Below are 288,358 nucleotides of genomic sequence, written 5' to 3'. Positions count from 1 at the left end.
GAGGAAAGTTATAAATCTTAATGATTTCTATTAAAAAGAAGAAAAGTTTAAAATCAAGAATTCAAACTTTCATGGGCTGTGGTTGTGGCTCGGAGGCAGGGGGCGGGGGGTGGGGGGCGTGGGGGCTCGCCTAGCATGAGTGAGGCCCTGGGTTCAATCCTCAGAAACACGTATAAATAAATAAAATAAAGGTATTGTGTCCACCTACAACATATATATATATATATATATATATATATATATATATATATATATATATATAATTTTTTTTTTAACTCAAACTTTCACTTGTACAGAATAGAGGACATAGAACCAAACCCATGTAAATATGGTTATCTCATACTAGGCAAGGAGGCCAAAAACATTCACTGGAGAAAAGATAGCCTTATTCAACAAATGGTGCTGGCAAAACTGGAAATCCATATGCACCAAAATGAAATTAAACCTCTATCTCTCACCCTGAACAAAAATCAATTCAAAGTGGATCAAAAATTTAGGCACTAGAACAGAGACCCTGCACCTAATAGAAAAGAAAAAAATAGGCCCAAATCTTCACCATGTCGGCCTAGGATCTGACTTCCTTAAAAAGACTCCTAAAGTGCAAGAAGTAAAATCAAGAATCAATAAATTGGATGGATTCAAGTTTAAAAGCTTCTTATCAGCATAGGAAACAATTAATAACATGAGGAGAGAGTCTACAGATTGGGAGAAAATCTTTACCACATGCACCTCCAATAAAGCATTAATCTCTAGGATATATAAAGAGCTAAAAAAACCTTAACACCAAAAAACAAAAAAACAAATAAACCAATAAGTGGTCTAAGGAACTGAATAGATGCTTCACAGAAGAAGAAATATAATCAATCAACAAATATATGAAAAAGTGTTCAACATCTCTAGCAATTAGAGAAATGCAAAATCAATACTACACTAAGATTTAATCTGAATCCTGTCAGAATGGCAATCATCAAGAATACAGGCAAAAATAAATGTTAACAAGGATGTGGTGGAAAAGGTACACTCATGTATTGCTGGTGGGACTGCAAATTGGTGCAACCTCTATGGAAAGCAGTATGGAGATTCCTCAGAAAACTGGGAATGGAACAACCATTTGACCCAGCTATCCTGTTCCTTGGTTTATATCCAAAGGACTTAAAATCAGCATACTATAGTTTCACAGTCACATTAATATTTATAGCAGCTCAATTCATAATAGCTAGACTATGGAACCAACCTAGGTGTTCCTCAATAGGTGAATGGATAAAGAGAATGTGGTATATATCCTCAATGGAATATCACTTAGCTTTAAAGAATAGTGAAATTATGGCATTTGCCAGTAAATGGTTGGAGTTGGAGAACATCATGCTAAGCAAAATAAGCCAATCCTGCAAAACCAAAGGCCAAATGTTTTCTCTAATATGCAGATGCTAATTCACAGTAAGGTGGGGGGCACTAGGGAAGAATAATGTTACTTTAGATTAGGTAGAGTGAAGTGATGGGAGGGGAAGTGAGGGGATGTGGGGATAGGAAAGATAGTAGAATGAAACAGACATTATTACTGAATGTATATATGTGACTACATGACCAATATGATTCTGCAACTTGTACACTCAGAAAAATGAGAAATTATACCCTATCTATGTATGATATATCAAAGTGCATAAGTGCATTCTACTGTCATGTGTAACTAATTAAAACAAATAAAAAATAATAAAAGGAAGTTAGGAGAAAAAAACTGAGCAAATTAAACTCAAGTAGAAGGAAGAAAAAATAAAGACCAGAAATCAACAAATCAAAACTCAGATAATAGAAAAAATAAATTAAGATAAAAGTCTGTTTTTTGTAAAGATTAATTAAATAGCTATACCCTACCTACAATCATAAATAAATAAAGAAATATAACTATGGTGCCTACAAACATTAAAAGATTAGTAAAGAAATGTTTTCAATAATTTTATATCATGAAATTTGAATATCTAGATGAAATGGGCCAATTATTTAAAAAACACTACTAAAGAAATTGAATTTGTAATTTAAAATATTTCCATTAAAAAAACTACAGACGTGGGGCTTGGGCTGTAGCTCAGCAGTAGAGCACTTGCCTTGCATGTGTGAGGTACTGGGTTCTATCCTCAGCACCACATAGAAATAAATAAAGATATTGTACCAACTACAACCAAAAAAATATTTTAAAAAACCCTACAGACTTAAATGAATTTACTATTGAATTCTATAATATATATAGGGAAGAAATAATACCAATTTTATATGAACTTTTTCAGAAAATAGAGAAGGGAACACTTCTGGTATTATTTATTTATTTATTTGGTACTAGGGATTGAACCCAAAGGCACTCAACCACTGGGCCACATCCCCAGCCCTAAGAAAATTCTTCAACATCATAAAGGGTACTCATGAAAACCTACTGCTAACATCATATTTAAAAGTGAAAAACTGAATGCTTTTCCTCTAATATGGAGATCAAGGCAAGGCCTTCCACTTACTGTTTCTATATTTAACACTTGACTGAAGGTTCTAATCCATGTATGAGAAAAAGAGAAAGAAAAGCATACATATTAGAAAGAGGCAAAAATCTCACTCACAGATTACCTTATTATAATAATAGAAAATTTTAATGAACCTACAAAGAAAAACTATGAGATTTAATAAGTGAATTTAACAAGTTCAAGAAAATAAGATCGATATATGAAAATAATTGCATTTTTATATAGTAGCAATGAATAATTGGAAAATGATATTTTAGAAATACTCATTTACAACAGCATCCAAACCGGAAAAAAATATACAGGAATAAGTCTAACTAAATTTGCCAAGACCTTTACATTGACATCTACAAAACAATTCTGAGAGAATTCAAAGAGGACCTAAATAAACTCAAGGTATATGATGTTATGGATTGGAAGAGTTAAGATTGGTAAGCACAGGTTTTTTGTTTGCTTGTTTTTGTTGAAATTGAAAACTTGATCCTGAAATGTATATTTTTAAATATAAACGACCTAGAATAGAAAATAGCCAATATAATTTTGATAAAGAGGAACAAAGGTAGATTTATACTCCTGATTTCATGATATACTACAAAGCTGCAATAGTTATTGACGATGTGTACTGATATTTTAAAAAAAGTCCATGGGGGGGACATATTTCAGAAATAAATCACTCTTATATGATTGACTTTATTTTTATCAAGCTATCAAAGAAGTTTAATGAGGAGATTAAGTCTTTACAACAAATGGTATTGGGACAATTGGCTACCTATATATGAAAAACAAATCTTGAGATTTACCTAATACAAAAAAAAAACTTATTCAAAAGGGATAATATATTTAAATGTAAAAGATAAAATTAAAGAGCTTCTGGAAGAAACCACAAAATTTGGGATTCTGGTTAAGTGGGGTAAGTCTACTCCCTCAGCTCTTCCCTGATTGCAACTAAGAATCCTAGAGGGGATTAATGAAGTAACTCTTTGAGGACTCTAAAATGCAAATGATAACACGAAAATTGGAAAAGAAACCATAACTCGATGTACAACTAATTCAGCAATAAATATTCTGATTTTTCTACTCTTGTACCTTCCAGCCTGAATTGAAAGGCAGTCCAAATACCAGATGTATACCAGGTGTGGACAGAAGAAGTTGCAAGAGAATAGTTCTCTAGTTCCTCAAGAAATTTTAAATGTTCATACCCCTCCATGTGGTCATTTCAGCCTTAGGAATCAATCCCAAAGATAAATAGATTTGCCTTTACCAAATCAGAGATTTTCCTTACTGAGTTATTTATAATTGCAAAAATACTTGGAACAATAGAAATATCCAATAATAGAAGAATGTTAAAATAAATTCTATCATTGAAATGCATTCAATCATGATGGATGATTATGCAGTCATTTTTTGAAGAATGTTAAAAATGTTTGCAACATTCCGTAAAGTGGAAAATGCAATATACACTCTGTGCAGGGTGGCATGTACCTGAAAGTCCCAGCTACCCAGGAGGCTGAGGCAGGAGGATTGCTTGAATTCCAGAAATTCAAGACCAGGCTGAGCAACATAGTAAGACTCTGATTTGGAAAAAGAAAATTCAGTTTAATTCAATGTACAAGTCCATAAAGAGTATGCCCAATGTTCTTATGACTGACTGTGGTTTTACTAACATTTTACTAACCTGGCCACTTATAACTGACTTTTCTTCAGGGGAAGAAACACATTTATCTAACATTAGTCTTAGTATTTTAGAAATCAAAACAAACAACAAATCAATTTACTTCCTCCTGGATCTTTGTTCAACCTAAGCCTAATAAGCCTCCCTGAGGGTAAATGATGCTATTAATACTGAAGGTTAACCTGCAGGAAAGGATCCCACTCTGGGCACCTTACTCCTGTGCTTCTTTTCAGGTTTAGTTGAAGTCACTTGCCCCAGGAAGAAACAGTATTTGCTGATTATCAAGCTGCCTCCCAGGTGTAGAAGATACCTAGGAGCCCAGCGCTGTGCCTGGGCTGGATATTGCTCCCTGGAACAGAGGGAACACACTTAGAGGTCTTAACAGCCCGTGTAGGCCTTTTCTTTGACAAGGTTGCTTCTACATCCTTCATATATCAGGCAGCAAATACCCTCAGTGCTGCCATCCTTTGAGACTATGTTAGAATGTTGGACAGCAAAGAAGACCTAGCTCAAGTATCCTATTGCACAGGGATTTTGCAGCCATCTTCCTTCAGCTGTATCTTTCTAGAACAGTCTAGAAAGTGCAACCTTTAGACATCTAGATGGAGGTGCATCTGCTAAGGTCCAGAGCTACCCGGAGCCTGCTCCTAAAGGTACCAAGGTCTGGAGTATCCTGTTCCCCACCAGTTTTGACTTTGACCACTGCGTTACTCAAGTAAATGCTTCAGACCATCCAAACCCTGATTGTGGGGATGTGGGGATAGCCACTGGACACACACTCAACATAATAACCTCTGAACTACAATAATGGTGGCATTTGCTAGCGTTTGAAAGTTCTCTTGCTCTGTGTGCTACTACCCTACATACCATCCTAATACAAAACCGTAATGGTTTTCCTCCTATGGCCACAATGCAACTTAGGCTGGGATGACAGTTCCAACTGTATTTTCTGCCTAGAATGTTCTACTGATAAATAGTCCTTGTTTTATTTCTAATTGGAGTATAAAATACATATAGTAGAGTATATAAAGTGCATTTACCTTAAGTGCATATACTTCAATGAATGTGTGCATGTGTACAGACCCATGTGACTATTGCCCAGATCAGTGTAGAGAATTTCCACATTACAGAAGATTCCCCAGTTCTCTCTAGTCAATATGAGGGACCACCTCTATTATAATGTTTTTTTTGGTGTGTGTGTGGGGGGAGGGGTACTGTGGATTGAATTCACTTTACCATTTGGCTACATCCCCTGCTCTTTTTATTTATTTTTGAGACTAGGACTTGCTAAGTTGCTCAGGCTGGCTTCAAACTTGTGATTCTCCTGCCTCAGCCTCCTGTCACCAGGATTACAGGCATGTGCCACTGCACCAGCCTGACTTATCACGACAGATTAGTTTACTTATTTTTATTCTCCATATCTGGCTCTTTTTTTTTTTGTTGTTGTTGTTGTTTCTGCTTGGTTTATCTGTGAGATTCTGCTGTTTTCTGTACTTGACTGTTTTTCATTACTATATAGCCGTCCATTTTATGTGTACACCACAACATGTTTGTCCTGCTTTTGATGAATATGTGGGCTGTTACCAATTTGAAGCTATTGTGAATGAGATTGCTATAAACTTTTTAAAAAATATTTTTAAATATTTTTTTATGGACACATGCACTTTTCTTCACCTAGGAATGGAATCACTGGGTTATAAGATCTCTATATATTTAGCCTTAGTAAACCTTTCAAGACCATTTTCCAAGGCATTGAACTCCCATCAGCAATTGTAAGAGTTCTAGCTGCTCCCAGTTTTCACCAACATTTGGTATTATGGTGAATGTGTAGCGGTTACCATTGTTGCTTTAATTTGTGCCACAGTCTTTTGCGATGCCGCAGTCTTTCGGCTGGGCACAAATCACGAGTCTCCACACAGCTTGTAGATTCAAATAGCAATTCTTTATTCCCGAACTCACACCGGCCGTCTACAAACACGTTCTGGGGGAATCCACGTTCTCTGCCCAAATCCACACTCTGCCCTGATCTCTCCAAAATCCACTCCGCATGGGCTTCTGTCTCCCAAAATATACTGTCTGACCCTAAGCACTCAAGAGGAACTCAGCAGCAGGATACGCCCTATTCCAAAAGAGGAACACCCTAATCTCCTATTACTAAACCGCCCTATTCTAAAGGGGAAACACCCTACTCTCCTATTATGCTAAACTGCCCTATTCTAAAGGGGGAACACCCTAAACACGGATCCTGCCCTGGTCCTTGAGCAAGGTCACCTTTCAGAAGTCCTTCCACTAGACAGCATGGGAGTAAGCTGGCAAGGAATTTGTCATACCTACTTGGCTGATGGCTCCCAGCAAATTTGCATTTCCCTGACACTTATTGGTCATTTAGTTTGCATTTCCCTGGTACTTCTTGGCCATTTGGATATCTTCTTTTGAGAGGAACCTATTTTGTTGTTTCACACATTTTTCAAACAGCATGTGTTGTGTTCTTATTAATTAATAGGAGTTCTTAAACATTTAGACAAAAAAAATTATGTTAAATACGCTACTGTCAAGGTAGTGGAGGTAAATTAGCAGCCATTTATTGCTGATGAGACACAGAGGTTAGAGAGAGTGAAGAACACATGCAGAAGTGCCTGCTTGTCCTTACTCCTCTCCCCTCCATGTCCTGCTCATTTTTCAAAAGCTCCCTTGCTGACCAACAATAGGCTAGGCCTGTCATTAGATGCATACCGCAGGCACACAGATGCAGTGTAAACTTCTCCCTTCCAGACTTCTCCCTTCCTGGTCCCACTTCAGTAGCTGGTTGTGCTTGGTTTCTTGGATTCCCTGACAACCTCCAATTGTCTACTTCAGGGTAGTGTTTCAGGAAGACCCGTCAGTGTTTCTCTTATCTGTCAACAGAATAAGACCTCTCTGTTCAAAGGATTTCTTGTTTCACCTGCAAAGAGGATATATGTATCTCCTTAGCATTGTATTTCCCCAAAAATTGTCTGTATGCATGTTTATATGTGAGACCGATTCTCTTTCTTATACACACACACTTTTTCTTGTTTTTGTTTTGTGATACTGGAGGTGAAACCCAGGGTGCTCTACCACTGGAATACATCCCACCTCTTTTTATTTTTTATTTTATTTTATTTTTAAATATTTTTTATCCACTTTGAGTTGATTTTCGTGCAACGTGAGAGATAGAGGTTTAATTTTGCTACATATGGATTTCCAGTTTTGCCAGCACCATTTGTTGAATAGGCTACCTTTTCTCCAGTGAAAGTTTTTGGCACCTTTGTCTAGTATGACATAACCGTATTTATGTGGGTTTGTCTCTGTGTCCTCTATTCCGTACCATTGATCTACAAGTCTGTGTTGATGCCAATACCATGCCATTTTTATTATTATAGCTCTGTAGTATAGATTAAGGTCTGGTATTGTGATGCCTCCTGCTTCACTTTTCTTGCTAAGGATTGCTTTAGCTATTTGAGTCTCTTATTTTTTCAGGGAAATTAATGATTGCTTTTTCTATTTCTATGAAGAATGTCATTGGGATTTTAATAGGAATTACATTAAATCTGTATAACACTTTTGGTAATATGGCCATTTTGACAATATTAATTCTGCCTATTTAGGAGCATGGGAGATCTGTCTCCTGAGGTTTTCTTCAATTTCTTTCTTTAGTGTTCTGTAGTTTTCATTGTAGAGATCTTTCACCTCTTTTCTTAGATTCCCAGGTACTTTATTTTATTTTTTGAGGCTATTGTGAATGGGGTAGTTTTTCTAATTTCTCTTTCAGTGGATTCATTGTTGATGTATAGGAATGTGTTTTGATTTATGGGTGTTGATTTTATATCCTGCTACTTTGCTGAATTCATTTATTAGTTCTAGAAGTTTTCTGGTGGAATTTTTTGGATCTAGATATAGAATCATGTCATCAGCAAATAGTGATAGTTTGAGGTTTTTACCTGTTTGTATCCCTTTAATTTCTTCTTTTGTCTAACTGCGGTAGCTAGACTTTCAAGGATGATATTGAATAGAAGTGGTGGAAGAGGACATTCTTGTTTTGTTCCAGTTTTTAGAGGGAATGCTTTTAATTTTTCTCAGTTTAGAATGATGCTGGCCTTGGGCTTAGCATATGTTGAGGTATGTTCCTACTATCTCCAGTTTTTCTAGTGTTTTGAACATGAAGTTGTGGTATATTTTGTCAAATGCTTTTTCTGCATCTATTGAGATGATCTTATGATTCTTGTTTTTAGGTCTATTAATATGATGAATTACATTTGATTTCCGTATGTTGAACCAACCCAGCATCTCTGAGATAAACCCCACTTGATTGTGGTGCACTATCTTTTTAATATGTTTTTGTATGTGATTTGCCAGAATTTTACTGAGAATTTTTGCATCTATGTTCATCAGGGATATTGGTCTGAAGTTTTCTTTCCTTGATGTGTCTTTGTCTGGTTTTGGTATCAGGGTGATATTAGCCTCATAGAATGAGTTTGTAAGGGTTCCCTCCTTTTCTATTTCATGTAATACATTGAGGAATATTGGTATTAATTCTTCTTTGAAAGTCTTGTGGAACTCAGCTGAGAATCCATCTGGTCCTGGGCTTTTCTTGGTTGGTAGGCTTTTTTTTTTTTTTTTTTTTTAATTTTTTTTTTAGTTTTCAGCGGACACAACATCTTTGTTTGTATGTGGTGCTGAGGATCGAACCCGGGTCGCAAGCATGGCAGGCGAGCGCGCTACCACTTGAGCCACATCCCCAGCCCCGGTTGGTAGGCTTTTGATGTCACTTTCTATTTCATTACTTGAAATTTATCTGTTTAAATCATGTATGACCTCCTCATTCAGTTTGGGTAGATCATATGCCTCTAGAAATTTGTCAATGTCTTCAATCTTTTCTATTTTTTTAAATTATAAATTTTCAAAATAGTTCTAATTATCTTTTGTATTTCAGATGTGTCTTGCACAAAAATCAACTCAAAGTGGATCGAAGACCTAGGCAGTAAAACAGAGACCCTGTGCCTAATAGAAGAAAAAAATAGATCCAAATCTTCAGCATGTTGGCGTAGGATCTGACTTCCTTAACAAGACTCTTAAAGCGCAAGAAGTAAAATCAAGAATCAATAAATAGGATAGGGCTGGGGATATAGCTCAGTTGGTATAATGCTTGCCTTGCATGTACAAGGCCCTGGGTTTTGATCCCCAACACTACTAAATAAATAAATAAATGGGATGGATTCAAATTAAAAGGCTTCTTCTCAGAAAACAATAACATGAGGAGAGAGCCTACAGACTGGGAGAAAATCTTTATCACATGCACCTCTGATAAAACATTAAACTCTAGGATATATAAAGAACTCAAAAATATTAACACCAAAAAAACAAATAACCCAATCAATAAATGGGCTAAGGAACAGAACAGACACTTCACTGAAGAAGAAATACAATCGATCAACAAATATGTGAAAAAGTGTTCAACATCTCTAGCAATTAGAGAAATGCAAATAAAAACTACTCTAAGATCTCATCTCACTCCTGTCAGAATGGCAGTCATCAAGAATATAGGAAACAATGTTGGCGAGGATGTCGGGGAAAAGGTACACTCACACATTTGCTGGTGGAACTGCAAATTGGTGCAACCTCTATGGAAAGCAGTATGGAGATTTCTCAGAAAACTGGGAAATGGAACTGAATATGAAACTGGGAAATGAAAACTGGAATGGAACCACCACTTGACCCAGCTATCCCACTCCTTGGTTTATACCCAAAGAACTTAAAAGTCAGCATATGGCTTCAATAGCAGGGTGTAATGGAGGAAAGCACTCGGGACATGACTGACAGGAAGAAGAGAACCCAAATTGTGTTTGAATTATAAATTTTAACTTAGAGAAGCAAAAGGAAACAAATAATGCAGCTACCTAAGAGCTGCCCATTGTTAATTTTTGGGGGGTATATTTTCTTCTAGAGGTTTTACTGTGTATTTTTGTGTGTATTTAATTATATTGTTTTAATTTAAAAAAAATACCAACATGCTATCTATACATTTTTGGACACTTAAAGGTATACTATTGGGCTGGGTTGGGGCTCAGTGGTAGAGCTGCTTGCCTAGCACATGTGGGTTCTATTCTCAGCACCACATAAAAAAAGTAAATAAGGGGCTGGGGATGTGGCTCAAGCGATAATGCGCTTGCCTGGCATGCGCGGGGCATTGGGTTTGATCCTCAGCACCACATAAAATAAAGATGTTGTGTCCACCAAAAACTGAAAAATAAATATTAAAAAACTCTCTCTTTCTCCTCTCTCTCTCTTAAAAAAATAAATAAAAAAAAGATATTGTGTCCATCTACATCTCAAAAATATTTAAACAAAAAAGATACATTACTAGTTCTTTGTCCACATACATTTCTTTGTAATATAAATTTTGATGTGGAATTTAAGAACTAAAAAATAGATTATTTATAAAAAAGAACCTTAATGATATATTTTAAATGTTTATTTTTTAGTTGTAGTTGGATATAATACCTTTATTTTATTTATTTATTTTCATGTGGTACTGAGGATTGAACCCAGTGCCTCAAACAAGTGAAGCAAGCACTCTACAACTGAGCTACAGCCCCAACCCCTCATTAAGGTTCTTAAAACGCATCATTCGACTGACCTCCAAAAAGGCTATCAAAATGCATGTCCACCAGTCTGGCTTCCTTTCATTCTCACCAAAGATTCTTTGAAGTCTTTAGCAGTTCCTTACAGAGCAAATGCTATCTCCTTTGTATTTAAATTTGCATTTTTATTACTGGTGTTGTTGAATGTTTCTCATTTATATTTGTTGGTCATAGGAATAGCAAGTTTTTTTTTTTTTTTTTGACAGAACACTATTTCTGTAGAACTATGAGGTAGAGCCATAATAGTACAAGCTTGATTATTCCTAGACATTACATTTTCAACTAAGAAATTAAAAATTTTTTTAAAAATTCAATGGAACTTCCACACATCTATAGCCAAGTGATTTGACAAAGGTGCTAAGAACACTCCCTGGAGAAGGGAGGTCTCTCTGAAAAATGATGCTGAAAAATTAGACATCCACACACAGGAGAATAAAACCAGAGCCTTCTCTTATGAGATGTATTAAAGACTTAAATATAAGGCATGAGACTCTGAAATGATCCAATGAAATAAGGGAAACACTTCTGGACACTGGAGTGGACAAAGATTCTTTGGACAAAACCAAAAGTCACAGGAAATAAAAGCAAAAATAGACAAATAAAATTGCATCACACTAAAAAAAAGTTCTGCTCAGTGAAGGAAACAATCAACAGAGTGAAGAAATAACCTATACACCCAGAAAAAAATATTTACAAATTATACATCTTATAAGATGTTGATATTCAGAATATATAAAGAAATCCAAAAACTAAACAACAAAACCAAATCGCCTGATTTTTAAAAAATGGGAAAAACATCTAAATATTTATCAAAGGAAGATATACAAATGGCCAACCAGAACATTTAAGAAAAAAATTCTCAACATCATTAATCATCAGGAAAATACAAGTCAAAACCACGATGAGATATCACCTCACCCCAGGGAGAATGGCTGTAATTGAAAAGAGTAAAGATAATAAGGGCTGGTAAGGATGTAGAGAAAAGGGAACTTTCACGCTATTGCTAGGAATGTCATTTTTCAGACATTATGGACAACAGTAGAGAGGTTCCTCGAAAAACTGAAGACAGAACTACTGTTACTGAACCCAAGTTCAGTAGCTCACTGACAGGTCAGTTAAATTGAGAGACAAGGTGTTGAGACAAGGAAGGTGACTTTATTTGAAAAGCTGGCTCAAGGAGAAGATGGAAGAGTCTTGTCCAAAGTCCACTTTGCCTAGAAGCTGATGGAAGAATGGTTTACATAGGGCAGTTCATGGCAGGAGCAGCAAGTTTTGATGGCAACCAAATGAGGCAGTATCCCAACTCTGTAAAGGTCAAGCTCAAATGGAGGCTATGGCTGCTTGATCTTAGGCATGTTACTCAAACTCTTTGAGTTTCAGTTTACTTATCCAAAAAACAGGCATAATGATAACAGCCAGAACACCTGCGTGTGGGATTAAGTGAGATCATCTGTGTAAAGCACCTGGCTTAGAGCCTAGCAGATGTTAAGTCCCTGAGGAACGGCAGGACTAAATCAGGTGGTGCTCACCTGTAATCCCAGCTACTTGGGAGGATGAGGTAGAAAGATGGCGAGTTTGAGGTCAGCCTGGGCAACAGAGCAAGACCCTGTCTTAAAATGAAAAAGAGTAAAAAGGACTGGGGATGATGATCAGTGGTAGATAGAGGGTCCCTGGATTCAAACAAAACAAAACACCAGAAATGACAGGAATACCACACAGCTGTTGGTGATGGAGTCAGTACTCAAACTGAGGAGTGTGCTATTCCAAAGCCCATGCTGTCACTACAATAGTCAGCCTACAGACAGCCCTCTGAGGTGTGGCTGGGGCTGGGCAGGGGCTGGGCAGGGACAGAGCCGGGGCCAGGGCAGGACTGCACATTTGGGTAGTCAGGAGCCCAGCTGTGGAGGAGGTAACTCAGGGATAGGAACTAGAGCAACTGAGAAATTCTGTGTCTTTTGCAGGAAAAGGGAAACTTTAGGAGACTACAGGCTATGGGTCAAGGTCAAAATTCAGGCATGACCTCTATTACCAAAGCTAGGGGTATGGAGTAAGAGCAGAGGCAAGAGGTCTAGAAGGCAAGAATAATTTGATAGCCAGCCATTCCACTCTTGGGTTTATAGAAGTGAGAATTTAAAACATCCTCCTATATAAAAACTTGCATACAAAATTTCATGGCACCATTATTTATAGTAACCCCTGAGTCAAAACAACCCAAATATTCCCCAACTAATCAATAGATTATATGTATATCCATATAATGGAATAGTATTCATCAAGAAAAAGGACTGAAGTACTAAAACATGCTACAACATGGACGAACCTTGAAAACAGTTTTACGTGAAAGAAGTTAGACAAAAAAGACCCCATGTTGTCTGATTTCAAATGTCCGGAAGACACAAATCTATAGTGACAGAAAGTAGATGAGTGGTTGCCTAAGGACAGGAGAGCTGACAGAATTGATGGTGATTGTAAATAGAGGGTATGAGGTTTCTCTCTAGGGTGATGAAAAAAGTCTAAAATTGATTGTGGTGATGGTGGCACAATTTTGTGAATATATTAAAAGCCACTATCAAAAAAATGAACCGTGTGGTATGTGAATTATGTCTCAATAAAGCTATTATTTTACAGTAATTCTAGCAGCTTGGGAGGCTGAGACAGGAGGATCGTGAGTTCAAAGCCAGCCTCAGCAACTATGGGAGGCCCTAAGCAACTCAGTGAGACCCTGTCTTTAAATAAAATACAAAATAGGGCTGGGGATGTGGCTCATTGGTTGAGTGCCCCTGAGTTCAATTCCCAGTATCAAACAAAACAAACAAACAAACAACATACAACAACCAAAAAAAAAAAATCTATTATTTTAAAAGAGAAAAAAATCTGAAAAGTCAACACAGAGAAATAGCCACAGTCAAGCTATTCTAAATATTTACATGGGGTCATAGGTGTGCTGAGACTTACCATGGTCAAGACTAGGTCTCAGCAAGTTCAACAATTGTCCATTGGTTAACACTCTTGTTTCTACTAATCAAAACCATATCCAGCTAGCTTAAACAAGTTTAAGCTTATTATAAAGCTACAAGGCGCTGGGGATATAGCTCAATGGTGGAGCACATGGCTAGCACACATGAGACCCTGGGTTGTATGCCCAGCGCTGAAAAAACCTTAAACAGCAATACCTCAGTTACTTAGGGACATTTAGACATAAGCCACAGTTCTGATAATTTCTGGAAAGCTTATTCTGAATTTTGTCTAAAAGATTTCTTAATAGGGAATTTTTCATATTTTGAAGTTAGATTTGAATTTTACAAATGATCTAAGCACCTCAGTGTCCAGGAGGATAACGGACATAGGAGTTAACTTTTTGTTAAAAATGAGCTGAAGGAAGGAAACTAGAGTTGATTTCTGGAGAGGAGCAAGGAGGAAATTTTTCTCAGTATAATGTCCTGGGACCATGGCATTGTCCTAGTGGGGTCTTGGCCCATTCGCAATGGAACAGGAAAGACTGAGAAGAGCAGGGCACACTTAATTCACCAGAAGGCATTTTTTTCTTTTCTGGTTTATATATTCAACGTGGTACATCATGTCTTCCATATCATCTACTTCAAAAGTCAAAACTAATCTTAATACACTGGAAAATATGGACACTTAAATATTCCTCTGAGTTAAACAAGAAAAAAATACCTGTGGTTTGGGGTCTTCTCTCTTCCTGTTCCTCTGCCCCATATTGTCTTCCTGGCCACTTATTTTTAGACACTGGCCTTCTTTCTCTTTTCTACTTCCACTCTCTACATCAACAAGATCTAGTAGTACTTTCCCCTGGATCATCCAAATTTGTTGCTCTCTGGACACCAGACTTGATTTTCTGTTGCCTGTTCTATAGCTTTTCCTGAACATTTCCATTCTTCTCCTACTCACATTCATTGGTCCTTTCTGAGATATTAATTCATATATGAACATAGGGAAGTTATGTCCAATTCATTCTCCTGTCTTTCCTATTCCTATCCCCCTCCCTTCCCTTCATTCCCCTTTGTCTAATCTAATGAATTTCTACCCTCCCCCCCACACACTTATTGCGTGTTAGTATCTGCCTATCAGAGAGAATATTTAGCCTTTGTTTTTTGGGGATTGATTTATTTCACTTAGCATGAAATTCTCCAGTTCCATCCATTTACTGGCAAAGACCCAAATTTCATTCTTCTTTCTGACTGAGTAATATTTCATTGTATATTACATTTTCTTAATCCATTCATCTGTTGAAGGGCATCTAGGATGGTTCCATAGCTTAGCTATTGTGAATTGATCTGCTATAAACATTGATGTGGCCACCTCCTCAGCATAGTATGCTGATTCCAATTCCCTTGGGTATAAACATAAGAGTGGGATAGCTGGTCAAATGGTAGTTCCATTCCAGGTTTTCTGAGGAATCTCCATACTGCTCTCCAGAATGGTTGCACCAACCAAGTTGCATATTCTTAAGCAAAATAAATTATTGTTATTCTATACTACAAAGTTTTGGGGTGATATGCTTTATACTAATAAATAACCAGAATAGAATGAATAAGTAAGATTCACTTGGGTTTTTTACATTATATTATGTAAGACAGGCATCTAAGCTAATTCTTTTCTACACAGTGATTCTGGTATATCCATATATGTAAATTCCTTAAGACAGAATACTATGTCTAGGGGCTGGAGGTTCAGCTCAGGGGCAGAGCATGTGTCCAGCATGTATGAGGCTTGGGGTCAATTTCTAATACCACAAATCAAAACACCATTGAATGGAAAACAAATGATTGACTTCCAAAAAAAAAATTGCAAATCATATATCTGATAAAGGATTTCTATCTAGAATATCTAAAGTGTTTACACTTTGATAAGAAGAAAACACTCAATTTGAAAAACAGCAAGAGACTCAAATAGACGTTTCACCAAAAACCTATGAAAATATGCTCAGCATCATTAGTCATTATAGAAATACAAATTAAAATTATGATATCGCTTCAAACCAACTAGAATGTCTATAAAGACAGAAAATAACAAGTGTTGATGAGAAAGTGGAACCTGATAGTGTTTCTAGCAGGAATGTAACATGGTCCAGCAACTCAAAAGCAACCTAGCCATTCACTCCTAGGAACCTAGACAAGGGAAACAAAAACAGATGTCAAAAAAGACATGTAATCCGGTGTTCATAGCCACATTCTTCACAATAGCCCCAAACTAGAAACAACCGAAAGGTCCATAATGTGAGGAGTGGATAAATAAAATACAATATATTCATGTAATCAACTTAGTGAGGCCCTAAGCAACTTAAAGAGATCCTGTCTCAAAAATAAAAACTAGATAGGGGCTGGGGTTGTGGCTCAGCGGTAGAGTGCTTGCCTAGCACATGTAGGGACCTGGGTTGGATCCTCAGCACCACATATAAATAAATAAGTAAAATAATGGTATTGTGTCCAACTACAATTTAAAAATATTTTTTTAAAAATTAGATAAATAAAAAAGGTCTGGGGATGTGGCTCAGTAGTTCAGTTCCTGGTTCCAAACAAACAAACAAAAACACCCCCCTACCAACCAAACAAACAAAAACATTCTGCTAAGTGAAAGAACCCTGGCATAAGCACATTTTATAGGATTCCTTTTATATGAAGAATCCAGAAAAGGCAATTTTTAGAAACAGATAGCAAATAAGTGGTTGGGTGTTAGCCAGGGGTTGGGATGCTGAGAAGGACTATCTGCAAATAGGTGTGAGGTTACTTTCTGAAGTGATGTGAAGGTTCTAAACTGGACCATGAAGATAGTCATAACAATATTATGCATATATTGAAAACCATTGAATGTAAGATGTAAAACTATGAAAATACTAGAAGAAAACACAGGGGAAATGATACAGGGCATTAGAATGGACAAAGAGATTTTTGGACAAGATCCCAAAGTATAAGAAACAAAAGCAAAAGCAGACAAGTGGGATTACATCAAACTAAAATCTTCCACACAGCAACAGAAACAATCAACTAATAGACAGCCCACAGGATGGGAGGAAATTTGCAAACTGTACAACTGACAAGGTGTTAGTAACCAAAATATACAACAAACTAAAGAAACTCAATAGCAAAACAAACAAAAAAACCAAACAACCCCATTTAAAAGTGGGCAAGTGATCTAAAAAGACATTTTTTTCAGAGGAATACATACAAATGGACATCGGGTATATGAAAAAATGTTCAGCATCACTAATCATCAGGGAAGTGCAAATCAGAACCACCATGAGATGTCAACTTACTTCAGTTAGAATAGTTAATACGAAAAAGATGAAAGAGAAGAAATGCTGTAGAGGGTGGGAACAACAGAGAACACTTGTACCGTTGGTAGGAATGTAAATTAGGAGAGTCGCTGTGGAAAACAGTGTGAAGTTCCTCAAAAAATTAAAATGAAATTATGTGACCCAGCAATCCCACTACCTGGGAGATTTTCAAAGGAGATGAAATTCCTCTATCAAAGAGTCTTCTGCCCTCCCACATTCACTCCAGCTCTATTCACAATAGGCAAGAAGTAGAAACGACCTGGGTGACCGTCAGTTGATAAAGAAAATATGGTACATACACAAAATAGAATACTGTTCAGCTATAAAAAGATTGAAATTCTGTCATTTGGGATGACATGGATGGAACTGGAAGTCATTATGTCAATGGAAACAAACCAGGCAGAGGAAGGCAAGTACTGTATGATCTCACTAATATGCAGAATATAAAAGAGTTGACCTTATCAAAACTGAGGGTGGAATGGTGGTTACCAAAAGCTGGGGAGAGTGGTGGGGAGGAAGAGATAGGGAACTAAGTTAAATAAAAACAAAAGTTTTGTTGTGCTATTACACAGCAGGGCAACTATACAGTATAACAATAGTATACCGTATGTGTCTATATACACACACACACACACACACACACACACACACACTCACACACACACACACACACATATACATATTTTAAAGCTAGAAGAAAGGATTTTGAATGCTCCCACCTTACAGATATCATGTTTTTCTTTATTTGAACATTATACAATATATATTACTGAAACATAGTACCCCATAAATATGTATAATCTTATGTATCAGTTAAAGTTACAAAATAATTCAAATTATTGAATCAGTTACTTATAATGGTTAGATTTTATTGTATGCAGATTACTTTTTAAATAGATACCTAATCAGAGTTGTAATAAAAAAGGATGCTGATTTATAATCAGAGATAGCAAGCCTGGCACAAATCTCCATTTAAGCAGAGGATATGGCTTTTTTTTTTTTTTTTAAGAGAGGAAAGGAATTGTCTCCAAGGAATCTATTCAGGAAATTCTGAGCAACTTTGTTAAAAAGGAATGTTCAACTATATGTCTTATTGATGCCAACTGTTTCTGTGGAAGCAATTCTGGCTATTAATTCCATTCATCCATTCAACAAAACTCACAGAGTGCTTCCTTATTTGCCAAGCATTATTTGTCACACTGGAGAGGGATAATGAGAGTGAAAAGGCATGGTGTGACCTTTGACCCGTCAGCATTTCAAAAATGTGGTTCTATTTAGGAGTCTTGGACCTTCTTCCTTTTCTAGCTACCTTCCTCTTTCTTGGACTTCAGAGCCAAGAGCTTTGCCTACCTCCTCACCTCCCTATTCACACTTTTTCTTATTTTAGCAATAGTTCAAGCATATAAAGGGGAGTAGTAAAAATACATAATGAATATCCATGTGCTAGTTAGTTCTTAATCTTTAGATTTTTAAAAATTTTATTTATGTATGTATTTATTTATTTTTGGTGCTGGGGACTGAAGGGTGCTTTACCACTTATATTTTGATGGAAATTAAAAAAAAAATCAGCTAAATTGCTGAAGACCTTGCGAAATTGCCTCAAACTTGCAATTCTCCTGCTTCAGCCTCAAGAGTCACTGGGATTACAGGTATGTGTCACCACCCCAAGATATTTTCTAAATCTTAATCTCAAGTCTTGAAAAACAAAAACAGATATAGTTGAAACCCCTGTGTTTTCATCTTTTTTCAAAGAGATAACTGGTGTTTGATATCTATCATCTCCTCTTCACATGTGTGTATCTATTCATAAATAACATATACCATAATTTTACATTTTATATAAATAATGTGATACTTGACATTTTCCCTATATCTTGCATTCTTTACCCAATGTTTTTTTACTTTGATCCAAATTTTAACTTCTAGTTACTATTAATACCATTAGATGAATAAAGCATAATTTATTTATTTATCTTTCTATTGCTGGACATTTAGATTGTTCCCATTGTTCCCATTTTTTTCTATTGTAAACAGTGCTGAAGTAAACATCCTTGTTTCATTATACAAAAGTGCAAGATTTTTATGGGCTCTATACCTAAGAGGGGAATTTCTGGGTACATACACTTTTTCAATTTCTTTTTTTTATTGGTACATTAGAATTACAAGTAATAGTGTGATTCATTTTACTCTTTTTTGATTTCTAAATTTCTTTCCAATTTACACTCATATACTCATATTACCAGGACCTGAGAATTCCTATTTACCCATACATTTTGTTAAGGTATGGTTTTTTAAATTATTTTTTTAGATGTTGATTTACCTTTATTTTATTCATTTATTTATATGTGATGCTGAGAATCGAACCCAGTGCCTCACACATGCTAGGCAAGTGCTCTACCACTAAGCCACAACCCCAGCCCCTTAAGGTATAGTTTTAGATTAAGTAATGGTAGGTACCTCACTGTGATTTCATTTTGTCTTTTCTGATTACCAGGGAGGTTGAGCACCTTTTAATTCGGTCGGCACTTTAGATAGCCTGCTCGGGGAGTTTTTTATTATGCTTTGATCATTCTTCTATTTTCAATAAGAAAAACGAAAATAGTCTATCAGTCTTCAATCTTTGTTATATGACTTTATCTTTTTTCAGTCTACCTTTTCCCCTTTTTGTGATGATCTTAGTTAAATAGAATTTTAAAATATTGAATGCTAAAAAACATATAAGCTTTCCTTTGTGCTTTTAAAAAATTTTGTTTGTAATTTTTACATCTTGTTAAGAAATCCTTAGATTTGTTAAAAAATATTTTTTAGTTGTAGATGGACACAATATATTTATTTTATGGACACAATATATTTATTTTATTTATCTATCTGTGTATTTATTTTATGTGGTGCTGAGAATCAAACCCAGTGCCTCACACATGCAAAGCAAGTACTCTACCACTGAGCTACAACCCCAGCCCAGAAATCCTTTGATTTTTATTTTATCTTATTTTGGTAACAGGATTTGTTTGCCAGGGGCACTTGACCATTAAGCCACATTTCCAGCCATTTTTATTTTTTATTTTGACTTCTCTGCTAAGTTGCTGAGGCTGTCTTTGAACTTGCAATCCTCCTGCCTCAGCCTCCCAAGGCCCTGGGATTACACCATGCCTTAGATATTTTTTGCAACTATATTGCACCAATAAAAAAAATTTGTTAGCTGTGCTCCCGATGTTATGTTAATTAGAAAAAGTTTCTTATCAATTACAAAAGAAAACTGATTTATATACACGTGAAATTAAATGATATTTGGGATTTACTTTAAATTAATTCATCAAAAACTTGACAGGAGGGCTGGGGTTGTAGCTCAGGGGTAGAGCGTTTGCCTAGCACACTTGAGGCACTGGGTTCAATCCTCAGTGCATATAAAATAAATAAATAACTATCTACAACTAAAAAAAAAAAATGGACAGGAAATGTGCAGGTAGAGCAATAATAGCTGTGTGTCACAGAGATAGGAGCTAGATGATACACCAACTTTCTATGGCAGTTTCTTATACTGTCTTCACTTCATATTATTCTTGCCTTAGAATGTTTTATAACAAACAAACAAAAAAAAAATTGAAAAGAGAGATGAAAGGAAAACTTCTCTGCTAACCACAGGCACCAAGGTATTCGAAGTCCCTAACTTGTAACCTGCTTCAGGCTGTCTTCTGTCCTCACTGCTCAGTTGAAACTACTGAAAATGGCCCAATGATGTCTTACTGCCCAAATCAAGAGAGTCTTCTTCGTTGACATCCAACTTTTCTGTGGAATTTGGCAACTTTATAATTCTCTATTGTTTTAACTTTTTTTTTTTTTTTTTTAGTTGTCAATGGATCTTTATTTTTTTTATGTGGTGCTGAGAATCTAACCCAGTGCCTCACACACGCTAGGCATGAGCTCTACCACTGAGCCACCACCCCAGCCCCTGCTTTTACTTTTTGAGAATTTTTTTATTATGAGATTTTTTTTCTTTTTCTTAGATGGGGTCTAGCTGAGTTGCCCAGGTTGGTATTGAACTCCTGAGCTCACGTGATCCTCCTGCCTCAGCTTCCCAAGTAGCTAGGATTACAGGTATGTATCACTACATCTGACTATTGTGGGAAATTTTAAAGTCATTTAAATGTAGACATGACAGTGGTGAACTCTCCAGTGTTCATCAGCATTTTAAAAAAATGTTTATTTTTTTAGCTGGGCCCAATATCTTTATTTTATTTTTATGTGGTGCTGAGGATCGAACCTAGCATGTGCTAGGCAAGCGCTCTACCACTGAGCCACAACCCCAGCCTTTCATTAGCATTTTTTTTTTTGAGAGAGAGAGAGAGAGAATTTTTTAATATTTATTTTTTAGTTTTCGGCGGACACAACATCTTTGTTTGTATGTGGTGCTGAGGATCGAACCCGGGCCGCACGCATGCCAGGCGAGCGCGCTACCCCTTGAGCCACATTCCCAGCCCCTCATCAGCATTTTTTAAAAATATTTTTTAGTTGTTGATATTTATTTTTATGTGGTTCTGAAAATTGAACCCAGTGCCTCATACATGCCAGGCAAGTAAGCTACTGCTGAGCCCCAGCCCCAGCCCTTCATCATCATTTTTAACAATAATAACTCAAAAATCAAGCTATGTCATATATTCTTCCAGTGATTTGTCCCTTCCCATATTATTATTTGAAAAAATTCCAAATATTTTATTCATAAATATTTTGTATGCATTACTAAATTATAAGGTCTTTATTTAGAAAGGAAAAAAAAAAAAAAAAGGTATGGCTCAGTGATAGAGTGCAGGATTAGCATGTGCAAGGGCTCTCTCTTCAGTCCCCAGCATCACAAAGTAAAACCAAAGGCCACAGCGATTTTTTGTTTGATTGTTTGTTTTGCAGTATTGGGGAATAAGCCCAGGACACTCTACCACTGAGATACGCCCCCAGCCCTTTTTCTTTTTTATTTTGAGACAAGGTCTCACTGAGTTGCCGTGGTTGGCCTCATGCTTGGAATCCTCTTGTCCCAGTCTCCAGAGGAGCTGCGGTTATAGGTGTGTACCAGGGCACCCAGATAGTGCCAAGTTTTTAAAATAAAAATCACCGTACCTAGAAAAACAATTTCTTAATATCATAAAATATTCCATCAGTATTCAGTTTGCAATTGTCTCAAATGTCATAAATATTTGTGTATATGTATCTACACAATTGGCTTAAATCATGATTGGAAAAGTTGTCTACATTGTGAATGATTGATATATTCTTCTCTTTCATTTTTAGATTTGACCATTTTCTTTTTGCCTTGAAATTTATTTATTGATAAAAGTTGTTCATTAGTCCTAAAGGGATTCCCACAGTCTGGAGTTTGCTAACCACATTTGCTAATCACATTTGGTATCCATCCCCCCAGATCCTCACTCTGCTAAGCATGCAGTATGCACTCTACCCACTGAGCTACACACCCAGATCCTTGGGTGCTATTTAACAGGTTTCTCTACTCTGACATTTTTTTTTTCTTCTTCTACAAATTGATGATTTGATATGGAGGTTTGGTCATGTTCAAGTTCAACCTCATGATATTGTGTTCTATCAAGAGGCACGTGGTGTCTCGTTCAAATTCTATTATGCCTTCTTCATTTATATAATACTTTTATAAAGAACTTTCTTTCACCTACTATTTGGTTACCAAATGGCATAGATCATCAAAAGAAAACATAAATGCTTAATTCTGCCCATTTATTTATTTAAGTACTGGGGATTGAACCCAGGGGGTACTTAATCACTGAGCTACATCCTCAGCCCTTTGTTTTGAGACAGAGTCTCAATAAGTTGCTTAGGGCCTCACCAAGTTACTCAGGCTGTCTCTCAATCCTCCTGCTTTAGCCTCCTGAGCTGCTGGGATGACAGGCATGCACCACCATGCCTGGCTTTAACTGTGTTCTTTAATTTAGCAGTTCTCAAAATGATGAATTGCTTACTAGCTTCTTACAGTGACTAATTTTTTAGCATTATTATCAACTGATGTTCATTTGAACATTTTCATGTGATGCACAAATTGTCCCATCTTTAGCCAGTGCAAGACTCTTAAAGTTGGCTTCTAAGCCCTTTTGACAAGATTTCAGTGGTTTTTCTTTTTTGCAAGAGAAGAAAATATATATTTATATTCAAAATATATATTTATATTCACATATATAAATAAAAATATAAATATGTTTATATTCACATATAAATATATATTTATTGAATTAAGCCACACACATATATGTCACAGAGTATTCAGCTCAATATAATATTTTATTACAAAGATGGTAGGATAAACAATAAAAACATGCATCAAATAATGGTTTGATGTGAAAATATGGTAATGTGATTTTTGTAAAGTGAAATTAGTATACTAGATGATAAGAAGCTCAGAACAGTAGGGAAAAACAAAAACAACTGAACCAGGGATAGAAAACTATGAGTAATGTTCTCTTTGATCAATTGCTTTCCCCCTCTTGCACTAAACAGAGTTCTAACAGCACTAGTGTGAAGGAAAAGCCTGAGGATATTCATTGATGAAATATCTAAAATAAAGAATAAACAACTTGTTGCAATCAAATAATTGAAGATACCCTGATCTGAATAAAACACATTGGTTTTTTTTAACTATCAGAAGCTTCTTACCAATGGTTCCTTTGACTTCCGTGGTTTTTGATAACTGTCTTGCTGTTTGGTGTTTCAGGCTGCCCTAGTCATGGGGTGAGCCATTTCTTCAAGGAGTTATAATTTCTTATAGTGGAAAGTGATATTTTAAGATCACAAGCAGGTGTCAGATTGTGCTCATTTTTTAAAATTTGGTCATTGTTTTCAGGATTTTGAAATGAACAAACTAAAAAATACTTATTTTTTCCTGAGATGATTTCTTCATAAATTTCTTCAGGGTTTCCACTTAAGTTCTTCTGTCTTACATCTGCATCTTTATTTTCCTATGCTGAGAATCCTGGTTTCTCAGTGACCCTGGGAATGACATTCGAATATCACGTAATGGCTCACTTTCTTCACCACATAATACACATTCAACAGTCTCAGAATAATAGTACTAGCACTGCCATCAACAACATGATTTTCATAAACAGATTTAAATTCTTTAGTAGTTCTTTTTGCCCTTAGGATGTATCCCACCGGTAAAAGCAATCAAATTACTATGTTTTAAACTCACTGAAGCAGGCCCCCTATGTGTGTCTATGCCACTAATTTGATTTACACTTAGGTTCATTTGTTTTATTTTGTTTTCAATTTTTAAGAGATTGTTTCTAAAACTTAATTTTGCTTTATAATTATGTAAAGTACTTACATTGTTGCTAAGACAAATCTGCAAACAAACAAAAATCAATCTAAAATTTCACTTCTGGCTGTGGATATAGCTCATTTGATCAATTGCTTGCCTCACATGCACAGGGCTCTGGGTTCAATCCCCAGCACCACAATAAATAAATAAATAAATAAATAAATAAATAAATAAAGGTTCACTTCTATTCCTTTCTTCTATCAAAAAATGTTATGGCTTACCTTTCTGTCTATTTATTTATTGGTACTGGGAATTAAATCTGGGGCACTACATCACTGAGCCTCACTCTCAGATCTTTTTATTTTTTATTTTGAGATAGGGTCTCACTAAGTTACTGAGGCTGGCCTTGAACTTGTGATCCTCCTGCCTCAGCCTCCCAAGTCACTGGGATTACAGGTGTGCACCACTACTCTTCTGTACCTCTCTAACACAAGCAGTTCTATTATATAAATACTCTTTTCATCATCAGATCCAATTTTAATTTGCTCTCTCTCTCTTTATTTCTTTCTTAGTATACTTTTTGGTATTTAAGAATAACACCCTTTATGACCTATCTTGAAACCTCTCACACAGAAGGAGGGCACACAAAAGAATCAGGTACAATTCTTGGGACCAATCAGGACTTCCTGTCTGGAAGTGGGGGTGGGGGTCAAAGAGAAAGTGATTCACTTTCCCAGCTCCCAGCAGCTTGTGTGGCTGGTGGATGTGGAAGGGGAGCCAGAGATATTCTTCACAAAGGTCCTGTCTCCCCCTGCCAAACAATTAAGTGGAAACGAGTTTCCTCTAGATTGTATTTTTTCCTCTGAAGATTTGATTATGTGTAGAAACAGAAGGTCAGGTATGCGAAGAAGACTGAGAAATCACATTTTTTATTTTGGATGGTGGGCTGAGGAACACTAGGTTCTTCTCCCAAGCCCAGCCCACTACTGCATAGGAAGTACTCTGTCCCCTTAGTGACTCTACCTACCTAGTGACACCTTGAGGGACCTCCACAGGCTCCATGTGTGAATGCATGATGCCTGCATTTCACTAGAAGCTAGAATGGAGGGAAAAGTAACCCGTGGTCTCAGATCTGAGAGGACCCCAGGGACTATGACTGCACTACAAATAGTAGTCTAGGCTCCCTGAGGGAACACGACCTGGACTCCATCCTTACCACCCCGAAATGTAATCACATCAGCCTTCAGTTCCTCCCAGCCCCTCTCATCTGTGCTGACTCGGGCACCTGTTCCCCAAGGCAGATGGTGGGCTGACAAATGAATGGGTGTGAAGAGGTCGAGACTGTGGATAAGGCTGTGAAGAGCAAGAGACAGACATGGTGGTAGTTTAGGAGAGCATGGTTTTGGCGGAGAATATGTTTAAGGCTTGAAGAGGTGAATGGTTCAATAAACAGAGTTCTAACAGCATGCTAAAAGAAACAGGGAGATGAGACTGGAATCTGACTGCCACTTTAAAAGAGAGAGGCTTCCTCCACTCATCAGCCACAAGAATGACAAGACAATATGGGTGACAAGAGTGATGTCAAGAGGCGGCAACAGTCAGGCTATCGGTGCACAGTGTAGAGAAAAGTGCAGATGGCTAAGTGGATGGCTGGGCAGGCGGGCAGGGCTGACATTGGACATCAAGCCTGGAGTGAGAGCAGAGAACTGACCTCTGGAGTGGGAGGGTTGGCACCTCTAGCTTTAGGAGAGCTGGGGTTAAGGAATTGAAAAACAAAACGTAACCCTCAGTTATGAGTGCTCCCGGCTATTTTTATCCCCTTCTGACTGAGTGCCTTTTGACTGTAACTCACAATAAGAAATACATTTTCACCCCGTGACCAAATACAAAACTATATAGGAAATAAAATTTTCAGAAGATTATATTCTTGCAATGAATAATGAAGGATAAGAAAAGTTTGTATTAAATATTATTAATATTTAAATATAATATAGAGAAATTCCAAATAATATAATGTCAAAAATTGGGAAACACTGATACTAGAAGAATATGAATCTGGTTTACAGGTTCATGCAACCTGCTTAGTACTTTCTCTGAAAGAAAACCAGCAGACTTGGAGATGGGTGGCTTCAACATCTGAACAAAGTATTCTAAAAGGTTAATTATTCAATTATGTATAATAACAAAAGAAATAACACAAATATCCTTTAAGAAGGAACTGGTGGGATTAACTATGTATATGTATTTTCATATGATGGAATATCATGCAGATGTAAGTAGAGAGGAGACCTTTATATACTGGTACAGAGTGACACCTCAGACATATTAGTAAATGAAAAGGGAACCCAAAAGTGGGTATGGTATGCTGGAGGAAAGGAGAGCAGAAACAGGAATATGTTGATTTTTTTTGTTATGAGAAAAAAAAGAGTGAAAGAGATTAAAATGGTGAGATTAATAAACTATTGAGATGTGAAGTTGGTTATTATTGACCTGACCTATGTTATATGGTAGGGAACTGGCAGGGGACATGGAGGAAAGATAATCCTCACACACTATTGGTGGGAATATAAATAATTACAGTCGTTATGGAAAACATCATGTGATCCAGCAATCCCACTCCTTGGGATATTTTCAAAGGAAATGAAAGTAGTCAGTTGAAGGGACATTTATACTTCCACATTTATTGCAGCACTATTCACAATAGCTAAGAATTGGAAACAACCCAAGTGACCATCAAGTTGATTAATGGAAAAATTTAATGCAATCCCTATCAAAACCCTTTTGAATATATTTTGTTTGATACGTTTAACTATGGAGGTGTATAAACATTTTACATAATTATAGAGTATGTAATTTAAAAAATCAATCCCTGGATATCAAAAGCAAAATAAGATAAGTAAATCTAACTATGCATTGAGTTGGGGGCATAACCACACAAATCCAAATTCTTTCAAATTATTTTAAAATATTTGAAATTTTAAATGAGTTTAAATTCTATAATTTGACTGTATACTTTTCTGCAGTTCTGGATATTTTGTGCAAGTGCTCTTTCACTGAGCTACACCCCCAGGCCTTGTATATTCTTAGTGGGATATACCCAAAGGAAAAATAAATCTTAAACTGTTTTCAGTAATCATAATGTTTGTATTAGTGTCAGTATTATTAGTCAGACTGTTGTATATGCATTATAGGATAAAGCAAAAGAATGATTATGTTGGTTTTAGAGTGAAAGAGATTAAAATGGTGAGGTTAATAAAAAATCCTGTATTTCTGTGTTTGATTTCATGATGTACTTAATCATTAAAAAAAAGAGCTTTTGAATGGGGTGCGGTGGTATACATCTATAATCCCAGAGACATGGGAGCTAATGCAGGAGGATAACAAATTTGAGGCCAGTCTCAGCAATTTAGTAAGACCCCATATCAAAAAAAGAAAAAAAAAAGAAAAAAAAAAGAACTTTTCAATGGGGTACAATGACATATGCCTATAATTCCAGCTATTCAGGAGGCTGAGGCAGGAGGATTACTTGAGCCCAAGAGCTTGAGACCAGGCTGAGCAACACAGTGAGACTACATTTCAATACATACATACATAATAGATAAAAATTTAAAAGGAGCTTTTCAACAACTATATACCAACAGATTTAATAACCCATAAGTAAGAAAATTCCTGTACATATACATTTTGCCAAGATTTGAATGATAAAGGCATGGAACCCCTGAAAAGACCTGATAACAAGTAATGAGATTGACTCGGTAACAAAAATTCTCCCATCATGGAAAAGCCCAGGACCAGATGGCTTTACTCATGAGGTCCACCAAATATTCAAAAAATAATATTACTTTTCCTAAGTTATTCAATTATTCAATTTCTTAAATTGTATAGGATGGAATTCTTGCAAACACATTCTCTGATGCATTATATTGATACCTGAGGCAAGGATATTACGAAGAAAGAAAACTACAAACCAATATTCTTGATGAACATGTGTGTAAAAATTGTCAATAAAATAGTAGCAAATTGAATTTATAAATATACTAAAAAGATTATTTACCATGATCAAGTGTGATTTTTCTTAGGGATGCAAAGATGGTTTGATATATGCAGATCAATAAACCTGATACACCACACTAACAGAGTAATGGAAAAACCCATATGATCAGGGCTGGATATGTAGCTCAGTAAAAGAGGGCTTGTCTAATTATATATAAGGCCCTGAGTTCAATCACCAGCACTGCAAACAAACAAACAAACAAAAAACAACAGCAACAATGAAAACATATGGTCATTTCAACATTCCTTTAGGATAAAATGCTGAGCAAATTAGACACAAAAGGAATGTACCTCAACATAATAAAGGCCACATATAATAAGCCAATAGCTAACATGACACTGAGTGAGGAAAATCTGGAAACTTTCTAAGACCTGAATCAAGATAAGAATGCCCACTTTTACTCAACATAGTACTGAATCTCTAACCAGAGCAATAGGGCAAGAAAAAGAAATAAAGGGCACTTAAATTGGAAAAGAGGAAGTCAAAAGTGTCACTGTTTGCAGATAACATGGCCTTATATGTAGAAACCCCAAAGACTTGATCCAAACCTATTAGAACTAATAAATGAATTTAGCAAAGTTGCAAAATACAAAATCAATACACAAAATTAGATCTGGGGGTAAAGCTCAGTTGGTAGAGTGCTTGCCTTGCATGCACAAGGCCCTGGGTTTAATCCTCAGCACCACAAAAAAAAAAAAAAAAAATTAGCAGCATTGCTATATACAAATAAGTATTATCTTAAATAGAAATCAAGAAAGCAATCTCATTTATAACAGTTATTTAAAAAATAAAATACCTAAGAATAAATTTAACAGAAGAAAGATCTCTACAACTAAAACCTCAAAATATTAATGAAAGAACTTGAAGTGCACACACACACACACACACACACACAATAAATAAATAAATAAACAAGTAAATGGAAAGACATTCTGTGTTTATGCATTGGAAGAACTGATTTTGTTAAAATGCCCATACTACCAAAGGTATCTTGTTAGGGTCCGTAAACAAGTAAGATGGCACCTGGCATTTTGCCAGAGGGAGTGGTTTGAGAACGCCAGTGAGCCATTAAGATGATAGAGATTCCTTAATGACTGACTGCTGTGTCTAGATTATGTCGCTGTGTGTAATAATTAAGATGATGATTCCTTATTGGTTGACTGCTGTATCTAGTTTATGTTAACTGAATACACAGCTTGTTCTTAATTATGTATATATACCCCTGCAGTCCTACAATAAAAGACTCCCGCTCCTGCTGTATCAACCTTCACAAGTTGCCCGTCACCTCCGCCCCCCCCTAGTTTGCCCAGCCAGCTGGGCTGCGGCAGTATCTATAGATTTAATGCAATCCCTATCAAACTGGAATGGCAGGGAGGGAGGGGGAAGATGCTGGGGAGTGGTATTGGCCAAATTATATTGTTATATCATGTGTATGCACAGATATGTAACAACAAATCCCATCAATATGTACGACTATAATACGCTAATAAAAAAATAAGGAGGGGCTGGGGACATGGCTCAGTTGGTAGAGTGTTTGCCTTGCATGCATAAGGCCCTGGGTTCAATCTCCAGCACCAAAAAATAAAAAATAAATAAATAAATAAATGACATTCTTCATAGAACTAGGGGAAAAAATTTCTAAAATTTACATGGAACCCCATATAGCCAAAGCCATTGTGAGAACAAAGCTGGAGGTGTTATAGTACATGACTTCAAAATATATTACAAAGTTGTAGTAATCAAAACAGCATGAGGATGGTATAAAGTCAGACACACAAACCAATGAAACAGAATAGAGAACCTAGAAGTAATGATTTTCTACAAAGGTGCTGAGTACATGGGAGAAAGGAGTCTTTTCAAGAAATGATGACGGGATGCAGTATAATGAAACCTGGATTCTATGTCTTACTAGTTGAAAAAATGAACTCAAGGGACAAGATTGTACAGGTTTCTCTGCTCATCGAGTTCGGACACTATCCCATGACACTATTCCACTATTCGGAGTGACCTACAGAGCCATTCGCTGGTCATCTAAAACCCCAGGCAGAGGGGGCTGAGGTTGTAGCTCAGTGGTAGAGTGCTTGCCTAGCATGTGTGAGGCACTGGGTTTGATCCTCAGCAAACAAACAAAATAAAGGTGTTGTGTGTCCATCTACAACTTAAAAAAAAAAAAAAAAAAAAAAGTTGGTGGGGTGAGGCCTTCTAAAACAAAACCCAGCAGAGGAGAGGCTGGAGCTCAGTGGTAGCGCACTTGCCTGTCATGTGTGAAGCACTGGGTTCAATTCTCAGTACCGCAAATAAATAAATAAATAAACTGTTGATGGAAGACGTTGGGTTTGAAATAAACTTAAGGAAAAAAAAAAAAAAAACCACCAGCAAAGCGGGGAGGAGGTAGCCACACAGGAGAAGAGGCAGGCTGAGCTGAAGTGGATGGACAGCTGGCAGAAGCCCCAAACGACAGATATGAGACACCCAAGCCTGCATTTCCTTAGCCCTAGCAGAAGAATAAAGCTTCCTTCATGTGTGGAAAAATAAAGAAAGAAACTCAAGGGCTGAGGATGTGGCTCAAGCTGTAGCGCACTTGCCTGGCATGCGCGGGGCACTGGGTTCGATCCTCAGCACCACATAAAAATAAAATAAAGATGTTGTGTTCACCAAAAACTAAAAAATGAATATTAAAAGAATTCTCCCTCTCTCTCTCTCTCTCTCTCTCTCTCTCTCTAAAAGGAAAAAAAGAAAGAAACTCAAGGGGCTGAGATTGTGGCTCAGTGGTAGAGCACTTGCCTAGCATGCCTGAGGCACAGGATTTCATCCTCAGCATCACATAAAAATAAATTAAAAATAAAATAAAGGTATTGAGCTCATCTACAACTAAAAAATTTTTAAAAACCCTCAAAATGTATTAAAGGCTTAAATTTAAGAGTTGAATTAGAAAACCACTAGAAGAAAAGATAGGGAAGACACTTTTAGAACAATGGCATGGGTGAGGGTGCTTTGGGTAGGACTCCACAAGCACCAGAGACATGAGCAAAAATAGACAAACGGGATTACATCAACTACAAGGCTTCTGCACAGCAAACGATCAACAGGGTGCAGAGACAACCTACAGAATGAGAGACGCTAACTGAAAATCGTACACCTGACAAAGGGTTACCATCTGAAAGGTAAAAGGATTTTTTAAAAAAGTAATTCCTTACATTTGAGACATATGAGTTTTCAAAAACCTCAATAGTTAAAAACCAAATGGAGATGAGTTCAATGCCAGAGTGCTTGTGTAGCCTGTGCAAGGCCTAGATTCAATCCCCAGCATTGCAAAAACTAAAGCTAACTATCAAATAACCTGATTTTAAAATGGTCAATAAACCTAGTTAGACATCTTTTAAAGGTAAACATACAAATGGACAACAGGATGTGAAAAAAATGTTCAATGTTGCTCATCATGGGGAAATGCAAACCAAAGTCACAGTGGGGTAACACCATGCTCCAGTAAGAATGGCTGTTATCAAAGGAGAAGAGATAATAAGTGCTGTCAAGGATATGGAGGAAAGATAATCCCTCACACACTATTGATGGGAATGTAAATAAGTACAGTCATTATGGAAAACTATATTCCTCAAGAAATTAAAAATGGAATTATCATGTGATCCAGCAATCCCACTCTTTGGGATATTTTCAAAGGAAATGAAAGTAGTCAGTTGAAGGGACATTTATACTTCCACATTTATTGCAACATTATTCACAATAGCCAAGAATTGGAAACAACCCAAGTGACCATCAAGTTGATGAATGGAAAGAGAAAATGTATACATATACATAATGAAACATATTCATATACATAATGAAACACTATTCATCCATAAAGAAGGATGACTTCCTGTCATTTGGGATGACATGGATGGAACTGGAGATCATTATGTTAAGCAAAATAAACCAGGCAGAGAAAGGAAAGTACTGTATGATCTTACTAATATGCAAAATTTTAAAAAGGTGAACTCATAGAAGTTGAGCTCTAGACATTGGTTACCAGAAACTGGAGAGAAGAGACGGGTAGATAGAAATAAGAAGTTCTGATGTGCTATCACACTGTAGGGTGACTATAAATAACAATTACATGCTGTATATTTCAACAAACTATAAGAAAAGAATTCTGAATGTTTTCAACATAAATGATAAATGTTTGAGGAGATATATATGTTTTGCCTGATTTAAACATTATACAGTGTATACCTATATCAAAACATCACACAGTAGCCCATCAATAGGTACAATTTTATGTGTTAAAAGTTTTTAAAATTTAACTAAGAATTAAAAGTTGCTTTTTCTAGCTCTTTCCAAAACTTATTTCACACTTAAACTAGTGTTCTCTGGAGAAACAGTTGATTCCATGTCTCGAGTTGAGTCTGAAACACTCAGAAAATAAGAAAACCTTTAAAGGCTACCACAGGTGTGTTAAAGTGATGCAGAACTCATATGAAGAGTCATTTATTGCCCCAAAATAGCATAACTGCCCAAATACCTCCAAAATGCCCATAAGATTAATAACTGCAATTATTTTAGATTCCTCAATTATGCTCATAAGTTCATAATGTACTAAAGGAAAATTTTGTTGGTCATCTTTGGAAGATGCTTGGGAACCAGATCATTATTTTGGAATCCATACAAGGTGGGAAAAGGTATTTATCCTGCCTTTCCTATATAAATTGCACTCAAAATAAAACAGCTGCTTTATTCCTCTTTACAGAAGTATAGCTAATAAAAGAAAAAGAATTGTGTTGTCATTTTTCAAACAATAATGAAATAATGATCTTGGTATTGATTATCAGTAACTATTATATTATCACATACAGAGACAACTAGACATTTCCTGATGGAAGTGTACAACTGCAGCCTGACACTGTGGCACGCTTATAGTCCCAGCTACTTGAGAAGCTGAGGCAGGAGGCACACTTGTGCCCTAGGAGAGAGGGATATCAGTTAGGATTCTGTCAGGGAAGCAGAGCCATTTTGGGAGATCTAAGGGGTTTGACCTGACATAATTGGTGGTGGGGGGGTGAGTTAGTCAATCTATATAAGTCAGTGGTCCTGCATCTAATGCTGGGCTTGTAGTCAGGGCAACCTGCAGTCAAGAAGAGGTGGTGGATGTGAAGCCCATGAACTAGAATAAGCTGGAGTATTGTTTCCCTTGAACCCATGTCGATCTCTCACCAACTTCATTTATGTGGGTGACCTTCAGAAAAGTGAGTGCAATTAAAAAAAATTTATCCATTTATTATAATTATACATAGTCGTGGGATTTATTATGCCATATTTGTACATGCACATACTTTCATAAATCTCATTCCCTTTTTCTTTCCCTCCTTCTGATATGCTTGCTCTCCTCTACTGATCTCTCTTCCATTATTATTAGTACTATTTTAATTAGTACATTATAATTATATACATATATATATGTGTGTGTGTGTGTATATATATATGATTCGTTGTGGTATATTTGTACATGGATATAGCATAATGTGGTAGATTTGGTTCCCCAGCACTTCCCCATGCCCTACCCTCTCCCCTCCCTCTTGATCCCTTTCTTTTATTAGTTTCCCTTCTATTTCAATGAGATTCCCACCCCTTTTTTAAACTGTTCTCTCTCCCTCCCTTGCTCTCTCTCTAGCTCTGACCCAGGATTTGGTGAAGCTGAAAGAGAGACCCCCAAGTATCTGGAGGAGCTGTGACCCGGCTGCTGCCCACATCAGCACAGCTGCCTGCCGAGAACACAGGTGGAATGCAGCAGTGCCTCCCAAGATCCCAAATGTCAGACCTCCTTCATAAAAGTGGGTGGCTGCTGCTTCACTTGTGCCTTTCAAATCCCTCATGTTAGAAATATGCAGGGGAAGGGGTTCTGCGATATATATAGCTAAATAAAAGAGAGTTTAGCCAAGTCGATATAAGGCATAGTCACCAGAGTCATCCTTGTTGACTTGACCCCTGTATATACCTTTTATAATCATACTTAACTCCCAGGAAAATATAACACAACCGTGGTTCTGCCTAATATAAGTTTCCATCATTTAAACAAAAGCATGCCAGCCCTTTCCCAAAAAGAGTAGACAAAGCCCCTTTATTAATCACTGGGTGAGTTCATTCTTTAGTTGAGTTACAAATCCCTTGATGTCCTATAATTTAAATATTGAGATGTGAAGTTGGTTACTATTAACCTGTCCTATGTTATATGGTAGGGCACTGGCAGGGGGAAGGAAAAGTTGGTTAGTATACACGGAAATTAGGAAGAAATGTTCTTAAGTATTACAGTACTCAGTTTTGTGACTGGTCAGAGAGTCATTGCCAGTATTTATAACTTCTTTAATCCAATAACAATTGCGTGTCCCATCTACCTTCATCTTATCTGGTTACGATTCCTTGACTGGTGAGGTGACTCAGATCTTTAGTCTGGTGCATTACAGTTGTGACTGGACTGAGTTTGTCATTTTGGTTTTTTGTTGTTGTTGTTGTTTTGTTTTAACCAACATTAATCACAGACAGGGGAGCACACACAATATGCAACTAAAATATGCTGGCAACGGTGCTTTCTATGACTAACAGTCATAGGATGACTATGGAACTGTTCAAGGAACTTTAGATCATTTTCTTCTTAAATATTCAAGGGTTTATCACAGCTAAGCATCTTTCTTATTTTGAAGGTCTTAAGCTTTTCATTTGTGAGAACACTAGTAAGAAGAGTACATGATGATCATGTTCAGTGGTTTTCAAATATTTGCCATTACCATATTTGAAATGGTCTTGCATTTACTCATTTCCAGAATAAGCATTTTTTCTGGATCTTGTCATTATTTACACTCCCCATGTTCAGCCATTAAACTTGAGCCTGCCTTTGTATTTTTCACTTGATCATTTTTTCTATGAAATAATTAATTTTAAAACATTTTGTACACATTCAGTTAAAATGTTATACATTTGTATACATTTGTCACAAACTTAAAGTAGACTGCAATATAATAATGCCTTTTCTGAAAAACCCTGAAAATTCTTATCTAAAATTCATTAGGAATGAACAATTTTTCCAACAACAGATAAAATTGTACTAAGCTTTGCTCTGATGTTAGCTGCAACTGTTCAACATTAACCCTCCCGTGGTGATGAAAGTCAAATTGATCATCACATTCCAGGAAAACAAAGACAAATCCTAACCAGTTCCTGAATTCATCACATCCCTTTCTCCATCGCCATTCATTGAACTTGTGCAGAATACTTAGCACAATTTTTGCTAAGCATCCTTAGGATGAACTCTAGTGTTTTCTACTCTGTTATTTTCTAGTATATTTTATTGCTTTTTTTTTCCCCAAGTGGGCTGAGAGCCAGTATTTGATTTTATGACCCACTAATTAATGGTGACCTACAATTAGAAAAATACTTCCCCAGGCTGAGTTATATTTACAACCTTAAAATCCCTCCTTTGCTAATGTTTAAATTTGCTTACCTCTTTTGACTATCTGTATATTTTCATTCTCAGTGTGTTCATTGCTTTCCCCTGATCCTTATGGTGGTCTATGCAGTTCAGGGATAGTATAGGAATTCTGAGTGTGTGTGATTTTGTAGGTCATAATTGATTTTCTTTCTTTTTATTTAATTGATTTTATTTTTTTAATTACATGACAGTGGAATGCATTACAATTCTTATTACACATGTAGAGCACAATTTTTCATATCTTTGTATATAAAGTATGTTCACACCAATTCATGTCTTTATACATGTATTTTGGGGTTTTTTTTGCATTACAATTCTTGTAACTTACAAATACTTGATATACATACAGAGATATGAATAATTGTGGTATGTTGACACCCAATTTGGATAATGATGTCCATCACATTCCAGCATCCTTGCTAATCCCCTGCCCCTTTCCTTCCCCTCCTACCCCTCTGTCCTATCTAGAGTTCATCTATTCCTCCTATGCTCCCCACTCCCTACCCCACTATGAGTCAGTATTTGTTTTTTGGGATTGGCTAACTTCACTTAGCATTATCTTCTCCATCGCCATCCATTTACCTGCAAATGCCATGATTTTATTCTCTTTTATTGCTGAGTAAAATTCCATTGTGTATATATGCCACATTTGTTTTATCCATTAAGCCACAGAAGGGCATGACTGGTTTTCTTCTGTCTTTAAAGAGGAGAAGGCAACCTAAATAATAGGCAATAGCTCAGTCCTCTCCTGTTTCCTCTTAGGACTTCCTCTTATCCAGCATCTCAGGGTTAGTCTTCACTATTAGCCTTCATATCTAAAAGTTATTTTTCCTTTTTTACTTATAATTCATAAAATCCTGGCTTTATAAAATGGCAAACATCTGACACAGAGTATCTTTAAAAGGGGTAGATAGATATTGTCCTGATTTTTCTATTACTACATGTCAAGCTATGCCAAACCTGACAGCATGATACAGCCACCGTTTCATTATGCTTATGGATTCTGTGGGCCATTGATTCAGAGAGTGTCCAGGAGGGCTGGCCTGTCTCTGCGTCACAATGTCCAGATCTCCATGAAAGGAGACTCTGGTGGCAGGAAGATGGATCACCTGGGGTTCTCATCACTCAGGAGCCTGTTGCCTGGCTGGGATAACATGACGCTGGGCTGGGCAGTGTCTGTCAGCTGGGTGCTTATATGGGGTCTCTTCACTTGGCCCAGGATTCTTACAGGATGACTGGGCTCTTGGAGGAAAGACTTGGAGAGTGAGCAGTACAGGAAAACCAGACGGGAAGCTTGGTTGACTTTCTGATCTAACCTGAGTTATCACATAGCACCACCTGTGTCAGATTCTGTGACTGAAGCACTCACAAGCCTTCTCCAGATTCAAGGGCATAGATTCCACCTCTTGGAACCGTGCTTCAAAACTACCAGTGGGGTCTGTTTTTGGTGCCATTTGAATGGGATTTTACATGTCTTCTCATTATCTGTGCTCAGCTTTCTTTGATTCATCCAGCACAATGTTGATTGAGTCCTGCCTTAGGTGACACACTGTGTTAAGCACTGAAGATACGATGGCAAGAGAGATATGACTCCTATCTTTGTGAAGCTGATTGTCTTCAAAGTGAGATTTAAAAGAACACAAATGATCACACAAAGAATGCCCTATTTTTTTTGCTGAGAGTCATAGTCTGAATGACGCATGGCATTTTTGCCAGAATGGAGTGGTTGAGAGGTGGCCAGCAAGCCATTGAGATGATAATGGTTATGTTAAGCTGTGTATATTAGACCTTTACTGTCTGACTCGGCCTGCTACTTTGGAGTTCTCATGGGGATTCCGGGAGAGTTCCCATTGGTTGGGGAAGTGCGGGAGGAGGGATTTCCAGAAGAGGAATTTCCGGTTCTTGGTTCCTGGAGGAGCCCTGTGGTGTTCGGGAGAGTTCTCGGGGAGCGTGTGTGGAGTGTGCTGGTGGAGTTCAGAAATAAAGTTTGTTCCTGCTTCAGTGGCTCGTGATTTGTGCCCAGCTAGACTGCGGCATTTTTTTTCCATTCATCTTATTCTTTAGACTCTTGCATTGCTGGGATGACAAGCATGTGCCACTGCCCCCAGCTTTGGCTGTAGTTTCTTTACTTACTTCTCTGATGATTATTTCCAAGTCGTCAGCCTTTTCTATTTCCTATAACCCCCTCCTCCCATTCCACCCAATTGTTTTCACCTGAACCTTTCTAATCTATGTTCTAAGTCTTTTAGTTTTCCTTGCATTGTTTTGTGGCTTATTTGTTTCGAATCTTTCTGTGCAAATACCCTGAGATTTAGATTTCTGGCTTGGTGGTTCTTAATTGTTAATTTGTTCAGTGACATCCATTCATATTTTTATCACTTCTCTTATTCCTTTGACTCATTTGTTCACTTCCAAAAATGTTGTAGGTCTTTTATGTTTCAGCTACTGTGCTGAGTGTGTGGATACAGAGCTTAGACACAACCTTTGCCTCAGGCAGGAAATACAGTTTATAGGAGGAGCAAATTCTCCTGTCAAGCAGATGGGGCCTGGTATTATGGCTCATTACTTACTAGTTCAAAAGTTACTTGGTAAATTGTCCTTGTTTTCCTCCTGGGGATGGTAAAGTTACCTCACACAATTTGTACTGTGCCTGGAACACAGTGGAGCCTACTACATGTTAGTTCCCTTTAAATAGAGGAAGCTACTTAACATCTCATTTAAATTAACAATTAAATCAGTGTTCCCAAAACAGTGTAAAAGAGTTATGTAAAGGTGTGTATATAAGATGTTTTGTGGACATAGAGATGGCACCTAGCCTGGTGTCTTAAAAAGCTCCCTAGGGAATGAATACTGGTTCTCATCTTGGGTGTGGAGAGGAAGTGATTTGGAAGCTGCCATGAATAATCTTTAAATTAAAGGGAAGAAGCTAAAACATATATTCAATGAGACCATTTTATATTTAAAGAAGTAAAAAACTGTTATGTTTTACATAACTCAGAAAAAATAATTTACAAAAAAATATATATACAAAATCATCCCAGTGATGGAGAGTTAGATTATTCTGTTCATCAACAATTCTCAAAGTAAAATAATTAGAGTCTCAGGGGAAGGTTAGTAAGAGATACTTGTATGTATCACTTAGGTTTGTTTTTATTTTTTTAAAGATTGAAAGCTGAGTGAGGTAGTGCACACCTGTCATCTTGGGAGGTTGGGGCAGGAGGGATTGCAAGTTCGAGCCCAACCTCAGCAACTTAGTGAGTCCCTAACTAAATTAGAGAGGCCCTGTCTTATGCCAGGGTAACCAGCACCCCAGTAGAGCAGATTCCTGCTTAGAGGTATGAACTGCCTGGAAAAATAAAAAGCCTGAAATACTCAGTAAGGGATAAAAGACAAAACCAGAAATTAGATTTAAAAGGGGGGCACCTGATAGGTCTTCCAGCCCTGATAGGAACTGGAACTGAATAACTGAAAAAGGCTCTAATCCTTTATTTAAGGACAAGTACATCAAAGGTTTCAGTGTGGCAGGGGTCTTTTGTTGTTGTTATTTTCTAAAAATTTTAATTTGTTATGTATGACAGCAGAATGCATTACAATTCATATTATACATATGGAACACAATTTTTCATATCCCTGGTTGTACACAAAGAAGAGTCACATCCTTCATGTCTTCTTACATGTACTTACTGTAATGATGACCATCGCATTCCACCATCTTTCTTACCCTTATGCTCCCTCCCTTCATCTCTCTCTCCTTTTCCCTTTTGCCCTATCTAGAGTTCATTTAATCCTCCCCTCCCCACCCGGCAGCATATTATGAATCAGCATCCTTAAATCAGATAAATCATTTGGCATTTGGTTTTCTGAGATTGCCTAATTTAACTTATCATTATATTCTCCAACTCCATCCATTTACCTGCAAATGCCATGGTTTTATTCTCTTTTAATGCTGAGTAATGTTCCATTGTGTATATATACCAAAGTTTCCCTATCCATTCATCTACTGAAGGGCATCTAGGTTGGTTCCACAGTTTAGCTATTGTGAATTGAGCTGCTATAAACATTGATGTGGCTGTGTCCCTGCAGTATGCTGTTTTTAAGTCCTCTGGGTATAGACAGAGGAGAGAAACAGCTGGGTCAAATGGTGGTTCCATTCCCAGTTTTCCAAGGATTCTCCATACTGCTTTCCATATTGGCTGTACCAATTTTCAGTCCCACCAGCAGTGTATGAGTGTGCCTTTTCCCCCATATCCTCGTAGCAGGGGTCTTGAAGTAAACAGGTTGTTTGGTCTTGGCAGGTTACACCCATCTCCTGGCGGCTGTGTTTGTTCCTAAGGCTGTAAGCTAAGGCAGGGCGCCAGCATGATCTGAACTTTGTCCAACCAGGGAATTTCACCCTGGAGTTCCCAGAAAAGCGGCTTCCCTGCCTTAATGGCACAAACTAACCCATAATTTATACATGGCTCTCAACACTGCCTCAAAAAACTAAAAGGGCTGGGGGTGTGGCTCAGTGGTTAAGTGTCCCTGGGTTCAATTACCAGTAGTACAAAGAAAGAAAGAGGGAAAGAAAGAAAGGAGGAAGAGAGAGAGAGAGAGAGACAGAGAGACAGAGAGACAGAGAGACAGAGAGAGAGATTTATAAACTGGAGCCCTTCTAATTTGAATTGGAAAATTTTCCTGAGATGGGTTATTGTAATCCAGTGTTTGGCTTTTCTTTCATTTGTCAGATGATAATGGCACAGGTACGGTATAGGCTTAGCTTTTACTTTTTTCTTTTTTTCTTTTTAACCTTCATACCAGGGATTAAACTCAGGGGCACTCAATCACTGAGCTACCTCTCCAGATCTTTTTATTTTATTTTGAGACAGGTTCTCACGAAGTTGCTTAGGGTCTTGCTAAATTTCTGAGGCTGGCTTTGAATTTGCAATCCTCCTGCCTCAGCCCTCCAAGCCACTGGGATTATCGGCAAGCACTTCTGCACCCAGCACTTAGATTTTTTAAATAACTGTTTAACTTCTCAGAGATACGTTGACATGTATTGTGCAAATTTTGTTTTAAAGGTGTAAAATATGCTAAAATAGACAAAGGATAAACATAAACTGGGAAAAAAAAAAAAGGTAGAGGGGCTGGGATGGGAAGTATGTACCCCAGTGGTAGAGCACTTGCCTAGCATGTAGGAGGCATACAAAAATCAAGTGAAGGCTATTTACTGGGGAGGCGATGTCTGGTAGGAAAGTGGGGGAGTGAGACTGGGTGGCCAGAAGGTAATGCAGGGTGCTTTAGTGAGAAGGTTACCACTAGAAGCAACTGAGTCATAGTCCAGTTAAATTCCCAGTGCAGAGAGAGAGGGAGAGAGAGACAGAGACAGAGAGATTGAGACACTTTGCTATAATAAGTAACAACTAAGGCAAGCCTTGAATAATAAGTAGGAATTAGTCAGAGTAGAGATGCAAAAGGAATTCTAGGTAGTAAAAACAACCCTTAAAGGGCTCAGAGGTATGACTGAGATGGGCTACTTGGGGACTGCAGGTAGTTTCATATGGGCTAAGAGTGGTGGAAGATGGGCTGGAGAAGTTGGCAGAAGCTGAATCTTAAAGCCCTTGTATGTTCTACTAAGGGAATTACAACGGAGGCAACTGGGAGCCATTGACAGATTCTGAGAGACAGAGTGACAAATTCGGTTTGCTTTTCTAATAGTGCCTACAAATTTCCTTCCATAGTGATAATTTTCTTCTTTAACCTTTTGGAAAATGCGAAGTGTGGTTTTCCTCTGATCAGAGTCTTAGCGGGTCTCGGTGTTTCTGTCATGGTAGATGTCCTCTTCCCCTTGCTGACTTTCTCTTACAGATTTTAATATTTATTGGTTGCATGACTTGACCTTGATGTGGTGGTTTTTTGACTTTTGGGGTGGGTCCAACTAGGAAATTTGCAATGCTGAGTTTACTTAGGGAAGCAGCAAAAGAAAGGAAAAAATATCTTGGGCTTATGGTTCAAGTCACTAACTTGATTCTATACCTTGCCCTGATTGACTGAGCACCTCACAGGCTCTCTGAGCTTCACTGTGTAAAACTCTTGTGGGGATCAGAGCCAATGTTCTCTAAGTGTGTGGATTACACAGGTGTTCAGGAATGGTAAGCCCTGCAGGTGCTGTCAGTGACTCACCCCGCCTCCTCAGTACTCCCTGTTCCCTTACATGCCACAGTCTCTCACAGCAAGCCCCCGTGACTCTGCCTCAGGGCTCTCTCTAGCCACAAAGGTACTATGCACCCCTATTTGGGGCAGGCTGGAGGTGCCATGGAGGTAATGAAAGAATGATCAAGGCTTGCCGTCGGAGAAAATGCCCGTTTATTGAGGAACAGCTCTGCATATTTATAGAGCCGGGGGTGGTTTGACAGTTATGACAGTTTAATGGTTGAAGGGTTTGACAGTTAGCATGGGGTGCTTTTTGACTGGTGGTTAAGGATCATGTGAGCCAGCAGGGCTCTGATTGGTGGGTAAGGATCATGTGAGCCAGCAGGGCTCATCATTAGACAGCTCTTCTTGGGGGATGGGGAAGTTAGTCTTTGGAGCCGGGGCGACTCCCAACAGGTAATGCCACAGGAGCAGCCCTTTTGACCAATAGTAAGTGGGAGCTGGTAGATTAAACCGCCTTGTTGAATCTCCAAATGACATAAACCTGAGGCCTATTCCACACTTTCTCCCAGAGGTCCCCTGTGGACTATGACTCAGTTGCTTCTAGTGGTAACCTTCTCATTAAAGCACCCTACATTAGCTTCTGACCACCCAGACTCACTCCCCCACTTTCCTACCAGCCATCACCTCCCCAGTAAATAGCCTTCACTTGAATGTTGTATCACTCGCTGCTTCTGGGGGAACCCAAGGGAAGACAGGATCAGTTACTCAGTTATTTAATGGCTATCTGCTACAACATGTCAGCACAGCTTATTATTGCTTCATCCTCATTTCACCCCTACACCTATGATTTCTGGGTTTTTTTTAATTTGAAAAATTATAGTATTAAGAAATTAAAGGAAAAATGTAAGGAAAACTCTTTCCCATAATCTCAAATTTAGCACAGATACTGTTTTGGTTTTACTTCTTCCTGTCCTTCCAATCTACTTGTGAGTATGCACATTTCATGGTGCGATTTCAGGTACAACCTAGTGTTCTGTGATTTAGTTTTCCATTTACCTCCCTACCACGCTTACTTTCCCTGGACTTCCAAGTTAACACTTGAATGACTGTGTTATTGCCCTATTGTAGGGTACTGCAATGATTAATATCATGTGTGAATTTAAAAAATATTTTGGACACAATATCTTTATTTTTATGTGGTGCCGAGGATGGAACCCAGTGCCTCACACATGCTAGGCAAGCACTCTACCACTGAGCCACAACCCCAGCCCCTAATGTGTGAATTTGAGTAGGTCACAGGATGACCATATATTTGGTTGAACATTATTTTTGATGTTTTTGGAGGAGATTAAACTTTTAAATCAGTAGACCCAGCAGATCAGATTGCCCTCCCTATTGCGGATGGACCTCTCCCCAATCAGGTGAAGGCTTGATTTGCCCGAGTAAGGCAAAATATCTCTTGCCCGTTTCCTTCCAATAGGTGTATGGCATTTTCCTACCCTTGGACTTGAGCTGGAGCTCCAGCTCTTCTGGGATCTTAAGTGTCTAGCTTTCAGGTTGGAGCTGTGCCGACCTCTCCTGAGCTTGCTGATCACTCTGTAGATTTTGGGACTGGTCAGCCTCCACAATCATGTGACCACATCCCTTTTAATAAATCTTTACACATATACATACACACACATTCTGGAGAATGCTTTTACAGACATGTAAATTTTTTTCCAGTTATGGCCAGCAATGCACATGAAATGCCTGTCTATATTCTTTTTTGTGTGATTTTTAAAAAATATTTAACTTTATTTATTTATTTATTTTTAATGTGGTGCTGAGGATTGAACCCAGGCCCTCACATGTGCTAGGTAAGCACCCTACCCCGAAGCCACAACTCTAGCCCATGTGATTTCTTTTTATTGGTTCTTTTTTGTTATATATGAAAGTAGAGTTCATTTTGATATACAAGCATGGAATATATCTTATTCTAATTTACTTTTTGATTTTAACTTTATTTATTTTAAATGAACAATACTTGAGCATTGTACAAATTGAAAAGATTTCCCTCCCTACACAATGAAACCCACAGTTACGGCCTTCTTGTGTGACCTTCAGTGGGTGGACCAGTCTGTCTCACAATGGCAGCACACTACCCATATTGCTTTGTGCTCTTTACTGTTTAGTGATACATTGGAATTCTTCCCACCCACCCACTCCCTTTTTTAAGGTTATTGTTTCCCCAAATTTTGTTGAGTTATATTGAAAAATAAAAATTGAATTCAGGCACTTGAGGTACACAGAACGATATTTTGATATGTACTTACACTGTAAAATAATTACCACAATTAAGCTAATCAACATGTCCATCACCCTACATAGTTACCTTTTCTGTGCCTGTGTGGTGAGAGTACTTCCTGTCTAGTCTCTACGCAGATTTTGAGTATATAATATATTATTATTAATGATAGTCACCATGCTGTACATTAGGTCCCAGAACCTAGTCATCTTAAAAACTGAAGGTTTTTACCCTTTGACTGATGCCTCCCCATTTCCTCCACCCCAGAACCCTGATAACCATCCTTTAGAGCGAACTCTGTATGAATTCAACTCTTTAATGTTATACATATAAATGAGATCATGCAGTATGTATCTTTCTGCTTCCCCCCCACACTTAGCATAATAATACCAAAAGCACAAGCAACAAAAATTAAAAATAAGTGAGACTGCATCAAACGAAAACTTTTCTCCCAACTATGATGTCTATTAAAAAGAAATAAACAACTATAAAGCTCTAATAGAAAAAAATTAAAAAATTAAAAAAAAATTCTGCACAGCAAAACAGTCAGCAAAATGAAAAGGCAAACTACAGAACAGGAGAAAATAATTGCAAGCCATACATCCAGTAAGGGGTTCATATCCAAAATATATAAGGAACTCATTCAATTCAATAGCAAAATACAAACTAAGAAACAAGTAACCTGATTTAAAAATGGGCAAAAGACCTGAACAGGCATTTTCCCCCAAAAAATATTCAAATGGCCAACAGGGATTTGAAGGAAATGCAAATTAAAACTATGAGGGGTTGTCACCTCACACCCAGTGGGATGGCTATGATCAAAAAGCCAAAAGACAAGTGTTGCAAGGGTGTGGAGAAAAGGGAACCTGTGCGCACTGTTGGAGAAAATGATAGCGCTGCTATGGAAGAGCGTATGGAAGTTCTTCTGCAAATTAGAAATAGAAGTACCATAGGATCCAGCAGTCCCACCTCTGGATACGGACACACAGGAAATGAAGTCAGACAGGAAATGAAGAGACACCTAGGCCACGTTTATTGCCACACTATTCACAATAGCTAAGAAATGGGAAAAATCCTTAAGTTTCCCTCCACGGATAAATGGATAAAATGCACCACACACACACACACACACACACACACACACACAATTAGCCTTTAATAGAAGGAAATCCTGCCATTTATGACAACATGGTTGAACCTGGAGGACATGACCCCTTGGCCTTCTTTCCTGCCAGCACAGCTTCTCCTACTTTCAGTTTCTCTCCGTGTTCTTTTTTTGTGGTAGCATCCCCTCCCCATCCCCCAGCACAGGAACTCTGCTCCAACAAACTAACCAGTCGGCCTTCTCTACTCATTCACTCACTCTTTTAGTCACTTGACAAATGCTCACTAAGCACTTGGTAGCTACCGAGCACCGAGCAAGTCCAGGGCATGGAATGCTGAGCAAAACAGGCCATATCCCTGCCCTCCTGAGTCTTACTCAGGGAAATAGAGGCAGTAAAGAAGAGATTTCAGAGACCAGGTGACTGGAGTGAGGGAGGATATCTGGGACACAATGGACCACACAAGAGGGCATCCTGGCCCCAAAAGCCTTCCTGAAGTCACCTGAGCTGAGACCTGAAGAATGTTCAGGAGTTAGCCTGGTAGAAGGATGGTGGGGAGAGTGACCCTGGAAGAGCTGACAGAAAAGGGTGAGTGGAGAGAAGTTTGAATGTGGAGAAAAAGCTTAGTGGATGGGAGAGGTGAGGCTGGAGAGGTTGGCAAGACCAGGCCAAGGAGGCTTTCTGGATTTTTGTTCTGGGAGCAAAGGGAAACTACAGAAGGCTTTGCTTTTTGATGTTTCTATATTCCTCTTCTATCTTTTGGAGAACGGTGACGATTTTGTATGTGGGAATCAAACCCAGGGTCTTACAATAGACGAGCACTCTATGCTGAGCTACACCCCTGGCCCTGAACTCTGTTACATCAATTGTCCTCTTCATTATTCTTCCTGAATTACTGATGGGTGTTCTAGGGATGACAGTATGCATCTATCACTTTTCACAGTCTAATTTGGAGTTTATTTTGTATCATCGCTTTATGTGAAAGGTAGGACCTTGAAGACACACGGGCTTCCCCAGCCTCTCCAGTCTTTGTGCAGCACCTATCATATGTATTACTTATATATATGTATTAAAAATTCCACAATAAATTATAATTTTCACTTTAAACAGACAATTTTAAAGAAATTTATGGTAAAAGTATTTTATATTATTCAGATATTTGCCATCTCTGATAATCTTCATGCCTTCCTGAAGGTGAATTTCCATCTTCCTATTCATACCCTTCATCCCCACCAACACTTATTGTTGTTTGTATTCTTGATAATTGCCATTCTGACTAGAGTGAGATGGAGTCTAAGTGTAGTTTTGATTTGCATATCTCTAATTGTTACAAATGTTGAACATTTTTTCATCTATTTGTCCATATTTCTTCTTCTGTGAAATGTCTGTTCAGTTCCTTAGCCCATTTATTGATTGTGTTATCATATTATTTTTAAAAATTTTTTTATATATCCTGGAGATTAATGCTCTCTCTGAGGTGCATGTGGTAAAGATCTTCTCCCATTTTGTAGGCTGTCTTTTTATGTTATTGATTAATTTCCTTTGCTGTGAAGAAGCTTTTCTGTATGATTCCATCCCTTTTATTCTTTTTTCCTCCCATTTATTGATGCTTGATTTTACTTCTTGTTCTTTAGGAGTCTTTTTAAGGAAGTTAGTTCCTAAGATGACATGGTAGATATTTGGGCCCAGTTTTTCTTCTATTAGGCACAGGGTCTCTGATCTGGTGCCTAGATCCTTGATCCACTTTGAGTTGAATTTTGTGGAAGGGTGAGAGATAAGAATCTAATTTCATTTTGCTACATATGGATTTTCAGTTCTCCCAGTACCATTTGTTGAAGAGGTACCATTTTTTTTTCTCCGATGTATGTTTTTGGCACCTTTGTCAAGTACAAAAGTAACTGTATTTATGTGGGTTTGTGTCTGTGTCTTCTATTCTGTACCATTTGTTTATGTGTCTGTTTTGGTGCCAATACCATGCCGTTTTTATTACTACAGCACTGTAGTGTAATTTGAGGTCTGGTATTGTGATGTCTCTTGCTTCACTTTTCTCACTAAGGATTGCGTTGGCAATTCTGGGCCTCTTATTTTTCCAAATGAATTTCATGACTGCTCTTTCTATTTCTATGAAGAATATCATTGGGATTTTAATAGGAATTGCATTAAAACTGTACAACACTTTTGGTAGTGTGGCCATTTTGACAATGTTAATTCTGCATATTCAAGAACATGGGAGATCTTTCCATCTTCTAGGTCTTCTTCAATCTCTTTCTTCAATGTTCTGTAGTTTTCATTGTAGAGATCTTTTACCTCTTTTGTTAGATTGATTCCCAAATATTTTATTTTATTTTTGAGGCTGTTGTGAATGGGGCAGTTTTCCTAATTTTTCTTTTGGTGGAGTCATCACTGATGTATAGGAACACATTTGATTTATGGGTGTTAATTTTTCTTTTCTGGGAGGGTGGTACCAGAGATTGAACTCAGAGGCACTCAACCACTGAGCCACACCCTCAGCCCTATTTTGTATTTTATTTAGAGACAGGGTCTCACTGAGTTGCTTAGATCCTCGCTATTGCTGAGGCTGGCTTTGAACTTGCAATCCTCCTGCCTCAGCGCCACTGCATCCAGCAGGTATTAATTGTATATCCTACTACTTTGCTGAATTTATTTATTAGTTCTAGAAGTTTTCTGGTGGAATTTTTTGGATCTTCTAAATGTAGGATCATGTCGTAGGCAAATAGGGATAGTTTGAGCCCTTCTTTTCCTATTTTTATCCCTTTCTTTCATCTACCTGATTGCTCTAGCTAGAGTTTCAAGGACAATGCTGAATAAAAGTAGTGAAAGAGGGAATCCTTGTCTTGTTCCAGTTCTTAGAGGGAATGCTTTCAATTTTTCTTCATTTATAATGATGCTGGCCTTGGGTTTAATATATGGAGCTTTTACAATGTTGAGGTATGTTCCTACTATCCCTAGTTTTTCTGGTGTTTTGAATATGAAGGGGTGCTATATTTTGTCAAATGCTTTCTGTACATCTATTGAGATGATCATGTGATTTTTGTCTTTAAGTCACTGATGTAATGAATTACATTTATTGATTTCTGTATATGAACCAACCTTGCATCCCTGGGATGAACCCCACTTGATCGTGGTGCACTATCTTTGTAATATGGTTTTATATGCGATTTGCCAATTTCATTGAGAATTTTTGCATCTATGTTCATCAGGGATATTGGTCTGAAGTTTTTTTTCCTTGATGTGTCTTTGTCTAGTTTTGGTATTAAAGTGATATTAGCTTCATAGAATGAATTTGGAAGGGTTTCCTCCTTTTCCATTTCATGGAATAATTTGAGGAGGATTGGTATTAATTTTTCTTTGAAGATCTTGTAGAACTCAGCTGAGGATTGTCTGGTCCTGGACTTTTTTGGTTGGTAGGCTTTTGAGGGTATCTTCTATTTCATTGCTTGAAATTGGTCTGTTTAAATTGTGTAGTTCCTCCTGATTCAGTGCGGGTAGGTCATAATTTGTTGTCTTCAAGATTTTTGTATTTTATTAGAATATAAATTTTCAGAATAGTTTCTGATTATCTTCTATTTTTCAGTAGTGTCGTCATGATAGTCCCTTTTTCATCATGAATTTTCATGGTTTGAGTTTTCTCTCTCTCTTCATTAGCATGGCTAAAGGTTTATTAATCAATTTATTTTTTAAGAACCGTCTTACTGTTTTGTCAATTTTTTGTTTCAATTTTATTGATTTCAGTTCTGATTTTAATTATTTTCTGTCTTCCGCTTTTTTGTTTTTCTTTTTCTAGGGACTTATAATGTAATGTTAGGTCATCTATTCACTTACTTTTTACTCTTTTAATGAAGGCAGCCCAATGTAATGGTCTTTTCTCTTAGCACTGCCTTCATAGTGTCCCAGAGACTTTGATATGTTGTATCACTATTCTCATTTACCTCTAAGTATTTTTTAAATTTCATCCCTGATTTATTCTGCTGTATGTTCATCATTCAATAGCATATTATTTAGTCTCCAGGTGTTAGAGTAGCTTCTATTTTTTATTTTATCATTGATTTCTAATTTCAGTCCACTATGGCCTGATAGAATGCAGGGTATTATCTCTATTTTCTTTGTATTTGCTAAGAGTTGCTTTGTGGCATAAGATATGATCTATTTGAGAGAAGGATCCATGCTGAGAAGAAAGTGTATTTTCTCATTGATAGATGAAATATTCTATATATCTGTTTAGTCTAAATTATTGATTATATTATTTAGTTCAATAGTTTCTTTTTTATAAGTTGCTATTTTATTGCAGAGAAAATATATCCTGAAATATTTATTAAAAAACACAATTCCAGACAAAATCATTCTTCAGGGTTTATGAGTCTCACTATCTGTTCAGATGTAGTGAGATGTCCCTCACCCTTGTAATAAGCTCCATTAATAATCCCATAAACCAAAGGAAAACCCAAAGGTTTTTATATGGCTTCCAAATTTATGCATAGATTCCCTCAAAGGTAGATTATAAATAAGTTGGCAGATAAATTATAATATAGCTTAGAGGAAAAAAAGGTTAACACTTGGTGAATCCAGAAAGAAGGACATATGGGTGCTCCTCATACCATTCTTTTGACTTAATTTTTGAGTTAGTTGCTTTACTGACATTATGCCCCTTTCCCGATTGGCCTAAAAAATATGATCAATCATTTCTTTTTAAACCAGAAATAAAAAAATCAGTTCTTCCCCAGGTGTTGCTACCTTCGTATTCTGTCTTAAAAATCTTCCAAAGCTTTCTAGGAAGCTTAAATTAAGGGGCTACAGTACATTGATATGGTTTTAGAGTGTTCAGAAGGTGTGTGAGCCAAATTCTCATAGAAGGTCTGTGACAGTCACTGCTCTGTCCACAACAGTCACGTGGGTACAGCTACAAAACAGAGGTGGATCCTTGCTGTGGGGATGAAATCCTTTCTGGTGACATGAAGAAATCTCTTCTAGTCCATGATCAGTTAGTTGAAAGAATCCAGTTTCCTGAAACTTGGGGGGAGCAGACAATAGCTATTGACTCTGGCAGCATCATCTGGTAGGAACAGTGAGTGTGTAGGTGGACACTGGAGAGAAAGGTGGTCTGTGTGGGATGGGTATGAATCCAGCCCAGTGTGATGAGACCCTGCTGATCCTGTATGAGGAAAAGTTCTTCTTCATTCTCTGTGTTGCAGTAATCAGACCCAGCAGTTTGCTTGGGGATGAGAACAGGGGTAATGGTAAATTCATTCCTCCTCAGTTTTCCAAGAGAATTCCACGTTTGTACTCTCGGAGCCGTGTTGGCACTGGCTAACTGGAGAAACTGCAGACACAGCCTCCCGGGCACCACCACATGGCGCAATCCATCGATTGTAGGAATACTCTCAGTGTTGCTCAGAGCTCCAGGTTCCAAGGATCTGTCCACCACTGGTGGCTTAGCTGGCCTTTCAGTTGTGTTACAGTCTGAAGGCTGTGTGGATGACACAGGCGAGGTGGGGAACCCATCTAAGGAGGGCTTTTCCAAGTCCGGCATCAGTGGACCACCTAGGCCAGGATCCACCTCACCAAATTCCTGAACAATTTTCAGTTGCTCTTTTTCTAGATCCTGGTTCTGGATCATTTTTTCAAAGCATGGAACTCTTCCTGTTCCATCTGTTGCTGCTTCTGCTGTGCTATCCTCTGTCTTTCCTTTTCCAATTCTTACTGGATAGCCATATTCTAGGCAAATCCCCCCGCTTTTTTCTTCTTTTATTCATTATAGAGTGTATATTCTTTGGTATATGGTTTTAACAGCTCTGCCTTCAGCTGTTCTGCTTTGGGAAATGCAATCTACTTTAATTTCTTCACTGTATCTTTCTTTTCAGGAATAACAGCTGATTTATAATCTCGATGCTTTGGTAGTTTCTCAATAAAAAGCATGATTTACTTATAGAGGATGTTAGAGAGAATGAAGGCATGTTCAATGTTGCCTTGCTCAGAGTAAATGGATGCCATTGGGATCATCTCAATTCCAGAGCAAAGTATGGAGGGGGTGGAATGTCTTCCTTCACTTCCACGGTACTTCCCAACTGGGACAGAGCCCTCTCCTCAGACATCAGGACCAAGATGTTCTTTCCTCCAGGATGACATCTGGCGTCGCATTCACTTGGGGCCAATCTGTCAACTATTTCTATAGTTTCTTTTTTTAGTTTTTCTTTGGAGGCTCTATGCAGTAGTTTGAGAGGTGTGTTAAGGCCACCCAGTATTATTGTGTCGTGGTTTATTAGACTCTTGAAGTTGAGGCGGGTTTGTTACTTGTATTCTTGATAATTGCCATTCTGACTGGAGTGAGATGGAATCTCAGTGTAGCTTTAATTTGCATTTCTCTAATTGCTAGAAATGTAAACACTTTTTACATATTTTTGAACATTTATATTTCTTCTTCTGTAAAGTGCTTGTTCAGTTCTTTTCCCCTTTGTTGATTGGTTTGTTTGATTTTTTTGGTGTTAAGTTTTTTTGAGTTCTCTGTATTCCTGGAGATGAATGCTCTATCTGAGGTGTGATGGTAAAGATTTCCTCCTATTCTGTAGGCTCTCTCTTCATATTCTTGATTGCTTCCTTTGCTGTGAAGAAGCTTCTTAGTTTGATACTATCCCGTTTGTGATTCTTGATTTTATGTCTTACACTTTAAGAGTCTCATTGAAAACGTCAGTTCCAAAGCCAACATGATAGAGAGTTAGTTGACTGTTGCTTGAGAGTATTATGTAGAGCATATCCCTAGCCCAGGAGTAGATGAAAATAAAGATTTGGTTTCTATTAAAGGATTATCACCTTTTCACCATCACAAAATTGAAAAAAAATTAAATCAAACTATCATAAATTGGGGCCTTTTGTATAGGAAAGTTTTTATTAGTGTTTCCTAAATTATTCAGGGAATGAGGAAAGAACATCCTCATTCTCTTTACTTTGACAACACATATATTGGACTTTTAATATTGCTTCACAAGTCCCTGGAGCTATTTATTTTTTCATGATTTTTCCTCTTTTTCTTCAGATTAAATAATTTTCAAACTTCCTGGGTTGTTTCTCTTTCATCTATATTCTGCTGTTAATACTATCCTGTGAAATTTTCATTTCAGATGTTGTTTCAGTTCTAGATTTTTTAAAAAGTTTCCATGTCTCCTAGGATTCTCTATCTTTTCATTCATTGTGATCTCATTTTCCTTTATGTCTTTGACCATGGATATAGTAGCTTTTAAATCCTTATCTTCTAATTTCAGGTGTGTGGTGTGCTCATTGTTGGTCTCTGTTGATTGTCTTTTCTCAGGAAAATGCATCAGGTTTTCATGGATCATTTGACTGTATTCTGGGCCTTATAAATTGTAGAGATTCTGGATTCTGCTATATTCTCAGAAGAATACGCATCATTTTTAAAACAGGCAATTAATTTGATTGAACTTGAACTGGAAAAAAAACCTGCCTATCCCTTTGATGGTAGCTCAAATGTCAATTCTTTTGTTCTTAGCTCAAATTTTTCTCAAACCTGGGTGGTTCAGGGGTCAACTAGTGTTTTGAAAAGAGTTTAGATACAGAATTGATAGCCTTTCCTCTATGCCTCTTTCTAGAATTCTACTTTCCCTTCTCTAGTATCGGGGATTCCCTGAATCTTGTCCTGGGATGCTTTTGACCAGAAAGATGGCAAGTGTTTTCTCTGCTTTAACTACCACATGCAGTGCTGATCATGGCCTGTCTTCAGGGAAGAGGCTCCATCAATGGATAACTTACCTTTTGAAGTTTCTTTTTCTCCTGACTGTTGACTCCTCTCTAGGATATACCTGCTTTTGTTTAATCTCTTTAGGCTTTGGGGTTATTTCATTCAAAGTTTAGTGATCTGTGTGAGGATTGTGTTTTCTAGGAACTATTCAGTCATGCAGCCAAACATCTTTTCTAGTTTTGAAATATGCTTAGAATAAATTTTCAGAGTTTAGATTTATAAAAGAAGATGTAAAATTTTGTCTCATGGTATGCTTGTTCATAGATATTTCATATTAAACATTAATGAATTTTAGAGAACCAATCTTCTGCAAGTCTATTTGCTTATATCTCATTTAATGGTTTTGATTGAAATGTTTCTTTTATCTTTTGTATTCTCTTTGATTTTTCTCTTCACCCTTTAATTCACTTTCTGGTAGTTTCAATTAGTATGTTTGCTTTGGGTATGGTTTCCTTTTTTTTTTTTTTTTAGAAAATTTAAAGGTAAAGATAGGACATGAGAGAAAATGTTTCCAAGTTCCTGTCCTAAATAAATAGATACCTAGGATGCTGGACTATAGGATAATATGTTGCAGAAATTAAAAATTAAAGTGCAAAGGAATATTTGGTGGTTTAAAAAATAGTTCATGGTACACAAGAAAATATAGTTAAGGCACTGAGTGTATAGCTTAGTGGTAGAGTGCCTTATCTACCATGTTTGGTCCCCAACACTGCAAAAATAAAATAAACCAAAAATTTAAAAAAGTCCTAACAAGACAAACACAGTGATAATAACATTCTTGACTAGGGGTAATGGTTGAGAGTGAACCAACTAAGAATTTATACTATCAGCAGTAAGAGCACAGAGAGAAAAAAAGAAAATGTAATTAATTAAAAGAAACAGGATCTCATTCTTGAGAAGCAGAAAAATGGCAGGGGACTATGAACGTGGGATGGACTCCAAGGGTACAGTCCACAGACTTGCCAATTCACAGCTCCCCAAAGCTCACAGAGGGATGCTCACAGTGGCTGGATCTCAGGGCCTGTCAGCTCCAATCATAAAGGTTTTTGAGTTTGGAATCTTCTATTCTTTACATTTATGCCCTTGTTGTGGTCTCATGATGGGCAGAAAGTGTTTCCATGCCCCAAAATAGAAAAATGCTATTTTCTGAGTTCTGGAGATCAGGGTATATTGTCCCTGTTCTTCATTGTTCAACCCCTACCCTTGGCCTGGTTAATATCCACTGTCTTTCCCAAACCTAGACTTTAGAGATTTGGGGTTTGTGTTCCTTTTTTATTTTATTTTCTCTTAGAATGTCATGTACTCCTTAAGTAAATATTTCTCTCCTCACTGGAGACTAGATCTCATACCATGGACCAAGGAAGGTTACATAAAATAAAAGGCTTTGTTATATCCTTTCCCCAGATGTTGACTACCTATAGCTACTAGAACATTGCATAACAAATCTGAACCTGTATTAATATACCGAGATTCTCTTTGTGTTTTATATCAATCTACCATAATAATTCTACATAAAAATAAAACAACCCACAACACATTGATATAAAATCATAGTCATTTATTTTTCACCAAGTGTCTTCAAGTTGGCAGATGTTTTAAGCTGCAGTTAGATAAGATTTTACTTTAAACTATAGGATGGGCCCATGTTTGCTCCACATATTTCTCATTGCCCTTGGATCAGAGATTACCGAAACATATTACTCTCATGGAAAAGTTCAAGCAAAATTTTGCTAATCCAGTTAGAGCCTTTCCTTTCTTTATATTCACCCTCAATCCATTGATGAAAGCAAACCACATGGCAAAGCCAAAATCAAACTGCATGGAATACATTCTGTTCATCAGGAAGACGTGGCATGGGGATCAATAATTCAATTTACCATACTTAGAATGTCATATTTATAGTCCTTCTGTAATTATTTTTTATGTAAATACTATTTCAGAAGCTGTTAGAGAGCAGGCTTTATACTCCAGTCAGAATGGCAGCCATCAAGAATATAAATAAAAAATGTGGAGACGATGTGGGGAAAAAAGAACAATTTTACACTGTTGGTGGGACTGTTAATTAGTATAACCGCTATGGAAATCCGCATGTAGGTTCCTCAAAGGACTAGGAATGAACCACTCTCAGACTCAGCTATACCACTCCCAGGTATTTATCCTAAAGAATTAAAGTCATCATACTATAACACTACATGCAGACCCACATTTATATCTGCACACTTCACAATAGTCAAACCATGGAACTAGCCTAGGTATCCATCAATGGATGAATAAAGAACATGTGGTATATATACACCATGGAGTTTCATTGAGCCATAAAGAAAAATGAAATTATGTCATTTGCAGGAAAATGTTTGGAACTTGAGAACATTATGATAAGTGAAATAAGCCAAACTTAGAAGGTCAAGGGTTATACATTTTCTTTCCATATTCAGGAACTAGAGAGGAAAAAAGAAAAGAAAGGAGGAGGATGGCAATCTTATGAAAATTGAAGGAAGGTCTGGAGAGTAGAGGAAAGGGACAGGGGGTGGTAGGAGGAGGGGAGATAAAAGGGAAATGCTGGGGAATGATATTGGCCAAATTATGTTGTTAAATTGTGTGCCTGTAGCTGGGTGCAGTGGCACAGGCCTGTAATCCCAGGGGCTTGGGAGGCTGAAGCAGGAGGATGGCACGTTCAAAGCCAGCCTCAGCAAAAGTGAGGCGCTAAGCAACTCAGTGAGACCCTGACTCTAAATAAAAAAGTATAAAATAGGGCTGGGGCTGGGCTCAGTGTCGTGTGCTCTTAAATTCAATCCCCAGTACCACCCCCACAAATTGTGTGCATATATCAATATATAACAAACTATAATGCACCAATTAAAAATATGGGAAAAAAGGAGAACAGGCTTTATAATCAAGTTCGTTTGAATTTCTATGTTTCCTCCAGCATTCTGCTGGTTATGAGAACTTGGGAAAATTATGTCACCTAGGTCACTGTTATGGTTAGGATGTGAGGTGTCCCCCAAAAGCTCATGTGTGAGACAATGCAAGAAGGTTTAGAGAAATGATGGGGTCATGAGAGCCTTAATCATTGAATTAATCCTCTCATGAGGATTAACTGAATGGTAAATGAAGGCAGATAGGGTGTGGCTGGAGGAGGTGAGCACTGGGAGCTGTGCCTTTGGGGTATATATCTTGTTACCTGTTGAGTGAAGTCTCTCTCTGCTTCCTGATCATCATGTGAGCTGCTTCCCTCCACCACGCTCTGCCGCCATGATATTCTGTCTTACCTTGAGCCCTGGGGAATGAAGCCAGCTATCCACAAACTGAGACCTCTGAAACCATGAGTCCCCAAATAAACTTTTCCTCCTCTAAAATTGTTCTTGTCGGGTCTTTTAGCCACAGCAGCAAAAAAGCTGAATAACACAGTCATGATTCCCCATAAGTCATCTATAATTCCATCACTCAGATATAAACCCTATAAATATTTTGATGTGTTTATTTTTTTCTAAGTTTCTATTAATTTTCCCCACAAATTTGGAATAATACAATATATTTTAAAAACTCCAACTTCAAAATAGCATTTCCCCAGAGAGTAAACATTTCTTGAAAAAGCAGTTTTTTTTCCTGCTCGCTTTCCCAGTTCTTGCCAGAGCGAAGGCCTCGGTGTTTGAGGATAGGGTAGAGGGATGGTCGCCGGTCACTCTCCTGTCAGAATCACAAGGAAACTGAAGTAAAAATACAGATTTTGAAGATCTCTAGACTGACAAAAACAGAATCCCTGAAGCCAATCCTCTGAAATGAGACCCTCCACCTTCAGGATGGGTTGATTTTCATAGTCAATTGTCAGCCCTATAGCAAACAGAACTACTCCTACTTTCCATTCTTGAAGTCTAGACATTCAGAGAGGTTATCCAAGTTATTTTCAACTGTTACCAGTTTCAGGGAAAATTATAGTTTTTTTCTTAACATATCGATGGAAACAATATCTTTATTTTGTTTACTTATTTTTATGTGGTGCTGAGGATTGAACCCAATGTCTCACATGTGTGAAGCAAGTACTCTGCCACTGAGCCACAACCCCAGCCCCAAATTTACAGTTTTTAACTGCTGCCTAATTTTTATCCTATGGATACAACAATCTACTTTCCTTTTGCTGGGTATTCAGGTTGCTTCCAAATAATGTTTCAGTAAACATTGTCGTACATCTTTGACCACACTTTGGACTACAGTCACATTACTTCATAATGAGGATATATCCTGAGAAATTTGTTGTTAGGTAATTTTGTCATTGTGGGAACATTGTAGAGTATACTTGCACAAACTCAGATGGATATAATGTCACTAGGCAATAGAATCTTATGGGACCACTGTCATATATATGGTCCATTACTGACTGAAATGCCATTATGTAGTATATGACTATGTTTCTAATAGAAAGATTCCTAGAAGTGTGATCACTGTGCAGAAGGGCATAAACATCTTTAAGGATCTTGATGAGTATTATACTGCCAAATTGCGTACCAGAAAGATCATACCAATCTACTTTCCCACTAATATAATCTTTAAGGTTATTGTTAATAGCAACTCCAAAATGATCATTTGAGAGTAATGATGTAGGGGCTGGAGAGTAGCTCAGAAGTAGAGCACTTGCTTAGCATGCATGAGTTCCTGGGTTCAATCCCCAGTGCTGGGGGAAGGGTGAAAGAGGGTGAAAATGTGAAACTTCTCTAAAATAAAATTGAATACAATTTAATACAATTTTCTTTTAAAATTTAAGTTGAAAGTGCAGTCACACTTTGGATATGCAAAATGATCTAATTTTATTAAATATGCTAAAAGTTGATGTCCTATAGCAGAGTGTTTATAGAAATCAAACTACAAATGGTCGCTGTGGGAGCCTTGCAAATAATCTCCCATGTAAACAAAAATATGAATGATAAATTAAAAAAGAGAGAGAGAGAGAGAGAGTAGAAAATAAACCAGAATCTGTCACTACAATTGTTAGGAGAAAAAAAAAAAACCCACAAAAAAATGACAAAACTAACCAAAGCTGGATATGATATATAAACAATACAGAGGGACTTGAGAAATAATTTGAAGGGGCAATGCCTAATGTCCTAATTAAAATGTAAATGGAGGTGACTCTGAAACCAACCTTTAAATTGTCTCCTAAGTGAACAGCATGCAGACACTTGAGAAGGAAGCTCACAGAGGTGTTCAGAGTACAACCTGCAGCACCCTTCTCACAGCTACTCTGGGCAGTGGGCTCTGCTGGCCTCTTCACCTGGTCTGAGGCCCTACCAGACTCACAAGAGTGAATTTCTGGGGCCTCTGTGCCTTGGAGTCCAGCCTTTCAGAGGCTCCTTTCCTCCGCTTGTCCATATGACTCCTTCTCCTCTTTCAAGGAACCCCCAACTCATACTGAACATTACTGTGTAGAAGGTTGCTAAGATGGAGGGGTCATGAGGAAGGGTCACACTGCCCATTATGCCACAAACCACTTAAAATCACCTTTTAGGCTTTCTTGTCCTTTTGATCACTCCCTGCTGGCAGTTTCTGACTAGCCTTTACTTCAACAATGTCCCAGCCTCCCCCACTCCTCTCCTTACTCCTCCACCCTACAGGGAGCACCTTCCTACATCCCAACCCCCAAGAAAAATTAATTTCCTGCTTCTGCAAGTGCAGCCATTGACTCTTTTTGGTTGCCTGAGCCCTAGCCAGGCCTCATGCCCTAGGGGTTTATCATGGTATTTCCTGAAACAAAGACAGTTACTTTTCCCAGGGAAAATTCTGCTAATAGATCTTACCACTGAGTGACACTCCTCAAAGGTGATCTGATTCCACATCTGCCTGCCTTTGACCAGTGACTGAGACTCAGAGGTGAAAGAAACTGCCCCAAGTTCAAGTTCATAGGGTAAAAAAGTAATAAGGACCAGAATCCAGGCTTTCTATTTCTAAAGTGGTACTGTTCTTTCTTAATTGGAGTGCTCAACCACTGAGCAACACATCCAGCCTTTTTTAGTTTAGGTTTTATTGTGAATTGCCCTGGCTGGCCTCAGGTTTTCAGACTCCTTCAGCCTCCTGAGTCGATGGGATTACAGGCGTGAGCCTCTACTCCCAGAGCCGATCTTTGTTTCTGATACAAGTTAATAACTCACCTCAGAGAGCCGACTTGATCTGTTATCAAAAGCAGCATCTTTGTCACCATTCTTTGTCCTTTTATTTTTATTGGTAATAATTTCTATGAGTAACTGAGTTGGGCAATTCAAAGTTCCTTTTTGCTGGATTAAACAGTTAGAGAACTGTGAACATGAATGCTATCAGACTTTGTAGATACAGAAATCACCTACCTCTATCTCCTATCACTTCCCTTCTCTCAGAAAAGTCAGACCAGATAAAGAGTTTAAACAGAGTTGGAAATAACACTAATTTTGCAACTAAATCATATTTCCCACTGGCTTCCAAATTTAATGATGTTTTATCACAGGAGAAAAAAACGTTTGCCTGTAAGACAAATAACATTTAAGAAAGCAAAAAAGGGCCGGGGTTGTGGCTCAGTGGTAGAGTGTTTGCCTAGCATGCATGAGGCATGGGGTTCTATCCCAGCACCACATAAAATAAAAACTAAATAAACAAAATTAAGGTAGTGTGTCCATCTACAACTAAAATATTAAAAAAAAAAAAAAAAAAAGAAAGTGAAAAGGTCTTATAAACTAGTCTTCAAAAAAAAAAAAAAAAATCAAAGTAAGCTGTAAACCAGGCAAGGTTGTGTATGGCTATAATCCCAGTGACTCTGGACACAGGTAGGAGGATCACAAGTTCAAGGTCAGCTGGGACAACTTGATAAGACCCTCTTTTAAATTAAAAAGTAAAAAGGGCTGGGGGTATAGCTGTGTAGAGGACCTCTGGGTTCCATCCCTCTTATTACAAAAAATAAAGCAAAAACAAAACAACAACAACAACAACAAAAAAAAAAAACAAACAAACAAGAGCAACAACGACAACAACAACAACAACAAAAAAAAAAAAAAAACAAAGGAAGCCATATGTAGTTACTCTACTGAATTAAAACCAAATCAACATATTATACCAAGTTGCAGAAATACTATCTGCTCAGACTGGAACATGACTTAAAAATCGCTTGCTGGTACCTTTTTACAGCTAGTCTTTGAGTCTAACCGAAGACCAGGACAAGATTTCCCTTAGAATGTGTGGCAGGAATAAGGAGCTGAAGGCTTACTTCCTTGACCTGGCAAGGGCTGCTTTTAATATCTATTTTTAAAATAGCAAAAACTATACACTTGTACACATACACATATGCTTATAACCACTGCACGTGTGCTATTTAAAAATGGCCTATTTGAATAATGGCAAAATTCTGACAAAACAATCTTAAATTTCACATGGTACTTATTTGTTGTTTTTTGACAATAATTAGCTAATCAAATCAGCTTTTTTGGGGGGCTGGGGATGTGGCTCAAGGGGTAGCACGCTCGCCTAGCATGTTTGAGGCACTGGTTCGATTCTCAGCACCACAAAAATCAAAATAAAGATATTGTGTCCACCTAAAACTAAAAAATAAATATTAAAAAAAATCAGCTATTTCTGAGACCGCCTCTGAGACCACCTCTGGTGTGATTGCTAAAAATGTCTTTCATATAAAGAAGGTGATTTTAAAGGCTGTTTTCCAGGAGGAGATATATTCAGTTAGTCTATCATGGGGGGGTGGGGGTGGAGAACAAATAACCTACCAGAGGTACCTGGGATATAAACACGGATAAACTCCTATTACAAGTGGAATTTAGCTAGCCATGGTGGCACATGCCTGTAATCCCACAGACTTGGGATTACATGCCTGTAATCCCACAGGCTGAGGGAGCAAAATAGAAAATTCACTTTCAACAACTTAGGAAGACTCTGGTTTGAAAAATAAAAATTAAAAAGGAATGGAGCTCAGTAGTACAGAACCTCTGGGTTCAATCCCCAGTACAAAAAAAAAAAGACAAAACCCAGATCTATAGAAAGAAACATCACATTGGTGAAATAATAATAATAATAATAGAAGTAGAATTTAGTTTATCGAACCTAACAATGTCAATTCAGAAAAGAAAACTTCAAAAACCAGATGTGGTATTAATTTTAAAACAAATTACTAGCTGGGTATGATGGCAGATGCCTGTAATTCCAGGAGCTTGGAAAGCTCAGGCAGGAGGATCAAAATTTGAGGCCAGCGCAACTTAGTGAGGCCCTAAGCAACTTAGCAAGAGAGCCTGTCTCAAAATAAAAAATAAAAAGAGCTGGAGATGTGGCTCAGTGGTTAAGTGCCCCTGGGTTCAATCTCTAGGACCACCCCCCCCCCCCCCGCCAAAAAAAAGAAAAATTACTGAGGCACTATCACAGTGTTAAATATTTGATAACCACAGCAATTTTATAAAACCATGTAACTTCTCTGAGGATTGTAAGATTGAATAATATAGTAACCTTTTCAGCTACATCTCCTTGTTTCTTCTCTCAAAAATGCTGTGAGAGCCACTGATATAATTTTTCTGAATAACTCTGAACAGGGCTTTTTCTATCGTATCTTGTACCAGGCAATTGTTTATTGTGTAAAATGCCAATAATGCTACACTTCTAGAAGTATTTCTTAGGTTTAAATTCATATGATAAAAACAAACTTTTTCCCCCTTTGAGAACTGGGGATTGAATCCAGGGGTGTTTACCACTGATCTAAATGCCCAATCATGTTTTTTTTTTTTTGTTTTGTTTTGTTTTAAATTTTGCTTAATTTTTTAAATTTTGCTTTGTTTTGTTGTGTTGCTAAGGATTGAACCCAGGGCCCTGTATATGGGAGGCAAGCACTCTACCACATGCCCAGCGCCCCAGCATCCCCCACCCACCCTGCCTTTTTTTTTTAAATTTTAAGACAGGGTTTTACTAAATTGCCCATGGTGACTTTGAACTTCAGATCCTCCTGCCTCAATCTTCTGAGTTTCTGGAATTACAGAAATTCTTTGAGCAAAATTACTGACAACTCTAGTTTTGAGACAATAGACTAATTTCCTTTTTTGACATTTTCCACTCTTTTTTTGTACTGGTGATTGAATCCATGGGTTCTTTACCACTGAGCTACATCCCCAGTCCTTTTTATTTTCTGAGACAGGGCCTTGCTAAGTCGCTGAGGCTAGCCTCAAACTTTTGATTCTCAGCTTCCTGAGTCACTGGGGTTACTAGTGTGTGCCAACGTGCCTGGCTCCATTTCTCTTCTTTTATGTTAGAAAAAAAAAAAAAAGAAGAAAGAAAGAAAGAAAGAAAAAAAAAAAAGCTAAAATCCTAGAGTAATTTAGCAAATATTACTGCGCACCTTCTTTGGTGCATATGCATACGCACAAATGTTTCAAAAGTATCTAAGTGTCCAATGAAGAGAAACTGAATAAAACTAGATAACCAGGATCACCAGCATTTCTATAAATGACCTGCTGGTTTTGTGTAGATCAACTTCTTGGCCTTCCCAAGCCTAGTGACCATGCTCTTGCTCTGGATCTGACTCACTGTCTTAGTTCTCCTTGCTAGAGCTAGATCCCAGTAAGAAGCATGTTTAGTGCTGGGCATCATGATCTGCATATGCAAAGGCAGGTCATCAAAGGGGTGAAGAATGGAGCCCAGTTAATGGGGGTGGAAGTTCAGGATATGGGGACACTGTAAGAATTCAGAGGCCAGGCTGACTGGTAATGTTGAAGGGAGGGAGGAGACGGCTTAGCCTGGTTCTATGGGAATAGCACCTAACCTAGCTGAGCCTAGATTCTTCATTTGTAAAATCTGCAGGTAGGCTTGAAGATCTTAAAGATCTAAATGGTTGTGAATTTTGTGGGGAAATTAATTTCAGCTCAATTCAAGGAAAAGCTTTCTCTGAATCAACCAGTTTTTCCATAATAGGCAGCTTCAGGAGGTGGTGACCTCTATTGGTAGGAACAGAGATGGGGTGAACATCTGTCAGGAATCTGTGCTAGGATCTCCTGCGTCCACTGGATCAGTTGGACTAGGTAACTGCTAAAGTCTTCCAAAGTTTTCTAGAAACTTTTCATCTTTTAAGTAGAGGCCATATTAGCTTTCACTGTAGCAGCGCTGAAGTGCTCTAACTTCCAGCAAGAAGAGGGAAAGGGCAAAAGTCCGTAGGACTTAACATCCTCCATTGCTCTCTATTGAGTGAGAAGCCTGGTACCAGTACCTGACTATAGCATCTCTAACTCTACTTGCAATTCCACAAGGTAGTTATTATTTTCTTTTTATAAAAGGCAAGTGAGGCTCAGAGAGGTTAAGTAACTTATCAAGGTCATACAGCTAGTGAGTGAGTTAGGGAATTTGACTCTAGGTCTGCTGACTTTAACACAACACCTTGCATGATGCTTTTCCATCTCAGAGGAGCAGCAGAATGGGAGGATGCAAGGAATACAGAGAAGGGGCAGAATGTAAGGAAAGCCACATGCACTATAAATTAGAAATGATGAACTAAAGACTACATTTGCATGGTCTGGGGACAGAGAGGGGGTATTTGCTTACATGCTGAGTATGAGAGGCCACTGTACTAAGAGCAGACATTTAATTGCTAAACAAGATTTTATTTTTTTCCCTACACCAAGACCTTAGAACACATTAGCATTTTCTAAGATCTGCTACAATGAAGTCTTCTATAAGATAACCCAAAATCCCTGACAACTAAGTCTACAATATCCATGAATGAAAGTACAACCCACACCCAAATTCCCTCTCTGTCCCCACTCACTTAAGGTATGTGATGTTTAGCAAGTGTTGGGTATATTTGCTCCTATGACTTCACAAACATGGTCTGTGAATCACCCAACAGTATCACTTGGGATACAGGTTTCTGGATTTCCCCCATTCAAACCACAGAACTGATCTCCAGTTCTGAAATATGGACTTTGAACAAGTGTTGAGGTTATTCATGTGTACGCTGGAGTTTTTGAACTACTGACTCTGCTATCTGAAGGTCAGAGATCTCAGATAAGGCACAACCAAGCTATTTATGTGTTTAAAAAGTCATTCTCTGGGAGAAAACAGAATTAAATAAATTGAATCTTTTTTTTTTTTTTTTTTTTTTACTTTCTATAAAGCAATCTGGGAACTGTATCCAAAATCCTATATTGAGAGGTAACATAGAGTTGTGAGTAAAAGGTGAGCTTTGGAGTAAAACCTAGGTTGTGGTTTTAACCTAGTTATTTGTCTTGGGTAAGTTAACTCTAAACCTCAGTTTTCTCATCTGTAATATGGGAATGATAAAACCAACCTCATTGGCTAGTGAAGAATAGATGAGTCTGTTTTTCTAAAGCCCTATGTGCTATGCCAGGTCAGAATACAGATGTGGTCAATTTATCTTAAGGATTTCAATATAACTAGAAAAATTCTCACAATGAAAAAAAACTAAAAAATATGAAAAGGCAAATATCCACAGGAAGCAGAAGAGTAGAAACTATGAGGATTGAGCAACCTTATAAACTCTCCTGGGAAGGTTTTATTATGGAAGATTAAACCAGAATCCTTTGCCCAGCCACTTACAATGACAAGTTAGATGCCCAGCTCAGAGGCCACCACTTTTGGAGTATCCCATGGGATTCCCTTACTGGAGATATCCCCAATTTTAGGCAATTACCAGTGTTCGATCTTTATTATTTGACTTGTGTTCCCTTCGACAACAGGTTTATTAATGAAAGTTACTTTTTACTCTTTTATTGCTAGGTTACACATTTATGTACTTAAATGTATTGCAGTACAGCTTAGATATTGTCCACTTGCACCTCCAGAGCCACTCTAACACCCTGCCCTATTGTGGCTGCAGGGAGCTCTGTTGCTCCCCGGCTTCTGATGCAGGTGGCCATTAGGGCAGGAGCAGGAGCAGGAGGAGGAGGAGAGGCAGATGATGTTTATTCCTGTGGTTCCCAGCATGTCATGCTACAGTGAGCAGTGACTACATTCCACTCAAGTCTAATTCTTTTTTTTTTTTTAAATATTTATTTATTTATTTATTTATAGTTTTCGGCGGACACAACATCTTTGTTTGTATGTGGTGCTGAGGATCGAACCCGGGCCGCACTCATGCCAGGCAAGCGCACTACCGCTTGAGCCACATCCACAGCCCTCAAGTCTAATTCTATTAAGCAGTTCTCTCTTGGTTCCATTAAGTAGTCCTTCCTGTCACCCTCAGAACGAGGGGTTGTAATGGCTCCTGTTGCTGCTAGTGGCAGGGGTCTTCCCTAGCCCTTGTTATCTGTTAACTCCACTTACCACTCTAAAGGGTACTTAGATTTTTAATCACCCTAAGTGTGCCATCTGTTTCCCACTGGGACCCTGACTAATACATATACTAAAAGCCTTACTAAAAAGAAAGTCTCCTCACTCTTATTGTCCTTTCCTTTATTGATTATCTCTATATTTCTAATTTGATCATACTTTTTTTATTTATCAATCTTAACCATTATCTAGTTATTTTCCATTGAGTTAATGCCACTTAGCTTTCCCATCCCTCTTTTCCCAGCATCATTAGAACCCAGTATTTTTTCTTTAAATTAGATGGATGAATGTAAAGACAGCCTTTATTCTTAGATAGGATGACTCAATATCCTAAGGATACCTGTTATGCCTAAATTGACTTATAATGTAATGTGATCCCAAAGAAATACCAACGACTCTTTTGGAGCTTGACAAGCTCGTACTTCATATGAAGAAATAAATTGTCAAGAATAGGCAGGAAAACACCAAAGAAAAAATTTACAAGGGGGATCAGGCCTATCAGACATCAAAACACACTAGAAAAAAGGGAGAGAATTGAACAACAGCAGAGGAGGTAGAGAGGGAAGATGGGAGGGGAGGGGAGGGGGGATAGTAGGGGATAGGAATGGTAGCAGAATACAACAGTCACTAATATGCCATTATGTAAAAATGTGAGTGTGTAACCGATGTGATTCTGCAATTTGTATTTGGGGTAAAAATGGGAGTTCAAAACCCAATTGAGTCAAATGTATGAAAGATGATATATTATGAGCTCTGTAATGTTTTGAACAATCAATAAAAAAAATAAAAAACACACTAGAAAGTCTTAATAAGTAAACAGTGGGGTATACCCATTTTTTAAAAAGTACAGCAGTAGAAAAGAAAGTACAGAAGTAGACCCAAATACACATGAAACACTTATACATGGTAAAAGTGGCACCTCAAAATGCATGGTCTAAAAAGATATTTAAATAAATGGTCCTGGAAAAACTAGTTATATGCTTAGAAAAAAAATGGTACAATTAGATTCATACCTCATACTAGTATAAGAACCAATTTCAACTGGATCAGGGATCTAATATTAATAAGAAGTCATACACATCTTATTAGAAAATGAGTGAATTCCTTTCTAACCTGGAAAGGCTATGGGATAAGCTTCCTATTAATAATTTGGAATTAAGTGGAATTAAAGAAAAGATTGATAAACTTCACTACATAAAAGCAAAGATTTTTTTTTTGTGTGTGTGTGTGTGTGAAAAACACCATAAATAAAATGAAAATATATTTAAAACTTGGGAGAAAATATCAATAATATCTATCACGGATAAAGGATTTATATACGTAATCATATATAAGTCACACAAATTGAGGAGAAAAATAGAAAATTCAGAAGAATAGGCAAGAAACATGAATAGAAAATATAAAATAGATGATCCTAAATACATGAATATATATTTCTTCTTATTCATAATAAAAGAATTACAAATTGAAACTATACTGAAATACGATTTCTTTCCTATAAGATGGACAAAAATTTAAAAAATCATAATTACACTGTTGGTAGGTTGTAGGGAAATAGGCACTATTACACAGTGTTGGTAGACAGCAAATTGGTATAATCTCTTCTTTTTGGGGGATGGGGTGGCACCAGGGATTGAACTCAGAGGCACTTGGCCACTGAGCCACATCCCCAGCCCCATTTTGTATTTTATTTAGAGACAGGGTCTCACTAAGTTGCTTAGGACCTTGCTAAATTGCTGAGGCTGGCTTTGAACTCAAGATCCTCCTGTCTCAGCCTCTCGAATGGCTGGGATTACAGGTGTGTGCCACTGCACCTGGATTGGTATAATCTTTATGGAGAAAAGTGTCACAATATATATTTAAAATGTACACACAGGCACACATACTATTTTTTGATCTAGGAATCTCACTCCCAAAAATTTACCCCAAAGATAAACCAACAATGCAACACATATATTCATAGCATCTTTGTTTATAAGTTACATGTACTGGAAACTACTGACATGCCCATATATATAAAACATGAATACCATGAAGCTGTTGAAAAAAGAAGAGGAAGATCTCTATGAACTAATATGGAGCAATTGCCAGGATCTATTGTCAAATGAAGAAAGCAAAGTGCAAAACAGTTTCAGTAATATGCTACTTCTTTTTTTGTAAAAGATAATAGGAATAAGAAAATATGCCTGTATATATTCATTTATGCAAAAAAATAGGAGAAATACACCAAAGATGAGCAAGACTTGTTACCCTCAGGGATTGGGTGGAATTGGGTTGCAAAGAAAAGAAAAAAAAAATCATCAAAGATAGTGGTGAGGGGAACTAAAGTGGGAAAAGCAGAAACAAATAAACCAGCCAAATTTCAAATGAATAAGATAACCAGCACCTCAGGAGGAAAATAAAACTCCAGTAATTTTAAGCCCTGTGTTCAGACATTACATCCTTAGTCTAAAGACAAAAGAACTCTCAACAAATATTAGATAGAAGACTAGATAATAGGCTTCTTTTTCAAAGAAGCATGAGTAGTCTGTGTATTCTAGGGTTGAGCAAATAAGTAAATATATTGCAGATAATGAGAGCCAGGTTTTTGTTGGAAAAGAGTTACAAATATAAAAAGTAGGAAGGAGAATGACTCCTGTTTCAGTGTAACCTTGGATTTTTCAATATAGTGGTACTAGATAAATATGATATCTAGTGGTACTAGATAAATATGATAGGTACAGATTCGCATGCATATGTATTTACAGATAATCCACTTCTTAAAATCCTCCAACTAAGAGGGTCTAGAATCAATGATAGTCCAATAGCAATAAGCATATCCATCATGCAGATCTTGGTTCCTATATATTGTTCTTGGCTAAATAGTAGTAGGGCCTCTTAAATAAATGTTATTATTATTATTATTACCAGTAGTAGTAGTAGTAGTAGCAGCAGCAGCAGCCCTGGAGACTTAACCCTGGGGTGCTTTACCCCTGAGCTATATCCCTAGCCCCCCTTTTTAAAAATATAATATATAAAGCACAATATCTTTATTTTTTAATGTGGTGCTGAGGATCGAACCCAGTGCCTCATGTATGTGAGGCAAGTGTTCTACCACTGAGACACAACCCCAGCCCCATCCCTAGCCCTTTACAAAATTTATATTGAAACAGGGTCTTGCTAAATTGCTTGGACTGACCTCCAATTTGCAATCACTGCACCAGGCAAGTGGTTGATTTTTGGACCGAGGCAGAGAAAGTACAAGCTGCCAGCTTGGCCAAATCTGGGACAATCTGAACGTCAAAATACTTAATGATAGTAAACATTTCTAGCACTTTGAATAAAATCAGAATCCATTAGTTCGCACTAATGAATAATAAATGGGCGAACCCTTCCTTACTATAGGAAGCCAACTAATATAAAAGGAATGACAAAATTAAAATCACCACTTGGCAACCAAAATAATCCATGCAACATAGGAACATTCTATCAAATAAATACTGTACTAATCAAGCCTGGCATGAAGGAGCACACCTGCAATCCCAACAACTCAGGATTGCAAGTTTGAGGCCAGCCTGGGCAATTTAACAAGATCCTGTCTCAAAATAAAAAAACAAAAAGGCCTGGGGATGTAGTTCAGTGGTACAAAGTCCTGGGTTCAATCCTCAGTAGTGGGGGGGGGGGGCAGAGGGGGAGGAAGAGGAAAAAAGATCCACCTAAGAATCAACAATAGATGTTAAAACTGGTGAATGAAAATTTGTGGGGTAACAAAGTATCAACATGGTTTCAAAGAATCTCACTAAGACACACTTAGTAACTTTACAATAAGAGAGTGGATATAAACCAAAATACCACCAGGTAGGCAAAGCCAGTATCCTCAGTATGGGAGAATCAATACCTCCTGACACACAGCACCATAACACCTAAACACAATATCACCTCTGTGGCATTCTTGCAAGAAAAGATATAAACTAAATTTAATCATGAGGAAACATCAGACAAACCCATACTGAGGAGCATTCTATCAAATAAATAGTCTGTACTAATCAAGAATGTCAATGTTATGGAAAACAAAACATCTGAAGAACTGTGCAAACTAAAGGAAAATAAACAGACAATTTTCTTCTGTGATAACAAATATTATTGCTACAACTGGTGAAATCTGAATAGGTCTACAGATTATAGTATCAATATTTATTTCCTGGGTTTGATCATTGCATCAGAGATTTTTTTTTCTTTTTTTGGAGGTCTTTTTGCAGTAGATACAAATTGAAATATTTTGATAGAAAGGAGCATTCTGCCTGCAGTTTATCCAAACAGTTAAGAAACAGAAAAGGATAAAACAAATATGGTAAAAATGTAAACATTTGGGGAATTTGAATTGACAATATATGTCACTTCCTTGTACTGTTATTGCAAAACTTCCTGTTGGTCTGACATTTTACATATTTGTAGTATATATATATACATGTACATACTATGTATACCATGTATATGCATATGTGATCTCTTTTTAGCTTTTTTTTAAAAATTTTATTTTTTTAATTTTTGATAGAACTTTTATTTATTTATAAATGGTGCTGAGAATCAAACCCAGTGCCTCACACTTCTAGGCAAGAGCTCTACCACGGAGCCACCACCCCAACCCCCAGCTTTTTCTTTTTTAAATAAGCTTTTGATTTAGGAGTTTCAATGGTAGGTCTTGGGAGTATGTATTTTTTTCTAATATTTATTTTTAAATTGTAGTTGGCTACAATATATTTATTTATTTATTTTCATGTGGAGCTGAGGATCAAACCCAGGACCTTGCATGTTCTAAGTGAGTACTCTACTGCTAGCCACAACCCCAGCTCTGGGAAGTATGTATTTTTTAAGATCTTTCATTGTATGATTCATAATGTGGTATAAGAATCATCCTCTGCCTCAGTGTAATAAGTTATTGAAAAGATAAAAAAGATAAGTACCCATGTACCTACAATCTAACTTTAAAAACTAACAAAAACCCATACATACCCAAATAAAAATTAAAGTTCTTGGGCTGGGGGTTGTGGCTCAGTGATACAGTACTTGCTTTACATGCATGGGGCACTGGGTTCAATCCTCAGCATGACATAAATAAAATAAATGATTTGTGTCCATGTACAACTAAAAATTTTAAAAAAGTTTTAAAAAATTAAAGTTCTGTACTTATAGTCTTCTATTCCCTTTTGTTCCTTCCTAGAGGTAATCATTATCCAAAATTTGGGTCTGTTGTTCTGATGCATGTTTTATATTTTCCAGATCATGCACAGTCACTGCAGTAATAGAAGAGGCAGAATCTAAGTAGGTGGGCAGATATGTTGAAGTGCTCTTCTGATTGCTTCTATTTTCTCAGTGAAATAAAAAGCAAAGTTTTCAGTAGAGACCTAAGGTGGAAGCACAATGGAAGGTGTAAAGAGAAATGAGATAATAAATAGACATCTAAGATAGTGATAGGCAGCACAGACCTGTATCTTCAGCCTTACTAGGTACTGACAAATTACTCTTCGGAGTAATTGTACCAGTGTATACTCCTACCAGCAGTGGATGACTATTTCTGATGTTCTACACCTTCACCAATACCCCATATCACCAGTTTTAAAAGTTTTGTTAACTTGATGGTTGTGAACAGTTTTTAATTTCTCAATTACCTGTGAATTATTTGCACCTTGTATTCTGTGAAGTCACCCATTCATATTCCTGGCCCATTTTTTTTATCCTTTGCTAATTTTTTTATTGACACATATTAATTACACAGAATTGTAGGATCATTGTGGCATATTCATACAAGCATATAACAATTTCATCAGTTTTACTTCCCAATGCTTCCCCTAATCCTCTCCTCCTCTCTCCTGTTATTCCCTTGCCCTACCGCAGTGTTCCCCCTTCTACTTTCATGGCACCACTTTTTGTTTCTAGATTCCACATGGGAGAGAAAACCTAACACTTGTTTTTCTGAGTTTGGCTTATTTTGCTTATCATGATGCTCTTCAGTTCCATCCATTTTCCTGAAAACATCATAATTTTGTTCTTCTTTATGGCTGAATAAAACTCCTGTGTGTTTGTGTGTGTGTGAGTGAACAGATGCCTAGGATGATTCCATAATTTGGTTATTGTCAATTGTTATATAATTAACTTGGGGATGCACGTATTTCTAAAGAATGCTATCTTTGCTCATTTTTCTAATAATAACCTTTTTCTGGTTGACTTGCAAGTTCTTTATGTAGTTTGGATAATACTGCAATATTTATATTATGACTGTACAAACATTTTCACTGTTTTGCCTGTGACCATTGCTCCTTTCTTGTATAACCATGTGTTTTTCCTAGAGTTAATGACTTCCTTGTTTCCATTTGCCTGGTTTTCCATTTACCTGTGATTTCCCCTAAATAGTCTATGCCTATCATCCTATCAGAAATTAATTATTATACATTCATATAAATGAGTTTGCTCTGTGTGTGTGTTGGGGGGGGGGGGGTAAGGGGATTGTACCCAGGGGCACTCTATCATTGAGCTACATCTCCATCCCTTTCTGAGACAGGGTCTTGCTAAGTTGCCCAGGCTGGCTTCAAACTTGCAATCTTTCTGCCTCTGCATCCCAAATCACTGGGATTATAGGCCTGGGTCACCAAGCCTGGCACTTCTTTTTTTTTTAAAATTATTTGTTCTAATCAGTTATACAAGACAGCAGAATGCCCTTTGACTCATTGTACACAAATGGAGCACAATTTTTCACTTCTGTGGTTTTGTCCCTTGAAGTTTTCACTGAGCCATCTATCCTCTTGTTCTAATCTGTGCTGGTTGCTTTCTGGGTGGCTACACTGCTGACATTCTGGATTTTCTATGTATAGTCTCCTGCATTAGATTCTTCATTTCCCAAATCCCATGTCTTCTTATTTAATGTTGTGTTTGGCACTTATATCCCAAAAGCTTCCCTCCAAAATTTGCAAGTTTGAGGAGTACCTGGGCAACTTACCAAGACCCTGTCTCAAAATAAAAAGAGCTGGGGATGTAGCTCAGTGGTAGAGTGCCCTTGGGATCAATACCCAGAAAAAAGGAAGAAAGAGAGACAGATAGAAAGAAAGAGGGAGGGAAGGAAGGAAGGGAAAGGAAAGAAATGTTCTTTTCTACCTACTTTACCTGCCTAAAACAATCTGAGAAACATGATGTTCTTTACTGCCTTTGAAACTTTTGAGCATAAGTTAATACATATTTTAAAAAGTAATGTTGATTACTATAAGAATTTCTCCAGGGATGGAAAGATAGCTCTGATATACAGTGCTTGCTTAGCATGCACAAGGCTCTGAGTTTGATCTCCAGTACCACAAAAACAAAACAAGTCTCCCCCACAAAAACAAAAACAAAACAACAACAAAAAAAACACTCTACCAAGAAATCAAAAACCAAGTAGCCTACCCCCCCCAAAAAAAAACCCACTACAATTCACAACTATAAAAGAATTTCTCCAAATCTTTTTGACCACAGTTAAGCATTCAAACTGGGCACAGTGGCACATGCCTGTAATCCCATGTACAAGGAAGGCTGAAGTGGATAATCCCTTGAATTCAGGAGTTTGAGATAAGCTTGAGCAACACAGCAAGACCTTGTCTCAAAAAAATCATAAAAATCTGATAAGATCATCCAAGAGTTTCAAGTGACCTCCATTTCAGCCCTCTGGGGGAGGGACAAGGTAGGAAATCATAAGAAAACTCAAAAGGAACTCATGAGGAAACAGAAAATAAGTTTGTCACACGGAAGCAATAACCTTTGGATTTCTGGTTCTGTGTTTGCAGGTTGTGTCTCCTATCTTCAAAGATTCCCCCCCCCACACAATTTCTTCTCTATCACATGAAAAAGCAATTTCACACCCCAAGATAAGAAACTATGGATGCTGCAAATCAGAGGTGTGGAGAAAAAAATGACCATCATAGTTACTGTTCAAGCTCTTTTTCTGTACCCCCACTGTTTACAAAATGCAAGCAGGACAGAAAACACCAAGTACAACAAAAAGCAGTCATTTCTCAGAAAAAAAAAATGTTTGATAGTTCTGGTGATAGGGTAAGAAGAGTCCACAGGAGCTCTCTCTGCTAAGAATCTTTAGATGATAACTGCTGCCCACGAGAGTACCTATATTAAAACATTCGTGGTTTTACAGTAGGACCAAATATTTGACGTGTCTGAAAATATCATACTACAGAAGTTTTACTAACCTTTCAGAAAGGAATGAGACCAACTAGCCCTGACACTCTGTTTCTCTTTTATAAAAATGTAGCTTTGAATTACTGTAAATAAAACAAACATGCTGTTCTGTCATGCAAAGGTGACCATACCAACTTGTGTAAATAATCTGAAGGTAGTTGACTCCCACTCTGCTGTGGTTTATGCACACACAAGTTGTTTTAATCTGTGACTCTCCTCCATATTTTAGTAAGGAAGCATCATACCTAGTTTATTAGTTTGAGGAATAATGGCAAAGGAGCAGTGAAATTCAGCTCCTTTTCTAGAGATGAGGAAATAAGTGAATATTTGAGACAAAGGTGGAATTTAAAACAACTGCAAATATCGAGGTGAGAATGGATTCATGATTTTCTCTAGACAATTATTTAAGATTTCTTTCCCCCAAAGAACGCATTTTAAAACTCATAAGTTCCTGGGGCAAAGAAAAGAAAAAGCATTTACTGTGGGTGCACTGTGTCTCATCACATTACTTAAGTTATCCTTCATTTAGCCCTTTTATAGATGAAACTTGGGCTCAGGGATGCTGGGACCTCCTAAGTTATGCAGCTGGGATGGGGGGAGGAGGAAGGTCTGAGTCTCCAGCAGACAGACCTTTCACCATAACAATGTTTGATTTCCCCAACAAGAATCACCTTTCTGAAGATATAAAATCCTGCAAACCACATTCTCTCCACCGGCCTCGTAAACAGGAAAACTAGGGAAAGAATACTTTAGGATCCAGCTAGGATACCCCAAACCTGTTCCATCCCTACATTTGTGGCTTCTACATCCAAAAACACCCCAAAGCCATTCCTGATCAAATCATCAACTCTCTTACGGTTCCCTGAAGTTCAGAGCTTGGAATCTTCTGCCACTTTGCCTCTGAATGCTGTCATTTTTCTCTTTCCTGTAGAATTTCTTGGCTGCGACCAGGCTCTAACCATCAGGCTTCCCGCCAGGCCCCTTAACTTGCTGCTCGACTTCAGTCAGTCTGGCTCCTTCTAGAGTCCCTCAGCTCGGACTGTTCTCATCTCAACCCTGCCTCTTCCGTCGGTCACGCTGTTTCCTCTGCTTGGAAGGACCTCTTTCTTTCCCGGCCCTCTCCAATGATCGGAGAACTCCTACACAGACTGCGCGCCTCGGCTTCCAGCCACCCTCGCCTCCCTCCACCCCGGCTCTGGGACTGAACGCGGCCACGCAGCCTGGAAGTGAGCATCCGTCACCCGCGGCTGCGGACCCAACCTCTCAGGATCCGCCGCAGGCTCTTCTCCCTCCCCGCTCGCTGCCCCACCCGCCACCTGGTTGTGTAGGGACTGCGGGGAAAGCCCTCAGTTCTTCCCAGAATTGAGAGCAGCTGCCAACTTCAGGCTGCCGTCCGCCGCGGGTTTCCGAGCGCGCAGAGTCCGGGCGGAGAGGACCAGACTCCGGTAACTTTGGCCTTCCGCCTCACTTCACGAGTCGGGAAACTGAGGCCCGGGGCCGGGAGCAACTTCCCCGGGTGCAGACCGTGAGGGCCCGCCGGGTCCCGGGCCCTAGGTGTCCTGACTCGCGTCCACGATCCTTTGACCACACGCGCCGCCTGGTTGCCTCCCAGAGCCGAACCGGAGTGCTGGTCCCCGAGCGAGCGCACCACCGAGAACGCGCAGGAAGCCAGTCTCGGCCAACTCGCTGCGAAAGTTGTCTTCCAGCCTGGCCTCGCCTCTCACCTCCGAGACACACCTTCCCGCTTGCCGTGGCAGCCGCGCACTAACATCCGGTCCACCTTGCGCACACCCCTCTCCATACTCACACGCAGCCCCTCTCCCTCCCACGCCAGCGGCTCCCAGCCGCTCTCCCGCGCCCCTCGCGCGCTCCCACCCGCGCTCGGGGCGCGCCAGCCCCGCTCCGTCGCTCGCCCGGCCTGTGCGCCGTGGCCGCCCGGGGTTCTGGCGCTCCAAGCCCTAGCCCGGGGCCGCGACCCGCTTCCGCCCGCCGGGCGCGGAGCTGGAGCCGGGGTAGCCCCGCCGAGCGCTCAGAGCGCTGGGGGCGTGAGGTGAGGGGCGCAGCGGCGCGGGGCTGGGAGGGGGCGCTCGCTCGCTCACTCTCGGCTGCGCACACGCCCGTACAAACTCTCACACAGACACACGCGGGGTGCGCTGCCGCCGCCCGCCGCTGCTCCTCCTCCCGCCACCGCCTTGAGAGGGAGAGAGAGGGAGGCAGAGAGAGCGCTTTGTCCGCGCGCCGCCGCCCGGCCCGGGACTCTGCCCCGAGGAGGCAGCCGCGCCGAGTCCCCGCCTCCGCCTCTGCCCCCGGGCGGGCCGGGCCGGCCGCGGTGGGGGGAGCCAGGCTGAGGGTGAGGGTGGGGGTGGGTGGCGGGCGGGCGGAGGGCGGGGAGGGGGGGCGGAGGAGGAGGAGGAGAGACGAGGGCAGCGGAGGAGGCGAGGAGCGCCGGGTACCGGGCCGGGGGAGCCGCGGGCTCTCGGGGAAGGGACGGATGATGAACAAGCTTTACATCGGGAACCTGAGCCCCGCCGTCACCGCCGACGACCTCCGGCAGCTCTTTGGGGACAGGAAGCTGCCCCTGGCGGGACAGGTCCTGCTCAAGTCAGGCTACGCCTTCGTGGACTACCCCGACCAGAACTGGGCCATCCGCGCCATCGAGACCCTCTCGGGTGAGCACTCAGCGCTGCCCCCTCCCCCCGCCTCGCCCCGCTCGGGTCGGGACGGCTCCCGCTGGGAGGCCGAGTCCGGCGGGCGGCGCCCGGCGGGGGCTCCCGCGCCCGCAAGCTCACTTCCACGCACCAGACCCTTAACTCTTGCCGCCCGCCAGCTCTCGGGACGGCCCGCTCCCCTCCCCCAACAGCCTCAGGCTCACCCCTAGCCCACCGGGCCGCAGCCCAGGGGCGCTCCCGGTGTCCCTCCAAGGGTCCCTGAGGCTCTCTGGGGGCATCCTATGTTCCTCTGGTGCTCCGAACTGCTCTCCAGAGCTCCCACCCCCACCCTTCCAGAGTCCTCTGTACCCTCTCTTCCCTGATCTTTCTGTTACCCCCTTTATCAGGGGACTCCCCCAAAATCCAGCATCTTTTCTCCTGGCCGGACCTTCCTCCTTCCCATGCCTCGTGCCCAGGACCTCTCGCCCTCTGGCGTTCCCCTGAGCCGCACTCTCTTTTCAACCCCCCTTCCCCACCTTGCCCCAAGGCCCCCCACTTTCTGCACCCCTCGGCTCCATCCTGCTGAACCCCTTCGATGCCCAGGGGCTCCCCAAACCTCAGCCCCTGGACGACGGCACATCTCCCTCAGTCCTTTGCCGAAGCTCAGTCCCCTCTTGCTGATCTCAAGCGCTCCTATTTTTCCCTGAATTTTTTGTCCGATTTTATTGAGAAGAACTCGGGGCTGGGGGCTTTCCGCCGTCCGTCCCCCTGCCTCCCGCTTGGCCAGAAGCACCTTTTTACGAGGTGCCCTGTCTCAACTCGGTGGGGGCCGGGGCTGAGAACCGGGAAAGAGGCGACCGGGGGGCCCGCGAGCGCGCTGGAGCCCAGACGGGAGTCGGAGAGCGACACACACACACACTCGCGCGCGCGCACTCCCCAACTCTCCCTCCCTCACTCGCACCACTCGGAGCCGCGCTCGCCCCCAGTCCCCCAGCCTGCGCCCCCAGACCCTGGGCCCGGCGGGAGCCCCTTCCCCAAGGGCGCGTGGGGTGGGGGCGGGGCGGCGGCGAGGCCAAGGTGACACCCAGAAGCTGGCTGGGACCGGGCTCTCGCAGTAGTCGACCCGGGGGGGTTCGGCGCGTCTTCTCGGGGCCACCAGGAGGGAAGAGAGACTGGGGGAGCGCAGTGGAGCCTTCGGGTTTGGGGTTAGCAGAATGGGGAGGTGGGGGCCTGGAGAGGAACGGGGCCGCGCCAGCCCTGCAGCTTGAGTTTCAAATGAGCTCATCCTTTCAAATTGGCGCCGCTCTTTATTAAATTTGTTTTTCCGGTAATGCCACCCACAGCTATACCTGGGGTCGGAACCGGGCTTGCGCCCTTCCCACCTCATTACGAGACCCCGAGCACCCACCTTTCTTCACACTGGGCACCAACTTAGCCCAGCTGGAGCCTCGTAGAGACCCCTGGTGGGCGCCTGAAGGCGGAGCCCTAGCGTGGAGTTGTGTGCGTGCCCCTCCTAGACCCCCGTGGGTTTGATCTCAGGAAGATTCTGAGTGCTTTAAATTTTTGTTTTAAAGGTAAAGTGGAGTTGCATGGGAAAATCATGGAAGTTGATTACTCAGTCTCTAAAAAGCTAAGGTAAATACATTTGCTTAGTTTTTCTTTCTTTGCGATTGGGCTTACATATAGGTAAAAACAACAGCAACAACATAAGCCTCGGCTTTTAAAAACGTGTTCTTATAGTTTTTTTTTTTTTTAAGGTTTTTGTTTGTTTGGATAGTGGAGATACATAATTTAGAAAGTTCCAATTTTTTACTTTCATTATATAAGGTGTTTCTGTACTTGAAAAATAACTGGTGCTCAATTGGGGGTCAGGATAGTTAGTTAGGTGGGTTCAGTTCGCTGCGACCATTTGTTTATCAAAAGTTGCCTCCCACCCCCCACTTCCCACTCCCACCCCTATCCCCAGCACAATGGCAACAAATACTTGTCAAGACTTCCTGTGAGATGTTAAGAGTAAATATTTACTGTGTCAGCTGAATTGCTTAACTAAACCACGGGATTAATTACTTTTCTTTTTTAGATAGTGTAATGTTGAATAATAAAATAGTAAGGGGTCAATATTTTGCATAGCATTCTACAGAAGTATGTTGTTTGTATTGCATGGTAGTGAAAAGCCAGACTTTAAAAGAAAAAAAAAACAAAAAGTCACTGAGAAAACTGAGTCTTGCTTTTGAGCATTTTGTTGTTATTGTTGTTTTAAGAAATTTTTGAGGCCAAACAAATATCTCAGTGAAATCGTTAGATTTAACTGCACTATTGTTAGTGAAGGAGTAGCAAATTTTGTGGGGTTTGGATTGCTCCACAGTGATTTGCTAATATGAAAAATATCTATGAGGGAAGAATGAGCGAGAACATCTTTGTTTAAAGTATATTGTGGACTTTAAATTCGGGCCCTTTATTACTCATTCTAATCTTGTGTATTGTCTAACTTAGCTTATAGCCCATTCACATACACTTCTTCACCATTAGTCATTAAGTAGCTGAAATGGAGAGACTAAGTGTTTTTGAATTACCACCTTTCCAATTTGTAATAATGTAGTAGCCCATTTTAAAATAATCTACCTTCATTTTATAAATGCTATAGATCTATTTTGTAGATGTATTTTGAAGGGATTTTTAAAAATTGTGTCTACTTTTCCAATTACATTTTAAATCGTAACAGAATATCTTTTGTTTGCAAGTGATTCTGTAATATATTAGAAATTAATTTTTTTTTTTAAAAGAGCTAAGAGTTATGACTTACAGTTTCATGTGTCATGCAAAGCTATTTCTGCTTTTGGGAAAAATGTAATGCATAGCTGATTGGTTTTCAATAAATATTCTTAATTTGTAAATTTTTCTTTAATATTACTTTTGCTGAAGAATTCCAGGTAGAAGCTGATTGGTATACTGAGTATTTATTGTAAATTTAAATAACTCATCCCACAGCACTTTAAAATTTGATGAATATATTGAACAGTGTTTGAAAGAATTCCCAAGATGTTAGCACTATGTTTCTATAAATGCCTGTTGGCCTCTTAGCTGTTGTGAATCCTTTTGGGGGTTATAATTAGTAAAAATCATTATAATTTTAACTTCAGTTAGTTGGTGTCTCATTTCATGTTGTAATATATGTCACTTAATTTAGAAATATAAGTGAAATACTAGTTAAAGTCATTAACATCATCTAAAACTTAACAAGCATACTACTTTATAGTTTTTTTTTGAAATTCATAGATTATTTACTGTTAGTTGGAATGTCATTTAAATAATTTTGTTCTGTTTGTATGAGTTAAAATTCAGAAGTATGTTCCAAGTTTTTTGCATAAATTAAAAAGAACACTCTAGAACTTATCCAGCCCTATTAGTCCATAATTTCTCTGAATATGCTAGTGATATGAAATATCCAGGAGGTAGATTAAAATGTGCTGTATATGATTCACTACACTTGAAGATGTTTAACATACCAAATGTATGCATAAGCTGCTGTTATACAGGAGTTTGCTTCATTTCTGATTGGATGTCTTTAATACATTTTCCTTTCCTTTATTGGCTTAAAATGTAGAAATTAGCTACATGGACTGTAGGCTAAGGGAGAGAGAGCTTTAACTGGTGGTATAAACTGAGTTCAGACTCCTGGGATGAGGCAGCTGTGTGTTATCGTGTAGTACTGGGCATTACCACGCTGGTGGCTTTCAAAAACCAGGGTACTGTGACATTTGAAACCAAAGCTTTCAAGTTATATGGTGACTATTTTGGTGTTCTTTTGTTGCATTTTTTATGAAAATTAACAAGTTAAAAGTAAATTTGTGAGCGCTAGTTCAGTTCTATATGTGGTTTTTGTGTTAGTTGAAGTGAAAATGTGAAGAAAACAATTCATCCTCACTGCTTGCTTACTTAAAAAATGATTCAACAATTGAGTGCTAATTTTCTGTATATTGTAGTTATTTCTTTGATTTCTCAAGAAGAAATTTTAATATCTGCATCCTAAATAGATATTTTTTATGACTAATGATGATTTGTTTTGTTTTTTAAATGGACAGAATGCCTTTTTTTTATTTGTTTATTTTTATGTGATGCTGAGGATTGAACCCAGTGCCCCATGCATGCTAGGCAAGCACTCTGCCACTGAGCTACAGCTCCAGCCAGACTAATGATAATTTGGAAGGAGATTTTTCTATCTTAATGTATGAAATTATTGGCATGTTATTTGTTTACCAGTTGGATCTTTTGTTAAATGTCTTTCCAACATCATTTTACATGTGCTGTTACACAGTAGACTAGATACTGTTATTTTCTCAGTTACTCAGAAATTGTTTTTTTGGCCATATGTGTTTCATTCTTCTTAAATGCAAATTATTGTAATGTAAACCACACACAGAGCATCTATTTCTCTTATTTCCTGAGTTGGTTTCAGTCTCTCTTGAATGCATCTTTTTTCCTCTATTCATATTTTGGTAGTATATTATGGCTTAAAGATTTATTAAAGAGGAAAAAACTGGTAACTATTAAAATACTATTTAAAGTTGTGGAAACTTCCTTGAGAGAAATTTCATTTTTGGCGTTGATGAAAGTTTACTTAAAAAAAAAAGTCATATACACACACAAACATATATTGCATAAATTGTTTTGAGCTAAGACATACGCTAACTTGAATGTGCTTTTGTATCTAAAGTTGAATGATTCTGTGAGAAACAAAACTTTGAAAAATGCTATTTCTGCCCACTTGTAGGAAGTTACTAAGTAATTCTAGACATGATTCCACTGAGATGGTGTGAATACTATGAGGTAGTGTAGGAAAAAGCTATGAATTTGTCTTTCATGAGTTAAAAATCAGTAATTGTGTTCTCTCCCATGCAAATGAATTTGGTCTCCTATAGGAATGTTAAAGAAAACAGTATCTCAATTGTATTTTGCTTGTATGTACTACATTGTGTATAGTTGAATTAAATACCAAAAAAAAAAAAAAAAAAAAAAAAACCTACCCAACCTCAAGTCTTCCTACAACAAAGGCTTTTGCTGCATCAATTTTTAATTTTCTAGAAACAGAAGAGACTTTATTAGGTTAAAATCATATGGTAGCTTATTTCAAGAATTTGTTGAATAAGAAATTAATACTGGGATTTAATTATATAGATTTCATGTGTGGATAGAATACATTAATACAAAATGCACAATATCAAACTTTAAGATTTTTTTTTTTTTTGGTTTTGGAGTTGGACATTTAGTTTCCCATTTAAAAAAGGTTGTTTTCATATAGTTCTAGAAAATACACATTTTTGTGATCTCTAAGAGATAAATATTAGAGTTCAAACAGAAGCAATGGAGAAAAAAATTAGTTGGTAATTTAATGATGTAGTTTTAAAATTTGAGTTTATCTTTTTAAAAGTCTGTTCATTAGATTTTTAACATTTTGTTAAATAATAAAACCAATGAAGTCTACATATCAAAATAAGTTTTATGTATTGCTTGATTTTTTTCAGTTCACCAAATACATATTGATTTAAATTGTAAGGTCTTAATTTATAGAAATACTAGCTGACCACCTAAACACTCATTCTAAAAGGTAATTGGTAATATGTAGTACATTTGACAAATTGTGATTTTTCAATAATAAAAATAATGTTTCCTTGTTGCCATAGCTGGTAAGATGGCCAGTAGAAATGGTGTTAAGTTTTGTGTTTTACTGTGTTGAAAAAATATTACTAATCTTTCCTCATCATTCAATAGACGAGGAAAGATTAGTAATATTTGTTCAAAATCTTCTATACATAATGATTCAAAGTACAATATATTTTCTTTAAGAAAGTTAAAATATTTTTAAAGGGATTAGAGGATTTTGAACTAATTACTTATCAAAACTATTATTTCACTACTATTTTGAGTAAACAATTTTTTTTAATGGAGTTTGCTCCAGATTTTTTTAGTAGGTTGGGGAAGAATGTAAATGATAGTGAATTGAGCATAAAAGGATAGCCTGGTACATTTATTAGAAGTCAGCAAATCTGTGGAAAACAGATTTTTATAGAAATCATTTGTACAATTTGATACTTTTAAACTTTCTAAATATTTGCAGTGTACAACTGAATCACTCTTCTAAGTCTACGAATGAAACCCTCAAAAGTAGATGAGCAATTAATTGGTCAGAGTAGTTAGAGGATATTACCAAGCTAAATGTGTCATCACTGTGATTCAGTGGGGTGTGTGCAAGAGTGTGTATATATGTGTGTGTGTGTTGTGGGGTCAGTGGTTTCAGACAGATGGTGTCAGGAGGGAAGAGGAGATCTTTAATTGAACAACAGTTGATCTGGATTTCAGTCCTAACCAGGCTAATGAAAATCATTAGGTGATTGAGACTTGTAAAGGGGCTCAGATGCAATGGTATTTGGCTTAAATGAGAGCACTTTAGGTGGTTAACCTTGTTGTGGAAGTGAAGTCATAGGCACCTGCGGTTGCTTTTTTAGTGAACATGCTACCAAGAGGACCATCTACTGCAAATTCTGCCTTCTTTCCTTTTGACTTGGATTTATCCTCTCATGAGTGTGATTCTGTGAAGGTTTCAGTGATCCAAAAGCTATTTTTAAGTATTAGAAAATTTCAGCTTTGAATGTACATTTTCATTTAGAAATTGTATAGTTTGGAAGGTAACCCATTATTTTGCATAGCATAAACTGAATCAGTCTCATTAGAAGCAGTGTAGCATTGAAATTTTTTTTTTTTTTTTGGAAGCTGTTAAGGTTGAATTATAGATTTCAAATTTTATTTTTTAAAATTAAACTTAAATACCACCAAAGTGTCTTCAGAGCTCTTTTCAGTGTTTGAGACTGGTGGGGCTTGGCTAAACCAATTTTTTAAAAATTTATGCTCTAAAACTTTTAATCAAAAGCATAATCTCTCAAAAGCTATGGCCACTTAATTTGAGGGATGGGAAAGTTCTGTTTAACAAAACGTGCCCAAATAATTTATTAGTGAAGTTTTATTCTTCCTACATTAAAGTTCAAGTTCAAATTAGTTTGGGTAGTCTAGTTTCTAAACAATGTCATCAAACAGAGAATAGCAAATAAACAAGCACCTACCAGTACAGATAACAGCTTTTCCTCCCATTTATTACCATTAAAACATTTAAAATCGTTTACTTCATAATTTGACTTCATGCTTACAAACTTATAATTTTCATTTGGTGGCATGGACTGTATGGCTTCTATTTTGGGTAGCAAAATTGCAGAGTGCTCAGAGCATCATTTTTAAGGTTTTACTTTTCCTGTTTTGATCATGGATTTAAGTCTGAAAAAGTGAAGAAAAATAATTTTCTTTTACAGAAAACTTTAAATTTAATTGCTTCAGCTGCCCAAAAGGAGGGAGAATACAGTGGCTGTTTCTTTAATTTGGTTCAGTTTGATGGCATATTGAGGTAGAATAAGTAGATTAGTGAAAATGGATGCTTTTTTATTATTGGTAGGCAATCAAGTCCAAAAATCATCTCTATTTCTATCATTTAATAATTATACATCTCTTCCCTAAGCTGATGGTTTTCACTCGCTAAGTTTGCATTCTTAGGATGTGTTTTGTTTATTCCTGGTATTTCTAATTATTTATGCTTGACACTTTATTTCTTAAAATATGAATGCTTCCATTAGGATTTTCTCATTCTGTTAAAGTAGGTCTTTTAATAAGTTCCTTAAATGAAAACTTTCAAACTTTCTAATATTTACCTTTAACATAAGAAGTGTTGCACTAAGTTACCAGGTAATTTTGTATGGGACTGTGGCAATGAGAATGTTATTTTCAGGTTTTCTTATTGTCACATAATACATCCCCAAATGTGAATTTGCCTTAGGGGGAAACTTGAATTTTTAAATTTTTGTTTTAAATGTATAAGAAAGATAGTTTCATGATTCCCTGTATTGCTATGTGAGCAATACTAGCAGCATTATTGTAGGGGAATGTATTTTTATGTTCCTGCATCTTATATTCATATAGTACTAAGGCTGTTCAAGGCTATTACACATATCATTTATTCCAAATAATAATTTTGTGAAAAAGAGAAGAAAATTGGTATCCCTTTTCTCAGATGAGGGAACTTAGTCTCAAAGAAACTAAGTTAATTAAATAGAAGAGCTAGAACCCAGGTCTTCTGATTCTCACTTCAGTGTGTTTTACTTACTTTTAACTTTTAAAGAAGCCAACTGAGAGAGTTCTAAGGCTCCAAGGCTGCTGTTCAATAGTGATGGAAATATGTGAAAATAGATTTGATCCTTTGCAACCATCTTAAGTCCCAAAAATGAAAACTTAGAGTTCTGATACATCTCTATACATCTGATTTGTATGTTTTTTTTGTAATGTGCAAAAAACATGCATATGTTCAAATAATCTGATCTTTGTTTGTTACAGTTTTATTTTTGTTTTTGGACAAAATAATTAGAAACAAAAATGAGGAATTTTAAAAGCAGCATTACCTCCTACCATCTCCTTGCTTGTCTATAGAGGGAAGTGGGGTGTACCCAGGAAAGTTGTGTTTTTATTGTTTTTACATTGCTTTTTTCAGTGGATGCATTATTTGTGTTATGAAATAGAACACCTGACAGGTGTTTCACTTAGCACCTGAAACATACAGATTAGGCAGTGAGTGTAGCCCTGATGAAGACTGTGTGCCATTTGGTGAGTAAAAGTCTAGTGTGAGGACTCACCTGGGTGGGTTTGTCACAGGTTGCAGCCAGTCCGTCCATTCTGAGAGGTCAGCACTGTGTTTTGGTTTGTGTTTCCTTGGTAGGAACTGCCAGATCTTTCCCCAGATTTGCCCCAGAGGTGATGTTTCTCTCTGTTTCACTTTCTGTATAAGAACAAGGCCTTTTACCTCTCCTGTGGGGATGGTTTGAGTATGAAAGGGAGGGCAACCTTAATATTGTAATCACTCTAAAACACTTATTAACTGAGCATGTGACATATAGTTCATTTCCCCATAATTGCATTTTTTTTCCCTGCATTCATACTTCTGTTTTCTTTAACTTTCATGGACTATCATATTGGTGGTAGTAGTGGGAGGGAGGGAAGAATTATTAAGGAAAAAAATAAGTGAAAGGGTTATTTCCAACTCCTCATGTATTTCTTCAAGTTAGTACAGTCTACAGCAGGTTTTGGTGATTTCCATGGAAATCTAACTTGGAAGATGGAGAAGAGAAAGAATAGTAACTAATACTGAGTATTTGCTATGTACTAGACCATGGAGTAGGCCTTGTAGGCCTTTTATTTTATCTCTTGAACAGCTTGGAGAGATCTGTATTTAATTCCTTTTACAGATAGGGCTGTGAAGCCTCAGATTCCTAAAACAACTCTGTCCATTGGACCAAAACTGCTTCAGAGAAGCAGTGGCCATATTATCTTTGCCATTCATCTAGTTGGAATAGAGTAATAGCACCTTAGCAATCAAGTAAGAAATTGTGATAGTTTGTACATAGGCTGTGGAGTAACTTTGTGTATTACTCCTAGCTCTGGGTAAAATTTACATGTACACAGCAGATATAGTAAGAAGGATAAGGGGCTGAAGTTTAGTATATTTTGAATTTAATATAATTGAAAAATAATTGAAAGTATTAGTCATAATTTGAAGCAATTTTCTTGAAGTAGATCTCTAGTAGAGGAATCTGTAAATTTTGTAAGGGGAAAAAATGTTGAAACAAACGTCATGGTTGTAATGTGCAAAAAACATGCATGCAGCTAACGCAGAAGGAGGGTCTGTATTCCATACCTTTGGGCATACATACACACATACATACATACACATCCTGAAACAAACCAACCCACAAAAAAATTGAGGGATTTATTAGCATCCAAATAACTTCATATCATATGTACTGTGAGACCTATGCCTTTTCAAGGTCATTTGCAAGTGATCTATGCAGGATATTAAATCCAATCCTACCAGGTTTTGTTTTGTTTGGGTTTGTTTTTTGTTTAGGATCTGGAATGTTACACAAAGTTTGGCATGTTTTTATTTTATTTATGTTTTTAAAAATGTCTATAGCTTGGAAAAGAGAAATGGGGACTCTTGAAATTATATTTTATAAAATGTTCATCTTATTAAAATTAGAAAATTTTAACTTTCTGAAATATGAAAAAGCTAGTGAAATAGGGAGCAGATTTGTATGTTCTTTGTAAGGCAGTCCTTAAATCTTGTGCATTTGTGATTTTAAATTTAGTAAAGTAGACCTTAAAATAGGGCTATATTCCAGTGAAATGAGATATAAGTGATTTGCTTCTATTAAGAAAGATGATCCTTTTTGATCAGAATATCATCTTATTAAATTTCTCATAAAATATTACTTAGTCAAGAACCTCTAATAGGGATTAAAATATTATCAGAAAATACATTCTTATTTCTATGTTATATCTTTTTCTTTACCCTTTCTTTTTGAAAAGTGAGACCCCCCCAAAAAAAAAAAAATTGAATGGTGGTTCCCTAGACAGGTTAACCTCCTACCAATTTATGAAGTAGAAGATCTTTTGAAATGTTCTTGTGAGTACAGGCCAGATAGTTCTTTTATATTACATAGAGAGACCTTTTACTTTAGTCCTTCCTGATCTTTGTGATTTTTAACAATGCATACTTTGAGAATTAGGTGTTTTTCTTCATAATTGAATGTATAATGTTTTGAAATAAAATGTTTTGTATCTGTTGAGTCACATGTAGATGGTGAAAACAGATTAATAGAAAACGTGCAGTTTTAGCCTCTTCAGTTATTAAGAAAGAACAGAGGGAGAGGGAGGGATGGGAGAGGATGGAAGAGAGGAGGGAAAGGCCACAGAAGCAGAGGTGACTGGGTGACTGAACCCTGGTGGTGCAGCTTATTCGTTCCCTATAATTCCAGAGCACGTGGGAAAGACTGGTCCTCCGTGATAGGGTGTAGATTCCATTATGACAGCAGGACTGAGAGTCTCCTGCAACTTGTTTTTTCCTTTGACATTTTAAAACTCTAAAGAGTATGTGGCTGGCCTGCCCCAAAAAAGGTTTTGCATTTCTTTCTCTAAGGGCCTGTGCTGGCCACTTCCTCCCACTTATTCTCCTTCCCCTTAGCATGACGGAGGTGATGGCTGGGAAGGGCTGGGGTGCGGAGCCTATTGTGTAGGCCTGCCTGCAGCCCCATTGCCCCCTCTTTGACTGAGGTTTGGGGCGGCTGGGGAGGCGTGTGTGTGCTTGCTCAATGTGTTGGAATGTATGGGTTCTGTGGCACATGCTTCCTTGGAATGTGCAGCAGACACACGAGCTTCAATGGGTGTGGGGGTCACACGGTGTAGACTTTTGTAAGTGGTTGAAAATTTGGGAAGGAATTTCCTGGTGTTGAAAGTTTAGATTATGTTTTCTCCCCCTGAACTGCAATTGTTTTTATCCTTTGTAAAGGGAAAACATCTTTTTTTTTTTTTTTCCCCCGATCCATTGAAGGATAGAAAAAAATTCTGTGGATGGGTAAATCATCTGACCTCTCTCCTGGATCCAGCTGGCCTCTTTTTCCCTTTCTCTTCAAACTGATAATGATGTCTTCAAGTCAGGGACACTGAATTTGTAAACCAAGCCTTCTAAAACTCTCTGCATTATGCCACCACTGAAGATGATGAAATCAAGGTTCTTTAGAAATCAAATTTTAGGCTCAGACATTTCAAAATGTAGAATCTGTTCTCCCCTTTTAAGGAATGAAGAACAAAATACTAGTTGCTTAATATTTAAAAATTTTAGCTGCTTATTCTTAAAATCATCACACATTTAATCACAAAATAGTTGAGATGACAAAGATTTTGTTTGCTCAATTATTTGAAGTGAGATAGATTTAGGTTTGTGAATTGGGGACATTTAAAGGACATTTTTTAAGAGTACAGAGAACTGGGAACAGGTGGCTGGTTTCTGAAATCAGTTTTTCTACATTGTGAGAGTTTTTCCAGGGAAAAGTTAGCCTTTTAGTTAATTGATTTTTGTATTAATGGTTTGATGTATATGTGTATTTCAATAATGGTTTCAAAATAATAATTTAGATATTAAAATTTATTTGTGGCTTCAGTTTATATGTAATGATTATGGTCAAGGTATTAATGCCTGCCTTAAAAATTTCTGGGCCAAAGTCATATCTTTTAATCCCATAGGATTGATTTTAACACTGTGTATCTCAGAGCCTTAGGATTCTGAAGAGAGATGCCAAATGTATGGGAAGAAGGAGTGGATGAATGTACATGAGGAATCTTGGCATCTTACCACCTTGCAATCTGAAGACAGCTATAGTCATTGCTCTTTTATGTATTGGAATTCAGTCTAGAATTTGGTTTAGAAAAGGGATTGCTACTTTAAAAACCAGTTTATGAGGTTCCATCCTATGGTGTGTTTTTCTGGGTCTTGATTAGGCCCTCTAGCAGATCCAAACTCTTTCCTGAGGGAAGCGTAGACCCTGCCTTTGTTACATCTGCATCTGCTTCCTGTGGAATGGCCTTCCATCTCATGTCACTTTCACTTTAGAAACAAATGTTTGCTCTGCCAACTGCAAGCCAGACTATTAAATCTATGGATGTTTCTATAACCAACAACAGAATGTGTGCCCTTCAAGAACTTTCCAGAGACCTCCTTGGCCAGCGACTGCACTCCAGCTCTTGGCAGAGCCATTGGAGTCAACTGACTTGAAGAGTGGTGGATATAGTGACATGGGACCTTGCTTATTCATGGGAAACAAGTTTTTTTTTTTTTTTTTTTTCTTTAGCAGAGCAGCTCTTGGCCTTCCTATCCCTTCTTCAGGCAAAGCAGCTCTCCTTTTATCTGTTTTGCTTGAGTTCTGTGAACACATGGGTGGTGCTCAAACATTTAAAACTGGTTAGAGGGGATGCTCAGCAAATCAGACCGCATGTGAACCATCTTACTCCAACATGCACTTCCTCAGTATCCGTCCTGCATAACTGAGTTTTGTTCAGAAAAAGGATATCACTTTAAAAAAACACTTTTCTCTTTGTGACTTCTTACCCTATGGCAAAGAACTCTTGGGGAGCCCTGAAAGTCCTTGGAATTTGGCTTCTTTGTTGGGTAAAGAGCCCCTGATGAAGCAGAGCCAGAGAGAGTCTGTATTCCATCTCTCTAGCTTCCTGCACACCAGTCTTCTAAGATCAGTGACTTCATTTCCTATATGCCAGCTATAGTAAGATTATTGTCAGAGATTGCCATATATTTATAAGGGACTGCACTCAGATGCTTGCAGGGCTAGTGCATGTAAATGATATGAGTAAGTGGTGGCAAGGAGGTATTTGGGGTGTGCAAGGAAAGCTGAGATTGGCGCTAGCCAGCTGTTGTTATTTGGAAATGTGGGGCTAACGTTCCCAAATCTAAATTTTCAAGAGAAGCCAGAAGGGCTGGTTATATAGCTCAGTGGTAAAGTGCTTGCTTACCATGCATGAAGCCTTGGGTTCAACCCCCAGCACTGGCGAGGAAAAAAATCTTATGTTATAAATCTCCAAATTTTAAAATTGGCAACAATTTAAAAAAAATTATAGACCGTGAGGATGTTAAAAAGACAGCTACAGATTAAATCTGGCCCGTGGGTTGCCAGTTTGCAGTCTCTGCCATATGAAAATCTATATTATCTCCAAAAACGTTGTTGAAGACACTGTCCAGTGTATTTACTATTTCTTGAACTTAGGTTTGTATATGGGTGTGAGGGAAAAGTCCTCTTGAAAAACTGGATAAACTAGTGTGTCTCCTAAACTAGTGTGTCTCCTATCTAACGATGATAGCTGTTGGAAAGCTCAAAATTAAGTTAGTTCTCAGTCACAGCAACCATCCTCCATTTGGTTTTGTAGAATATTTATTTTATTTTCTCTATTATAAAGTACCCTATATTTTTATCTTTATGTAATAATCTTATGATGTTTCTGTTATATGAAACCATCTAAAATTATTTTATAAATATAGCCTATACATACGCTGAATGTGTGACAGTAATATAAGTTTGTGTGTACAGAGTTTCATAATACATGTTCATGAGAAAAAAAGCCTATATTTTCATATAATTGGAGGAGTATTTCTGTATAGATCTAAATCACACTCTTTCCAATTAAGCACTAAGCCAACTATAGATGATGTTTTAAGCCATTTCCTAAGAAACTATGATTCTCATATGTTTGGCAAACACTTTAAAACAAGAACTTGAGTTATTCTGTCTCTAAAACATCTAATGTAAGGCAAGTAGTTTTAAAAGCAGAGTATACGGTAGGAAAATGCAGTGGTGAAAAATGGTGCTTTTGAATATATTTGAGAAGTATTTTGGTTACTGTTGAACTTTCTTATATTTAAGTCAAGGAAATTGAAGGCCATATGGATTCTGCTTCTGGGCTTTGGGTGCAGTAAATACTCATTAAGGCAAACTAAAGAAAACTGCCAGTCACCTAAGGGACTTTTTAAGAAACAAAATTAAAAACTGCTCTGACAGTTGAAATTAGCATTTTTAATGTATCTTTTTGCTCTGTAATTTATATGAATGATGAAATAGCTTCTTAGTATAGTGGTGAGATAGAGCACATGTCTTGGAGATCTTGAGTTGGTGAATCATCTATGGTAAGGCATGACAGAGTGGCAAACACCAATCTGGAAGTTCAGGATTACATTTGGCTCCCCTCATTTGTGATGGATCCCAGTAGTTCCATAAAAATAGCCAACTCCATTTTGGGGTCTGGTCTTTAAAACTAAAAATTGGAAGTTCTGTGAGAGTTAGGTCTTATTTGTAGTTCCAAAGCTACATTCTGAATGCTCTGAAATAGCTGTTCATTAAATAATTTTTTTGTAAAATTAAAACTGTAATAAGATACATTAATAATTTTTTTTCCTCTCTTCCTTCTTTATTTCAAACTGTAGGGGTAAAAAGCAGTTGAAAAATTTTTTTCTCTTGAAAATGACTTTTCAAATTTTTTACTCTATCTTTGACCTAAAATGGAATAAAAATATTAAATATGAAGGTTCTATTAAAATTTAAGGTGAGGGCTGGGGATGTAGTTCAGTGGTAGAGCACTTGCCTAGCATGTGTGAGGCTGTGGGTTCAATTCCTAGCACGGCAAAAACAGTAAAACGTTAAGATGAGCTGCATAGACCATCGCACAGGGCTGTGGAGTGAGCATTAGAAGGCAGAGTCTTAGATTTGTTGGAACCAGAATAGGTTTTGCAAATCAGTCTTTAAAAAAACAAAAAACAAGGATAGGTTAATTCTTAAATCATAAAACTCAGTAAGATTACATGAAAATATTTTTCCCTATGTCTCTCTCTCTCTCTCTTTTTTTCAAGTATTCAATTATTTATTAGAGCATAGTCTGCCTTGGGTGGAGACATGGGGCAATAAAGGAAAGAGAACTAAAAGCTGCTATTCATTGGAGGGTCACATCATTCAGAATGCCAAAAGAAAAATTCAGCTTGGGACTTGAAGCTTTCTCACCCCATATGACGTGCTAACTATGTTTAATTTAATTACAAATAAAATTTCATTTAAAAATTTGTTGTAAGTGACATAAAATGGTTATTTTTAAAATTCCATTACTGATCTATCGACATTAAAGATAAAAATAAAAGTCAAGTCACATCAAAGTTCATAAGCAACTTCAAACAAATATGTAACTAGTATTACAACCTAGATGGGAATGGATGGGGTCCGAACTAAATGACATAAATCTGTATGACAGTTTTTCAAAGCCCAAATTATTATCAGTAATGATAGGAGGTTTTAACCAAAAAGGATATTAGAATACATTTGGTGTTGAGGTCTATGTGTCTCTTAAACCCAATTTGCACTAAAAATCTGCTAATCACAGGAGAAAAACTGATTTAAAAGCAAAACAGCTATACTTTTTTTTAAAAAAAATATTTTTAGTTGTAGATAGACATGATACCTTTATTTAGTTTATTTAGTTTTATGTGGTGCTGGGGATCGAACCCAGGGCCTCACAAATGCCAGGCAAGCATTCTATCACTGAGCTATAACCCCAGCCCCAAAACAGCATAACTCTTATTCACAGCTTAACTCTTGTATTCACAGTAGGTGAATACAAGAATCAAATATAAGGTATGTTTGTTTAAACATGTTGAGTATACCTTATTTGAAATGTTTGGGACCAGAAGTGTTTTAGATTTTTTTCAGATTTTATCACACACACACACATATACATACATACACACATACATACATATATATAAATATATAATATTTGAAATATATATATATATGATGCTTACTTAAGTAATTTTATATGGTGCTTTGTATATAATTTTGTACATGAATAGTGATGTGAAATTTTCCATTTGTGGAATCATGTTAACACTCAAAAAGCTTCAAATTTTGGATCATTTCAGATTTCTGATTTTTGAATTAGGGATGCTTAATCGGTAGTAGATTAAGTGGACAGCATCTAAAGTTACTATTCAAGACAAACAAAACTCAGGTGCACAATGCCATTTACCACTGGATAAGGTAATTCAGAACCAAGGAATTAGCTGATCTTAAATGTTAATTGCAAGCAAGATGTTTTCAGATGCTTTGTATTTGTAATCTATTGCTGCATACAAATTACCTCCCAAATTAGCAATTTAAAACAACAAACATTTATTATCTCACATGTTTTTGAGGATGAAGAATATGGCAGTAGTTTAGCTGAGTGGTTCTGGCTCAGCATCTTTCAGAAAAGTGTAGTCAGGCTGCCAGCTGGGGCTGCAGTCAGCTGAAGGCTCAGCTGAGGCTGGGAGATCTTCCACCAGGCTTCCTTGTATGGGTTCAGCTCCTCACAACGTGAGCTGCTGCGTCAGTCTGCTCACAGCAGGCTTCCCCTAGAGTGAGTAATCCAAGAGAGCATAGCAGAGGAGAGTGACTCCACACTGCCTTTTCACTGAGCAGCACGTCATCCCTCAGCATCATTTTCTTTGTTAGACGTGAGACATTAAGTCCAGCTCACACTCTTTGGGAAGGGATTACTCAGGATGCTGAATTTCAGGAGGTTGGGGATCTTTTGGGAGTCATGTTGGTGTTTATGGCAATCAGGAAAGATCAGTAAATAACGAGATACTTGCTTTGTTTGGGGCTTATACTGACAAATAATAATCTCCTTACATTAATATTTATAGTAAGCCCTTTTTGAACTAAAACAACAGTAATAACAATTACTGATTAGTGAATCCTTTTATAACACTTACTGAATTTTCACAAGCCATGTAGGAAGACATCTGCCTACCTGTCCCCATTTCATGGATTAGAGAATTGAGGTCCAGATTGTTCAGATCAGAGTAATGTAGTCAGGGTTACATTTTTAGCTTTTAGTCTTTTTTTTTTTTTTTAAAGTTATAGATGGACGCAATACCCTTACCTTATTTATTTTATTTTATGTGATGCTGAGGATTGAACCCATTGCCCTACATGTGCTAGGTAAGCACTCTACCACTGAACCACAACCCCAGCCATCAGTCTGGTTTTTTAAAAAATGTTTTTTAAGTTATAGATGGACACACAATATTTTTATTTATTTTTATGTGGTGCTGAGGATCCAACCCAGTGCCTTATACATGCAAGGCAAACGCTTTGCCACTGAGCTTCAGCCTCAGCCCCTGTTTTTTAATTTTTTTTTCACCTCTTACTATTTTTTCTCCTGAAGGGTTATTTCAACTTTTATAAAAGTACAAATTATTTTGTCTTACATGAAAGAACTAGCTTTTTTAATGTCTAGAAAAATTTTAACGTATTACTTTTCTAGTATCAATAAAGATGTTTGTCACTTTTCTGCCAGCAGCAAGAATCCTTTTTGCTATTTTTGTAACTGGGTGAGGTCTGATTTCTCCAGAATTGTGCCATACTGTGGTTAGCCATGGTCTACAAGAGGAAAATATATTTACTCTTCTTTAAAATCATTGGTTTTCTAAGAAATATGCCATTTACTATACCAAATATGAGTAAGTCTTTCTCAAGCAAAATACAGTGGTCACTTTGATATGAGACCCAGCCAGTTCTCTTCCCTACTAAAAATCCAAAGCACAAAGCACTCAGATCTTTGGTATCTACCTCTATTATATATTGAGAAAATACTGCAAACATTTCTAATGGTTCAGGAAGTTCCTGAAGAAATTTGATAATGCTTTTGTATTATTTTTGATGTCTGTATGTCCATGGCAGTGTTGAATGATCATTCTGTATTAGCATTTTACCAAAGTCATGAAAAACTCTCAGCTTGGCTATAGAATGTTCTAAATGACTATGACTTTTGGTCAACAGCACTGTACTGGTAGTCATGTTTTAAAATTTTTAGTAAATTTCAGTGCTTACTTTATTTGCATTACATATTCCTGTTTTTTTTTAAAGACCCTGATAAATTGAGTTATGTGAAATTAAAAGTTATTTTTTTTCCTTTTGAGCATGTATAGACTGAGGCTTAAAGAATGTTAGAGACTCTAACGTAACCTAAATGCCTGCTCTTTAGGAAAGATAAATACTTTTTTATTGTTGGAAAAAAACACTAGGGATAAGTATAATATCAAATTTTCTGCACAATTGATATAGTCTGGTCAACCAGAGTCTATCCTGAATAATCCATCACCCTTTTTTCCCATTTTTGTATGCTCTAAGTGGCTTCTTGACCCCTCTGTAATTTAAAATATTGATGTGTTTTTTCATAATACAGTCCAGTGATTATATTTAATTATTTTCTGCTATAGAGTGTTAACCAAAAGCTCCCAAGTACCCTCAACAGAGAGACTGTATTTAAGATTTATTTTTATAATTTTCTCCAGTTACAAGATTAAAGGTAAGTAGGAACAAGAAATCTAGTGAGCTTCAAGGACTAAATGTGATATATATTTCTATACCTTTTTTTTAATTGTTGATTTTTAATAGTTTGACTGCCTGTGGATATACATCCAAACAAATGTATTTTTCCTCATTTTTTTCACTGACTTTTCCTCTTGGTATAATCCCAGCCTGGGGGGAATCAGAGAAGGGAAAATCAGAAGCCATCTAGAGGCCTAGCTGCCTCCAGTGACCTGCTAACCTCTCAGACAGTCTTGGTTTCTCCTCCTTAATTTGCCCCTCAGTTTGTTTTTCAAGTCAAGAAAAACAGCTTTGGGGGTAGAAGAGAATATTCCTATTTAAATATGCCTATATTACAGGCAGCCAGAAAGAGCCTGTTTCCCAGGCTTCCTGACAGAGCCACGTAGATGTCTCTACCTATAAAACCTTGCCACAGGGCTTTTCACAGAGCTCTTATCAGTACCCATCTTGTGAATATCCCATATATCCCATATTGGGTAGCTCTTGCATGTTTATCAGCCTTTGGGAACATCCATGTTTTCTGGACTTTTGGAAATGCTTCTGAGCTAGAGCAACTGATGTCTGAGCCTCTGACATTGTGTGTGTACAGGAGTTGAGCCACACAAAGAGTGCAAATGATTGGGCATCCTTTATCATCAAATTCATCAGCCCCCTCTCTGAAAACAAAAGCAATATCAATTTCTCTGAGTTTGCCATTCAATTCCTGACATGAGGTTATAGAGAGAAGTAAATACTTGGAGGCTTCACTGATTGAAACTGGTTGGGATAAGAGGAAATTGATGATAATTAGTAGGATGTTTGGGCATATTTAAAATTTTTATATTGCTTTCAATTCAATATTGTAACCTGAGTAAACTAGCAAAGTGTTGCTTGAAAGCAGATCTTCTACCAGACGTTTTCATTGAACACAGAAAATGATTTGAATTCTACATACAGGTTTTATATACATGCTTCTAAAAATGAGTTTAAATAACTCTTGAGTAGTTTAAATATCCCTCCTGTGCTCTTATTTATATTGACTCCTTTGTTGAATAAGTACTGTCCTTGTCTTTTTTTTTTCTTTTTTTTAATTGGTTATTCAAAACATTACAAAGATTGCAGAATCACATCGGTTACACATCCACTGTCCTTGTCTTTTGAAAGGAACAGCAGAGTAAATCCCAGTTCTGTCCTATTACAAGTAGAGTCGTCATGTTTTGCTATTCATTGAAGCACAGTCTGGATTCACTTTACATTTCTGATAGTTTTGAGTGGCAGTTAATACTTGGGTAGTGTCCTATCTTGGAAAAAGTTAGGATGATGCCTTTAATACTCAAAAGAGATATTCAAAATAAAAAGAGATAATACTCAAAAGAGTTCAATTTAAATCATGGCAATACAGTATTATTTAATTGACAGCTAGGGATCTCAACTTCATTGATGGTGTTCAGTCAGATTGGTGGGTGTAAGAGGGATTCCGTACCTAGTTGGTGATGTTGCATTTAGGTTTTGAAATTGACTGCCTGCCTGCTTTCAGTTCCCTCAGCTGAATTGATTGTTGCATGTCAAATGATGTCTAAATAATTTGAACAAATTCTTGAGACTCAGTAATGCATTGAACAAGTTATTTTAACCTGGAAGAGCATGAATTGAGGACCTACTACATATTTAGCCAGAGGGTAGGATACTCAGAGTAGGATACAGAATTCAGCCCTCTGTCCCTGCTAGGGAATGAGCCAGGCAATGAGGGGTCTTCTCTTAGTATTTGCAAATTTACCTAAACAAACAGTGAAAAAGCTGCAGCTTCCCACCCTTACCATTCCATCATAGCTTAATGTGATTGCCATAATTCGAGTTAGTCAAAAACATTTCTTAAGTGCCTTAATATGATAGATGTAGAATGAAGATGCTACTTACAGAGAAAAAGACTGGTGGTTAGAACCTGACCTCCCCTCTCTACCTGTTTGCACCCCTGGGATGCACTAGGTTTACCTTCCACATTACATTTTTTCTTTGTTGACTCTCAAGTATTCAGCTATAATGTAAAGCATTGGGCTAATTGTTATAAAAACACAAAGGGAGATAAACCATAGAGATTGCCTTCAACCTAGAAGTTAAATTAGCCTAGAGTCCTGATCACTCCTGTGATGGCTAGGGATAAGTTCCAGGCAGTAAGCTGCACTGGAATTGTAAAATTTGTTGTAGACAGTGGAAAACTGGCAACTGGCTAGACCCCTTGGAAACCCTGCTAAAAGATCTTGTCCTGAGTAAAGATCTTTTTGAATTGTTCCTCCTGCAGGTCTGTGTTACCTCCCTGGTCATCATCTGACTGCACAATTGTGTTTGTGTGCATGGAGTTGTGTCTGAGAGTCTGTTCACTTGTCTAGGAAGGAAAGAATGAATTGCTCATGGCACATTTCAGCTACTGCCTTGCACAAGCCATTGATGGGAGGTGTTTATAGGGTCGAATTGAATTGTGTTTGACCTTATACTGGTTTAACTTCAGTAATTAAAATTCTCAGGGAATGGGTGCCTTCTGATAAACAAAGTTACCTGTTTTAATTGATGGTTCAGCTTGGTTCCATGCTGTTGAAAACCTTCCTGAAATCTTAGCGCTCAGAGTGGTTTAATTATTTAAAAAATAAATTAATTTAGAATAACTGCTAATGTTGCTTAACTGGAGAAGATGTTAGAGCAGTGATTCTCCATGGGGTCTTTGGACCAGCAGCAGCAACATCCACCTGGGAACTTATTAGAAGTCTTACAACCCTTAGACCTACTGAATCAGAAATACCCAGATGGGGCTAGCAATCTATATTTTAGCAAGGCCTTTAGCTGATTCTGATGCACACTTGTTTCTGAAAACTGTCAGTATAGGACAATTGTTCTCAACCCTGTTTGCAAATCACAGTTACTTGGGGAGCTTTTTTAAAAAACGGAATGATGAGCCCTCTTCCACAAATTCTGATTCCATTGGTCTGAGGCAGGGCTTACCATAGCTAAGTGTCCCCATATGATGGTGATGTGTTGCCAGAGCTGAGAACCACTGATATAGGGGTAGAACAGAGAACTTTATCCTCTGTAACTTCTTCCTCTGAAAAATTGAATAAAGAAAAACTTACTTATATTTCACTTAATCAGGGCTTTAGTGAACAGGCAGTCTCTGCTTTCGTGATGCTGGATTAATTAAAACTTCCCCATTTGAAAGCAGGTGTTTTAAAGCCAGTGGTATTTTCCCACAGGAACAATGTCATATTCATGTGTTTACTTCCTGATCCAGGCATTGGCATCAAATAAATCATAGATGGGGCTGGGGGTGTGGCTCAGCAGTAGAGCGCTCGCCTAGCATGTGCGAGGCCCTGGGTTTGATCCTCAGCACCACATAAAAATAAATAAAATAAAGGTATTGTGTCCAACTACTACTAAAAAAATAAATATTAAAAAATAAATCATAGATGGGGTGAATAATGTCGAAGATTTGTGACACAATAATTATAAACTTCTGTGGTCATTTAAAATAAAAGTTATGCTTCAAGTCCAATAAAATTGCCATGAATGTGGCATACACCTTAGGATTACCCCCAAAGGTCTCACTGTTGGAAAATGCACATGGTCTTAGGGACACATTTTCCTCAATCTATTATGAAATAAATATCCATTAAAACTATTTGTTTGTACTCTGAGAATTTAGACAGGAAAGATTTGGAGAGCCCAATTCTATAAAAATGTCCCAGGAAATCTTGGGTGAATGCCTTTTCCCTCCGTAGACTTACCAGAGGTAAGGCTGGGAGCTGGTGAAATTACTGGTACTCAGCAGTATCTTATGTTGTTGGAGGTGGAGAGAACAAGGTTGTTTGAATTTCTGAATAAACCTTTTTAAATGAAGGAACTACTCCCCAATTTCTCTTCCTGGCTTTAGTCCTTCCAAAGGTCTGCTATCAGCTGAAATAAAAATGAGAGTTGAAAACATCAGCACTCTTGTTAAAATTTTAGGCTGCTTTTAAGAGAGAAACTTTAGATGTTCTCTTTGGGGTGGCAAGTTGGCACAGGCTTGTGAAAGTGCATGCAAGTATTGTGGCAAAAAGAGCACTGAACTTGGGCCAGAAGACCCAGTCCAGCCAACCTGGCTGTATTGAAATTCACACACAGGGAGGTCAAAAAGCATGTTCAGGGGTTGGGGTTGGGGTTGGGGTTGTGGTCCAGTGGTAGAGCGCTTGCCTAGCGCCGGTGAGGACATGGGTTCCATCTTCAGCTCCACATAAAAATAAGTTAATTAATTAAAGATATTGTGTCCAACTACAACTCATGTGACCCTGGACAGAACACTTCTCTGAGTTTCTACCTTCCATAAAATTACTGTTAGTGGGAATATTGATCCATGAGGCAAACATGGGGAATTCTATCTGCCCTTGTTCTGGGAATAGAAAGCAGATACCTAAACAGAAAGAGGGGAAGGGTAGAGGAATATGTTTCTAACTCTGCAAATCCTTTCTGGGAAGAGAGTAATATATGCAGTCTTGTTTGTTAGAAAAAGAAAGTAGATGGCATTTGCAGTGTATTGTTGGTGTCTTACTGGAACCCAATCAGGGTTCTTGATGGCAAGAGTATGTTGCTCAGTAACCAGAGTACTATTTGGACCGAACTACTGTAGCATACTATTCTTGGCAGGTATGCCCTGTTGATACAGAGCCTGGTATGCATTGATAGTTTTATACCAACTGCTACAAAGTAACCACAAGTTCACAGTGACTCAGATTAAGATGTGACTCAGATTATGCAGGTACTGTGCTTGGGAAATTCTAAGGCAATTATCAAATAAGTGTACTACTAAGAAAAATTATTGCTTGTTTTATTAAATAAGTCTCAATGGTGTTTTTCCAGCTCAGGAACTCTTCTCATTGTCTCTGGAATTCTTTTTCAAGAATTCGCTTAAATTCTTTTTTTTGTTTGTTTTCATCTTTTCTCCCATTTCTTTTGATTCTTTTTTTTCTTTCTTTTTTTATTTATTTCTTACATACATGACAATAGTGGAGTGCATTACATTCATAATTATCCATTCACAGCACAATTTTTTGTAACTCTGTATATAAAGTATGTTCACACCAAATTATGCCATTATGCATGAGCTCTCTCTTTTTTTTGCATACAATTCTTAATACACCTTTATACCACCATTTATCATATCTCTGTTCATATATAAGGTAGTTGACACTAAATTCATATCTTCATACATGTATTTTGTATGATGATGACCCTCTCCTTCTACCATCCTAGCTAATCCCCTTCTCTCTCCCTTTCCCTCCCGCTAAATTCTTTAACTAGAAACAGTTCTTTAAACTCTGGTAATTCAAACATAATTAAAGAGGGGAAAAGTGGTTAAAGAACATAGTAATCCTCTAAGTTATCTGTAGAACCACAGAATCCCAAGAGTCCATAGATCTTTGAAATGATCTAGACTACTCTCCCCTGCATTTTGAAATTCACACACAGGGAGGTCAAAAAGCATGTTCAGGGGTTGGGGTTGTGGTCCAGCAGTAGAGCGCTCACACAGGTGAGGCCCTGGGTTCCATCCTCAGCACCCCATAAAAATAAGTTAATTAATTAAAGATATTGTGTCCAACTACAACTAAAAAATAAATATTTTTTTCAAAAAAAGCATGTTCATTTTTGTTGCATTGGACATGGATACAAAGTCGTCTCTTTCATCAATATGCTTTTTCCTCTGCCTCATCCCAAACCTCTAAAAGATTTCTCGTATGATTTTTTTTTTTAAGTAAAGATAAATTAAAAAACAAAACAGTATTTTTCATTTTCCAAAAGATATCACCAACCAAGACAATTTAGTCCCTCTTTGTCTCTTTTGAGACACATTTCAAAATAGCACTGACACATCATCATTTGATCCAGCAACTCTACTTCTGGATATATAACCAAACAAATTGATGGCAAGAACTGGAACCAATACTTACACATCCATGTTCACAGCAACATTGTTTACAGTAGCCAACATGTGGAAGTAAATACAAGTGTCCATCAACAGATGAGATGAGTGGATAAACAAAGTGTCTCTCTCTCTCTTCTCTCTCTCTCTCTCTCTCTCTCTCTCTCTCTCTCTCTCTCTCTCTCACACACACACACACACACACACACACACATTCAGCATTAAGAAGATAGGAAATTCTGACACATGCTTTATCACAGATGAATCTTAAAGACATTATGCTAAGCGAAATAAAACAATCACAATAGGACAAGTATGATTCCACTTATACAAGGTGCCTGGAGTAGTCAAATGCATGGAGACAGTAAAATGGTGGCTCCTAGGAGCTGGAGGAGGGGGACAGTGGGGAGTACTCATTGCATAGAAACAGTTTCCATTTGGGATGATGAAAGAAGTTCTAGGTGGTGGCAATGGTTGTACAACAATGTGAATATACTTAACACCACTGAGTTGTGTAACTAAAAATGTTAAAAGGTTAAAATTTAATTATAATGAAAAATAAGTTGAACAACAACAAAAAAGGTGACCTCTGAATAAAGAAGGACTTTGAAAGCCATGCCAAAAAAAAGGTACTAGGAAGAGGACTCTGTTCACTGATACTTAAAAGAGACAGTAAATTCTTATGGAACGCATGCCATTCTGAACCCTATCTAATTCTGGTACAGTGATTAACCAGCTCTGTGATCCACCCATCTGACCATTAGTTTTTCTCTTCAATGAAGAATATATATAGACTGGTTGGTCTCCAGCCTTCCTGCCTGCTAGAATTCTGTCAGTCTGTAACAAGTTCATAGCAAAGAAATACTTGTTTAGAAACAACTGTCAGTGGGAGGATAAAAAGCTGGGTGTATCTGTGATATGAGGGCAGCCCAGCTCTCCAGAATTTGTGCCAACCATCCCTTGTTAGGGGCATGTTTGAAAACAGAGTAAGCATCTTTAATCTGGTGTCCATCCTGCCTCTCTAGGAAGGAACAGAACTCTGTGGGACTTTCAGAGGCCAGGACTTCTATGCCTGCTTTGGCACCAGGCCCAGAAATAGGACTGTTTCTGTCCATGTTTTTCATTGACCAGCTGTATCATGTAAAGAAATCCGTTTCTGTAGCACTACCTCAAGGATGGAGCTGTTCTCATTTTTAGTAACCCATGGAAAAGATTTCCTCTTACCTGGGCTGATGTGTCAATTATATAAAAGTTGTTTCTTTTTGGCTTTGGAACATATAATTTGGTACCAAGTTTATCCTTTTCCTTAGGTTTCATATAGGCTTGTGTTAGCAGAACTTTGCCATTATTGAGCACACACAGACTGATTGACAGCCTGGAGCTTACCTTGGAACACTTCTGAGTCCCATATGTAATCAGCAGGTGGATGTGTACATAGGAAGCCTGGCTTTTACTGTGCTAGTTGCTTTATGTGGTTCATTGCTGATCTCCTAATGGTCCTGTGGTGGCATCTGTATTTCTTAGAAGAGAAGACTGAAGTTCAGAGAGATTGCCAGCAAAAAAGGTGGAAAACCTTAGATCAGACCTTTATCAGATTATTTCTCCTGTACTGCACTTCTTAATATAGGAAAGCACATAATTGTACAGTTGAATAATTTAGAACAAAAAGTTTATCTCCAAAAAATCTGTAACAGAATTACTAGGAGGCTCTGCTTAGAGTCCCCCACCCCTCTGCATAATGCTGATATCTGAATAATTCTAAGACTGTTGAGCCATGTTTGATCACCATGACTAAAATGTTGAGTAACTCTTCTGTACCCCTTTTGTGCTAGGGCAGTAGAATCTTCTAGCTGAGATAGTAGCTATCACTGATTAATAGAAGGTTTTGTGGTTTGGGAACTATAGTGGAAGACTAGTGCTGCTAGTTCTTTGTAGGTCTATTTATGGTGTCTTAGGAATGCTGATGGTGTGACCAGATACTCCTCATTTTGTTTGCACCTGTGTATTTCTAAGTAATCATGGCTCTTAGCCTATTTTTAACTTCTACTCTAACTCTAATTTATTATGGGATAGATCTTAGAGTCTATCTTACTTTTTTACTCCAGTCATCAGTCATTCAGTAAAATTTTTAACAAGTCAAGAAGTAAAAAAAAAAAAAAAAAAACTATTTTAAATCGCTAATGGAGCATGTATCCCACTTTTGTCTCCTTAAGACTAATGGGATATCTGATACATACCTGGTGGCCCATCGATGGATGGATAGATGAAACAGCTAGCCAGTTTTAGAGAATCATTATCTTTGAATCATTGTCTGTATCCTTGATAATATCTGTGCTAAATACATCTATTTGCTATCACTTAAAAAAAAAAAAATTCTTAAGGGGCTGGGATTGTGGCTTAGTGGTAGAGTGCTTGCTTGGCATGTGTGAGGCCCTGGGTTTGATCCTCAGCACTGCATTAAAAAAAAAAAAAAAAAAAAAAAAGATCCAAAAAATAATAATAAAATAAATCAAGGTTGAAAAAAAAAATCTTAAGCCATTGGGGGAAAGGGCAAAAATTCCAAAATTATTTAGACTTTTTAAAAAAATATAGCTAGTGTGTTTGGAGGGTTCTTAATTTGATGGTGTCTGAACCCCATTAAGTAAATGTTCTGCTTTTAAACAGGATTTGCTGTAATTTGATGAGTGATTTGTCTATGATCATACGTTTAAGCAGATGGCAGTAATATCTTTAGTAAGACAGAATTCAGTATGAGAATGCATCTGGATTTAATGAGTTTCAGAAATAAAAGATGCAAACCCTTCTTTCTTCAAACACTCAAATGATCCATATCATATTTAGGAATATTACACTTTACATTTCTTCTTCCCGTATTTTCACATGCTAGGTAATTCTTTCTTTCCTCCTTCTCTCCATCCCTGACTGAGCAAAGCTCCCATAACAGAAGAAAAGAGAAATTAGGAATGTGGGACATGTCCCTGGAACTAAAGTATCTCTGTTACAATATATTTTTCTGTAGAAACAATGACATGGAAATAATAGGTTATATGACACTCTATGGCTAATTAGGATACTTAAGAGCATTTAAAATCATGATTTTCTGAAGTGTCACATGGTATTCCTCTGTTTTTCTTCCTTTTATAATCCTAGTGAACAGATAGGGCCTGGGAAAGATGACCCTCCAGGTGACATCAGCTCATTGAGATGCCTACCTCAGGGCAGGGTCTGTGTATCCTGTATCTGTGTGTTCACAGAGGCTGCCATTCCTAGTACACAGGACATGCCCAGAGATACTTGTTGATGGAAGAGAAACTTGCCTTCTCTGTTTTCATCCTTGGCAGCCTCATGAGGGACTTCCTTATGTCAAACATAAGGAAGTAGAACAAGTCATTGGATTTATTTCTTGATCCCTTTACTTATTTACCAGACATTTATTGATACCTACAATGTCCAGCACCAAAACCACATCAGTGGACTGATACACTTCTATTGCCTGCCCTTAGGAGCTCTAGCAGTGTGGTAAGATAATCACCTTTGGGAGGACATTAGCTGGGCCTGGGACGCACAGTTCTAGGAACTGCTGCTGTTTTAGAAATGCGTAGACCGGCCTTGAATTAGCTCATATTTCTAATGGCAGAATCTTTTTGTTTCCTTAAATGTCAGTGATAAAAAAGTGACTTTTTAAAAAAAATTATTCAGAAATTTCCTTAACAATAAATGGTGATGTCAGCAGTTTGTCTTTACATAGTCTTTGGTTAGAGAGTAATTCCTATTTTCCTTCTTTTCAAATACAGTTGTTACATAGTAACCCGAAAAATTTTTAGAAAGGTAACCTTTTTCAAGTATTGCTACTTATTAATGTTTTGAGTTTTCTATTAAGGCAAACAACAGGTTTCCTTGTGGCTAGTGACTAATTTAGTTGCCTTTCCCATTTCTATTCATAGCTTAGGTAGAATTGAACATGAATAGCTTTATCTGGTTTCACATGGAAGAAAACAATCATAAGGAGGAAAGGTTAGCAAATCAACAAGACAGAGTGATTGGCTAATGTCTGGATTAGAAGAAAGTGAAATTTTTTCTTAATATTCTTTTTGTGATGGAAAGTTTCTTTCCATAGATAAATATAATTTACATAGGCTGGTTGAAGAGATTATACTCTTAACAGGTGCCTCCAAGTTCTTGGTTATGCACAGCCTGAAGCCCAGACTGTTTCACACCGGTAGCTGGTCTATAAAATGTGCTTTCAAGATAAAAATTATTGGGGGACTTTGAGGTGATCACTTTTGTGATGAAATAATGTAATGTCAGCTCTGCCTGTTCAGTTGGAGTACACCTGGTAGCAGGGGTTTAACCTAGTTTCTCAAGAGAACTAGAGGAGAGGAAGGGCCAGGAATAAGCCCAAGGGTGAGCCAGGAGCCAGTTACCTTTGGCCTACTTTCTCTAGGATGACGCACTTTATCCTTCCAGGTCGGGCAACCTCCTGCCCATGCATTAAGATTCTTGGTTGCCAATAACAAAAACTCATAGTCTAGTTTAAGCAAAAGAGAATTTTTTTTTTCTTATTTGATCAAACTGCAGGATGAGCTAGAATGAAGTGAGTTTTAATGGTGTTTAGAACCAGGGACTTAAAACACAGCTGTATGTGGCCCACTCCTCTCCCTCTCCTCATTTTGTCTTAGTGTTGGCTTCATTTTTTTTTTTTTTTTTTTCGTGCAGATGGGTTTCCTCTATGTAGTATAGGGCACGGCCATGGTTAGTGCCAAAATACAGACATCATTGCTGCTATGATCTAAGGAAAAAAAACAGGTTTCACCATTTGACCCAGCTATCCCACTCCTCAGTCTATACCCAAAAGGTCTTAAAAACAGCCTACCACAGTGATGCAGCCACTTCAAGGTTTATAGTAGCACAATTCACAATAGCTAAACTTGGAAGCAACCTAGATGCCCTTCAATAGATGAATGGGTAAAGAAACTGTGGTATATATACACAATGGAATGTTACTCAGCATTAAAAGATAATAAAATTGTGGCATTTGCCAGTACATGGATGGAGTTGCAGAATATCATAAGTGAAATAAACCAACCCCAAAAAACCAGGGGCTGAATGTTTTAAGTGAATGCTAATCCATTATGGGGAGCAGGCACCAGATGAATGGAGAAATTTTGGATGGGGCAAAGGGGAGGGAGGGAGAAAGGGGGCAAGGAGGTAGGAAAGATGGTGGAATGAGATGGACATCATTACCCTAGGTACTTGTGCGATTGCATGAATGGTGTGACTTTCATGTACAACCAGAGAAGTGAAAAATTCTGCTCCATTTGTGTAACAATGAATCGAAGAGCTTTCTACTGTCATGTATAACTGATTAGAACTAATAGAAAGAAAGAGAGGAAGGAAGGAAGGAAGAGAGGAAGGAAGGAAGGAAGGAAGGAAAGAAGGAAAGGGAAAGGGGAAGGAAAGGAAAGAAAAGAAAAGAAAGAGATTTCTTTCCCTTAGCTTAAATTTGAAATAGGGAAGAATTCTGATTGGTCCAGCCTAGGTCATTTTCCTGGTGGCCACAGCCACAGGACTGAGATACGAGATACTTCATAGGCTCAGCTTTTGTCCCATGCCAGGGAGGTCATAATGACATTTCCTGGAGATTGTTATAAACAGGTAGATGTACCCCCCCTCCCGTTTCTGTAGTACAATATGGTAACTAGTTAAGATTCTTTTCATAATTAATTGAAAATCTTTTAAAGTCTTTTGTTGATGTTGTTGGTTTTGTCTGTTTATGAACCTAACCCAACTAAACTTTGTTTCCTTTTTATTTTTTGTACTGGGGATTGAATCCACTTGGGCACTTTACCACTGAACACCCCAGCTCTTATTTTTTTTAATTTTTATTTTATTTTTTTGTGGTGAGGGAGATTGAACCCAGGGCCTTGTGCATGTGAGGCAAGCACTGTACCAACTGAGCTACATCCCCTTCCCCCATTTTATTTTTAAATTGTAATTCAAGGTCTTTCTAAATTGCTGAGGACCTTGCTAAATTGTGAAAATTGACCTTGAACTTGTGATTCTCCTGCCTTAGCCTCCTGAGTAGCTGGTATTATAGGTGGGTGTTACTGTGTCTGGCTAAATATATTATAGGGGGTCTCTCAAACACTAAGGATTCAGCAGTATAAGAGGGTGAGCATTCCCCTCCTCCCCGTTTCTAAACCACGGGCTTGATACTGGGAACTGAAGATGTTGGAATGAGACAGATAATAAGGAAGGTAGGTCCTTGGCTTTATGGAGTTTACAGTTTCTTTTAGGAAATCTTGACAGGTTAACTAGAATGCTAAATTTCTTTCTTTAAAAAAAAAAAATCTGATCTGAAATTCTGATTGTCAATGTGTATCTTTGTTTAAGAAGCAAAATAGATTATTAGTAAATGAAGTTTGTTTAGCAGTAAAATATTTTTTAATATAGCATCTGTTGGAGAAAATAAAGGAGTTCCTAATGGTGAGAATGTTGGAAAGACAATATCTTCTCATGATTAAGAGCTTGATCTTTAAATTGCTCAGGGTTCCAATCTCCTTACTCCATTTGTTACTTTTATAATTTGGGTAAGTTTTCAGAGGTCTTTTACTTCACATTCTTCAGCTATGAAATGAAGACATCTACTTTGTAAGAGTTTTGTTGTTATTGTTGTGAAGTCTTAGTTACGTTTGCATAACATTGGTTAATTGTGGCAAAGTACACATAACATAAAATTTACCATCAAAACCAGTTTTAATGCACAGTTCAGTGGTTTAAGTATAGTCATATGGTTGTATAGCTATCACTACCATTCATCTCCAGAGCACCACTCTATGACTCACAAAATGGAAATGCTGTACCCATTACATGATAATTCCCCATTCCCCCCTCCCTAACGGCTGGCCACCACCATTCTACAGACAGTTACTTTAAAAAAAAAAAAAAAAAAAAAAAAATATATATATATATATATATAAAGATCTCCAAAAATGTTAGCTATTATCCCTCCAGATCAGGAGTCAGCAAACTCTAGCCCATAGGCCAAGTTTGGTCTGCAGCCTGTTTTGGTAGGGTCCTTGAACTAAGAAAGGTTTTTGCATTTCTAAAGGGTTGTAAAAACAAAACAAAAAAATAAGAATATGCCTCAGAGGCATATGTAACCCACAAAACCTAAAATATTTACTGTCTGGGCTTTTAACAGAACAAATTTTTTGACCCTTTTTCTAGATCTAATCTTGTTTTTTAAAAAATATATGTGTGTGTGTGTGTGTGCATGTGTGTATTTGTGTTGGAATCCTTTAAGAATTTGATTTAAAAAAAATACATATATGTGTATGTGCACATATGTCTTTCCTTTTCCATATATCTTTTTTTTGGTTTTGGTAGTACTGGGAATTGAACCAAGCCCTTGTGTATGCTAGGCAAGGCTCTACCAATTGAGCTACACCCCAGCCCTTTAAAAAAATTTTTTTTTAAGACAGGGTCTCACCCAGTTGTTCAAACTGACCTCAAAGTTGAGATCTGCTTCAGTCTCCCAAGTAGCTGGGATTATAGACAAATGTGTGCTAGCATGCTTAGGTTCTTCCATGAGTCACACTTGCATGTATGTGTTTATGTGTGTGAGAGGCAGACACACACACTTGGGACTGAATCCAGGGTTGTTTCATTCTACTGAGCTATATCCCCAGTCCTTTTATTTTTTATTTTGAGACAGGGTCTTGCTAAGTTGCTGAGGCTGGCCTTGAACTTGTGATTCTACCTCAGTCTCCTTAGTGGCTAGGATGACAGGTGTGTACATCTGTACCTGGCCTCCTGCATGTTGTAAGAGGATTATATAAACATCTTTCCTGGACCATGATTTCTCACCTGGGCCATGTTGCCTCAAAAGGAGTGAAAATTGGTTCTTAGGGGGAATGAGGTCTTAGTTATTACAAAGTTTATAACCTCCCAGTGGGCACCTAAACAGAGATCTCTCTCATATTAAAATTTCTTGGGGGAGGCAGTTGGGAGAAAAATGACTAATTAGGCTTATTATGGGAGTGACAATGAATAAACGTTTGAGAAACACTGCTCAAGTCTGAATTCCAGAAGGCAAACTTATTAACCTCTGAATATACTTGTGCCAAGCAGATATATTCATTTCTTCAGTTTATTATTTTTGCTACCTTCTAGTTAAATAAATGAAACCTCTGGTCTAGTTCACTGACTCATTCTATAAATTGCTTCCAGGCAAATAATATGGCACTGGAAATTAAAAAAGAATTTTTTATTTGTTTTAATTAGTTATATATGACAGTAGAATGCATTTATGCACTTTCATATATCATACATAGTTGGGATATAATTTCTCATTTTTCTGAGTGTGCATGTTTCAGAATCACATTGGTCATGCAGTCACATATATATATATATATAAAATAATAATGTGTTTTATTCTACTATCCTTCCTGTCCTCCCCACCCCATTCACTTCCCTCTACCTAATCTAAAGGAATGCTACTCTTCTCTAGTGTCCCCCACCTTATGGTGAATTAGCATCTGCAAATTAGAGAAAACATCAGCCTTTGGTTTTTTGGAATTGGCTTATTTTATGATATCCTCCAACTCCATCCATTTACTGGCAAATGCCATAATTTCACTCTTCTTTAAAGCTGAGTAGTATTCTATTGAAAAAAATATATATATAACATTTTTTTTATCCATTCATCTGTTGAGGGACACCTAGGTTGGTTCCATAGTTTAGCTGTTGTGATTTGAGCTGCTATAAACATTGATGTGGCTGCATCACTGTAGTATGCTGATTTTAAGTCCTTTGCATATAAACCAAGGAGTGGGATAGCTGGTCAAATGGTGGTTCCATTCCAAGTTTTCTGAGGAATCTCCATACTGCTTTCCATAGTGTTTGTACCAATTTACAGTCCCACCAGCAATGTACGAGTGTACCTTTTCTCCCACATTCTCACCAACATTTATTGTTGCCTGTATTCTTGGTATTGCCATTCTGACAGGAATGAGATGAAATTTTTTTAAAAAATCTTTTTATCCTTTTAGAAGTTGTCAAATGATTAGTCTCTCTAATATATCAGACAGATTCTTGCTTATTAGACTAAAAATTTTGTTATTTTCTTAACATTTGTAACTTTATTTATTTTTAAAATTTATTTTAGTTGTCAGTAGACTTTATTGATTTGCCTGCGGTGCTGAGAATCGAACCTAGTGCCTCACACATGCTAGGCCAGTGCTCTACCACGGAGCCCCAGCCCCTGCCCCCTGTAAATTTATTTTTTTAGTAATTTTTTATTTGTCCTTTTTAGTTGTACATGACAGTAGAATGTGTTTTGACATATCACACATACATGGAGTATAACTTCCCATTCTTGTGGTTGTATGTGAAGTGGAGTGACACTGGCCATGTATTCATATGTGAATATAAGAAAGTTATGTCCGATTCGTTCTACTCGGTCTTGCGTTTATTATTGAAACAATAAAATAAGTATTGGTGCTGGGGTGTAAAGACCTCTTAAGTCCCCTTACACTCATGTCAACACTCAAGTGAAAAGCAAACACAGGTATATCATTATTTTTTTTTGACAAAGTCTGATTTAGAATATAGAGTTCTGGTAGCAGGCCACTGAAATATCAGGTCATCCTGATCTTGCCTCCAAGACAAGGATTATGTCTTATGCATCTCTCTATCCCCAGTGCCTGGTGGAGTAGATGGCTAGTGAACGTGCTTCCAGGATCAGCTGTACTGATACTTCTGCATGTGCCTTGTTGTGCCCTGGAGTTCTTACTACTAGCAGTTTTTCTTTGCCCCAAATTGTTCTTAGTCACAGACCCATTCCTGTAGATACAGCTCCCCTCTGTACCAGTTGGTCCATCCCTATTATGCTGTTGGTGATGACAGATAACAGAGGATTGATCAAACAGCATTCATGGCCAAAGAAAGTCTTCACAGCATGACCATTGCTGATGCAGTAGTGCCTAGCCCTATGGTCCCTGAAGAGCAGGGCCAAGGATTCAATGCCTCCCACTGGACTAGAGCTGGAGATAATATTTGGGGAGAAATACTGTCCATTTTGATTTGTAGGTCTGAGGGAACCGCAGAGATCCAGCAGGTCAGTGTTCCTTAGGTATCTCTACCCAATTCTCTTTGGAGTAAGAATGCCTCCAGGGATTCAGGAGGTGTCCACCTAAGTGATCTTTGTGAAAACAAAACTTGTCTTGTGGCTGGGGGTGTAGCTCAGTGGTAGAGTATGTGCCTAGCATGGATAAGGTTGACCCTTAACGTGCACACACACACACACACACACACCAAATTATTATTTGATTGATGATTACAGTGCTGGGGATTGAGCCCAGGAGTGCTCGGACACTGAGCTACATTCCTAGCCCCCTTTCTTTTTTTTTTTTTCCTTTTGTGTTTTGCATTTTGAGACAGGGTCTTGCCTAAATCGAGACAGGGTCTTGCCTAAATCGGCCAGACTGGTTTCAGACTTGGAATCCTCCTGCCTTAGCCTCCCAAGTTGCTGGAATTATAGGTGTGGGCCACCACACCCAGCTAAGACTGTTTATTTTTAAACACTTACCTTTATGTGTTTTTAGCAATGCACTCTATCGTATGTGTGTTTGCTTTAATGTAAAAAATGTTTAAACTATTTTTAAATTGTACATGGAATTGATATTCCACAAAAATGAACTACATTCATGCTGTATTCTCAGCCCTCCACCCTGAATCCGTAAGAAGACTTACATCATCCCTGGAGAAGCATATTCAAGCTATTGATTGTGCACACACAGGTATTAGCCACTTTGGCCAATCAGCTCTTGAAAGTGGAGGTGTGTTTTCACATAAAGTGATAAAGACAAAAGAACTAGGTACAGAAGCAGTGGCCTGTAGCTAGAGTGATAGTGATAGCCTCTCCCTGCTTTAGTCTCTGAGTTTGTAACCACTTGTGAGTTGGAATCTCTGGGATCCCTTTGTCCTGCCCTCAAGGGTGAGAACTTTGCTGACCTTGGCAGTCACAATGGCCCTGGGCTTCCTACTCCTTAAGTCCTTCTCAACTTTTACATCACTCCCTACAGCCCTAGAGAGGCCCAACACATTCTCCTTGTTGAGGGCTGGGGAAGAATCAGGCTTTCCATGGCCTTCTCAGAGCAGAGGCACCAATCTGTTTTCAGTTAAGAGTCCAAATGTTCAGAAGACTGTGTAGGTAAGGGGTCCATTTACCTTCCTTGTGTTCATGGAATGGGAGAGACCACTCTTGGTGTGCATGTGTCTCACTTGTATCAAGTCTAAATCAGACATGTGAGACCTTTAATCTTATAATTTTTAATCCATAGCCTTCATAAATGACCTAGGTTCACAGTCTATGACAGTCTAGTGGAAATAAACTTGAACCAAGAGTTATGTCATTAGTTACAACTACTAACTGAGTCAAGCCTGTAACTTGATAACACAAGGAGCGACAGCTGACAGATAGTTAATCCCTACCACATAACCTCATCATGTGTTCCTTAAAATAGGGTTTAAAGCAACCACTATAAGACTTTTGGGGAAAAATCTCAAGTGGTTGTTATTTGGTGACAAGCTAGAAAACCAGTGACTTCCTCCTGCCATCTCCCAACTTTAGGGTCCTGGTCTACCTTTCCTCTAACCCCCAGTGGTGGGTATTGAATTCAGAGCCTCATGTGTGCTAGGCAAGAGCTCTCCTGCTGAGCTACACCCCAGCCCCTGGTCTGCCTTCATGAGGCTCTCCTCTGTGAAGGTCCCACACCCCTCAAGTCTTGTGTTTGACACGTTCTCTTCACTCTGTTAGTTATGCAGCTATTTCCAGACAAACCAGGGTAGGTGGGCACGTTAATTTACATTCTGAACTCCTGGTGTTGGAATGAAGTTACTAGGAATAACCGCTTTTTGATGGCCACCTTGTATGTGCCATGGTGTAGTAGAAATTCCTTTTCAAGGCTTCTCAAAATGAGCAGGTGGTAGTATAACTTTCTATATAAATGAGTGTGAGCTTCCCGAACATGGCACATGAGAGAAAACCATGATCAAAAGGTTATTGCATGCAAGCAGAGATGGTCATCAAGACTTACTTCAGGACCTTCTGAAGCAACCACACGGTGCCTTGGGCTTGATTGGGTTTCACTGTGACAAAGAGAAAAAGGACAGATTTTGGTCACATAGACCAATGCTGGGTTATCCTAAGTAGATTTTAAGTGTCTGCAACTGGTTGCTTTCTCATCCAAGGAAAGGAGGAGGGGACTGGTAATGATCTACATTATTAAGTAGTTCCTGGCACCTAGAGGTTGTTTTTAGCAGAACTCTCCAATAGGACAGTCTCTTCCACTCTTCCCTCCCCAAAAGTAGGAAGGGCTTGATTGAGTCAGGGTTTAAATTTAGCTAGGTCTCAGAGCCAGTATGTATGTTTTAAATGGTTATGGGAAATATGTCTCCAATTCCCATTTGAAATACACTATACTTGATTCATATTTTTTTTTAAAAAAAATACATATATATTCTGCCCAATTCTGCCAAAAAAATTAATTTATTTCTTGGTCATACTATGAACTCCCAGGACTTTTATCAAAGCTCCTCATAGAGCTTTGAATGTGTCAAACCCATTGACCTAATTTTGTACATTTCCCAAAAGCAAGTGTGCAAGAGCATGCACACACACACACACAAACACACACACACACACGTTATGACCCCACTTTTGGGAACAATGTGAAAACAAACAAACTTCTTAGAAAGTTGTGAGGTGCTTAAAATAGTTTGCTTTTTCAATAATCAAGAAGCTTTTCCCATAAGACTTCTTGTTTGCGGTTATAGAGGCGTGCCTATGTGTCCAGCATTGCTCTTCTGTAATCTGGGTGCTGAAGAGGATTCCTTCAAGAAGTCAGTTGTATTATCTTAATATCGAAGGTACAGCATGACCTTTTAATCTTGTTAACTCCAAACTTAAATTTCATTTCATAAAGCCTATGAGTATGAGACTATTTCACATGAAAAGTTTCCAGTTATATCACTTTCCTTTAGGGATGGAATTTTTCAGCCTATTAAAGACAAACAATTAGATTTCCCCTTTACTACCAACTCCCCAAACACTATTTACATTGCCACGAGTAAATTTTTTTAATGGACTATGAAAATTACTCCAGCTGGGAGATGGGTACATACAATCTGCCTACTTTTTTATTAATTTTTTTCATAATAAATGTTTAGAAACTGGAATTTATCTTTTTCTCTCTCTTATGAAAAATCTCTTAGGATTATGGGGGTTTGGCCTTTTTTTCTTTCAGTCTCAACTCTTGGGCTGTTCGTGGAAGGTATTGGAAAAATAACTGATTAAAACTGGTTAGATGGGGCTGGGGATGTGGCTCAAGCGGTCGCGCGCTCGCCTGGCATGCGTGCGGCCCGGGTTCGATCCTCAGCACCACGTACAAACAAAGATGTTGTGTCCACTGAGAACTAAAAAATAAATATTTAAAAAAAAAAAACTGGTTAGATTTGGGATCTTAAAAATGTACATATTATTTGAATTCTAATTTTATTTTTTTCTTGGTAGTGGAGATTGAACCCAGGGATGTTTTACAGCTGAGCTATATCTCCAGCACTCTTTTTGATTTTGAAACAGGCTCTCCTCACTAAATTGCTCCAGGGCCTCACTAAATTGCTGAGGCTGTTACTCCTCCTGCCTCAGCCTTCTGAGTTGCTGGGATTACAAGCCTGTGCCGCCAAACCCAGCATGAATTCTAACATTTCTCCTGAGAATTTCCAGTTTGAAGCTATCTAAAAATTGCCTTTGAATGTGAATTAATATATTTTTAAGTGTGGAAGTGTGACAAATATGGTACAGTTGAAAGGAAAGAGGATGTGAAATGACACTCTGTCATTTACTAACTAAATAGTCCTTGGGGGTACATCACCCATTTTTTTCTGAGCTGTTTTCTTCAGCTATAAAATGAGGACAGTTCATGCTCTGCCAATTACTTAGGAATCTTTTCAGCTATTGTTTTTATTCATTGTGTGGTGAGTTATTCATTTCACTAGTGCGCATCATTATCTGTTAAGCTAGGACTTGGGAATGTGCATCCATAGAAACAATCACACAGAGAGTATAGCTTGTTTTCAAGTAGCTCATTCACAATTGGAAGGAGTACAAATATTCACAAAAAAATGAACAGAGCACTTTTGAAGACATTTTTAATAGTGTAAAATATGCCTAGTACTAGCTAAATATGTGTGTTGAAGACAGCCATGAGAATAAAGTGGTTCATCAAGGAGATCCATGATAACATATCTAAATTCCAAAAACCTATAGGTCTTTAAACTTTCTATCTCTCTGCACCTCGTCTTGACCGTACTTTCATAAATATGTTGTGAATAAAAAACTATACAGCTACTTAAACATATTTGTCCCACAAGTGGTACATGATGGATTCTCCTTTCAATAAGTAAGCAAATAGAGCTTTATAACCCTTCTTTAACCTTTTACCCTTCATCCCGGTCCCCTTCATCTTTTCCCAAATGTAACCACCATTTCCTTTGGTAGCCACCTTTCCAGACCTTCCCTCTTCCTTTGCTTGTGCATGTAGGTATCCTGGGAGAATACATAATGAAGCAGCTGTTTTTATATCCTTTTTTTTAAAAAGAAGTATTGTCATCCTAAATGAAACATTCTGCCTCTTTTTTCACTTTACAAGTCTAGGAGAACTTTTGATGATCTGGTTCATCTGGTTTGTTTTACCGTTTACCTGTTGGTGGACATTTAGGTTGTTTCTAATTCTAAACAATGTTGCAATAGACATCTTTGTAATATCCTGTTGTTTAAGTAGACAAGAGTATTGTTCTAGGGTAGGTATTAAGAAGTGGAATTGCTGTGTCATAAATCATACTGGTTAATGGTAAGATATTTTCCCAAGTAAAATGGACAGTTTTTCTCTCTGCAATTTCTTGCCTGGCTTTTCTGAGCCACATAGGAAAAGCTTTGCAGGGGACAGAGTGAGCTAGAATAGACCCAAGATTCTGCATTTCTAGCAAGCTCCCAGGTGATGTAGATGCTGCTGATCAGGAACTACACTTTTTTTTTTTTTTTTTTTTTTTTTTGGATACCAGGGATTGAAATCAGGGGCACTTGATACTACATTCCCAGCCCTATTTTGAATTTTATTTAGAAACAGGGTCTTACTGAGTTGCTTGGTACTGAGGCTGGCTTTGAACTCATGGTTCTCCTGTCTCAGCTTCCTGAGCCACTGGGATTAGAGGCATGTGCCACCATGCCCAGCTAGGGACCACACTTTGAGTAGAAGAATCTAGAGAATAGATCTTGCTCCAGCATGCTTCTGGATATTGCCTGGAAGCTCCTATTTTATGGGTATATGTACACGTGTGTTAATTCATGGATATAAGCCTATTTCCTTAAAGAAGCTTTTTTTTTTTTTAAAAAAAAACAAAAAAACAAAAAAACAGTTTTTGAACTCTAGCCCCACCCAGAATGCTTGAACTTTTAGAGTTAGCTACTATGAACATATATGTCAAAATGTCGGTGGTTGTTAAACCAGGTAATGGGTACACGTAGGTCTGTTACATGTCCCTATTTATGTTTAGTTTTGTGGAAATGCTCTTGGTGTATATTTGAAAATAGAAGGCAGTTTGAAGTCAGTTGTTCCTGAAGATTTTCAGCTTGGTACATGCTGCTATGCCTTTTGTAGATTTCCTCTAGTATATAGTGTTAAAGTGTTTTATTTTAATCAGTTGTATATTTGACTCATGTGAATTTTAATTTTAACATATCGAAAGTATTTTTAGCAGTCTAAAAATAACTGCAAAAAAGAGCGTTGTTCCATATCTGCCTACCTTAGCAACTGCAGTCAAATCCCCCTCAGCCTTACTCATTCAAGAGAGGATGACATAAAGTATGACATATACCATGATCACAGCATGGTGGTCTGTTAACCCTGGAGACACTTTATAGAACCTTCAGGGCAAGAATGCCTGAGGTTGATTGGTTGGTGATTACCTGGAACACTCCTAAGCAGGATTTTGAGGAGTTTGCAGCAGGGGTTATCAGAAGAGAGTTCTTTGGTTAACCAACAATGTGTGTCAAGGTATGGTGAACTGGAGAATTATATCACATCTACAGTATGGGTTGACTCTGGTTCACTGTAAACTTATTTTCTATTTGAGCAAACAAGATACAAAGAATTTAAATGATCTGCCTACGTTAGGTTTGTGATTAGTGTAAATGCTAGTATTCGAACCAGATGTCCTAATTTCTAAACCAATTCCCTTTCTACCTTTCTATTCTGATGATGGGAATCTAACTAGGTCTTAAACATTTGCACATTGAAGCAACTTGGTAGAGTGAAAAGAACCATTCATCTTTTAACTGGGTGAGATTGGGCAAATCTGTTAATCCTGTGAAAGTATGCTTTCTTCTTATAGAGGCATCTGACTCTCTTTAACTTTGGCCATAGGAAGCTCAGAGCCAAGTTTGTACCTTTACTGCAGCAATTCTGTAGTCCTCTTTGATCTGCATAGTTGGATTCTAATCCTACTCTTTTACCCACTCTGCTTCTGTATTGACCTCCTAATCAAATGCCATATATTCTTGCTCGGATTTATTCATTTCACTTTTATTTTACTGTTTTATTGTATGTCTTTACCATAAGCTGCCTCAAATATTTGTGAAACAGATGGTATATAAATAAAGAACATTGGAATGTTCGAGAAAGTTGTTGACGAGACTGACAAGGATGAAAATAGTGTTGTAGTTCTGAGGAATACTGGTGGCTGTGACATCTGCTCTTTTTTCCTTCCTGGTCCTCCAGTCTCCCTGATCCATCCATCTTGGTCACCACTGGTACTCGGAACCCCAACCCTCCTATGGCTTGAGCAGTAATCTCTCTTTCTCCAGCCTCAGCCTGCATCACAGATGCAGATCCATATTTCTGACTTCCCTCTTACTGGATAGCTATATCTGAATGTCCCAAAGGTACCTCAATTGAAACTGTTCAAAACTAAGCTCAGCATCCCTACCCCCAAACCTCCTCTGCCTGGGTCTCAGTTGTATCACCATCAACCTCATTGTTCTAATTAGTAACTTGGTATCATTGTTTACTTTTTCCATTTTCCAATCTTTCATATTTAATTATCTAAGGTATGTCACTGTGGTTTATAAATATTTTTTGAGTCTATTCTCTGTACTCCATCCTTTCTGAAATGTTTTTTATTAGAAGTAGTTTTGTGAGGGGTAGTTTCTACTAAGTCTCCTTCCCTTTTCTTTTTCCATCACAACCCATCCTTTTTCCTAAAGCTGGGCATTCCCATTTAACTTTAAGTTAAAGTTCAAATTGCTTAGACCTTTCATTTATGTTTTGCCATTCCCCAGTCTTGCCCAGAACATCCTCCTTTCCCCTCTTCCTTTGGTGTACTCCAGTCTGCCTTTTAAGGCTTGGCTCATTCTCCTTCTTTGGACCACTCCAGGCTTCTTCTTGTTGCTTAAGATTCTATATACATCTCTATCACAGTTCTTACCACTATGATATACTGCTTAAGAGACAGCCTCCTCTACCTGATTGGATGATGTTTGGAGGGTCCAGAGTGTGATTTCTGGCTCTATCCATATTGCCAGTGTTGAGCTCCATACATGATACTGTAAGTGTTTGCTGAAAGAAGGTAAAATGTTTGCTGAAAGAAGGTATCAAAATCCTTGGAACTCATTTAGAAAACACAAGTGATCACATTAATAATTATTACTAAATAATTTGTTGTATACTGTTCTAAATGCTTTTCATGTTTATCTCCTGTAACTTCTGTGCAATCTTTCAAAGTCAGTCTTATTATTATCCTTTTCCTCAGTGTACAAATGAAAAAACTGAAGCACAAAGCTTAACTTGCCAGAGTTATCCAGACAGTAATAGAATAAGATTTGAATCCAGCCCTATGTATACCATAAGATTTGAATCCAGCCCTATGTATATGTACTATCTCTGAGACTGACTTATTTATATCTATGGGAAGGTAGGGCTTGGTCCTGTTGTTATTTCTTGAAGTCGCTTTTACTTTCTTAAACTGATATTTTACAATAATGGAGAAAAACAAGATGACATCTGAAACACAGTGAATGTCATCAAAATGATGTAAACACTGTTTTAGTCTCCTGATTCCCTGCCTTCTGCCCTGGACCCTCCACTCTCTCCTCAGTTGTATGGACTAGAGTGAGAATAATGTAACAATTCTTTACCCTCTTGGAAGGCACACATTTTGGAGCTCCTCCATAAAAATTTTGTTCAGCACTGCATTCAAGAACAGCAGGCAGCTCTCACTCCAGTGGATCGAGAGATTCAGTTCTCCCCTTAACCAGCAAAGTTGGGACTTCTGAAAGGGCAGTCCAAAAGTGAGAAGAATTCCTGGTGAATGGAGCTGAAAAAGTATTTGCTTTTGTCGGATCACTGGCATGAGTGTGCTCAACATGTTTAAAGTATGGCACAAGGGCTTTTAGAGCACTTGTTTTTAGAGCACTTAGCCTGCAAGAAAGTAAGATTGAGCTAATGAGTATCCATAACGTGTAAATAAAAAGGAAAAAAGAAGTGAAAGAATTAAGCCCAAGAAGTTGCATCAAGAAATTTCAGCAAGAAAAAGAAAGTGGCATAAAAATGACATGATAAAAAAAATTGTAAGAAACTGCAGAGATGAGGCCAGTTGCATGTTTATCTATTTGTGATGATGGTTCTTTTGCATTTATAAATCCCTTTGTGGGGATGGGATTGTGGCTCAGTGGTAGAGCACTTGCCTCATATGCGTGAGGCACTGGGTTTGCTTTTCAGCACCACATATAGATAAATGAATAAAATAAAGGTCCATCAACAACTAAAACTATATATAATGAATGAATGAATGAATGAATGAATGAATCCCTTTGTGGTCTTAGTTTTAATGTTGGGAATTTAAACATTTAAACTTCCCCAAAGTCTGTTTTGTTTTGAACTATGTGATTTTAAACACAATTTTAAAGCTATACATTTGAGATTTTCTATTTCTAAAAATTATCTATTTTTTTGTGTATTTCTCCATTTGAACATGTAATATGGGCTTGAATTTTGCACAGGAGCAATTTATATTTATTTAGTACTTCTGCCTGGTCAGTTAATCTGATAGATCACTTTAGCCAAAACCTCAGAATACTGTTGGTGTTATAATAGTGATTTTTCCTCTTAACAATAACCTATTTTACTCATCAGATAAATGAACTTATTAACAGGAATTAGGGCAGTGTTTAGGAGGTCTGCAGATGAGGACAGTATCTTTTGGCAGTTTGTATTCTTCTCTTGTATTTAGAGTGGGGTTCTGGAGGAGTATTGGTGATGCTTGGCCTCCTGGGTAACAGCGCATATTTTGCTGCTTTTGGAAATGTGATTGGTACCATAATAAAGTCTTCAGGCCTCCCTTACACCTCTTGGTGTCCTTGTGGGCATCATTCACATCCTGGAAACAGGAAGCTGGAAAGAATTTTTGTGCCCATTCAATAGATGACCCAGCCTCTGTTTTTTAATTTTTTAAAATTTTTTATTACGAGCAGACATTTAGAAGGATAAAAAGAGAAGGGGAGAAAGGGAAATGTAGAGATTGTCTCATTATAATGATAATAATGCAATGCATGAGGTGCTAATGAGGAAAAAGGGGAGATGAAAATCAGACACAGAGCATGAGAAGATAATTGAGAATAGATAACTTTGAAAATCTTTCCGGGACTGTGTGAAAGGATAGGAAGGATCAAACTGCCAGGCTGAGCCTTTTCTCTTCAGCAAATTGGATACATACACTGAATAAAACTTGACATGGGGAAAACTTTTTAAGAAAGATATATAATAACTATTATTCAGCAAACATCTTTGATTATTTGTTATTGTCCAGGCATTATTCTAGGTATTTGGGCTATAACAGGGAACAAAATAGGCCAAAAAAAAAAAAAGAAATCCTTGCCTTTATAAAACAAAACAATTTAGTGCAAAGAAACAGAAAATAAAAATAATAAAATATATTATTTAGAGACTTTAGGTTCTAAGTAATAAAAACATAATTAAGGAAAAGGAGGGGCTCTGATCCAATCAGAGATGGCCCCAGGGACAGAGTTGCAGGATATGAACAGGCCCCCCAGAGCCCACCCTTGGGGCTGCACTGGCAGTGTGAGCTGCATAGAATCACATACTGTGTCTACAATTAGCCCTGCACAGTTCCAGTTCCATTGTTTTCTTTTTCCTTTGGTACTTGGGTACTAAACTTAGGAGCTCTCTACCACTAAGCATTATCCCAGACTTCTTTAAATTTTTATTTTGAGACAGGATCTTGCTATGTTGCCCAGGCTGGCCTTGAACTTGTCTCCACCTCCTGGGTCTAGTTGCTGGGTTTACAGGTGTACTTCATGATGCTGTCTCCATTGTTTTCTTTCATTATAAAGAATAAATTTTGCATGACAAATAAGATAATCAGATTTGAAATGTACCATCTTAAAAACACAGTGTGATATTACTTATTCCAACAAAGTAAATAGAGGGGGCAAATGAGAGTATAGGAAGAAGAAAGATGAGCTAATTGATTGAAGTTGTTGAGAAGAGATGTTAGTGGGAAACCCTTGATTATCTAGAAGGTTTTTGGAAAGTGGAACATTTACCTCTAAAGCCAATGTTTCAGTCCTTCTAAAATGGAATCCTTGAATCCCTGCTTCTTAAACACAGACAAATGAACACATCTTAATTATAATATAATGGTTACCTTAGGTTTATTGTAAAGTTTTGAAGGCCTGTTTGTCCCTATTTTTATAGCTTTGGGCTTCTTTGCTTTTTAAGTTTGTCTTTTAAGTTACTATTTCTTAAAAATTTTTAAAGCCTTTCCAGTGTCATCTGTTAGTCTCTTTCTGCAGTGCCAACTGTCTGTAGAGTCTCCTCCTCTCACAATTTATGTTTGCTGATTATTAAGCCACCTCCCATGTGGGTGTCCCAGGTACTGTGGGAAACACAGAAGAGCAGAGGGTGAGCCTTGAGTCTGTAATTAGCATGCCAGGACACATGGACAAGCCATTTAACCTCACAGTCTTCTCCATCTGTTACCATGAAATAAAGGCCCACAGGGTCATAACTCAAAGAGGAAATGAGATGTTTTGAAAATATTTTGCAATGTATAAAATATTCCGCAAAAAAAAAAAAAAAAAAAAAAAAAAGAAAGAAAGAAAATCTGCAAATTTAACCCACTAATAGTTCCTTCCACACACTAGCCTTAGGGTTCTCTGCTCTTTGATTTTGCCGCTTTTACCACGTCCTGTTTCTCCCTGAGAGAATTAGAGTTCCTTGTAAATCACTAGATGTGCTCTATGGGGTGATTGATCCTATTTGACAATCCCAGACCCTTACTAGGTGGCATGCTGTGGAAGAACAACAGCATGCACTTCATTTTCTGACATGTATTATTGCCTACCACCACATCCCTCCTTATGAGATGTGAACTATTGATGAATGAGCACAAGAGGGAGAGTGTCAGGGATCATTTCCCTTCCAGAGGTACCTGTACCTCACACGGTGTGTATTGGCCTCTAGTCCACAGGAGCTGAGCTTTGGGAAGAAGAAAGTACTGTTGGTCACTGTAGACAGTTGGCACTTCATTAATGATAAATTATGAAAAGATAGTTCAGTCACTCTTAGTTTGTGCTAATAGGCAATAAGCATGATAAAGACACAGGCTTCTTGGCTCATGTGATTTTGTGACTAAAAGGACATTATTTCTAATCTTTTGAGACCATGGTTTGTCTATAAAATGGACTTGAGAGCAAATCAAGGAAACGCCTTTGAACTGAATGACCAACTCCTTTGGTCATTTGACCTTCACCACTTAAGAGCTACAGGGTCTTAGACATCTTTTGTGCCTCTTAATAACTTACTTTTTCTGAACTCAAGCTTTTAAAGGGGTTTATTGATCTATCCAAAGCCTCCAAGTAAAAGTGTGGTACTCCACCACTAGAGGGCATCGCTGCCTTGGTCACATGATCTGAACTTACAAGTTGCTTAATTTAAAGTTTCCTTCAATACTACACAGACTCATATTTAAAATTCATACTCTTCTTCTTTAAAAAAATAATTTATTTATTTACTGCCTGGGGATTGAACATATGGGTGCTGTACCAGAGCTGCATCTCTGGCCCTTTTAACTTTATTTTTTCATTTTAAGACGGGGTCTCACTAAATTGCCCAGGCTGTCCTGGAACTTGCAATCTTCCTGCCTCAGCCTCCCAAGTAGGTGGGATTACAGGCATGTGCCATCACACCTGGCTTCTCATTTACTTCATGTGTAAATATACACACACATATTCAAAATATAGATGTACGTAAATCATTAAATGACTTTTTAAAAACACTTAAATTAACTTTAAAAAACAATGGTTTAACATAATCTCTCCCCCCCCCCCGCCCCCACCATCATTATCTTATTTTCTACCAAGTTAGTCTGAGTCCTGGAGTAAAATTCTGGCCCAAAGCTTTGTGGTTTGTCATCAGCCTTCAGGTTAGCTCAGTGTCGTTAACAGGAGAGATACTTATGGGAAAGTATTCAACTTTCCTTCTTCCCTTTTCTGTAGAAGGTAAAGAGCTAAATAAATGTTTATAAACTGTCACAATGCCACTAAGAATACAAAGCCCTTTTGTCTCTTTGCATTCAATCCTAAAGAAGTTATTTTTCCATGGCCTGAGTAGAGAGATAAAGCAGCAGCTCTTTTGTATTTTTCTCAAGGGAGAAACTTTTTTTTTTTTTTTTTTTTTTTGCACCAAGGCACAAAGATGTATGTAAGGTATGGGAATTTGATATGTATTCATATTTCTTATCTTTTTTTTTTTTTTCTTTTTTTGGCAGTACAGTGATTGAACTGAGGGGTGCTCTACCACTGAGCTACATCCCCAGCTCTTTTGATTTTTTTTCCTGTATCGAGGCAGAGTCTTTTTTTTTTAAACATTTTTAGTTCTTGGTGGACCTTTATTTTATTTGTTTATATGTGGTGCTAAGAATCAAACCCAGTGATTCACACATAGTAGGCAAGCGCTCTACCACTGAGCCACAACCCCAGCCCCCAGACAGAGTCTTGATGAATTGTCTAGCCTTGCTTTAAACTTGTGATATTCTTGCCTCAGTCTCCAGAATTGCTGAAATTATAGTCATGCATCAGTGCACCCAGCTGTACATTTCTGATTTTTTAAAAGTATAGATTCCTAGAAGTGAAATTTACTGGGTCAATTTTAAAAATATTGTATGATTATAATTTTTTTGGTACTGTGGCTCAAACCTATAGTCTCATGTGTGCTAGGCATGCGCTCTACTACTGTGCTATATCCCAGCTCCAGCATTTTTAAAGTAGAGGATATATTGATCAATGTTTCCCCATACACATTGCCATCATAGTGAAGTATAATAAGAAATGGTTCACTGGGCTTGGTGGCACATGTCTGTAGTCCCAGATGCTTAGTACCAGCCTGAGAGACATAGTGAAACCCTGTCTCAAAAAAAAAAAAAAAAAAAAATTTAGTAGTCAGATAAAATTTTCTGTTGTTGCATACTTGTCCCATTTTTGGAAATCTATGAAGCATATATGCATTATAAGACTCAGAGAAGTTTAGAAGTAATTTGTTTAATTTGGTGTTTCAATTTTCTTTGCTTAATTAAATAATTCTTTTTAAAGAGTAACATTTAATAATATTTTACGAAAATGGGATTGTGTTTTGGAAGATGGTGGTGGTAACAGTGGGGTAGAGGTGGAGTTTTTAAGAAATGCTCTAAATGTAAGGATTTCTTCTGAAAATAAGTTGTATTTGTGTGTGATCTTAGATGTGGAGAACAGAATCATGGTAGCAAATTGGAAGTACATAGAAGTACATAGCAGAATAATTGGATAGGCTGAAAAAACAGACCCCAGGTGAAACTTCTAGGAATTCCACAAAACTGGTCTGCCAGGGGAGCTGCTACCTCTGCCACCATCTTGAAGCTTCCGCCAGAACTGCTCTGCCAAGATGGGAAACCACTGAGTTCACAATTGTGTGTCTCTACACTACAGGAAGTGGGGCTAGGAGTTTGTTTTCAATCCTATTTTAGGAAGGATGGATTTACACTATGGTGAACTATCAAATATGGAGAGAATGTTTAAAAGACTTTGGGCAGCCACACTTGGCAGACATCCAAGAAGACAGAATTGTGTAATGTGAATGCCTCAGGATGTAGGTCAGAAAACTGGGGTATAGCCCTGGCCTTGCCACTTAGCAGAAACATGACCTTGGGCAAATCTATTTTCAAAGTATTATGTCCCCACCTCTAAAGAGGACATAATACAGAATTCCTATTGATGTAATTCACTGATTTGGAGTAAAGGTAAGTCCAAGTAATAGGTGTAATATACCCGGAAAAACTATAAAGTATTGAATGGAATAAGTAAAAGATATTTTCCACATCTTAGGTTTGTGTCTAGACCAGTGGTTGGCAAACTTTTTCTGTAAAGGGCCAGATAGTAAATATTTTTTGGCTTTGTAGGCCACATGATCTGTTTCATACCTACTCAATTCTGCAAAAGCAGCCATAGAAAATATGTGAATGAATGAGCAGGACTGTGTTCCAATAAAACTTTATGGGCACTGAAATTTGAGTTTCATATAATTTTCACATCATGGAATATTATTTTTATGATTTTTCAAGCCATTTTTAAAAAGGGAAAAACATACTCAGATTGTGGACCATACAAAAAATAAATCCAGCTGGATGTCTGGATTCACCCTATCAGCTATAGTTTGTTGACCCATGTGCTGCATCATTAAACTTAAAATATTTTAAAATGTTGAGTTATTTTTGCTTTAATGTAGTATCACATAAATTTGGAGATTTATCTGATGACATTGTCTAAATGGAGAATGTACAGTCTTTATCACTGTTTGGATTGCCCTTCATTGTAGCTTCCTCTTTGATGGTAGAATTAAATTAGCTTAGTGGTCATGTGTGAAAACATGGTCTCCACTTTTGTGAGAGCACTCTGTGAAGGATAAGTTTACTACACAGCCCTTAGCTTCTTAGAACCTCCATGATGTCTCCCTGTCATCTTCCTTGTCTTTGGTTTTGGGAAAGGGATGGGGCAATCATGTACTTTTATGGGAAATACCATAGTCCCATTCCCATATCCATGCCCACAACGCCTGCTTCTTAAAACCACTCCATTTCCTCCTTTGGAATATTCTGTATTTAAGTGGGCACTTTAATTTTTTTTTTTTTTAATTTTGTGTGTTGCCGGAGATTGAACCCAGGGCCTTGTATATGTTAAGACAAATGCTTTACCGCTGAGCTATACCCCAACACTATTCTTTATTGAGGCTTATAATTTTGCTGCCTTATGGACAAATTTTTTTTTTTCCAAGAGAACTTTTGCTGTTGTAATCTCATTATCTCTATTAGAAAACCAGAGCCAGAGTATTTTCCTTGTTCCCAAGTCCCATAGAGTTTCCTTCAGTCAACAGAAACCTAAGATAAGGTTTAAAAATAAGTTGGTGAAAGAAATAGTGAGTGGTATGAAGCAGCTATGGTGATGTCGTGGTTTAGAATTCCATGGTTCTCCGGCACCCATGCTTCCTGTCTTTTAAATGTGTCCTCCTTTTTCCCTTCTAGGTGCCAATAGAATAGTATGTAATATATTTACCATTGACTTTGGGCACACTGGTAGAGAACAGAGAGGGTGGCAAATGAAATGGGGCAGCATGGGAGTGCAGGGGCAAGGAGTGGTCCCAGACAGAGGAGGGGAGGTGGAGAGTTTGCCTTCCCAGGTGCACCTGCCTCTTGCAGAAACAGGAGAAGCTGACAGGTCTCTGGGGGACAGGGCTTCTCATTAGTATATGTATGTTCACAGGAGCTTTACCTTCTGAGCTGCTGCCATATAGACCAACTCTGGGGCTTATTGATTCAAAGAAACTATATTTAATTTTGCTTTGCATGTATCCCTTTTATTTGGGCTTTACTAAATATAGCTGGGTGGGAGGGGAGGAAGGGGAAAATTGTGTAGAGCAGAAGTTAAAACTCGCCAGGGCTTTGGCAGCTTTGGGACAGAAAAATAAAACTTTAAACTTGCTTTCTATTTTGAGGCCATCACAAGATGTTTTGTGCTTACGTTCATTCTTAAGTCATAAACAGGGGGAGGAGGGGCTGGGAATTAAGCTATTTCTTGAAAAATATTAATTTGGAATTGAGTTAAAATTGGAAAGAAGGAGGAGGAAATGAAACACTGGACTCAGCCCATTTGTAAGTAGAGTAATACCTCATGGATGTAGAAGAGACATGTAAATGTCCTTCCAGTTTGGGGGCCTCTGCTCCTTGACAGGACACCATTGTCTCAGAGTAGAGAGCAAGGATGAGTGCTGAGAAGTTGGCAAGGAGAGCCTGTTGGTGAATTTTGACCCAGGTCAGTCTCTTGAGTCTGTGATCTGAGTCAACATGGCTTCTGACTAATAGACAGGAGCTGTCATACTATGAGCTGTTTTATCGTAACATAATTATCACATACAAGATGCAGTCATTATCTATTTTTAGGAATCTTCCTCTGAGAATTATGGTGAATATGGTCTCCAGAAAATTTTCCAATCCTATGAAGCAAGCTCCCTTTCCAAGATAGAATTCCTTCCTGACAACCTGCTAGTGCTTTGCAGGTTATTCCCTCCATCTCTCCCTCAAGATTCCCCCCCCCCCTTTGTTAAATAGCAAGAATGCTTTCCCCAGGCTACAGCCTTGAGCTTCCTCCTCAGGTCCCACTTGTCCCACAGTACCTATTTGTGGGTCTGCACAAAATAGTCAGGCTCTCTTTTGATTTATTCAGGGGCGGAAACAGTAGCCGAAGTTGTGAATGTGTGTAAGGAAACCTCACCTGGCCCCTTTCGTATCCAGAAAGTCCATATTTAGGACACTTTGTAACCCTGCCTTCCTAAGCATAGCCCTGATGATGTCACATTCCTGCTCTTTTAAGCCTTCCATTCCCCTGTACATAGATGAGAGACTGAAAGGAAATGTGCTGAAATAAGAGGAGCAGTTTCTTAAAAATAATGAGCTTCCTGGTGATACCTTATTTCTTTGTTTTTTTTTTGTTTGTTTTTTAGTCTTTTTCAGTTATACAGTGAACATACAATTTTTAAGAAATGTGTTAATTTATTATAAAAAGTCCTGTTAAAAAATCCTTCAGGGGCTCCCAGTTGCTGATTATAAATTCTCCCTCTAACATTCTATGTTATTTGTTGTTGTTGTTTGTTTGTTTGTTTTTTGACCATGCTGTTTTTATTTTTTGAGATGGGGTCTTGCTGTGCTGTCCAAGCTGGTTCTTAAACTGCTGGGCTCAAGGGATCCTCCTGCCTAAGCCTCCTGAGTAGCTGGGACTATCGACAAATACCACTGTGCCTGGCGTCCCTCTGACATCCAAGGTCTTTTCAGTATTGCTCCAGTCTCTCTGACATCACATTCTCTCCGTCCTAAGCTCCTGTTGTCAGCTACAGTTGCTGCTTTGCCTGCATGTGCCTCTTCTTCACCTGGCAGTTTTTTTTTTGTTTTTTTTCCCAAACTGACTTCGCCTTCTCTAGGGAGTATTTTTCATCACAAACTCCTTAAAAAAGACTTGGAAATACATGCCTGTGTGCGTATACACACATAAACAACCCAAAACTCAAATAAATAAATAGAAAACAAAATCCTCAGTCCTACTTCCGAGAGATAACTGCTGTTAAAATTCAGATTTACCTCCGTTCTGCAGCTGTGAGTGGTCTAGTTATCTTGGATGTCTCTTATAGACTATAGTCTGTATGATGTTGTCATTACTCATTCTTGCCTTATTTCCATTCTTGAATTTGAGTTCCTTTTCTGTAAGTACAGCCCTAAGAATGACTTTTCATCTTTGCAGCTGCCACAGGCTTTGAACATAGTAATGTTCACATAATAAGCAGTTCAGAGTCACCTGTTAAATCAAAGGAGGGAGGTAAGATAAGCATGTCACTTAGACACAAATCATAGATAGTAACAAACAAAAAAATGATGGTTGCATCATGAATGTAATACTGAGTATATCTGTGAACACTGAGTCATAGGAGAATACAAAACTTTTAATAATAGAGATGTGTCTGGAATGGTTAGATGATGAGGGACCTACCACGGTAAGGCAGTTTTGATACTTCAGATGAAAGAGATTCAGCCTTTGGAAGGAAGAAGGAAAGGAAGGAAAATGATGTGACTAGGTGTAAAATGGAGAGATATCTGTATAGGATCATTGATTCTCAACCCTAACTTATCTTTGAATCACTGGGGGATCTTAAAAAAAAAAAAAAAAAAAATACCAGTGCCTGGGCTCTATCCCAGACCAGTTCAACTAGAATCTCAGGAGGTAAGCTTAGCTATTTAAAAGGGGTGGGGGGATGTATTCAGGTGTTCCTAATGTGTATCCAGGCTTTAGAATCATAATGTATGCGGAGAAATTTTCTACAAACAAAACTTCTAAAAACAAATACTATAACAAAAGTAAATGTTTTGCTATAACATTGATGGAGAAACCAGGGGATTGGTTTCCCCTGAGGATGGGAGGCTTTTGGTAGGGGTAAGAATAGTTGGTGAAGATTGTTCTCTGTGTTATGTACTTTAAAGCACTGGATGAAATTCATTTGTTAGCTGTTGTTAAGAAAATAGCCCTTGTGTATCTTAAACTGCCCAGACATTCCACTATCTCAGACTGCTTTCTCCTGGGGCAGTAGCTGAAGTAGAAGCAGCCAGTAGGAGTTATCACTCACACTCTATTATATTTAACTTCTCTGGAGATTTGACCCATATTCAAATACTGTCAAAACATACTTTATCTCTGGTATGATACATCCCACATTTGTGTCTCAATCTAGTATACACGCATGCACGTCCAATGCCAACAAAACAAACACATATTTTTCTTCATGCAAACATTTGTAGTACCCCAAAGCAGAGTATCTATAGCAGTTTATCACATGGAGAAGAGAACCCTAGTGCCTTGCTCTAGCTGTCAAGTAGCCATGCACCCTAGAATAACACATTTTCCAATGTGTACTCTGTTGAATCGAATGCAAGAAATATTATTTTGCTAAATGATGATGAGGGACCTACCACGGTCCCTCATGTTCAGAAACCCACCTCACATGTTGTCATACAGTAGTTTTAAATCCAAACGTAAGTGGTTTTGTAGCAATGGAAATATGTCAATGAATGCCTAGGATTGGAACGTGTAAACAAAATATGGATCTAAATTAGTTGATTAATCATTCTTTTCCTGAGTGCAGGAAAAGTTTTATTGAACTCTTATCAAAGGAGGAATGAATGTCCTCTGCCTGTGAGGTCCTTCCTTGGGAAAGCCTGCATTTTAATGGTACTTGGTACAGAATATTTTTCTTTTGACAAGAGCAAAGCAACCAATACCACCAAATAAAATGTGCTCAATAACTAGCACTTTGGGAATAAATACTTCACACTTCTAACAGTAAAGTTGCAGTTCTTGTTTTCTGAAGTTGCCACACATACGCACCCTTCACGGTAAATGTGGCAATTTGTTATTGAAGCACCAGTCTAGGATCCCAGAGTGATACCTGCTATATGTCTCTCTCTCTCTTTTTTTTTCTCTTCATTTCTTGACTGTCAACTCTGCTAGGCTTAGTTCTCTAAACCATTGAATTGCGAATTTGTTCTTCACAGATCCTACCCAACTCATCTATCTCTCTTTTGTGTGTATAGGAAGGAATAAATTTCACACCTCCTCATTCAAGTCACCTTTAATGCATTTATACTGCTTCTTCACTCTTTAATAGGAGCCCAAGAACCACACTTTTGGGAATACTAGCCTAAGCATGTTATCAAAAAGAAAATAATTACACCCAGATGTGAGGTGTTCTCCTAGGCTTTCAGACAGGATAGGACAATAACAGAATGGAGAAAACTGTTGTGCTTTAAAATCTTTCCTGGTTCCAAAAGAAGTATTTGAGGTAAAGAGCAACAATACTTGAAGTACAGCTGGGCACCATGTCTCATACCTGTGATCTCTGTGACTCAGGAGACCCAGGCAGGAGAATTGTAAATTCAAGGCCAGCCTGGGCAACATAGGGAGACCTTGTCTCAAACTAAAAAGGGCTGGGGATGTAGCTCAGAGGCCAAGTGCCCCTGGTTTCAACAACCAGTACTGCCAAAAATACAAAAAACAAAACAACAACAAAACCTTTGAGATATAAGAAAAATGCAAATGAAGGTAGAATACTGAACTGAGGACAGAGGGATGTTTTGGTCAGGAAAAAACGTATGATAACAGGCTGCACTGTTGTACAGGGTTGGTTGCAAATTCAACTCTCAGATAATAGCTCAAGCAGAAAGAAAAAGCTGATTCTCTCCCACCTGCTGGGAAATGGTGTTTACCCTCCAGAGTATGCTCCTGCCTTGATGGAGCACAGGATAGCAGGGAGGATGCAGATCCCACCCCTCCCCAAGAAATTTAAATAGTATGAGTATGAATGTCCAGCAAAAGCAAAATCCACAGAAAGGGAAACCAACTACTAGCTTCCAGGGTAAGTAGAAGGTGGGTGACTGCTGGTGGGTACAGATTTCCTTATGGGGAGAATGTTCTGAAGTTAGTGATGGTAATTGCACAGCCTTTTGCAGTATACTAAAAACCATTGAATTGTACATTTTAAATGATGAATTTTATGGTGTATAAATTATATCCAGAGCTCTCATTTTAATTTTTTAAAAAAAGAATACAGTTGTAAAAGATAGTAAAATAACATTCTAGTGGGGAAAAAGAAACAGTTGAAGAGTATAAGATTTGGGTCTTCTAAAAGATGCCTCCATCTCAGGGGAAGTATCTCAGCTGAGGTACTGCTTCCAGGGGGTTTGGGTAGTATTGGATAGAAATTGAACTAGCAGTCTAAATTTTTTTTTTTTTTTTATTGTGAACATTCAGTTTTAGACCAACGGTAAAAAAAAGATGATAAAATTATAAGAAAACTGGGAATTTTGAACACTGAGGATATACTTGCTAATAAAAAGGCATTATTCTTCATGGTCAGTGTATGATAGTGGTTTGTTAAATTTTTTAAAAATCCTCATCTTTTAGTAATATATACCGACGAAGTATTTGTAAATAAAATGCTATGAGATCTGGGTTTTGCTTTAAAGTATGAAACAAGATTGGCTATATATTGAGAACTGTTAAAGCCGGAGTAATTACACCATCTCTTTACTTTTGTGTAAGTTAAAAAATTTTCGTGACAAAATGTTAAGACAGATTTTATCATTCTGTTTTCACTACCAAAAAAAAAAAAAAAAAATCCAGCAGCATAGCTGGGGTTTTTGCTCATGAGAAATTATGCTATTTGCAGCACTTGTCTCATTTGCTGATTTATGGACGGCTTCTGAGAGATTGGAAGCCTGGGTACGGGCTCCAAGTCACATGTATAAGTAAGCATGAAATTCTAGTAAGGTCATCCACAGCTTTTCAGCCTCCCCTCTGCCCTCAGATACTGCTGCATGAGGTTGTGGAAGGAATGGTTGCAGCTCTAAAGCAAGACAGAGGAAAATGCCTGACTCTTAGTCTCTCAAGGGGGTGGAGTGAGGTTTGTCCTTTACAGGTTTTGTCTCCTGATTTTCCCTGCTCTTCAGTGGGATTTTAGTGCTCAAGTTCTTAAATTTAATGTTTTCCTTGGGAATGGAACTAAATTTTTTTGCAAGATGCTGAAGAATGACACTTATCCTTGACTTCCTATAAACTTGAAACCCACTCAACTAAACTATGCACAGGTACTCCTGAGCCTGGAGGAGCAGGGGAGAAGTTGACAATGGTACGAGCCTGTGAGTGGATGCCAGCTTCAGTTTATTTATATATATATATATATATATATATATATATATATATATATATATTATATATATATTTTTTTTTTTTTTTTTTTTTACCAGTTATTCTTTGTTCTCAGGAGAGGCTGAAACTAGGCATTGATATTTGCCCCACTTCCTTCCCTGACTCTGAAAGCTGGAACTCTTAGTCATAGTAATATTTATTACATTAATATCCCAGGTGTAAAATTACACTGAATATGTAGCTCATTTACAACCCGAACATTCTTTTTGTGTGTCTACGAGTCAACTAGGTGTGGCCTCTTCACAATGGCCTGCTTGATGCTGATTTCTTACACTGTTGTTTTTTAAATTCCTGGCATTGCCTTCATTAAAGAACTAATGCTGGTTTTGGAAACAGTATTGGCCTTCTGGGTGTTTACAGGTGATTTATCCCAAGATAAAGCAGGTGAAAATATTTTGAAATGCAGTTAAATGTTCTGCCATTGATGTATATCCCCCAAAGCAGTGTTAATTTTTGAAAACATCAAGTGTCTATGAGGATGATTGGAAATAAGTATTTTACTTAATAAATGCTTTAGGATAATATTGCTTGTAATGTCAATGAAACATCTTAGTTTCCACATTACCTGGACTTTAATGATGGACACAGAGTTCCAAGGCATGAGGTGGTCTTATTTATAGTCACCTTACTTCTCTCACTGAGTCATGGTCTCCCTTGAAATTTTCTTGTTGGATATGCAGCAGTGCTAACAGTGTCCAGCCCTACAGATACCACCACTGCCTACTAATCCTCTCCTTTAGCCATAGCAATAGCTTAACCACTTCCTGAACATCTGTGCCAAACACTTTACATGTATTATCTCACTTAATCCTCAAAGCAAACCCTGTGAGGTAGGTGGCCCTGTCCTTGTTTTACAGAGAAGGAAAAAAAGCCCAGCAAGGGCAAATGTCTTTCCACACAACAGTTAGTAGTAAATTAGAAATCAGACACAGGTTTTCTTGGTTCCAAATTCCATGTTTTTCCTTGTGTGTTGTCTGGTAAATATTTGCAGAATTGATGTACACTTTGGATGCTTGAAAAATCTTTTGCATACCTTCTAAGTTTATGAGAGAAATAGTTATGAGTCTATGAATGTCAAAGGTAATTAATTGAGTGGAACTCTTGGCCAAACCCGTGTTTTACTGCCCACACATATAAAGGAAGACCCCGGTGTCCTCTCCTGTTGTCATTCAGAAGCATTCCTTTTGCTTTTATAGATCAAAGTTTCACAAAGTTCTCTCAGTGCCTAAGATATACTGCTCACAATTTCTGGGGAAAAACAATTATTGCCGCTGGTCAGGTGGTCAATGAGCCCACTTGGTTTTGGAACATATTGTTAATAATGGTTTGTCTCAGATATGAGCTAGTTAACGTGGACACACAGCTGCTGTACACCAGGTAGGTCCTGGTGTAGATGTTTAAATAAATTGGATCTGTAACCACCAACAAAAATCAGTGAGCAGCTAGGTACAGTGGACCATACCTGCGATCCCAGCAACTCAGGATGCTGAGGCAGGAGGATCATAAATTCAAGACCAGCCTGGGCAACTCAGTGAGACCCTGACTCAAAACAAAACTTACAAAAGGACTGGGGACATAGTTCAGTGGTAGAGTACCCCTGGGTTAAATCCCTAGTAATCCCCCCACCTCGCAAAAATCAGCAAACGTTTACCATTTGCCTGACACCATGCTAGTATCTGGGGGAAAAAAAAAGATACACTAGCTCCTCAAAGGTTAGAGCGAATTGATGCATAGTAAGACTCATGGAGAAAGGAAAATAAAACAGGAAACTTGACTGTGTTTTTAATTTTGTTTCCTCCTCCTCCCTCATTTTCTCATTTACAGTAACTAGGTTGGGTCCTGGCACATCAGAGGAACCCAATAAATATTTTCTGAATGAAAGAGAAATCAGAGATTAGAACTTAGTATCTTTTCTGATAGTTCATAGAAGAGGTTGGATTTGAGCTGGACCACTGAGTGTAAGTAGAATTGAAGGAAGAAAAGAAGTGTAGGAAGTGGGAAGGACCTTCTAAATACAGGGAAAAGGCATCAAGAGTTGTCTATAAGCGTAAGTGTACATGATGTGCCCCCCAAGAGTAAAGTAGATTGGTTTTGTTATACCAGAGATATAGCTGGAAATATGGAGTATTTTGAGTTCTGGACAAGAAATTCAGATTTTATTCTATGGCCTCCTGAGTTTCTGATCAGCAAAGAGATATTAAACAGGTAGTCACTGATAGGTGAGGGAGGCCAGGTAAGAGATTGGATATGGTTAGGTGTTGGGTAAAAAGGTCTAAACTAGGATTTTGATAGAGGAAGCTGAAAGAAAGAAGCAGGTGGGGTGCTGGGATTGTGGCTCAGCAGTAGAGTGCTCACCTAGCACTGGGGGGACCCATGTTCTATCCTCAGCACTATATAAAAATAAAGGCATTGTGCTGTGTCCATCTACACCAAAAAATAAATATTTACAAAGAAAGAAAGAAAGAAAGAAGCAGGTGGGAGAGGGAATAGTGAAAAGAAGAGAAACAGGACTTCTTAAGTTAGAAAGACATGCATATCTGGCAAAGGTAAGGAAGAGGAATGGTCAAAGATGGTCCAGTTGTCCTGAACTAGGGACTGTGGGACAAGAAAGCTGCTGTTGTTTTATTAAGCATAATATGGAAATCATGAGTAGGAGGTAGGTGTGAGGAAATAAGATTTTAGATTTCATGCACTGGGACATTAACAGAAATGTCTATTTAGTAGCAGAAGATGGCTCTGCTCTTTGGGTTGAACATTTGCCTTATCTTCATAGGGACACACTAGCAGACTGGGCCTCCCAGATGTGACTTGTTACAGGAGGTGATATTTTTCTTAAGGGATATATAATTTGATTTTTTCTAGATTTTATATATATATATATCCCTTTTTCTATATCTTTCCTAGTAATGTTGGTGCTTACAAACTTGAGAAAGTAGAGCACATGCTTTAGAGACAATTGGTAAGAAATGAGAAGCAGAGGATACACTTGGAGGGCTGAGTTGAGAAGGCAGAGAGCACCCGTGCAGGTACTCAGCAGTCCTCAAAAGTGCTGTTAGTCACCTCCATCACCAGAGAAAACTTGCTGGACATGAGGGCATGGCTGTATGTGTTCCTGGATGTGAAGGCTTGGTGTTGGGAAGGTAATTCCTACATTGACACTTGTCAGTTTTACGATTGTACTTTACCTTACACAAAGCCTTTGATTCTTTTTAATTTTTAATTTTTTTTTAGTTGCAGATGGGCACAATATGTTTGTTTGTTTGTTTATTTATTTTTAGTGTGGTGCTGAGGATTGAACCCAGTGCCCCACACATGCTAAGCAGGTGCTCTACCACTGAGCCACAACCCTAGCCTGACCTTTGACTCTTTAACAATGTTAACTAACTAAAGTGTGCATTGTAACATTTAGATTTGTCTCCCCCTCACTACTCTCAGCCCTTCTCATAGTGACTTAGAAATTAAAACCTAAATAGTTTACATGTCAATTCCCTCTTATTAAAAACAATTTTAAAAATATGCTCTTACTATCTTTAGGCCCTGCAGATGTATATATATATTCTGATTTCATTTAATTTCACTGACAGAATTAAATTTCTCATTTTAGAAAAGTGGGGGAAAATATTTTAGTCATTGGAATACAAAAGGGAAGGCCTTTGTGGACCACCTGCTCTCCAATATTAGAACGTGCAGAAGATGAATAGAAGTGTATTTTAATTAATGAAAATGTTGTTCTCTGATTAAGAAAGTCAGTCTGTAAATTTTAACAAATGGCAATAATTCCTCTATTACCCTAAAACTGGGTTCCTATATATGTTAGTGATAGAGAACAGAGACTGTAAATATATGTGCCCATTCTGTTATACCCTAAATATACATAATGTGTGAGAGAGGAGAAATTCCAAAGGACTAAGTGAATTGTTTCCCAACTATGCCACAAAACCCTTTATAGCCATTAAAGCTAGTTGTAGAATAGCATTTAAAGGTTTGTGCAGTATAGTAAGTGAAAAAGATTGTGGTACAATAACCAGTCATGTGGTCCCATTTTTGTAAAAATTGCACAGAACTGTAATAACTTTCATTAAATTATTACCAGCGGATAGTGGAATACCCAGTCATCTTAATTGTTTGTTTTGTTTTGGGCACCAGGGATTGAACCCAGAGGTGCTTAATCACTGAGCCATATCCCCAATCCATGATGATGATGAGGATGAGGAGGAGGAGGAGGAGGAGGAGGAGGAGGAGGAGGAAGAGGAAACAGGACATCACTAAGTTCTTAGGGCCTCACTAAGTTGCTCAGGCTGGCCTCGAACTTTCGATTCTCCTTCTTCAGCCTCTTGAGTTGCTGGGATGACAGGCATGTACCACCACATCTGGTTGTAATTTTTAGTTTCTGTGGGCATAATTTAATAATAAGTCATAAAAATGAAGCAGATTTACCAAAAGGAGAAAATGTGTATTGACTGACTTACATAAATTTCAGAGAAGATGGATGTCAGGAGATGTGACAGTTTGCTGATCTTTGATGGCTGGCTGGATTAATGATGGCAGGCATCTTTCTTCTCCATGTTTAGCAAGACTGTTTTTTTGTTTTTTGTTTTTTTTGAACAGAGATGAAAGTATTGAGGATGTCTGGGGGATTTTATGTGGAAGTACATCAGGTGGAAGGGATATGACAGCATATAAAGAGAGTCAACATTGGAGCACTGACTCAGGGATGGCAGGAGAAATCTAAGAGGACCATGAATGATCTTTCCCCTGAGATTGTTTTTGGTGGGTGGGGGGTGTGTCTGGATATTTTGAAAAATCTGAGTAGCTGAGAATTATCACTGATGGAAGATGTTCCTGGATTACAAATGATCTGAATAGAGAATTCTAGAACTCTTCAGCAAGGACATAATAGTGTTGGCAGTTTTCTGAGAGTTAGACTTAGGGCTAAGAGCTTTAGATATGTTGTCATTTCATTGGATTCTCATAATCATACTATGAGGTGTATGTATTATTACTATCCTCACTTTACAGATAGAGAAACTGGCTGAGGAATTCTGCTTTAGAAGAGCTTACAAGCTAGAGAGGTTTAATCCTAGTGACTCAAGCAAGTTCAAGGCCATCTTCAGCAACTGAGCAAGACCTTAAGTAACTTTAGTAAGACTCTGTTTCAAAATAAAAAAAAAATGATGGGGGATGTGGCTCAGTGGTAAAGTGTCTTTGGGTTCAGTCCCCAGTACGAAAGGGGGGAAGTCAACAGATGTTTCCCAACAGCAAAGACAAAGTGTGGGCATTTCCTGGAGCATGTCACTTTGCAGCCTTTCAATAGTGTTGTGGGGATGTTCCTCATAGAAAAGTAAGCATCCTCCCACCTGTGCATACCCCATGGGGTTGGAAAGCCAAGTCAGTGATTCTCAAAGTATGATTCCCTTACCACTAACTGGGAACTTGTTAGGAATCCAAAACATTGAACCTCACCCCAGGTCTACTCCAGAAACTCTTGGGGGTTGGGGGTCCTGCAAAGTGTGTGTTAAATCATTCTTCTAGGAGATTCTGATGCATGCTCAAGTGTGAAACAACTGAGCCAGGAAATAGTCCTTACCGCTGCAGTTTTTAGTCACATGTTAAATCAGCAAGGGGGATAAAAGCCAAGATGCTATTGTGTTTTTGGTGTACTTTTAATTTTTGTTAGCTGTGTGTGCTCGCCTGATTTATCTCAGGGACAGACTATTTTTCTCTCTGAACCAGGCTAATTCATGTTCTTGGCTTGATGTCAGAGACCTTTTTAATACACTGTAAGTTTGTTAATTGTAACAGTGCCTTTGCCTTTTAATGAGAGCGCATATCCTGGTTAATTTCAAGTCCTATTGTAGGTTCCATTTTACATTTCACACTGGGTAGGAAAACAACTTGAAGTTTTTCTTCTTCTTCTTCTTCTTCAGAATTACTTGGTGGAAGAAGTGATGTCTCTAACAGATAACCCACCTTAGTGCTCCTGCACCTGGGAAAAAGTGTTCCCCATAGAAACTTGAGGATTCAGTGTGAGGACTCAAGATGCAGTGAAGGGCCTGGGCCTAGTCACTAATTGTTTACTCTTCTTGTATCAATCCTAATTGCTTGTTTGAACTGTAGACGGTAGAATTCATTATCATCATTAGTGTCTAATCAGTAATTGACTGTGCATTTTAATTTCTCTAATGGAGTTGAATTTTCAAGTGATAACCTTAGCTTCTCAGTTTTTCCCCTTCCTGAGGAGTCTGATAAATAAACTCAGAGGTAATTACCCTTTACAACACAGCCTGGACATGTAAACATTTAGGTTAAATTATTGGTGCTCTTCTCAATAAAAAAATCAAGTTGGAAAAGGGAAGATGTTCTTACATTACTATACCTGTTTTTAAGTAGTTTTAATGTCTGGTGAGAGGACCTTGTGGAATTTCTGAGGCTGTCACCGACATTGGAGCTCCTCGTGTCAAGAACTTGGGGAACACGATTCACAAAATGGAACATAGGCTGATTTTGGACTTATGCAGGGATAGCCAGACTTTCTGGAACAAGGTTGCCACATAGGGCTGTATGGGGAGGGGAAGAGGCAGCCGCATATTCTAGATTAAGAGCTGAGGAATCCAATCTCTAATGATGGTTACTTGTTATGTCTATCTAGAGTTCTACCCACCTAGAACTTGTTGGCTGGAAGTTTTTAGAAATTAGCAAATTCTATAACTTGGAAGAGAGTTTTTATATAACCTATTATTGAGTGGAAAGAAAATTTGATGTTTGAGAGGTTGCTGTTGACTTCCCACAATAGTAACAACAGCAGGCTTTGTGGGTTATTTTCCTGTTTGCCAGTTGCTGCTTCTGGTGTTAAGGTGCAGTAATGCTTGTTTAGGAACACACTAAGCACAGGAAGGCAGTACATCATATACCTAATGGTGTGTCTCTGATGCCAATCTGTTACTCCTTCCTCTGCCTTTTTTGGTGCTTCTGAGGGCAGGGCAAATAGAAGATCTCTTTTTAAAAGAAAATGATAAAAAGGAAACTTTTATCATCACATTTGGGACACGCCCAAACTATTAAAAAACTAAACTTAGTCATCATTCATATATTTTTTTTAAAAAATCTGTATTAGTAGAGCATCTAAGACCCTAAATAACCAAAGTCTTCAAGCCCAGTACCCTAAGAATAGTGAGAAGTGAGAAATCAGAGTATTACCAGTTTTCAGTACTTTCAAATATGTGACATCATGGGCTGGGAGTGTAGCTCAGTGGTAGAGTGCTTGCCTAGCATTCTTGAGGCCCTGGGTTCCAGCCCCATTTCCCCTCCCCCCCCTTAAGTGACCTCCTAAAGAGCTAAATTTCTTAAAGCAGTAAAAGTGTACCTGTTTATAAATTATAAGTTAGAAACTATAATTGAATGGTTAATTTTGAAAGGATGAAGATCCTAGAAAGCTAACGTGTAATTCCACGGGTATCTAATTACCCTTAGCTTGTAGTGATTTAGAAATTTCATTTTGGAGTTGTCTAGGTCTCTGACTTATTTTTCCATTTTGCATGCCTTTTGCTTTTGTTTTGATTTTTGCTTAATCACACTTCTGAAAGAAGATGGGCCCAAAATGAAAAAGAGCCCACACTCAAATTTAGCTTGGCTGTATTTGCACATCTACATCTTTACAGACCTATGTTTACAACTGTACTTAAAGCAGCAAAGAGATCCTTTTCTGGTCCTACTTCTAAACATAAAAGCATTTTCTCTCCTGCTATTTAATAGTTTAGATAATTTCTACAGAAATACCTACCTCAGGAATCTTATCATTTAAGTGAAAGTTTAAATAAAATTTAAAAATAGGTCTCCTGATTGCATAATATATTTCCTGTTGTCTTTATCTCCACTGGTACTTCACCTCCATATATAATCTTCATTAAAAGCCTGCAGACTTTATAAATCAAATGATGTCGCATACCCAAGTTATGGTGAGGCCTGCCTCTTTTGACCCAGAAGGGAGAAACATTCAGTTTGAAGTAGTGTTCCAGTGCTAGAAAGGGGAGTCCTGAATGATGAGTCCCTGGCTGGCCTCCTGGGTGTAGCTGAGGAGAATAATTATCTTTAAGTCATGCGGTTTCCACTTTTACTGGGAGGACATGATGTTGCCCTTGTGAGTTGTGCTGCCATTGGGAGCACCTGCCCTTGAGAATGCTGATGTTTGGAACTAGATGGTTTTAAAATCCACAGTTGGGTGACTCACAGTCACGTGGCTCATCATCAGTTTGTCAGCAGTGCTGGAAGAGGCCTTCCTATCTCTTTGAATGCTGTCCACCCACTCAGGATGCCCCCGAATAAGATGTGTCGGACCTTGCCTGTGATATTTTCAGTTATATGGGCAAGGGTTCTTTTTTTTTTTTTTTTTTTTTTGAATCAGGAATTAGAATTGAATTTTCGTGTGTGTGAGGGTAGAGGGGTCCCCTTAAATGGTAGCTAAATGTTTTTGTGTTTTTCTGTAGGTTTTGGAATTACTGTTGTCTTTGGAGTCTTTACAATAGGCTAGATTCTCTTAGGTCCAGAGTGGTTCCATTGTGGTTCTACCTGAGGGAGAGTCGTCTTCCCAATCCTAGCTTCTTGGCTCTTCGAATTGGCGAGGAGTATTTAAAAAACAAAACAAAACAAAACAAAAGGATGTGGCCCTGCCTAGAAGAGAGCTTTCAGACCATCCATCAACCAGAGGGAGGCTGGGTCTTGTTTTCCCCTCGTGTACGGGGGAAATATGCATTGTGGGAACATTGCCACAGCTCATGATTTTCCTTGCCACCCAGTGGCGTTCACAGTATTAAATGTGATGTGTTGGGCCAGCTCCTCCTGCCCTTGTTTGTGTGGCCCGTATTTTATGTCCCCTTTTGAGTTTCCTGCTTCAGTGAATGGGAGTGGGAGTTGTGGGGGCTGAGGGAAGAGGACAGTCAGAGATGGTTAGACTCACTTCTGAATCATCACAGGAGTTCATGCCGTCCCTTGGACTCTGCTGGGCAGCATTGCCCACTGTTTTGTCAGACCAGCTTCCCCAGCTGCTTTTGGGGTTGGGAAGGGAAAACCACACCTTGCTCTGTGTCTACCAGTTAACAGACAGAGTTTTGTTCAGTAAATATTTATAGAACCTCCCTCCTAACCTTGAACCCTCTAACCTTGTGCCTTTGAGAAGCTTATTCTTCTTCCGTGGGCTCCAAAGTAACCATTTGGGCCTGGCAGTGTAACCGAGAGGGACAGTAATGGTGCTCCTCAACTGTGGGCCAAGTCCATAGAAGCTCATACTTCTGATTCTAACCCTGAACTTGGTCCATTATGTCTCTTTTTAGAGGAGGAAGTAAGTTTATGGGAAAGGGTGGGGATAAATAATCTTTTCACTATTTTCCCATTTAATCTGTCAGTTGAAACCCTTATGATCAGAGGAAGTACATGCAGTGTATGGAGGGGCCTGAAACCTTAAATCCAGTGAGCCCGGACTACCCTGGCTCCTCAGCACCACCAGAGGGGTCACAGACTTTTGGGCTGTGCCTGTTCTATGGAACAGAGGTAAGTACCCTCTGTAATTCTGTAGATGAATTAGAAACAACATGCATACCCCCAAAGGAAAATGGATTTCATAAACTAGGGCTTATCTGTATTAAGAAATACAACGTTATTTTTTTTTAATGCTGGATGAGAATATAATATGTTGAATTTAAGAAAAAAATACAAGCTGGGTGTGGGGGTGCACACCTGTAATCCCAACAACTCAGGAGGCCGAGGCAGGAGAATTTCAGGTTTGAGACCAGCTTAGGCAATTTAGCAAGAGCCTGTCTCAAAATACAAAGTAAAAATAAATAGGTCTGTGGTGGTAGAGCATCCCTGGGTTCAATCTCTAGTACTTGGAGCAGGAGGTATTACATAAAAAACATGGAAACTACAATTCAATTTTATAAAAACAAACAAGAAGAGTATCAAGTCATTAATAGCAAGTTCCTCTGATGGGATTATGTGAGATTTGGCCTCATCTAATTTCCCACAAAGAATATTTATTACTTTTTGTTTTTTTCTTTTTCTTTTTTTGCAGACTATACCATTACACAAAAGCTCATAAAACACAAAAATGGTTTAATAAATGAATATAAGGTGAATATCCATGTAACCACTCCTCAAAACAAGGACAATAAAAGTAATACTACTTTGCTCATTGGAATATTGACAATAAAGATTATATTAAAAATACCTTTTTTTAATCCCTTTCATGCTATGGTGGTAATAAAATAAAACTGTACATGCAAGTATTTGTGCTTACTAAAGCTTAAAACATCCATCAAATGGTAGGAGTTATATCTTACCTCTAAGGTGCCAAAGATGGCCAGGCACAGTGGAGTGTGCCTATAATCCCAGCGATTTAGGAGGCTGAGGTAGAAGATCACAAGTTCAAGGTCAGCCTGTCCACCCTGTCTCAAAATTTTATTTTATTTTATTTTATTTATTTATTTACTAACCATACTGGGATTGAACCCAGGGTGCTTTACTTTTTTATTTTTTAAGACAAGATCTCACTAAATTGCGGAGGCCAGCCTTGAATTTGCAGTCTTCCTTCCTCAGCTTCCCAAATTGCTGGGATTACAGGTGTGTACCACCACACTTGGCTCAAAATAAAATTTTTATAAAGGGTCAGAGATGTAGGTAAGTGGTAGAGTGCTTGCTTATGTATATGCAAGGCCCTGAGTTCTATCTCCAGTACCACAAAAATTAATAAAGTGCCAGAGATGACAGGTGCACATAAGCAGTAAGTCATTGCCAAAGTCAGAGGCTATCTGTGTCATACAGAGATATACACTGAAAAATGTTATTGATTATACCTCTTACCCTAGCCACACATTTTCCCCTCCCAGAGAACCTTTTTAGACACAGTCTTGGATGCTGGGAAAACTAGTAGGACTTACTTGATTCTTAATTTTTTTCCCCTCCATTTCAGGCTGAATACCTTTGGTTTTCTGTGACCCTTGGGTTGTTGCAGATGGTGGAAGGAGGTTGAATGTATGTGTTGATCAACTGACTTCACCCAAGTCAGAATTCCAAGAAGTAATTAACACCCACAGACTTTATTATTGAATTATCTAGTCTTTCAGCTCTTGGTTTGAGGTTTAATTGGAAAGAGGCAATGAATCATAATTTAATCCTTTTATCTGTTACTATTGCTAGGGCCAGCAGCACGGTTTGTGGGGACAAGTACAGAATGAAGATACGGTGTCCTTTATTAAAAAAAAATATAGTGGGAATATGTTGTTAAAGGTAATAAAACATAACATGTTTTCCTTCACTGGTATCTCTCTTGTTATGGTGAAGAAAAATGTAAATATTAATATAATTTTTCATTTTGTACCTTTATACTATACAGTTCAGTTTAAAGTGCAAATCTGAGAGTATTTAGCTTATATGCTGTCACCAAAGTATCCAGCCCATACATTATTCCTACCCAAGCAGTGGAAATGTTGCACCAAACTAACTCAGCTTTTTTTTTTTTTAATATTTTTAAGTTGTAGATGGACATAATACCTTTACTTATTTTTATGTGGTGCTGAGGATTGAACCCAGTGCCTCACACATGCTAGGCAAGTGCTCTCTCATTGAGCCCAACCTCAGCCCCTAACTCAGCTATTTTTATTTCAATTCTTAATATGCAACACTCCTACCTTCAGCTTACTGATGAGTGAAGGAAAGGCAATGCAGCCTGCCCTATCTTTTCCTTCCTTCTTACATCATCCATCATCACTTTTAGTGTAAAGTGATGAGTAAGAAAGAATACCATGTAGTTCTCTGTAGATACCACTATCGACTTTCTATGTTCAAAGCAAGTTCTGGTTCCAGTAGAGAGAAGAGTATGACCTCTTGGGGTTGCACCTCTCCTTAGTCATAGACATAATGTGCTCCAAGCCTTGCTGAACCCACATGTTAGGTCTGTTAGAATCCGGCACTCACGTGGCCTCACCAGTGCTATATGCAAATGGGGTAAGAAGGAATGACTACATGCATGTTGCACATATCTTCTCTGCTCATACATGTGCTCCATTTGCCATTGGACTTCATTTAACTACACACAATTTCAAAGCTGAATTACATGAGTTTCTACTTGGACACTGAGTATAATTCATTGCTTCACCTAACATCTTCAAGGACCTGGTTTTGATCTTCAACACTTCCAAAAAACTAAATAAATAAATTTCTGCTTGGTGACAACAGAGCATTAAACCAAGTTTGGGGCCCATCTGACCATTTTGTATCTCTATGGATTACACATCCTCATCATGATTTGTGTAATCCTAATGAGCAGTCCTTGTGTTGTCACCCTTTCCATGGCTTCCTAATCTAGGTTAGGAGCTCTCCTTAATTGTAACCCATGGAGCCCAGAGTCTTTGTCTGTTCATGGTGAATTCCAGATTTTTTTGGTTGTTTATGGTCAAGGTGCAGCTCACTATTTTTAAAAAAATATTTTTTAGTTGTTCATGGACTTTTGTTTTCACTTATTTGTATGTGGTGCTGAGAATCGAACCCAGTGCCTCAAGCATGCTAGGCAAGCGTGTTCCTACTGAGCTACAACCCCAACCCCTGCAGCTCACTATTGATATAGCCAATTCATTTTTTCATCATCTATCTATCGGTCAGAAAAATTAGTCCACACATCCCATAAAGAAAAGAAACAAAGCTGAATCTGAAAAGTCAGGTTCAAGATTCAGGAAACTTAATAAAATCAAAATTTACAACAAGTAACTTTAAGATTGTACTTCTGGCAGTGAGGTTTTCTCCATATGTGATACTGTTTTTTTTTTTTATTTTTTTTTATTTTATTTTTTTTTTTATTCAAAACATTACCAAGATTTCAGAATCACATCGGTTACACATCCACATTTTTACATAATACCATAATAGTAACTGTTGTATTCTGCTACCTTTCCTATCCTCTACTATCCCCCCTCCCCTCCCCTCCCATCTTCTCTCTCTACCCCATCTACTATAATTCATTTCTCTTCTTATTTTTTTCCCATTCCCCTCACAAACTCTTATATGTAATTTTGTATAACAATGAGGGTCTCCTTCCATTTCCAAGCAATTTCCCTTTTCTCTCCCTTTCCCTCCCACTTCATGACTCTGCTTAATGTTAATCTTTTCCTCCTGCTCTTCCTCCCTGCTCTGTTCTTGGTTGCTCTCATTATATCAAAGAAGACATTTGGCATTTGTTTTTTAGGGATTGGCTAGCTTCACTTAGCATAATCTGCTCTAGTGCCATCCATTTCCCTGCAAATTCCATGATTTTGTCATTTCTTAGTGCTGCGTAGTACTCCATTGTGTATAAATGCCACATTTTTTTTATCCATTCATCTATTGAGGGGCATCGGGGTTGGTTCCACAGTCTAGCTATTGTGAATTGTGCTGCTATGAACATCGATGTGGCAGTATCCCTGTAGTACGCTCTTTTGAGGTCTTCAGGGAATAGTCCGAGAAGGGCAATAGCTGGGTCAAATGGTGGTTCCATTCCCAGCTTTCCCAGGAATCTCCATACTGCTTTCCATATTGGCCTCACCATTTTGCAGTCCCACCAGCAATGTATAAGAGTACCCTTTTCCCCACATCCTCGCCAGCACTTGTTATTGTTCGACTTCATAATGGCTGCCAATCTTACTGGAGTGAGATGGTATCTTAGGGTGGTTTTGATTTGCATTTCTCTGACTGCTAGAGATGGTGAGCATTTTTTCATGTACTTGTTGATTGATTGTATGTCCTCCTCTGAGAAGTGTCTGTTCAGGTCTTTGGCCCATTTGTTGATTGGGTTATTTGTTTTCTTATTGTTTAATTTTTTGAGTTCTTTGTATACTCTGGATATTAGGGCTCTATCTGAAGTGTGAGGAGTAAAAATTTGTTCCCATGATGTAGGCTCCCTATTTACCTCTCTTATTGTTTCTCTTGCTGAGAAAAAACTTTTTAGTTTAAGTAAGTCCCATTTGTTGATTCTTGTTTTTAACTCTTGTGCTATGGGTGTCCTATTAAGGAATTTGGAGCCCGACCCCACAATATGTAGATCGGAGCCAACCTTTTCATCTATCAGACGCATAGTCTCTGATTTGATATCAAGGTCCTTGATCCATTTTGAGTTAACTTTTGTGCATGGCGAGAGGAGGGGATTCAGTTTCATTTTATTGCATATGGATTTCCAGTTTTCCCAGCACCATTTGTTGAAGATGCTATCCTTCCTCCATTGCATGCTTTTAGCCCCTTTATCGAATATAAGATAGTTGTAATTTTGTGGATTGGTTTCTGTGTCCTCTATTCTATACCATTGGTCCACCCGCCTGTTTTGGTACCAGTACCATGCTGTTTTTGTTACTATTGCTTTGTAGTACAGTTTGAAATCTGGTATCGCTACACCTCCTGATTCACACTTCCTGCTTAGAATTGCTTTTGCTATTCTGGGTCTTTTATTTTTCCATATGAATTTCATGATTGCTTTATCTATTTCTACAAGAAATGCCGTTGGGATTTTGATTGGCATTGCATTGAACCTATAGAGAACTTTTGGTAATATTGCCATTTTGATGATGTTAGTTCTGCCTATCCATGAACAGGGTATATTTTTCCATCTTCTGAGATCTTCTTCTATTTCTCTCTTTAGGGTTCTGTAGTTTTCATTGTATAAATCTTTCACCTCTTTTGTTAGGTTGATTCCCAAGTATTTTATTTTTTTTGAGGATATTGTGAATGGGGTAGATGTCCTCATTTCCAGTTCAGAAGATTTGTCGCTGATATACAGGAATGCCTTTGATTTATGCGTGTTGATTTTATATCCAGCCACTTTGCTGAATTCATTTATTAGCTCTAGTAGTTTCTTTGTAGACCCTTTTGTGTCTTCTAGGTATAGGATCATATCATCCGCAAACAGTGATAATTTAAGTTCTTCTTTTCCTATTTTTATGCCTTTAATTTCTTTCGTCTGTCTAATTGCTCTGGCGATACTGTTGAACTTATAAAATTATCAGGGGATTGGTGAGATGTTTGCAAAACTTTCTGAACTTAACTCTGAGAGGATTTTGCATGTTTCTGGAGTATTTTGCCCCCTTGTCTTTGATAGAACAATTCCCCAAGGAGAAAATATCCAAACACCCGCACCATTTGTAAGGAATTTTGTCAGCCCCTTCAGTTGGTGGCAGCCACAAAGCTTGGTAATTAAGAGCTTTAATTCCTGTTGTGTAGAACCCAGTTTTCTACTCTAGCTGTAATCCTTACCAGGTATGACTTCTGGCAAGTCACCTATGACTCTGAACTTGGTTTCCTCACCTTTGACAGCATGGTGATAACACTAGCTAGCTCAAAGGATTATACTTGATAATATACAGAAAATGAGTTAGTTTGATGTTTGACATAGAAGGAAGTCAATCCAGACAACAAAAATTTTGCAAGCTGTTCAAAAGTTTGTTTTTTGTCCATTGGCTTTTTGATAATCAAGAAAAGAAGGAAAAAACGGACAAAAATTGGAAGTATAGTTTAATAAAGATAGAGATAAATGATAACTTTCCATATCTGAACACAGGCCAACCTGTAAGGCCTGGGTACAGAGGCCGATGGCTCTAGAGCCTCACATGGGATCTGGCTGTGTTGTTTAGCAGAACAGAAAGTAATGCTCCATTCAGTTGCTACCTGGGCTCCCAGGTCACAGCCTCATCTCACAGCTCCCTGGCCAGAGAACCTGTCTCTTGGGATCAGCATCAGTGCTAAGCATCTGCCCCTGGCCCTTCGTGTCTGATTCCAGCTGGTGGTGGTGACCAAGGGGAGCCTAGAGAAAACCCGGCTATTTGTCCCTCAATAATAAAACGTTTGAGAAGTTATTCAATCCATAGGGCACAATTTGAAGAACTTAAGTTAAAAAAATAATAATAATGGCAAAGTAATGGGAAAGTCATCTTTTAATAATTTACAAAAAACATGAGGCCCTTTTGTATATGATTTTCTGTCAGTTTTGTTTCAATGCTCTGTGATTTAAACACATGGGGTTTTGTGACCTAGAGAGGCAACTCGACCCTAAAATTCTGGGATAGGTTAAAAGGCTATATATATATATATCCTTGTATAGTTGGCTACTGAAAGCCATGTTCCTAAGAGTATATTCTTTAGAATACTTGTTATATCCTAGACACCGGTATTTATGTATACCACCAATGATATGCAGAAACATGAAAAAGTAGCTTTTTTAAAAAAAAAAAAAGAGAGAGAGAGAGAGAATTTTAATATTTATTTTTTAGTTTTCAGCGGATACAACATCTTTGTATGTGGTGCTGAGGATTGAACCCGGGCCGCACGCATGCCAGGCGAGCGTGCTACCGCTTGAGCCACATCCCCAGCCTGAAAAAGTAGCTTTTAAGGATATTTTATTCAAATATTATCTGATGCTATTAACAAATTCTTTTGCTATGTGCCATTTTTATGTAGAGCCAATTGACTTATTTTTGTAAGAGTTGAAAGCAGTTATTGATCTCACTTGCATACACCTTACCTGAGAAAGCATAGCATGACAACTGGAATTTTTGAAGTTTATATTCTACAAAATTGCTTTCTTTTTTTTTTTTTTTTTTTCCTGCAGTGCTAGGGATTGAACCCAGGACTTCATGCATGCTAGGCAAACCCTCTATCACAGAGCTATATCCCCAGCCCTCCTACTTATGTTTTGTAAAACAATGTCTTTGAAGATTTGCAGATTGCTTTTTTCATGAACAGAAACGCAACTGTATATGATAAAGATGAAAACAGCAAAAACTGTCCCTGAGGCTTAGCCCTGAATTGCTAAAACTTTATATTGCAATAGATATTTTCTGGGAGAAGATGATAGTGGCTTCAAAGACCAACATTAATCTCTTCATTCTCCCTTCCGTGACCAAGATCTGCCTCTCCTTCAAAACCCAACTGAGAGATCACCACCTCCTTGAAGCCTCCCTTGATCATCCTAAGCTGTTTTGGCTCATATTTGTTGCTTTTGCATTTTTCACTTGCTCCTTAAGGAAGGAGCACTTCCTGCAGTGTTGATAATTATTACTGTTTACCTTTTATATTAGAGTATAAGCCCTTTGAAGGCAAGGTCTGAGACTATTTCATCTTTGTGGTCTAACTCCCAGTTTATCGCCTGGAAAATAATAGGCATTCAGTTAATGTCTATTCAAAGACAAAAGATTTTAACAACTACAAGGTATCACCAAAATAAGGTATCAGGTGGGGACACTTTATTGGGAGAAATAAATTTAATTTAGATTGTTTTCATGCTTTTTTTGTATGGTTTTGCAAAGCAGTCAAATAATAACCAATGTTGAATATTATGTGGTAAGAAGCATTCCTATACATTGGTGATGAGGGTGTAGATTGGCATACCCTTCCTGGGAAATTATTTGGAAATTTGAGGCCTCAACTTGGGTATACCCTTTGACCTTGCGCTCTGTGGTTTAGAATCTATTCCAAAGAAATAATAAGAAATTACTTCATTGTTATAAAGCATAATATAAAAGGTGACAGCAATAGCTTTCTGATATTATATGATCTAAACCAAGTAAATAGTTCCTGAGAATTGAGGATGATAATTATAACTTCTTGAGGTCCTTGTTTTATGTTCTCCCACATTGTCCAGCTTGTCTTGCACATAGTAGAGATTCAATAAATACTTTCAGTGAATGGGTAAATATGTCCTTAAAGTTGAAACAAAGAGCACTAAATCCACGAATAATGTAACTGTTATACCTAATGCTACCACCAGATTTAACAACTATTATTTGACCTACTTATTTCCAATCTTATTTTTTTATATTTTAAAAATTATGGAAATGTGGTATACACACATTTTTCACATATAGTACTTTATGATCTGCAGAGTGGTTTTATATTTTGTTCTCTTTTAATCAAATCAGGAAAGATATCATTCTCAATTTTACAGTTGGGTTAACTGAGGCTTGGGACAGATCCAGGACTAGAACAGCCACTTCTGACTTCTGGTCCAGTTTCTTTTCACTATTAGGACTTGTTGGAGAACTCTTAGGAAACAGGAGTACCTAGAATATTTATTAAGGGAGGGCATGCATCAGTTGCAGAAAGATGTTGACAGATTGGAAGGAATTTAAAGAGGAGCCAGCCCTGCTGGAAGGAAGGACATGGGAGAGATGAAAGGAGCTAAATATGTATAGCTTGGCCAAAGGATGATTAAAGGGGTTATGATAACAGTCCCTAAGAATGTGAAGGATGTAAACATCATGGAAAGAGAAAACGTACTTAGAACCGATTAAAGCAGTATACAACAAGAAATAAAAATTAATGTTAAACATCAAGAAACGCTGTGTTTTTATGGCGAGACTTGTTAGCTTGTAAATTGGAGTTCCAGGAGAAGTATCAGAAGACCTGTATGAGAAACACTCAGGACAGAGCTCTCTGCCTAGGTTTGTGGAGGGCTTTTCCAGTTCTAATTTTGATGGCTGAGGTCATGCCCCTTCCTAGCATGGATTTGCCACCCAGTTCTGATTGCACAGTTTTGCATATCAGGGTCAAAAGGAAGAGTCTGGTTACAGTCTTGTGGAAGCCAAACTCAGGCATGTCCCTGCATCATGCAGTCTGATGTTGCAGACTAACTGTTAAGCCTAAACTGAAACTCTTAAGAATTTAGGTGATTAACTCTGCCCTCAGATTCCTCTTTCCCTAGTGCCCCTTCCGATCTCAGGCTGTGAGCAAGAGGCAAAGGTGCCTCTTTACTGTCTATTCAACAGCCACATTTAGTAAGTGGGCGTGTTCCGAAGGGAGAGAATATTGTTTGCCAGCCCCTGAGTTGCCATTGTGTCGGTAGAGAGTGATCTAGCATATATATATTGTGTGTGAAGCTACGTCCCAGGAGGGGCATTAGAGCCAATGGGGACATCAAATAAAATCTTAGGTCAAAGCAGTAAAAAGTGTTCTTTGCCCCAGAAATTTCTCTGCTCCATAAAAGTCAGGCAAGAGAGAATGTGAAGGATGTCCTTCAAACTCAACAAGAATTTAGAAGGCAGTCTTAATGTTTGGAATGGAAGGGATCAGAGGTCTATTGGGACTCTTGGAAAGAGCTGGAGGGTGCACAGATGCTGTACAAGAGTGGGCCCCCACTTTAGTCCACATGCTAGATCCAGTGCCGTCTTAGACCTAGAGGTATCAAAGCGGCTTCAACCAGTGCAGGAGCAGCCAGCCTTAGCAGTCTAGTGAGTTTGATCCTACAAATTGAACAGGACTGAAAAAGGTGATCAGGGAGTCCCCAGGGAGCCTGTGACACTACCATTAAGAAAACATCCTGCTGAGCATGGTGGCATATGCCTATAATCCCAGCAGCTTGGGAGGCTGAGGCAGGAAGATTGTGAGTTCAAAGCCAGCCTCAGCAATGGTGAGGTTTCAAGCAACTCGGTGAGACCCTAGCTCTAAATAAAATTCAAAGTAGGGCTGGAGATGTGGCTCAGTGCCCCTGAATTCAATTCCCAGTAACACCCCCCACCCACCTCAAAAAAAGAAAGAAAAAAGAAAAAATTCTGAGAGGGAGGGTGCTTTCAGATGGACCTTACTGGAGTGGCCCATCATTCCACAGAGCTGAGTTAGAATGTTTGTTAACAAAATGTGTGCATATAGTTTGTAAAGTTATCTTCTTTCCCCTATTTTTGTGGTCTTCTTTAATATTTCTATTCCTATTCCCACTTCTTCACTCACTTCAGCAGACTTCATGAGCCTCACTTCTGTGGCCAGTTAGGAGTGCATGATGAGGAGGATATGATTTAAGACAGTGATGGTGGGAATGGAGATGAAAAGGTGGGTTTTTAGAAAGACTTAGGAGCTATGAAGTGAGGTTGGGGGACCTGCTGGGTTAGTAACTTCAGCATCTTCAGGTTTCTAGGCAGAGAGCCTTCCCCTCTGCTGCTTAACACTTATTATCGCCTCCTGGAAGAACTCTGTAACTTAGTCTTCTTTCTTGACCAAGGACTTGGCACCAAATACTTTAGGTATGATAAATAATGTTATAAAAGCAAAGATATGAAAACTACATACTCCTTAGCATTTTATATTTGTGCTCTAAATCCTTTAGGATAGTTTTAATTTTCCATGCACATAAAAGGATTAAAATATAATGCAGATCTGACATAAAGTACATAAAATTAATGCATTTTCTTTAATAATCCCTGGAATGAATGATTTTGTTTGCTCCTTTGAAGCGAGGACTGCCTTTTGTAGTATGAGCTCATACCATGTGCTCTTTCATATGATAACTGCTATCCTAACTGTTGCTCCTGTCTCCATCTTGCGTGGGGAAGCTGAGGCACATTGGAGCTGAGTAATTGGCTAAGGCCATGTGGCAAGGGGCAAACTTTGGATTTGAATTTAGGCAGTCCAGGTGCAAAGTCCTTGACCACTGAACAAGAAAAGGCCCTTGGAGTTAGGTTTTTAGCCTGAATCTCAGGGGATCTCGCCAAAGAAATTTAAGCCTAAAGTTAATTTTTCTGTTGTAAGCAACACTTAATATTATTCTAGTCCATGTTACTGCTGCTTTAGAATGCTATAGGCAAATGTCACCACGCTTCTCACTTCATTGGAAATCTACAAAAATAATTGCCAGGTGTTAACACACACTTTTTTAAAGAACAGTTGTAACATTGCAAAGGCAAGCCATCTCTGATCTGCCCAGTGTATGAGTCTTTGCTCAGAGACAGTAGAATGGATGGACGGAGGTGCTGCATGATTATGGTAGGGGTTTTGATTATGTTCCCATAGGGTACTGTATATAGGATTTGGGTCTCAGGAGACATTCGTTTGATTTGGGCTCTAACATTCTAATCTTTCTGATCTTCAGCAAGTCACTTCTCTGAGTGTTTCCTTCTTCAGATGGAGTTGATTTCCCCCTGTGCTGGGAATTGACCCCAGGGCCTGGCATGTGCTAGGCTAGGCCTCTACCTGATCCACACCCCCGCTGTGTTGATACTTTTTGCTCCACTCACCCTCACAGAATGTTGTTAAAATTAAATGAATAAAGTGTGTAAAATGGGTTTAACTTACAAAAATACTGTACTGTCATGACACTCCCAGGACAGGAAAGAGGTGCCCAAGCAGAGGTGAGCGGCTGTCTGGAGGAACTTAAGTGTTTCCCTTGGTTGCTGTATTAATAAGGAAATGTGCACCCTCTTGTGGCAAAGCCAGGGGGTTAAGGGCATGTTTTGAAAAACATGCCTTGTCATTTGAGGGTTGTTTTTTGTTTTTTTGTTTTTGTTTTTTTGGGGGGGGGGGGGCGGTGACCAAGCATCATTTCCCAGTAAGTTTAAGAACTTAAATTGTAATGTGAATAAATTCTTTATTTCCCCCCATTTCTTTCTCATTCCAGTCAGAGGCAACCTTGCTAGGCTTTTTATTTTCCTAGACTACTGGATTTATTTGGGCTTTGGGTATGTGCACGGCACATACGTTCTTTGCATTTACTTCATTTTCAAATCTGTTAATTTTAACATAGTCAGGGCTTTCTTGATCTGCCTGTTTTTTTCAAATTTTAGTGCTTATTTAATCAGAGGGGGAAAAATATTATAAACCTCTGGCACCCAGCATAAAATAGATATCTCAGTAAGACATGGGTGTTAGTTTAGTTTTGATACCAACAATATTTTTAACCATTCTTCAGTTTCTTTCCCCCTTTGACTTTAGGCACCCCCTTTATCTAGGTATCAATTTTCTTGAACTAAAAGCATAGTCACTTACCATTTCCTGTATCATCTTTAGTAAAATAAGGGTCAAGGTGAGCCTAGGTGATTTCCAAGGCTGTCACTCTGTAGGGATAAGGGAATAAGATCACAAGCTGTGGGAGTGCCTGAGAAGGCTATGGAATGTCTTATGCCTATTAGCTTTATTTTCCTAGACTACTGGATTTATTTGGGCTTTGGGTATGTTGAATGGAGAGAAAGCAGCAGGTACAGTGGAAGGAAGGGAAAAGGCAGGATGAACAACAGGATAAGAAGATATTGTGGTGAGGGAGCATTCCAGAAAGTAACTGTAATATCCTGAGTGTTTTCCATAACTTACATATGTTGCATTATCTGTGATGTGCACAGGAATTATCTGACTCAACATCCTTTTTTTCCCCCACGTTGCTTACATTGAATTTGGGGAAAAAAATGTTTTTCCCTTGTTGAATTATAAAGTTGTAGTACTTCAAGTTATAGTAATGATTTTGTTGTTGGCTTTATAAACTCTTCATTTTAAGCATTTATTTTTCAAACCGGGCTGCTTAGAAGCATTTGGATAAATGTTGGTGAGGATGAGGGGGAAAGGTACACTTACACATTTGCTGGTGGGACTGCAAATTGGTGCAACCACTATGGAAAGCAGTATGGAGATTTCTCAGAAAACTTGGAATGGAACCACCATTCATCCTAGCTATCCCACTCCTAAGTTTATACCCAAAGGACTTAAAATCTCATACGACAGTGATGCAGCCACATCAATGTTTATAGCCATTTAGTTCACAATAGCTAAGCTATAGAATCAACCTACGTGCCCTTCAGCAGATGAACGGATAAAGAAAATGTGGTACATTATACCCATAAAGAAGAATGAAATTATGGCACTTGCCAGTAAATGAATGGAACTAGAGACTATCATGCTAAGCAAAATAAGTCAATCCCCAAAACCCAAAGGTCGAATGTTCTCTCTGATATATGGATGCTAACACACAATAAGAGCAGGGTCAAGGGGTAGTGGAGAAGTTCACTGGATTAGACAAAGGGGAAGGGAGGGGAATAGAAAAGACAGAGAATAAATCAGACATAACTTTCCTATTTTTTTTTTTTTTTTAAGTGCAGGCTCACTTTCTTCATTTTCAAGAAAATGTCTGTCAAGTAGCCAATCTGAACAGCCATGGTTGTTGGTCAGCAACATTGTTTTCCATAGTGAAAGTAGCCATTTCAGCTCAGTTCAATTATCCAGTTATCTTCTCTGGAAGACATCTACTTCATGTACAACAGAAGTGTTTTATGTTTAGTTTCCATTTGGTCCGTGATATTTTAAAAGATCCAGACTCCAGAGTCAAGATATTTAGAAATTAATAATTTTTTAATACTTCATCAAGGACAAGTTTAAATGAAAGTGGCTCCCCCTTCATTAAAATCATAAAGGACTTTTAGTACAGTTTAATGCTAGTGCCTTGATTTGGGCGCTAAAGGGTCAGCAGTTTGATCCCCCACTTCTTTTGCACCATCTGTGCAAATAGCAGCATTGTGACAAAAGGTGCATAACATCCTGGTGTAATTAGAAAAACAGTTTGGGCCTCATGGACCCCCCCCAAAGGGTCTTTGGGATTCTAAGGGTCCGTGCATCACACTTGAGAATTGCATTGGATTAGTGGCTAAAGGCATGACTCACCATCTGGATTATTCCTGGGTTTGAATCCAGCTCCTGCTACTTGACGGTGCAACTTTGAGAGGTTATTGAACCTATTTCCTCGCTGCAAAATGGATGTGATAATAGAACCTACTTTAACTCTGTCAGTAACCCTACTTGTCAAATTTTGGTGTCGTATTAAAGAAGAATATCCATAATTATCCAAAAAGGCTGATTCTTTTTTTTTCCAACTGCATATCTGGTTGCACTCAGCTTTTCTTCAGAATTTTCAACCAAAACAATAATTGCGTTTATATGTCAGATTGAATGCAGAAGCAGACATGCAAATCAATATCGTCTTCTCTTTAAAAGGTATGGGTAGGACTCAATTTCTAGTTTATTGATTGCGTGATTGGTTGGTTGATTGGGCAAGTTCCTAAAGGTTGCTGGTCCTGAAGCTCTCTCCTCTTTCAGTCTTCTAGGGTGCCTGAGACATCCACTGTTGTAATTACTTCTTATACTCATGTGGTAGTAAAGTGCATGTTAACTGAGTTGAAAACCCATGTCTTAGAAGATATTATATATTACCTACCAACTTCGCAATTGGTTTGTCTAGTTAACTTAAAAATTCTTGCTATTTGAGCCAAGGCTGCAGAGGAATTGGGAAAAGGGGAATACTTTGTGAAAAGACAGGGGAGGTGTTACCTAGGGCAGTGAGGATGTGTTGGTCAGCTGGTGTCTACCACAAGAGTGCTGAGCTAGGGCCCTCTGGAGACAGGAAAGGACACAGTAATATTGCCCTCACACAGTGGGGTTGGTTTTGATCACTTGTTATCTTGTATGCATTGGATATATGGTAGACATGCAAAAATGGATACGTTCTTCTCTATACATCCTCTAGTTTAGGGGGCAGTCACATCTGGGGAATTATAATAAATATCCTTAGTTCAAACCTGACTACTGGTGAACTCGTGACTGTCCAGAAAGACCATGGGCTCTGGGGTCAGGCATGTCAGGGTTCAAGTCATGCCTCCATCATGGACTAGCCGTAGGACCACGGATAGAGGAGCCTTTCTAAGCCTTTGCCTAGTTTCTGTGGGTTGGGACTGCCAGTATCTCATGAAGGGATTATAAATGTGAAGTGAGATGTCCTGTGGCAGGCCCTCATCAAGTGCCTGCTACCTTTCCTGTGCCCACTTCATTCATCTTAAACTCTATCTCTTAAATTTATAATAAGGTCCTAACTACTATTCAAACAATTCATCATTACTTTTTTTTTTTACTTTTCATTAAGAAATTGAGTTTTTAGGGGGGAAAAATGCCAGAAGAATTGATAATGCTATTATTTTTCCATGGATTTCTAGTAAAATCATAAAACTGTAACCTCTCCTTTTACTGTTTCTGGAAACCCCTGAGTTGCTCTGATCCATAGTTTTGTTCACAAACTCAGCCTATGAGTAATCCAGTCACTGCTCTGTCTGTGGAGCCAAGAGTCCAGTACAACCCAGGCATGTCATGCTGGGTCTGCCCAAAGTGAAGAGGCAGGAGAGGGCTGAGCCTGGAGCAGCTGGCACCCAGCCACCTCTCCAAGTGCCACCCCCCCCAAAAAAAAAAAACCCATGCCTGCTTCCTCCTGGTTACCACTCTTCCCCAGCGCCAGATCCCCCTTGCTGTTTGTAGAATGCCCACTGTTCCTAGGATTTCTTTTATTATTTCTACAATCTGGGTGGCTGTGCTTCCCCTCCCCCATATCCTTTTCAGAGAGTTTCAGAGAACCTTATGGTCATTAATGAATCTATTTTCACAACCTCCCCAGAAACAAGACTCTTCCGTGTTACAGATCAAAGAACTCACTACTGACACAAAAGGAATCCAGCCAACTGGACTTCCCCACGGAAGGCAGGCCCCATTCTAATCTTGCCTTGGCTTTTGACTTGCTGTGTGGCCTTTGTTTCCTCATCCAATGATAATATCTACCTCCCAGGAATGTTGTGCAGTTCAACAAATGCTAAGAACTGTTCCCCTTAGAGGCTGAAAGATAGGAATCAGGTCTACTGTGATGCCAGAGAATTCAAAGCACTTTATAGGAACCTAATCTGTGCTTTTGCTGTGTGAGATAGATAAGTGGCAGGTGATCCTATCCCCACTTTAAACCCCTAGACGTGTGCTTGTCATCATCTCATTTTAACTCTTCCTACCTACTGCCCTGTCCAGACTCACAGGAAACTCCTGCCTGAAGGGAGACTGAAGACTTGCCCAGGCACAAAACAGTCTTTGTGTCACGTCATTCATTCATTCAGTATGTCTGATTCCACTGTAGGTCGAGGGTGGAGGGGGCTTGCTCTGATCCTGGTCCCTTCCTGGTCTCCTTTTTGGCTTCAGTGCCTTTTGTCAAGTCTTTTGTCTCTGTACTAATGATGATCACACCCTCTCAGACATTGGTTGTGACATTATGTTCTCAAAATTCTGCCTTTGTAACTGACCAGCCCACGTTCATCTCACCTGTTATTCTTGTGGTTCCCCTAAATATACGCACTCACCAAGCTTAAGACCTTTTCCCAGCCTAGTCATCAGAGGCAGTCACATCCATTTTTAAGGTTTTAACCAAAAACAGTCTTCAATTTCTAGTCCTGAATTTTAACTTCTTGCTAGACACTTTGTAGCTTATCCATACATCGTGCAGATTCAACATATTTAGAATGGAATTTACTTTCTTTGCTCTACCCTCTCTATCCCCTGTGGTGGATGGGACTCCCTTTCTAGATGAACCTAATTCTCTCAGGCATTCTACTATGAGTTCAGACCTCAAAGTCTGAACTTCTCTTTTTTTCCTCAACCCACACATCTAATCTGTGCCCTGTAAACTTCCACCCCCATGCCACACACAGAGCGTCTGTGGTCTCCTGTGAGTCTCTCTGCCACCGGTCCTAGCTTACCACACTGAAGCTAACCTTATGGAAACTTCGTCTTTTTCAGCACTCCCAAATCTTTCCTCTGTTGCCTTGAAACAGTTGTATAAATTATCTATTGCTACCTAGAAAACTGAGACTACATGGCATTAAACAAACACCATTCTATCAGACTCATAGTTTCAGTGGGTCAGGAATTTGGAAATGACACAGTAGGACAGTTTGTTTGTGCTCTATGATATCTGGGGCCTCTGCTGGGAAGATTCGAAGGCGGGGTGATTTGCCATCTGAAGGCTCGCTCACTCACACCTTTGGCAATTTGATGCTGGCTGTCAGCTGGCACCTCAGCTGGGGCTGTTGGCTGGAATGGTGGCCTCTCCATGTGGCTGCTTGTGCTTCCTCCCAGCATGGTGGCTAGGTTCCAAGAGCAAACATTCCTAAGAGAAGCAGGCTGTGATCTCTCTTCAGAAGTTGGAGACTCTTCATTTTTACTGTGGACATAAACCTGACTGGATTTCAGGGAAGGGAACATAGAATCCTGTCTCTCAGTGGGAGAGATGTTAAAGTCATAAGAAGAGCTGTGGGGGAGAGATTTAGATGCAGTCATCTTGGAAAATACAATCCACCACAAAACCCAAATCAACGAGAGAGTTCTATAAAACCTGGCCCAGCTCACCTTTTAAATAGAACACTGGAACACCTACCGCTCACAGAACACTATCTATGTGCTGTGCACCGTGGTAGAAGTGTTTTCTCTTGTGTGTAATCTGACAGTTCTGACAGTTTAGATGAGGGAGTTGAATCGGGGGGGATTAAAGCAACTCTGCCAAGGGTCATCCAGTTAGTGAACAACTGGATGGCTTTGAACTTGGAACTTTTTTTTTTTTTTTTTTTTTTTTTAGAGAGAAGAGAGAGAGAGAGAGAGAATTTTTTAATATTTATTTTTCAGTTTTTGGTGGACACAACATCTTTATTTTATTTTTATGTGGTGCTGAGGATTGAACCCAGCGCCCCATGCATGCCAGGCGAGCGTGTTACCCCTTGAGTTCATCCCCAGCTCTGAACTTGGAACTTTTGACTCTAGTTTCAACCTCTAGGCTACACTGTATACACCTGCATTAGGACAGAAAGCCCGGGTGTAGGTAGAGAGGAAAAGAGGGAATCACAGTTATAAAAACTTGTTAGGAATTCGCTTTAGTTCAGGTTTTGACCTGCTCATTGTCCATCTGCAGTCTCAGAAGGCTCACAACTCAAAGGAAACAGACTTTTGTTGAAAACTTTTGTTGGCTGATGGCTCAGGCCAGCTTTATCTTTGGCCACATGTGACCTGGTGGACAAGAAAAGCCCACGGCTGGTGTCAGAGACTGTGTGTCTCCCTCTACAGTCCTCAGCTTGGCTGTTTCACTCACGAGCTCGCTGGGAGGCTCTCTTCCTCTTCCGGTTTTCTGTGGATCCGTTCGTTCCTGCGTTGATCCTGGGCTCACTTAGAACACCTTGACCCTAGCATGTGCTTGCTTTGACCCTGTGCCCTTTACAGCCCGATTTAGGGTTACAGTAACTTTGTAGTTTGGAGTCTCCCTGGATTTGACTCCGTTGGTTTTATTGAACCTGCTTACCCTCCTGAGGTTCCCTCCAGGCCTTGCTCATGCTGTTCTCTCTGCTACATGAATGTCCTTTGCCACCTTTCCGACTGGCATATTGTCTACTCTTCCTTCAGATCAGGTTCCTATTCATTGTCCCTCAAGGATGGCAATGGCTGTCCACTGACCTCCCAAGGTGTCCTGTACATTTTTCTAGAGTGGTTTTCACCCCCTTCTGTACCTATCTGTGCAGTCCCATTGGACTTTCACAGGGAAGACACTGCGCGTCACTCATCCTGGAGCCCTCGGTGCCTGTCCAGAGCGCCCATCCTCCTGGGGCTGACACAGTGCCTGGACACTGGTGCTCGTGTGTGTGTGTGTGTGTGTGTGTGTCAGTGGGTTCACTGGGTGGATACCGCAACAAAGACATCGGGTGCAAAGGAGAGTTGAAGATCTTGAGACTAGAAGATGTGGCTTCTCACCCTAAATATAATTGTATGCCTTAGGAGAAATCCCTTCTCTGAGGTGCAGTCTCATTATATATGAAATGATGGGTTGCCCTAAGAGCCTTCCCAGTCCTGATGGGAAGGTGGCTTTATCTGATAAGCTTTGAACTATAGGCTGCCATTGAACTAAGCAGTGAGTTCTGAGTATTGAAAATATGACCCGGTATACTGATTTTTCAAGGTATAGAAACTTTGTTGTTTGTATAATTTGGATTATGCCCCTGGTGTGAGACTGTGGCCGACCACATTTGATGAAATCAATGTCCATAGTTTACCAACTTTTCCCCCTTTCCTACCTAAATTCAATGGATCTTAACTCAGAAGACTTAAAAGCCTCCGTGGAATTGTACTGCCTTCTCTCCACTTCAGTCAGTTAGAAACATTTAACAATTTTCAACACTTATCAACAGGGGCAAGAAAAAATGATATATCCCTTTGGGAATGAGGCAACAGTTTCTCTGTTACACTAAAGTTTGGTCATGAGAACACCCTATTGTAGGGGGTTCTTACAACTCATAGTTATATAACTATATATAACTATTTGTGTGCATATGTACAGCTGTATTCATATATTTGTACATGTTTGCATAATTACATAGCATCAGGCCAAAGTTCTCCACCCACCAGCCCTGAAGTGAAGAGGCCATTCCTACGTTTTTTGGATGAGCCGTGAGTGGAGTTTATGTATCACTTCCTGGTCTCTGTATAGCCCTCACCAGATTAATATCTCTTAGTTTGCTTATCCCAGGTAGGGTCTTAGAAGCCTCTTGCTTTACCTTCTCTGTCTCCACCTTCCTACCATATCGCCTTTTTCCAAGCTCACTATACTCCCTCCACAAAGCACAGAATGGTGTAAAACTGAGAAGCCCACCGACATTTGCCCCTCCTAGAGGTTCATTTCAGAGTTGGCTGGTGGAGGAAGAGAGCATGGCTTTGTCAAGGAGTGATTCCGATCTCTAATCACTTTCTTAGTCTTTGAAAATAATTGCCCAAATTGAGTGACACTAACTTGGATCTCCTTCCTGTGGCGTGTCCTCATAGAGATTTCCTCTTCTGTCCCTCAGTTTCACTCCCTACAAAATGGGGATAAATAAGCACTTAATGACTGGCAAGTTTCTAAGGGCTGCCGAGGAGGGTGGTATAGGTGAGTGGTTGGTAAACAAAAGACCTGTCTGCCGCGCAGAAGTCAAGTGCCCCACAAGCAGGCCAACAGAGCTGCTCTGACTTGCTACAGGGGGCTTCTTTGCAAGTAGAAAGAGCCATGAAGAAAGCCTGAGTGGCCGAGTTTCTCCCAGTGACTTTTGGCCCTGGTGACAGAGGGGATGCTCCAGGTGGGTGTTGATGACTTTTCAGATGAGAACAAGCGGGGCAGTGGACAGAAAAGGATGAGGAAGATAGATGCAGGAGAGAATGATCTGAGGTTTAGATTGATAGACAGGATGTTATTAATCTGGAGGAAAACAGAGAGAGAGAGAGAGAGCAGCTTTTAGAAAAAGAATTGATTTCCTATAAAATTCATCATATACTTGCTAAGGGGTACAGGTAGGAAAATTAAAAGTTTTCACCATGAAAATAAAATTAATGGAGAGAAAAAGAAAAACAGAAGAAGAGAGTATGGGCTTCTCTTCTCACATGTGGTATTAGTTGACTAAAATTCACAAACCAATTTTTAAATTTCAAATAAGATGCCTGGGGATTCTTTAATCACAGAACACAGGGAACAGCATTTGAGTGTTTCATGACATCTACCTACTCATGAGAGCACACGTTCATACACACACATGCGTGTGCACACACCCCACAACTTCTAAGCATCACAAGGGTCCTTTCTTTTTCTCCTTCGACCAGGCTTCCCTGGAAGTACATTTACCAGTCCTGTATCAGCTGCACTCCATGTGACTTCACTGCTGGTGGACTGCCTTCTTTCTCTGCAGCTACTGTCTCTTTGGTTTCAGGATTTATTTCTGATGATGCAAGATATAATGATCCTAGCTCTGCCAGGTAACCCAGGGTGAGCAGGTCTACAACGCAGTTCCCTGGTTACCTTATCTGCAAATGGAGTTCCTAAGTCTAAATCAGTCTCTTCAAAAGCTGTTGAAGGTCAGCTGTAAGATCTGTTACTGAATGGCTGCAGGGTGGGGGTGGTTCAGCAGTGTGACTTCTGAGTGACCTGTCATGTCCTCTCACATCACAGCAGATCAGCATCCAGTTAAGAACTGTTATGAGCCATAAGCCAGATTCCCAGTGGAGCGCTAGAGGCGGTTTGAGTGGCTCACCAGAGATGACTGTGTGCATCTCTTCCCCACTTCCCTTTGGTGATATCACATTAGTAGTTTTAAACAGGCTAGGGAGAGAGTTTGTACCACAGAAACTGGCAAAACTACAAATTGCTCTGAGGCCAGTGCTCTCACCTCCCAAGTAGGTACCTCTTTCTTTTAGTCCACAGCCAACGACAGAGGCTTGTGCCCACAAGCCCCTTCTCGATGCACGATTACCCAAGGAACAATGTTATTCCAGTTTCCAGGGGACTTCACTTTAGAAGGGATAGCTAGAAGGCCCACCTGCAGGGTAAGGTGTCTGCCCTCACCCCCATCAAAGGATCAGGACTTTTTATTTTTGTTTTAAGCTGGATGTAGTGCAGGGTCATAGTTTGCTGACCATAGTGCATGTAGTGCAGGGGTCATAGTTTCCCTGTCCTAGTCAGATATTTGTCGTTCTCCACTCCTGACGGGTCATGTACGTGCCTACCAACCTGAACATGTGCTATGCATTAGTGCAGCCCTTGTAAGAGATCATGTCCAGGACATCCCCCACTGGAAACCCTGCAGCCTCAGAGGCGAGGGTTCTGAAGAATATTACTTGTCACATTTGCCCTACTGCAAAGGAGCATGGATTCAAAACTGGGCAGAAGCACTTGTGTTCTGAGGGACAGTATGACAAAGGTAACATTTCCCAAATGTCAGCCACCCGTGTGCTAGTTTCGTGTTTTTTTGCTGTATCTCCACCACTATTAACTACTGCCATGTACCACGTAATGGTATTTCAACCAATCATGCCCCACAGATATGTTGGTGGTCCATTATATTACTATGAAGCTTAGTAACATGGCCTAGTGATGTACACCTGTAATGCTAACTGCTTGAGAGGCTGAGGTAGGAAGATTGCGAGTTTGAGGCCAACCTGGGTAATTTAGCAAGATCCTGCCTCAAAATAAAAAGAACTAGAGCTGTAGCTAAGTGGCAGAGCACTTGCCTAAAATGTGGGAGAACCTGGGTTTAATCCCAGCATCGCGGGAGGTGGGGGTGGGGGATTATATCATCTAGTGACCTTATAGTCATTGTAATTTGTGTGAATACTCTTAATGTTGTTCACAAAATGGCAAAACTGCTGAACAATACATTTCTCAGGGTGTATCCCTGTTATTAAGCAACACATGACTGTACTTAATATTGTCTTTTAAAAATCCCCCTCAATTTTTTTAAAAGCCACATTTACTTTAGTAAGAAATGTTGTATCATTTATGTAAATGGAAAACCAGAGCTCTTTGCCATAAATTGCAAGTAACCAAAAAAAAAATAAAATATACTGAAAATAAAATGTTATTAAATTCTATCTAGTGTTGCTTGCTGGAAGGTTTTGAGTCTAAAACCTTCTCCTTTTTTTTCTTTTTCTTTCTTTCTTTCTTTCTTTCTTTCTTTCTTTTTTTTTTTTTTTGGTGGTGTGTTGGGGGAGATCTAGCCAGGCCCTTGCATTTGATAGATAAGTGTTGTACCATTGAGCCACACCCCCAGCCCTCTTCTTTTTTAAGTAGGGCAGGGGAAGCTTGGTGCTTAGGCAAGTGATAGAGCTCATTTGAGGCCCTTGTTTGAGCCCCAGCACTAAGAAAGGAAGAAGGGAGGTAGGAAGGAAAGAGGATTAGTATTAGATACTAAACTGACCAGTCCCAAACCGATACATTTCCTTGATAATGAAAAGAAATATTAGAAAATAAAATACAGTCCTTTTTTTTTTTTTTTTAAATTTCTGTGTTTGCACACCTCTTGCAGTCATTGCCTGGAACACTGTATCTCATGTACCACCTAAAACCACTACCAGATTGACAGTACTAGTGACTTTGGTGTCAAACAGACATCTATTCAGATTCTTAAATTCACTTTAGATTCTCCAACTGCAGAGCAGAAACTGTTAACATCCTACTTTTATTCATGGAGCAGATAGGAAGGAGTCAGGTAGGTATCAACTCAGCCTGGGCCAGGCCCAGTGCCAGTGGGTGGCTCTTTCAGGTACTGCTACTGGTGTTCATAAGGCATTATGTACCACACCTTTCCCTAGCATGGGTACTCATTTGCATATAAGCTGTCTTTGTCCTTGGAATCCCTGCAAATTCCGACTGTCTCTTACCATTCTTACAGTAGTACATGTGAAATGTCTAATAGTAGCCCAGAGATCCTGGGCAAGTTACTTAAATTGTCTCTAGCCTTCTGACCATTGTGAGAATTAAATGAACTTCTGTGCGTTTGTAATGGGTAAAGTACATGGATTTTATCATTGACAGTACCTTGGGTGGTGGTTTTGGTGTCCTAAGTTCCTTGTCCCAAGGATGAGTTCCTAGAAAGGCAGACTGTGCTGATGGGTTTCCATCTGCATCGCTCCTGGGAGCTGGCTTAGCCCAGTGCAGGCTTTCAGTGAAGGAAGATATCATTCCTGTTCATTCTCACTTCCTTCCCCCCTCTGCAGCCTAAGAGCATGGTTTGGGGCACAATGAATCCTAATGAATTTTGGTGGTCCCTACTTCCTATCCAGTATGGTAGGCTTTCCCCAAGCTGCGTCCTGGGATGAAGATGTGTCCACTGCCCCCTGTGGACTCTGAGTGCAATGTGTGTCACCTCCCGTGGTTGCATTCTATATCCCTTGCCCCTTTGCCAGTTGATTCTGTGTGTTTCAGAGCTCACTTTCCACCTCCTGTGATCCTGCAATGATTCAGTTTTAGTCCCTGGGAACTTTTGGTTGTTATAGATGTTTTTACAAGTCTTCTCCTTTGGGTTCTTTTCTTCTAGCCTTTATAAACTATTTTTCTTGGCTCACAGATTGACGATTTTTAAGACTTCTTAGTCCTTTTCTTAAGATAAACCACCCAGTCACAGAAAGGTGTTTTTGCTTGAAAAACTCAGTTCTTGCACCATCACTATGAGAGGAAGAGGCATCTGTTCTGTCCTTGGGGGAAGACAGCAGGCGGCACTGGAGAACTCTCGACACTGAGTTGGATCTTAGCAAGAAGCCATCTGGCCCCAGAGAAGTGGAATAATGTGCCAGAGTCACATGTCTGGGTGGTGGCCACATGCCCAGTAGTCCTGATGCCTAATCTAATTCTCTGCCCATGGCCTCTCAATAGACTGGGTGTCCACCCCTCAGGTGTCTCCTTCTCATGGCCATCAGAGGTCTCAGGGATATGTCTGGTCAGGCATAGAGTGAGCCCTTTATGTTCAAGTGACCTGGACTCACTCAGTGTGGGTTGAGCTGAAAGGATGAGCTGAGAAGACTTCTGATATCTCTTCATTTGTTTACAATCACCCATTGAGCATGTAAAGAGCTAGATGGGATGAACAAATCCCAGGGGGCAGGATCTGGCAGGGTAACAGAGATGTGCACAGAGGGTTACAGCAGGAGGACGTGATAAACGAGAAACACAGCACCGATGGAGAGGTATGGGATCTTGCCAGACTGTAGCTCCCCTCAGTTAAGATGAAGGGTTTTTTTGTTTATTTGTTTTTTGATACTGAGGATTGAACCCAAGGGTGCTTTACCACTGAGCCACATCCTCAGCCCTTTTTGTTTTTTATTTTGAGACCTGGTCTTGCTAAATTACTGAGGGTGGCTTAAACTTGCAATCCTCCTGCCTCAGCCTTCCAAATTGCTGGGATTATAGGCGTGCACCACCATGCCCAGCTAAAGGTAGAGTGTAAAAAACATTTTTTTTTAGATATACATAACAGTAGAATATATTCTAACATATTACACATATATGGAGAGTAACTTCCCATTCTTGTGGTTGTACATGATGTGGAATTACCCTGTTCATGTATTTATCTTAGGGTGACTTTTTTGCAGGAGCAGGGATACTAGGGATTGAATTCTGGGGCACTGGACCACTGAGCCACACCCCCAACCCTATTCTGCATTTTATTTAGAGACACAGTCTTACTGAGTTGATTAGTGCCTCACTTTTGCTGAGGCTGGCTTTGAACTCACCATCCTCCTGCCTCAACCTCCTGAGCTGTTGGGATTGCAGGCATGCACCACTGCGAAGATGAGGTTTTGATCCTGGTACCTGATGTTCAGATGTGCCCTGGAACCAGTGTGCCCTGTGTCCATTCTGATGATGCACCAACACTGACCCTTATTGCCGAGTAAATACTATCTCCTTAACTAGACCAGGGAACTCAAGACACTGAGGGTGGGTGATGTCTTTCCAGTGCTGCTTCTCCCACCAGCCCCTGAAGGAAAGTAGGAGGCAAATCCTTTGCTGAGGATAGGCAGATGGCATGGATATGGTCACCAGCCCTGCAGTCCTGCATCCAAGGAAGGCTGCAGAATAAGGCAGCCCACTCCTCAGAAAACTGTTCTCTTTGCTGTCAGAGGAAGTCTCTGAGCTTTGCTTTGTTTACACTGTCTATAGGAAGAGGGAAGGAAAAGGAGGGATATTGTCTCAACACAGAGCACACTTGTAAAACCACTATAGACCAAAGGCAAATCAGTGAAATTACTATTTATTAGGTAGATGCTGCAAGAAAAATATCCTTAAAAGAATTCCATAAATGTTAGAAGAATCATTATTTGAATAAGTAGTCTTCTGTAAGGGCATTACTTTGAAGACATTATCCTTGTGCACTTTAAAAATAAAAGGTCTGGTGGGTTCGTTTAAAAAAAAAACCTCAATCGTGTGGGCTGGGGATATAGTTCAGTTGGTAGAGTGCTTGTCTAGCATGTACAAGGCCCTGGGTTCGATCCCCAGCACCACCAAAAAAAAAAAGTCAATCATGTTATTTAATCATTCTACTAACCTAGGACACTCCTGATGTATTTAATGGAGTTATATTGCACTCCCAAGAGGTGTGATAAATACCTGTTAACAACAGAAGGTTTTGATAATGTAGTTGGAAGGCTGCTTTTATTTCAAGATAAGGAGGCATTTGTTGATCAAGCCTACCTAGCAACCACACATCAGAGAAACAAGGAATCATCCACAGACTGCTCCGATGGTCGGAGGCACACAGCCACAGAGAAGAGTAGAATGATACCTGCATCTATAATTTCAGGGTTGCAGAGCTCTCTTTGAGGAAGGAAGAAAAATAGCCTGAGAACAGACAGCTAGCTACACTGCGGGCCGTGTTGACTGTCAGTTTTACCTGGTGCCCACTGATTGTGTGGGATGTGGTGATTCATGCTGGGTCTTAAGAAGTACCTGCCGCCTTCATGGCTCACCTCAGAAAACAGGAGGTTTCCGCGATGTCCAGCCTGCTGTCTTGCCCTTCCCTGGGAGCATTTTCTCCTCCTCCTCTCAGACCAGAGGACTTGAAATTCCTCAACCTCGTGGCGGCCACGCCTTTATCTGCCTCATTCTGTTGACTTGGCCTTTTCCTGACTCCTCTACACTTGCTTTTCCCTTTGGCCCTCTCTATTTCCTACTCCTCGGGGCTCCTTGAGCTCAGGCTGACTTGGAGCAGTGCCACTTGCTGGGTGCACCGCCTGCTTAGCACCTTCCCGCCAGACTGTGGCTGGGAATAGCTTGTCCACTTCTTTCTAGTATCTGATGTGCGAAATGTTCAGTAAGGATTCGGGGAATAAACGAAGTGAATGGAGGTCACAAAGCCAGTTGTCCCATGTCTGACAGACTGAAAAAAAGTAGAGAAGTGTTCTGTGCCATTTCCCCTGAAACGATGGGGTAGATTCTTCAACATAGGAAGAATGATCAACCTCATTCTTTTTTTTTTAAGAGAGAGAAAGAGAATTTTTTAATATTTATTTTTTAGTTTTTCAGCGGACACAACATCTTTATTTGTATGTGGTGCTGAGGATTGAACCCGGGCCGCACGCATGCCAGGCAAGCGCACTACCGCTTGAGCCACATCCCCAGCCCCCTCATTCTTGATTCAACTCATTAATTAAAATACAAGTAAAATAGCACTTTTCTCCTATAGATGGGCAGAAATCAAAAAAATTGATAATTGTATTTCCAGATGTGTGGGGAAATGACATTGCATTTGTGTGTTAACATTACATATGCATAGCTGTCTATTCCACTTCTGAAAGCTTATCTTCCAAGATACACTAAGTACATGCAAACCGAGATAGCTAGGTAGATAGGTGAGTATTCATTATAATGTTTATTTTTTGGAAATAGCAAAATATCAGAAATGTCATATCTATCAGGAGACCATTTAATTATGTCTATTCAGACAGTTGATTATTATGTAGCTAGCAAAAAAAATGATAGAGCTTTATGTATGTAGATATGAAACAATCTCCAAGATACACTGTTTAAAATAAACACATCTGTGGGGCTGGGGTTGTGGCTCAGAGTTAGAGCGTTCGCCTAGCATGCGTGAGGCACTGAGTTCAATCCTTAGCACCACATAAAAATAAAAAATAAAGATATTGTGTCCACCTATAACTAAAAAAATAATTATTTTTTAAAACACACACATCCAGCAATCCCACTACTGAATGTATATCCAAAGGAAATTATATCAATATGTTAAAAAGGCATCTGCAGGCAGCCCATGCTCACTGCAGCATGGTCACAATAGAAAAGGCATGGAATCAACCCAAGTGTTTTCTTTATCAGTGGATAAAGAAAATGTTGTGCATATACATAATGGAATACTATTCAGTTATTAAAAAGAACAAAATTGTGTTGTAACAATGTGGATGAACCTAGAGGACATTATGTTAAGTGAAATAAACTAGGCACAAAAAGACAAGTACTGAATGATCACACTCATGTGGAATCTTGATCCTCACAAAAGTTGAGAGTAGAATGGTGGTTACTAGAGGCTGGAGTGGTTGATGAGGAGGGTAGGAGAATGGGTTGGGGGGGTGAGAAAAAAATTATGTACAGAGCACTAATATTTGTGTTTGGGAGGGAAAAAAAATACACACTATATGCCATGTATAGGCAACTTTGGAGGGTTTTTTTTTTTTTTTTTTAATGGTCATCAGAGCTCAGTGGTAGAGTGCTTGCTAGTGTTGGGACCTACAGGACTGACAGGTGCAGAAGGGAAAGTTTTTCTATTTAATTCTTTGGTAGCTTTTCAACTTTGTGAAAAGAATATGTAATATTTGAAAGATCCTAGTTGAGTGGCAGATGTAAGTGTTCAGATTTGCTGAGATCTGTAGAATCACTGTACACAAATTATGAGGAAGAGCTCCATGTGCTATGAATACTTCTCATCCTAATGTCTCTACCATCCCTCCTCCCTCATCCCTGTGCTGTAGCCTCTCTCACCTGTTACTGACTGTTGGAGCTGGAAAGGCCCACAGACAGTTATCTAATGGTGTTTCCATTAAATCATACTGCTCGCTGCTGCTTCCAATAAATGGGCCATGCCTTAAGTTTCTCTTACCTGCTGCTTCAGCATGCTGCTTTAAAACTGTGAGTGTGGGCTTTACAGAGCTGTTGAGATCAAAGTTGCAATAACAAGGAGAGTATAAATACAATACTAATTAACCAACATCTGAATTATGGGCCAGGGTTCTGTTTCTGTGTAGTGGAAATGTAAGCTTTGATCTGGTGGTTTATGACTTCAGTGGAATCCCTTGGCAATTCCAGGCTTCTCATTCACTTGTATATTATCTATGGAAAATGGACAAGTTCTTACCCAGCTGTGAATACTCTTTATTTGTATTAAATTTCATGAAATAGCACCACACCATCCAAGTCTAGACCCTAGAGATCACACAAGAGTACCCCTGGCAATAGAAAGGTAAACTTAAAACTTTCTGGAGGGGCGGGGATGGGATGTAGGAGTCAAATCAGGTCACAAAACCATTGTGCTTGGATTGTAAGCTATCGACCATAAAATACTGTGGACTTTGTTTAGTTAAAGGATCATTAAAAATCATGCCCCAAATTGTGCAAGATTTGTTGTTGTTGTTTTAAACTCAGTATCTGTAGATTCAGATTCACATGGGACACCTCTTCTTTCTCTTCCTAACCTTCTCTTGGCAACAGTTTTGTTGGAGCTGAGATCTGTAGAATCACTGTACAAAAATTATGAGGAAGAACTCCATGTGCTATGAATACTTTTCATCCTAGTGTCTCTACCACCCCTCCTCCCTCATCCCTGTGCTATAGCCTCTCTTACCTGTCAAAATAAGTTTAAGTATTAGATTTGGAATGAATTCTGTGTACATGTTGTGCTGTCTTCCTGCCTTACATCTGAGGCATTGGGAAGGTTAACTGACTAACCGAGCGCTGTCTAACAACTTCTATGATAGTTGGGATTGAAACCTTGATCTGTGGTTTCCAGGTTGGCATGGATCCCACTCTGCTTCTCTGCTGGGTGGAAATAATAATGGTCTTTGGTGATAATAAAATGTTTTATCAGAAGGTGCAGAAGGGAAAATGTTTCTATTTAATTCTTTGGTAGCTTTTGAACTTTGTGAAAAGAATATGTAATATTTGTTTGAAAGATCCTAGTTGAGTGGCAGATATAAGTGTTCAGCTTTGCTATCACTCGAAGGGGTAGGGAAAATTAGTTTAAAAATCCAGGGAATATTTACAATTATTATTTTTTTCTTAAATCATTCCCCCTGCAAAATCAAGGTCTTTTGCTTTGTTTATGAACATTAGTAAATAAAAATGTTTCATTTCCACAAGTATCCAGAATTGAATATTTCAAATTTATATTTCACAGCAAGGAACAAAGTACTCTCTCATGTAATAAGTATAATAATCAAAGTGTTCTTAAATGAAAGAGAAATATAATCCATCAGTTTGACAGAATATACCCTATCATGTATATTCACTCATGCATTTACAAGAAACCCCGTGTTTAACTCCAATCCACAGGTCACAGTATAACTTTGGTAGCCTCTTTTTTTTTTTTTTTTTTTGGTGCTAGGTACTGGGCCTTGGTAAGTTGCCGAGGCTGGCTTTGAACTTGCGATGGAGCCAGGGGGCATACACCACCATGTCTGGCTACTTCAGTAGTTTTCTTTTCCTGGTTCAGTACTGGCTTCAGCCTCCTTACTCATTACCTGATTGTCACTCATTAGGTAAAGTCAGATATATTCACACTGCTAGGAAAACCAGGAAATGCTTTCCCTGACAAGTCAGGTCCAAAGCTGGGAATGAAAGGAGCCTGGGGAGTTTGGAGGTAGTATTGTGCCTCTGTCAAAATAACCCCGATAGGGCTGGGATTGTGGCTCAGAGGCAGAGTGCTTGCCTCGCAAGGATTAAGAGGCACCAGGTTTGATCCTCAGCACCATGTAAAAATAAATAAATAAATTAAATAAAGGTATGTGTCCATCTACAACTAAAATAAATAAATAAAAAATCAAATAACCCTAATAGCCACATTTGTAGGACACAGCACAGTCTGTAGAGTACTTCCACATAATTCCTAGAGGTTTGATGAAAATGAGATGAGAGGGCAGGAGCTTATTACAATGCCAAGGAGACGGGGACCCTGTGAACAGCGCAGGGAGAGAGCACCTGCTGCCCTCCCTCAGTCATGCTGCCAAGGACCTGGCTCCGGGCAGGGAAAGGAGCAGGGTCCTGAAAGTAGCGGGGTAGTCCTGGTCTGCATCCAGGCAAGGAAAAAGAGGTAGGAAAAGAAACTCAAAGCTGCAGTAGCAGGGACCTCCCATGGCTTCCCAGGTAGCCAGGTAAGTTGTTCACTATTATTCAAGTCCGGTTTGGACTCCGGTGCTCCAGTGTGCAACTTCTGTTGGTGATTCCTGCTGACGCCTGCCTAGCTAATGTTGATGGCTTGAAAGGAAGTGATGAAAACTCAGGAACCAACTGAGACAGATGCTATGTTTACTGTCTTTGTAAGACAAGGAACTCAGCAGACAGATAGTGTGAATCAGCAGCTGGAAGGAATTCTGTGTCTAAGTGCCAGAGCTGTTAACCCTGTCATGTATATTCATTCATGCATCAGATTTACTCAGCAACTGCTGTGTACACATCATCAGCCCAGAAACCATGAATATGCAGGGATGGGAATTGGATGTGCATTGTTCAGGAAGGATATAGGATTTAGGAATCTTGCATTTTTATCAGCGTCACTGTAAGAATTTCTCTGTGTACAAGTGTAATCTCCCAAAATTGATTTTAAGTCAAATTCATATGTTAAAAGTTATCTCCCCACTAATTTTCTTCATCTCATTTCAAAGGGATCTTAAGATACATTCTCAATGAGATGATAAACCCTTTTTAAAACAAAAATAATTGTATGCCCTCTCTCCTTAATTCATCTTTTTTTATTAATGCCTGATAATTATACAGAGAGTGGGTTTTATTGTCACACATCCATTACACATATGACATGATTTGATCAATTTTACTCTCATACTTCACTTTCCCCTTATTCATGTTTTTAAGGCTTTAAAACATGGATTTGGGGCTGGGAATATAGCTTAGTGACAGAGCACTTACCTGTGTGAGGCCCTGAGTTTGATCTGTAGCACTTCAAAAAAAATGAGTTTTATTGTATTCAAATCGTGTAACATTAGTTCTAAGACCTAATGATTTTCTTTTCGTTAGCACCTTATGTATTAGTTTTTCACTGCTATGATGAAATATCTGAGGCTAACTAGTTATAACTAACTTTATAATAAGAAAAGATTAGTTTTGGAAGTTCAAGGGCACGTGGCACCAGCATCAGTTCAGTTATGGTGAGGGCTATGTCACGTCACCCAGGATAGCCGTGCATGACCAAGAAAATGATTACATTTTGAACAGGAGCAAACGTGGAGCCAAGCTTACTCCTTTTCTAATAATAATCTCATGAGACCTGCCGAAGGGGTCACACGAGAAATACCCGAGACCCCTAGTGACCTAAAGGCCTCCCACTAGGCCCCATCTCCCCAAGGTTTGGTGACCTCCCAGCAGTGCCACCCAGACCAAACCTGTCATCACAGACGACCTGGTAAACACATAAACCTAGCATCTTAGGAGACACTAGAGGTGTTCATTGATATGTTTTTCTTTATATCCTGTGAAATGCTTTTTTTTTTTTTTTAATTTGGTTTTGTGTGAGAAATTATTTTTCTAGCTCCTCTCAAATTTTGACAAATAACTTCCTGTGGTATTTTTAAAAATTTCTTCCCTTTCTCTCTTCTGGAGCAAGTAAACAGAAGCTTCCTAGGTTTTCTTTCTCTTTTTTTCTTCAGTGTCCCTTTGTGTAGCAGAGGAAACACAGGGACCTAAGTGCCAAACGTTGGATCCTGAGTGAAGGAAAGCTTCCCTGACAAGCCCCTGGGGCAGGGATGATGTCCCACTGCTCTCACACACAGCCCCTCCCTGGGCTTTAACTCCCACAGCCACTCCATCATGCTCTTTACTAGCCGCTATTGTGTGATTGGACTACTGTGCAGAAAGAGCTGTTTAAAGATATTTTTAAACATCTAAAAATATGAGCTAGAAAAAGGCAGGGAATTGGATTACACAGCCAACTACAAAACACATCATATGGCTTATTAAAATTAAGTAGCAAGTTTTGAGGATCGCAGGGGTCAGTATTGTCCTGGTTTGTATTCCCTAAAACATTCAGCTACTTGAGGGCTTTTTTGCTTTGGTCACTTTTGATCACCATTGAATAGCCTAATACTGATGGCCTATAATTGGTGTTTAGTGAGCATTTGTTAAATGAATTTGGAATAGCTTATGTTTACTCTTAGAAATTATCCTAGACTTAGAAATCAAATAAAATGTCTATTAACTTCCAGTAAAAAAATTGGGGTTATGGATGGTTTGATGTTCGTGCCTCTGACCCTAAGCATAGGTGACATGATCATTTCTTGGTGATATGGGGATACTATTGGATTTACCTGGCAAAAGGAAGGAGCTCCTTTGTGAGGGAGGAGCCCATGGTTTGGCTGATCTGCTCTGCCTTTCCTTGCTTTCCTGGGGTTTAGGGCTGTATTAGAGATGAATTTAACTCCCCTTAATCATCATAATGACTATAAGGAAGAAGATCAAAGTCTTTTATAATTGGCAGAAATAATTTATACTTTTCAGAGGTAAAATAGTGTTGGCTATCACTCGTAAAGTAGAGTAAAATAAATTGATGTGTTTGAAGACCAGTCAGTGTCATCAGAGAGCACAAGTTCCTCTCCTGTTGGGAAGGCAGAGAGTGGGAGGGAGTGGGCCAGGAAAGCAGGGACAGCTGTTGGCAGCAGATGCTCCTGGATCGAGGGTTGCTGAGTATTGTGTGTTCTAGCTCCTGCTTGGGCTGAAGGGGAATTAAAATGAAAAAGACACAGGTAGTAGAGAGGGAAGGAAAGGGGAAGATTCAGGAGCTGTTCGGAGAACTACAGAGAAAAAAGTTCTTTGCAAACCAATGGATGAGACGCTGAAAGGTTGGCCCAGTTGTTAGTGATTGACCATGTTTGTTCACCCTGTCACACAGGACATTTATGTATTTCTAATATGACTTGGGTTGTATTGTGTTTATATATGCTATTTTGTTTTTTTCCCCCTAAGCTTAATTACAGATAATGTGTAGAGGGGCTGTATAAAGGTATTTGATCCCTTCTCTAGAAGTACATTTTGGGTTAGGTTAACTGGAAACGTCACAGAGTAAAAGCATTAAAGGAAATAGTTTCATTTCTTACTCTTGTTTAGATCTTGAAAAAGTGGAAGCAGTCATTCAGATTTGTGGCTCACAAAGACCCAACCTTGCATCTCGAAAGCTCACCTTCCTGAATCCAAATGCATGTTTGTACTTAGGTACACACAAATGTCCTAGCCCTTCTGAGACCCTGTCTGGCTCTCTGTACCCTTCCCTGTACAGTAATACATATTTTGCGTAGGGTTCTTAAACTTATTCTTGCCCAGTGAGGCTTGGTCTCAGCCAGGGATGTGGAGGGCAGTGATAAACAGAATTGTGAGGTGGACGATTTCTCAAACTCACTACCTTTGGTGAAGCTTTCAAAATAACGCTTCCTGGAGGAGATATTTTTGGTCAGAGTCTGCATTTGAGGTTGAAGCTGAAAGGAATAACTGGACATCCATTCCTAAGATGCATTTTCCTAAGACTTGTCCAAGGGGACCCCATATTGTCCAAAATTCATTGACAGTGAAATACATACTTCAAATATTGATTTTTATTGGTGAATTGATAATTCCAGAGCGACCTGTTTAGAGCATCGATTGAAATATATAAAACACAAGTAAAGAACATCACACCCCAGCTGCTAGAGTGAGATAAGGGACTCATCAACTTCTCTGTTTATTTATCTGAGAAGTGAGGATGGCAATGTGTCCATCCTAAGGGGTGGTAAGGCTTCAGAGAGAAGCGGAGCATTCATGAATGCAGGTGTTGGTGGTTTGGGGAAACCTTCCTGCTAAAAGCACTGTGAAGAATGTTTGGGATGTACTTTTGAAACCTTTTTAGACTTCATCCAATAGAGTAACTTCAGGAATGGGGAACAGACAGTGTTCAGTGAGGACTGTGGAGAAGTTCTGGTAAAACTGTTTCTTTATATTGTCACAAAATGAGTTGAGGAGAAGGTAGTGTGTGCGAGAGATGATGTTATCTGTGGGGAATTATACACAGACCTACATAAGAGTGTCACAATTTTCCTGTGTCAGGGATTTTCCCCTTCAGTTTCCTAAAGAGGTTTTTAACAAAGAAAAATATTTGTCTTTCCTTGAATAATTATTTAGACTTTTAGTCTTGTTTCGGTTCAAATAGTTGTACTGTTTATCACTATTCCAGTAAAAGAAGCCTGTTCACTAGAAAAATTTTAAAAGTCAGATATTAGCTTTCTTTTTAAAGAGGTAAAATATTGAATCTCTGAGAAACCTGGTGATATTTTTCACTAGGACAGTGTATGATGATTCCAGTCTGTAAACAAGCATACTTGGTTCCTTTTGATGGGAAATGGTTTTCACACCCCTTACCAAAAGATTTTAGAATCCTAGAGTTGGAATGAAGCTTGCCCGTTACTTAATGCAGATTGCACTCATCCTACCCAACTCACTAGGAAAATCCAGTCTCTTCACTGTTCTGCCCAGGAGTAACCATCTGACCTGTCTTCTTAGACATCTAATCATTTTCTAACCATCCCATTGACTTTTCTTCTTTCCCTTTCTATTTCTTCCAGCAGCAAACAATTAAGATTCTCTGAAGTTAATAAATAGCATTTATAATTAAATGGGGAAAAAAGGATTTCCAAAGTTTCCTTCAGAATGCAAACATGGCATTGTTAGTGACCTCTTCAAGAGTCAAGATCTATTTATGAGCTGGTGGGCTCTTTTGGAGAGAATGAGAAAGTAAACAAATTACGAGGTTCTGGACTATTGCTTATTGCTATGATCTGGAAGTTCGTTCCCCCCACCCTGCCCAATTCAGGGGCATTCAGAGGTAGCCCCTGTCTCTCTCCCTGCCTCCCTCTCTCTCACACTCTTCCCTCCACCATGGGATGCTTCACCATGAAGGCCCTCACCAGATGCTGGGACCTTGATCTTGGCCTTCCCAGCCTCTAACACTATATGAGAATAAGGGTTTTTGTTTGTTTGTTTGTTTGTTTGTTTTCTATAAGCCACCCAGTCTATGGAATTTTATTATAGTAGACCAAGAAGCTTATCATAATTACTGATTTCTGTTCCATTAAACAAGTGGACTTTTGTGAATTCTGGCCCTGATTCTCCAGAAGTTTGAGTTGTTAGGGCTGCTGGGGGTTAATGGTTTTATGGACATGAGTTTACAGAGAAAGGGAAGTTATGGGATTTGTAAGTACAGTTTTCCCGGCTCAAACTGTTTGCAAGGGGTCACCATAATATTGGACTTAATTATTTTATGATTTGGCCCAGGACACTGCTGCTATTCGCATTGTGTGCCTGTGTGTGTGTGTGTGTGTGTGTGTGTGTGTGTGTGTGTAGGGAGAACTTTAATAGACCATCAGGTAGAGGATTGGACTTGGCTATCACCAGCCATTTATTTGCTTCTCTGAGTAGCCCTCAGTCCTAGTTCCCTTTAGCACAGTAGGCCCCTTATACAAAATGTCCAAAAGTCTTAAGGGGAGCTTTTAACAGTAATTAGGACTGGGAAACAGTTAAAATGCTCCGCACATCATGAGTGCATGGTACGCAGTACAATTTGACCATAGCAGATTATGGCTGGGGCTGGGAGACTCTGGTAACCCCTTCTCTGTCACTGTCCTTGGACTCAGTCGGCACACCTGCCTCTCTGTACAGAGCACACTCTCTGAGGTGTTCAGATTTCCCTCCAAGATGAGGACTTTGTGGCATTTGATGGAGCTCAGAGCTGCTATGGAAACAGATGGGGCCTAGCTGGGATGAATCCCTAACTGAACCCCAGAGGACTCTCACAGGGCCCTCCTTGCTTCCTCTGTGACCTCTCTTGCCCACAGTTTCCCTGAGGATCCCATGAGCCAGGTCCCCCAATTCATGTTCAGTTTGTTCTCTGCTCAAGCACCCAGTGTGGTCAAGGCTTGACTGATAACACCTACACTTAATAATACACCTGAAGATCAGAGGTCACCCTCACAAGCAGGCTCTTTACTTTCTTTTCCTCCTTGAGAATACAAATGAAAGGGTTCTTTTATTTCACAGAGATTCCTCAATTATTGTGATTTTTATCTCCCCAGCTGATTGTCCATTTATTTTAGCAACAAATCTTACCGTGACAAAATAAGTTCTGGCAGGCCCTTGAAATTCATAATAGACATTTAGTTTATTTGAAATTCACTCAGTTGGAACCTTCTATTACCTCCTGACACCTACAGTGCAGAGATAGTAACACATTCAGAGAGAACACACGGAGGCACTTATATGTTGAAAAGCCTTGTAAACCATCAGCTGAATTTGTTAAATGAATTGGGATTAACTATATTCTGTTTTGTAGTTCTTTACAGTTGACAGTCTACACTTGGTTAATCGCCAACTAACCAGAACATAGAATCAAAGTAGCCAGCTCCCCAGTGAAGCCAGGGGATTATCAGGCTGCATTTCCCTTTTCCTGGTGCATGGAGGCTGGGCTTCTTGCCTTTGCCTACCCCACTTAATTCCTTGAATATGAGAGCAGGAAGTTTTGAGTTCCTGAATTCCAAAGTCAAGGGAAAGAGCCTACATATTTTTCATATTAAAGAGCACCCTTGGGCTGGGGTTGTAGCTCAGTGGCAGAGCAATTGCCTAGCACGTGTGAGGCACCAGGGTTCCATCCTTAGCACCACATAAAAATAAATAAATTATAAAAAGGTACTATGTTCATCTACAACTAATATATATATTTTTTTTATAATTTATTATATATATATATATATTTTTTTTTTAAAGCGCACCCTTTACCAGGCACAGTGACGTATGCCTGTAATCGTATCAGCTTGAGAGGCCGAGGCAGAATAGCAAGTTCAAAGCCAGCTTCAGCAACTTATCAAGACACTAAGCAACTTAGTGAGACTGAGACTGTGTCTCTAAATAAAATATTAAAAAGAGCTGGGGATGTGGCTCCGTGGTAAAGTACCTCTGGGTTCAATTCCTGGTACCAAAAAAAAAAAAAAGGCACCCCTTTTCATTTGGGTACTGTGATGCATATCTGTAATTGCAGCTACTCAGAAGGATAAGGGAGGAGGTTTGTGAGTTCAAGACCAGGCTTTGCAATTAACAAAACCCTGTCTCAAAATAAAAAGGGCTGGGATGTGTATGGCTCAGTGGTAGCACACCACTGAGTTTGATTCCTAGTACTACGGGGTGGGGGTGGGGGAGCAGCCATACCTCTGCTGCCCTCTTAACTCTTGGTTTAAGGTGCACTGCAGGTATGAAAGCCCAGCCCTGGTACCTGAAATACTACAGGTATACCAGGTTAGCGTGACAGGAGTTTTTAAAGAGAGATGGGGAAGGAGACAGCCACAGGGTCAGGAAGGGGAATTTGGATTCAGGGATGGGGAACCATTCAAAGAAGGCAGAACCAGTGTGCCTGTGTTTTAGAAAGTCACTGGCAGCCAGATGAGGAATGGAGGAGAGAAGAGGGAGGCAGGCCCAAGACAGAAACAGAGACCAGCTAAGACCCTGCTGTCCTAATTCTGTGCCAGTGAACATGAGAAATTCCGTTTACATATGTTTAGAGAAGCTTGATTTATTTTTTTAAATATTTTTTTAGTTGTCAATGGACTTTTTAAAAAAATTTTTTTCTTAGTTGTTGATAGATATTTATTTTATTTATTTATACATGGTTCTGAGAATCAAACCCAGTGCCTCACACATGCCAGGCAAGTGTGCTACCGCTGAGCCACAGTCTCAGCCCTATTTATTTATTTATATGCAGTGCTGAGAATTGAACCCAATGCCTCACACATGCTAGGCAAGTGTTGCACCACTGAGCCACAACCCCAGCCCCTTGATTTCTTTTTTAAGACAAAGGAATTGTGGAAAAAAAAATTTTTTTTTTTTGTAAGGGACAAAGATTTGTTTTCTTGTACTTTTCTAAGTCATTGTATGAATTTGCCTTTTTAAAAGAAGACACACTTTAATGGATTTCAAAAGGAAAAAGATTCGCATTTCTTATTTAAGACCAAGCCAAATACTGGCTTACTTGTCCAAAGAGGAAAAAGAGCTTGCTCTTCTGTCCTGAACAGGCTAAACCTTAACATAAACCAAGTATGTTTGTGTCTTCCCACATAACAATAAATTCACAAGCTACACTACCTTCATCAGTTGCTGTTCACCAAGTGCTAGTGGGTCAATTGGTAGTCAGGCTAACAATTACAAATTCGATTATTGCATTCCAATCTTAATTTCTAATATCTGTAATAAGTCACACATCATATTTCATACAATGATATATGTTTTACAGAAAGATTAAGGACTAAGGTGGCCACAGTGTTGTTACAGGATGCTGTGCCAAGAACAAAGGCAGAGAGCAGATTTGAGTGCAAACAACAACTGTAGGGGCTCAGCTAAGGGTCCCCCCCCCCTTTTGGTGGTGCTGGGGATTAGAACCCAGGACCTTGTGCATGCAAAGCAAGCACTCTATCAACTGAGCTATATCCCCACCCCTCAGATAAGGGGTTTAATGAACCAGTTCTGCAGGTTCCTGATGGAGGGATGGAGTTCCCACATTTGGGTTCCAGCATTTGGGTGCTGGCTTAGAGTGGGCCATGTATTATTCTTACAGGCAGAAGAAACTACACTACACTGAAGCCCAGAAACAGAATGGAAGGTTGTTACCTGGGCAAGGTTGTAATGAGAATCCAGGTGACAGGGTCAGGGTCCTGCTGTGTCCAATCTGGGTGGTGTGGGGGGAATTTCCTTTAATGGGTCTTAGATGAGGGGGTCATGTCACGTGGAGTTGATAAGCTCCTCTGTCTGGGTGTTTTTGATGTGATTTGGGTTGCCCATGTATCCAGGTGCTCCTGATTTAGTTTGATCTGTTGGCACAAATAAGTTATTTATCAACTTGTGCCTTAGGGTTATGCTGGGCAGATGGTTGTGTATTTGTACAAACAAGGCATAGAGTCATTCTACCTTGTCATTGGTACTCAAAATGGAGTAATCCACAGCAGATTACTTGTTTGTCTACATGATGTGGTAGGAGCCAGCAGATCAGAGACCCTGACCTGAATGACTGTCCCTCAGAAGAGTCACAGGTGACCAGATGGAGCCCCAGCTTATTGTTTATGCTGTGGTGATCTCCACTCCTCCTTTTTTTAGTTCTCAGTTTTCTTTTTTTCTTTCTTTCTTTTCTTTTCTTTCTCTGAGATTAGAGGTACAACAGACAACTTTTTAAAGATGATTGCTGCGAATGTCCTGCTTAACACTAGAACTTAATCAGTCTGGGTACTGAACTGATGGCCTAATGTGCAGTCTTTATGGGAAGCATCCCAGGGAAACAGTTGTTTCAATCTGGTTCAGTGAGGATGCAGGAGTATCTGCCCTGAGCAATTTCCCTACTTTTACACTTTGAACAAAGGTGTTGCCAAATAAACGAATACTCATGAAGTAAGATTGCAAGAATGTCTAATCTAATTATGGAAAAAGGAGGTATGTGTTTGCTGCTGCCATCTCCTCTTCTCCTTCTTCCTCCTTTGACTTAGCAGGTAAACTTAACATCAAAAACCAAGTAACTCAATTAATAAATGGGCAAAGGAACTGAACAGGTACTTCATAGAAGAAGAAACATAATCAGTATACTTTTAAAATATATATTTAAAGCCACTTTAGAAGTTTTAACAGTTTGCTTTTTAAAGCAAGGAAGATAAAACCAAATATATTCCTATTTTTTTAAAATGAGAATTAAAAATACCTTTTTACCAATCAGATCTTCTTGTAGCTATTTTTTTTTCAGGGCATTTACATATGTACCTATTTAATAGTATAGTTTTGGTTTGTGCTTTAAAAAAAAAAGCAGGATCAACTTAATCTGTAATAAACTCTCTTATAACAGCATGTCTTATCTCTGTCTACTTCATTCTTAACAGCTGTATGATGTTCCTTATTATAGCCATTTAATTATATATTGATTTGCAGTTAATAGACATTTAGCTTCCGATCTTCATTACAAATAATGCTACAGTAGCTCTCTTTGTTCAAATTTCGTGGTGCTCATGTATGTGTTTCTTATTATGGAATTTCTACCAATAAATTTTGATTAAATTGAAGTCAGTGTTTATATTTGGGAATAACAAAATATATTTTTCTTTGGAAGTACTCTGTTTCCTTAAATCCTGATGCCTTTTCTACAAATAGACTTGGTGCAATCTTTCATGGAGAAATTCCATGTAGCCACTGTATGGGATGCTGTTGGCAGTTTTATATGAACCATTGCCATAAAAAGGCAGAAAAAGATCCAAATGTCCATGGATGGGTGGTGGGCGAAATATTTGCAAGGACATCTCTGTCATATAAAAATAGCCCGAGGAAGTTCTCTAACTACTGAGAGATCTCCAGGATGTTACTGTTATCTGGAAAAAGCAAGATGCAGAGTGTGTGTAGAATATGCAGGTGTTTCTGTAAGAAGAAGATGAAGTAAGTTTGTACTTACACAAAGAAATTGAAGGTAACACAAAGGTGTAGTAAAAGCATTTCTGGATGGGATGAAGGAAGACTTTTCACAGCCTACGTTTTTACAATGTCTTAATTTTTGAACCATAATTATATTGCCAATTCAGAAATAATTGACTTCTGAAAATGAATTTTACTTCTTAAGGAGCCAATTAAATCTGACCTTTTTTTTTTTTTTTGCTTTTGTTCAATTTTGTCTTTTTTTTTATTTGTTCTTTTTAGTTACACATGTCTAGAATTTATTTTGACATATTATACATACATGGAATGTTACTTTTCATTCTTCTAGTTGCACATGATGTAGAATTACATTAGTCCTGTGGTCATATATGCACCAAGGAAAGTTTGATTCATTCTTCTGTCTCTCCTATTATCATTCTCCCCTCCCTTCCCTTCATTGCCCTTTGTCTAATCCAGAGTACTTCTAGTCTTCTCTATTCCCCCAGCCCCATTGTGAGTTAGCATCCACATATCAGAGAGAACATTTGGCTTTTGTTTTTTTAGATTGGCTTGTTTCGCTTAGTATGATAGTCTCCAGTTTCATTCATTTACTGGCAAATGCCATAATTTCATTTCTCTTTATAGCTGAGTAGTATTCCACTGTGTATATATACACCACATTTTCTTTATCTATTCATCTGTTGAAGGGCACCTAGGTTGTTTCCATAGTTTAGCTATTGTGAATTGAGCTGCTATAAACATTGATGTGGCCATGTCACTACAGTATGTTGATATTAAGTCCTTTAGGTATAAACCAAGGAGTGGGGTAACTGGGTCAAATGATGGTTCCATTCCAAGTTTTCTTAGGAATCTCCACACTGTTTTCCAGAGTAATTGCACCAATTTGCAGTCCCACCAGCAGTGTATGAGTGTACCTTTTCCCCCACATCCTCGCCAACATTTATTGTTACTTATATGCTTGATAATTGCCATTCTGACTGGAGTGAGATGAAATCTCAATGTAGTTTTAATTTGCATTTCTCTAATTGCTAGTGATATTGAACACTTTTTCATATATTTATTAACTGATCATATTTCTTCTGTGCAGTGCCTGTTCAGTTTCTTTGCCCATTTATTAATTGGATTGTTTGTTTTTTGAGTTCTTTATATATCTCGGAGATTAATGCCTATCTGAGGTACAGGTGGCAAAGATTTTCTCCCATTCTGTAGGCTCTCTCTTCATATTCTTGTTTCCTTTGCTGTAAAGAAACTTTTTAATTTGATTCCATCCCATTTATTGTAAATCTGACTTTTTTAAAGCCCGTGATATGTGGAACTTTATGTAGCATGTTCAAACCTACGTAGTATTTGGGAGAGGTCAGTTACAGGACCATGAATTTTGAAGGAAATTCTAGAAACAGAATCTATATGGCAATTTAAATTCTAACTACTTTGGTAGGAAGTTGGAAGGGCAGATCTGTATTTAAATTGTTGTTTCTTTAGTTTGTTAGGATTTCTCAGATTTTTTTTTCCCCCTAAGTAATTGAAAACTTTAAAACATGATGCTCATGATTCACAGTAGGAATCTTTTGTGGCTGCCTTGGTAAATACAGTGATAAAGTGAACTCAGTTATGGTCTTAAGCCTGTGTTTGTTATTTGCTGAAGTTGGTATCCTACAGAAAGTGTTATAGACTGTGATTTTATCTTTACAGGAGCAGGAAAATTCAGATTCGAAACATCCCTCCTCACCTGCAATGGGAGGTAGGTCAATTTTTCTTGTCAATAAATTACCAAGACACTTTCTCCCTTTTTTAGTTTCCTTTCACATTTAGGAATTAGAGGTCCTGAGACTTCTCTGCAGAGTCTGGGGTCCTGCCTCTTCCTCTCTCAGTGCCCTGGTATGGCCATGGGTCTCCGGGTACATTTGGCCTTACCATATGGCATGTACTTTGATCTCTCATGCTGTCTTCCGAAGAGCCAGGCCACCAAGCACCAGCAACCAAGCTGTGAAACAAAACGCTTACCTGATTTGTGGTTTTTACCTCAAGATTTGGTAAAAGATTTTATCTTTCCAAATTATGATTGGAAAAAAAAATTCAATGGAAAACCAACAAAAATAGAAAGCTCTTTGTTAGTTTGAGCAGGTTTTTTGTTTGTTTTGAATTAGTTACTATGAGTAACAGTTAAGATATATTTTCAGAGCTATAAAACTTCTTCAGAGATTGCTATCTTAAATTTAAATAAGATAAACTATTGGGAGTGGCTTTATTGCATTATTTAAAAACTGTCCCATGTTGTATTCCTCAACCCAAAGGAAATCAAAATAGCCTTAAAGGAAACAGAATTTTTTTCTAATGTTTTCATTACTTTAAAATAATGCTTTTTATTATGGAAAGTTTTAAACATACACATCCTGCTGCCTTAAAAAATAAGGAGATCCCTGGAGGAAAACTGAAGGAAGAATTGTTAAATCTTACAGGAGGGAGAAGTGAGCCATGTACTTTATTCTGCTTCTCTTGAAAGAGCAGTGAGTGAATCCAGCCATCATAATGAGTGATTGTCACCAGCTACCAAGGCTCTGAAATTCTGTGGTGTCACTTGAGTGAACAGATTACTTGGGAGACAATAAGCAAATCAAAGTCCCATAGTATTTGTTCAGTTCTAACTGTATTTCTGGAAGGCCTGAAAGCAATTTAATTAAATATTTATGTATCCATTCTTGTTTTGCTTTGATTTGCTTGCTGGGGGATATCACCATATATATATATATATATATATATATATATATATATATATATATATATACGCATATATATATGCATATATATATGCATATATATACACACACATATAATTTTTTTTTTTTTTGGTGATTATTTCTTCCCATTCTGACACTGCAGCTTCCTTTTACAGGTACTGGATGGACTTTTGGCTCAGTATGGGACGGTGGAGAATGTGGAACAAGGTAATAAGTGAGGAAATTAGCCTGAGTTTTGGAGAGGGATAATACCTCTTATTTCTTATAGGCAACTCCAGAGAACAATAGTAAATTCATATTTGAAACACGCTTCCTAAGGTGTATGTTAAATAACTGTGTGTGTGTGAGAGAGATATCTGTATCTTTGTATATGTCTATATAGTTTTGTTTTTCAACTAAATATGACTCTTAGCCTGTTTTCCTTATGCTGTGCAGTGTGCTCAGGCACCAGACAAACACTGTCAGGACGGAGTAAGCTAAATTCAGTTGAGAGTAAATGGATTTACACTGCTGCTATTTGTTTTCATCAGCTAAAAGGAACACATCCCTAATGTCCTGCACTGAATTATTTTCCAAAGAGTAGGACTCCTGTCCCAAGAATCTCCAGCAGAGCTTATGAAAATGCAGACTCCTAGCTTTCTACTCTAAGGTTTCACTAATAAGATTCTTTGGAGAAAGAGCTCAGAAATCAAGTACCCTGAGTGATTTTTGTGTACACTCAAGTCTTAATAACTACTGTCTTAAAAACAGTGCTGCAAAGGCCCAGAGAATACTTACTTTACTTCTGCCATCCTCATTTTTATCTTCTAAAGCATGAAATTCTATGATTAAAAAAAAAATTAAAAAGTGAGGGAGTAGCTGCTGAAGCTGATGTCTTATGTAACTCATTAGGGCTCCCAGAAAAAAATGTTTTATAGCAGCACAGGTCACAATAGATAAATTATGGAGTCAACCCTGATGCCTATCAGTAGATGAATGTATTAACATAATTTCTTAGGTAAAAACATAAGAAATTGTGGTATATATACACAATAGAGTTTTACTTTGCCATAAAGAAAACTGAAGTTATGGCATTTGCTGGTAAATGGATAGAAATAGAGAACATCAAGCTAGGTGATATAAGCCAGTCTCAGAAAATCAAAGGTCGAATGTTTTCTTTCATATATGGAAGCTAGAACAAAATAAAGGAAAGAAGGAGGGGAGGATTAGATATCATAAAGACATAGGGAAGATCAGTAGAGTAGAAGGAGGAGATCGAGAGGGAGAGAGGAGGGACAGGAAAGGGGAGAAAATGTGGAATGAATTTTAAAAACTCATTCTATGGCATATATAAATATACCGCAGGGAATTTCACCTTTGTGAGTAAAAAGAACCAATAAAAAAATAAATAAATGAGCAAAAGGAAGATCAGTAGAGGAAGGAGAATGGAGGGAGGGAGGAGGGAAGGAAAAAGTGGGGAAACATGGACTGAAATAGTTTTCCATGATTTATGATTTTATCAGGATGCACCCAAATACTGTGTATAATTATAATGCTCTATTTAAAAAAAAAAAAAAAAGAGTCCCAGAAAAGTACATGCCAAAAGTTGGTTCCTGATATGAATGGTAGTAGCATAATGATTTTTTTTCACTTTGCCAAGAGAGCAGAATGTAATTTCAGTAACTTACTGACCACGAGCCTGGAAAAGTCACTCAACCAGACTCAGTTTCCACATGTGTAAAATGGAGAGCATCATTTCTCTCCTGCCTTCATATCACTGATAGTTGTGTCACCTAAAGAGATCCTACAGAAAGTCCTTGTGAATAATGGAGTTTTATATAATCTTAAGGGATTATAAAGGTTCACTTAGGAAAAAATCATAGGAGACCCATGAAATCTCTTCTGTCTGCCAGTATAATTAATAGAATAGTTTTATAGCAGATGTTCCCCACTGGGCTGAGGTGGTAGCTCAGCACTAGAGCACTCTGCCTAGCATGTGCAAGACACCGGGTTCATTCCTCAGCACCACATAAAAATAAATAAATAAAATAAAGATATTGTGTCCAACTAAAAAAATAAATATTTAAAAAAATATGTCCCCCACTCTATGAATATTAAAAATATCATTATTCACATTTATGCTCCTACCCATTCATGGCCAAAGGTGAATGGAAAGACCTCAGAAGAAGACATGATTTACAAGGATTTTATTTCTCAGTTCTTATTTCCTTCAGTATGGACAAGAAGACATTCTAATGATTGGATGTGGTTGGCTAGATAGCCTTACAGTCATGAACATATAAGTTTCTAGCTAAGACCATGTTATAAATTCCATACAGTGCTACCTAAGGAAGAAATATCCCCTGTAATCCCAGCAGCATGGGAGGCTGAGGAAGGAGGATCACAAGTTCAAAGTCAGCCTCAGCAACTTAGTGAGACCCTAAGCAAATTATCTACAGTCTCAAAATAAAAAATAATAATAAAAAATTAAAGGACTGGAGATGTGGCTCAGTAGTTATGCATCCCTGATACCAAAAAAAAAGAAAAAAGAAAAGAAATATCCCAGTTCCCTGGGGCAGCTTATAGCTCCTGATCATTTCTAGGACAGAACTGTTGGGCTCTTGATTAATCACTCTTTTTCTTGGGTGATTCCTAATTCAAAGGGAAAACATTTTTAGTTGAGTTTTAGAAAACATAATAGCTTTTAAATCCAAAGAAATAAATGATTCTGGAATGGATCTTCCAGTTCATTCCAGAATCAAAAAACTGCCTGATTTCCTGAAGAGGAACATTTTTGAACAGGGAATATGGCTAAGAAGTGGAAAGAGAACCTGAGCATCTGAGTCTTGGTGAACAGCTGTATTCAGGAGGCTTCACGCCCAGGGCTTTCTGGGAGGCTGCTTCTGCAGCCTCATCTGCAATCCTAGGAAGCAGCCAGTAGGAAACCTCTGCAACTTTCTGTTCCGTATTGAGAGGACACTTTTCGGGACATGTTGAATTGTGAGGACCCTCTTGGGTACATGTTGTTGTTCTGTCCTGGATAAGTGTGAATTAGCAAGATGAGCGTTTCCAGGCAAAGGCTAGGGCTGGGCTTTGCATTTATGCCATGGACCTCAGGGACAGTTCTGGTTGATGATTATGCACCCCGACCCCTGTAAAGGTTGAAGCTACTTTCAAGTGATTGGACAAACGATGTTTTTTTTAAAACCTAAAAATCTTTAACGCCTTTGAGGTCCCAAATCCCGTTGAGAATCTTATGGAAATCATAAACCAGAAAAATTAGCCTTTCTGCAAACATTGGATCATGTGACAGATAGAGGAGGTTACAGAATTCCTGAAGCTCAAGTGAGATGGATTTTATTATAGGATTTTATATTGGTTATAGGATTTTATTATTACTTTGTAAAACAGCTTTATGATGGTTTTCTTAAATTAACTTAATCTGGCTGTTAACTCTAAATCCTGCATCAGCTTTTTTTTTTCTTCCCGCTGTGGTGCCAGGGGTGGAACCCAGGGCCTCGAGCATGTGAGGCAAGCAGCCTGGCACAGAGCTGCACTCCCAGCCCCTCCAGCAGTTTGTTTAAAGAGAGGATTCGATTTAGTCGTCTGTTTTGGAAGAATAAATATTTTTAGCTTAATTTTACTGGTTTACATGGAGAAAATTTTATCTGGAAACTTTTTATTTTTGAATCTCTATGGAAAAAGAGATGCTGAGCGATTATAAACCAAGATAAGCCAGTTGACGAGAGTGAGCCCTCCTTGGCCAGTCTCAGAGTTGATGTGTTCTCTGCTTTACTCAAGTTATGTAGAGTTGTCAATATTCTTTATTGTTCACAGTTAATAGATTCAACTCACACAAGCAGTCAGGGAATTCGGTCACAGGGAAACAAAAGTAGTAATGGTTCAACTTCATTAATAAGAATAAAAGCACTTTCATAAAATAATGGTTAGCAGAGGCTGAGGGTTACCGGGTAGAGGAGATATTGGCCAAAGGATACAAAATTTCATTTAGATGGGAAGAATAAATGCAAGAGAGTACAACATGGTGACTCTAGTTAATAACAATATATTGTATAGTTGAAAATCGCCGAGAGTGGGTTTAGTGTTCTCACCACAAAAAAACATAGTATGTGAGATAATGTATCTGTTAAGTAGCTTGATTAAGCCATTCCATAATATATGCATTTATCAAAATATCGTGTTATAAACTAAATATATAGTTTTTACTTGTCAATTAAATTTTAACAAAATCAAAACATTTTCTTACATATGTAATTATTTTAGATAAGTGAAAATAATAATAATTAAAATTTATATCTTAGTAGTGGTACAGTAAAATTTAACCAGACTCCTAGGAGAGCACTCTGAATATGCAGTAAAAACTATCGTGTTGAGGCCCAGAATGATGGTACACACCTGTCTGTAATCCCAGTGACTCTAAGGCTGAGGCAGGAGGATCTCAAGTCCAAGGTCAATCTGGGCAACCTAGTGAGACCCTGTCTCAAAAATATAAAGGTTTGGGAATTAGAGCATCCCTGGTTTTAATCTCTGGTGCTGAAGGAAAAAAAAAAAAAAAAAAAGCTTCATACTGGGGCTATGAATATAGTAATAGAGTACTTGCCTAGCATGAGTAAGGCCCTGTTTGATCCTCAGTACTGTAAAGAAAAACAATATCATGTTCTTTTACCCAATTGTTTTCTTCTTCGATTTATTTTAGCCTACAGAAGTAATTCAGAAGAATACAAAGTCAAATGATGTTTGCAACAAAGGTGATTTTTAGCAACACTATTTATAGTAGTAACTATTGGGAGCAGCAGATTTGCCTTATGGGTTATGTTAGGCAAATCGTGGCTCATTTGCTCACTGCAATTCCATGTCAACATTAACAATGAAAACTATTTTTAAAAAGTACATATATTCATGCAAAAGTGTTTATAAAATAAGTGAAAATAAAACTGTTATGTATAAAACTGTTATGTATACAATCTATTATAAATGTGTTTCATAAGTTGAGGACAAGTTACTGCGAATATATTGGAATAAATATAACAATGTAAATACCTACAGAGTTCGATGAGTTATTTGGTACATTTTCTCTAAAGCTAGTCTGTCTACCTTGAGCCAGAGAGTGACCGACTTTTTAAAAATGATAATACAGTTTTTATTTCTTCCATAGTCAACACAGACACAGAAACTGCTGTTGTCAACGTTACCTATGCAACAAGAGAAGAAGCAAAAATGTAAGTGGACTCAGGTTTATTTCCTTTTGAATTTATTTTGATTTTATCTTGGAATTCCATTGAGTCCTGTGTTTATAAACCCTTTCTAAGAAGATTGGTGGAGGTCAATCCATGCCCCCTTTGACATATCCCAGGAGCTCATGACACCTGCCTGAGCCACAGTAGGCAATATTGGTATAGCTCCAGCGTATTCCAGCCACTTTCAATATGCAGAGGAGCCCGAGGACATTCATATGAGGATGTTTGGTGATTGTGCAGAAACTATCTTAAAAAATGTTGAACATTGGCATCAAAACAAAGGTGGATGCTGTGTCCTGACATGGTTGGGAATAGAGGGCCGTGTCTTCTGGACTCTGTTTTGACAACCACTTGGAGTTCCTTGTACTCAGAGCTTCCTCCATGGGCCATGGGGAAAATACACAGCCTATTTCTGTCCACACTCATTCAATGGGTACTGAAACATGACATTTTCCTCTATATATTATTAAGAAGAGGATCTACCTCAGTGCCAGCAGCAGTGGGTGAATTATCTGGGAGTGGGACATGGCTTAGGTTCTTATCTCTACCCCCATTCTCCTGCTAGTCTCCATTATTACATTGCTTCTGTGATTGATAATTTAAGCTTAACTGTTGACAAACATGGGACTGAGTTCTTTAAAAAAAAAAAAAAAAACAAGTTCCTTTTTTTAAGGAGGTTCTTGAAGTGCTGGTCAGGTCATCATAGCTAGAATTCTGGCCACATGTGGTCTTACTTTATGCCTGTGGCCTAACTTTGGTTATATATCTGTTACTATTGGAACGTCAAGTCCAAGTCCAGGTCCTAGGCATTCCGAATAAGGAATTGAGCGAGACACACAGAGTAGCAGATAGAGTACTGATATATTGAAGGTGAAGATAGCACTCTGTTACGTAGAACAGCGTGGGCTGAGCCAGAGAGAGAAGATCGAGGCCCCCAGTGTCTGCACAATGTCTTTGCAACATTCTCTTCCCTATACGGACCTGATTGAAGGCCTTACCCCATTTTCTCCCATTGGTTATCTTATGATACCTGATCAGAATGTTTTCCAATCCCTCCCCGCCATTAGAAAACCTAATTAGAATACTGTCCACTTTACTTCCATTGGTCATTTTAAAATTTGGTGGGAGTTGTCATGGTAATGGGATTTATTGTCTTTCCTCCAGCAGCTTTTGATACCCTGTCTCCGCCATCTTGGTGTCCCTGAACGCCTACCTAATGTATCCATCCAGGATTACAATCTCAACTTCTTTTGCTAGTTTTTAACACACATAAAGATATTTTAACACATTCTCATACCAATGGTTTTGAGAAAGTTAATTTTGCACTGAAAAAGAAAGATTTATTTGCCATTAACTTTAGCACATGTGTCAACAGAAGATGCACTAAGAACCTACCATTCTAGCTTTTTTTAAGATTTTTATTCTTTTTAGTTATACAAGACAGTAGAATGTATTTTGACCTATCATACATACATGGAGTGTAATTTCCCATTCTTGTGGTTGTACATGACATGGAGTTACACTGGTCCTATATTCATATAAGAACATAGGAAGGTTTTGCCCGATTCATTCTACTGTCTTTCCTATTCTGAACCCTTCTACCTTTCCTTCATTCCCCTTTGTCTAATCCAGTGAACTGCTATTCTTCCCTCCCCCAACCCTTATTGTGTGTTAGCATCCATATATTTGAGAGAACATTCGGTCTTTGGTTTCTAAGGATTGGCTTATTCCTCTTAGTATGAAAGTCTCTAGTTTCATCCATTTGCTGGCAAATGCCATAATTTCATTCTTCTTTATGGCTCAGTAATATCCATGTGTATATATACCACATTTTCTTTATCCTTTCATCTATTGAAGGGTACCTAGATTGTTTCTGTAGCTTAGCTATTGTGAATTGAGCTGCTATAAACATTGATGTGGCCGTGTCACTGTAGTATGCTGATTTTAAGTTCTTTGGGTATATGCGGAGGAGTGGGATAACTGGATCAAATGGTGGTTCCATTCCAGGTTTTCTGAGGGATGGACATATTGATTTCCAGAGTGGTTGCACCAATTTAGAGTCTCACAGCAACCACCATTCTATTTTCTATCCTGCTGCCACTTCGGTGAACACCTATACAGGTTACTCTCTTGCCTTTTTGAATTCAGACAGTGCTGATTTGTGATAAATTCACAAACCCTATACATTAACTTAGTAGAATTGGATTAATGCTGCTGCCAAAACCATGGGAAGAGCCCAGCATGGTTGTGCATGCCTATAAGTCCAGCAGTTCGGGAGGCTGAGGCAGGAGGATCATGAGTTTAAAGCCAGCCTCAGCAATTTAGCGAGGCCCTAAACAACTCAGTGAGATCCTGTCTCTATATAAAATACAAAAAAAAAGGTCCAGGGATGTGGCTCTGTGGTTAAGTGCCCCTGAGTTCAATCCCTGGTACCCCCTCCCAACAACAAAAAAAAAAAATGAAGGAATTGTTCTGCCTCGTGTATAATTTTTAAAGTACAAAAGTGGGTTATTCTTTACCCCCTATCACAGTGATATCTATAATCTACATAACAGTGCTCTGTACTTTTGAGGATTGGGGACATAAGTACTCTCCTAAACTGCTGTGGGATAGGAAATGTTGAAACCTTTCCAGAGGGCCAGTGGGCAATACTTAAGATGTTAGAAACCTGTGGACTTAGAGCCAGGTGTGGTGGTATACATTAGTAATTCCAGCGACCCAGGAGAATGGCAAGTTCAAGGTCAGCTTCAGCAAGTGAGGCCCTATCTTTTAAAATATATAAAAATAAAAAGGGCCAGGCATGGTGGTGCACGCCTGTAATCCTAGAGGCTCAGGAGGCTGAGGCAGGAAGATCACAGGTTCAAAGACAGCATCAGCAACAGCCAAGTACTAAGCAACTCAGTGACACCTTGTCTTAACATAAAAAGTACAAAATAGGGCAGGGGGTGTGTAGCTCAGTGGTAAAAGCACTTCTGTTTTCAATACTCAGTACCCCCTTCCACAAAAATGAAATTTAAAAGAAAGAAAGAAAGAAATCTGAACTGGGCATGGTGGTACATGCCCATAAAGTAGCTGGGGAGACTGAGGCTGGAGGATCTTGATTTCAAAGCCAGCCTCAGCAACTTATCAAGGTTTTAAGCAACTCAGCAAGACCCTGTCTCTAAATAAAATATAAAAAAGGGCTGGGGATGTGGCTCAGTGGTTAAGCACCCCTGGGTTCAATCCCTGGTACCAAAAAAGAAAAAGAAATCTGAGAACTTTATTTTAATAGTAGGAATTTGTCCTGTGTGTGGAGTTGTAGCTGCAAAGATGCTTGTGGTAATTCTATATGTAATTGTGAAAGATGGGACCTAATGTACATATCTACAAGAAAGTCAACTTCAGAAACTTGGATAAATGATTAGCCTGTTAAACAGCCACTAAAAATAATGTTAAAATATAAATGACATGGAAAAATGTTGAGCATTAACTTTTTAAAGTTAGGAAATTATATGTACAATATCAATTCATTTTTAAAATACATTTACACTTACTGAAGATAGAAAAAAAATAGAATGGATTAGAATTCTTTATTTATACTTACGTATTTCTGAATTTTCAATAATAAATGTTATGTTGTGATTAAAAAGAAAAAAAAATGAAGATTTTCTACTGATATCTACAAAGAGTTTTGGGTGAGAGGGATACAGCCCAGGGTGGTGAAGAGCAGAAGGCAGGATTGTTCCTCCAGACGGACCAAGCCTATAGGTGATCACTTGTTTAATTGTGGGGAGCCACTCTGGCCAGGAGCTGTGTACACACTTTTAAGTCCTGAGTAAGGAGGTACTGACCATTGCAATGCAGTGGAACCTTATCTCTGCTCGGATAAGAGAGGTGTGGGTCCAGAAGTGGGCGTCACGGATGGGGTTGGATTACACCCACTCGTTTGTGGTAACCCTGCCCCTTGCCTCATTTGAATGGCTTCTCCCCAATAAAACCCGGGTTCCTGGCCGCTCTCTCCTTCCTGCCTGCCTTGGCTCCCTTGTGGGAGCTGCAGCTGAGGAGCGGTCACTGAACCCAAAGATGAGGTGCTTTCTGGGACTGTGTCTTTATTTAGTCCCCAAATTCACGTGGAGCGACCCTGAGCGGTTTAGTTGTGTGTGGCGACATTTCACTGTTATCTGTGAGCTCCGGGGGAGCAGAGCTTGCCCTCCGCTGTATCCCCAGTGCGGTGCGTGGCACCCACACCCACGTAGGCGCCTGGTAGAAGGGAGTGCCCCCACCCGTCCCCGGGAAAGTCTTCCTCCTTGTCGCTCTCTGACGAGGCTCTCCCCTCCCTGCTGCATTCCAGAGCCATCGAGAAGCTAAGTGGGCATCAGTTTGAGAACTACTCCTTCAAGATTTCCTACATCCCGGATGAAGAGGTGAGCTCCCCTTCGCCCCCTCAGCGAGCCCAGCGTGGGGACCACTCTTCCCGGGAGCAAGGCCACGCCCCCGGGGGCTCTTCTCAGGCCAGACAGATTGATTTCCCGCTGCGGATCCTGGTCCCCACCCAGTTTGTTGGTGCCATCATCGGAAAGGAGGGCTTGACCATAAAGAACATCACTAAGCAGACCCAGTCCCGGTACGTGCCTCCGGGGCTTCCTTTGCTTCCTTCCAAGGGGGTCCCCTGCCACCTTCAGGTCACTCTTGCTTATATCAGCAATGGGGTGGGGTGGGAGGGACATTGTATGGGATAGTAGCTTCTTTATACAGGTCTACTAACAGACTAACTTCGAGCTGGGGGCCATGATGAGCTTTAGTGCTAATTGCATAACAGACCCAAGCCAAAGGTGTGTAAAGAGGGCACTGATGAACCTCATAGCCGAGGATTGTTCCCATAAGCTAACTAATGCCCTGAATGCATGTAGTTCTAAAACAGCCCAGGTGTGGGGTTCTGTGGGATTGTCAAGCCCTCTGTCTTAGCTCTACCTTCTGCCCTAAGTCGCAGCCCTGGAGGTAGACTTTCTTTTAGAGACCACCTAGGTCTTATGAACATGGTGAGTCATTGGTGCATCAAGCAATAAAGAAAGTACACTGACCTTATGTTTAGTTTTCTCTCTGTTTAAAGAGACTGAACTGTAAAAGGAGTCGGATAAAATGACTTGTGCAGTTCTCGATTTTTGTTAGGTTTGTAAGACCACAGCACAGGACTTGAAAAACAGTGACTCATGTTCAAGTTTTACCACTTAATGACTATATGATCTTGGGGGAAAAAAATTTAACCTGAGTTTCAATTGCTTCTTCTGTGAAAAGGAGATTACTGTTTTGCCAGAATTATTGTGAGAATTAGCAAAAACAGGCAGATTTAAAGAAATCACTTCAATTGCAAACATTAAAAGTACAACAAATGCTAGACATATATGTGCTAATGCATTTTAACCTGAAATGTTTGAGGTTTGTAAAGAGGCTTTATAACCTGGAAAAAAAAGAAAAGCTAATTTCCTCAGCATACCCCTAAGTATGGACACTAAGTTGGATAAGGCCTAGAGTGCATAATCTTAGGAGGAAAAGTGAAATAGAGAAATTACTATCTCATATTCCTTTTATTTTAAAAATCAGCCCTTTGGGTTAGCACAGTCCCATGCCTTAAGCGTACAGTAAAGTTTGTATATATTTTTTGCAAATAAACAAAAAACACACAACCCTTTCTTTTCCATCAAGTTTGCCTCACTGAGAATGTGATTTTTATTTATATCTCCTTTTATTCCAAAGATTGTTGAAGGTAGCTTTAAAAAAAAAAACAAAAAACTGAATTTAACGCTCAAATTGTGTAGGCCAAAGACTGGACTCTGGGCTTTATAACAGCCAGAGTATAAAGGGATACAATAGATACATGATTTTGAAAGTTAACAAAATGAGTAGGGCCACAACTACCCAAGGAAGTCTGATAAAGTCATCAAGCTTTTGAGCCATTAGTTTTAAGAGCCGGAAGAAGGCAGGCTGCCAATGGAAAGGAAACCAAAAACTTAGAGAGGCAGAGAGAGGGCATGCCTCTGTGTTTTATCCACACTCAAACATATAAAGCTTGATCAAATTTGGTGTTTGGGTTTGGATTAACATATGGGTTTTAAAAGCTGCAATCAGTTCAGAGACGGCATGGTGCCAGTATGCAGTATTATCCTTCTCACTTTACTCTTTGCTTCTGCAGTCATCTGAAAGTCTGCAAAAAATACTTTATCTACCAAACTGGCTTCATTACCAAGCTGGCTTGGTGCCTCTGTCCCACAGCACTCCTATGAGAAACAGTCCCTTTCTGAATGGCAGTGCCAAGGATTAGAGCTTGGCACAGACCCCCTGCACTGCTTGCCACCTTCTTGGAGAATGGCATTGGTTGTGAACATGCTGATGACGCTTTCCTGTCTGTGCCCTTGGTGTACATTGGCTGGTGCCAGGGTCCTACCCCAGAGGATGTTGTACTTATTGTGCCTGATTCCTTTCTTACAGGGTAGACATCCATAGAAAAGAGAACTCAGGGGCAGCAGAAAAGCCTGTTACCATCCATGCCACCCCAGAGGGGACATCTGAAGCCTGCCGCATGATTCTTGAAATCATGCAGAAGGAAGCTGATGAGACCAAACTGTAAGTTTACATACGTTATCCGGGTACAGAGTAAGAAACGTTAAAAGCTTTAAGTCTGTAACTCAGTAAAGGGAACAGGGGAGGGATTGTGTTTAAGAAATTTGATCCCAAGAAGAACACCATAGTGAACAGATCTTTTACATTTACAGTATGTTTTTTTCTTCACTTGTGTTTTGGTGATCCCAATGTTACCATCACCCATTGGTAGTAATATTGGTAAGAACATGAATACTTATGCTGTCTAGTACAACTTGCAATGATGGAACTGTTCTATATCTGCACTGTTCAATAAAATAACCACTAGTCACAGACTGGTGTTGAGTAACTGAAATGTGAATAGTGCAGTGGAAGAGATGAAAACTTGATTTCAACTAATTGAAATCTGAATAGCCATGGATATGGCTAATGGCTGTTGTATTGGACAGTGCATGTATAGGATGTTCATTGTCTCCTGAGCCATCCTTTACTGTTTTGGAAAAGGTTTTTTCCAGCATGCTTCTACACCATTTGCACTCTTAAAATTGGATATTTCCTTAAGTAGTAGAAATTGGTTTCTGAGTGATTACTTTACTCTTCATCCTCCTTTTCTTCCATCTCCTCTTTCCCTTTATGAAATAGTTCCTAGGCTTCCACAGTATAATAGTGTATGTTGGTCAGCTTTGCGTAGCTGTGACAAAAATACCTGACGAACAATTTAGAGAAGATTTACTTTGGCTCACAGTTCAGTTCATGGTGTGCCAACTTCTTGCTCTGGACCCAAGGTGAGGCAGAACATCATAACGGAGGAAAGCATTTCATGGCACGATGGAGGAGAGCTCACCCTTCATGATAACCAGGAAACAGAGAGAGAAAGGGGAAGAGGCTGCAGGGAAGATGCACCCTTCCAGGGAATGTCCCCAGTCATCTACCTCATCCCACCATCACCCACCTGCCTGAGTTCCCACTCAGACCATTCAGACTAGGATGGACTGATGAGGTTACAACTCTCGCAGTCCCATCATTTTACCTCTGAACATTCCTGAATTAACAGGAGCTTTAGGGGGACCCTTCATAGTCAAACCATAACAATGAGCATTGTATCAATTTGAATGGCAAGCACAATTTCTTACTAAATGAGTTGATTTTTGTATTATAAATTGATAAATGGTAATAAAATAGAAAATTTAATTTTTAAAAAGACAATGTCAGTTTGGCAAAATTTGTGGGCCGCAGTGGCAGTTTTATTGAGGAGCAATGAAGCATGAATTGAATATAACATTAATTTGGCAAATAATGTCAAACATAACTGTCCCAAAACTGGGAAGATGAAAGTAGTTTTTAATAGAAGGAACATTGCAAGTCTATATTCAGATTTCATAAGAAACTCCAACCTTTCATTTATGAATTATTTTCTCTTTATGGCTCTTTAAATCCCCTAAATGCCATAGCTTAATTTGAGGAAAGCCTTCTTTCATCCTAATTATTTAGAATTTTATGAGTAACTCCCTCCTTGATCCTTTAACCTAGGTGCAACTTACAAAATTCTAAGTAGTCAGCAAGACTCATTTTTTATAAATTTGGTCTTTAAAGTTTTCATGTAGAGCCAAGAGAGAGCATTTGAATGTCTTTGAAATATTTTTTTCTGAGTACCTGTACCATGCTAAGCACTGTGTGTGCCAAAGCTATAACCATGAGCAAGATCCAGTTCTTGCTTTGTGGAGCTTACCAGTCCAGTGGGAGAGAGACTCATTAAACAGTCACACCAGTAATTATGTGCAGCTATGAGAAGTGGAGAAATGCAAGACCGGGTGATTATATGTAATGGGAAGCCCCAGTCAAGGTTTTAGAGGGACAGGAAGGCCCTTGAGGGTTTCAGAAAAGGCCTCCCTTGTCAGTGACAGCCCTGAGGGGGCTGAGTAGAAGATAAAAGATGTCAGAGAATAAGGATGCTAAACTCTATTCTTTTGCCAACTATTTATTGAGTACCAACTATGGGCCAGGCACTGTTCTGTGTGCCAGGAACTGAGCAGCGAGCAAAGCAGACAAAAGCCCTACTCTCTGAAAGTTACATCTGGGGGAGGTCTTCAAGTATTCTGTTTGTTTTGAGGCAATAATGCATCTGCTACATGTTTTTGGTCTCAGGTAATAGAAAATACAAGTGGCTTAAGCCAAGTGTGATGGCACATACCTGTAATCCCAGTGACTCAGGAGGCTGAGGCAGGAGGATTGTGAGTTTAAAGCCAGCCTCAGCAATTTAGTGAGGCACTAAACGACTCAGCCAAACTCTGTCTCTAAATAAAATATAAAAAAGGGTTTGGGATGTAGCTCAGTGATTAAGCATCCTTGGTTTCAATCCCCAGTACAAAAAAAAAAAAAAAGAAATGAACATAATATTTACCATATTAATAAGGCTTGGTGGCACCCACCTCGGGAAGCAGAGGCAAAGGAGTTTGAGTCCAGGAGTTTGAAACCAACCTAGGCAACATAGCACAAGATCCTATCTTAAATAATAATAATAATATTAATAAAATTTTAAAAATAAAATCTATCATAATTATTTTTAAATGAATAGTTCAATAATGTTAAAAATATTCGTATTATTGTGAAATCAATATCTAGAATTTTTCCATCTTGCAAATCTGAAACTCTGAACCCTTTGAAGAATTTTCCCTTTTCCTCTTCCCCACCCCTGGTAACCACCATTCTACTTCATGTTTTATGAATTTGACAGCTTGAAATGACTCAGATACGTGAAATCATAGAGTAGTTGGCTTATTTTACTTAGCATAAATCTCTAAGGTTTGTCCATGTTATGGCATAGAGTAGACCCTGCTTTGATTTTTTTTGGGTATATGCCCAGAGATGGACTTGCTGGTTCATGTGGTAGGTATTTTTTCTTTTTTCTTTGGCAGTATTAGGGACTGAATCCAGCTCTATTACCGAGCTATATTCCCAGTCTTTTTTTTTTTTTTGGTGGTACTCACAGCCTTGTGTATGCTAGGCAAGTGCTTTACCACCAAGCTACATCCCGAACCCTGGTAGGTCTGTTTTTAATTCATATCTCATTGGCTAGATCTGCCTTGTAGACCCACTTTTCCCTTCCAGCCAGTTACCACAGAGAGTAAAATGACCGTGGTTTAGCTACATTAATTGAAATTCATGAGCCTGAGGTTGGCGAGGGGACCTGGCCTCCCCTAAAGCCCAAGGCCACTTGGTATCCAAACAAAATAGCTTCCATTATATAAGAAAAAATCAGGGTAATGTCTCTTGAGAGGCAGCCATTTTGTCCATCTTAAGTGTTAAATCATCATCTTTCTCTTTTAGAGCTGAAGAGATCCCTCTGAAAATCTTGGCCCACAATGGTTTGGTTGGAAGACTGATTGGCAAAGAAGGCAGAAATTTGAAGAAAATCGAACATGAGACAGGGACCAAGATAACAATCTCATCGTAAGTCACCCGTTCAGATTCATTGCGTCCAGTGATAAATCACTTGAGCATTTTGATATGAACAACTCATCTGCTTTTCCCTAAAATTGAAATATAATCATGTGTGATATAATTATTTCCATCGTCACCAAAAACAAATACATAGTTCCCAGTCTGACATTTTCCAGGGGATATGATCTAAGTCACTAAGATTTGAGTATGTTGTGAGGGAATCCAGTTTTCTCTACCAAGATATGTTTGTGATTGTTCTGGAATGTTATTTTTGCTATCAGAAAAAGAAATGTCTCTCTTTTTCCCACTGGCCAGTTTGCAGGATTTGAGCATATACAACCCTGAACGAACCATCACTGTGAAGGGCACAGTGGAAGCCTGTGCCAACGCTGAGATAGAGATTATGAAGAAGCTACGTGAGGCCTTTGAAAACGATATGCTGGCCGTTAATGTAAGTGCCTAGCGAGCGCTTCCTTCTCCACTGGTTTTCCTCTGTGCTTTCAGACAGGACCCAGGCCTCTCTAAGAACACTTGTCATTCAGCTGATGAGAAAGTGCCTTATCTAGATAAGTACGTGGAGTGTTCCTGACTTCTCTGGGGTAAAGGCATTAAAACAATCAGGAAACCAATTAGTAAAACATGATAAACACAAAACTGGACAAAACAATGAGAAGCCATTAAAAAAAATAATGACTAATAATAAGATTGTAAAATCAGGAAATACTTATGATGTTTATTAAGGAAAGACATGTGAAAGTATTTATAACTAGGGTTCCAATTACATAAAATAATATGGATTGGAATTACTGGAAGGCTCCATACAAAACTAAAAATATATGGTACGTTAGGAAAGTGGGTTTTTTTGTTTTTTTTTTAACTCCTAATTTCAGAACTTTCTGTAACATTGTCCTTATTACTTTGAGTGTTTTAAAAATAAAAACTTCGAGCCGGGCCTGGTGGCACATGCCTGTAATCTCAGCAGCTCAGGAAGCTGAGGCAAGATTTCAAGTTCAAAGCTGGTCTCAGCAATTTAGCAAGGCCCTAAGCAACTTAGTAAGACACTGTCTCAAAAGTAAAAAGGCTGGGGATGTAGCTCAGTGGTCAAGTGTCTCTGGGTTTAATCCCTGAGACTCCCCCCACCAAAAAAAAAATACATACTATGGCCAGGTTCAATTACGCATAACTGTAATCCCAGGAGGCTGAGGCAGGAGGATCACCAGTTTAAGGCCAGCCTCAGCAACCTAGTGAGACCATGTCTCAAAATAAAAAATAAAATAAAAGGCCTGAGCATGTTGCTCAGTAGTAAAGCATTCCTGGATTCAATCTCCATTACAGAGGAGAGAAAGCACACTTTATAATTAACTTCCAGTTTTTATCTCGTGCTAGTGATCTGCACTTTTAAATTGCTTAATAATTGCTGACCTCCACCTGAGCTCTCATTAATACTGCTAGGAGACTAGTTTGAGTGTGTCCTTCCTGTTATTGCTACTTAGTTCCCACTTGATAATGGGGAAACACAAGTCTGCACTCAGGAAAGTCCTAAAAATATTTGTCTATTAGCAAAGCCCAAGCTCAGCTCAGGGGAGTAACAACTTTTTATTTTAATTTTCTAACATATACAGAAGGGTGGAAAGATCTCTGATAAGCCCTCATAGCTGATAATCCAGCTTCACCGGGTTGTGACCTCATGGCTTATTTTGTTTCATCTCAACTCTCATCCACTTCCCATCTGTGTCAGATGGCCTTGAAGCAAGTTCAGACCTGATACCATTTCATAGAGGAATGAGTGTTGACCAAGAGTTCTGTGGACTAAACCCCAGCACCCTCGCTGCAGCACTTTCCACACTGGCCTTTACGCAGATCCACCCCCACATCAGTTGGTCCCCACCTGAGCAGGCCACAGCACATGGTGACTGTGAGGCAGGATGGGGAGAGGTGGAGGAAGAGACAGCCATGCATCCTCCTCCCTGTGTGTGTGTCTGTGGAAGGACCATCTGAACGGCTCATTGTCTTCTTGACATCTTTCTGTGAACACTTGGAAATGCTCAAAAGGGTCTGGTTGCTGCAAAGATTTGTCACCTGAGCATGAGAGTCATCATGTCTATTCAAAGCCACCGTCTGAGAGATGACTCACAAAATCACTAGGGTCTTACATATCAAATGAGATGAAGGTGAAGATCCCAGTTCTACTGTTCCAAACATTCTAAAGGAAGTCAAGTTACGGGGTGACTACATTCCTCTGTCTCTAAGAGGTTTAAAATCCACCTGCAGCCCATTTGAGCATACTCAGGTTTAAAACATGGAGGAAGCAAGTGAGATGATCGTGAAGCTGGCAACTAAATGATGAAGAGACAGAAGTCACAGACCATCCCAAACTTGGATCATGAAATTTCCATATATAGTGTCCTAGTGAAGGGTCTGATCTGTCCCTGGATAGAGTGAGAAAAATCTGTTGACCCAATTTGTTTTCAGGGAAATCATTCAACAAATATTTATTGAGTACTTAACTATGTACCAGGCACTGTACACAACACTAAGTAAAAGAGTCTCTGTAAGAAATCATGGTCTAAAAGGGGAAAAGTTAATTGCACAGGTCATCCAAACACCATACGATGAGTGCTGTTTTAAGGAAACAGGAATGCCAGGAGAACCCAGAAAGGGCGTTAGAGCTCAGACCTCTGGGGTCAGAGAAAACTTCATGGATGGGGGGGGACACTAAGCTGAGTGAGGGGAGACTCAGCCAGGAGAGGAGGGAGAGAAGCACTTTCTTCCAGGGGAGTCAAATGTGCAAGAGCCCAGAGGTGAGAAGAGAGCATGGGGGTATTTAAAGGAGCAGGATTGAGCAGGATGGAAATAACAGGTTGACCAGGTGGCCCGAGTCCCCAGGTAGTCCTTAGTTGCCATTGAAAGATGTGTAGATGTTCCCAAGGGTAGCAGAAAAGCTTTGAAGGCCTGCCACAGTCGGGTTGAGGATTGGCATCCACCCCCAATGCAAGGCGAAGAGGTCTTGTAAGCCAGGGCAGAGCCAATGGGAAATGCTGGTGCCTTTCAGACAAGAAATGGAGGTTGACCAGGCAAGGTGGACCTCTCTGGTCTCCTCCCCTCATATTTTTTCTCCATTTCTGTTCCCAGCAACAAGCCAATCTGATCCCAGGGTTGAACCTCAGCGCACTTGGCCTCTTTTCAACAGGACTGTCCGTGCTGCCACCACCAACAGGGCCCCGCGGAGCTCCCCCCGCTGCCCCCTACCACCCCTTCGCTGTAAGTAGCTCAGGATTCAGAGATTTGCTTAGGCTCTGGGCACCACCAGGCAGCAGCATTACTCTGCTATGTTGAGTCAGAGCTAAAGCTTTCATGTGGAGGCCGTCCTCATGAGTGATTGGAGGAGGAATCCAGTATTTCTTAGTACTTCTTCCTCAGGGGAAAATTGATATTAAACCATCTTCTAAACATGTGCTCTTAAATATCCTCTATTTAATCAATATGCTAGTATTTTGTCTTTCATAGAATACTAGCATATTGATTAAATAGAAGCCTATTTATTGTTTAAAAAAAAAGGTTTGTTAGCTCAAATAAGAACATTTGTATTATTTATTACAATGTGAGGATATCTGGGTGATTCATTATAGATAGATAGATAGATAGATAGATAGATTTCTATATGTCTATAATTCAGATGCATTACATTTTAATAGGCAGTTTTTAAAAGAAAATAGTGTTTGTGTCTAAACAGAAAAATGCCTGGTATTTAGTATGTTCTCCATAAATATTTATTGTTTGAGTTATAATTTGCAACAAAAGAAAAAAATGTGAAAGGTATATTTCTACTTGTTCTCCTTCACAAGCATTATTCAAGATCAATACACTACCAAAATGGGATTTCAGACACTTGACAGCTCTTCCTTTCATTTCTAATTCTTCTCTATACATATTGCTTATTTTTAAAAGCGAACTTTCTTTCACCCAATGTTTATGCCGTTTAAGTGAGAAGAATCAGGTGGGTGAGTGAGCATTGCTTTCTTTTGAGAGGTGGCTTCTGGTGTGGGCATTGCCTTGTGTGAGTTCTCAGTGGCTGTTCTGCTCCTCTGTGGAGATGTAGGAGGAACCCTCCACATTGCTGTGCCAACAAAATACAGATGTGAGCTGGCACCACATCCTCTCTCACGTACACGTCTCCTGCAGTCTTGTCATAGAAGCTCCTCTGGGGTTTTTCTGAATCAGTCCATATCATCTCTTTAGTTTCATTCATCTTCCCTGACACTAAAGGATGCAGCTCAATCAACACTAAGTGTTGTGTGTGTGTTTGATAAAAGCAGAGCCTGTGGAGGGAAGGGCTGTGGCTGCTCACTTGGCAGCTCCAAGCAGTGAGATAGCATAAGAGGTATGTGTCCCAGTACCTTTGCTGTCAGATTTGAGAATGACCCAGCTCAGTACAGGGAAAAGGCATTAAGACATATCTCATTTCTTGGATGGGAGGCTGAACACAGGGTCCCATAGAAGATAACCTCAAGTCAGACCAGTCTCACAACCTACCAAGGAGGGACAGGGGAAGCATAATAAAATAGACCATTCTCAAGTTGGTAATCTAAAATGGGGGGTCTCCATTGTATAGCCTGAGGGCTAGATCTGGTCCGTCATTTCCCTTTTTTTTTTTTTTTTTAAGAATTCAACCTTTATTTGTTTATTTTTTTTTTTTAATTTTTATTGTAGGTTGTTCAAAACATTACATAGTTCTTGATATATCTTATTTCACACTTTGATTCAAGTGGGATATGAACTCCCATTTTTACCCCGTATACAGATTGCAGAATCACATCGGTTACACATCCATTGATTTACCTATTGCCATACTAGTGTCTGTTATATTCTGCTGCCTTTCCTATCCTCTACTATCCCCCCTCCCCTCCCCTCCCCTCCCCTCTTCTCTCTCTACCCCATCTACTGTAATTCATTTCTCCCCCTTGTTTTTTTTTTTTTTTCCCTTTCCCCTCACTTCCTCTTGTATGTAATTTTGTAAAACCCTGAGGGTCTCCTTCCATTTCCATGCAATTTCCCTTCTCTCTCCCTTTCCCTCCCACCTCTCATCCCTGTTTAATGTTAATCTTCTTCTCATGCTCTTCCTCCCTACTCTGTTCTTAGTTATTCTCCTTATATCAAAGAAGACATTTGGCATTTGTTTTTAGGGATTGGCTAGCTTCACTTAGCATAATCTGCTCTAATGCCATCCATTTCCCTGCAAATTCTATGATTTTGTCATTTTTTAATGCAGAGTAATACTCCATTGTGTATAAATGCCACATTTTTTTTATCCATTCATCTATTGAAGGGCATCTAGGTTGGTTCCACAGTCTTGCTATTGTGAATTGTGCTGCTATGAACATAGATGTAGCAGTGTCCCTGTAGTATGCTCTTTTTAGGTCTTTAGGGAATAGACCGAAAATTTTTTTAGTTGTAGATGAATACTATTCCTTTGTTTCATGTATTTATTTTTATATGGTGCTGAGGATCGAACACAGGGCCTCACACATGCCAGACAAGCACTCTACCACTGAGCTACAATTCCAGCCCCCATCATTTATATTGTAATCATTTTGTAAATCGCTTTTTATTGTTTGTTGTTTTGTTTTGTTTGGGGGCATGGTACTGGGAGTTGAACCCAGGGCCTCACACATGCTAGGCAAGTACTCCACCCTTGTATTAATTACATCCCCATCCCTTTTTTTTTTTTTTTTAAGAGAGAGAGAGAGAGAGAATTTTTTAATATTTATTTTTCAGTTTTCGGCGGACACAACATCTTAGTTTGTATGTGGTGCTGAGGATCAAACCCGGGCCGCACGCATGCCAGGCGAGCACACTACCGCTTGAGCCACATCCCCAGCGCCCCCATCCCTTTTTATTTTATTTTTGAGACAGGATCTTACCAAGTTGCCCATTCTGGCCTTGAACTTGCAATCCTTCTGCCTCAGCCTCCTGAGTACCATCATTTATTTTTATAAATAAAAATTGGTGGGGGGGACACAGCCATGGGCACTTATTTTCATATTGTCTATTTACTATCAGGCAGAGATGAGTACATGCAATAGAGACCATATGCTGCAAAGCCTAAAATTTTTATTATTTGGCTCTTGACAGAAAAAGTTTGTGGACCCCTGAACTAAAACAAGACAAGTTTTCATGTGATAGCAAAATGTTTTCTAAAATGTAAATTACATTTTTCCAGCTGAAGAGCTTCCTCCATATCTGAAATTTTTACTAAAATAGTAGAGTAACCATTTTGCTAATATATGTAGTTCCTGTTCTTCATAAGATGGGTTTTAAATAAGATTTGCTTTTTAAGCTAAAAGTCATGTAGTTCTGACTGTGGTTCTGTGGATCAAGAAGATTCTAATGTAGAGTGTACAATTGCCCCGACTTTGAGATATTCTGGCTTCTACGGACATCACCCTCAGACATCACCCTCGTGCAGCTGCAGATTGCAGAGCTAGGGTGTAAAAGCACCTCTACAGGACCTCGTACAGGCCCCCAGAGCCACATCTGGAGAGTTCACCCTGGTGGCTTCTGAGCTTTCCTGTGGGCCTAGATCTCCTGAGAAGGACAGGGGAGGGGAGGGTGGTAAGAATACTTTATGTACTTACAATGTTGCTTTCCTGTCACATAGGCATTCAGATTTCAAAGAAAGATTCTTTTTGGTTGCTGTCATACAGCACAAATCCAGCACTTTCACTCTTAACATTCAAAGGTCGGGAAGTTTGTGTGCACCTCCTTACAGCCGAATCATACACACATGCATTCATCTCTAAATTCTGGAGTTTTTCATGAATTTGTGTATGTAATGACAACTATCATTTTTTACTGTTTTTTATAAAAGTGACCCATGCATAGTATTTAATAAGCAATACAGAAATACAGAAAGTACAAGTTTTTCTTAGTCTAAAGATACCCAGTATTTCTCCATGTGTAATATGAATGTATATATATATAAGTCATATTTCAGATTTTCTCTATTAGAAATCCTTGCATATGCATCTTGGCTGTTTTCTTGATCTCAGGGATTGAACCCAGGGGTGCTTATCCACTGAGCCACATTCCCAGCCCTTTTTACTTTGAGACAGTGTCTCACTAAGTTGCTGAGGCTGGCTTTCTTCTCCTGCATCAACCTCCTGAGTCCCTGGGATTACAGGCATGCATCACTGCGACTGGCATCTTTTTTTATCTTAATGATTTATAGCAACTCATTATATATTAAAGCTGTTAAGCCACTGTCATAACTATTTTCCATCACCTTGTCATCTCTTATTGTGTCTTGTACATATAATTTTTTTTAAAGAGAGAGTGAGAGAGAGAGAGAGAGAGAGAGAGAGAGAGAGAGAGAGAGTTTTTTTAATATTTATTTTTTAGTTTTCGGCGGACACAACATCTTTGTTTGTATGTGGTGTTGAGGATCGAACCCGGGCCGCACGCATGCCAGGCGAGCATGCTACCGCTTGAGCCACATCCCCAGCCCTGTACATATAATTTTTTAAAATTACATTGTAAACAAACTATTATATGAAGTAAAATAGAGTTTCCCTCTGGCCTTTTTTTTTTTTTAACTAGGGATTGAACCGAGGAGCGCTTTTACCACTCAGCTACATCCCCAGCCCTTTTTACTTTTTGTTTTGAGACAGGATCTCGCTAAGTTGCTGAAACTGGCCTCAAATTTGTGATCCTCCTCCCTCAGCCTCTTGAGTTGCTGGGATTACAAGAGTACATCACCACACCCAGTGGCCTTCCTTCTTTTACCCAAATTTCATCTATACTTATTCCCCAGAAGTGTAACACTGTTATGTTTACACATTTTTAAAAAAATTTTTTTCTCAGCATATATATAGTCATATTTTAAAAATGCAAATGAAATCATGCCATACACCATGCACAACAAAGTTTTGTTTTTTACTTTGGGGCATCTTTTCACAGCTATACCTAATTTTCTTTAGTGGCTGTGTAATATTCCATTGTATGAATTTACTATAACTTTTCTAAATAGTACACTATTTTTAGATGTTTGAGCTGATTCCAGGTTTTTGCTAGCAATGTCCAAAGTAATATTGTGGGCTGGGCTTATAGCTCAGTAGTAGCACTTGCCTAACTAAGGCACTGGGTTTGATACTAAGTACCACATAAAAATAAATAAATAAAATAAAGATAAAAAACTGACATTTCAAAAAAGAAATATCTTTATACATGCGTAAGTCTTTGCACAAGCGTGTGATTATATCTGAAAGTAAAGTCTCTTAAGATTTTTCACCAACAGAATTCATGGAGAAATTTTTAAGTTAAGATGGCTAAATCTGGAATGTTTTTCTTTATGGGCTTCTGGCCTTTGATGTCATGCAATGGAAGAAATCTCCTATCCAAGATTGTAAAAATATTGTGTCCTTGTGGTAATTGTTAGTTGGGTTAGGAAGATGGTTGTTTGTATCTGTAATTAATTCATGGGGAATTTATCTGGACTTACACTTTGAGATAGAGATCAAACTAATTTTTTTCCAGTGGGAGAGCTAATTTCCTCAAATCATTTATTGAGTAATCTACCATCTTATTATTCTAACTGAAGAGCCACACTCATGTTCTAGACCATATCCCACTTCATCCAATTCTTGGTCTACACAGCAGTTCCCATAGTTCCACACCATCTTTGATAATCTTAGCAGTAAGCTTGTTATTTTTTTTTTCCCTCAAAGAATGAATTGGAAAGATGGCCAACATTTACTATTTGAGAAAATGAAAGAATATGAAGGAATTTTCTAGTCCTTGAAGGTTTGATAAATCCCATCCGTAAAATGTTTGGGCCTACCAACTTTTGTTTGGAGAAATATAATCTTTTTAGTTTCTTACAAGTGTTGGCTTGATTTTGTGGACTTTTATAAAAATATTCGTTTCGGGGTTCAGGGTGAGCTCAGGGGTAGAAGTGTGAAGCCAATTCTTAACACCACAGATTTGTATTTTCTCTTTTTTTCTTAAGATTTATGAGGGATTTTTTTACTTTTTAAATTTATAAGTATTAACAGTTTCCTTTTTATTATCTTGCAGTCATTTCCTGTATTCTTCTTTTTTAACGAATCTGCCATGCAATGGTGCCTATGAAAACAGAACCACTAGATTGTCTGTCTCCAAAGCTGCAGTTCTGGTTCAGATCCCCCCAAACCCAAGCTCTGATACAGGCCTGAGGCCACCTGTACAGATAAGAGAAACCAGGCCCACCAGGAGGGGCAGCTAGCCTCTCCCTGGTGGGCACTCAGCAAAGCACACCTTTAAAGGGAAGCATTACAAGAAACTTAAAGAAAAACAGGACCTTAAGAGGAAACCATTATCAAGGGTAATGACCTTCACTAAAGTGTTACATATGCTTAAGTAAAATATTAAGTAAAAATATTGCCTATTAAAAAAAAAAAACTTTAAAAGAAGGCTGAGGTTGTAGCTCAGAAGCAGAGCGCTCGCCTAGCACTTGCAAGGCGCTGGGTTCGATCCTCAGCACCACGTAAAAATAAACAAATAAAATACAACTAAAAAATATATTTTTAAAAAAATTTAAAACCTTCAGATGTCTGCATTGTGGACCGTGGGGCTTTCCACTTGGCCTGTAGTGCTTTGGGGGCCACATGCAGAGGGGTGGGTTCACTGCTGTGCCCAAAAGCCCTGTTGCCAGGCTGAGATTAACTGATGGCACAACCCACTCGTGGGTCCACATGTGCAAGTGGCTGCCTTTGTGCCTCACCCACCCCCTTCACAGCCCTGGTCAGTGTTGCCCACAGGAGTAACCAGGGACAAGGACACCCCTTTCTTCTGGGGTCCCTGAACATTATGTAAGAGTGCTTGAGATACATGAGGAAGGCACAGACCAAGGGATCTGTCTCCACTACAGTGTCCCCAGGCTCCTGTTCACCTCCCCTGGACTCTAGGTAAAAGCAGCTCTTCTGGGGTCTGGCCTTCCACCCACCCACCAGGAACACTGGGTACCCTCCATCAGATGAAGGGAGCTGGTCATGGTGCATGAGCGGCTCCTCCCCACTGGCCTGGTCAGAGTAGGGGGATGGAGAAGGTGCTCCTCTCCCGGCCCATAGACTGGTTGGCTGCAGCTGTGCCTGGCCCTTTGGATGCACAGCTCCAGGAGGACCTTGTTCAGCTGCTTACCCACCCTCTACCTGGGCACCCATGGTTGATCAGCCAGTCCATGGGGTACTTATGTGCTTTATTATCTTGCAGTCATTTCCTGTATTCTTTTTTTTTTTAACGAATCTGCCATGCAATGGGTGCCTGTGAAAACAGAACCACTAGATTGTCTCCAAAGCTGCAGTTCTGGTTCAGATCCCCCCAAACCCAAGCTCTGATACAGGCCTGAGGCCACATGTACAGATAAGAGAAACCAGGCCCACCAGGAGGGGCAGCTAGCCTCTCCCTGGTGGGCACTCAGCAAGAGCTTGGCACTGTTTGGTCTGCTCTGGTGCCAGAGCAATTCCACATTAGTGATGGTCGAGATTTCCATCATGGCCCTTAGCACTATCATGCCAGCAGTCTGACCAATGAGAGCCACAGCTCAGAGGGTGCTGCTGTCAACAGGTACAGGCACTGGGTGCAGGGCATGTTCTCTGGTGCTGCTTACTAGGGCACGGGAGGGGGGAGGGTGGTGAGGGTGGCTTGCAGTAGATCTAATTGAGCATGGCCAGCTCACGCACCGTCTGGATACCCTCCTCCATGTTGGTCCAGATACAGAAGAGCAGTTCAGTGGCCTCATAGGTCAGGAAGGATTCCCAGCGCTGGCACCAGGACTTCAGCAGCCAGGAGAGCAGCATCTTGCTGTGGTAGCTAAAGATTATGTCATGGGTTAGGTCATACTGCAGCACTAGTCCTCCAGAATTCAAGGACAGAGCAGGGGTCCAGTGGTCATAAACCTGCAGGATCCTGGTGCTTAAAGTGCTGAGAAACGACCAGAAGCTCAGTGTACATGTAGTAGCGATTTCCCTGGCCCATCTGGGTGAGCGCCTGCATTCTCTGAGCCATCACCCAAGATAGAGAAGAGCAAGAGGGTCAGGAGGTACCCCTCTGCAAAATAAGGAGGAAAAGTCGGGAAGTGAGGCAGCAGGACACCTGGAGAAACCACCAAGATGGGATGATGGTGGGTAGCCCCTCCACTAGAAGATGCACCCAGTCCTCCCGCTCCACAAGGCCTCCTGTATTCTTTGGTGCTCAAATAATGTAGCATTTTGATTTTTGTGGCCTTGCTCATGCGTGACCAATTTGGGGGAGGTCGTGATGGGCCTTTGGAAAGCATGCTCTGTAATGGGCTCAAGGCTGTATTAACAGCTTGTAACAAGTGACTCATCTCTCCTATAATTTTTATCTATATGATATTAAACTTTGAGAGTAGTCCACAGTTCTTATAATTTTAAAGTTAAATTCTTAATTTTTAACAAACTTTTAAGTGTGTTTTGGTCATACTATTCTAGAAACAATCTGATATTTTAGTTCAGTTTATTAAGCTTGCTTTCTTAATATACACACAGTCTCATAATCCTCAGTTATTTAGAATTAACTAAACTTTTATTCATTTCTTTGGTCATCATGGACAATTTCCTATATCCTATATTCTCTAAGTTTTTGAGTAATTTATTTGAATTTTGTTGTTTGGCTGGCACACTTCATCAAACAACTTTATTTTTAGGAAGTAGTATTAAAGTAGTAGAATTTCCAAGCCTTCCTATATCCTGAAAATACCTTTCTTTTTCCTTCAACGTGAATGAAAGTTCGGCTGAGTGTATAGAAATGCCAGGGTGCTCGTTCCTTTAGAACTCTGAAAACATTCCTGTTGGCATTAAGTTGTTCAGATAAATGTGCTACAGCCTGATTCTTTTGTAGATAACTTTTTCCCTTGTAAGTTCTAACCTTTTATAGTATTTTGCTTTTCCCTCTGGAATTCAGAAATCCGAATATGAGCATTCTGATCTGAAGATTCAAGTTTTTCTTTGGCTCAGGAAAGTCTTTTCCTTCTCTGCAGTAATTAACTTTAGTATCACTTTTTCTCCATCCCTCTGTTTTCTCCTTCTGGAGTTCCCACTTGATGGAGAGTAAACCTCACTCTTCTTGTCATCCGATCCCCGCTCTCTGTTCTTGTTTTGTGCAGGTTAAGCTTCTGAGGTGTTCATGGGCTTTCAACAACATACACTTTCTATGTGTCTGAACTCTCTTGAGTTTCTACTTAACCAACCATCACTGTAATTCTCCAACTGGTCTTTTCTCTCATGGCAGGGGGCTCATGATTACCAAAGTGCTAGCATCTTGAGTTTCACTAGGATCAAATCAAAAAGCTCTCCCTCTTCCCTGCATTAATTCACTGCTATCTTTGGTTTGCCTTGCTCAGCCTTGTTCTCCCCTTTCACGTCCACTGATTCTTTCTATATATGTCTAATGAATTAGAATTGTCCCTTCTTAGGTTTAAATAAACTCAACAGAGGGCATATTAATGAATATATAGGGGAGCTCTTTCATAACATGCCCCCCCAGCGCCACCTGATCCCGAGAGTTCAGAATGTTCTAGATGTGCACAGTGTCGGGTGTAATGCCTAAGATCTTGGACCACAGTCAGACTCAGAGATCTGTGTTCAAATCTTGCTTCTACTCTCTGGTTATCCCACCAGTTTCTGAGGTTGTCTTAAGAGAACACACAGAGGTGGATAAAAGCTACCATGAACAGCACTTTGACAGTGGGGGATAGAAAGTTCACCCTCCCAATCTGAGAACGTCGTGTTCATGACATCTCCTCTAGCCAAGTCCTTCCCCAGGCCTCCGTCTCTCTTCCCCAGGGAACACCTCTCATCTTTGCAGAAGCCCTTGCCCTCTGCATTGTCCCTTCCCCAGCTCTTCACTTTTCCTGCCCCTCATTTCCTCTGCTTCAGAGTATCACCTGTATCATGTAACAGCTGGTCTAACCTGTACTTTAGACCCTGCAGTTCTGCCAGGAAACTAGGCCCAATAGATGATAACTCCCTTGAATTTCATAAATTTGTTTGATACATACTTTACCCACTACCCCACTCCCCACCCCAACATAGTTAAAGTGAAAGGAAAAGCAGACAGAGCCTGAAATGAGCTTGATAATGACCCCCTGCCACGGTCCCTTGGTTGGCAGGTGTGGGGCACACCGGGGCCAGGTACCTTCTCCAGAACATCACCTTTCCCTACTCTATACACACTCAAAAATATAGTTTCTCTCACATACAATGACTGAGACAGTGAGTCCAGCTGTACCACTGGGTCAGATTCCTGATCTACTGCCAAGTCCACTGAGGCCTTGGGCTAGATGTTGGATGACTGCAACCTGCTTTCTTCAAGTTGTTGACAGGTGACTTTCTGATCATCATAAGGAAGCATGTTTAAAACCCCCCTCTCACTTGAGGCTAGATTCTGCATAGGCTTGGGTAGATGGAAAATAGAAAGTGGGCTCTGAGAAGATGTGCATTTCATTATAGACAAATACACTTGTTAATGCAGCCCATGCATGTCTGGTAATAGATTCTTTCATTCCCATGGCCCCTTTGGAGGTCATGCAACACCCTTTGGGAGCATCCATTGTACTCGGGGTCAAATCCATATCCAGATGAGGTCCACAAGGCCCTGAGTGATCTCTTGTTGCCTGCCTCCCCCTCACATCTTACTGAATTCTCCTGTTTTCACCTACTTCTTTCTGGTTTTCAAACAAGCTATTGCTGTCCTGGCTCTAGACCTCTAAGAATCCTGCTCAGTAAGTTCCTGCCCCAGGACTTTTTTATGTGTGTGTTGGGGCATCAAACCCAGGACCTCAGGCTACTAAGGAAGCAATTATCACTGAGCCACACCCCCAGCTCCCTCCCCAGGACTTTGCATAAGGCTCCATCTCATCTGCAAAAAAGTTCCAAGAACTTTATTCACCAGACAGCTAGAGTCTCCATTCCACCCCTCAGCTCCCCAGCTGCCTGGTCTCGTTTTGTTCTCTGTCTGAAGGTACCTTTTATGTCTGCCTCCCCTGTAGAACATAATTCACAGTTAAAATTGTGTTTTAACTGTGTCTCTAGCACCTAGAACTGTGCCTTCTACATTGTAGGTATTCCGTTTTTGAGTAAATGAATAAACAGTTGCATGAACCCTCACAATAATACAGAAATCTAAATATTATTTTATTTACTTTTTTGCAGGGGTTGGGGGTTACCAGGGATTGAATTTACTCAGGGGCACATGACCACTGAGCCACATCCCTAGCCCTATATTGTAATTTTTATTAGAGATAGGGTCTCACTGAGTTGCTTAGTGCCTCACTAAGTTGCTGAGGCTGGCTCTGAACTCACAATCCTCCTGCCTCTTTCCTCCTGAGCCACTAGGATTACAGGAGTGTGTCACCGCGCCCGGTTCTAAATATTATTTGTAATTAGGCTGAGGATATAGCTCAGTGATAGAGCACTTGCTTCATGTGCAAGACCCTGGTTCAGTCACCAGTACTGGAAAAAGTCATCCCAACTTACAGAACTAGTGATTCAGACTCAGAACTTCTGACTCTAAAAACCATCTTGTGTACACAGGAGCCAATGTCAGCCTCAGCTAGAAATGAGCGCCTGATTGCTGAGCTCAGGATTCTTTCCTTATGACAATCTTGCAGCTGTGACTCATAAATAAAAGGGAATTTGTCCTTCTTATCCTTTTACAGCTAATTAAAAAAACACCAAAACAAAACAAAAAAAACTTTCCTTCCCCCAAGTGGTAGGTCTAAATTTGATAGTGTTTATGTTAGGAGCATTTGAACCCAGAATAGGAGCCACACTGTGGCTTATCTATTAGCCTCACACAGGTTTTGGAAGGAAAAAGCAGATTACAATTCAAAATAATTATTTCTGCTATGAAAGCTGAAGAAACAACACTGTAGATGAGAGAAGGACAGAAGCACCCTTTCCCCAGATAGAGCTTTGTTTGGGCAGAAAGCTGAAGGAACTCTTTTCCTGGACAAGAACCTACACAGAGAAGGGTCTGGAACTGGTGTGTTTCCCAGGGAATCCTCAAGAAAACAGCAAACTTCTTCACCCACCTTCTTTCCGAGCACAAGGTTGCCTGGACTGCTGGTCTTATAGCTCTCTCTTGTGGCCAGGAGGCAGCACTGCAGCCTCTTTCAAGTCAAAGCAAGGCTTGCGTTAAGAGCAGCAATGCTGCAGGTGCCACTGGCACCTTGGCACCTTGAGAGTAGCACCTCATGGTGACCTCATCTCTGCCTTCTCTCTCTGAGCTCCAAAGGAGGACACCTTTAATTATAGGTGGCATGCACCTGTAACTCCAGATACTTGGGAGGCTGAGGCAGGAGGATAAGAAAAAAGTTTCATTTTGTCTTTAAGGAGTCATGAGGTGAAGTTGTAATTGGGAGCTGGGTCCAGATGGAAATTAAGGAGAATAAGTACATGTACATCACCATGAGATTTGCTCAGGGACCCCCAAATGAAGCTAGGTTCCCTAATCCTAGCTCCCATCCATGTCTGACATTATGGGAACTTTTTTCCTGGGGGGCTGTTGTTCGGGGCAGCTGGGCCGTGGTGCCCAGAGGTAGTCACCTCATTTATTGTATCGTAAAACCAGTGTTTACTTGGCCGTATGTAGAGGATAGTTGACTAGACTTTGCTGACTTTGGTCAGCCCAAAGAATATGTAAAGTCAGACATGTAATTGTCTCACAGGACTTTTGTGGAAATTGAGGCCTCATAAGTAGATATAAAATATCCATCATGGTACTAGTTATATAGTAGGTTTTCAATTAAAAAGCAACTATTTTTAAAACTTTGATTTTCCTAATAGCTCTATTTTCTTCTGTCCACATCTTCCTTCCTTTTCCCTGCATCCCTCTTGCCATGTTCATGTACAACATATTTGTTCATTCACTTTCTTCTTCCCCTTTCACAGTCTCTCTGCTCTCAATCTCTCAGTTTCTTTTGAAATTCTCTAATGGGGCTAACTAATCTGTCTTCCCAGGAACACATTTGCTCGGTTTGAATAACTCTTGGATATTGTCCCAGTACTCTCTGTTCCTTGTAATCCACAACTCATAATTCCCCAGAAAATAGAAGCCACTGGCCCTGTCTGTCTACCCAAAAGGCAGGTCGCATATGTGTGTGTGTGTGTGTGAGAGAGAGACAGAGACAGAGAGAGAATGGTCCCATGCTAAGTTCCTACCAAACCTAAAGCATGACTTGGCTTAAAAATGACAAACATTTAGGGCCTGGGATTGTGACTCAGTGGTAGAGCACTTGCCTCACACGTATGAGGCAACTGCGATCCTCAGCATCACATAAAAATAAGTAAATAAAATAAAGGTATTGTGTCCATCTACAACTAAAAAACAATATTTAAAAGAAAAATGATAAATATTCAGCCCAGAGGGCCACTCTGACTGGACAATATCTTGCCAAAATATTAAGTGGTCCAAGGAGGGAAATTGGAAGAGAAATCCAAGATACAAATGGACAGGTGTGTGGACATGATCGTGAGGTTGGCTGATAATGTAGAGAACCTGGGTTGCATGGGAGAAATCTTGCATGCATGAGTAACATGGCTGTCCCTTGGGGACCCTGTCACCGAATGATTATTTCCTTCATGCTTCAGACACACTCCGGATACTTCTCCAGCCTGTACCCCCATCACCAGTTCAGCCCGTTCCCGCATCATCACTCTGTAAGTGCCCCTCAGTTCTACCCAGCTGCTACCCTTCCTGTGCCTAAAGCTGACCCATATGGCCCCTGATTGACTGGCCAAGAGCTGTCTGCTGTGGTTCTGGGCCATCTGGGAGTGCCATGTGTCAGAGCATAAGCATACCAACCTGCCTGGCTCTGCTGGTGCCTCCACATACACCCTGCCCCCAGTGAGCAGTCCAGAGGTCAATTAAGAGGCAGTGTTGTGCTAATGAAAGGCTTCAAAGATCTGTGACCAAAGTCTAGCAAATGGGGTTGTCATTCCTTCACATCCCTATATCAGGGACCCCTGGCAACCCTGTCCAAGAGCCTTCTCTCTACCTCAGGGTCCCGGAAGGGGTGAGTTCCCTATTTTCCTGGGCAGTCACCAAGAAGCCTGGTCGGGGAAGGTTAAGTTGCCTTGTGAAATTGCTGCTCCTGGCTGCATAACCGTCTGGGCAGCTTTCATTGCCCCCTAACAGAGTACCTCAGGACCTTGTCCTTTAATAACTGTTCTGATTTCTTGGGTGAAGATAAAGAAGAAATACCTATCAGATTCACCCAGGTGAACAGACAGCTGTTCACAAGCAACCAGTTCAGATGCTCAGGAGGAGCTTGCACATGGACTTCAGTATCATCCTGCCTGGGTTCAGACCTATTCTCAGCTGCAGAGCCACAGAAGGATCCTAGTGTGTCCTTTTTGGCCTTTTCTTTTGACCGCAGAGCCTTCCCACTTTGGGGCTCACAGAAGGTGCTTGGTAACTATTGAGTGCCTGAGGGAGTGCCCTGTTGGAATGTCTTCTGTCTTCTCTTGCCTTTCCAGTATCCAGAGCAGGAGATTGTGAATCTCTTCATCCCAACCCAGGCTGTGGGTGCTATCATTGGGAAGAAAGGGGCACACATCAAACAGCTGGCTCGATTTGCTGGAGCTTCCATCAAGGTAAGGCTGCTTATCCCCATGTCCCTCCCTCCTTGTGCTAGTTCCATGCAACTCTTACAGAATCCCACAGGATCTGGAAAATTTGCTTCAAAGACTGTTCCCACCTGCTCCCATCTTTCCTCTTAGTGGAATTAGGAAAAAAAAAAAAAAAAAAAGTACATGTTTTAATACAACCCAGCCCGATCCTCTTTGGATTTTCATTCTCCTCTCAAGAAGATAAAGAAAGGTTGAAGGTTGCTCCTAGGCTAAGGGAATAGACTCAAGGCAGCACACATAAGTGCTTAGCATCTATCAGTGCCTTGGTGCTTTTATTAGTCTGCACTTCAAGGACCTTTAAACTATGAGAAAATAATTAGAATGAAACAAAACTCTTAAAAAAGCAATGATAAAATCATAGATAAACAAAAGCTGATGACATGACCTGATATGAAGCTGGGACTGAGCAGAGAGCCCCTTAGCTTCTTAGTTCATGGAAACAGTTGTGAGCACAGCCATGGCTGCCGTTATAGAGCCACATCCTGCCTGCCCGAGTGATCAGAGAAGCTGAAAGGGAAGGATTATTCGACCCTGGTCCTGCTCCAAGCCCAGCTATCAGCTCTGACTCACGGGCAGAATGCTGAGCGTGTCCCAAGCCTCATGAAAACACTTTGGGAAACAGAGTTTCCGTTGTTACGGAAAATAATTTGCTACCATGAGACAACCCGGAATTCCGAACAAGAAGTCTCATGACTTGGAGAGAAAGAATGCTTACACTTTCTCCCCAAGAAGAGCTGGATTTTCTCCCACAGCAAGTGTGCTGGAGAGAAAACAAAAACAAACGTTCTGGGCAGCGCAGGTTAAGGATTACAGTGAGACCAGGAAGGGATTTTATCTTAGTAAAGTGGTTCCCCTCTCAAGCCTCGCTTTTCTCACCTGTAGTTGTAGACCCATATCCAAACTAAATGAGACCCCTGAGGTGGGGTTCGCAGGAGCCTGTCTCCAGCAGCTTGTCATATGAGATCCTGGCCCAGGTGCTGACAGGCAGGTGCTGGTTACCCCGTTGGGTAGGATGGGGAAAATATAGAGGAGCAATGAGTGGCCTGCTGCACCCTGAGGGCCTTTCCCAGTGTTCAGTGCTTGGTCTGAGGTGCCATGCAGAGGTTGGAATGAGAGTCTCAACTAAAGGGACTTGAGGGATCTTCTCTTCAACTCCCTCCTTTATTCAGCTGAGAAGAGAGGAGAGTAGAGCAGCTTGTCAAGGCACCTAAGTGGTAGGACTGGAGCTTAGATACAAACCCCACTGACCTCTGGAATACAGAGTGCCCACTGGGGTCAGCCACAGAAGTACTTCCCCACTTACTGTTGTACATGAGTTCTGCTGACTTGTCTAAGGCCACAGAGATGAAGGATGTGATTTGCTCAGGTTATCCTGTACCTGGTCCAGTGCTTCCCCCCACAGCAACCTTACTGCTCTTTCAGAATCATTCCCAGCAGAACCTCTAGGATAATGAGAGAGAGAGAGAGAGTGTGTGGGGGGAGAGAGAGAGAGATCAGTTCCTTGGACTTTACCTCACAGCATTTTTACAGTCCTATGTCCAAGCAGAGTTGAGTGGTGGTGTGTCACTTGCTCATGGACTCTGTGCTAAAGACAGAAGGGCTGTACCAGGAAGAGGTCAGGATGGGCAACAGTATTTTTGGTTTAGGATTTTTTGGGGGGTGGAGGTGATATTGTACTGGGGGTTGAACCCAGGGGTCCTCTACCTCTCTTTTTATTTGAGACAGGGTCTCACTAAGTTGCTGACTCCCAATCTTTCTGCCTCAGGCTCCCTAGTTGTGGAGATTACAGATGTGTACAATAAACGCCAGGCTACTGGGTGACAGTTTTACATGCTGGGTCAAAACCTTCTCGTTCCCCCAGGCCTGCCTCTTTTCATAGCATAAAAAGAAGGAAAGAAAACCAGGAAAGCCAAGTATTTGTGAAGTTTAAAATCTGATTTTTGCTAGTTTCCTTTATCTTAGAAGGTCTCTAAACACATCCAGCTCCAGAGTGAGATGAATGGTATCACTAGCTCCACAGATCCCCTTCGGAGGCTGTAACAGGGGCCACTTTTGATGCTGCCGGGGCAAGGAGAGAACTCCACTCTCATCCACGAGAGTAGAATGCTGGGAGGGGAGTGGGCTGAGCTGAGATTTGGAGATGCCCTGGCTACAGGCAGGAGTTTAGCTCCTTTCACCTGCCTTACCTGCAGAGCATCCCATCAGCTTCTGAATGCCCCAGAAAATGTGGGTGACAGTGTTAGCCAAGGACACTGATTACTGATCCTCGTTCCAACCCCTCAGTCATGTTGCATCTCTAGGTCTGTCTCCTTCAGCCATAAGATAGAGTTCTTCTTCCTGCCCCTCCAGAGGGAGTGAGCCTCTGGAATGCCATTCTGATGCTGCTGGAGGACACATGCAGCTTCTAGATATCTGTTCTGGGCTGGTGAATGCTGGGAAGTAGGGCTGTCAGGAGTTTCAGAACCTGAGCAAAGCAGCCACGAGTCACTAAGAAGCAAACTGCGACCCCATAACAGATGATCAGCATGAATCACTGATCAGCCTTTGGCCCTTCTCAGTTTGGGTGCTGTAGAAGCTGGGACTCACTGTGGCTGTGGTCTGGTCTCTCATTTACCCTTTGAGATAAAACCCCAATTTGATGCCAGCAGTGGATCTCAAAGTAGAGGCAGGGCTTCCTGCCTCGGGTCCCAGGGCCAGCCTGTGTGTGGCCTGCCCCTGGATCTGTCTGGTGTATGTGCTGAGGCTGCTGCCAAGAAAGAAAAGGCTGTCCACAGTTAAAGGCAGTCCCCGAGAAACTCGGTGTCGGTCACCTATGTGTCACATTCATTTTCATACAAAGTAATCAAGGCCAGAGATTCAAATGTGTCCCTCCTCCTAGAGCAGAGTGGGATCAGAGCATATTTGAATGTGGGTCTGTCCACAGGAGGAGCCTGGCTTGGAGTGTTTACTAAGAGAAACAAAATCATTTACTAATTTTTAATTTTTTACTTGGTTTGTTTGGGGTTGGAGACAGCATCTTGCCCCATGGCTCAGGTGGCTCTGAAACACCTGGGCTGGAGCGATCCTCCTACCTCAGCTTCCTGAGTAGTTGGGACCACAGGAGCTGTCCACTGCACCTGGCTGAATTTTTTATTTTTTAAAACTACTTTAAAGCTTTTTGGAAGAAGGCATAATGTGCGAGAAAAAAATATACGTAATAAAGTCTTCTAACAAAAATGCTTGCTGGGTCCGTTGTTCGTGTTATAGAAGAGCTCAGACCCTCAAAGAACCTTGGGAGTCTGGAGGAGGTCTGAGCTTATATCCATCTTTCACAGGTGAGGGAGGGGAGGAGTTTGCAGAGCCAGGACTGGAACCCAGGTGTCCTGGTCCCTGCTCTGGTGCTGTTGTACTTATGATTGATTTGCCAGAAGGAGACAGTACCGGCCACACCTGTTCTAATTCAATTGTCACTTACAGCTAACTATATATGGAGCTGGGAGTTAGAACCAGGCTGACTATTCCTGCAAACTGGATTCCAATTTAACACCTCAGCAGACTAGCCATTCCTTCCCTCTAAGCCCTGGGTGGGTTGGCAGAACTATAAACCTCCCTATCCCTAGAGTTACTGACTTGTTGGTTATTTCCTAGGATGTGGCTTGGTGAAAGGAGGCCAGTCACTGTTGGGGCACAGGGCAGAGACAGGCAGGAACTGTTCACCTGCTTCAGACTCTCCCTTGGTAACCACATACCCAAACTTGATAGTGAGCATTATGGCCTTAACTTCCTAAGACCCAGGGGAGGCAGCATGGCGTCAAAGTAGCAGGTCCAGAGGCAGAAGCCCTGTCGAGCTAGGTAATACTAGCCTGTCGGCCTTCCACCCAGACAAGCAGGAGGGGTTTGACATTAGCATTGTCTTCTTCCCTTGTGACCTGCAGATCGCCCCAGCAGAAGGCCCAGATGTCAGTGAAAGGATGGTCATCATCACTGGACCACCAGAAGCGCAGTTCAAGGTCAGTGTCCTGCAGACTGTGGGCACAGGGAAGCCACCTCAGAGGCATGGTCAGGTTCTTTGGAGGCTCGCCATCTGTTTCACTCCCAGCTGCTACTCATGGGTTTCAGAATCATTATTTGTCCCTTCCCAGCTGTCCCCTCTGCACATTTCCGTTTGCTAGAAAGCCCTCCTTCCCTTCTCTCCTAGGAAATAGAGGTCACCTGTTGAAGCCCCATCCAGGTGGTAACTCCTCCATCATGTCTGATTCCTCACCCATGGTTTTGAGGATGACTATCTCAGACTCATTTGGTCATCACCACTCTTCAAACTATGATCGTTAACATGGGCACAGGGGGAAAGGCATGGTATATTGAAAGTTCTCTGGTGAGGTGTGTGGTGGTGGTGGTGTGGTTTTGCCTCTTTTTTCTTTTTTCTTTTTTTTTTTTTCTAAAAAAATGGGTTTTCTAAAGCCAGAAACACATCTTAATTTATAAAAGTATAACCCTATTATAATTTTAAAATTCTTGAAATTTAACTGAGAGGATAAAGTTAACACATGTGAGAACCATTCAAAACCAATAACCCTTCAACTTGCAAGTAGACAAAATGTGTTGTATCCATACAATAGAATATTATTCAGCCTTAAAAAGGAAGGACTAGTACCAAACATGCTGTGAATAGGGATGAACCTAGAAAAAAGCATGCCAAGTGAAAGAAGGCAGAAATGAGGGCACATGGGATATGGTTCCATTTATATGAAATGCACAGAGTAAGCAAATTTAGAGACAAAGTAGATTAGTGGTTGTCAGCAAATGGGGATAGGGGTTTTAATTTAGGCAAATGGCTAGATAGATAGTGGTGGTGGTCACACAACATAGTGACCACTGAAGTGTACTTTAAAATGATAAATGTTAGATTATGTGAATTAGTCTTGTTTTGTTTGTTTTGTTTTGTTTAAGTTAAATAAAGCAAACTCTAGCTTCTTGGCTACATTAACTTCGAAGTAAGACATCAAACAGCAACTCAAACCAAGTGTGGTGGCACATGCCTGCAACCCAGCTACTTGGGAGGCTGAGGCAGGGAATTGCAGCTTCAAGGCCAGCCTCAGCAACTTAGGAGAACCCTGACTCAATATTTAAAAAAGAAAAAAAAAATTTAGGGCTGGGGTTGTGGCTCAGTGGCAGAGTGCTTACCTCTCACATGTGAAGTACTAGGATAATCCTCAGCACCACATAAAATGTCTAACTAGAAAATATTTTAAAAGCATTTAAAGGTCTCGGGATGCGGAATATGGTAGCTCAGTAGTAGAGCGCTTGCCTAACCTGCTTGGGTTCTATACCCAGCACCAAAAGAAAAAAAAGCTCAGACTCATCAAATCCCATCACCACCACCTTCACCTTCATCCTTCTCCATTCTTTAATAATTGTACATAGCCTGGCAGGAAGGAGTTAAGAACACCCTGAATTATATGCTTCCCAGTCCAACAAAAAAAAAGAAAAGAATGCCCTAACAGATTCAATCAACCAAATAATAATTAGGTATTAGGAATATGGACATAAGATACAGTTCTGGCCCTTCGCCAGTACCCCCAGCAACAACACAACACTACTAGAGGAGGGGGTCACCTGCAACCCACAAAGACAGAGCATGCTGGGGCACAGGTTTCACAGCACAGTGGCCAATGTAGCAGGCACAAGGACCAGTTCTGTGAGGGCTGAGGCACGCATGTCTGGCCAGAGTCGGGGCAGGGACATAGCATGTCCCATCACTGGATTCTGTAGTTCCCACAGCAGCATGAATATCTGCTGACTCAGTAACCAGTCACATTTTTCTCAGGCCCAGGGACGAATCTTTGGGAAACTGAAAGAAGAAAACTTCTTTAACCCCAAAGAAGAGGTGAAGCTGGAAGCCCACATCAGAGTGCCCTCTTCTACAGCTGGCCGTGTGATTGGCAAAGGTGGCAAGACCGTAAGTCTGCTTTGGTTTACTCCATCACCTGGTTGACCTGTCCCTCAGATCCCTGTGGCCACTGTCCCTTGAAATATACAGGGTCCTAGGCTAACAGAGTTTCTCCTGGCATCTGAGCCATTTCAAACATGGGAATCTCAGTATTACTCCAGAATTTAGGACCCAGTTCCATAGTGCTGAGCCTAATGCCAAAAACACCAGGTTCCTGTGCCCAGTACCACCGTCCCAGCTCCACTCCCCTAAGACAGGGAAGCTATCTTTTGCACCCTGCACATACAAGCATAGCAGGCAATAAAAGGGTAGGGCTCCAACCAGAGTATCTGCCAGCCTAGTTGGCAGAGAACCAGCTGGGACTCCAGGCCAGAGGCCTGTAGGGTCTGGTGTTCTGCACTCTCTTTCCCGTGGTTCCCATCTTCTGGCTAACTCCCAAACACAGCCATCTGGTATAGCAGAGCTAGCTCAGCAATAGGGTGGAGGACAAGAAGGAAATAATTTTTTTAAAAATTATCTATATTTTCAGTCTGAAGGTGGCAATAACAAAGTAATTTGAAAAGTACAAGAGCTGGGGATATAGCTCAGTGGTACACCATGTGCTTCTTATGTACAGGGCCCTGGGTTCTATCCCCAGTACCACAGGGAGGGGAAAGGAGGGGAGAAAAGGGGAGAGAAAGGAAAGAAGATGCCAAAGCATGAGCTCTGAAACTTGTAGGAGTGAACAGAGTGGTTTGTTGGACACATGTATGTTCTGGAACACGTCATATTTGTCTAGTGTGGAGATGGCCCCTGAAAAGTTTACAGTAGAGTACATGCTGGCAGGAGGCTGTGTTGAGTGGTAGGACTTGGGGAGGAGGTGTCTACAGTCCTGTGTATGTTTGCTGTTTTTACAAAGTTCTTTCTGTGGAAATTCCTACAGAGGATTCCAAAACAAGTTCTAGTCACTTTTATGCAAAAGAATCCAGTTACATGGTATGCACGTCACTCCCTGTGTCCAGGAGTGCAGTCCACATCCCAGGGTGTACACACTGAGCCTAGGCAGAGTTGGAATGTAAGAGACAGAAGAAAACAAATCCAGCAGGGAGTAGAATCCTAAGCCATGGGATGTCCTATTTGGTTATTGTAGAACCAATCACTGAATTTTTTGTGTCTCCAGACACTGTCCACTGTCCACTAAGACTTGCTGAACCTGCCTGAGTTCAGAATCATACTAGGGGCCAGAGGAGAGAGAATGAGCCCTCAGGAAGTGACCAGTGTCTTTGGAAAGCAGCAGCAGGGAGGCACAAGGAGCAGCCACAGAATGCAGGAGATGGGTTGAGATAGGAATGTCACCATTGGCAAGGAGAGAAAATAGCAGCCCAAGGCCAGGAACAGCAAAAGCAAGACTTAATAGCTGAAGTGAAAATGGAAAGCAGGGTACAGAATGGGAGCTGATTAGAAGGAAGAGTTTACCTCAGTGAGTCAGACAAGAGGAGGGGTCACCGCTTGATGGGCACCCAGGGAGGGCATTCCAGGAAGAGTGGCCTTCTTACCTGGTGAACTGGTTAGCCAGGGTCTCTGTGTCTGCAGAGCTACATTGATGTAAATTCCAGAAACAGAGAACTCAACCCCAGAAGCAGTCCATGGCATGAGGGTTAGACTCCCTCTCCCTGTCACTGAGCCTCCCAGGGCCCAAATCCACAGACCTCTGGTGGCCAGGCAGGGAAGCTGAGTATCCTAGACTGAAGGAAAGGAGAGGTGTCTCCTCCTAGCTCTGCCTCTTCCCTTTCCCTCCTGGCCTCAGTGTTGGCCTTGATGGGAGATGGAAGCCGCCTAGCCCACTGCCTCTTCTCCCTCCGCAGGTGAATGAACTGCAGAACTTAACCAGTGCAGAAGTCATTGTGCCTCGCGACCAAACACCAGATGAAAACCAGGAAGTGATCGTCAGAATTATCGGGCATTTCTTTGCTAGCCAGGTACCTGTGCTGCGAGGGCCCAGTCTCTTTCCTTTTTTCTGCCTAAGTAGTAGTCTGTCAGGTGGTTGGGATACCCCCCACTCCCACTCCCAGACACACACACACACACACACACACAGGAACCTCTTCCTGCTTCTCCATGCCTACAAGGTGGGGCAGGGGCAGCACCTATACCTTCTTACTGCTGCTGTCCCCCAGGGATGCTAGGAGAGCCTGAGGAAAGTAGAAACTGTTGAGGCCAGTCCAAGAGGCTCAGGTTGGAGGTCTCGGCAACCTCACCTCCCCACCCAGGCCTTAGTCACAGCCTTGGTCTGCAAGGAGGTGCATACCAGGCAACCCCCTCCCGACCCAGGTGCTGGAGTCTCACTGCGAAAGGTTAAATGCTTACCATGCTAGGCTCTTGGATCTGTTTGCTCTCTCCTTTCTCACCTCATCACTGCATGCTCTCCACATAGCTGCTTCCCTTTCATATGGAGAGGCCAGCACTGCAGCAAAATGTAGCCTAGTTCTCTTGGATGCTTTTGCTGGTTTGGTTTTGGGAGAGAGTAGTCCCTGTTCTTATCCTAAGCCAGCAAAGACAAGCAGTCTGTGCTCCCTGCGGCCTGCCTGGTGCACTCAGATTTCTGCCTGGGTCTCCTGGAATCAGAGCCCTGGCCATACCCACCTGGGCCCTCAGCATCCCAGGACACATCTGAACAGCCAGACTGCTGTAGTGCATTCTGCAGGCATCTCCCTTGGTTAAGGGTCAGGCTGGGGCTCATGCTTAGTGCTCCAGCTTTTTAGGGTAGTATCTTGGAAAGGTGGGTGGTCCTGAGTGCAGCTCAGGTGTATACAGTAGGATCCAGATGCTGTCTGGCCTCTGCAAGACCCTATCATTGGCTGCCTGTTGCTGTGTCCTGGCCTCTGGTCATGAATGGGAAGCTCTTGGGGCTCCACCCGGTTATCTTTCATCCAGCAACCTGGAGTGGAAAGGAGGGGACCTCTGCCACTTATTTCTAGGGAGAAAAAGCCCTGGAATAAGGGATCCAGGGGAGGTGATACCTGAACATCCCACCCTTCCCCAAGTCCCAGACCCTACCCCTCCTGTGCATCCTCAGAACTGGGTTCCTTTCTTCCCTTGTCGCCTCCTCTCCCTTGCTGCAGACTGCACAGCGCAAGATCAGGGAAATTGTACAACAGGTGAAGCAGCAGGAGCAGAAATACCCTCAGGGAGTTGCCTCACAGCGCAGCAAGTGAGGCTCCCGCAGGCACCAGCAAACAACGGATGAATGTAGCCCTCCCAACACCTGACAGATGAGACCAAACACAGCCAGCAGATCGGGAGCAAACCAAAGACCATCCTGAGGAATGAGAAGTCTGCGGAGGCAGCCAGGGCCTGCAGAGGCCCTGAGAACCTGGGGCTGAGGAGGGGCACAGGGAAGGCTGGGTTCCCCAGAACCACCAGCCCAGCCACCCACCTTCCTCCCCCAGCTTCTGCAGGCTTCCCAGCCATTCACCTCCCCTCACTCAGATCTCTCCCCCACTCCCATGACGCTATCCCTTTTAGTTGAACTAACATAGGTGAACGTGTTCAAAGCAAAGCAAAATTCACACCCTTTACTTTTTTGTGGAAAATCGTCTCTGTACATGTGTGTACATATTAGAAGGGGAAAGATGTTAAGATATGTGGCCTGTGGGTTGCACAGGGTGCCTGCAGCATTAATATATTTTAGAAATAATATATCAAATAACTCAACTAACTACAATTTTTACTCAATGATTAATTTTGTTTTGTTTTTTTTTTTTTAAAGAAAGCAGGCTTTTCTAGACTTTAAAGTCTTTGGGAGGTCTAACGGTGTAGAAAGGAACTTTTAGGCCACCCACACAAAATTCACCCAGAGAGAAATCCCGTCGAAGGACACTCATGGCAGTTCTGGATCACCTGTGTCTGTCAACAGAAGGGATACCGTCTTGAAGAGGGGACTCTGTCCCACTTCATCCCTGTCTAGCTCACACACCCATTTCTCTTTGCTTCACAGGTTTTAAACTGGTTTTTTGCATACTGCTATATAATTCTCTGTCTCTCTCTGTTTATCTCTCCCCTTCCTTCCCCCCCTCCCCTGCTCCATCCTGACTCTTTTGAATTCCCTCATCCCACTGTCTGATTCCCTGTATCTATGCACCCCCCAGGCAAAGCAGTGCTCTGAGTATCACATCACACAAAAGGAACAAACGTGAAACACACAAACCAGCCTCAACTTACACTTGGTTACTCAAAAGAACAAGAGTCAATGGTACTTGTCCTAGCATTTTGGAAGAGGAAAACAGGAACCCACCAAACCACCAGTCAACCAAACAAAAATTCCATAAAGAAAGAATGTATTTTGTCTTTTTACATTTTGGTGTATAAGCCATCAACATTCAGCGAAATGATTTCTTTCTTTTAAAAAAAAAAAAATTGTGGAGGAAAACAGCAATTTACACAAGGTTGTTGGCCCAGGGCGTTAAATTTACAGATTTTTTTAACAAGAAAAACACACAAAAAAAAGCTACCTCAGGTGTTTTTTACCTCAGCACCTTGCTCTTGTGTTTCCCTTAGAGATTTTGTAAAACTGATAGTTGGAGCATTTTTTTATTTTTTTAATAAAAATGAGTTGGAAAAAAAATAAGATATCAACTGCCAGCCTGGAGAAGGTGACAGTCCAAGTGTGCAACAGCTGTTCTGAATTGTCTTCCGCTAGCCAAGAACCTATATGGCCTTCTTTTGGACAAACCTTGAAAGTGTTTATTTAGAGAAAAAAAAAAAAAAGATAACAAAGAAAAACAGAGAGAGAAAATATTGGAGATGTCCTGAATTTCAATAGGGTACGCGCCATTAGGGCTTTTTGCGCTAAAGGATGAACATGTACTGGTTTATGTGAACAAGCCATTATACCACCAGACTGCAATGCCAGTTTCCTCTACTGCAAACAGTGTTCTGTGACAAAAAAAAAAAGAAAAAAAAAAAGAAAAAAAGAAATATATCCAGCTAACAAGATTCTGGTGTCTTGGTGTTTTATTTTACTGAAGGTTGTCACAATCACAAAGTCAGCCAAGTCCCAACTCTGAAGGACTTGGGGAAACAAGGTAGTCTGTGCAGCCAGACCCTGAGAAGCTACTCTGAGGAGGCTTTGTCCACAAAAGCCTTGGGGGAGAAGCTGAGCTAGATCAGTGGTCCATAGACCAGCAGCCTCAATATCACCTGGGAACTTTTTAGAAACAGACTCTCAGGGATGGGCATGTGGCTCAGGGGTGGAGCCCTTGCCTAGCACATTCGAAGACCTGGGTTCCATTCCCCACACTGCAAAAACGAAACAGATTCTGCAGGTCTGCCTTGAATCAAAACTTGTCAGGGTGAAACCTTGTGTCTGCCTCAGCAAGCCCTCCAGGTGATTTCCTGTGTGCTTTTAAGTTTGAGAGCCACAGAACTAGAGAGATGGATTGGCTGCATATTGAACTAGGCAAGACAGGTCTCTGTCATTGTGTCCAACAATTCAAGGAAACAAGTACTTCACCCTTCGTGGGCAGTGTTTGGGGAGGTCAGAGAAGGACAGGAGTCACCTTGGGCTGGAGGGTGTACCTGGCATGCCTACTGATATACCATGAAATGGTGGGAAACAATATCCTGCTCCATTTATAAGCTAGCTTGTTCATAGACCTTTGAGGTCCACCACAGATAGCTGCTAAAAGTCTATGCAGTTTTGGGGACAAAGATCTAATACTTAGGTTCTGTGATATGCTCCTGGAGTACCAGCTACTCTGAAGGCAGAGGGTCTCTTGTGCCAGGGTTCAAGGCCATCCTGGGCAACACAGCAAGACCCCATCTCAACAAAACAGACCTAGTTCTTGACTGTCAGAAATAGTCAATTAGGCTTTTGGGGATGACATTCATAGTACAGCAGAGGCAGATGGTGAACTCATGGGATTCCAGAGTAGCCACGTGCCTCCTAAATCACTTAAAATGGGGCATCCTTGATGCCCCATGCCCACTCCTGAGTTTCTCATTATTTCCAATCTCGGTGATCCCGATTTCACTTTTTAAGTTTTACAGTGTGTAGATTCCAAGCTATTCCCCCCACTGTTTTTCTCACTGCTATGGCCTGAACTTGGACAGGGCTAGATGGTCCGCTCATGTGGAAACCCCTGTACCTGTGGCTCCATGTTGCCCCTCCTCTATTTAGAATTCAAACCCACTTCCCTCTCAGGTGGAAACAAACTCTGGTGGACAGACAGTCCAAGAGAAATCGTGGGGTTCCTGGCAACCAATGATATTACTGTAAGCCATTCCTTGGGTTGAGGTGGCCATATCAAGTGAACAAAGAAAAACACATCTGTAAAGGAAGGACTTCAGGTACAGGCAAATGACCTTGGTAATGACTCTCAAGACTAGACATCAGGGAGGAAAAGAAGTGACATAGGAGCCTCAAAAAAAAAAAAAAAAAAGAACCCTCTTGTCTCTGTCCCTCTGGTTTCATTCCTTGGCCTTTATTCCAGATGGCAGAATTTCAAGTTTAGCTCCTCAAGTACCCATTTCCAAAATATTTGTCTATGAACCTGTGTGGGAAAGGGAGGGAGATGCCAAGATGATGCTTGGCTCGCCCTGGTACAAAGCACTCAAATTGTCCTAGGGTTGCAGAAATGAAGGGGAGACCATGTGGAGAGACAGGAGACAGGAGGAACGAGACCAGCTGGCCTTGTTTGTCCCTTGGCAAAGACTTTCTTCTAACGACCCATTTTCAGAGAACACAAATGCTGTGTTATTTGGCACCTGGGCTAGGTGCCCTGGAGCTTCCCAAGGGCAGTGCCAGCATGAGGCCATCATCTACACAAGTGCATCCAGTCCCATCTCACTGTGAAAAAGAGCTGTTCACCCACATGGACTCAGATCATTACAAACTTAATAGTAACTTCTTCAGCTATAAACTTCCAACTCTCTCTGTCTTTTTTTTTTTAATGAGAGAATTTTTAATATTTATTTTTTAGTTTTTGGCGAGCACAACATCTTTGTTTGTATATGGTGCTGAGGATCGAACCCGGGCCGCACACATGCCAGGCGAGCACGCTACCGCTTGAGCCACATCCCCAGCCCAACTCTCTGTCTTGACAAGACTTCCTAACATTCCAGAAAGTCCTAATTACACGTGATTTTACACTAAAGAAAAATAAAATGATAGCTGTTAAATGGAGACTAAGCTCATTAACCTACACTAATGAAAGCATTTAATCATTAGCCTACACCACTCGGCCCCTCCCCACTGTTGGATCGAACCCCTTGAATCTATGACCCACCGCAGTCTAACCTGCTAACATCTCACCAGACGAGGCAATCAGTCCTGACTTTTGTCCTGCCGGTTCCCCTCAGCTCCCACCCATGCCGCTCTTGACTCTTTGAGCATGAACTTGGGAAGGAATGGTAGTAGAATTCGGGGACAAATCAGAAGATGATTTCAGCAGAGAGGGAGAACTTTAAAAATATGAGAATTGACAGAACAGTTAAAAACATGGAGGGATTTCACCAAAGAATCAAAGGAAAGATTGAGCCCTAGACAGGAAAAGGGCAACGTGATAGGGACAGGAGGCAAGGGGAGAGAAACACTGGATTTCTCAGGGCAAGTGGAAAAATTGGCATCTGGATGATTCAATGAGCAGCTCAAGAAGGAATAAGGACTTGGAGAGTGTGAAAGGATTTGGCCTACACTTTTTCCTACATGCTTAGGAAGGATGTGAGTCACAAGAGTTCTCCCCACGTGTCTTTTTATGAAAGTATTTCCTAGTATTAGAAAGCCTACCCTTAAGTTTCTCTGGCCCACTACTGCTAAGGCTGAATAACAGTGCTAGCACATTCCCAGGATGCTGTCAATTGCCGCTGCCCTTCATTTCCTCTCCTCACTCCCCTAACATGCTGATGAATAGAAATGTAAGATGTGTCCTATGCAGGTTAATTTTCTACTCTAGCTCACACCACCCACATAAGGTCACTGTCTTTCTAGAAGTCATGATTGAGTTGTTCTTAACAGCTCTTGCTTCCTCAGAAAGAGCTGGTACCAGGGAAGAGCCTCAGACAAAATTATATTCTAATGACCTCAATGGTCCCAGTATTATGTTATAAAACAGCAATTAGGTCATGGATTGAAGGTGCTGGGTTTTTTCCCACTAGTAAACTTTGGGACACTGCCTCAGTGCTCTCTCAGATGTGGCTGACAATAAACAATGAAGAATATTCCTGTTTGCCTCAAATAACCTCTAGTGATCAAGGCAAACTCTGAGTGAAAAACTAAAATCAAACTAATCTTTACCTTAATTTATCTGTAATTTCAATGACTTCCAATATGAATTTTAATAATTTCCACTACTAACTATGTGGTTCCAAGACTACTTACAGAACCCTCTGTGAACTCAGTAAATCCTGTTCTCGATTCTGGATTCCCTGAATAGAGTACAAGAACCTTAAAGGCCATTCAGCCCATCTTCCTTATAGGGCATAAAGGCCTCTAAAATCTCTCCAACAACTGACCACCCTATCCAGAGAAAAGAGCACAGCTCCTAAGGTCAGCAGTGCTGTCTTGGCCCAGCCCATTCTCAGTTCTTCTTTCCACTGACCTGAAATCTGCTGTTCTACAGTCACTATATACAACATCTGGAATACCATTCTTAGAAAGCTCTCCTCCAGTTTGAACACACCTGTGACCTCCTCCTTGCTCTCAGTTTCTCCATCCTCCCTTGGCTCTGGACTTGCTTCAGTTGTATAATAGGGGCTCTGCCCCTGCATCCTAGGCCTTCAGAAACCACAGGTTAGAAAGGGGGCGTGCCTGGGAGACCTCGCCCCAGAAACAGTCAGAGGCTGTGGAAGAAGATACCAGGCAGAGCTCTGTGCTTCAGGTGGGCTTCAGGTGGGCGTCTGGGCCTGACAAACCACCCCCGTAGCAGCTTCCCTGTCTCATCAGGAACACAACAGAAAGCCCAAGTGTGGAAGTTTTCTTCTTTCCTTGCCTTTAAACCAACTGTATAATCTTGTGCACAACACAGCCTCTTAGAGACCATTCTTCTCTGTAAAATGTTGGAACACGATAGTCTTTGATTCTAGTATAGGGAACCTCCAAATTTTGTTAGCAATGTTCCTTTTCACATTTCTCACTGAATATCAAGAAAAAATGAAAGCTTCATAGCACCAAATACAGACTCAAAACACCAAACATCTGAACACCAAAAAGCAAGAGAAATTGGCAAAGATTAGAAATTAAGCAGAACAGGAAAAAGAAACCTTCAGTGCCACCAGGTCTGAAACCACATGAAAAACCAGAAATGTACCTTTTCCAACTCAACGGTGAAGGGAAGGGAAGTGCTTACACCTTCTCACTTCCTGCTGGAAGGCATGTGGACGTGGAGTTGGGAGCCATGGAGAAGCTGGAACAGCCATTGCAATCCATAAAACAGAAGCCAAGTGTCCAGGATGGCTCCTGACACTGAGAAGCTGCCACGTCATTGCTGCACTGCCCAGACTCAAATTGGTAGTCGAGAGAGAAAATTTTATCTTGTTGAAGCCACCATTATTAGGGTTTTTGTTATAGCAACAAACCAGCATCAAAATGCAGCCCAACAAAAATGTTCAGACCTAAACAGATTCTGGCATAGTTTTTGGATAGAATACAAATTATAATAGGCTTACAGAAAAAAAAAAAGTTTTTCAAAATAAAAAAGCGAAAAGCAAGCTATGCAGATCTCTCTGTTCTACTGTAAGTGCCAGAAAACAAGTTTTAGAAGACTGTGATTCAAGAATTTGAATTGTCCTTCATGGGTAAAAGCTACAGAAAAATTCTCATTTGCAAGGATCCAGATAATTTAAATGCCTTTCTTAAATAAAATTGTATGAAAATAATTTCTACAAACTGAAAAATAAAGCCAAAGGAGATTCATATTTAAAAAAAGACTTAAAGCATTAAAACTACTTTAATTAAACTAGAAATGTTCAAGTTATTGCAAATCTAAATTTAGAGCTGATTATAATGACTAAATTTACAACTTAATTTAACTATCAAAAATCACCTTTTGAGAGGAAGTAAAATATATTAGTAATAATAAATCTCAAAAATAATGTGTAAACAAGGACCACAAGACATACAAAATGTACAGGGAACAGCAAGGGTTGAAGGGGGCGTGGCCAGGGTGGTGGCACAGGCCTGTAATCATAGGAACTTAGGATGCTGAGGCAGGAGGATCACAAGATTGAGGCCAGCCTCAGCAATTTAGTGAGACCCTACCTGAAAAAAAAGACTGGGGATATAGCTCAGTAGTAGAGCTCCCCTGCGTTCAATCCCCATTACTACAAAAACAATTAAATAAAACTATTCTCACTGCAAATCTTTAGAGATAGTTTAAAAATAAAAAGCACTGTAAAAAATCTTAAATTCCATTTAGTGGCCTTGTTAAGAGTTATGCTGGTATTGATATTTTTTGAAACTAAAATAGGTATACTTCAGGGAAAATAATTACATTGATGTAGTTAGTGACCAAGATTTTCAGTATTACAGTATAAGATCAAGAAAAACCTTGGGTCAGGCTTGGTGATGCATGCCTATAATCCCAGTGGCTCTGGAGGTTGGGTCAGGAGGATTGCAAGTTCAAAGCTAGCCTCAGCAAACGTGAGGTGCTAAGCAACTTTGTGAGACACTGTCTCTAAATAAAGTACAAAATAGGGCTGGGGTTGTGGCTGTAGTTGAGTGCCCCTGAGTTCAATCTCGGAAGGGAGGGAGGGAGGGAGAAAGGGAGGGAGGGAAAGTCCTTGGAAGCCTAGTGTGGTGGCACATGCATATAATCCCAACAATTTGGCAGGTAAGGCAGGAGAATGGCAAGTGTGAGACCAGCCTAAGCAATTTAGCAAGATCCTGTCATAAAATGAAAAATAGAAAGGGCTAGAGATGTGGTTACTCACCCCTGGGTTTAAGCCCCAGTACAAAAAAAAAAAAAAAGAGGAGAAAGAGGAAAGAACTTTGTCTTATATTTGAAATGGAAGACATTAAAACAATTTTTTTTTAATTCAAAGAAAATCATTTCCTAGTCTGTTGCAAAGACTTGGGAGAACAAATAATCTGGTAGAAATTAACATTAGTAGTGTGCCTTAATTCTAGAATTTCTCACTAAAAGAAATCAGGACACCAACAAGAAATGGCCAGGAAATGTGTAAGGTAAGCTTTAACTGTGCTAATAAACAATCAAAAAGGGCTGGGGTTTTGGCTCAGCGGTACATTGCTCGCCTAGCATGTGTGAGGCCCTGGGTTTGATCCTCAGCACCACATAAAGAGAAATAAATAAAGGCATTGTGTTTGTCTACAACTGAAAAATAAATTTTTTTAAATAATAAAAAAGAATAATTACAGGCTGGGAATAGAGCTCAGTAGTACTTGCATGGCAGGTAAAGAAGCCCTGGGTTAATACCCAGCACCATAAGAAAATTACATTGATTCAAAACAACATGTATCCCTCCCTATATAAATTACATTTCAAGGTAACCAGATAACCAGTTTTTCTTTATAAGCTGGGTGTGGTGGTCCATACCAATAATCCTAGCAGTTTGGGAGGGTGAGACAGGAGGATTTTAAGTTCAGAGCTGCCTCAGCAATTTAGCAACACCCTGAGCAACTCAGTGAGACTCTGTCTTTAAATAAAATATAAAAAGGGCTGGGGATGTGGCTCAGGGGTTAAGCACCCTTGGGTTCAATCCCCAGTACTAAAAAAAAAAAAAAGAAGAAGAAGAAGAAGAAGAAAAGAAAAACAATTTCTTTAGAGAACAGTTCAGGCTACTGAACACAGAAGGGATGTGTTTTCATCAGCTTTTTGTTGCTGTGACCAAAAGACCTGACAAAAATAATTTTAGAGGAGAAAAAGTTTATTTGGGGTTCATGATTTCAGGTCTCAGTCCATAGGTGACTGACTCCATAGCTCTGGGTCCCAGTGAGGCAGAACATCATGGTAGAAGCGTGTGGCAGAAGAAAGCAGCTCAGGATGTTCCAATCAGGAAGCAGAGAGAGCTTGGAAAACAAAATATATACCTTAAAGGCACAGCCCTAGTGATCTACCTCCTCCAACCACACCCTACTTGCCTGCAGTTACCCCCAGTTAATCTAATCCATCTATGTGGATTAACACATTGATTTAGGTTAAGACTCTCATTACCCATCCATTTTACCTTTAAACTTTCTTGCATTGTCTCACATATGAACTTTCAGGGGACACCGCATAACAGGATGATAGAATTAGACAATCACCATTTTATACTTCTTAATGAAATAAAAGATCATCAAATAAATTTAAAACCATATGGAGAAAGATTTACAGGAAACAAGTTGGAGAGTTTAGGCCGACACTGATCAGTCTTAATCTCCAATAAATGGAACAACCTGAGGTGGGCTCATGACGCAGTAAAACAAGATCACTAATTATCCTTGCTGAAGAATTAAACCCGTGTGTTAGTCAGCTTTCTACTTCTAAGACAAAATACCTGAGAAAATCAATTAAAAAGGTATATTTTGGCTCATGGTTTCAGAGGTTTCTGTCCATGATCAGTTCATTCCATTGTCTTGGACCTGCAGTGAGGCAGAAGAACATGATAGGGAATGTGTGGTTCCACACACGCCAAAAAGGAAGGGGCGGGACCCAAATATCCCCTTCAAGTGACCTAACTTCCTTTCCCTAGACCCATTTCCTAAATGTTGCACCACCTCCTAACAGCACCATCAACTGGGGACAAAGCCTTTAGCTTATGGGACATTTAAGGAGGGACATTTAAGATCCAAATCATGACCACCTGAATCTCAAGCCTTTAAATGAAAACTTATCAGTTTACATGAAATACAAGGGACAAAGGAATCAATCGCTGCCAAAGAGCTGTAAGTCCAACCTGTTATGTAGGATGTTCTACAGGAAAGCAATTTCTGAAAAAATAGTATAAAGAAGGAAACTGTTATTGAATAAAAGAGATTAAAGAGACAGAAATCTGGGTGGTGGCCCACTGCTGTAGTCCCAGTTACTGAGACCAGCCTGGCAACAGAGTGAGACCCCTGTCTCAAAAAAAGAGGTGGGGGGGACATAGTTGCCATAGGCAATGTACAGATTTGACTCCTATATTACCTTCCTGAGACTGCTATTAACAAATTAGTACAAATTTGCTGGGTTGCACGTAACTAAGATACTCAGAGGTCACTCCAGGGGAACTGGGCTGCGCAAAATAACCACACAAGAGAGAGAAATACCTTTTCCTTTGGGGGTACTGTGATGGCTCCTCTGATCTTAAGTGTCCGCAGAAAGAGAGAGAGCAGGCGCTGACCCCTTTTATTGAGGAGAAGCTATTCAAATGAGGCAAGGGTCAAGTTTCAAGGGACTGAGTCTAGCTTCATGGTGTCTGCTGTCAGCAGGTTGACTGACATCTAGGAAGGCCACACCCAAGGGCAGAGTAAGAGAAGAAGACACACAAAGGGTGTTTCCATGGAACATTTTATCCCAAACAGGGCAAGGGGTTAATATCACAAAGGAACAGGTGAGCATAGCTCCACCCATGGGGATTTAGGAAGGCCTGCCCATGCACGAAGACACAGACGCTCGCACCCTAAAGATCGGGGCTATCCAGATCACAGCATGACCGCCAATGCCGCACTGGTCAGCAGGGGAGTCAAGACACAGTCATGTGCTAGTTTGGCCTCTCACACAAATTTATGGGGCTGAGGTTGTGGGTCAGTGGTAGAGCATTTGCCTAGCATGGGTGAGGCACTGGGTTCAGCACCACATATAAATAAAAGTCCATCAACAACTAAAAAATATTTTTTAAAAAAATTAACAAATTTAATGGCTTAAAACACTTCATTCTCTCCCAATTCTAGCAGCAGAAATCTGAAATCAAGGTGTTGATAGGGCCTTGTTCCCTTTTAAGGCTCTGAGGAGGATTCATTTCTTGCTCCTTCCAGCTCTGGCGTCTCCAGGCTTCTTTGGCTTGTGAGTAATGAATGTCTCTCCAATATCTGGCTCTTCCTCTTCTGCAGAAGCAGGGCTGTAGCTCAGTGGCAGGTATTTACCTAGCATTGCACCAGGGCCTAGGTTTGAGCCTATCACCGCAACAACAGAAGCCTGCTTTCTTATAAAACCTGTGATTATGTGTAGGTCTCTCTCAAGTAATCCAAGAAAAATGCTTTTCTCAGGATCTCAAATTATATCTTTTATCATACAAGGTAATACTTAATATTCCCTCTGCCACATAATGTAATATCCACAGGTTCTAGGGATTAGAATGTTGACTTGTTTTTTGGTGGCCACCTTCCAGCCCACTACCTATCCTAATTATAAGAACAAAACATTCTTTTCCAGTACTGTGATCCAACCCAGGGCCTGGCACATGCTAGGCAAGCGCTCTACCACTGAACTATTCCTCAGCCCCTAAAATACTTTTTAAACAAACAGGGAGATGAGAATATGAACCACGAGCATCAGATAATTTGAGCAAATTCTTATTTTGTTACATGTGAAATGACAGGGGTTTCTTCTCTCTCTCTCTCTCTCTCTCTCTCTCCTTTTTTAGTTATAGTGAAGGAGACATTCTGAAGTATTTGGTTAGAATAACATGATGTTTGTTATATCAGAATTTTGTTTTAAATTATTGCAAACGAGGGCTGGTAGTGTGGCTCAGTAGAGTGCATGCTTTCCATGTGCAAGGCCCTTGGTTTGATCCCCATCATCACCAAAAAGAAACAAACCCCCAAATCCTCCAGATCTGACCATTTCCCATGGAAAACATAAATACGTGAACCAAGATTTAGCCACATTTTCTTAACTGCTGAAAGGGCTGGAGTACATAAATGTTCACTATGCTTTCTCTACCTTTTTTGTGTCTTGAGATTCCCATAAGTCTTTTTTGTATAGTAGCTGAAAAAGATTCAATTATCTACTAAGGGAGGATCCAAAATGGTAGGCTAGAGAGAGGATGCATTCTGTGCTGCTCCATGACCTGGGATCAAGTAGGAATTATTAGAGGACCCCTGACAGCTGTTCCCACACAGGAATCACGGCCTCTGTGCCCACGCAGGGTCTCCGGGCCTCAGCTTCAGTGCAGAACTCCTGGGTACTCGCCCACGCAGATCCTCCAGGTGCCTGAGCAGGACCTCCGGCATCAGCACCCCAGCAAGACCTCCGGCCACCACTCCTGTGTGGACCCCCATCTACCAACGTGGGGCTGTCCCAGTCACCTCCATCTTGAGACACTGCAACCACTGCCATAGTCCTCTACGCGCAGTAGCCTGCACCTGGGGACACCACACAGCGTCTGGGGACAGTGGCAAGGCACAACACTGCACGCCCCAGAGCTGCATCTCTGAACACACCGCCCAACACCACCACCTGGCCCAACTGGACCTGACACCCCATCACTGAAACAAGCCACCTCTATCTTGGGACGCCTTTGTCACCATCTTTAGTTGGTGTTCCCAGCTTGGAACAGGGGCTAGGGCCTAGAAGCAATATCAGGGTACGTATCATCCCCAACTGCCTCCTCTCCCTGGCAGCTGCTAACTGGGCACAGTGCATGCGGCTTCACGGCTGTGCCATAGCATGCAAAACCTGGTCGTGAATTGCCCACTACAAAACAGCTCTCTGCAGCAGGTGCGCAGCCCCCAGAGCGCAGCCCTCAAGACCCCTGGAGAGAAAGTTTCCTGATTGGGAAGTAGAAAAGGAGGGGGTGAGTGAGATACAGTTAAGAGACTAGAGACCAGGAATTGTGACGTCTACAGGTGATGCCCACATCACACCTGTGGACCCCAAAGGAGATCCTTGGGGTACAGTTTCCAATTGGGGACTGGCAAGTGCTATACCCACCCCACCTCCAGGATCTCCGCCCCCAAAACCAACCCTCCCATCCTAATAACCTTCACCATCCTGAGGGTGGAGATACCAGCAAACAACAGGCAACCCCACCTATTGGATGAGAAGGGAAGCAGGAAAGATACTGATCTCCAACAGAAACAATCTTTATAGTTTCCTTCAAGATTTGTTTTTCCTCTCTTCTCCTGCCCTCACATCCCCAACATTCATAAAACCAAGTACTTTTCATGAATTAGGCTACAGAGGACTGGGATGTCTGAACAGTATATTATAGTTGTGTATATTCTTTTATCTCCCATTTTTACATTTTAAATTTTCTTAATATTTGTTTGGTTTTTTACTCCCTCTATTGTCTTCCCACTTACTTGTCTCCCCCAAATAACTTTCTCTTTCTTCTCCTGCTACTTCTTTTTTTTAAAAAAAAAAAAATCTTTTATTTACTTATTTTTATGTGGTACTCAGGATCGAACCCTGCGCCTCATGCATGTGAGGCAAGCACTCTACCACTGAGCAACAACCCCAGTCCCAACTTCTTTTTTTAATATTTATTTTTTAGTTGCAGTTGACACAATACCTTTATTTCACTTAAGCTGAGCGCCATAGCCAAGTAGGAATGATGCATGGCATTTTGGGTTGAAAGGTGACCCTGCTCAGGGATTAGGGTGGCTCCAGGATTAGGGTGGATCCTGCTGGGATTAGGGCGTATCCTGCTGCCTCAGGCGCCCCCTCCTTTGGAGTCCCCCCCCCCTGCTCCTTTTTGAGTTCTCGCGGGGTTCTGAGAGAATTGGTGCACGGAGCCTAGTGGAGGCAGGGTGTTCACGGGAAGTGTGGGCAGAATGTAGGTGAGAGTTCAGGAATAAAGAGTTGCTATTTGAATCTACAAGGCTTTGTGGTGGCTCGGTTATTTTGTGCCCAGCCAGACTGCGGCACACTTATTTATTTTTATGAGGTGCTGAGGATCGAACCCAGGGTCTCGCACATGCAAGGCGAGCGCTCTACTGCTGAGCCACAACCCCAGCCCCCTCCTACTGCTACTTCTTTAGATTCCTCTTTCATGCTTCCTAAGATCTAATAGCTTTATATCCTCACCTCTTACCCCCTCAACATCTCATCTTATACCTCACCCCCAGTTCTTTATCCTTCATCAGAAACTGTAGCCCCTTTTGCAAACCTACTATTTATATTATAAATAATAATTGAACTCTCCATTTCTGTGTATTTTGATAAAACTGTAAAAATATTAATAGCAATTATTTGGTTTAAGGCTGTATATTATTTGTATTGGGATCTGTTAATACCTTAAAGGAGAGATATTGGAATTCTGCAGGGACACCGTAAGCCTATAGGGTAAAAACTGTAACACCTCAGATCTGCAGCGCTAGAAGGGAAGACACATGAACAATATAAAAAATAAAGGGAAGAATGTGCCCAAACAAACGAAGATACTATATTATTAGAATCCATGGCCAGCACAAAAGAAGAAATGACATGGAGTTCAGGATGTAAAATGTTTTGTGAATTAAAGGATGATATAAGAGAGCAAATATAGGCAGCAAAAGATCATTTTGATAAAGAGCTACATAAGCAAATACAGAACGCAAAAGATTACTTCAGTAAGGAGACAGAGGTTGTAAAAACAAAAAAACAAAACAAAAAAACAGAAATCCTTGAAATGAAAGAAAAAATAAACCAAATTAAAAACTCAATAGAAAGCACCACCAACAGATTAGATTACTTGGAAGACAGGACCTCAGACATTGAAGGCAAAATATATAATCTTGAAAAGAATATTGACCACATGGTGAAACCATGAGCAGAACATTTTAAAATTATGGGATAACATAAAAAGACCAATTTAAGAATTACTGGGATAAAGGAAGGCATAGAATTACAAACCAAAGGAATGAACAATCTATTCAATAAAGTAATAGCAGAAAAATTTCCAAACATGAAGAATGAATTAGAAAATCAAATATAAGAGGCTTACAGGACATCAAATGTACAAAATCACAACAGATCCACACCACAAGAGAAAGGAATCAGATTACATATAGGGGGAAAACAATTAGGATATCTGCAGATTTTTCAACCCAGACCTTGAAAGCTAGAAGAGCCTGGAAAAACATATACCAAGAAGATTACCACTAAATAGGGAAGAGAGGTGAGAGGGAAAAAGAGGGAGAAGGGGAGTTGCAAGGAAAATGGAAGGAGACCCTCATCATTATACAGAATACATGTATGATGTTGTGAGGAAAAAAAGAAAAAAAAGTGTGTCAAATTATATTGGATAGAGAGAAATGATGGGAGGGGAGGGAAGGGGAAGGGAGGATAGGAAGGGCAGCAGAATAGAATAGACATTATGATTACTGTATGTATATAGGTGACTCTATGACCAGTGTGATTCTACAATCTGTACAATCTGAAAAATGAGAAATTATACCCCAATTGATTCAAATGTATAAATTGCCAAGATCATTGTAATGTCATGTGTAGCTAATAAAAAATAAATAAAAATAAAACTGTGGAAAAAAAAAAAACATATACCAAGCTCTGAAAGAAAATGGATGCCAGCCAAGAGTCTTACATCCATCAAAATTAAGCTTTAGATTTGATGATGAAATAAAAACCTTCCATGATGAATAAAAGTTAAAAAGAATTTACAACTAAAAGCCTACACTACAGAACATCCCCAGCAAAATATTCCAAGAGGAGGAAATGGGAAAAAAAAAAAAAAACAGGGCTGGGGATGTGGCTCAAAGGTGGAGCATTCGCCTAGCATGCATGAGGCACTGAGTTTGATCCTCAGCACCACATAAACGTAAAATAAAGATATTGTGTTCACCTATAGCTAAAAAATAAATATTAAAAATAACAATGAAAATCAGCAAAGGGAGGTATTACACTAAAGGAAAAACCAATCAAAGGAGAATCCAAGTCAAGTTAAATACCAAAAATAAGCAAAAATGACTGGGAATACAAATCATGTCTCAATAATAACCCTGAATGTTACTGGCCTAAACTCACTAATCAAAAGACAGACTGACAGATTGGATTAAAAGAAAGAAAGAAAAAAAAAAAAGACCCAACAATATGCTGCCTTTAAGAGACTCATCTCATAGGAAAAGACATCCACAGACTGAAGGTAAAAGGTTGGGAAAAAACATATCACTCACATGGACTGCAGAAACAAGCAAGGGTTTCCATCCTCATATCAAAAAAAGTAGACTTTAAGCCAAAGTTAATCAAAAGGGATAAAGAAAGACATTTCATACTGCTCAAAGGAATCATACATCAATAAGACATAATGATTATAAATATATATATATGCCCCAAACAATGGAGCATCTACATTCATCGAACAAACTCTCCTCAAGTCCAAGAGTCAATGGGCTGGGTATGTGGCTCAAGCGGTAGCACGCTTGCCTGGCATGCGTGCGGCCTGGGTTCGATCCTCAGCGCCACATACAAACAAAGATGTTGTGTCTGCCAAAAACTAAAAAATAAATATTAAAAAAAATTCTCTCTCTCTCTCTCTCTCTTAAAAAAAAAAAAAAAAAAAAGTTCAAGAGTCAAATAGACCACAACACAATAATTCTGGGTGATTTTAACACACCTCTTTCACCACTGGATAGATCTTCCAAACAAAAGCTAAACAAAGAAACTCTAGAACTCAATAATACAATCAATGATTTAGACTTAACCAACATATATAGAATATTTCATTCATCAATGAGTAAATAGACTTTCTTCTCGGCAGCACATGGATACTCCTCTAAAACAGTCCATATATCATGCCACAAAGCAACACTTAGCAAATACAAAAAGGTAGAGATACTACCCTGCATTCAATCAGATTATATGGAATGAAATTAGAAATCAATGATAAAATAAAAAATAGAAGCTACTCCAACACCTGGATATTAAATAATATGCTATTGAATGAACAATGGGTTGCAAAAGACATCAAAGAGGAGATTAAAAAATTCTTAGGGGTAAATGAGAACATCGATACAATATATCAAAATTTCTGGGACACTATGAAGGCAGTACTAAGAGGAAAGTTCACTGCATGGAATTCATTCCTTAAAAGAAGGAAAAGTCAGTAAATAAATGACCTAACATTACATCTCAAAGCACTAGAAAAAGAACAAATCAACATGAAAAACAGTAGAATAAAGGAAATAATTAAAATCAGAGCTGAAATCAATAATTTTGAAACAAAAGAAACAATTGAAAAAATTGACAAAACAAAAAGTTGGTTCTTTGAAAAAATAAATAAAATTGTTAAACCCTTAGCCATGCTAACGAAGAGAAGGAGAGAGAAAACTCAAATTAAACATCCATGATGAAAAAGGAAATATGACAACAGACACTACAGAAATACAGAAGATAATTAGAAATTATTTTGAAAATTTGTACTCCAATAAAATAGAAAATACCAAACACATTGACAAATTCCTAGAATCATATGATTTGCCCAAACTGAATGAGGATGATATACACAAGTTAAATAGATCAATTTCAAGCAATGAAATAGAAGACGCCATCAGAAGCCTACCAGCCAAGAAAACATGACCAGATGGATACACAGCTGAATTCTACAAGACCTTCAAAGAAGAACTAATACTCCTCAAATTATTTCATGAAATAGAAAAAGAAGGAACGCTTCCAAACTCATTCACTTCCAAACTCACCCTGATTCCAAAACCAGACAAAGACATGTCAAAGAAAGAAAACTTCAGACCAATATCTCTAATGAACATAGAAACAAAAATTCTCAATAAAATATGGGCAAATTGAATACAAAAACACATCTAAAATATAGTGCACCACAATCAAGTGGGGTTCATCCCAGAGATGCAAGATTGGTTAAACATATGGAAATGAATAAATGTAATTCATCGTATCAACAGATAAGAATCATAGGATCATCTCAATAGATGCAGAAAAAGCATTTAACAAAATACAACACCCCTTCATGTTCAAAACACTAGAAAAACTAGGGATAACAGGAACATATCTCAACATCGTAAAAGCTATCTATGCTAAGCCCCAGGCCAACATCATTCTAAATGGAGAAAAATTGAAAACATTCCCTCTAAAAACTGGAACAAGACAGGGATGCCCGCTTTCACCACTTCTATAACATAGTTCTTGAAACACTAGCCAGAGCAATTAGATAGATGAAAAAAAAATTAGCGATATGGATAGGAAAAGAACTCAAACTATCACTATTTGCCGAGACATGATTGTATACCTAGAGGATCCAAAAAATTGTACCAGAGGCCGGGCGTGGTGGCACATACCTGTAATCCCACTGGCTCGGGAGGCTGAGACAGAAGGATCACGAGTTCAAAGACAGCCTCAGCAAAGTGAGGTGCTAAGCAACTCAGTAAGACCCTTTCTCTAAATAAAATACAAAATAGGGGATGTGGCTCAGTGATCAAGTGTCCCTGAGTTCAATACCTGGTACCCACCCCCCAAAAAAAATTCCACCAGAAAACTAGAACTAATAAATGAATTCCACAAAGTAGCAGGATATAAAATCAACACACATATATCGAAGGCATTTTTGTATATCAGTGACAAATCCTCTGAAAGAGAAACTAGAAAAACTACCCCATTGATAATAGCCTCAAAAAAAAAAAAATACTTGGGAATCAACTTAATGAAAGAGGTGAAAGATCTACTTAATGAAAACTTCAGAACCCTAAAGAAAAAAAAAACAAAGAAGACCTTAGAAGATGGAAAAATCTCCCTTGTTTTTGGATAGGCAGAATTAATATTGTCAAAATGACAACACTACCAAAAGCACCATACAGATTTAATGCAATTCCAATCAAAATCCCAATGACATTTCTCTTAGAAATAGAAAAAGCAATCATGAAATTCATCTAGAAAAATAGAAGGTCCAGAATAGCCAAAACAATCTTAGCAAGAAGAGTGAAACAGGTGGCATCGCTATACCAGACCTTAAACAACAGCATGGTATTGGCACTAAAATAGACTGGGAGACCAATGGTACAGAACAGAGGACACAGAGACAAACCCACAAAATACAGTTATCTCATATTAGACAAAGGCATCAAAAACATATTGGAGAAAAGATAGCCCTTTCAACAAATGTTGCTGGGAAAATTGGAAATCCATATGCAGCAAAATGAAATTAAGACCCTCTCTCTCACCATGCACAAAACTCAACTCATAGTAGATTAAAGACCTAGGAATTAAATCAGGGACCCTGCACCTAATAGAAGAAAAAGTAGGCCCAAATCAAAGTTGAATTAGGCCCCGACTTCCTTAATAAGAATCCTAAAGCACAAGATTTTTATAAAATCAAGAATCAATAAATGGATTCAAACTAAAAAGTTTCTTCTCAGCAAAAGAAACAATCAGTGAGTTGAATAGAGAGCCTACAGAACGGGAGCAAATTTTTACCACACGCACATCAGATAGAGCACTAATCTCTAGGATATGTAAAGAACTCAAAAATCTTAACACCAAAAAACAAAAACAACAACAACAACAACAAAAAAAAAAAAACCCCAAACAAATAACCCAATCAATAGTGGGTCAAGGAACTATAGACATATCATCAGAAGATGATATACAATCAATAAACAAATATATGAAAAAATGTTCAACATTTCTAGCAATTAGAGAAATGCAAATCAAAACTACTCTAAGATTTCATCTCACTCCAATCAGAATGGAAGCTATTAAGAATACATAAAACAATAAGTGTTGGTAAGAATGTGGGGAAAAAGGCACTCTTATACATTGCTGATGGAACTGCAAATTGGTGCAACCAATATGGAAAACAGTTTGGAGATTCCTTGGAATCAGCGATCCCACTCCTCGGTTTATACCCAAGGACTTAAAACTAGCAGCTACAGTGACACAGCCACATCAATGCTTATAGCAGCATAATTCACAATAGCTAAATTGTGGAACCAACTTAGATGTCCTTCAGTAGATGAATGGATAAAGAAAATGTGGTATTATACACAATGGAATATTACCCAACATTAAAAGAGAATAAAATCATGGCATTTGCAGGTAAATGAATGGAGTTGGAGAATATTATGCTAAGTAAGCCAATCCCCCAAAACCAAATGCTTTCTCTAATATATGGATGCTGATCCATAATGGGGATGGAGGGAGGGTAGCATGGTAGGAATGGAGGAAGAAGGATAGGCAGAAGGGGAGGGAGGGGAAGAGAGGGGTCATGGGGGTAGAAAATGGTGGAATGAGATGGACATTATTACCCTAAGTACATGTATGAAGACACGAATGGTGTGACTACTTTGTATACAACCAGAGATATGAAAAAATGTGCTCTATATGTGTACTAAGAATTGAAATGCATTCTGTCATGTATAACAAATTTTAAAAAATTATCCACTAAAATGAGACATTAAATCCATTACAGTGAACTGAAGACCTACTCATGAAAAATACTGTAAAATTAGGTCCATCGAGATACAAACCATTGAAGTTGGGCACAGTGGTACACACCTGTAATCCCAGGGACTTAGGCAAGAGGATGGCAAGTTTGAGGCCAGCCTCAGCAACTTGGTAAGACCCTACCTAAAAAAAAAAAAGGACTGAGGATGTAGCTCAGTGGTAGAGCACCCTTAGGTTCAATCTCTAGTCTCTCTGCCCTACCAAAAAAAAAAAAAGACACAAATTATTACCTGTGCTAGAAAAGTCAAAATACTGATGGGTGGCCAGACTCGATGATATATATCTGTAATCCCATTTACTTCAGAAGTTTGAGGTCAGCCTGGCCAAATTTAGCGAGATCCTGTCTCAAAATAATAAAAGGGCTGGGGAGGTAGCTTAGTGGTAGAGTGCCCTTGGGTTTAATCCCCAGTACTGTACAAAGAAAAAAACATAAAGAAAGGGTAGAGGATGGGTAATTTTTTCCTGATTTCTTAATATAAATTTTTTAAATATATATATATTTTTTTTTGCTGGACACAATATCTTTATGTGGTGCCGAGGACTGAACCCAGGGCCTCACACATGCTAGGCGAGCGCTCTACCACTGAGCCATAACCCCAGCCCTTAACATATTTTAATGCAGAAATTTCAATTCTAGGAATTTGTCCTAAAAGAATAAGACAAACATCGTATAATATACTATGTCCAATGATGCTGGAGTATATGTTTATGGCCATACACAGGAATACTATGCAGCAGTTAAAATTATATATTCATTGACATGAAAATATATTAAATGCTGGACCTATCTCAAAAAAATCAAGCACTAGGAATGTAGTTCAGTGGTAGAGTTCAATCCCTAGTACTCATCACCCTAAGAAAGTTAAAGTGAAAAGGAGTTTGTAACTATAAACACATGCATGTGCACATACTTCTGTATTCATTTACAAAAAGAAAAACATACATCCGAGCATGCACAGGGTGGAGGAAGGGAGCAAGATATATGAAATATTGACTTATTAACTCTGGGTAGTGAATTTGTAGAATTATTATTCCTTACCTTCTACCGATATTTCACTTGGATTCCTAATATTGAAGAAAATTACTTGGGGGCAGAGTGGCACCTTGGGACCAAAGACTTTATCACCATGCCCTTAGGGAAGGCAGTATGAGTGTTTGGGGATGGTAGTGGCAGAGCTTCCCAGAGTGTATTTGAAAGCACAGCCTTTCAAGAACTATGTATTGCTGCTTCTGGAACTTTCCTAAGTGTGTTCTGTTCCATCAACAGTACCACAGATGTCACAGAAAAGGGTTCACTGTCCTTGTTTTGAGAAATGCTAGGTTAAGACATAAGTAGTATAAAACTTAGAATGTTTGCTATGCAGTCCCAGGAGGAAAGGACATGGGACACACACTATTCAAGCCACAGACCCTTTGTTTTGCAACCCATAAAAAGTAACAGGACTGCCAGGCGAGGTGATGCTCACCTATAATCCCAGCAGCTTGGGAGGCTGAGGCAGGAAGATTGAGTTCAAAGCCAGCCTCAGCAACAGCGAGGCACTAAGCAACTTAATGAGACCCTGTGTCTAAATAAAATACAAAATAGGGCTGGGGATGTGGCACAGTGATAGAATTCCTCCGAGTTTAATCCCCACTACCAAAAAAAAAAAAAAAAAAAAAGGTAACAGGCTTTCTATTTAACACACTTGCTAATGTTTACCCAAAGAATGAAGATTATTATGTCACACATTTCTATCCAGGATCTGAGGGCTTCTGGCCGTTTTCCTTGCATGCAAACCCCAATACTGCAAAAAGGGAAAACAAAACAAAAACCCAAATCATCACCATCATCACCATATAAACCTGTTTCTCCATCCATCAGTGGGCACAGAAATCAGCATGATGATCACGATCCTCCCCCTTTTTCTAGTGGAACTCTCAAACCACATAGTAAGGCTAAGAACTGCTTGTGAAATTTTTGTATGTGCGCTTATAATTTCATAATATGTGGGTGTTTGCATTGGTCACAACATAAAATATAATTATTACTATGAGTTGTAATAAAAAATTTGAAAGCCACTGAATTAAAGAGAAGAAATTTATTGGTAAATAGAGAGAATCAACACCTATACCAACACACCCCCAAATCTACCTTTTAATTAGTAAATTAAAAGAAGAAAATCATCAAAGCAATACAGTTAGCTAGATTTCCAACTTACAAGTGAGTTAAGTACCAAAAGTTTGAATATTACGTGCTCGGAGAAACTGTTATAAAGAGAGTGGGTCCCCAATTAGTTCACAAAAGCCAATTTAAACAGTGGGGCTTATTAGCTACAGTACTAAAGTTATTACAAACAATTTTCTCCATTTTGCTTGTTTGTGTCGGAGGTTCACTTTATCTGGAAGGAATTCTCCCCACACCCATGCCTAGGTCTCATCACTAAGCACATCCTCCCAGCACAAACAACCATCATTCCACTTGGCAATCCCCAAGTTGTGCTTAGGACTTCAGAGAAAGAAAAGATCAGAGATTCCATAGCTGTAACTGAGGTAGAATATGGGGCTCCCAAGAACACCTTCCAGATGACCCAGGTCTATTTCTCTTCCACCCCAACCCCAGCTCTGGCATAAGGTCAAGCATGAGAAAGATACTTACTCACAAATTGTATAAGATTTTTATCTTTATTAATTTTTTAAAATATCTTTGTTTTATTTATGTATGTATGTATGTATGTATGTATGTATGTATGTGGTGCTGAGGATTGAACCTAATGCCTCACACATGTGAGGCAAGCACTCAACAACTGAGCTGCAACCCCAGCCCATCAGTGGGTAGAGTGCTTGCCTAGCATGCGAGAGGCCCTACATTCAGTCCCCAGTATGCAACAAAAAAGGGAAACGTGGTGTGTGTGTGTGTGTGTGTGAGAGAGAGAGAGAGAGAGAGAGAGAGAACAAAAAGAACCATGGTTTATTGCACCTTTTATTGGGTCCCAAACTACTACAATTTAAAAAAGAAAAATCACTGGTTTTAATGCTGCTAACTTGCTACTGATGTAATCAATAGCTACTTTTATCACCTGACCATTTTTTTCATAAACTGTTTAGACATAAAGGTTCTATCACCAACATGCGGCTTTGCATCAAGGAAGACATGTCAGTGCCTAGGGAACCCTGGCCTGCTGTATTTCTCCTTAAATACAGGAACTTATGGTAAAAAAATGCTACTCTCTAGCTTAACACTCTGATCCTACCAATTTCATTATATCCTGGAAGATTATTTGGAGTTTTTCTGAAGAGTAAACATCATGGAAAGGTCAGTGAAAGCTTCTCTTAAAAGGCCCCTCAAATACTCCATCAGCTTCCAGCGTCATTCACCTGGGCAGAATACAAACTTCCATTCCAAACCAGACTAACCCATCATGGCACAAATTTAAACCAAGGTTCTAAATTCTCAAGTGAAATAGGATGATGCCCAGTGGAAACCAGGTTCCAGTAGAGTGCAGACCCAGTAAACCCCCTGGGCTTTTTTGGCGGTGGTAGCTGATTGATCTCAATACTCACTGGCCCAGCCCTACGAGCCCCGGGAAGAGGGTCATGGCTTCAGGAAGGGTGCTCTGTGCAGCCCCAGCCTGAGGGAGAGTTGGTACAATCACCTAGCCCTTTAGTTCTCACCTGACCACACAGCCTCTGATCTGGTCACCTAGTAGGCATAGCAGCATCAGTTCACATGGCAGGCATCACGTCCCATTCCAGGACTTTTAAAGTCACAGGAAAACTGGTTGCGATAGTTATATTGCATCCCAGGCCCTCCAAGTAGTAGACATTTAGATTAATAGCTGACACACACCCAATTTTTCCAGTTTTACCTCTCACTTTTATGTACCAGAACAAGTTTAGAAGGTTAAAGCAAGGAAAGGGTGAGAAATCATTTCAGCATATACTTTTCAGGTTCTGCCAGACAACCTTTTATTACATCATAAAAGCAACACTAGGCACTAGATCTTGCAAAATATGTTCTGACCAACTCTAAACTTTCTGAAATTAAAACTGCATAACCACATCTGTAATATTTTTAATGAACAAAAAGTTAAATACAAACTTTCATATGCAAAATAGATTATTATATAACCTCAGAGCCAAGTGCTACGTCTTCTTCCACAGATCTGAATAGGGGTGGAGTGGGGGATGTTAATCTTAATGAGTAAAAAACTGCATTTTAGCTAAAAAAAAAAAAAAAAAAAAAAACTTTGAGGAAAAACAGAGCTTTAAACTGAATACTGTCCTGTGACATGGAGAGCTCTGGCCAACCCTTACTGAGGTTTATATTCAAACACATATAGGATGAAAATGAAGATTTAGGGTCTATAGTTACTTTGAATCCAGTTTCAAGAGTCAACCAAGTCACCTGAATTCCAGAAAGGGAAGTGTCTCTAAGATGACCATCTCTTCTGAAGACATATGGATGGCCAGACTCCTTGGCCACACTGCTACTTCTCCACAACACTGTGCCGATGCTGGAGTGTCATATTTCCTCTGAAAGGCCATCGGCCCCGACAACACAGCATTTTTGTTTATCCTGGCATTTTCCAGCCTCAAAATGGGGAGACCCCTTACTTCAAGTTGGCAGTTACTGCTCCAGCATTAGAAAAGTTAATTAACACTTCCTTCCTCTCCCCACTGATGTCCCTCCTGATCTTCAGCAGGGAGTGGCAGTTTGATTAACATTCCTTTCAGAAATAAATAGTTCAAACAAGTAATTTAGAGTTAACTGTAAAAGAGCAGTGGAATACGGCCACTGCCCAATATTTGCAAATGAGTGAGCAAATGAATGCACGTGAACAAACACACAGAAAAAAAAAAAATTCATAGAATAAATCCTGCATTTCCCACATTCATAGGGAAAGAACTCTTTAAACAAAAAACATAATAATTAGCGTTTGTTCTTGTGTGGGTTGAACAGTCCAGGGCTCTGAGCAGGCACAGCCTTACAGACAGGGTTGCAAGCAGCCCCTCCACACCCCAAGTCAGGACTATAGTGCAGCGAGGGGCCTCCATGCACTTTTGACAGCTCAGTACCTGTGAGAGAACAGAAATGATGCAGGGACTTTTTAACCCACAATGCATGAGGTATATGGAAACGTCCGTGAAAGAACCACCAGCAGCTAGAGGGAGCAGGCGGGGCTTTCTCACAGCAACTGCTGATGAAGGATTTCCCACACCATCTTCTTCCGGAAGAGAGGCATCTGGTGCTGCAAAAAATCCCACAAACAATGCACTCAGTTACACACTGATGAGAGCAGCATCACAACCTTAGGTGTCATCATGTAAACGAAGTGGGCTGTCCATGTCCTTAAGTCAGCCTTGACATTTTTACATCATGGCATAAACCTTACAAAGCATAATGTTCATAATTATGGGTCTGGACCTCAGCATTGGGGGGAAAAAATACATGTGTATCAAAACCAGAAATGTCCAAGAGACAACAAGCAACTTTTCTATTTAAATGTACTTTTGAAACGTTCTATGGTGAACATTATTTGCTTTTATATGAAAAAAGTGGCCTTTATTTATATAAGGAAAATTTTGATTTACAAATTCCTGTTTTATACACTGCCAATTCTGTTAAAAAAAAAAAAAAGTTTCTTCCCTTGAAATCTCAAGTTCAGAGAATAATCAACTCCTTGTTAAATGTAGCAGCATCAAAAAATGAAATGTAGCTGAGTGCAGTGGGGCACACCTATAATCCCAGCCATTAGGGAGGCTGACGTAGGGGGATCACCAAGTTGGAGGCCAGTCTCAGCAACTTACTGGGACCCTATCTCAAAATAAGAAGTAGTAGAGCACCCCTGGGTTCAATCCCTAGTACTAAACCAAATAAAAAAAAAAAAAAAAAGAGAGATGTTTTGCTTAATGATACTGCCTTAACTGACAATAACTGCATAGGCCATTTTTAAAAAAATATTTATTTATTTTTTTAGTTTTCGGCGGACACAACATCTTTATTTGTATGTGGTGCTGAGGATCGAACCCAGGCCGCATGCATGCCAGGCGAGCGCGCTACTGCTTGAGCCACATCCCCTGCATAGGCCAATTTTTGAAGCAGCAAAACAAAAGACAACACCAAAATAACCTGTAACTCAACTGCCTACCCCTTACCTTCTGATGAATTAGAAGTTTACACCCTTAATGTACTATTATAAATTGTTGGGTACATAACTTTATTATAAATTACTAGTGAGTTCCTGGTATGGGGTGGGAAGTCTTAATATTTTTCTTTTTTTCTTTTTTTTTTTTTTTGGTACTAGGAATCGAACCTAGAAACCTGGAAGCACTTAACCACATCCCCAGCCCTTTTTTTTATTTCAAACAGGGTCTTGCTAAGTTGCTTAAGGCCTTACCTAGTTGCTGAGGCTGACTTTGAACTTGTGATTCCCCTGCCTTAGCCTCCTGAGCTGCTGGCTATTAATTTTTTTGAATCGTCAAAACATACAGTAAAAAACTGTACATTCATTTTTAGTCAAACTGTGCCTTTCCTTTAGTCTGCAATTGTATGAATTCAGCAATTGTATGAACCCTGGTTACTTCATGCTGTGCCAAAGTTTTGTTTGGCAAACATCAAATTGAGATCTGCTGAAGAGAAATATATTTTAATGGGGATAATACTTATTTGTAAAAAGGTCCAACATCCACCATTAGAAACAAATTCTTAAGAGTTCCCAATATACTTGAATTTTCACTCAAATGTAGAAGCATGGGCAACCCAAACTAACCAGAACAGAAAGGAACAGCAGTATTCATGGTTATGTCTTAGACCTGAGGCTCACGTTTTCACAAGGCCTAATTTTTCCTTGCTATTACATATTCTCACATGCCTCCCTCTTTAGCTAAAAATACATATGAACCAGTGAACAATGAAGTTCAGAAACATGAAAATTATCCCATTCTTCACCAGAGACCAGGATAAACCTGAGAACAGATGCTAGGACAAACTCTGATTTCTGGCAAGAGCAGAACTATGCCCAAGGATTACTGCAATAACACTATAGCAGAGCAACTACTATAACTGAGGCCTTAATGTGTGAAGGCACTGACTAGCAAAGTGTTCTACCTAACAAGGAAGTGGATAAGGAAGGATCTTTACTCACCTGAGTAAATGTGATAGGTTTGTCCCTAGAAATATAATCTGCATATTTACAAGTAAACATTCCACAATCACTCCCATTTAACTGTTGAGGAATCTCCTAAAATTAAAAAACAAAGAGAGGAAGTGGTAAAGTATCGCCAAAAACAACAGCTTCCTTAGATTTTTTTCTAAATATCTAAATACTGTGGAAAAACAGTATTATAAAGGTAGATGTTAAATCTAGTATTGCACAAACACACAGACACACACACACTAACACAATTAGCTTTACTCATAAAAATCCTAATCATGACGTAAGAGCATGGGACCCCATGGAAAATGTTTTTCAGGAGAAAGGAGAAAAGCAAAGTGAGAGTTCCATCTCTTAGCTCTCATTCAAAGAAACTAAACTGAGGGCTGAGGGTAGAGCCGAGTGATATGACAGAGCACTTGCCTAGATACTTAAGGTCCTGGTTCCATCCCCAGCACTTAGAATCACAAAAGAAATGAAACCAAACTGGAAGGTGTATTACCAGGAACAGGAATGCTAGTCAGAATTATTTCAGAAAGTTATAACTTTAAAAAAGGTTATATGTAGGTTAATCAAAGAGACACTTAAAATGTAACTAACCTACTTGGAAATTGCAGTTTATCTTCTCATCCTAGCCAGGAAAACAGGCCTACTGCTTTGGACCCCTATCGAGAGGAACAGACAAAGCTCCAATAAAAAATAAGGGGTTGAGGGTGGGGAGAAAGAGGGACAAGTAAAAAAGCCTCTGATAAGCTTTAACCCATTGCAATCTGTCCCTTAAGCAGAAACAGAACTTGCTGCAAGCATCACAATGCCTGCCTGACAGAGTAGTGCACACCAGTAATCTCAGTCACTTGGGAGGCTAAGACAGGAGGACTGAGCCGTGTTCAAGGCCAGTCTTGGCAACTTAACAAGACCCTGTCTCGAAAAAGAAAACAACAACAACCACCCCCCACCCCCCCCAAAAAAAAAACACAAACAGGGAGAGGGGTTGAGTGAGGATATAGGAATATAGCTCAATGATAAAGTGCCCCTGGGTGCAATCTCCAGTACCTGGGGGGGGGGGGCGGGGGGGGTGTGGAGAAGGGGAAAAGAGCATCATAAGCCAAAGGTGGCAGATTTCAAACCCACAGAAGGTAAGCTTACATATCCCCAGGGCCTATCTTATCCTAATCTTGACCAACCCTTTATATACTTGGGCTGTTAGTCATAGGGTACAAGATAGTAAGACACTGATTCCACTGCTAGAAAACAAACACACTCAATGACAAAAGCGCCATTTTTTATTCACAGAAATACAGTTGATTGCTGTAAAAAGAAAAGACAGAACATGCACACGTCCCATACATATGCTAGGTGCCTCATACTTTTCTCCCTGGGCTGGCATCTCTCAGAGGACACAGAACTACAGACTCCAATCTACAAAGGAAGAGTATTTGTTTTTTTAAATTACATTTTCCACATCAGAACACAGTATTGATCCTATTCGACTCATACCTGTCCTCTCCTCAGGAAATTTCAAGGCTCAACTTCCAAATGATTTCATTTGGAAATGGAAATGCTTTTGTATGAAAATAGTGAAGTCATCATATACAGGTTAGGACTAAAATGGAATTCATGTGGCTAACTTTAAAGTGTAGTTATTAGGATTCAAAGAGGGACACATTTTAAAATCTTGAATTGGAAGGAGATTCAGCTTGCTTGACTCTTGGAAACCCATGGCATGAGACCCAAAATAAACAAATAAACAAATCCCCAGATAAATTTTGGACAACAACTTTCATTAGTACTGACTAAGAAAAGTAACTGACTTAAATTTATTTTTGTTTTTCCAATTTTTTTTTTTTTTTTTTTTTTTTTTTTAACTGGGAATTGAATTCAGGGGTACTCAATCACTGAGCTACATCTCCAGCTCTATTTTGTATTTTATTTAGAGACAGGGTCTCACTGAGTTGCTTAGCACCTCACTTTTACTGAGGCTGGCTTTGAACTCACAATCTTCCTGCCTCAGCCTCCCAAACTGCTGGGAGTGTGTGTGCCACTGCACCCAGCTTGTTTTTCTAATTCTGAGATGTGCTTGTATTTGTGTGTGTGGGTGCACGTGAGCGCGCACACTAAAATCTATATTTCAATTTGAAATGACTACAGCCATTTTGAGCCATAACTGCCCCTGAGTAACTCAGTTTCCTCACTTGTCTCCCAGCATACTTCAAATAGACAAAACAGTAGAGTAATACGTGGAGTTTTAGAGCCAGACTCTGGCAGAGTAAGTGAAAGCAATGCGTCTAAAGTCTTTCATAGTCACTTGAGATAAACATGATTATCTTGGCTTGAATGAAGTCACCTACTTCCCAACTACTTTATAAATTATTCTGACTCAAATTGTGGATATCTACCTGTCTTGGTGACACCTAGGACCATGCTTCTGTCAGTAAGTGTCCAATTACTAGCATTCTGCAATCCTGGATCTATCTACCTCTTTCTTGAATCTCATGGTACCTTGGGACTAGTTCTCATATAGTGGAACTGGGTTTTTCCAAAAACTAGTTTTAATAAAGTTAACAGATTTGGAACAAGATAGTCTTCGATAAAGACTAAGAAGGAACTATTTTGGTTAAATAAATGGCTGAAGATTTGGAACAAGGTCATTCTTAAGATCTATACTTTAGGACTGGGGGTGTAGCTTAGTGGTGGAGTGTGTGCTTAGCACTCATGAGACCCTAAGTTTAATTCCCAGCACCACACACACACACACACACAAAGATACATATTTAGGCAGCTGGGGTGTGGCTCAGCTATAGAGCACTTGCCTCCCACGTAAGAGGCACTGGGTTTGATCCTCAGCATCACATAAAAGTAAATAAACAAAGATACTGTGTCCATGTGTAATTAAAAAATGTTTCTTTAAAAAAAGATGTATATTTTAGGAGAATGCATGCTATGCATGCTTAAAGCAGGGAGTGAAGTGAGGGTAGGAAAGAAGCCAAGACTGAATAAAATGATACTGTCAGTAAATGAAACAAAGTAGGCCAAATATAAATAAACATCACTTACATGTGGCTTCATGCTGTAGTGGGTCCACTCTAAAAGATTTAGATCAATATTTCTTTTGGTCTTACTTTCATCCTGTAAATACTGACTAAAGAAAACAAAAACAGCAAAGAATGAATATATCAATAAATTCCTAGGAAAATGACCATTGTGACAAAGGATTTTGTGATGTTTAACAGATATGCTCTTCTCAATCCCAGTTACATTAGATTTTCAAAAATGTGACTGCTTTTGTGTCTTTAATTTTCTAACAAAAATTATACATGAAAAGACCACTATAATAACCACTCTAGAAATAATTACTATTACCAAATTGATGTAATGTACCTGCATACACACAGTTTTGTTTGCTTGTTTATTTATCTGGGTACTGGGGATTGACCTAGGGGTGTTCTACTAACAAGCTACATCCCTGGCCCTTTATATTTTTTAAACAGTGTCTTACACTAAGTTGCCCAGGTAAACTTGAATTTGCGATCCTTTTACTTCAGCTTCCCAAATCACTGGGATTATAGGCATGCCCTACTGCACCTGGCTATAGACACAATTTTAAAACTCACACTTTATTCTCAGTGGTGCACATCTATAATCCCAGCAACTTGGGAGCTGAGGCAGGAAGATCAAAAGTTGGAGGCCAGCTCAGCAACTTGGCCAATTCTCGCTTCAATTTAGCAAAACCCTGTCTTAAAATATAAGAAGGATTGGGGATGTAGCTCAGTGTAAAGCACCTCTGGGGTTCAATCCCAGGTACCATTAAAGAAAAAAAAAAAAAGCCCTCATTTAACAACTTGCTTTTTCTCAGTTCAAAATCAATATGGCATAAGATACATGTCCTGAACTCTTGAGAAATTAAAAGGCAAGAAGACTGTTTTGAATTAAAGGAGAGACTAAAAAAGACATTAAAAACATGTTTGAACCCTGATTGGCTCTTGGACTGATGGGAGGATACAAAGGATACCTGGAGAGGCTGTGGTTTTGGCTCAGTGGTAGAGCACTTGCTTAGCATGTATGAGGCACTGGGTTTGATACTCAGCACTGTATATAAATAAATAAATCAAATAAAGGTCCGTCAACATCTTTAAAAAAATTTTTAAAAAAGATACCTGGAGGTATCAGAATATGGACCATATATTACATATTAATGATTGTTATAAGTGTGATAGTAGCATTGTAATTATATAGGAGAATTTCCTTATTCTTAGGAGAGTATATATTTATCTACTAGAAATGATTAATTTTATCTTATCAAATTCGGCAACATAAACATCAGTCCTAATCCTAAGGTGCATAGAAGGTAAGCCTGCATTAGACCAGGACATACAGTTTCAATGGGTGCAGTACTGTTCCAAAAAAAGGGCAAAACATAGTTCCTAGGGGATAAAAATCATAGTTATTTCAGTGGGTTGTAGCCTTCCAAAGCTCAACTCACTCAAGACTTAATCATTAGTATAATTTTTTCTTATTATAGAAAAATTAAATTAAAATTTTCTCCTGGTGGGTAAGATAATGAAAAAAAGATTGAGAAAAATTAGACTAGGTGCATCAGGAAACAAAAACTATATGACTATAGTATGACTATAAAAAAGTATGAACTTTTTTTTTTCTTTTTGGTATCCTGTTATAAGCAGAAAACAAAACTGTACTGTGTGATTTCAATAAGCAGTAATAAGCAGATCCTATGTATGCAATAATGTATTAGTACATGTGTTTATGCACTCACAAATACATATGCACATTCTATATTTTACATAGGAAAGACTAGAAGGATTATATATAATTTGGTGTATCTTCTGATTTTTAAAAATTTCTTTTTTGTTCAAGATAAACAATCATAAATATAAAAATCATTTTTTTTTAAACTGGGAATTGAATTCAGGGCCTCATGTGTGCTAAGCAAGTGCTCTACCACTGAGCTATAGCCTCAGTGCTTTTTTTATTTTTAAATGGGGTCTTGCTAAGTTGCTGTGGCTGTCCTTGAACTTGTGATCCTCCTACCTCAATCTTGAGTCACTGGGATTACAGGCGTGCAACACCATACCCAGTTGAAAAGATCTTGTACAATAAAACAAATTGCAGGAGGGAGATAAATGAACTAATTATGGTTAAGAACAACTTTTCTTTGTAAGATTCACTTAAAAAGTTCACTCATTTTTACCAAGGTAAAAGAAGGGAGCCTGCAGGCTGGGGTTTTGGCTCAGTGGTAGAGTGCTTGCCTAGCATGTGTGAGACAATGGGTTTGATCCTCAGTACCACATAAAAATAAATAAAGGTACTGTGTTCATCTACAACTAAAAAAAAAAAAAAAAAAAAAAAAGGAGCTTGCATTTGCTTCCAGCAAGCAGAAGAAGTTCAAAAGGGTCTTATCTGGCCAGGTACCTAGCATGGGTGAACCCCTGGTTTTTTCCTCCACTACCACACACACACACACACACACACAAAAGTATGGTAGGGAGTGGGGCTTCTCTTCCTGATGTGCTACTTCACTTTCAAATTCATGTCACCAATTTACACAGCTAATAATTATCCTTTAAAAGCAGGTTTCTAACAATTGCTACAGGAGTACCTTCTTATCTGTGATTTTACTTTATGTAGTTTTAGTTACCCATTATTCAAAGACATTAAATAGAAAATTTGAAAAATAAACAATTCATAAATTTTAAATTGCTTACTGTTCTAAGTAGCATGAAGAAATCTTACATCGTCTGCTCCAGACCATCTTCCCTTTGCCCAGCATATTCACATTGCATATACTACCTACCTGCATTTAATAGCAGTTTTGGTTATGAGACTGGCTATCCTGGCATTCAGGGCTTGTATTCAAGTAACACTATTTTACTTAATAATGGCTACAAAGAGTAAGAATAATGATACACAGGAAGCTCCAGGGCAAAAAATATGGAAGGACAGATTAACTCTGATACTATGTGGCAATGCTATAGGCACATAGGAAAAAACATAGTATATGTAGGGTTCAATACTGTCTGTGGTTTCAGGCATCCACTTAGAGTTTATACCAACAGATACAGGGAGAACTACTTTCTGTATTTGAAATAGCTGCCTACAAACCACACATTATAATTTAAAAACTGCCCTTGGGTTCTATGAGATGAATCCAACTACCACGGAAAGCACAGAGACATGGGTGGATTTCATAATTTATAGGACCAATACTCCCCAACTAATAATTCTTTGAATATCCAGAAGAATGTATCAATTCCAAAGAAATCTAATTTAATCACAGGACTATATTAAGATATATTTTACATTATAAACACAAGATAAACTTTTTTTCAATGATGCTATTAAATACGACTTCTCAGGTTTGATCAGCCACTGGGAAGACAGCTTTAACTGTATATTAAGCCTGCCATCCAAGCCTGGTGAGGTGGTGCACGCCTATAATCCCAGAGGTTCGAGAGGCTGATGCAAAAGGATTTCAAGTTCAAAGCCAGCTTCAGCAACTCAAGTGAGGCCCTAAGCAATTTAGTGAGACCCTGTCTCTAAATAAAATATTTAAAAGGGGAGGCAGGGAGGGGGCGGGCAGGTGAATACTTGGGATTTGGCTTAGTGGTTAAACACCTCTGGGTTCAATCCCTGATACCAAAAAAAGAAAGAGACTGCCATTCAGAGCTTACTAAAATTAAATAAAAGAGATATCAACAAAAAGGGCACAATGAGACAACAGTGAAGTTTTCTAGCCTTACTTACAGGAGAATCTCACAGATCCTGTGGCCCTTTTGTCCCATAGAATCCAGGTATTTAAGACACTTTTTTCTTAGGTCCATCACCTATAATGGAAAGATGGCAACATGGAAAAGCTGAAATATCTTAAACATTAACAGAAACACAAAATTTAATTCCAAATGAAAAGCATCTTTACAAAAATCAACACATGTACAAACATGGATTAATTTAGAAACATGTTAGGTTTTTAAAAGTTATAAAATATCACAGAGATATGAGTTTAATATTATATATTTCTATTCCTAGATAAAGACCTAGAAGCTTTTTTGTTTCTTCTTCACCTTCACCTTTCTTCAATAAACCTATACCACCTTACCCATCTTATAAATGAAACTAAATATACAAATAAAATTACAAAACTTATCTCTTAGAAATGAAAGCTCCACAAGTATAAGAATCATTCTTCTAGCTTTCTAAGTTGTCCAACTTAAGAACTGATTAGGAAACTGGTGCAGTGGTACATGACTACTATTTCAGCAACTCAGGAGGTTGAGGCAAGAAACCCAAGTTCAAGGCCAGCCTTTACCTGGGAAAGACTCTGTCTCAAAATAAAAAATAAAAAGGGCTGGGGATGTGGCTCAGTGGTGGAGAGCCTCTGGGCTCACCCCTCAGTATAATAAGTGAAGGATGAAATACGTAGGGAGCTGGGCACAGTGGTACATGCCTATGAACCAAGGAAGGAGGGTTGCAAGTTGGGGCCAGCCTCAGCAACTTAGTGTAACCCTGTCTCAAAATAAAAATAAGAAATAGAAAAAGGCTGGAAATGTGACTTGGTGATAGAGTGCATGCCTATCAGGTGAAAGGACCTGGATTCAATCCCCAGTAATGCCAAGGGAAAAAAAAAAGAATTAAGAAAAGACTCTTTAGAGTATGCCTTTCATACATATTATCGGCCTTTCACTGGACAAAGAATGACTTTCATCATTTAAGGAAACAGTTTGCATCCAAACTCCAACAATTAACCCTCTGAACTCACCACAAGGCTCCAATGTACCTTCCGATGAATAGGCACCAGAACAAGTTCTTGTTCAAAGAGATTAACCCCTTTGGTCCATCTTTTCACTGCTTGGTAACCCCCAGACTTTAATTTAGGATAGAAGAAAGTGCTGAATACATGAAGTGCTGGATAGCCTTGCTTTTTATTCCTTTCCACTAGAAGATTCATGTAAAAATTAATAACCTATAAAATACCAAAAGAATAAAAGTTGGAACATGGCAAGTATATTACTGAAACTAAGTTTCTACTTGAATTAATATGAATTAGAAAGTGAGGTGCTTGTTGGCTGGGGCTGTAGCTCAGTGGCAGAGATCTGAGGCAATGGGTTCGATCCCTAGCACCATATAAAAATAAATAAATAAAGGCATGTTGTACATCTATAATAAGAAGGAGAAAAGGAAGAAAGGAAGATGAGGTGTTTAGGAAAGGTACTAAGGGGAAGTCTATGGAAGAGGACAGAAAAACTCATCGGTGTAAAATGGGAAAGATTAAGAAAGAATGAAGGGCTAGAATGTATCTCAATAATAGAGCACTTGCCTAACATGCACAAGGTCCTGGGTTCAATTCCCAGAATGCCAAAAAAAAAAAAAATTGATTCTCAGATGCACAAGAGAAAAATTACAAATATAGCAGAAGTAGCTACCTTTGTAACATTCAGGATGTTTTTGTTTAAAAAATAAGCAAAAAAACCCTAAACCTTGTTTTACCAGCCTCTTATAATTAGGCACAAAACACTCATAAGAACCAAGAAGTCTGTGCAATAATGAAAAGGTGAATATAACTCTATCACATAAGATTTTCAGAAAAATTAACTATAAGCAAATTTTACAATATAGAAATTATACCACAATTTAAAAAATATTAACTGGAAAGAGTTGCCAAAATATTTATAGTGTATTGGAAAAATAATTTATTTTTCCTGTATTTTCCAAAACACATTAAATTTATAATGTAAAATAAAACATTCTAGCTTTACCAGAATGTTTACCAAGGCAGGAGGATGCCATGTTCCAGGACAGCCTTGGCAATTTAGAGATAGCCTGTCTCAAAATAAAATTAATAAAAGGACTGGGAATGAAACTCAGATGTAGAATGTTCCTGAAGAGAAGAGAGAGGAGGAGAATGTGTTTATAGATAACTAAGCACGGGGGAGTGGAAACAAAGGCAAAGGGAAACAATGCAAGGACTAAACAGTAGAGGAAAGGAACAACTAGAAATTTGCCAAGAACGAAGAGCTATCTGTTGCTAAACATGTACGTGTTCAAGACGACAATTAGGCAACTCTTTGAAGTTATCACTTGTTATGGTTTGAATCTGTGTATCCCTCCAAAATTCATACCAAATGGGATAAGAGGTTGGACTTAAGGGAAGTGATTAAGGTATAACAGCTTTAATCTTATGGGTAGGATTAGTGCTTTTATAAAAAAGGTTGAATGCAGACAGCCCAGTTCCTTTTGCCCTCAGCCATATGTGAGGATTCTGTGTTCCTTCCTCCCACCATCTTATAAGCAAAGGATGGGGCCGTTACCAGAAATGAATCAGAGGTGCCCTGATCTGGGACTTTCCATCTTCAAGAGCTAAAAACAATAAATTTCTACTGTTGACAGATTACCTCTGTAGTCTGTGGTGTTTTGTTGTAGCAAGATATCATTCAAGCAAGTACCTTCCATTTATTAGGGATAACCAGGATTCATAAAAATGTCATTAAAGACTTATAAATGAAGTGGTGGATAAGGACAGATGCACAAGAGAAAAATTACAAAGAAAGTAGAAGTAGCTACCTTTGTAAGATTCAGGATGTTTTTGTTTAATAAACAAGCAAAAAAAACCCTAAACCTTGTTTTACCAACCTCTTATAATTGGACACAAATCACTTTGATTATAGATAATAGCTAACCATGATAATAGTCAAAACGGGAAGAATAAAAGAAAGAGCTTACCTCATCATTGAGCCAGTGATAGTTCTTTAAGGTCTGGATATCTCCTCGAGTAATTCGCAATTTGAAAGCGCTACTTAGGATCTCATCCGGTGGGCCATGGCCTAGGGCATTACTGATTTCTTTTTCCATATCCTGAATTAGAAAGTACAAAGGTTGCTATTTTAACAGAGAACCATTAACAAATATTGAAAGTCAGACTAAAAAAAGTTTTCATCTCAGCAACACATGACACTTGAGAAAAAATACCATCAAAGACTTAGAAATTCAAACTTAGAAAATATTCCAACTGAGCTGGGGGCATAGCTCAGTGGTAGAGTGCTTGCCTAGCACGCTTGAAGCCCTGAATTCAATTTGCAGTACACTAAAAATAAATTTTTTAAAAATTCAGACTTAGAACTACAAAGCAATCTTTATTAAAGATTATATGCTTGTTGACTAGATGCCTTCATTATTTTAAAGAACCGTGTAGGCCAGGTGCAGTAATCTCAGCAACTTGGGAGGCTGAGACAGAGTTCAAAGCCAGCCTCGGCAATGGTGAGATGTTTAGCAACTCAGTGAGACCATGTCTCTATACAAATGGGCTCACCTTTAAAATAAGAATTTTAACTATTTTCATTCCCTCATTTTCTGTTAAGTCTTTACTATTTTCAAATATAATAATCAATGAAAGAGATGTTTCATAAGCCATGATCATTACTTAAAAAAACAGAAATACATTAATTATTTTTTCTTTTCTTTTGTCATACTGGGGATTAAACCTAGAGGCACTTTAACACTGAGCCGTATCTTCAGCTCTTTTTGTTTCTTATTTTGAGACAGGATCTTACTAAGTTGCTGAGGCTGGCCTTTAGCTTGGGATCCTCCTGCTTCAGCTTCTCAAGTTGCTGGGATTAGAGGAATGTGCCACTGCATCCAGCCCTAGACATTTTTTATTTGTTTAATTTTGTTTTAGACAGTCTTGCTAAATTTCTCAGGCTGACCTGAAACTTGCAATTCTCCTGTCTCAGACTCCTGAGAAGTTGGGATAATAGGCATATGCCACCAAGCCCGGCAAAGCATTCACTCTTTTCTTTTTTTTTTTTAGTTGTAGTTGGACACAATACCTTTATTTATTTTTATGTGGTGCTGAGGATCGAACCCAGGGCCTCACATGTGCTATGCAAGCACTCTACTGCTGAGCCACAACCCCAGCTCCAAAGCATTCATTCTTAATGCCAATCCCATATCATATAACTCAATTTATGTTTGAAGAGTACAAAAAGAATCTGCAAAGAATCCATTATATTTGATCCATTAGGCCACCTTCCAAGAGCATCAATGACCAAGGTAGTCAAAGTGTGAAACAATCTTGACTCTATAATTTTTTTCAAACATTCATTCCTTGCCTGTAGAAACTCCTTAAAATAAAACATAACAAGTTAGGAGTAACTGAGGTTATTTTAAAAACTTGTGTCTTATTCTAATCAGCACAATATATAATACCTCTGAAAGTTCAAGGAGATCATCCGTTCTTCTATCCCTTTCTTTGCCTGAGAAATTCTTTTCCTTTGCCTCAAGTATTGACATTTTCCTCCTGAGTAATCCATTGCTTCCACTGCCCAGGCGGAGTCGAGCTGACACTTCTTCGGATAGGTCAGGCTCCATTCGATGTCCCCTCCTCTGATCAAAAGTTTCTATATTTTATTGATATGCATGATACTTGAACACAATACATATATTCCACAGGAAATAATATATAAAACAGTGTCATTATCTTAAAAGAAAAGAGAACTAGCAGATCCTCCAAGTGAATAAAGCAGATTTAGCAGAGCTGTCGTTCTGGCGAGTCAGAACAAACAAGCTCTAGAGTTAAGGCTCAGAGACACTTCAATTACAAACCATAGAAAAGAATGCTCACCACTTTTTCCCTTAAAGTAGCAACATAAGTAATTTCAGTTTTTCTATCCCAATTGAAATTAATGTGTTAATTTTTTTTTTTAAGTTTTAAAGAGTTTTTAAAATGTGACCTAAAAATCCCATCAGTGAGAACAAACTACAGCTACCCTTATACTATTTCATCAAGTAATTATAGGGTACCTGGAGTTGCAGTTCAATGGTAGAGCACTTGCCTAGCATGTGTGAGGCACTGGATTCAATCCTTAGCACCACATATAAATAGATAGATAGATAGATAGATAGATAAAATAAAGGTACTATGTTCAACTACAACTAAAAATATCTTTTTTAAAAAAGTAATTACAGGACTGGGGTTGTGGCTCAGTTGGTAAAGCGCTTGCCTAGCACATGTGAGGCACTGAATTTAATCCTCAGCACCACATAAAAATAAATAAAGGCATTGTATCTGTCTACAACTAAAAATAATTTTTTTAAATTATATATTACATAAAAATGAATAAAATACGAAGGTTAAGCTGACCACCAATAACCAATAATATAACCAACCATGCCTACATAAGGAGCCTCCATCAAAGCCCAAAGATTGGGTTCAGGCAGCTTCTGTATGGCTGACCACAGCAAAAATTTGGAAGTTCTACACCTATGCATCTCTTTCATCTGGTAGTTTATCTGTATCCTTTGTAATACTGTTTATTGAAAAATGAGTAAACATGGGGGAAAATAAAAATGTACAAGTCAGTAATGTACCTCTTTAATTAATAACTACATTCAATTCAACAAAAAGAATTTTGCCAGCACCCCAGAAACTATGACAAGCTTATTCCCTATTATAACTCTATGTAAACCTTAATATTAGATTTAAGTCATCTAGTAGGAGAAGTATTTTTAAAATAGGAAATTTATTTAGAAATAGTTTTGGACTAAAACCACCAGTCCTAAAACCCCTAGCCAGTATTCTTCATTCCAGTCAACTGTCAGGTATATTAGTCCTTCCCTCTGGTTCAGCAAAGATGGAAGAAGGATATTATTTCCTAGGCAAGTTCCAAATACCTCCACTTTGTCCTCTCATGTTTAGTTCCCTTCTTCTTTCAGATTTTGCTCCACAGATAAAAACTGACAAACACAAAAGACTCTACTCTGAATCACTGAAAATGGAGAACTTAGAAAAAGGAAAGCTAAGATTTATGATATAGGACCATGACTTAGCCTTTTAATTATTGGGGAAACCAAACTTGACTAAACTGATAAACACAAAGCAGTCACCTATGCTTTTATAATTTTATGTATCTAAATTGTGAAATAACTTAAAACTTCAAGTTTGGATCTAATTTAGAAACACATCTCTTTTGGACATTGAATGTTTATCAAAATAGTGCGCCATTATTAAAAATGTTATTACTGCTATGGAGATCACTGAAACACTTTTTATTCCTAAACTTATGTAGAAATATAAAATCGGATTAAGCATTAGACTGCTAATATTTTCAAGTAAATCTGAAACCTTGACTCTGAAAACAAACTTCTGAAATATCTTTCCTAGAGACTTGTATGTTTTTTAAAGTTCTCCAAAAGATGGAATACAATACAGATAAGGATTGGTATGAAGTCAGGCTGGTCTCTCATAAAGAAAGGTGACTGCTAAAAATATAAAAATCAGCAAGATATACACAAAAAGTTGTATATCTTCAAAGCTTCTTGCTTTTTGAAAGAGAGTAACAGAACAGAAATCAAAGTAATATATGCCTTCTTTCTTATTTTACAAAGGTATCAAAACAGAAATCCAGTGAATTGAAGAACATATATAAAACTTCACTAGGGTTTCTACTTACACCTTCATTTTCAAGTCTGATTCCCACCATCTTCTCTGTATCAGAAATTTTCCCTTTTGAACACCTGAGGGGGGAAAAAAATTAAGAGACTACAGACTTCTGCTAGATAATTTTAACTTGGTCCATATTAGACTACTTTTAGAAATGATTAATTTATAAACAAAAAAATCGTCTGGATACATAATCCTCTATACCAGTGGTCAGCAATCTTTCTAAAAAGGACCAGATAGTAAACACTTCAGGTTTGGTAGATTTTGTAGCTTCCATCACATCTTCAACTCTACCATGGTAGTTTAAAAGCAGGAACAGATAGGATGTAAATAAATGAGCATGATCATGTGCCAATAAAACTTTACCTGTTAAAAAAAAGCAGGGTTGGCTTGTGGCTCAGTGGTAGAGCACCTGCCTAGCATGTGTGGGGCCCTGGATTCGATCCTCAGCACCACATAAAAATAAAGGTATTGTATCCAACTACAACTAAAATTTTTTTTAATAATAAAAAATAAAAAAAAGGAGGTGGGCCAGAACTGGCCTGGTCCTAGGCCATAGTCCACAAACTCAGATACAAAGAAACTATATCTAAAATCCTAAGACATACAGAATTACCTTCACTGGTCTTATATTAGAGATGCTAATTACTAAATATGCCGCCTTGCCCACAATCCTAAGCAGCAGCTACCTTTCCAAGTCCTAATGCCTAGGAGATTAAGGACACACTCCAAAACCAGGCTAAGGCATGATTCAAGAGCTACTTATGGAAATGGACAGGGTGGTGCGGACATGGTGGTGCTTACCTATAATCACCGCTACTTGGGAGGGTAAGGCAAGAGGATTGCATGTTTGGAGCCAGACTTGATAATTTATCAAGACCCTGTCTCAAAATACAATTTCAAAAGGGGCTGGGTGCCACAGTCTGGCTGGGCACAAAATAACTGAGCCGCCAGGAGGCACTTATAGGTTCAAACAGGAACTCCTTTATTGCCCGAACTCCACCAGCACACCGGCACTCCCCAGGAACTCTCCCAGCTCTCCACCGGGCTCGGGAGAACTCAACCGGAACTCCAACTCCACAAGAACTCAAAAGTAGCCAACTCCAGGAGAACTCAAAAGTAGTGGGCACCCAAGGCAGCAGGAGCCGCCCTATTGCTGGACAGCAGGGGTCTATATACAACTGAATACACAGCCTGTTTCAATCCAGCATCGTCCAGTCACAGCAACTGTACACAGCTTAACTTAATTATCATCATCTTAATGGCTCACTGGCTGTCACCTCTCAACCACTCCTTCTGGCAAAAAGCTAGGCGCCATCCCAACTCGGCTGTGGTTCCCAACAGCTGGGATGGTTAGCTCAGTGGTCAAGCATTTGCCTAGCATTCACAAGGTCCTGGGTTCAATCTCCAATACCCACCCCCACCACATACAGCTATTTATATACATGTACATATATGCCTGACCAGCTACCAGAGTTGAAGACAATTAACAATTTCCTCAAACCTAGCTGCTCATAACCTTATAAAGTGAGAAAATACATAAGAAAACAGAATTAAATGAAAAATGTACCTCTTTTCACTTCTCATTGGACATAGAGGTCCTCTGGTTTCAGCAACTCTATCTGTGGGGATGGTAAAGAAAAGATTAAATGTTTCCTTTACTTCAATCACAAGCTAGAATTTCAATTTCCAGTTTTAAAGTATCAGAACATTCATTTACTCTGAAACGCTGAAGTGAACTCTAAAGACACCAGCCTCCTCACAAACTAAGTAGTCTAAAATTGCATCAAACTAATCTTTAGCATAGGCTGACTGATAATAGTTCATTTGATAAATTATAATTTAGTATCATTCAGTAGACAGTTGATGGAGAAATATAGGCAGTTAACATAAGGAGTATAAGTAAATTAATTTTATATTCATAAAATATATTCATATAAAAGCCTCATATTCTATGAATCAAATTCATCTTGAAACAGCTTTTTAAAAAATGAAACTCCTGGTACTAGTAAGTATCAGTCAATGTCTTGAGGTTTAACAATATTTAAAGGCTTGGGACATCATCTGCCACTTGTATGCCAATTTTCAACCTCATAGACACACTCTAACATGAACTAAGGTCCATACATTAAGACAGAGCTAGATCTGGGAACTCACATTGTTTTGGAAAAAACTGAGTTGCTCTGACTCCGTGATTCTGCTCCTCCCCCCAGGCTTTGGTCTTTAATGTGTCCATCTGACTTCTTTGAGAACTTAAAAACACAAAAAGCAAGGAAGATCAGATACAAAAGGAAAGGCTACCTTAAATATTCATTACCTCTATCTGACAAGATTCTCCAAACAGACTACCTTTTAACATCTCACAACAACAAAGACGCAGCAACACAGTAGCATCTGGGACTTGGATTAAAGCAATCTAATCTTGATTCCAATGTTTCAGCCAAACTCTCTAACCTCCATTTTCTGTATTTGTAGACTAGATGTTCTCTGCTGGGCACACTGGTGCACACCTTATAATCACAGCCACTTTGAAGGCTAAGTAGAAAGATTGAAAGTTCCAGGCCAGCTTTAGCAATTCAGTAAGATTCTGTTTCAAAAGAAAAAAATAAAAAGGGTTGGGGATTGCCAGGTGCAGTGGTGCACACCTGTAATCCTAGAAGCTTAGGAGGCTGAGGCAGGAGGGTTTCGAGTTCAAAGCCAGCCTCAGCAAAATCGAGGCACCAAGCAACTCAGTGAAACTCTGTCTCTAAATAAAATACAAAATAAAGCTGAGGATGTGGCTCAGTGGTTGACTGCCCCTGAGTTCAATCCCTAGTACCAAAAAAAAAAAAAAAAAAAAGGTTTGTGGGTTGTTCAATGGTAGAATACCCCTGGATTCAATTACCAACACCAAAAAAAAAAAAAAAAAAAAACCTAGATGTTCTCTATTCCTAGTGCCACCTTGACTAAAAGAAAATTCTATCTGCTTACTCAGATTAAAAGATAAAAAAGGGCTGGAGGCTATAGCATGGTGGTAGAGCACAGCATGCATGAGGCTTCAGGTTCAATTCCCAGAACCACAAAATAAATAATAAATAAATAAAAGATGAAACATCTTCAACTATATATTAAAACAAAACAAAACAAAAAACTCTAAAGCAATACATTAAAAGCAGGAACCTAAAAAAGCAAAACAGTTTTGAGGATTTTGCCAAAATGACAAAGCCAGTAGTCGTTATCAAGCCTATTGCTGTTTTTTTATAGTGGCTAGTCAAAATGGAGAACATACTAACATTCTTAAGAGAATTAAAACACAAGAAAACAAAACATGTTCACAATCAAAGTTAAAATTCTTAATGAATTTATTATTTCTGGCTTTAACAAGCTAAATAGTCCTGTGACTCTTTCTCCTTCAATTTGCTGCCACATATAATTTGTGGAATCTGTGTTTTCATACAACCTATTAGATTTATCAAGTGAATCTCAATCCTGAGCTCACACATTTTTGTCCTCCTATCACAGGCCAGACATCTCCTTCTGCCACTCTAGTTTATTTAATTAACAAGCAATCTTATAAGGAAAATTCTTATGACTTGGGTGACTTTAATCTTATCTCTAAAGTAGAGGGTTTCCAAGAATGCTAAAATACAATCCATGAGATGCTTCAGGGAGTGTGTATGTGTGTCTTGCAGATAGGGGTGAGGCTGGGGGCAGAAAGAAAGAAAAAAAACAAGACTTGAGGAAGTGAAGGAGAGAGAAAAAGGAAGAAGAAAAGAGAAATGGGTGAGCAGGAGAGAAGAAGCAGGGAAAAAAAGAGGCAGAAAGAGAGAGAGAATATGGAAAAATGTATGTGTTGGGAAGGCTGAAAAACTGCCCTTGGAAACTGACTTCAACCAGTAATCCACTTTTCTAGACTAGAAGTTCAAGTAAGATTTCACTTGGACAAAAGATTCTACAGCTAACAGAAGACTCAAAAAACACTGTTCTACATAATGCCTTATTAGATATAATGTCCAGGCAAATTGTAGTGTTAAACTTTTTTTGTTCTGAGGAGGAACCTGTGCCATCAATCTCTCTCCAAAAACAAAGAAAAAAATGTCTAACAAAGAAAGCATTTGTCTTTTAATTTTTACCTGTGATGATGTGAAGTCACAGGTGAGATAGAGTTTCCATGACCACCTTCTTTAAGTCGCTCCAATAATCTTCGGTACTTCTCTCTTTCCTCTTTTTGAACACCCTGAATAAACGAAAGCAGGGTAGATAAATACTAACACATTAAACGTAAAAGCAAATCATAATCAGAGGTCAAATGCAGCCCTAAGATGCATTTTATTTGCCATCACAATGTTTTTAAAGTTTCTTGAATTAGCCATAAACTTTATTAATTTTTTAAAAAGTCCAAAAACCCAGCCTCTTTTGAAAAATTAAATCATCAGCCTAGAGCTATATAGCACTATTCCCTTTAGATGGGCCATTTGCTCTCCACCTCATTTCACTCATTTAGCCATTTGCTAAATCTTAATGGCATCTGAGTTTTTGAATGAATTAGATTGAACAAAATTGGGTTAACTGAAAAAAAGATTAGCAGAAATAATCCACTTGCAAAATCAGAATCTGTAGCTTCCAAAATGGAACTGGTTTCTGTAAAATCACAAATGGCCTTTTACTGGCCACATCCAATGTATTTTTTTCAGCCTTTACATTATAAAGATCTCCCTTCAGCATTTCACCACCACCTGACCTCGCCTTGCCTTCCTAGATAATAAACTCTTCTGATTCTTCTTTTCTTTTCAGTCTCCACTGAAGGTTATTCCTTTTCTGCCTGCCATAAATGCCGATGGTTTTGTCCATATTGTTTCTCACACTACGTTCTTTCCCTGAATAATCTCATCAGCTCCCCTGATTTGAAAAACATCAATTGCAGAAAATTCAAAAATGTGTCTCTAACCCTGCCTTCTTCTCAAAACTCCCATCACCTATATCCAAGTGTCTACAGGAGAGGTCTTCTTGCATGTTGCACAGGCACTTTAAACAATGTCCAAAACTGAAGTCATCATCTTCCCCCTAAACACATAGGGTATCTTGGTCAGTAACACGTATTTATCCAAGACTGAAATCTGGGACTTAGGCTCTTCCCTCTATGTTATATAACACTTAATCAATTAAAAAAAAAAAAGTCCTTGTTAATGTTACCTATCGCTATTTCTAGAATATATCTTCTCTGTTTACCCCACAGACATTTGCTTATTAAACCTCTCTCTAGTTTCTCACCTAAGAGACTGAAGTCTTTAACATTTCTTTTTAACGTTCCCTCAGAGACTGTGATCCACTCTTCTCTCTGCCTAAAAGTTTGCTGAATTACAATTTATCTAAAAACTCCTAGAGGGCAAAGACCACATTTTATTCAAGTTTGAATATCTCACAACTATCATATCATAATACCTCAGACCCAAATAAATACCTTTTTGATGAACTAAACAATTCACTCAGAAAACTATCTAGCAAATTGAAATAGCTAATGGTCCTGGAATGCCAAATACAGAAATAATTCTAAATTTTCCTAGACCCAGTAAAGACCTCAAGAGAGAAATGAAGAGAAAAAATGTCTCTTCATCATGCTAAATGCTCTGAAAGGGGAAGAAAAAAGCTGAGAAGCACATCATTCACTCTCTTACTAAGTCTCAGTTCTCAGCATATAAAAGAAACAGAATAATTCAGGCACTCAAAAAAAAATCTATGATTTTATCTCTTCCTAATATGATTCCTTTTCCTTCTTTGTAGGGAAAAAAACTACATCTGAAAATTGACTCAATTATTTACTCCAAATTATCTCTAGAAGAACATATACAGTAACAGTCATTGCTTGCTAAGAGTCAAACAGAGTGGTAGAAGCCAGGTATGGAAGGCATGTTGGGAAATGTATAGCCATTGTACCTACTTTTGTACCTTTAGTATTCTGCACCATAGTACACATTCATCACCCAAAATATTATTTATTTATTTATTTTTTAAAGAAACCAGGCTAAAAGGGCTTACCTCCTCCACGGTACAATGGGGACGTCTCAGACCCTTGCCACCCTCTTCAGAAATCATTTCTGTTACAGCCTGTTCCTGAGGTTTCCACAATAAGGAACTCTCTGGATTGGTTTTGCTATGGCGACGGCCGCCTGGTCTTCTATTATAGCCTTCTGAGTTTAAAGTAAAGCTGACAGAGAAAAGAAGAAAAAGAATGTATCAAAAAACTGCCTAAAGTGGTAAAACTCAAGCTCCTATACGAGCCTGTGATTATGCTGTCCTAGCTTAAGCTTGCTACTTGTCAGACAATTACCATTTGTAAAAGTTAGATCTATCTAGATATAGTCACCCCAGCATTCCACTAGAGAATGTGTATTTCCAGGGCTGTCACATGAAAGCTTTCTTCCTCATGACCAATCATCCAACCCCAACCCCATCCTACTGCATGCAACCCCATAACACCCATATTACACTTTTCCTTTAGTCACTGGGCACCACAAAAATTAATTATTGGTGTAACTATTTAATGTCTCCATACCACATTATGTCTTAACCACACTATGTCATAAAGCCTATGATTATATCCTTTTATCATTATATCCAAGTACAGGACCTAAGCCAAGAGCCACTCAAATAATCTGAATGATAAATTAATAAATATTAGGCTAGGCACAGATGCTGTGCACCCAGAGTCCCAGTCACTTGGGAGGCTAAGGAGGACTACTTCAGCCCAGGAGTTCAAGGCCAACCCAGGCAACATAGCAAGACCCTTTCTCAAAAAAAAAAAGTAAATTAATAAATGCTAAAGAAATTGAAGGCATGGAACCCTTCTTGAGTCATTGTGCTAGTAAATGTTATCTGCTTCTCCTACCATTACCAATAATGAAATTGATTTAACTTGCCCCCCATTTTGAAAAGAATACAATGTCACTTATATAACACTACTAAAAAAACACTACACAATCTGAAGTAAATCATGAGTAAACATTAGACAAAATTAAAACACTAGGTAGACACAATGGCACATGCCTATAATCCAAGCAACTGAAGAGACTGAGGCAGGAGGATTGCAAGACCCTCAGCAATTTATTGAAACCTGTTTGAAAAACAAATGCAATACGTAATCTAGCACTGGATCTCGGTTCAGGTAGGAAAAAAAGCTAAATGAAAAAATTTAAGACCTATAGATCATATGATAAAATTATAGCAATGTTAAATTTTCTGATTTCATAACCTGTTTATGTAAATCAAAGTTCTCATACTTAAGAAACAACTCAAGAACTTTGGATTCAGGGGCAAGGTTATTTACCTAATAGAGTTTCAAAATACATGGAACAAAAACTGACATACATGGAAGGAAAAATAGAAAAATACAAATTACAATAGAAAACTTTAAGAGTCACTCTTCACTCATCAATCAGTAAAGTAGAAAAATCAGTAAAGTCAAATGTATGATATGTCAAGATCATTATACTGTCATGTGTAACTAATTAAAGCAAATTAAAAAAAATCAGTAAAGTCTATAAATCCTATCAGTTGACTTGACCTAATTGACATTTACAAAACACCCTATCCAACAACAGCAGAATATAATACATTCTTTTCAAGTGCACATGGAATATCATCCAAATAGACCTTATTCTACACCAAAAAAACAAAAACCAAATTTAAAAGAACTAAAATTATACAAAAATAGTCTCTGACAATAAAAGAATTAAACTAGAAATGAGTAACATGACAATATCTGAAGTGTCCCAAATATTTGGAAATTAAACAATATACTTCTAAATAAAACAGATTAGAAAATATTTTAAATCAAATAAAAATGAAAATGTACATTTCAAAATTTGGGAGATGCAGCTAAAGCAGTGTTTGTAAGGAAACTGATAACATTAAAATGCTTAGAGAAATAAGTTCAATTTTAAATATTTATCGCCTAAGAACAAGAACATCTCTTACCTAACAATACAATCATCAAATTTAAATTTCTCTGAAGCTATTAAAAATATCCATCACAGGGCTGGGGCTGTAGCTCAGTGTCAAAGCGCTTGCCTAGCATGCCTGGGGGACTGGGTTCGATCCTTCCTCAGCACCACATAAAAATTAACAAATAAAATAAAGGAATTCTTTCTATTTACAGCTACAAAACAAAAATTAAAATTATATATATATCCTTCACAGAATTCTAGGATCTAATTCAAGATCTTGTGTTGCATTTTGTTGTCATATATCTTTGTTCTCCATTAGTCTGAAAAGTCTTCATCTTTTTAATAGAGTATACAGATCTATTATTGATAGAATGAACTTTAATTTCAGACTGTCTCATTTTCTTACAGGTAGATTCAAATTATTGGTTTTTGCAGAAATAATACATTAAATGATGGCTTTCTCAATGCAATATATCTGGGGGCCATGTCAGTTGGTCTCACTTTTGGTGATTTAACTTTGATCCTTTTTGTTAAGGATGTGTCAGACAGGTTTCTCTAATATTTTTCCCTTTAAAATTAATAAATAATCTGTTGTGAGATATTTTGAGTTTATATAAATATCCTATACCTCATCAAACTTTTACTAACTAGTTTCAGCTTGAGATTCCTATTCACATCAATTATTACTGATAATCATTAAAATGGTGAATTCTCTAATTTTATCATTTTTTTCTGTGCTTATAGTAGGCATTCTATTACAAAAATGATCCTCTCTACATAATATAGATTTACTTATATATATATTCCTGTCTTTATTCATTTTGATACTTAAACTGTCTCCAGTTTGGCCACTGAAGTTTCCTCTGTGGTTGGCATTTCAACACAGTCTTGGAGCCCTCCTTTCTTTCTGGCACAAGATAATCCAGTCTCACTGTGTATTTTCCTCCTAGCCCTAGTCATTCATCCAACCCCAGAGGGCCATGGGTTTTAGTCAGTGTCTCACTCTTAAATAAGTGGACAGTCAAGGATTATCAGGTATTTGAACAAAGACTCTTCTTAACTTCAAAGGTAAGATCAAAATAAACCAAAAAGAAGACCACTCAAAGGAAACAGATAAAGCAGGCACAAGAAATTTCAAAACAATATTGAGATAAGATATTTTGCATCTTTATAATAAGAACAAGATATCTGGCAAAGGAAACAAACTTGAAATGGGTAGGAAGAGGAGGACTCTTTCAACTTAAAAACTGTGACAGCTTAGAAAAAAAAAAAAAAATCAGTAAAAAATGGTTTTGAAAAGAGAAAATAGCCAAGCACAGTGGGCATGCCTGTGATCCCAGCAGCTAGGGAGGCTGACATTGGATCATGAGTTCAAAGCCAGCCTCAGCAACTTGAGGCTCTAAGCAACTTAGCAAGATGCTGTCTCCAAATAAAAAATTAAAAAGGGCTGAAGATGTGGCTCAGTGGTTGAGTGTCCCTGTGTTCAATCCCAGGTCCCCCCCTCACCAAGAAAAAAGTAAAAAAAAAAAAAAAAAAAGAGAAGAGAAAATGAAGTCAAGCTTGGTGGTATATGTCTGTAATTCCATCCTCTTGGGTGGCTGAGGAAGGAGATCAGCAAATTCAAGGACATCCTGGGCAACTTAGAGAGACTCTATCTCAAAATAAAAAATAAAAGCCAGGTATAGTGGAGTACACCTGAAATTCCAGTGACTCAGGAGACTGAGGCAAGAGGATTGTAGGTTCAATACTAGCCTCAGCAATTCAGCAAGGTCCTAAGTAACTTAGTGAGTCCCTGTCTCAAAATAAAAAATAAAAGGGCTGGGTAAAAATGGGAAAGCCCCACATCGATCCCTAAAATAAATAAATAAATAAAAATAAGAAGGGCTGTAATATGTCTCAGTGATAACTTATCTAACCTGTGGTGTAAGTCCCCAGTATACCCTCCGACCTGACCCCGACACAGACACACACACACATATTCTAAAAATCAGATCAGATCACGATATGGGCATATATGACCCAAACTCAGTTCAAGTTTCTTAATTAGCTATATAATATTCAGCAACTTACTAACCTGAGTACTTCCTTAGCTATGTCCCATAGTACAAGAGTGAAAATGCGTACGCAGTAAAAGTAAAGACTTAATAATTGCTAGGTCTCCCCTTTAAGAAAGGCAGAATTTAACACTTACCCAAAGGAAGGCAGGACTCTACGTGGTTGATCTCGGGTTACTGTCACTCTGATCTTTGGATAGTCACTTATTCCATTGGGAGATTTATTACCTATTTGAAGAATGTATTTGTATTATGAAAGAAAAAGAAAACTTGTGAACATACTGAACTATGACAGGAATTTGTGAGCAATTTACATTTAACTGAATAACTTGTTTTTTCAAATTCTATTAATAGACGGCACAGAAAACCAGAATAAACATTGTAAAAAGTTAAAGCAAAGTAATAGGAAAGGCTGGGGATGAAACTCGATGGTAGAACACTTTGGCTAGCAGTGCATGTGGCCTTAGATTTGGTCCCCCAGCATCACAAAAGAAATAACAGCAAATTATTTAATACTCAAACATTATGAACAGATTAAATTGAATTTAAATTAACTTTTTAAAATGATATATATGACTTCAAAGAATTAACAACTTGGGCTAGAGATGTAGTTCAGTGGTAGACTGCTTGCCTAACATACCTGAGGCCCTAAGTTCACTCTCTAGCACCTCAAAAAAGGAAAAAAAGCAGGGGGGTGGGGGAGAAGAAAGAAAGAAAAGAAACATCTTTGTTCCAAGTCCTCTAGAACTAGATTCTCAGATGCCACAGCAGTATCCATTTACCTTTGCTCTTCTTTGCCACCAGAGGCACTTTACCATAAAATTTTGAGCCACATAACTCTAAGGTATTTATCATTTCCTTAGCTTCTTTCACTTATGACTTTTGAACACACAGCTGAGTACCGCTCATTTTCCCTAACTTCCTTCCACTGTTCTCAAACTTTACAACTCTACCAACATAGCAAACACATCACAACTATTTCTTAGAACTATGATTCCTCCCACTATTCCCCATCATATTGTTTTGCATAGTATGGAAATAACTATAATTCTGTTTTTAGGGTTTAATGATGATATGAAAGCCTCCAATCCATAAAACTACAAAATTGCTCTCCAAATAGATAATGAATTTCTCAATGGCACAAACAAGGTTTTATTATTCTATTATTTGTGATAATAATTTAGCACAGTGCTTGGCACAGAGTAAGCTCTCAGGAATTTTTTGTTAAATACACACACACACACACACACACACACACATATATATATATATACCCACATATGTATTATTATTTTTAGTTATAGATGGACTCAACACCTTTATTTTGCTTATTTAGTTTTTTGGTGTTTTTTTTTTTTTTTTTTTTTTTTTTAATGTGGTGCTGGGGATAGAGCCCAGTGCCTCATGCATGCTAGGCATGCACTCTACCACTGAGCCACAACCCCAGCCCCAGGAAATTTTTATTCTAATAAACAACTCTTAATCTAAGTCACATTAAGGAGACTGATAATATAAATAGAAAACACAACAGTAATTTCAACAACTATTCCAAAGGAAAGCTACCGGTAGAACATTCCTTATCCAAAAACCTGAATGCTGATGCTCAAAAAATTCATAGCTTCAGATTTTGGATTTCTGGCTCAGGGATGCTCAACTGGTTAAGTCCATGCAAATACTTTAAAATCTGAAAAACTCCAAAACCTGATAAATGTCTGGTCCTATGTATTCCACATAAAAATACTTACTCAACCTGTATTTGCTTTTTAGAATGGTAGAGAGAATATGTCTTTATTCTCATCCCAATCCAAATCGGTGTTTTCCTTTCACATTCTCAAAACTTAGGGAAAAATGGGCAGAAGGAAGTACAGGGAAGCAAAAATATTTTTGAGCACCTCACCCAGTTTCAGCATGGTGTTCCAGGATCCAGAACCTGTCAGTTCACAAGATGAAGAGTTCGAAAATACCTTAAAACCAAACAGAATCACCTCTGTAGCATCTAAATTTTGCAAATAAGTTTCTAATATGAAAAGATCACACTATTTGTAATTATTTTCTTAGCTGGCTCAAAGAATCAATGTCATCAAGATTAAAGGTTTAATTTGTCAAGATATACAAAATGATGTAAAAAATGACAATAGCAGGTTCTTCACACAAAAGCAATTATATTATTAATACTTTTTAAATGTTTTTAAATTATTAAGTTTTTAATCTTTAATTTCTTGATCTTTATCAATAAACTTCTTGATCTTTATCACAGCTAATAAAGACACAAACATTTCTGGGAAGAAGTCATTTACATTAATTCTAAAAACAAAAAAAATATTTTTTTTCCCCTAAAATTTAACTTTACTGATTAAATACAAAGATCAGCAGCCTTTGGGGTTATGGGTGTAATTCAGTGGTAGAGCACATACTTAGCATGGATAACACGGGTTCAATCTCAGCACCAAAAATACAAAACAGAACAAAAAAGGTCAGTATCCCCACTGACCTCTTCTGAAGGGGCCACATTCCGTGTTCCATTACAAGCAGAAGTCACCATAGGCTTTGTGGTCAGCTGGAATGGGAATCCAAATAAGCTGGCAGCATTGTAGAGACTGTTTTTCACTTGGTGAATAAAGCAATCTAGAAGATGTCAACAAACTTTAAATACAGAGTAATAAACTTCTAGGAAAAAAAAGTTATATCTTGGAAAGAACCTCTCGCAATTTTTATTAAAAGTCCAATTTCCAGCACTAAAATAAAAAGGTATATATAAAAATATTTTTTTCTAAATGAATAACTGGAATTCAAGTATTGTGATTTTTAAACAAAATATCCAAGATGCTAGCAAAACATGGAACCATCATTTTAGCAAATCACAGATTCACAAAGAAATGTGCTGAAATGGCAACTTTTAAGAAGTGACTTCTCCAAAATACATAAAATGAATTTTTACCAGAGAGGTGAGAGCATAATTAAACAAGGATCATATGCCACTAGTTATGACAGAATCCTACAAGAAGCAGTCTCATGTCTCCCAATTTGTCTTTATTTCCCAGGCAGGTAATATTTGCTCTCAACTACTTACTAAGCCCTCATTCTATCTTGGCTAGGTGAAGAATAAAATATGAAACTCTTAAGCATCTATGGTGAAATAAGGCCATCCCTCTTCTCTGCTGGATTAGATGTGTTGAAAGATCTGTTTTATCATTTCCTGCCACAAAAAATAAAGACCACAAAATTAAGAAGTAAATAAATAAGGAGGAGGGGTAGATTTCAGTACTTTCCCACTTCCTCCTTTTATAATACTACCTTTTTCTCAATTCCTACACACGTATGTTTTCCATAATTTCCTTTATAAATCTTAATTAAAGGTATTTAAGGCAACAGTTTCTGCTTCAAAGCCTGCAATGGTGGCTTTAACCAATAAGAGCTCCAGAATATGTAACTATAAAATACTTTTCAGAAAGATAGGGGAACAACTAAGCAAATGGGAGGATGTGATGGCCAGGTAAAGTAGAATCCAACTTGAAGTAATTTATTATATAATAGTTAAAAATATCAAAGTTTGCAAATGAGTTTTTTCTTATTTTACAATTCAAGGTTATTCTTACAGTGCTGAAGGGTGCAATTTTTATTCTGCTATGAATATAAGTAAGAGAAAAATCATGTTAAGGATTGATGCTTAACCCACACTATCATCTAGATACCAGAGAACAAGAGGTACCCCTTAATAACAAGTAAATAGTAGTCACTAAAAAGTACACATTTTGTCCAAAATTTGGGTATGACCTGAGATTAAGTCAAAAGATTGTACTGATTTTTAAAAAAAGGAATGAAAGCAGTCCTGCCTCATCTGTAACATGAAAATAAGACTACCATATTTTCCTGAGATTAGGCTAAATTTATCTCTTTTAATCCCTTTTAACTATAAAATCATGAGTCTGTGATTCTGAGATCCTTTCTTTTACCCTTGTTTCTTGTTTCCTCTCAAAAGCAACCAAGAATTGTATTGTTCAACATAGTAACAGGTAGGCAGGCAGATGTGGTTACCTAGTAATTTAAAGTTAAATATTCAGTTAGTAGCCAGATATAGTAGCACACATATGAGTTTCAGCTACTTGGGAGGCTAAGGCAGGAGGATCATAAGTTCAAGGCCAGTTCAGGTAACCTAGAAGACTCTGTCTCAAAATAAAGTTTAAAAATGGCTGGGGTATATAGCTCATGGGTAGAGCATGTGCCTAGTAAGTGCAAGGCTCTGGGTTCAATTCTCAGCACTGGGGAAAAAAAAAAAAAATTCAGTTACTGAGTCAAATTAGCCATTTCAAGTGCTCAAGAACGATAATCATAGGAAGTTCTAGCATTTTATAGACCTTTAATAACTCCCTAACAAGTACTGCCTCTGCTACCCACCACTTCCTCTTTGGTTTATTCCCTTCTATAGTAGTCTGCCACTCAAAAAATCATAGTACAAGCCAGGCATGGTGGCCCACACCTGAAATCCCAGTGACATGGGAAACTGAGGCAGAAGGATCAAAAGTTCAAGACCAGCCTGAGCAATTTAGTGAGATCCTGTCTCAAAATAAAATTTAAAAAGAACTGGGGATGTAGGAGCTTAGTGGTAAACAGCCTTAGGCTGAATCCCCAGTATAAAAACAAAAAGAAAGTCCTAATGCATATTTAATAAAAATGACAGAATGGGTGATCCTTAACATAGAAGGCCATAAAATAGGTAATTACCACAAATAGTTCAGGAACCTTCTCTAATAGCACCAACAAAGGTTTTTTTAAACTACATTCAAATACAAGCTAATATTTATTTATGCTTTTCTTTAAAGTTGACTCACTTTTTTTGCTTAAGTAAATGTATGATAATTTTAAACTACCACTATAAATATAAAACCAACATCATATGACTTATAAAGAAAAGACTATAACTTTCTTATTATAATCATGATTCAAAGGTAACATGTTACAAATGTTATATTCTTTAAAATCATTAACTAAATTGGTATCTATCCCATGCTTTGGGACATAATGTAATGAATACAGTAAAAATTCCTTTATTAAAAATCTCCAGTGATTTGAAGGGCGCAGTGGCACACACTTGTAATCCCAGAGGCTTGGGAGGCTGACACAGAAGGATTGCAAGTTCAAAACCAGCCTCAGCAATGGCACGGCCCTAAGCAACTCAGCAAGACCCTGTTTCTAAATAAAATATAAAAAAAGGGTTGGGGATGGGGTTCAGTGGTTGAGTGCCCCCGAGTTCAATCCCTAGTAATCATCCCCCCTCCCAAAAACAAATCTCCTGTCATTTGACCTGTTCCTCAGTCCATTTTTCCCCCAAGCTTTAATAACTATTGCCTAAATCTGCACAATTTGCCCATGCCTAGATTGCTTTTCCTTCCTATTGATCTCTTTTGATATCCTACCTATCCATCTTACATTCTACATCCTTCCTCAAAAATTATGAGACTCAACCAGTTGAAAATTAGATACAATTTTGAAACTGCCTTTCTTATGTCATTTACCATGTCCTCATTGATATTAGTATTAATTATGTATTTTATTTTACACCCCTTGCCATGTAATCACGTAAGGCCCTTAAAAAATAGAGAACTTGTTTTACTAATTTTTGTATTTCCTGTAGAACCTAACACATTTTCTGTAGAACCTAAGGGCTGGAGATATACCTCAGAGGTAGAGTGCCTAGCATGTGTGAGGTCCCCAGTACAGCCAAAAAAAAAAAAAAAAATCAAAATATCTAAACAACTATCACATCTGGAATAGACCTAAATTCACATTACTGTTGAGAAAGAGTAGAATATAGTATTCTACTGAGCCTTTTCCCTTTAACCTAGTTTTATTCTCTTCTAACCCTGAAGATATATAGAAATAGAAGATTTGTGACAACAAATTAGATCACTTCATTTAATCATCTGAACTTCATCACAGTTTGAAGTCATTTTTCCAATGCTTTTTTAAAGAAGGACTTAAAACTTCAAAATGCAAATTCCATAAATTCATTTATTTATCTGGAAAGATATACAAGTTCCTAGTAATAGTGGTTACCTCTGGAAAATAACTGAGTAGAAAAGGGACAGAAAAGAGACTTTTCACTGAATATACTTTTTATCTTTTGAATTTTGTTCCATTCATGTTTTCCCATTAAAAAATAATTTTGAAAAATTATGTTTAGTACCTAATCTTGGTCTTTTAGCAGGTATTTCATCAGTATCCACTGTAGAAAACAGAGTGCTGAAAAAAAAGAAAATATATATATATTACATTTTTATAAATAAACTAACTAAATAAATAAATTCAAATCTATAAATAAACTTAACCAGTCAAGACTGGGACATAACTCAGAACTAAAGCTGTGTTTAGCATGCACAAGGCCCTGGATCAAAACTCAACACCAAAACAAAAAATATTACTGTTCTTATCATACCAAACATCCCTCTTTCATTCACTTTGTCATAAAATGAGATCCAACTGATGTTTTAAAAGATAGTATCTTAAAGTAGGCTGCTAGCATTTGAGGGTTTAACACTGTGGTTTCAACTATTTGAGAGACCCAAATTCTTTATCACATAATAATGAGTAATCTGGCTAAAATTCAAACAATAAATAATTTCCTTTTGAAAGATGACCCACCTGAAAAAAGCCATCTCTTATTTCAGTGACAACATAAGCAACCTTAAAAGATAATTCCTAGTAGGTATGGGGGGTACAAGCCTATGAGTCCAGCTACCTGGGAGGCTAAGGCAGGAAGATCGTAAGTTCTAAGCCAGCTTTAGTGAGAACCTGTCTAAATAAACAAATAAATAAATAAATAAATTTAAAAGGGCAAGAGACATTAGCACAGTGGTTGCTGTACCTCTGGGCACAATCCCAATACTGGGGGGGGGGGGCGGAGGGCAGCTCTTAGCTAGAAAAAGGTGTTACATTTAACTGCATTTTTATAATGGGAATTATATTACAGTGGTAATAATTTGGAAATTCAGGGAAGTTTCTGGCCCTATATATCAAAAATATTAAAGGTTAGTATATTAATCATCTTTCTGAATCCTTCACCTTAATCAGGCAGAAAGGAAGAATGAGTTGAAACCATGCCCAATTTTATCAGTGACCTGCATTCCAGACTTATGTATTAATCATTTTGCTCTCTTAAGCTCCCCTCAAACCAACCCTTTGTCTTCCTCTCTTGTCTTTGAGACTTAATTAAAACACAAAATTAGGCTGGGCATGGTGGTACACATGCTATGAGCCCTATTACCTGGAGGATGAAACAGGAGTATCTCAAGTTGGAGGCCAGCCTCAGCAACTTAGGGAGACTTTGCCTCAAAACATAAAAAGGGTTGGGATATAGCTCAGTGGAATACACTCTAGGCCAGGCATTATGGTGCTCGCCTATAATCCCAGCTACTCAAGAGGCTGAGGCAGGACAATCTCAAGTTTGAAGCCAGCCTCCACAACTTAGCAAGACCTGTCTCAGAATAAAAATTTAAAAAAGGCTAGTAAACCGCCCCTGGCTTCAATTCAACCCCTAGCACAGGAAGAAAAAGGAGTGGGGGAAGGAAGTAATTGACACTTGATCATCCAAAATTAGGAGGTATACAGAATTTGTTTCATTTTCTAGATTAATTCTTAGGTAAGGCATAATTCTTCAGCAAGCAAAAAGATATTATAAAATGAGAAGCAAAGGAGCAGATAATGAGCAAGAACGATCTGTAGTTTCTCTTTTAAGTGAATGAGAATTCACACTAGTGATTTTATTTAAAAGGAGGCAGGTACTTTTTTTCCTCCTTCATACACTAATTCTAAAGGACATAAACACCCTTCTTCTTCCGGCCCCAACACACACACACACACACATACACACACACACACACTGTTCGACAGCTGTTTTAGAACAAGACAGCTGCTGTTTCTTGGTGCTAAGCGAACAGTACTACAGTCAAAACGAATTGGGGCAAGTTACCTATCTCACTTCCCTTAACTGCGCTAACTGCCCGCAGATGACACTTCGGAGTGTGCTTGTAAACAGAGGGCCACAATAAAGGCAGTAATTCTTTAATTTTTAGTTTTTAGCTTAAGACAAGTAAAATACGAGAAAGCTTCATTTGTTGTCAGTAACCAGCTTGGACTCTGACAAGAATATTAAAGATCCTATGATCAACGACCACTCCAAAGACAAACAGGCTCCTTCCTTCCATCAAGAGCCGCGTCCCCAACACCTTGGCGGGAGCGACTACGTCACCAGGATACCAGCGACCCGCAGCTCCTGGGCTTCTGCCGAGCGGCCGGTTTAGGGGGAACAGGGCTTGCGGGGCTGGATGAACGCTCTCCTGACCGAGGAGCCGCGGTGGAGGAGGGCGAACAGCTAGGCCGGCACTCAGCCTCTTCTCACCTGTTCGAGCGCCGCCTCTTCAGGAGAGCCCTGGCAGGGGGCACCGACCGGTCGCAGAATCGGAAAATGGTGCCGAGAATCCTAACCAGCCATCTGTACATACCAGGCCCGAGCAGCAGCGGCGGCCGACACACCCCGAGACGCAAACCCCAGAGCTGTCGCCGCCGCTGCCGCCTTGGCCACCACCACCACCAAGGATCAGTCGCTGGCTTGTGACGCGATCCGTGGGCCCATAGATACAACGTTCTCCGGGATAGGGAAGGCCCCCACCCGCCACCGCTCCCGACGTCACCTCCTCCCGCCCTACCGGAAAGCCTCATCCTCAATCTACGCACGCGCAACCTAGCACCGCCTTTTATCCTCGAGCCTAGCAACAAGAAAGCCTGCTAGACGGCCGGGTCCAATCGCTGACCACATGGGAAGAGCGGTGGGCGGGACTTTTTCTTTGGCGGAGCCAATCCAAATCCGCCCGGGAGACAAGGCCCACGGAGTGGAAGTGCCGCTGCTAGGCTCTGGAAGAAGAGTTCTGAAGTCGTGAGCACAGTTGGAATCCAGCAAATGATTGTTTAGTGAGCTCAATAAAAATAAATCAGAGCAATTAACAAATGTTTACCGTATTAGGGGCCCTTTATTTTGCATATACCTGTGCCTCATATTTTACGTGCATTGTCACCATACCTCCTAGGAACCGAATGCGATAGGAAGACTTAACACCCAGTTAATAAATAAGGAAAACGAGGCATAAAGACATTAAATAACTTTCCTCGAAACACAAAGCTAGTAGAAGCAATGTTGAAATTTGAACCGGGGTCTGACTACTAGCACCAAGTTTCACAC

The 288,358-nt window shown here is 39.2% G+C and overlaps 2 protein-coding genes and 2 pseudogenes across 4 annotated transcripts; 1 reads left to right on the top strand and 3 right to left on the bottom strand.

The window, feature by feature from the left end:
• Positions 1-50,313: 50,313 nt before the first annotated feature.
• On the bottom strand, positions 50,314-51,180 carry LOC143407800 (STAM-binding protein pseudogene; annotated as a pseudogene).
• Positions 51,181-76,161: 24,981 nt separating this feature from the next.
• On the top strand, positions 76,162-230,184 carry Igf2bp2 (insulin like growth factor 2 mRNA binding protein 2). 2 transcript variants are annotated; one of them, XM_076867283.2, is made up of 16 exons: positions 76,162-76,368; positions 77,922-77,982; positions 185,355-185,403; positions 186,556-186,607; positions 191,556-191,619; positions 195,968-196,240; positions 198,103-198,237; positions 201,541-201,663; positions 201,970-202,105; positions 204,787-204,915; positions 218,301-218,369; positions 219,189-219,305; positions 223,256-223,330; positions 225,148-225,279; positions 227,115-227,228; positions 228,372-230,184. In XM_076867283.2, the coding sequence occupies exons 1-16, from the start codon at positions 76,191-76,193 to the stop codon at positions 228,462-228,464; spliced, it is 1,800 nt and encodes a 599-aa protein (XP_076723398.1). In that variant the 5' UTR covers positions 76,162-76,190; the 3' UTR covers positions 228,465-230,184. The 2 variants fall into 2 exon arrangements, with proteins under 2 accessions (XP_076723398.1, XP_076723399.1); XM_076867284.2 differs by lacking the exon at positions 204,787-204,915.
• LOC143408685 (uncharacterized) lies at positions 210,910-212,694 on the bottom strand (annotated as a pseudogene).
• Positions 230,185-250,633: 20,449 nt separating the features above from the next.
• Positions 250,634-287,791, bottom strand: Senp2 (SUMO specific peptidase 2). Of its 2 annotated transcripts, XM_076868176.2 has the most exons (17): positions 287,522-287,791; positions 285,311-285,366; positions 281,618-281,751; positions 281,024-281,090; positions 279,264-279,354; positions 275,166-275,334; positions 273,263-273,366; positions 271,308-271,402; positions 270,721-270,772; positions 269,161-269,224; positions 266,918-267,094; positions 265,436-265,567; positions 263,475-263,678; positions 262,463-262,542; positions 258,758-258,842; positions 255,695-255,790; positions 250,634-253,798 (listed from the first exon to the last, which is right to left on the bottom strand). In XM_076868176.2, exons 1-17 carry the CDS (start codon positions 287,620-287,622, stop codon positions 253,736-253,738), a joined length of 1,770 nt encoding a protein of 589 aa, XP_076724291.1. In that variant the 5' UTR covers positions 287,623-287,791; the 3' UTR covers positions 250,634-253,735. The 2 variants fall into 2 exon arrangements, with proteins under 2 accessions (XP_076724291.1, XP_076724292.1); XM_076868177.2 differs by lacking the exons at positions 285,311-285,366; positions 287,522-287,791 and having other exon boundaries at positions 281,024-281,056; positions 281,618-281,697.
• Positions 287,792-288,358: the final 567 nt, after the last annotated feature.

This window comes from Callospermophilus lateralis, chromosome 10, assembly GCF_048772815.1.
Source record: "Callospermophilus lateralis isolate mCalLat2 chromosome 10, mCalLat2.hap1, whole genome shotgun sequence".
Classification (NCBI taxonomy): domain Eukaryota; kingdom Metazoa; phylum Chordata; class Mammalia; order Rodentia; family Sciuridae; genus Callospermophilus; species Callospermophilus lateralis.
The sequence above is the reverse complement of the archived record's forward strand: the minus strand, read 5'-3'. Positions and strand labels throughout refer to the sequence as shown.

Coding starts and splice junctions, on each gene's coding strand:
- Igf2bp2 (XM_076867283.2), top strand. CDS start 76,191: ATGATGAACAAGCTTTACATCGGGAACCTGAGCCCCGCCGTCACCGCC. Junction 185,404..186,555: donor CTCCTCACCTGCAATGGGAG/GTAGGTCAATTT, acceptor TTCCTTTTACAG/GTACTGGATGGACTTTTGGC. Junction 202,106..204,786: donor ACGATATGCTGGCCGTTAAT/GTAAGTGCCTAG, acceptor TTCTGTTCCCAG/CAACAAGCCAATCTGATCCC.
- Senp2 (XM_076868176.2), bottom strand. CDS start 287,622: ATGTACAGATGGCTGGTTAGGATTCTCGGCACCATTTTCCGATTCTGC. Junction 281,091..281,617: donor ATGTGGCCCCTTCAGAAGAG/GTCAGTGGGGAT, acceptor TTTGGTTTTAAG/GTATTTTCGAACTCTTCATC. Junction 269,225..270,720: donor CCAATGAGAAGTGAAAAGAG/GTACATTTTTCA, acceptor TTCCCCCCTCAG/GTGTTCAAAAGGGAAAATTT.